The 241,597-nt window shown below is 44.8% G+C and overlaps 2 protein-coding genes across 19 annotated transcripts; one reads left to right on the top strand and one right to left on the bottom strand.

The window, feature by feature from the left end:
• Positions 1-5,024: 5,024 nt before the first annotated feature.
• ABLIM3 (actin binding LIM protein family member 3) lies at positions 5,025-176,047 on the bottom strand. 12 transcript variants are annotated; one of them, XM_060271707.1, is made up of 24 exons: positions 153,207-175,885; positions 64,561-64,701; positions 60,692-60,875; positions 56,626-56,738; positions 51,405-51,531; positions 49,938-50,031; positions 36,202-36,289; positions 31,344-31,402; positions 30,488-30,559; positions 29,716-29,871; positions 27,200-27,229; positions 26,190-26,319; positions 25,111-25,209; positions 23,365-23,370; positions 23,182-23,223; positions 19,445-19,579; positions 18,758-18,822; positions 17,549-17,696; positions 14,687-14,716; positions 13,513-13,571; positions 12,079-12,139; positions 10,602-10,609; positions 10,021-10,101; positions 5,025-7,264 (listed from the first exon to the last, which is right to left on the bottom strand). In XM_060271707.1, the coding sequence occupies exons 1-24, from the start codon at positions 153,217-153,219 to the stop codon at positions 7,151-7,153; spliced, it is 2,055 nt and encodes a 684-aa protein (XP_060127690.1). In that variant the 5' UTR covers positions 153,220-175,885; the 3' UTR covers positions 5,025-7,150. The 12 variants fall into 12 exon arrangements, 1 of the variants encoding a protein (XP_060127690.1); XR_009557151.1 differs by lacking the exons at positions 23,365-23,370; positions 25,111-25,209 and adding exons at positions 9,120-9,186; positions 175,914-176,047 and having other exon boundaries at positions 7,129-7,264; positions 10,021-10,609; positions 23,182-23,232; positions 153,207-169,836; XR_009557153.1 differs by lacking the exons at positions 23,365-23,370; positions 25,111-25,209 and adding exons at positions 9,120-9,186; positions 175,914-175,964 and having other exon boundaries at positions 7,129-7,264; positions 10,021-10,609; positions 23,182-23,232; positions 153,207-171,983.
• A 231-nt stretch (positions 176,048-176,278) lies between these two features.
• On the top strand, positions 176,279-221,616 carry SH3TC2 (SH3 domain and tetratricopeptide repeats 2). Of its 7 annotated transcripts, none has more exons than XM_035105268.2 (18): positions 176,279-176,395; positions 187,470-187,589; positions 192,175-192,279; positions 193,787-193,914; positions 195,758-195,863; positions 197,008-197,151; positions 197,599-197,794; positions 198,330-198,403; positions 200,201-200,396; positions 204,118-204,254; positions 204,750-204,791; positions 204,887-206,602; positions 207,897-208,077; positions 211,220-211,370; positions 212,597-212,719; positions 214,081-214,231; positions 215,646-215,842; positions 217,570-221,616. In XM_035105268.2, exons 2-18 carry the CDS (start codon positions 187,580-187,582, stop codon positions 217,759-217,761), a joined length of 3,849 nt encoding a protein of 1,282 aa, XP_034961159.1. In that variant the 5' UTR covers positions 176,279-176,395; positions 187,470-187,579; the 3' UTR covers positions 217,762-221,616. The 7 variants fall into 7 exon arrangements, 6 of the variants coding, with proteins under 6 accessions (XP_034961159.1, XP_034961162.1, XP_034961157.1 ...); XR_004691956.2 differs by lacking the exon at positions 176,279-176,395 and adding an exon at positions 176,819-185,445 and having other exon boundaries at positions 214,081-214,227; positions 217,570-217,707; XM_035105266.2 differs by lacking the exon at positions 176,279-176,395 and adding an exon at positions 177,780-185,445.
• Positions 221,617-241,597: the final 19,981 nt, after the last annotated feature.

Below are 241,597 nucleotides of genomic sequence, written 5' to 3'. Positions count from 1 at the left end.
CCTTGCATCCATTTCTTTGCTCCCCCCCCCCTCTTATTGGGGGAAAGCTACATAAAACACTCAAGCCTAAAAGTGTCCTCACAGCACTTCTTAGGTTTTCTTCAATATAAAGGTAAAGGGACCCCTGACCATTAGGTCCAGTCGTGACCGACTCTGGGGTTGCGGCGCTCATCTCACATTATTGGCCGAGGGAGCCGGCGTACAGCTTCCAGGTCATGTGGCTAGCATGACAAAGCTGCTTCTGGCGAACCAGAGCAGCACATGGAAACGCCGTTTACCTTCCCGCTGTACCTTACCTATTTATCTACTTGCACTTTGAGGTGCTTTCGAACTGCTAGGTTGGCAGGAGCTGGGACCGAGCAACAGGAGCTCACCCCGTCACAGGGATTCGAACCGCCGACCTTCTGATCAGCAAGCCCTAGGCTCAGTGGTTTAACCCACAGCGCCACCTGGGTCCCATTCCAAATAAAGCTTTGTTGGAGTTTGTGATGCCTCTTGGGTAAGTCTTGACCATAACACAGTTCCACGTTGGTGCTGTCAAATTATCAGCTCTGAGGATTTTCTCCCACTCTCTGTAGGTTTCTGAATGTGACTCTTAAGCAAGAAGGCATTGAGCACACAGGAGGAAAAAATACACAGGGTGAACTAAACTACAATCACTACTAGGTACTGTAGTTCTAAAATTTCCTCTTCTCTCCAGATGCCTGCTATGTAATGTATGCAATAAGAGATGATATATTTCAATAAAGTTGCCTGTTTCTGATATCCAGTAACCGTGTGAGGTTGCTTTGTTAATTTTTCAGCTAATACAGTGATCCCCAGTTGTTGGTACCGTAGATCTAGTAGAGCACTCTCTCTTGTTATTATCAATTTTCTCTATCAGATATCAACATACTGTTCCATTTTGGATCTCCTGGATGACAGAAACAAAATTAGAAGGGCTGATCATGAACCCAAGAGCAAGTCATGAGGAATGGCTAGGTATCTTCGTGTTCAGGGCCAAAATAGTGTGTCCTTGTTCAACTGATAAATACTAACAGAAAATAATTAATAAGGTAAGAACCTTTGGGAATATACAATCTATAATCTGATAAATACTAACAGAAAATAATTAATAAGGTAAGAACCTTTGGGAATATACAATCTATAATTTCCTTTCACAGGGGTGGTCTTCAACTTCAACTCCTTCGGCACAAGAATTTCTGCTTGTGCAGCAGGAGACTTTCATACCCTGCCTTCATTCGCCCTGCATCCTTGCCAAATCTGTGCTGGAAGGTTGGAGGGGGGAACCCAGGACAGTTTTAGAAGGTGTATAGAGGGAGGGGGGGTCCTGTTGCACAAGCATAACTTAGTGCTACACTAGAGGCAAACCATCATTTTTCTAACTTCCCCATAGCATGTAAAGTGAAATGCTTCAGAAGTTCTTTTTCATTCATTCATTCCTTTGGCCAAAAGAAAGCACCCATGAGGACCATACCTCTGGGGTGTGATTCACTAACCACTCAGCTTGGTGTAGGCTCACCAAATCATGTGTGATTCGTTTGATGGCTTGTTGCAACCTTGAAAGTTTTTTCACTTTATGGCCAATCCTATTAACCTCACCCTCAGGCTAGGCGGTGGTCCAGGCATCCTGCTGGCCCATGAATCGGAACTGGAGGGTAAAAGTTCAGGCCTGATGTTAATTACAGGTGTGCATGACTGTTCTCAGTGGTCAAACTGTCAAGTTAAAAGTTCTCAATTGCATTTTCTTCCTTTGCAATAATTTTATTCACCATCCCATTTAAGTAATAATAGATTATATTACACACAAAAAGATGTATTACACGAGAAACTGGTTTTCTTAGAGTCTTGCTAGCCACTGGTTTTTGGATTCATTTTGCTAATGTTCCCAGCAGAATGAGGAATTCTCAGGAGACTAATATTTTGATTCAAGGTGCTTGTACGCAAACCTTAGAACTAACAAGGGAAGGGAAGGTCTTTGGCTGCATACACATTGCCAACCCCCCCCCCCTGCCTTGTTTCCTCTGTGCTCCTACCCCTTGGTTTTGAAACTGTGCACACAACATTAGTCACATTCCAGATCTCTGGGGAAATACTGCTGTTTGATGCATTTTCCAAACCGGCTTTGATCCAATTGAAAAACCTAAGACACATTCATGTTGCAATTAAGCTGGGGGGGTGTATACATATGAGATGGCCATCATGCAAAGATCACATTTGCACCTGTTGCTCTGCTCAATTTTGCCTCTGGCCCCACCCAGCACTGGCATGTGGCCCCTGGAAGGTTGCTCAGAAGGGAATGCAGCACTTGAAATGAAAGCAGTGTCCCATATCTGGCTTTTTCCATTCACCATGGCTTAATAAGCCCCCATTTAGTGCTAATTTATCTAGTAATCAATGACAAATATATATTGCCTTTCTTCTTTAGCAAACCTGTTCCGCTGATGGGGCTTGTTATCATGCTTCGTTTTTGTCTGAGTGCAGGAGACTCCTTCCCTCGATTGATCCATATAAATCTTTCCACTCTGAGTTGAAGCTAAAGGGAACAGAGCAAAAATGCTGCAGAACCTCATCCCTACAGCAGAGCTTATGGTATGAGTGCGTTCAGGGGAGGCATTATTAGAGGGAAGCAGCTCTTATCTAAAACTAAGCCCGCCCCCCCCTAACTTCTTATGTTTGTAACATACAGATGATCTTAGCATTTAGAAATCCTTTGTCCACACACTTTGCAGTATGCCATCATAGCTGCTACTTGATAATTTGCAAAAGGAACCATTCTCGTGATTTTTTAAAATAAAATGTAGTGGAAATGTACGGCGCTTCAGTGCCCATGTGGTTAATTCAAGTTCCAGTCCAGATCTCAACAAAGTACCGGTCAATAACAATATACCCAACAGTGTTTTGTGCACAAAGTACCTGTGCTATCCATATATTTAAGAGAAGAATTTAGACAGAGCAGCAGTGCAGTCCTATACTTGGTTCAAAGTAAGTCTTGCAGAGTTTAATGAGGCCTGTTCCCATGTTAATAAGAGTTCTTAGAACTGCAGCATCAACGATGCTTATATTTCCAGGTCATAGGAAAAGTGTGAAGTACACAGCTTTGGAAATGTGTGTGAAAACACTGTCTTGTCTCAGTATCCCAGGACCACATCACTTGATTTCTTAATTCTTCATTATTTGCTGCTGAACATTGTTACCCAAGTCCATGGAAAAGTGTTTGTATTGCTTTAATTATATTTGTAACCCTTCATCTGTAGAGATCACAGGGCAGTATTCAAACAATGAAGCAGTCCAATCACATCTGGAGAGCCACAGGTTTCCCCATCCCTGCATAGAGTTCTCCGTTGAATTAAACTTTTTCAAGCTGAGAGTTTGAATCCATCAGCAAATGCACAAATCTAAATTTGCATAATGCAAATTCATAGAGATGGGGAAATAATGGCAGTTTAAGCCTCTGCATCTAGCATTTTTCAGCTATTTAAATAGGAATGAATCTGTTTCTTATTCCATAGGCATAGGAAGAATATTTGCTGCTCTGTTTATCATCCTTTCCTCCTCACAATAACAATACACGTTATTATTGCTCCCCATCTGAGCTAAAAGGCCTCTCTTGCCCAAAACTGAATGGTTTATCTAGAATTTCAATCCCACTCATCAAGATTCATTTTCCTTCAGTGGGCTATATCCTGGAAATTGTTAAGAAAATGAAAAACATTCAAGAAGTACCAAGCACTGTTACAACTTCGAGTGCTTTGAGTGGAAGCTCTAAATATCCCTGTTGCTGTTGTTTTAAATCACCGCAGAGGGCAATTTACAGCCATGGTTGGGAACCTCCAGCCCAGGGGCCTAATTAGGGCCACCAAGCTTCCACATTTGGCCTGTGAGGCTGTTTAGACCAGGCACCCCCAAACTTTGGCCCTCCAGATGTTTTGGACTACAATTCCCATCTCCCCCGACCACTGGTCCTATTAGGTAGCCTAGGGATCATGGGAGTTGTAGGCTAAAACATCTGGAGGGCCACAGTTTGGGGATGCCTGGTTTAGACTAATCCACCTGCTCTGTATCTGACATCATCAGGTGTGGTGTGAAAGGGGTTTTTGCAAGCACCATCAGCCATTTGATCAGTAGGGCCTGTGAAATCCTATGCTTTACTCCTCCTCTCCTCACACCCCATACATCCCACTGATGCAATTAATGAGCCAGCATTTATGACTATCAGGTCGTTGCATGACAGCACTAAAGCTGAAGGATCCATTGTTACTTCCTATCTTTTGATGCCTGCTACTTCCAGATGAGAGATTTTTGTTTGTCCTCCCCTTGTGCTTTTTGCTAAGGGTTACCTAAGGTAGGCAGCATCAGAGAGCTTGATAAATGATCCCCAAGCCCAATGGGGTAACAAACTACTAATCGCTTTCTCAGTTCACATTGGTTATCAGTGCAATTTCAATTTGCTATGTAATGGGTTTGCTCCTTCTTCGCTAGGCTGGAACAGGGAGATAAATAATGTGCAGCCAGCAGCTCCAGTCCTGTTCCCCCCACCTACCCAGAACAAAAAACACGATGTCTCTCTGTTACCTTGAAGCTAGCTGAAATTCTAGCATAGTAAAAAAAGGATCAGTCAACATGGATGGACATGCAATTGTTGATTCTGCTCAGAGTTGCAGGCTTTGTGACCCTGACCTTGCCATTACATTCCAAAGATGGGGAATGCTATAATAATAATAATAATAATAATAATAATAATAATAATAATAATATATTTGTACCCCACCCATCCGGCTGGGTTTCCCCAGGCACTCTGGGCAGCTTCCAACAAAGATTAAAATACATTAAAATGTTAATCAGGAATATAATAATAATGCAGAATAAAATACAGTAAATAATTAAAACACAACACATTCTTGTTATAGTAATTATTTACTGTTTTTTATTCTGTATTTTAGTCTGCAAACCGCCCTAAGATCTTATGGTGAATAGTGGTAAATAAATCTAATAAAATAATAGGAGAAGAAGACAGCACACAGTTCTTTTGTTCAAACAGTGTATTAGGTAAGAAATCTTTTCTTTTTTAAAAAAGAAAGCAGAACAAGCCTACAACTTTCCACAGAGATAAAGACATTCCATGTACAGTTCTTCATTCAGAAGGTGATCATACTGATTTGAACTGGGATCAGAGGCATTGCTAATGGCCAGTCCAATCTAATCCAAAGAAGCTGAAAATAGTATTCCAGGAGGTGCCGAGGCCTCTGCAAAGCTCACCCCCTTTTCCTTTACAAGCCGCCAGCACTTTCTGTGCCCGCTCGAAATTCTGGAGTACGATTCATCAGTTATGTCCATTGCATCCTTAGAACAGAAGGAAGTCTCAGATTCAGATGCAGTGCCCCTAGTGATCACACACCTAGCTGGGTATAGTTTCATGTCTTCTTAACATTTTTTTAAGCCAGAGTTTATTAAAAGGACATTGTCAAGAGAGAATTGTGTCAGTTTCCTTCAGGAATAAGAGAGGGTCACTGGCTGTTCCTAGTCATGGGGTGGCGGGACAGTGCTGATTTTGGGATTTATAAGATTAAAATCCCCCCACCCCCGCAGATAGTGCTTACTGGATTAATAGGCTGCTAGACCTCCCACTAAAGGGCTGAGAGAATGAAGCTGGAGGATTAGAAAGGGAGAGCCATTAAAAAGAACCATTGCCACATTATGTTAGGGCATAGCCAGGGCTGTGTCCATTATACAAACTTGTGCAAATGCAGAAGACGTGGGGTTTAGTTATGTAGCAAGCGCAAAATTCAGCACACAGAGAACCCCAGCTTTCATATTTCAGAAAAGCAAGAGGCTGGTGGAATCTCTGAAGTCAGACTGGGGCTCAGAAAGTCTAGCACTTCCAGCATGTCTCTCTAAGGGTCCTGGGGCAAGCAATATACGACTATGATGATAAGGAGGAGAATAAGTTAAGCAAATTAATATTTTTTTGTATTCATGGAGGATAGTGCTACTACTAGCAACAGCTACTACCAACGCTCGCAAAATGCAGCCTCCATGGGAGTGTGTCTGATTAGCAGAAACTGAGAACAAACCGAAGGGTGTGTGTGTGTGTGTGTGGCCGGTCTGTTAACTTCCAAGGGCCCCTCTTTTTGCTGTGGGAAACAGAATGGTGGCCTAGACAGACTTTGGCTGTTCTTGTGGGTTTTTTTAAAATATGCAAACATGTTTAATTTATATATTGCATGCAAATCACAGAATTCGATTCTTTTTCGTGGTGCAGAATTTTGATTTAAAGAAGTAGAAGAGGAAGAAGAAAGCAAGCAGCACAGTGCGCACATAGCCCTGGAGGTGGCTAAGGCAGAGTAATGGGAATCAAACGGCAAAGAAACGTAAGGCATTTGGCTGGCCACCCATTTGGAAACACGAGGCTTGACAGGCTGGAGAATCTGTGGCCTTCCAGATGTTGTTGGACTCCCAACTCCCATCAGACTCTGGCAGCATGGCCAGTGGTCAGGGATGATGGGAGTTGTAGTCTATGGCACCTGGAGGGCTGCAGTATCCCCATCCCTGGGACAAACCCTCAGCTTGATCCAGCAGGGCACTTCCGGTGTCCGTATGCCAAGCGCTGGGCACAAGAGGACCAGAGAGGAAGTCGACTCATTGCAAGGCCTGTGCTCCAGGACCACCTCCTTCCTTGGCCTAGGACTTGGGATCAAGAGACTTGTTTGTGTGTGTGTGTGTGTGTGTGTGTGTGTGTGTGTGTGTGTGTGTGTTAGTGATGCTATAATGCCCAAGACTGCCTGACATTCATGTAAGAAAAAGAGAGTTCAATATAAAAACAGGACCCCGCCTCCTCCCTGCCCCCTCGAAAAAACTTCCCCCGAAGAACAGCTACATTAAAAAAAGAGAGAGAGAAAGGAATAAAGGAAAGAGCATAAAAGAGAGAGCATAAAAATATCTGTGAGTCTTCAGTTCACGCTACAGGCTTCCAAAGAGAGCAGCCGGGGCTCCCACTGTACAACAAAAAGAGTCATACAGAGTTTCAATATAGAGATCTTTCTATATATAGATATATATAATATAATTATATATATGTATATATTTATAGGTATGTATATACATATATATATATTTATTTATAATGTACGGTGTTTGTTCGTTTGTTTGTTTAAAATAGCCGGGCCTGCTTCTTCAGCTCATTCCTCTTCCACAAGGCCAGGCGATCGAATTCAGCGATGGTCATGCCAAACACCTGGTAAAACTCCTCTGGCGACAGGTGGCGCTGGAGGGAGAGCAGAGAGAGGCATCATGTTGCACAGGGCAAGGGAGGCAGTGTGTGTCATCAGAAGTAGGGATTGCAGGAGCGGCGGTACGTAGCTGAGGCAAGGCCTAATGCACACTCTTAGAATCATAGACTCATAGAATTGTAGAGCTAGAACTAACCCAGTGTTTTTCAACCAGTGAGCTGTAGCACCCTGGGGTGCCTTGAATGGTGGTCGAGAGTGCTGCGGGCAACACTGGCTTTGTCCCTCTTTCCTCTGATGCCCTCTCGCGTCTTTGCCTCCCAAAGGCTTGCACAGCTGTTTGTTGCAGCAGCCCTGGCTAGAAGCTCTGTAGGCTGAGGGAACACTCCCCAAGGGGTGAGGGGCTGCCAACTCTGCAGGCAAGGGGCAACACATCTGGGCTCCTGAACCCCACAGGGGTGCCGCAGAAAGAATGTAGTTGGGTCAAGGGAGCCGTGGACCCAAAAAGGTTGAAAACCTCTGATCTAACTGAAGTCCCTGCAATGCAGGAAGATGTAGCTGACCCATATGGGCATCAAACCTGCAACCCTGGCCTTATCAGTACCACACTCTAACCAACTGAGCCATCCAGTGGTCTTGTATCCTCATTACAGAGACCTTCAGTTACTGGAGGCCGGCAGAGGAAACTTCGATGTGGATGAGGATGTGGCCCGAAGCACTGATTTGGAATGGTTACAGCTGGCCATTGACCAAGCCAGTTAACTGGGATCTAGTGCTGGGATGGGGATCCCTTCCCATGCTGGCAAGGGAGGGTGAGAGCTGGAGTCTCTAACGACACGTGTACAGCCACAGACGCCTCATCATTGATATAATGTGCACTGCCTGGGTATCCCTATGGGGAAATATACCAGTTGCCAGAAGCCACAGAAGGGGAGCGGGCTTTTGTGCTCAGGCTCAGTTTGCCAAGGTTTCCCACAGGCATCTGATTGGCTACAGCAGGCATCCCTAAACTGCGGCCCTCCAGATGTTTTGGCCTACAACTCACATGATCCCTATCTAACAGGACCAGTGGTCGGGGAAGATGGGAATTGTAGTCCAAAACATCTGGAGGGCCGAAGTTTGGGGATGCCTGGGCTACAGTGAGAACAGGATGCTGGACTACCTGGGCCTTTGGCCTGATCCAGCAGGGCTCTCCCTATGCTCTTACAACAGGCATCCCCAAACTTCGACCCTCCAGATGTTTTGGACTACAATTCCCATCATCCCTGACCACTGGTCCTGTTAGCTAGGGATCATGGGAGTTGTAGGCCAAAACATCTGGAGGGCCGCAGTTTGGGGATGTCTGTCTTACAATATCCCAGTGCGTACCCAGTGGTGTAGCCAGCAACTTGGGAACCCAGGGCAGCATGCATGCCCTGGCCCTGGGGGGGGGGGGCAAGCCACCTGGGGCGGGCAAGCCGGGACAGGGTAAGCAGTGTGAAGCCTCCAAGAAGTCCTTGCTGCCTTGCCCTCAGCTGTAGGGCAGCTGAGGGGGAAGCAGTGGGCAAATGCAAGCCCCATGCTGCCATTTCAGGCAGTGCAGAACCTGAAGGTGCCCGAGCCCCCGTGTCACTCCCAGAAGAGACGTGTGGCTCAGGTACGCTGCAGGCCTCGCAGTAAGTGCCGCACCCTGCAGTGTGACACCCAATGCCCCCCTGCCCTCTAGCTACGCCTCTGTGCATACCACCTTGAGCTCCATGATGCAAGAAAGGCAGCATATGCATGTAATAAAATTAAAACATAGCACATTATGGTATCTCATGTATTGAGCAATGCTACAATTTGTATAATAATAATAATAATAATAATAATAATAATAATAATAATAATAGTAATAATGATGATGATATTTACAGCTATAAATCCCCTTTCTCTGTATCTCCAATTGTGAGGTAGAGTAGGGATCCCTTGGTGTCAGCGGCTGTTACAACAGGAAGGATATGGTAAAATGTGGAAAAATTATGCTCACCAGAGGTAAATGGCAATACAGAACTGGCTCCCCATGTGGCCAAATGATCGCTGGTTACAAACGACTGCTTGACAAAGTTATTTTTAGATATCCTTAGAGTGCAATGGATCATTTACACCACTTGAGGATTTAACTTCATTTTTTGATTCAGCATTTTTCCTAATGAATAAGTAAAGCACCCTCAATGGATGCACATTTAACCTAAAAATGTCAAAGGGAGGTTGTTCCATAGGTTCCTATTACAACTTATTCCTTTGATCAAGTACCCTTATAGTGAGCCAGGGTTGGGGTGAGTGGAAATGCTGCCTTGAGCTCTTAAGGAGCAGGCTTTATCTCTGATCTTAGTGCTGTAGTACTTAGCACTTAGCACTAATATCGAGAAATGAAAGACCTCTCTGCCTGTTCTTTAGGGATTCACACCAGAGAGCAGGCAAAGGGAACTTTCCAGCCCAGCCGCCACCCTCCTCCATTACTGGAGTGGAATGGCTGGGAATGCTGATTGCATAGGCAAAAGCCTGTCTGCATGCCTGCCTGTCATGTGAGAGTGTATGTCTCTGTGTGACTGCATGTATGAGAAAGTGGATGAGTGGTGTGTGCCTGGTGCATGTATATTTGAGACAAGGGGGTGGGGGAGAGAAGTAAAGGTGCCCACCATTGGGAACATAGATCCCAGAAGGTTAGTCAAACTCCAATCTGACCCTTACACTGAAATAGGCTCCCCACCCCTGAACGAACTGACCAGATTAGTTCCAGGTCCTGGCCGGAGCATTGTGAGAGCCAGCTTACCTCTAGCCTAGTCCTGTCCACATCTTTGGGCAAGCGGTTTCTCCCCCTTGTGGTTACCAGAAGCAGCTCGTAAGGGTATATCTACAGGAGGAGGGAGAAAAACAGACTGCTGGGGGCCACAGATTTCTAGTCCATCCACACAAAAAGAAGAAACGGGTAGAGGCAGCCTGCCTGGAAGAAACTTGTGCCCTCAAGTTGTTTTTGTTTTAAATCTAAGACAAGCCTTTATCTGAACCCACTGAGCATGCCAAGAGTGACCCTACCTTGGCAATATACACCTGAATAGCAAAACTTCAACACAAGATGACACACACAGCACAAAGCAAAAACTCTGGTCTTTTAGGGAAGCAGGCTTGTTGCACAAGAACTCCCGATAAAGTGCTTGAATCCCACTTGAAGGACCCTGAGAACACCTCTGTCCAGGTGGAAGGAGCACTCAAGAGCACTGCAGGCCAGGAGCACCCGGAGAAGAGGAGGCTTTCTTCTGGCCAGATGTTGATACAGATCCTGCAGATCAGCATTTCAGGTGGCAAACAGACCTAAGGTTCTAGAATTCTACAGGATTCCTTGGAAAGTGTTACCTTGTATTCTGTAAGAGATGATGAGAGGGAGGGAGGGAGGGAGGGAGAGAGGGAGGGAGAGAGATGTCAGTGTCTAATCCCCTTTTTTCCTTTCCTTTGCTATCATAGAGTCTGTGCCATTGCAAACTCTCGTGATGTTTGCAATAAGAGGCATTTATTATGTCCTCTGGGAATGTGAAACCAGTCACTCAGTATGCAGAGCTGCCTACACTCTGCACTTACAACAAATGATATGCAATGCTGCACCACTTATCCAAGCTCTGCACCATGAACATATGAATTAAGTGATCTCTACATATGCAGATTTTATTGTAATGAGATGGGGCGATTGCTTTGAATGCTCTTTCAAGGATTTGCCACACCAAATCTTTTTTGTGTGTCTGTGGTTATCCAAGATAACAACCTTAAGGAGGCCCAAAACTGGTTGGACAAGTTCTGCCTGGCAAATCCCCTTCTGTATGGAGATCAGCATTGATAACATTGGAATGGTTGGCCCTTGCTTGACTAAGGAAAAAGCCAGGGAGTTTCTGGAAGGGGGCCTACCTTCAACCTCCCTCCTCACAGCAATGGAATGTGCTAATTTAAATCATTTTGTGAAACACAAGTTTAGACTGAGACAAGATCAGGCTGGCATAGGGGAGCTTAGCTGGAGCTCTGGAAGCATCATGAGGGCACAAACCTCCTACAACTTTTCAGAAATCTGATGACGAAGTATATGTTGGGGTGCTAAGCCTCCAAATATGCTCTGTCTATATATGTGTGTAAATAAACCATATATCAGAACACACCGGACAGTAACTTCTTTCTAAGGAAACCACACCTTAAGGAAATGCTGGGAGCTCTGAAACTTCACTGCTCAGAGAGCTGGGCTTTCAGATATTTCCAAAGTGTGCACAATGTATTCTGTGTCTCCTAGTTTTGGGGAAGGCCATTAAACGATCTAGAGGCCTGAAGCCCTACCGTCTGGTTACTGGAAATACTGTTCAGCCTCCCTCTGGCATCAGGGGATTTCTCTAGGCATTGATGGCACCCTCTCAAGCCTATCTTCACAGCTGTAAGATGTGGACAGGCTTGGGGCACAATCTAAGTCCAAATTCAGCAGCATTAAATCCCATTGATTACAGCGGGAAAGATTTAAGGGTTTACTTAGAGGGTTGCCCATACGTACCTTATTACTTAAGTCTGTCAAGCAACTTAAAACAACTTATGCACATCGGGGATTTTGTCTTCACTTTGAAATCAATAACAATAAAATGGTGATCCTTGGAAAGTTGACCTCTGTGCCCATATCCATCTATCTATCTACTCAGTGGTAATCTCCACTGAAACCCGAGGGACTTACTCCTAGATAAGTATGCATACTAGCAAGCATTAACTCTTGTACAGTATAACATCTCCGAGAGCCTCTGGTACAGGATTTAGGAGTGCACACACTGGGTTCCACCAAAGCTTCTGTTCTCAAACAGAACGCACTCACCTCGCATCCCCCAGTTAACGGCATTCGTGCTGTCGTAGTGGAAGAGTTCAGCGCTGGGAGGCTGCAGAGGAAACAACAATACAGAGAAAAGAGTGGTCAGCATGTGTGCCAGGACAGCATGGCTGATGGTCAGGGACGATGGGAGTTGTAATTCAGCAACATCTAGAAGGCCACAAGTTCCCCTGATAGAGCTTCTGATAGCTCAGTCAGTACAACATGAGGTTCCTAATCTCAGGGTCATGAGTTCAAGCCCCACATTGGGCAAAAGCTTCCTGCATTCCAGTGGGTTGAGCTAGATGACCCTTGTGGTCACTTCCAACTCTACAATTCTATGATTCTATGGCCCATCCTGATATGGCCAATCCCATTAAAACCCGCTCTGCTCTTTTATAGTTACTTCCACCAAAAGCTGCCTAGAACAAGTTAGCTGCTTAATGGAGGAGTCTTTTTTTTAACTCTTTGCCAATATATGTGTGAGGCAGGGACAGAGGAGAGATTAATCAGTGAATTATAGGGAACAACTGAGTGGTGTACCCTAAAGGCCAAGAGCTCAGCCTCCTCCTCCATTTTTAAGGGAAATATCCTTATGCCAACAGTATTCCAACCCACTACAAATAAGACTCCTGTGGCAAGCGATCTGAGAATCATTGCACTAACGTTTTGCCAGGTCGAAAGTACTTCTGTTTACTTTTATATTAGACTTGCATGCCATTCTGCTTCCAAAGAGTACATGGGTTATCCCATTTTGTCCTCACAAAAATCCTGCGAGGTAGGCAAGGTTAGGGGTAGTGTAAGATACAACAAATGGGACCAGCTAGTGGAAGTACAGTGGGACTTCCCCCCCTCCCCACATATTGGCTCTAAATGGGTCAGAGGAGCCCCCAGAACAGCACACGGGGGGGGGGGGGAGCAGGAGAGGGAAGGTTGTTCCCTCTATCTTCACAAGCATTTCAGCTTGCCAGATGGAACAATTTCCTTAGCGCTACATTGAATCCCTCGCTAAATTCCTACCATAGCATTTGTGGAACCTGAGAGATTGAGGTGAAGTGTGCATGCATCTTTCTTTTCATTCTTTTGTGAGAAACGAGCCTTTCAGTGCTTGACTTTGCCACTCCCAATCCCCAGAAAAATTCCTGTGGATCATGCCTGCATTTTCAGGAGCTGCTGTGGCTTTCTAGACCCCTGAGCTCCCACTGAGAATCCAATCTGCTCCTCGCTTCCTGGGGGAATCTCCGCAGCTGTTTCTTAGCAACTGTCTCTGAGCCCCTGGCATGAGGGGAATGTGTGGGCTCCAAGAGGAAGGAAGAAGCACTCCCCACTTTTGAACCTGGCACTGGAAAGTCTGAGCCCAGGATAGAAGAGGGCTCAAGAGGTCCTTGGACTTCCTTTTCCCAAAGGGTCAAGCAAAGGCTGAGAGTCAGCAGGCACTCTTACCCTGTGCAGCCCATTCCTTCTGTAAGCAGGGAGAGAGGCAGATTTTGAAATGAGGGGATCTGAAATAGAGAACAGGTTTTTGCAAAAGTCAGAAGACGCAGGCTTCCCCATTGCCTAGAAAAAGGAACAGTCTCTAGTGCACAGGCATGGCAGAAAATTAATTGTAGCAAGGAAGAACAGAAAAGTTTTAATTCTTTACACACAAGTAATATGACTGGGATTGACATTATTATCTTGCCTTCCTCCAAAGAGCTCAGGGTGGTGTGCCTGGTTCTCTACCGTCTTTCTACGAAAATAAGATACCGTCTTATATTTATTTTTCCTCAAAAACACACACTATGGCTTATTTTCAGGGGATGTCTTATTTTTTCCCCTCCTCCTGCTGCCTCGGCTGGCATTGCTGCCGCACCTATCACTATGTCTTATATTCCTTGAATGCTTAAAAATCCTGCTATGGCTTATTTTATGACTATGTCTTAAAATAGGGGAAACAGGGTACCTCCCATTTTATCCTCACAACACCCCCGTGAGGTAGATTAAGCTGAGATATAGCAACTGGCTGCAGGTCCCCCAGCGATGTTCCTGGCTGAGTAGGGATAGGCCTCCCCAGGCCTTGTCAACACCCTAACCACTCCACTCCACTGTCCCTCAAGGAGTTGCATCTTGAGGAGTGGCAGAAGGCATTCCACTAGAGACATGTTTGAGGCAGTATCTTAGGGCACTCTGTGAACGTAAAAATATGAGTATCTTCTGTTATTCTTGCATTGCACGGGGTTGGGCCAGATGGCACTTTTATTATGGCTAATAAACTGAAAAAATGGACAATATTCTCCCTTTAATGTCATTCTAAAATCTCCCTGCTGTGCTTGGCCACCTCACCCTGTCCAACAGCAGGGCCAGTCCTGTGTCTCAGTTCCTCCTCATTGAGATTATCGATCTACTTATGGTAAGCCTGACATTGATAGAGGAGCACAACCCCAGGCTTAACTAAGGGCCTACTGCACTTCACTAGCACAACAGAGAGTAGACCCTCACTTCTATCCCCCTCCCACCCAGATTCTATAGCCTTGAAAAGAGGAAACTACTTTGGTTCTAAAAAGGCCTCCTTAGCCCATTGTTTGAAGTGGATGAAAGAGCACAAAGCGAGAGAGGCAGGAGGCAGAGAGAAACGTACCACTGTCAGCCAGGTAATGTGAACGGGGTGCTGTGGAGGAAGACAGAGCAACAAGTCAGGCATGCACACGGAGTATGTTTCACAGCAGTGCAAGCCTGGACACACCCCACACACTGAATCACACAATCAAAGCCCATATGATTCTGTACACAGATAAAGATGGCTGTGAACAATGTGGCACATTGAGACAACCGCAGTGCGTGTGGCAGGGGAATATCACTGCAATCGTGAAAATGACTGCTAGCTATCTTCAGGTATTGCTTGGTTCACATTATGTGGATAGTGTCATTCTATGGTTTCATCACTAGGTGGCACTGGACTTAGGTGTAGCTGGTGGACTCAGGAATTTCCTGTTGCTGTTCTGTTTTGTTTAAGAGAGAAAATAATGTTCTTGTCAAGCTTCATCACTGGTATGTCCTCTAAGAGCCAAACTACATATTACATCAATGTGTAGTGTGCAGCTATGTCTGTGGGTTATCATTTTTTTAATCAGTTATGGGTGTGAAGATCACACTGCATGGCTAGGAGACTTAGGGGGGGAAATCAGTCAGCTTGACTGATGTAAATATCTTCCCTCTCCTCCCCCTGGGATATTTAAGATATTTCCAGAGCTTATTATGGGGTGCTTGGGGGGGGGGGAGTTCTACTGTGATATATTTTGCTAGTTCCTGCTAGCACATCAACTCATTTGAATCCAGCCCTTAGGGAAAAGTTCCCATTAAACCCAATGGGAAAAAAATTATTCTAAGCCTCCTAACTGCAGGGAAGTGGGATTTTCACCCCAATTGTGGCAGAAGATTTACCTTCCTCCATCCCAACACACTGTTATCCAGACAACAATTGGATCCCCTGTATCTGCAACCAAATAGAGGAAATCCAGAGATGTAGCTGCACACTAGGCATTAAGTGTAACATGTAGCTTGGCTCCAAGCCCTTCATGGCAATGCTGACTTTTTCTCCAATAATAATAATAATAATAATAATAATAATAATAATAATAATAATAGTAATAATAATTTATTTATACCCCGCCCATCTGGCTGGGTTTCCCCAGCCACTCTGGGCGGCTTCCAACAGAAAAATAAAATACAATTTAGTCATATACTAGGACACTTGACTGTGGAGAAGTAAGTTATGCAAGGGGGGGTAGGGAGAGGCAGGGGGTGCTGTTTAATGCCTTCCCCTACAGCCATTTTTCTGTACAAAATGCCCTCCGTCCCAGCAGAAAAACAGCTGAGGAGGGGCCAGTTTTGAGCAAAATAAATAAATAAATGCTTAAGTTAACTAGCCTCTCCTCCTCCCCACCCCAAATTTCTCTGCTCCAACTTAATTCCTCCTGAGGCTGATTTATTTTTAAGAGAAGTTGGAAAGGTCAACATGATTGTGTGCCATATCTATTTTGGATTATTTAGTACAGTACTTAAAAGCAACAACCCAGAATGACTAGCTGCTGAGCTGTTGATGGCCCCATCTAGTGGCCAGCTGGTGCAATTGCAGGAGCATATTTTTGCCCCTCACCCACACTCCTTTGGAAGGAGAAAGGGAGGTGGGATAATGTGGAAGTTCATCAAAGATTAATGAAATATTCCTTCAGGCTCTGGCTGGTAGGGTGCCCCAGGGAAAGCTATAGCGTGAGAGCGTATGTGTCCGCGAAGGTGTGCAAGTTAACCCTGGGAATGCATAGATAGATAAAGGCTGATATACAGTTTGCCAAATAAACTCTGGCATCGTGGAATGCATGATTCCTGTGAGCATGATTTTATTGTTGAAGATTTCTCTGTGAACTCAAGAGCAAGGTGGCAGGACACTGAACATCATTCTTGATCCCTGAAATTTTAATCACCCCAGTTTGGTACAATATGCTTGACACACAACAAACAAATGGGGGAAATGACAAATAATCTCTCCAAACAGGAGATGAATGAAGAGAGATTTTGATCTCCTTTTGCCCAGACATAGAGAGACTTCAGATATGTTCTGTTTGCTATTAGAACCACAAAGCCAGGGCAGATGCAGGGTGGGCGAAACCAGTGTAAAATGGTGTAAAAACCGTGACTCAGGGGGTGGAGCCAATTGCCTGCAGCACCCCAGGAACACATACACAGTTTGCATATTTAAGCACACATTTATGCCTGAGTTATTACAGATCAGGGATTCTAAACTGCTTAGCTGCTTGCTATGACTAAAATAATTGGGAATCAGAAATACTACTGCAAGCCACCCAGTGATCTACTAGCAGATCCTGATCAATCTTATGCACACTTCTGTCTTAGGCCGATTGGCTCTCTCAAATGCTTCTGGCTCTTTCTCTTATCTGCTCTGTCCAAAAACAGGGGAATAGTTAGATCAGGCAGGAATGGTCGGGGTGAGAATGCAGTGTGAGACCTAGAAACAGAATTGTGAGCTAAAGGCTAGTGCTGTGTGTATGATGAGGTGGCTTTGAAACACCCAGGTTCATTCTCTGTATGTGAACCTGACCGGCCGTTATTAATATCTCCATTTTCACTGCAGTTCTAACCTCCCTCAGTCTCATGGTCCCCAACTATGAATGTTGCATCAAGAAAACAATATCAGGCTGGAACCAGTATATTCATAGCAAAACCAGCCAATTTAATTCACTAGAAGAACTCAGCCGGCTGGTTCTAAATCCACAGACTCAGCATCTGATCTGAATTTCCCCTGCATTGGGATCATTCTGCCATGTCTTTGATACCTGCCCCCCACCCCCCCCCAGCAATAATCTCTCTCGCACGATAGCAATGCATGGCCTGTGAAAAGACAATCCTTCTGCACCTCTCACTTCCTTGAAGCCAACCATCTGCTGGCAGGCAGGGGGTAGGTGATTTTTTTGCGATTGCTTACAGCCATTTAAGGAGCTTTCGTAGCCTGCCGTGTGAAGAGCTTCTCTACTGCCTGCCGAGCTGCGGGGAGGAGTCCAGGGGTCAGCGTAGGAATTGGATCGTGCCTTCATTTCTTCCTTCAGTATCAATCTGCCAATGCCAGTCTGGAGCTGTCACCGCAAAACATTAAGAAGATGAATATTATAGGAGAGCGAGGGAAGGAGGCAAAGACCACGTCAGGGCAGGAACCTGCTGGGCAAGCCCACCACCCCATGATCTACCATGAACAGCCCTGTGGGAAGGATCCTGATGTGTGCCAACACTTTAATATTGTTTATTGTGTTTTAAAAATATGTGACAGAATATTATTTGTAAGCCACCTTGATAGGATTTATATCCTGAAATGGGAGATATAAACCATTTCAAACACGCACACAGTATTTTCCCTTCTATGATTAAGTGGCACTGAGATTAGCCACTTGAGAAGAACATGCGTTTAAAGAAGATTGGAAAATGTTTGTTGAATATATGGGTGAAAATTGTGTACATTTGAAGACACTGGCAGAATTAAGATAAATTCAACAGTGTAGACAAGTTTCGATGGTTGTAACAATGGAATACTGAATGGTTTAGCTTATGTAAAATATGCAGGGATCTGTGGTGTGTAAACTGAACCACAGAAAGAGAAGAGAAGTCATTGATTTAAGGTTAATAATAATAATAATAATAATAATAATAATTTATTACTTATACCCCACCCATCTGGCTGAGTTTCCCCAGCCACTCTGGGCAGCTTCCAACAGGAGATTTAGAAAACATTAAAACATCAGTCATTAAATGAATATTCTAAAATGTAAAATAGAAAAACTTAATGAAAAATTATACAAAAAAGAGATATTAGCATAATAAAATGACCTAACAAAGTAAAAATCCAATAAAACATAATGAAAAGGTGCAGAGGCAGTACCACTGTTGACATGAACTCAGAGGTGTCAACTGTTTTGCCAGTGAAGCCATCAGCACCGGACTCTCCCATTGCGACAGAATGGAGCAGTATCTGAAGATAGTCCAAGTCCTCAGCAGCCTACCTCTTCTTATGAGGTTGTGAGCACAACAGCAGAGGCTGGCACAGTGCTGCTACCCAACCCAAAGTGGAAGAGAGCCTTTGGAAGTTGGGCTGGAGCAGCGTTCCTAAATGGGCAAAGGTGGATCAGTGAAGATGAGCACTCACCTTATGCATCCCTCGATCAAACCCATCTTCTTCTCCTCCTGATGAGAACCTCCGAACCCGTGGTGCTACGAGGAAGTGGCGGCAGGGCAGTCAGTTCAAAGAAATAACTTGCATGGCATCAGGTTAAGACAGTAGCCATGAATCTGGGGATTTTGCTAGGGTCGGGGCCAATGTTGGACGCAGTGGCGGAGCTTCATGCTCTGGCACCGGGGGGCAGGGGGCGGGGCGGAGAGCAGGTGGGGGCGGGGCACGCCACCTGCGGGGGTGGGGTGCCCAGCATGGGCGTGGGGGCAGCCGCACTGGCACCCTACCGGGATCGTGCTGCCGGGGGCGGTGCGCTTCCCCCGCACTCCTCTTCCTCCGCCAGTGGTTGGACATGCATTTCTGTAACCCAAAGGGACCTGTGCTACTTCTGGCATGGAGCTTGGGGCAGACAGTAGCATATTCTTTTCAGGCATTATAGCTGGGAGGGGCCAGAGCTTCCGGTTCATGCAAGGTGACCAGCCACAAAGCCAGAGAGGGCTCCTGTAACTTTAAGAGCTGTGCAGAAAAGGGAATTTCAGCTGGTGCAGCTTTCTGCCCACCTTGACATTCTAGACTGAGGATGGGGGAACCTCTAGATGCTGCTGGACTCAGCAAACACACACATTCCTGGAGCTTCCAGTGACCTGGTGTGGAGAACGTTACCTTTAGGTGAGCCTTGAAAGGTCCAGTATTCTGTTTCGGAGTGGTAATATGGATCCGGAGAGTAGGCTGGGCTATATTTGGAGCTGTGGGCTATATCCTCGCTGGTTTTGCTTTTTGTGGCTGCAGATAGGGTATCTGCAAAAGCAACAGAGAGCACGTGTGAAAGACTGGAAGGAAAAGGGGGAGCTCTTCAGAAGGGTCTGGCAGCAATGACACGCGAGGGCAGCAGAGGCATATGCATCGTCCCAGGACAGCTCCTACCTTATATAAAAGCAAGGGCTTTGTTTTTAAGGTGAGAGAGGAACAAGGGGGAAGGGAGCCATGCCTGCTCTGTGTACCCACTGCTCATTTCACCATAGCCCCTCGCTGGTACTGAAGCTGGTGCCGGGGTGGGTGGGTGAGTGGGAAGAGACATCAGGAGAGAGGCTTTGTGGAAGGGAAGCCATGGGTCCTCTCCCTCCATTGCTTTTGCACTTAAAAAAAATGCTTCAAGCATGATCAGAACAAACCCAGGTATAAATGAACGGTCCTGCTGCTATCATGCCTAATTCAAACTTTTCTTCCAAATCTCCAGATAGCAAACTTTTGTTTCTGAAACAGGGGCAAAAGGGCATAGTAGTAACTGGCTACCTCTCTACAGAGCTTGGGCAAATGCAGAGCAACAGAGCAATGCAATTCTGCTCTTTTCCACTTGCCAGTATTTTATTTATTTATATGTTTATATACCACCCTTTTTCTTCCAAGGAGCAAAGGGTGGTGTACCTGGCTCTCCTCCTCCCACCTACATTTCATCCTCACAACAACCCTGTGAGAGAGGTAGCACTTATCTTCGGCGAACAAACATGTGGCACCCTGATAATTGCACCCCATCCCAAGCTCCTACTGGTGCCAACACAAGTTTATACTAATATCAGCTTTCTTTAAAAATAAAACACACACACCTCCCCAACCCCCCACATATGATTTAATCCAGAATTAATCCAAAATAGCAATCCATCCTAATAAAGACCAGATCCCATAGGTTGGTTGGCCACTGCAACAACAAGGTGCTGAATTAGGTTACCCTTTGGCTTAATCTACCTGGGGTTTCCCACCTAGCAGTTTGAAAGCACGTCAAAGTGCAAGTAGATAAATAGGTACCACTCCGGCGGGAAGGTAAACGGCGTTTCCGTGCACTGCTCTGGTTCGCCAGAAGCGGCTTTGTCATGCTGGCCACATGACCTGGAAGCTGTACGCCAGCTCCCTCAGCCAATAACGCGAGATGAGCGTGCAACCCCAGAGTCGTCCGCGACTGGACTTAATGGTCAGGGGTACCTTTACCTTTCTTATGTTCTTATCACACATACACACACACACACACACACACACACACACACACTCACACACTTTTTTATTTATGTTTTAATTAACACGGAGCAAATCTCATTCCTGATTTGATACCCTCAAGAATAAATAAAGTGTGTTAAGGAGATAACTGGTTTTGAGCAATTTTGCTTCGCCCTTAAACGTGCGTTAGAACGACAAGCAAAACTTCAGACGGTGCGTACAAGAGGATTTTTATAGAGCACTTAGGGATAAGTAATCTGCATTACGTGATCATGCATTAAGTCCACAAATGTATTTTATACCATATATATATATATATATATATCCTCAGAGAAAGCTATTTATGTCCTAATAGAAGGGCAGATGTTTTAAAAAAGCTTTTAAATATACAAGGTTTGCTGGAGGAAATCAGAGGGCTTCTCAGGAGCAAGGCATGATGAGGTTGTTGGTACCAAGAAGAGGGACAAAGGGAGGTACTTACAATGCAGTGGGGTGCAGGCAGCCAGCAGGGCAGGGTGTTAGGCAGACAGCAGAAGGGGGAAAGGGGGAAGGAAAGAGAGGAGACACTCGGTTACCACATTCAAGGGGAAAGCCACAAGACCCTTCTAAAACAATAAAAGCAGATCGGTGAGTGCAGAGCAAGCCCCTCATCCTCCTCACTGATGGGACCTGACCAGCAGAGGGCGCTCCTCCATCTTCCATGGCTCCCAAGAGCTTTGACTCAGAAGAAGTCTGGAGGGACATTGTTTCTGTAGTTTCCCAGGCCCTGTGGGTGTAGAACATCTAGCCTCCAAGCTTGTAACATCCAGTCCCACACCTCCAAGTCATATTCCTGCTAGGATGCTTCATGGCCGTCTCATGTGTGAGGCTGGACATTTCCTCTCTAGCCTTCCTCACCTTGTACAGTCTCCTTATCCACTGACAGTATGGCCACCCACCCCGGGGCCAGGCATCAGACCTTGGCTTTATCTTCTGCTCTTCTCATTCACTCATTTGCCCCCATATTTAAGTTCATTGCAAAACCACATTGCTTCTCTATGACTTTGCAAAAAGACAGCTCTTCTTCCTTTCTGCCCTCTTAGCAAAACAAAACAAAAAAACCTACATTATGACCTGATCATCTCTCACTTTGACCTTTGGGCTTTGATTGTATCATGTCGGTCCCCTCCGGGAGCGTCTGGTATGGTGGTGTGGAGCTGCCCATTGAACACAAGCATCACTGTTGCTTTTCATGGTGGGGCAGGTCAGCGGCAAGGCTGGCATGGAGTGCAGCCAGCTCCTGTCGGTGTGCCTAGATGGCCCCAACCTCACCCCTGCCCTGATGCATCCTGGGAAGCAGCAGTGATGTCGGTGTCAAGGAGGCAACTCCATCATATTGCCCCACCATGCAAGCCACTCCTGTTCTCCTTAAGTCCATCCAGCAGTTAGCTGCTAATATCATTCACTTCCCTCACCATGACACTCTCCTTCTTAAATCCCTACATTGGCGTCCTGTGCATTTCTGGACCCCACACAAGCTTCTCATCCTTGCATTCAAAGCCTTCTCTGACCTTGACTCCTTCTTCACTTATATCCTGATGCCTTCTTGCCTGTGACTTTCAGTAGTCCAGTTACACCACTTCCCAAACGCCTCTTTCCCCTCAAACAACTCCACCCATTCTCCTTTGACCAGGGTACCACCTCTCTTCCTTCTAGCAGATCCCTCCTCAAAGGCCACCTTTTCTTATGAAGCCTCTGGGACAACTCCATGCCCAGCTATTACTAGGTCAAAGTGCATCATATTGCAACAAGCACACTTTCCTCTCCCTCCCACCCCTGCCTTCCATTTTCACCCTGGCCCTTGATGTCTCCCTTGGGTGGCACTTTAGATTGAAAGCCCCTTGTGGGAGGGACATGAAAAATTCCATGTGCGTGATTGGTGTAAATAATACTAATACTAATATGCATGATGGGTGTAATAAATAATTACAACTAGCCTCTAAAAGGCACCTAAACAACTGAACTAGCCCTATAGCCCGCTTGCTCCCTTTTGCCAGCAAGAGAGTAAGGATTGTCAGCTAAATAGTCCATTTCTACTTTGAGTTCCTTATGGCTGAGGAGACCCAGGCAGATTTTGACCTCAACGTTTTTATACTCCTACGACAACGTCTGAAGGTCCCTGGCCTAGAACCGCAATGTAAGTTCTGTTGCGGTTTCCTTTTCAGAAGTCAGAGATACTCAAACTTGTATCCCCCCCCTCTTTCCCCCATTGTGTCCAGGTGAGGCGCTTGGTAAATGTCAACTTGGTATATAACTTTTGCAAAGCTCGCAGAGTCACTCCACACTCAATGTGCAGCACTGTCGCCAAAGCAGAACTGGACTTGGTTATTATGTGTATCCAAATATGTGTCAAAGCCATGCCCAAACTGTACCGTGTCTTTTATAGATGGGGGGTTTCCGGTAGATGTTACTCTCTGCAGCAGCTGGAGGCAAAAAGAAAGATAATAAAGGAAAGAAAGAGACAGAGAAGGAGAGTAGGAGCCAGTGCGCGAATGTTTCAGAATCACAAGAGCTGCCACAATTTGTGGGTATAAGGTCCCCACCCACAAACAAACCGCCTGCTTACTCCACATTCAGTGTTTTTCTCCTCACAGCCTTCTTTTAAGCAGCTGCAAGGCTGAGATAGGTTGGGAGCTGGTTTGATGGGGGAAGAAGGAATCCATCCTGCTTGGGGTGATGTGTGCTACAGACAGCCATACGACAGAGAATGCGTCCATGAGATCATGCTGGGAGCATGCTCACCATTAAAAGCATGCAGGGTCAGGCAGACATTTCTCCTTCTGGCACAGTGGATGGCTTGCCTTCGTTCAGGGGAAGGGAAGTCCTAATTTGGGCGGTGCTCATGGCCACGTCTTCTCGTCTGCCAGTGGCACCAGATGATCTGTTGAGTCGATTCCTTAGAGACAGGGCTGTAACCCTCATCCCACCGTTGCCCAAGAGCAAAACATGTCTGCCAGGGTCTCTTAAAATGAGAGAGCGAGAGAAGCAAAGCAAGCTGGGGACAGGAGCTACCCTACCAGCACAAAGGCTTACTGATGGGCTGGGCAAAGGGCCATCCATAAAAGACGTCAGCCAAATCTCCTGGGGCGCTCGTCGTTTCTGATGGTGGTAATGACAGAAAGGAAATGTGACAGGGAAAATTCCAGAACTTCCAGGCTGTTCTAGGTGAAATGGAGCCTTTCCCCCCCAATAGCCAAGGCAATCAAGGCCATAAGCCGTGTGACTCCAGGTCTACTTCATCCTTCCTTTCTTGCACTGTGAGTTCAAGGGCCCCTCATGAAAATCCGCAAGTGTCTCCTCCCTCTCTGCTAACATGGGCATTGCCGGGATCAGCTGCCAAGTAAAATCTGGATTTTGACACACAGTTAATTGAGGGGAAGAAAAAATAAAACAAGCCACCAGGCATGGATTCTGTCACTTGTTTTCATCCACCAGGAATCCTGCTCCTAACACTTTCATCCTAAGGCCCCTGAGTTTCTTTTCTTGGCTTGTTTGAATGAATGACTTGAGATCAAAATCTTGGAAATGGCTTCAGGGAGGAGGGCGTGTGCATGTCAAAAAGGCACCCTGGTTTGACTTGCCCTAGTTCAATCTAGGCCGAGGGCTCCCACTGCTGCCAGGTGTTTGGACAGGTGTCGACCTCACGTGCTTGGAGTGAACTAATGATTCTAGATTCCCTTTGCAAGCAAAGCTGATGACAGGCTGCGCTGTCGGGCAGGTGGGGAGGGCACACGTGTAGCTACTTGTGTACTGAAAAGGGGCAGATGTTGCCCTCCTTCCCACCCTCCCTGCAGGAGGGGCGTGGCAGTGGCCCTTACCTGGTGGCCCCCGGAGTCTCTGCTGGAGGGGAGCAGCCATCTGGCAAGCCCAGTTAAATCTGGGGGAAGGGTGCAGCGGGCCCTGAGGGGAGCAGGAGGAGTATAAGATAAATTATCTGTCAAGGATGGATGCAGAAGAGCTCCTAGCTGACAGACAAGCTCTGCCTTGAGGGAAGAGAACGGAACGAGGGGAACAGGAGGACCTCTTCTTTGCAGAGATGGGAGAAGCTGCATGGGGAGGGTGAAAACAAACTTTGGGGGAGGTGGGGATTGAGGCTGCAGGTCTTGTTTATGGATGGCCTCTGACATGCGGATGTCTCTTGCTGTTGCTAGCTGACTCTAGGCTGGCAGTAGCACTACTCATGCAGTATGCACACTTGGTGCATGCATGCGTGCGTGCGTGCATGCATGCAAAAATAAAACCAAAACCAAAAAAAGATACAGCGCTCCTTCACAGGCTGGCCAGAGGCCTCCAGAGCCTACCTGGAATGTGGAAATGCTTAGGAGCTTGGTATGAGGTTGGTGTAGAAGACCTCACATCTAACTGGCTATAGTAGGGGGAGCTGCGCCCGCTCTCTGTTCCTTGAAAGAGCAGATTGGAGGGAGCAGCGGAGAAAGAAAGAAAAAGAGAGAGACAGAGAGAGAGAGAGGCAGAGGAGAATTGGTGTTAGAAGCAGCCATGTTAGAAGAGTAGCAAGCCACCTGTGAACCAATGATGGGGATGCATGAATGATGGAGAGGTGGGGTGGGGGGTGGTCATGAAGACTCCTACACGTCACGGTGAGGGGAGGGGTGCTGGGTCCACCAATGAAGAGGAGCCAGAGGAAAATCCCACAGGTGCATGACATCAGTGGCAGTTCTAAACCTATTCCAGGAGTACCCAAAATTCCATGCCAGGATTTACCCGGCAGCGCTAGCTGGTGCCAGAGGTGCAGGCGCAGTGACGGTTGTACAACTTAATTCATTTTGGCAGAGGCTGAGGTTCTGGTGGGTGGGTGAATATGCTACAGGAGGCCCAGAATAAGCCAGTTCTGCTAGACATGCTTTTCTCTCTGTTTTTCCCTTCCCTGCTCTGCTCTTTTTCCTAAGTGCAACATGTCAAAACCCAGTGCCAGTTGTGTTCATGATGAAGAACTCCTTAGCACCTCTGTCCGTGTGCCTATGAATCCCGGCGCATCCGTTGCTTCCCACATCACCTGCTCCTTTCCGTTTCACCACTAGCGCAGGACCTTGAAGTTTTGAAGTCGCCACAGAAAAAGGAGAGGGGCATATGCACCAGTGGAGTGTGAAGTCCCAGTAATCAGCCCATCTCTACCCTGAGGACAGACAGTAGCAAAGTTTGCTAGGTGTCCATAAACGTTCCTCCGTAACAGAGGAAACTGGCCAAGGGGGTGTGTCCTCTTTACCCTTCTCCCCACCACCACTGAGACGTGAGGCTTCGCAGTGCAAGCTCTTCTGGGAATGGGAATATGTTCCGGCACTGAATGTGCCTTGGAGAGAGGCGCATATGTCCTGATGATGCCACAGTGCTGGTTTCTGCTTCGCATGTGTACTCCCCTTACCTGAGCGATAATAATGGTGCGGTGAGCGTGGGATGGTGGGGGACATGCCTTGGCGGCTGTAGGTGGGGGAGTCGATGTAGCCGGGGCTGGAGGCTCGCCTCTGTCGGATGTCCATGCTTTCATAAATATCCTGGGAAAGGGAAAGAGCAGTGATGGAAAAAGACTCAGCCTTTAGGGAGGTGCAAGCGCACGAGACTCCTGGCTAGTGATGTGGGTTTTCTGGAAAATATGGAATTGGAAGTATTCCAGAAATGTTTTCCTATGCAAATACACAGGATAATTTGCCTCGGAATATTTCCAGTTTGCATTGAGGGACGGGGGGGTTCTGATGCCCTAGAGCAGTGATGGCCAAACTTTGCCCTCCAGCTGTTTTGGGACTACAATTCCCATCATCCCTGACCACTGGCCCTGTTATCTAGGGATGATGGGAGTTGTAGTCCTAAAACAGCTGATCTATTTGAATGTTTATTTTACTTGTATTTAAAAAAACTTTGAAACTTCACTGGTATTTGCAGTTGGCATCCCTTCACTGTTGTTAAATGAACTTATGGACATTTTCCATGGAAAAATAAAGCATTAGGAAAAGTTTCTGTCTCTCATCACTGCCCATGGTGCAAATCCTAGCCCTCTACTTTTGATTTAATTTTGTTCAGGGCAGACTGTTCTCTTTCCAGTCAAGGGCAGTGTGTGTATGTGGGTGGGTGAATAAGAGAGAGAGAGAGAGAGAGAGAGAGAGAGAGAGAGAGAGAGAGAGAGAGAGAGAGAGAGAGAGAGAGAGAGAGAGAGAGAGAGAGATCACAAAGACAGTTTGCTTTACCCTGAGCATTCCTAATTTAACATTGTCATGGGGGACGGTCACCTTCCAGTGTCTAACCACAAAGCTTAGTAGCGATGCAGTTCGACCCTTCAGTACTCAGCCAAGGGGCTTTCATGGTCCAGCTGTCAGCAGACAGTTCCTCAGCTCAATGCCACTTGGGCCCTTATATTAGTCTTGTGTGCCGTATGATTACCTGAGAATACGGAGAGAGTGTTCCAAGGGACTAGAAATGACAGGAGACCAGAGACAAGCCACGAGGGAGTGAAGAGCAAGGAAAGAAAGAGAGTGGGGGAAAAATGATTACAAGCTGACATGACTGCTCAAGGCCACAACACAGTTCATCTTCCTGCAAGTTACTGTCCACTTAGCAAGACCTACAACCTTATTAGAGCTGTCAGGGGATAGAGAAAACCTGGGAGGGAGACTCTGAAGTTAACACAAAGGAGGAGCAAACATGTGTGCGTGTGCATGCAGCAGAGTCCAATACTTCTCTTCCCCTCAAATATATGTATGCTCAGGAGTCCTCACTGGAATTCCCCATCTTTCAATGAACAGCCCACCCTAAGCTCCAGCCTTTTCGCTTCTTGCCTCCACATTTAGCAGTCATTTTTTAAAGCTCTACATGTGAACAAACATGGGTTTAATATACAGTAGAACGTAAGATGGCACACCCAACACTACGGATATCATATTAAGCTCCGAAGGATCCTGCTTTCACTACTGTAGGGGATCAGCGCATATCATAAAGGATGAGTCTAGCATGGCAGAAGCCATCAGTATGACACATCAATCTGAGCACCACAAATTCCATGTATCAGACTTAGGCCTGATCATTCAAACATGATAAAGATGCAGCCCTTTAGCAATTCCACGCCACCCTCATTCCTTTCTTCCTTTTTTCTCAGGGAAAATGAATGTCTGCAGTGGTTCTGACCCACCCTGCAGGCTCATCTTGAACTGCTGCTTCTCCTCCACAAAATACAAAGTGCTTTTAGCACATATTCACAAGAGGAATGCTTGTGAAAGCAAGAGCGAAGATATGAGGTACCATTCCTTTTTTGAAAGCTCACTCCTAAGGCTTTCCAACTGTGGCAAACGAATCAACACTCCCGACCCGGCCTGGCTGCAGTGCACTCATCAATATAGGATCAAGAATAGCACAGTTCAGGGGCAAGGAAGAGGCGCCACTCTTCAGGAAATCTGCACCTGCAGGCACACCATCTCTGAGCACTGCAAAGTGAGGCATCCGTGAACAAGGGGAGAATGTGCACGCTATACCTTTAAAGCACATTTCCGTCCTCAAAGTATTCTGTGTGCTGGAGTTTGTTGAGGATTGCTGGAGAAAACTGTGGGCTCATCCATGCATCCGCTTGTCCCGCTGCTTTCTCCCTGCAAAAATCTGCTCTTTACCACTGAATCAGAGCAAATGTTGATCGGGTTTTGCACAGATTGACATTTGCTCCAATTCAGCAGTAAAGAGCAGGTTTTCCTGGGGAAAGCAGTGGGGCAAGCAAAAAATATCGCCCAGACCTGTGCCTAGGAAGAATGGGACAAGCAGAAAACCTATTGGATCCATGGTTTGTAGGCATGGGACAAGCAAAGTGTGGACAAGCCCTATGTGTGGTACAAACTATAGTACCTAGAATTCTCTTTTACATATTTCCCCCACAAAATTGTGCATTTTATCCTTTCTCATTTTTGTATGTATCTTATTCTAAAATGCACAATTTTGTTCACATTTTATTATAAAATATGCATTTATGCCTGCATTATGGCACTTTTTTAAAAAACAAACAAACTAGGAACTGTATCAGAAAATTTAGAGAATCAAAAAATCTGTAGTGAACTGCATAACAATCCGCTTATCAACCTGGTTGATTTAAACACAAGAGCTGAACGACATCAGTGAGCACCCCATCCTTCTGCACATCTGAAAAGAAAGCCCTGGCATATACATTTGCCTCGTTTTCTGCTTCAAGGCTATTGTGATCCCTATGCTTTTCCACTCTTCAGTGAGGTTTGGACATATTAAGACAGAACTGAAGGGAGCTCCTTGGAAGTGTTTGACACTGAGGGATAAGCCATAGGAATTATTCCTTAAATATCTCTGTACTTCTCACACTACATTTAAGTACATGAATCTCCATCATTTACCCCTGAGTAGACCACAGAGACTATGGGTGATAATCAACTAAGTTTTACTCAGAGGAGGCTCACTAAAATTAATTAATATAACTAAGTTAGGGCCATTAATTTCAGTGGGTCTACTCTGAGAAAAACCTAGTTGACCACCCCCACCCCCAACTGGAAGGTGTGCTTTCCCCATCTATATCCCTGTAGCAAAGGATGGAACCAGCATACTCAGAACAGGCCTTACACGGACATTTTCTTCTCTATTCAGAAGGTGGCTACTTAGCAATAACAAATTTGGATTTTGCTTTCGGTAAGTGTAAGAGAAATGTATCGTGACTCTCAAACAACTCAATCAAAATGAATAGGGTTACAGCAGGGTTGGGGAACATGGAAGTCCAGCATCTGGAGGGCTACGAGTCCCAGCAGCCCCAGCCAGCATGGATGATGGGACTTGTATTCCAACAACATCTGAAGGTTCCCCATTCCTGATCCACAGCTATAGTTTATAGAAAAGTCTTTCTACCGCAGACCTTGCTGTCTCCCTACATCCCAGGTGAAATGGCTGAGAAGCTGTACCTCCCCATAGCTATATCTCTCCAGCGTCTCGTCCGAGGTGTATCTGTGATAGGGCTCATAGGAAATGAGGTCAGGGCGCTGCACCTCGTAGATGGCTTTAATCTTGGGAAGAGCGGCCAGGTCTTTGTAATTAAGGATCTCATTATCCACTTTAGCCTAAGGAAAGGGAGAGACAGAGACAGAGAGGCGAACACAGAGAGAAAGGTAAAGAAAAGGGAACTGGGGGGTGCAAGGGTAAGAAGGGGCAAATTGGAATAAACAGGTTGAAGGCATCATCAGAACAAATGGAGCCAGATTGTTACCAGAGGTGAGAAATGGGAAGGATTGAACCTTGGATGAGGTGACAGGGGTTATCCTAGGTAGATGAGGCAACAGTGGGAAAGGAGAATGCAGGCCAGGATTGAAATCAGTGCCATGAATTGCCTTGGCTAAATACATCTGAACCCTTTGAGTCAGATGATGCTCAAAGAAGCCATCAGGGCCCTTTGGCAGTAAGGCATTCAAGGACCCAGTGTAGACATCTTGGGCCGAAACTGCCAAATGTTTGCCTTTGTTCCCAGTCCATGAAAATCCATTTCTCAATGGCTACGTGGGTGCATTGGATGATCACTTCTTTTCAACCTTCCTGGGATCGCGTAAGGGCATGTCTTCCCAAGCTTCACCTGTAGGAGCTGCAATGCCCAGTCCTCTAGCAACTGCAATGCCCAGTCCTGCTTCAGCCACAGAATTGTAGCAACTGCATGGCCTGCTTCAGCCACAGAATTGTACTTACACAGATGACTCTGTTGGGGGAACCAATGCTTGAGCCAGGTGGGGAGATGGATGTTTCTGAAGTTCTTCTGTGCTGTGTAGACAGAAAAGGACGGAATACGTTGCAAATTAAGCCAGGCTTCCTTCCAAAACCTGGTCTCCTCAAGATGTTACTGGGCTACAACTCCCATCATCCCTGACCACTGGCCATGCTGACAGGGGATGATGGAAGTTGGAGTCCAACAACATCTGGAAGACCTCATGTTGGAGAAGGCTGAATTAAACCTTCCTCCTCTCTTGCTAATCAGTCACACTGAAAGACACAGTTCAGCCATCTGTAACCTCAGTGAGTTGTCCATCTTTAGTAAAGGCAAATTGGTAATCTACCTGCCTATATTCCTTCTGCTTAAAAAGCCTTAATTTCTGTAATTTTGCTGCACTTTGACTACAGTTTGCAGGAGGGAAGAAGATGTTGTCTGTGATTATGTTTTCTTTAATAGTACATGAGAGATGCAGGGTAGATGTAGGCAGTGTAACAGCTGTGTACAATATGAAGTGGTTCAAGAGTATGAAGAGAGGAGAAACAAGAAATAAGTCCACAGTTGCAGTCTGTACTCCTTGGTTAAAGCTTCAAAGCTTCAAAGCCTGTAATCTTAGTTCAAGTGTATATATCCCTGTAAAATCAAAGCCTTTGGATGCTAAATTTAAGGCTTCCTCTCCTTCTGCAATTGCTTTGTAGAAGGGCTATGACTTTCAAAGCAAGTAAATAAATTAACTGGCTATCTTCCAGCCTCTAATAATATATTTCCACTCGAGGAACTCCCCCAGCCAGTTGTTGCCAAAGTTCTCCTTCCCGTCCATTCCCAGCTCCATCTTACCTTTAACTTTTTTTCTGCTCGTGCTGCTTGTTTGCAGATAGGATGCCACACTTCTGACCCTGGAACAGAGCAGAAGGTCAGGACTACAGTGCCGTCCAGCTGTGATTCTGATTTACATAACATTACCCAGGCTCATCAAAACAATACTCCTGAAAACTTCATTGCTCATTGCTCCTGGCCTGGCATTGCGTGGCAATAGTACGACCCTAACTGTTTCCTCTTGCTGCAAGGTGGTCTGTTCATTTTGCCCATCTGGTTCCTATTATTGAGGTCCTAGATCTCTTTATACCAAAAATTCCACTTGAACATTTTCAGCGGCAAGCTTCTTGGCACATCCAGAATTTGTATCACCCTTCTTTCAACACTGATTAGAACTTGGATAGTTTTTGCTTGGAACTAAGAGGATTGTAGCAAATTCATTTCACTCATTGTGCAAATTGACAGCAGATTTCTACTAGGAAAAGGCAAGGGTTGTGCCCATTTCTGTGATCACATGTGTGGCACATTCCAACTTTGTAGCACTGAAAGCAACCAAGAGGCCGTCTAGTCCAACACTCTGCCACAAGGCAAGGCCATCCAATCCCAATCCTGCAACCTGTGCAATTCCCACCCTGGGTTGCAATGAGCAAAGGACAGGTACAACTGCAATAAAATGCCTTGAGAGCAAAAAGTTTGACTAAGTCAAACAAGAGCACAAAAATGTTATATCCGCATTAAGGGAATACAAGTAGTTCCTCCTACTGTATGGTGGTTATATGTAAGACAAAGGGTTGGAAACTCAGTTACCAAACTGGGTATTGGGTCCTGGGTGCCAGTACAGAAGGAAATGGAGATCAGCAAGGTTCTGTGCAAATCCACCCTTGTAAAGAGTGTTCTGGAGTGGGTTGCTCTACAGAACGGAGTTGACTGAGAGGGGGAAGGCCCAGCAGCATCAGAAGAACCCAGCAGTCTGTTTACTGAACCCAGAAGGCAAGGCCTTTCCTGTCTAGCTGGCAATCTCCTTTTGAGGAGAGAATCCTTGCCCTGGCTTCTTCTCCTCACCTAGCAACATAACTGGCACCACTGTCTGTGGCAGGTTGTATCAGAAGGTTGCAGCAACAGGCAGCACTAAAGCAATGCTAAGAGAGAAAGCAGTGGATCAAATACATCAAACAGACAAGATATTCTTCAGGGTTCCCTAAGAATCTAGGGCTAGTTCTGAATAAGGCAGTCCAGAAAATACAATGCAAGACAATTCAATAAAACCACCTTGGGTGTTTGGGCAGAAAGGCAGCACATCAATATATTAAATACGTAACATCAATCCTCAGTTGGATATGGGTGGCCACTTTAGAGTGAAATTCGGATCCCCTTCCCCTCACTCATCTGCATCCCTATAGCAGGGAGGAAAGAGACATGCTTTCAGACTTAGCAGTGACGCTGCATGCCATTGATTTTTATTGACTTTCTTAAGATCCTTTCACCTTAATGGTGTGGTCAAAGGAGCAAACTATCAGCTGGTGCTGAAAAGGAGGATGCTAGGAAGAGACACAACACTTATACTGTAATATGATTCCACATGTTTCAAATCTGTGGCTGTATCATCCTCCCATGGACATTTTACTGTTGACTTAGGTCTCAAAGCTGACTAGTCCTGGCTGCTGGTAAAGGTCAGGATAAGATTACAGCTGTTGTTGTTATTCTTGCATGCTATCTACCCGGCAATTCATAGACATCGTCCATCATCCAACCTGCCAGATGGATACCTGGGAAATGTATAACACTGCCATAGGCTCAAAGCGAAATCAGAATGGGTAGTCCTTGCAGACAGCAAAACAATACCATCATAATGGAGTCCAGCAGAAAAGTGAGCTCCTGTTTTACTAGCTTGATAAGATTTGTGTTCAGGACTTGAAAAGATTAACTCCCTCCTCACCCCAGTTTTTTTTCTTTTTCTTTTGCTGTACAGCTGATTATTATTGAGTGAGGGAATAAGAGAAGTCAAAGCAGTAGACCTTGTTCTTGTAGCAGCTTTAGAAGCTCCTATGGGTGATGGGGGAAATCACATGTCAATACCTTTCTAGGAGTTGCATGCAGACCAAATCATCAAACTGGTTTGGTCTTCATCCTGGTCTGCAATCCAGGAAGACCAGAGATCAGCATGTACTGGGGATCAGTGCAAGGAAGAATGCAGGGTTTGGCTACATCAGAGCTACTGGTTTGTCCAGTGGGCAAATTACAACTTACTAGCTTTCCCCAAAGAAAACATTAACTTGCCCCCCCATTCCCCCCACCTGTTGCAACATTATTTTTGTGAAGATGCAAATGCACACATAGGTTTCAGGATGTTTAGAAATATAATGCTACATCCTCTCCACTTCTCAAGCAACGAGAAGCTTCAAGGGTGCAGTACTTAACTGGGTTTGGTTTCCTTTGGAAGGAAGTTCCTGGAGGCTTCTTAAGAGTTTTGCAATAATTGTATTTATTTGCAAAAATACAGGCTGGTCACAGGTGGAGACTCAGCTCAAACACTCCAAAGGACAGCCAAAGTCTACTACTCCCACATCAGATCTCCAGAAATGAAGCCAGGAGCCTAAGGTGCTCCTAGAACCCAAAGTCAGCCCTTTCTCCCTCTCCCTCTCCCTCTCCCCCCCTCTCTCTCCCTCCCTCTCTCCCTCTCCCTCTCTCTCTCTCCCCCTCCCTCTCTCCCTTGCTCAAAATGCAGTTTCTCTTCACATACAGGCACCTCAGGAGCTTTCAGGCTGTTGCAATTTTGCAGGTGGGATTCAAATGCATGCCAGTAAATTCAGGTCACACAATTAAGTGGATTTGAAGCTTCTTGCCCAACAAACCCTCTTCTCCCCCAACATCAGACTTTTTGCAGTAGGGGAAATAACAGAGAACCACACTGGAAAGTGTAGGATAACAACTGCTTAATACAATGCCATTTAACCAGTGGTGTGTGGCCAGTGGACTAGGGGGACCAGGCTAGTCCCCTAAATGTTCCTGGTAAATTAGAGTGTCAAAGTATTAAAGCGTGGTGCCTCCTTCCCAAAGCCCAGGAAGCTTCTGCCCGGCTTAGGGAGGGAGGCATGATGCTCACACGCATGGCATCGGGACACTGGGGCATCACACATGTGATGTTGGCATCCCACCCGATCGTCCTCGTAAGCTGGTGCCTCTGGTCCTAACTGTTCCCCTTTCTGCAAACAAATCAGAATGCTCAATAAACAGTCATCAAACAAACTTTTGTGCAAATCAGTTAGGATGAATGCTCAATAAACAAGTCACCTTTGGAAGTAACTGTAGATTATAGCATCCTTAGATAAAGTGGAAGAAAGGAGAAATGTCTTTTTTTCTAGGTATTTCTAAGAAGAACCAGGCAATCTTCCTAACAAAGGGAAGTTCCTTGTCAGCTCTGCCACCTCGGCCAATTAAGGCAGTCTCCAGCAACTAACTTGCCCAACTCCTCAGCCTACAACATGGGAAAGAGAACACCTTCTACTTCCCAAGACATGTTTCTATAAATCAGACTTGCTCTGAACAGCCATTTAATGTGATAAGTAGACATTTATCATCCTTCCTTTATTATACTGGAAATGTATCCTAAGACAGAGGTGCGCATAAAGCTGCTAATAGCAAACATGGGAAGATGCCTTATACTGAGTCAGACCATTGGTCCATCCAGCCTAGGACCATCTACGCTGTCTGGGATTTCAGGCAGGGAGTCTTTCCCAGCTCTACCTGGAGATGGCAGGGATCAAACTTGTGACCTTCTGCATTGAAAACAGCTGCTCTACCACAGCCCTTTCCCTGAAGTGACGGAAATAATGTAAATAGAGAAGTCTGCTTAAGAAGAAGGTGTGGGGAAAGGAGGTAGAAGAGGAGGAATTCGGGGACAGAAATGAAGTTGGGAATGAAATCTTGGCTGATTTAGCCCCATGCGGGGGAGATACGCTCAGATAGAATTGGAGAATTGGAGCCAATCCTGATCTTCTCATGGCCATTTAACTCATCCCCTCCCAGCCACAGAATGAATAATTATTTTCCACAGGCAGAATCCCACCCACCCTCCCGTCTACCCTGTATCTACCCTGTTCCTGTCTCTTGGCACAACATTTTTGAGGGCCGTGGTCACCATAGCAACAGGATCCTCTCCTGGGCTGGAGGATCAGGCAATGATGGCCAGGTGCAATGCATGGAGGAGTTGCCCTTTCTCCACTCCCCCATCATAGTGGCAGCATTTCTGGCTGATGGGCCAATGTGACACTAATGGCACTTCAGCTCCCCCACAATGAAGCAACCATCAATTGCCACCCAACATAGACAACAGCCCCTCCCTATTCCAGCAGTGCGAGGGTGGGAAGCAGCCAACCCTGCAATTAACACAGACAGACACAGGGTAATTAGTGACTCGGGGTGACGAGCACCTAAAGGTTGTCTAAGGGACAAACACTCCCCCCACCAAAGCTGAAAATAGATCCATAAGGGGAAAGACACCCTAAGCTCACATTGAGACCCAGTAATTATTTCTCTCTTCCTCTTGCAAGGGCACGTATCACCACCACCACTTCTCAAGTGATTTGAACTTGTTGCAAGCAGGAAATGCAAATAAGTTGGCCTCGGGGCTTCATCATGTGGCCTCTCAACACGGGTCTCCGTGAAACAGGATTGATTAACATGAAATCTCTGCATCTCGCAATGCATCGTAAAGATTAAGAAAATGTGGAGTGCCCAGCACTCAAGCAACATTCATGACACCCTTAAGGAATTTTAGAACCTCTGAGTTTTGAATACCAAGGTTGTGTATGAGGCTGGGAGAGAAGTAGACAGTCCACTCCAGAGTGAGACCTTTCGCCCCAGAAGCTGGTGTTCCTACCTGTGAGGTACATCTCTTCCCCTTCTGTGAACATCTGGTGACAACGCACACATCTGGCACAAGTGGGGTGATAATGCTTCCCTCCTGCCTAAACAAATGAGAGAAAAGAAGATAATCAGGCAAGCAGGTCTAGTCAACTTACGTTTCGACAGCACTCTTGTAAGAATTATTTTATTTGTTTATTATATCTCTTAACTTGACTTTTGCCTAACATCCCCCTGCATCACCACAACACATCCAAATGTGGTTTACGGAAAGAATAAAGCAGCCATCACCAACAACATAAAATATCATCACTAAAACAATTCTGAAGTTGGGTGGAACAAATAAAAGAAGAAGATTTAAATTGCTTCCTTAAAGCTATCAAGGAAGGCACCCTGCGGCTAGATTAGGTGTTATGTACTGAGCTGAATCCTAGAACAATAGGATTCAGAATCAGCGGGAGCTACCCAATCCAACTCCAGGTGGAAGTGAATCCGCAACCTGATTGGCCTGCTGGAGCAGCCAATCAGGCGGCTGGCAGAAGTGAATCTGCTACCTGATTGGCCTGTAGGAGCAGCCAATCCGGCTGCAGGCAGAAGTCAATCCACAATATAATTGGCCCACAGGTGTAGCCCTGAAGTAGCCAATCACGCAAGGCCCATTGTGTAAATAATGTATATAAGCAGATGGTTTTGGGAAAAGAGCCATTCTTCTTCTCCTCTTCTCCTTGATGACTATGAGCTGAATAAAGAGCATGAAATTCACTCTCGACTCCGAGTACATTTTACTGGCGACGAAGGTGGGATCTGTGCAAGCTGTGGGGAGAACCACGAGAGGAGGACCTGTCGTTTCCGCAACGCAGAGTGCAGGCAGTGCAGAAAATTGGGACACATCGCCCGGGTGTGTCGGGCTCGACTCACCCGTCGACAAGCATCAGATGACCGACCCAGGAGCCCCAGGTCACACGGCACCATGCACCAAGGCAACTCGACGGAGATCACGGACTACCAGGTATTCCAGTTGCCCCATCCCAGCACAGAGAAAATTTATATAGAGGTACAGATAGAGGGAGCCCCATGCCGCATGGAGCTGGACACGGGTTCAACTCTATCCATAATCTCGGCCCGAACATTAAGGGAACTGTGCCCTAATGGGGGTCCCAAACTAAGGCCGGCCCCATTCACCCTCCGGGACTTCCAGAAACGTAAGGTCCCTACAATGGGGGTGGGGACCTTCAGGGTGCAATATCGAGGGCGAAAGCAACAATTGGACTTGCTGGTAGTTAAGGGCCCCTACGTTAGCTTACTGGGACTGGCATGGTTTGGACCTCTGGGGCTAGCCGTTACCGGGGTGAACCGCACTAGCTTACAAGTGGACGTGGACGCCATATGCAAAGAGTTTCCAGGGGTTTTCGATGGGGCATTGGGACGATATACAGGACCCCCCATCGCCCTACAGCTAGACCCCGCTGTACGACCCATCAGGCACAAGGCCCGCCGGGTCCCGTTCGCCCTGAAACCCCGCATAGACGAGGAATTGGACCGGCTCGTGGAGCAAGGAGTGCTGGAGCCGGTGCCCAACGCCCCCTGGGAAACTCCAATTGTCACACCCGTCAAGCCTAACGGTTCGGTCCGCATCTGTGCAGACTACAAATGCACCATAAACAAGGCTCTCACGGCCCATGCATACCCAGTGCCAGTGGTCAGCCATGTCCTCGCCACCCTGGCTGGGTCAAAAATCTTTGGCAAACTGGACTTGGCCCAAGCGTATCAACAGTTGCCTGTGGACGAAGCCACAGCAGAGGCTCAGACGATTGTGACGCACAGAGGGGCATTCAGAGTAAAGCGGCTGCAATTTGGCGTTAGCGTGGCACCAGGCATATTCCAGAATCTAATGGACTCTCTCCTTAAAGGGATTCCGGGCGTCACCCCCTTCTTCGATGATGTACTGATCGCCGGGCCCACACCAGAGGAATTTGAGGACCGCCTCCGCTCCGTCCTGCACCGTTTCCAGACGGCGGGCCTCAAGGTGAAGCGGGAAAAGTGTTTACTGGGAGTGCCGCAGGTGGACTTTCTGGGATTTAAGGTGGACGCAGAAGGGGTCCATCCAACCGGTGACAAGGTACGGGCCATTTGTGAGGCCCCAGCGCCCAAGAGCAAGCCCGAACTTCAGTCATTCTTGGGACTATTGAACTTTTACCATGCCTTCCTTCCCCATAAGGCAGCGGTAGCGGAGCCCCTACACAGACTCCTAGATAAAAGGGCCCCTTGGGTGTGGGGCCAGCGACAAAGGGCCGCATTCCAGGCAGTCAAGGACTTGCTCGTCTCGAACTCGGTCTTGGCACACTTCGACGAGAGGCTGCCAGTGGTGCTGGCATGCGACGCCTCTCCCTATGGCATCGGCGCTGTCCTGGGACACCAACTCCCGGATGGAAGAGAGGTGCCGGTGGCATACTTCTCCCAGACGCTTGCTGCAGCCGAACGAAACTACTCACAGATTGACAAGGAGGGTCTGGCAATCGTGAAGGGCGTAAAAAAATTCCATGATTTCTTGTACGGGCGGCCCTTTACCATAGTGACTGACCACAAGCCGTTGCTTGGCCTGTTTGCCCCCGAGAAGCAGACCCCCCAAGTGTTGTCTCCACGTGTCCTCAGGTGGTCAATTTTCCTTGCCGGCTACCAGTATGCACTAATCCACCGCCCTGGGAAGGCGATGGGCCACGCAGACGCACTCAGCAGGCTACCACTACCAGAAACAGGCCCCGACCCAGCACCTGCGCAAGAGGTTATGACCCTGGAGCTGCTTCCCGACCGACCCATTCAGGCACAAGAAGTTGCGCACCATTCCACAAAAGATAGGGTCATCTCCCGGGTCCTGGACTGGGTGTGGCGAGGATGGCCCAGCAGCAGCCCCGGGCCAGAATTCGCTGGCTACACAAACCGCAAACATGAACTGTCGGCCCACAAGGGGTGCCTGTTATGGGGAAGCAGGGTTGTTGTTCCCCAGCCCCTCCGCAAAAGGGTCCTCACAGCCCTACACGAGACACACCCAGGGGTAGTGAGGATGAAGGCCCTTGCCAGGAGTTATGTGTGGTGGCCGGGGATTGACAGAGAGATAGAGGCCTGGGTCCAACACTGCCAGACCTGCCAAGAATCCCGCCCGGATCCCCCAAGGGCCCCAGTCCAGCCCTGGGAGTCCGCCCGACATCCATGGTCACGCTTGCACGTGGACTTCGCTGGCCCCTTCCAGGGAAAAACATTCTTCATAGTGGTGGATTCCTACACCAAATGGCTGGAGGTCGCACTGGTACCGTCCACTTCTACGGCGGCAGCCATCCGGGTACTACGTAAGCTTTTTGCAACCCACGGGCTCCCTGACACCCTCGTCTCAGACAATGGAACCGCATTCACGTCAGAGGAGTTCCAGACCTTCACAGTGCAGAACGCCATCCGCCACATCCGCTCAGCACCATTCCACCCTGCCACCAATGGCCAAGCGGAGCGCATGGTGCGGACCACCAAAGACAGCCTCCGCCGCATGACACAAGGGGACTGGGAATACCGCCTTGCCGCATTTCTTCTAGCACAGCACAGCACCCCAAGCACAACGACGGGCCGGAGCCCAGCTGAACTACTAATGGGCCGGCGCCTTGCAACTAGACTGGACCGACTTCACCCCGACAGAGCTCAGGATGAGGTAGTGGTGGGGAAAGGCAGGAACCCCCGGACATTTGTGGCCCAGGACGCAGTGTACGCAAAGAATTTTGGGGCAGGCCCAGCATGGGTACCCGCCACAGTCACCAAGGTGACCGGTCCCGTGTCGTACGAGGTACTAACGGAAGGGGGGCAATGTTGGCGCCGCCACTGCGACCAGCTACGGCGACGATTCCCAGGAGGAACCCGGGAGGAGAGCGGGACAGAGGGGTCCCAAGGGGACAGCAGGGCAGTGAGGCCTGTAGAGCGAGAGGGGTGGGCAGGGGAAGCAGAAGCAGTAGGCACAGAGGGGCGCCCCGAGGCTGGAAGGACACCGGAACCAGAGCCACAACCTAGTGCTTCAGTGGCGCCAGACCAGACAGCCCCGGCACAGCCAGCAGCCTCAGAACACGAGCCAGAACCAGAACCCCTGACCAAGGAACACCCCAGGCCACAACGCACACGGAGGCGGCCAGCAGACCTTGGGGACTACGAATGCAACTTCCCGGGCAGGACTGGAACTTAGAGGGGAGGGGTGTTATGTACTGAGCTGAATCCTAGAACAATAGGATTCAGAATCAGCGGGAGCTACCCAATCCAACTCCAGGTGGAAGTGAATCCGCAACCTGATTGGCCTGCTGGAGCAGCCAATCAGGCGGCTGGCAGAAGTGAATCTGCTACCTGATTGGCCTGTAGGAGCAGCCAATCCGGCTGCAGGCAGAAGTCAATCCACAATATAATTGGCCCACAGGTGTAGCCCTGAAGTAGCCAATCACGCAAGGCCCATTGTGTAAATAATGTATATAAGCAGATGGTTTTGGGAAAAGAGCCATTCTTCTTCTCCTCTTCTCCTTGATGACTATGAGCTGAATAAAGAGCATGAAATTCACTCTCGACTCCGAGTACATTTTATTAGGCATCCCCAAACTTCGGCCCTCCAGATATTTTGGACTACAATTCCTATCATCCCTGACCACTGGTCCTCTTAGCTAGGGATCATGGGAGTTGTAGGCCAAAACATCTGGAGGGCCGCAGTTTGGGGATGCCTGGGCTAGATCAATGAAGAGAGTCCCAAGGTTAAATAAGGAGCCACAACCAAAAAGGATCTACTCCTAGGAGACAACAATCAAGGAAGAGTCCCAGAGGAGTGATGCTCTAAAATAATTTGATCTCTAGGTGGGAATAATAATCTGAAATACCCAGGCAGTTCAGAAAACTCAAAACCAGCACTTGGAAACTAAGGGCCAATTCCATGTTAATGTTAAACACATGGCTAGTCCTTGAGCACATATTATTTCTTGCAGAAATAGCAAGCACCGACCAGCTCCAGTTCAGATTAGGACTGTGGTATGCAGTGCTGGTGGCTGTGGGGGCTCTTTAATCCTTTGCCCCCCACTGTGGTCCCAATCCAGATTGGTGTCCCCTCCACATGGCTGCAATTTCTATGGCAATAAAAGCTGTCAATGACCACTAGTTATGATGGCTCTGATGCCAATACCAGTCATTGGGGAACAACAGTGGGGTGGGCTAGTCATCTCATTGCCCACCGTGAGAAACACAGTGCAGGGTGTTTCTTTTTTTCCAGTGCCAGAGTTCCAGGGCTCATCCACACTTCTGCTTGCCCCACTACTTTCCCTTGGGAAAATCCACTGTTTACCACTGAATCAGAGCAAATGTCAACTGGGTTTTCTCCAGATTGATGTTTGCTCTGATTTACACCTAGCAAATGGAGTGGCTGTTGGGTATAAAACTGGACAGCAGAATGGCAGCTAGCCACTGAAACACAAAGTTGGTTCTTCAAACTCAGAATTCTGCATTAGTCTTTGACATAATCTATGGGGTCGTTTGAAGATTACAGGGGGAGAGAGCTTGTGGGATCCACCCTAGTGATAGCTCTGCAACAAAGAAAGCCCCCAAGCTCAGATCTGTCGCACTGAATAAAAGGGTCATCATTTCCCACCAACTTTCAGCTTATGTCAATCCAGTGACTTTGCTAGAGTTGGGCAGGGTGACAAGTCACAGCACAGCCAAGCCCAGGGTGTCATCCTAGCTGTGAACTACCACTGGAATAGTGTGACATTCTTGTTTTACAAGCTGTCACTATACGAACCATCATCATCTGGTGATACTGGACAGACTGAGCAATGGCTGCAATGAAGTTGAATGTTCAAGTCTACGCCGAATGAGCACAAACGGAAGCCATGTTTGCTATCTGAGTATTCAGTCCCGATTTCTCTTGAGAGGGCAACTTTTATTTTTCTGTTGCCTTCAACAGGATTAGAAATAGCAACCTACTATTTCGCCCACTTGTGATGTAAGAGGGCTGTTCTCCCTGCCCTTTAAAACAAGGATAATAGGCTTAATTGGTAGCTTGCTTCCATTCAAAAGTGTCTGCTAGGATTTCAATTATAGGCTCACTTGCAGGGCTTCATAGCTCAGATGCAACCACTGGTTTAACTTGGTGCAATCAGCCCCATTCTGTGCAAAGCACTGCTCCCAAAGGGACATTTTACAGCAGCAGCAGCAGCAGCAGCAACAACAACAACAACAACAACAACAACAACAACAACAACAACATAATAATAATAGAAAGAAGGATGAGGGATTGTTGAAGGGTGTGGGGAGGGGAAAGGATAGTGAAGGCTTTTAATTAGAGAAGGGACTTTTAAAGATAAAGCCAGCATTAAAACCAGTAATGGCTTTCTTAAGAAAGGGCCATGTGAGTCTCACAACACAGAGTTGCCAGTTAGGTTGTCAGCATAGCAATCAAGCAATGGTGCACCAGTTTTGCCAACCACTGGTGGGTGGTATCCACTGGGACAAATTGGGAGTCAATTTGTCCTCAGTGCAAGCTAGGAAAGGTTGAACCTATTACTTTTGGTTTTTGTCAGTTTCTCATTTTTCTAATCTTAAATTCAGTCCTTGACATTTCCAAATCATTTTGCCACATATGCATAGATAGATAGATAGATAGAGCTCCTGAAAATTCACCAGCATTTTCATGTGAATTTCTGCTAACATACATAATCATGCAATTTCCACAACGTAAACAATATTTTTTTACAAAGCATTGTTCCCTGTCACAATGAGATTTTATATATTATTTTCATTCAATAAGTATTTTTATGCACACTTTATTCTAGTGTATGCATTTTTGTACACATTTCTTGGCCGCAGAACTTTATTGCAAAATTCAAAGAAATGCAAATTCCAAAGGATGGCTGGGTTTCAGTTTGCATATTGTTTCAGAAAGTGCAGATTTGGTAGGTTGATTGTAGATGGAATCAAATTCCTCCCTCATCCTGATGCAAGACTCATTCAACACATAGAAAAGAAGAAGAAAAGGAGCCAGCTGAGCTGCTAAAAAGACAGCCAAGACTACTGCTTCAGCCCTCTGTTGTGTTGTTGCATTATCCAATGTTTCTCCTCACACGTTTCCTAGTTTTAAAGGGCGGGAATACGGAAATCAATGATGATCATGCAAATGGAGTGAATGAATCACTCAGTTGCTTACAGCTAAAAGCAACAAATGTCTTCTTCCTCCCCTCCCTGCTCCACCTTTGCAGAAATTCTCCAGTGCCTTCAGCAAGACACTCTCCCTGCTAATCTACGCATCCTCTGGAAGAGCTCCATGGAGATTTATGAGAACATGTTGGCTGAGTCACTGCAGGATTTGCCTGTCACTAAAGTGATATGGGTATAAAAATCAAATAACAGATTGATGCCATCTAATGCAGTTGTGTCAAGGAAGCTGGCTGCTTAAGCCCAGAGACCTGCTCTCAGAGGAGAAGTAAAAGGTTCTGTGGGATTTGCAACCCAATCCTATGAGCCACTGGACTGAGGCGGCAGCTCATATAGGATCAAGCGCTAAGCTCCCAGTGCAAAAGAAATGCCCCTGGGCTGATCCCACTCGTGCAGCAGCATCCCTTGGCTCCCATCACTTTCCACCTGGCCCTTGCTTCATGCTGCCAAATGGTACTGGGGGGAGACAGAGCCCCTCCCCTTTCTGTCTAGCACGCTAGGGTCTCTCCTAGTCCGTAGGAGGTCTAGGGCTGGGACAATTATGTGCTGCCCAATTCTACAATTAAGTATGGACTACAAGGGATGTGTGTTGGTGGGAAACCCTCACTGACCTTATCTCTTAATGAAAGAGCAGGATAAAAATAGGACAGAGAGTTTCTGCTAGGAATAGGACTGGTTTGTTTGTTTGTTTGTTTTTAAATTGTGGCCATTTCCAAACATTACTGCTTGTTCATGCAAGTTTCCACAGTGTCTGCATGATGATGTCGTCCTCATCAAAATTCCATCCCATATTACTTCTCCATTTAGTCTACAGTTCCTTTGGTCCAGCAGCCAACTTGAAAAATATGTCATAATTGTTTTTAGCTGGTTGCTTGATTTTATTGCTTTTAGTGATGTTTAACTGCCTTGGCTTTATAGTTTTGTTTATTTTGCAGTTTGCTTTATTGTGTTTTATTACCTTTTGCTGAATGGTAATCATACAGTAAAACTAGAAGGGGCTACTTTCCCTTTTTGATTTGGTCTCTCAGAACATTAAGAGACACGCTGATCTTGGAACCAGAAACACTTCTCTTGCAGGGTACAAAAAAATTAAGCACGCTTTCCCCGTGGTGTTTTGGAGGCACAGTGAGTCAGAGGTTCCCCACCCCTGAACTAGATACTCCAGCCACCAAATCCAACCTGCCTTTTCTGGAATTGGGTTGACCGACAAGTGAAGGAAGTCCCCAAGCCATCTCAGCCTCACCTCTAGCAGTTTCCCGACAGACCAAATCACAACCACCTTGTTTATTTTATACTGATTAAAATTACAGTCATTGTGAGAGCCCAGTGCTGCCTACTATGAATATACTGCTTATTATAATTCAAAGGGGTGTGTGTCACTGTCGTTCCTTTAAGACTCATTAATCATCCATAGCTGGCTGCACATCTTAGAGCCATATGGGACAACCAGAGGCGTAAGCATATGATGGCTGATTATGGCTGAGGATAGTTAAAGGCACACTTATGCCACACTTTGTCAAGAAGGATGATGGGAGCCTACTGCTTGGAGGGCAATAGGATCCTAGGCATTACTACCCTCTGGGCACCAAACTCCTGGGCATCCCCACCATCCTGTCTGATTTGTGATCACTGCAGTCTTCCTAGGAGACACCACCTCCGGTGCTCAGCACAAGCAAGGCAACCCCTGAGAGGCTGAGTTTCCATGCCAAGATATGACTGGAAAAGACAGCAAAGGGACTGTGCTCTGGATTTTTCTCAGAAGAAGAGGTTGCCCCATGCCCACAGGACCTCTCCATTGCCCCATGGCTCTGCAGCCATCATTACGCAACACATCAGGCGTAACAATGCCTCCACTTTGCATTGTGCTCCAGGGTCACACGCAGACTCTTCCCAGAGCCCAGCTGACCTATTTGCAGCCAATCCCATCGTCAGGATTAGACAAGGAGTTCCCCATGACCAGGCTCCAGGGATCCCCCTAGAGAGACTCAATTCAGGAAATCAAGGAGTAAAAAGAAGGTGCTGAATAAGGCTTGTCTCAAATGTTCTGGTAAATATGAAGGTCAGGTCCACTATTTGTGTCTATTTAGAACAGCACAGGAGGCAGAGAGGAGAGATGTTTCTGAAAACGTGTCCAAAAATTGAGACGCAGCAGCCTGGGAAGCTCACATTTGTTTTGTGTTTTCAGACATTTGGTTCCCCTCCATGTCGGTGGTGGAAACACAAGAGTTTGCCTTTTGCAGTTGAAGCGAAGGGACTCTTAGCCATTGAGAAAAAAATTAAGCCATATCTCAGGAACTCAGCTCTGGAGAGCAAATCCAATGATCTTGCTCTTCTGGAAGTCTTCCAACCTGCTCTATGCATTCTGAAGCTTACAATCAGGTCATCTCTGCTACTGAGCTGCAGCAACATTTAAGAGGTTGCACGCCTAGTGAAGATCAACTGGCCAAATGCTTAGAATCAAGGCACTCTTCGCATTGCTGCCCTCCTTTGTGCCAGGCTGTAAGATTAAAACACATTTACAGGGCTGCTCCACACGTCTTGGCTTGACTGTGTGGGGCAGACAGATGGCATGGAGGGACAACTGAATTTCAGCTGGCAAACTGACTTAATGCTTAAGCTCCCGGCCTTCAGGGGCTGCTTCATACGCTCTGGGTCTTAGGAGCCTTTTAGTGCGGGCTTTTGAATAGTCAGATGGTTGGATGTGTGGCAGTTTCATGTCAATTTCACTCTGGAGACAGGCCTTCATTAAAGTCTGGGAAGCAGATGGCCAGTGCAGGTGTGGGGAGGCAAAAGCTTGACATGAAACTGACAAGCACCTAACCATGCAAAAGTGGCGTGTCCATGGATCTTTCAAAGTCTACGAAAAGAATTGTCTGTGGCAGGACTGGCAGGCCTCATTACCTCCCTGCCAGGGCTCAGTTTCTGATAAGAGAGGTGCCAATTTCAAGCCTTCCATCTGCCTTCCTCCTTGTTCCTAAATTGATTGTGACAGGCTGCAGTTGTTCAGGGGAAAACTCTGCACATGCTCTGAGAAATTTTGCTTTACCATTTCTTCACATATTTCAGGGATCAGATGTGGCACTGAAAACAGATTCTGGAGCTGAATCTGTGCCCCAGCATGAGCTGAGCCCCATTTAAATTCAGTGGGTGGTATTCATCCAAATTTTATTCAGAATAGACCCATTCCAATGAATGAGTACATTAGGACCATTAATTTAAAACTTAGTTGAATGCCACCCAGTGGCTGCATGCTTTAGGGGAAATTAATTCATTCTCTCTCTCTCTCTCTCTCTCTCTCTCTCTCTCTCTCTCTCTCTCTCTCTCTTAAAAAAGGACTTTAAAAGTAATCTTCACTGACTCATGTTAAAGGAAGACCCAGCACAGTTTTAATCCACCTGGCTTGCTATTTACATTAACACAACGCTTCTGTTTTGCCATTCACTGTTCTGCCCTCCAACACCCTGGAGTGTCAACACTTTAATTATCTCACTCCACAATCCCTGTGGGTCCTGGAATGCTTGCCCTGGGCTCCCAATTTTCTCTTTGCAGTCACAGCCTTCATCCACCATGAATTCCTTTTCCCTGCTAGCACATTGCCGCATGGCTAACAGCTGTGCAGGATTTGTTGCCACAGCAACAGAGAGAGGCAGGGTGTGGAACCTGGTGACAGAGCATTCCCTCAGGTAGATGGATGGAGAGGAGCATCTGAGAAATGAGCTCATGTCACCTGGAGGGCAGGTAGGGTAATTGATGGCTCTTGCAGCCACAGAGACAGTCGAGCAGCATTTCTGAAATGCCTGGGACTTGGGAGAGGAGATACATACCTAGGAAGCTGCCTTACAGTGAGTCAGATCACTGATCCACCCATCTCAGTACTGTCTGCACTTGACTGGCAGCAGCTCTCTGGGATCGGAGACAGGTCTCCAGGAATTGGGGCTGTAACATTTCACTCTGTGCGACACCAAAATCTGGTGCCCCCCCCGCCCTCTCACCTTCCATTGTTTGTCATTGTTGCAGCGTCTGCTGTGACACCTCTCAGCTTGGCACTCATAATAATAATAATAATAATAATAATAATAATAATAATAATAATTTATTATTTATACCCCGCCCATCTGGCTGGGTTTCCCAAGCCACTCTGGGCGGCTTCCAACAGAAAAATAAAACACAGTGATTTATTAAACATTAAAAGCCTCCCTAAACAGGGCTGCCTTCAGATGTCTTCTAAAAGTCTGGTAGTTGTTTTTCTCTTTGACATCTGATGGGAGGGCGTTCCACAGGGCGGGCGCCACTATCGAGAAGGCCCTCTGTCTAGTTCCCTGCAACTTGGCTTCTCGCAATGAGGGAACCGCCAGAAGGCCCTCGGTGCTGGACCTCAGTGTCCGGGCAGAACGATGGAGGTGGAGACGCTCCTTCAGTGCAGGCAAACCAACCGTGCTCCCCTAAATACACCTCTGCAGGGATGTTAGACAGGGAATACTCCTAGCCCTACATGGAGATGCTGGGGATCAAACTTAGGACATTCTGCATGCAAAGCAGATGCTCTAGCACTGAGCTACAGCTCCTCCTTTTCTTCAGGGGCACAGCAGTGATAGAATTGAAATCCCAAGAAGGGGGTCTTCTATTGCAGGCTGGGAGCACAGATTGGGCACTTGATGGACAAAGCGCCCGGCTATTTTTGCCTAATTTATTTACGCACTTCAAGAGGATACCATAATACAGCACCATTTAAACTGATCTGTGATGTGATCATATCTGGACTTCTGTGCACAGTTCTGGCTGCTGCATGTCAGAAAGGATATTGTAGATGTGGAAAAGGTACAGATAAAGGCCACATACCCCAAAATGACCAGGGGACTGGAGCCACTTCCCTATCAGGAAAGATCTGGGACTTTTTAGTTCAGCAAAAAGGCAAGAAAGTGGGGGATACACACAAGAAAGGTTAATAAAATTATGCATAGTGGGGAGAATGTCGATAGAAGATGTCTCCCAGCCTCATACTATCAGAACCTGCGATCATCCAGCAAAGCTAAACATCGGAAGATTCAAGACAGACGAAACAAAGGACTTCTTCACACAGCACATAATTAAATGATGGAATTTGCTCCTTCATTGCCTAGTGATGCCCATCAACTTAAGCAGTAGGCAAATTCAGAGAGGATGAACCTGTCCTTGGCTGCTTCTCATGACAGGGATGTGAGGCAGCATGACTCTGAATACCAGTTGCTGGAGAATAACAGCAGGAGTGGGCGATGGCACTCATAGCCTGATTATGGGCTTCCCAAAGGCATCTGGTTGGCCGCTATGGGAAACAGGATGGTGGGCTCGATAGGTCTTAGACTCAGCAGTGCTCTTCTGATATGAGACTGGCGCTTTATCAGAAGCTGAGGAGTTCTGTGCTTACCTAAAACGTGTTGGTGCAAATCGGAGACATTTGCCTGAAATGGCTTCATTTGTCTACTTCATTTTGATTCAACAAATGTTCTTTTTCCAGAAATGAGGAAAGTTTCTAATTTAATTTGCTGCTGACTGAGGAAAGACGGTTGGGACTCACTGGCCGATCAAGAGGGGTTCAACCTTGGCATTAACAGCACCAGACTCTAACCAACTGAGCTATTTACAACAGATACTGTACTGCATTCCTCATACCTTTTCAGTGTGTTTTCCTCTGTCATCATGAGGAATGGAAACAAACTTTCAGAAAAACCCCCGATGATACTTGGACCTGGAGGATGCCACTGCAGCCACCAGATTATAAATGAAAAGGCACAATCCAATGCTATGCAATTCAGACACAGCCGTGCCAATTTTTAGCACTCCCCACTCCAGTTATATATAGACTGCTATATTTAGCATCCTCCAAGCTTGCCTATATAATCGTAATGCACAGTTGCTGCTTCTCCTCCTGTCACTCAGATTCTGAAGTGCAACATACACCCTTCCAGAAAACCAGTCCCTTGCAACAGGGCTGGCGAACTTGTGGCCCTTCATATATCTCTGGACTCCAGCTCCTATCATCCCCAGCCAGAATGACCAACGGTCAAGGAGGATGGGGGTTGTAGTCCAGCGTCACTTGGAGAGCTAGCAGTCTTTTACCCCAGCTTTACATCGGGGACATTATTACAATTTCTATTTTACTTTTGGGGTAAAATCAGCGCCAGAGCCTAGAAAGTGCCAGGAACAAAAACAAACAAACAAAAACAAAACCCCAAACCACCTGACCTGATAGCCCTTGCTTACATCATCCAATCACTATCCATGTATCCAGTACCATTTTTCTAGAACAAGGGGAGTCAGAACTTACTATGGACACCTTTCCTGTTCTTTTATAATGGCAATGGTCCCCACCTGAGAGGGGCCAGAACTGAGTTCTGGCTTTAAAAAAGCCCCGCATGTATCCCTGTGTAACGAGAAGTCTCAAGTCTGAGCGGAAGCCAGAAAGGAAAAAAAAATAGTGTCCTGTGTATCTCTTGCTAACACAAAGCTTAGCTTCCTTGACATCACGACAACAATACCATTGGTGTTAGAGAAAGGGCTCACCTCCAGGACTCTGCCACTGATGTACCGGTTGCAGGTCTCGCATTTAATGCCAAATTGGGCATGGTAGTCAGATTCACAGTATGGAATGCCATCCCTGTGGGAAAAGATTCAGGCTATGAGGTTTAGAAGAGGGAAAAGGATAGTCAAGAATCTCCCCCCACCCCTCAGCAGAATTTCTATTGTATGATGCTGAAATGTGACCTGCGCTCAAGTGAAGGGCACCAAGGGGGAAAGCAGCCTGCCAGGAGCTTATTTTGGTGTCCAGTCAGAAACTCTAGTTAAGTTCACAAAGGGGCTATGATACTGAGATGTGATAATGATCTTAATGCAGTCTATACACAATGAAGAAGTAACCTAGTGCAATGGCCACCCAACAGCAAGAAAGAACTGTGACCATGCTTAGCCCAACGGAGAGCAGGCCCCTGACTCATGCTTGGGCTCTGACATCTTAATCAGAGGGAAAAGCATGAGGAGTTTTGATAAAGGAGACTAAAGGAGGCAGGCAGGCATTAAATAGTCTGTAGACTTTTCTTTGAGGAGTGTTAAGTCTGACCAAAACCTGCTTCACGCATTACGCTTTCTACACAGTCATTCATATTTGTTTAGGAAAGGGGAGGGGAGGGAACTTGCAAAATATAATGATCAAATTGCAATGTGACTACTATTTTATTTTATTGGCCTGCTGCATATATACTGGGAATCAAACTCAGCACTCAGAAAAACACCCACATGTTATGCTAGCACAAGGATTTGTTTCTGTGTGAAAGGATTCAGAAGATCCTTTGCCCTATCACGCCTAGATTACTCCAGGGCTAAAAGTGTCCATTGATTAACCAGTGTGTATTGAGTAATTAAATCACTAACTGCACAGTAAAAATGTAATGTGGCTTTTAAATGGGATTCTAGCAGACGCTGTCCAGTGACTTTCAGTACTGATGGCAGTTTTACAAACAATTATCTTGAGGGAATTTAAGATAGCTTTACTGCCAATGAAAGTAATTTCTCTGCATTACTCAGTCAAGAGAAAACGTTGCTCTCATTATATAGCCTCAAATATTTCCTGGCACTGTCTGTAACGTCACAGTTTCAACTCTCATCCATCTACACACAGGAGACAGGTGCAGTATTTACTGCAGCAGTCCTGTGGCCTGTCAAATGACGTTTGTAGGAAAGGTGATCTGCTGGTTCCCTCCAGGAGGGAGGCTGCATATCTTTCCCGAGAAAGAGATGTGCAACTCCCCTCTTTGTGCCTTACACAGGGAATGAAAAAGAGGAGGCACAGAAGAGTCACTCTTTCTTTCCCAGCTTGGATGCAAGGTACAAAGTCAAACGAGAGATGCCAGGTGGTGCAGCCTGGAGACCTTCTCCAAGGGCACAGGTCAAATGCTTAGCTTCGAAGCAATCCCCACCCACTCAGCAGAGACATGAGGAATGTGGGCCAGCAGGCCATGGGGAGGAGACACGCACTTGCTGATGTATTCTCCAGTCAGGACGATCCCACAGGTTTGGCACTTGAAGCAGCTGACATGCCACTGTTTCTCCAGGGCCAGGAGAGACTGACCTTGCTTGATCTCCTCCTTGCAACCTGCACATTCTGGGAAGCAAACGAAGCAGAATTAACAACACAGCAGCAGTATCTTGAACAGTTTAAGAAGCAGACACTGAAGGACAGCTGCGCCCACCAATGGCATGCTGCCTTGCAGAATCATGGACAGCACTAACTTGAATGACAGGGCATGCAGTAAATGGTACAGACATTCTGGGAGCCCTGTGCCATTTTCAGGGTCCTGTCCAAATTTTATGCAAGGAGTAGCTATTTATCTAGCACAGGGATGAAGGACCTCAGGGCCAGGAGGGGAGTGCAGCCCTCCAGGCCTCTTTGTCTGGCCCTCAGAATTTTCCCCAGGCCACACCCCTCACTAGACCTCCTTCACATCTTTTGCCTGGCTGGAATATGTCCTTGAAATCTGATGGTGCCTTTTTCTTGCCTGAATGGAGGGGAAAGAGGGGTGTATGTGTAGAAACTAGCCTACTTGCCATGTCACAGGGAGGTGAGATGTGGAGTCCTCACCAAAAGAGGAACAGGAGGTGTCAGCCTTACACCAAGCCCTGGATCAGGCTCCATCAGGGGTGAGGAGCCAAGGTCTCATGAAGAGGCAAAGGAGGGGCCACCCACACTCAGGGTCAGCTCAGCCTCTGACATGAGGGAATGGCAGATTGGAAACCTGTCTCGTCCAAATAAGTGCCAAGGGCTCCTCAGGAGTAAAGGTCTCCTTGAGAGGAAAGGCCTCCTCTGCAAGAAGGTAGATGATAAGAGTCAACCTCTGCACATTCTGATCACAAGTTGTTCTGACCTTGCTGCTTGCCTGACCCTTGTTGTAAGCTCTGTATGCTTGGACCCTGACCTTGGACTGACCCTGGATGCTCCAGTGAGAACAAGACACTGCTTTACAATGGGACACTTTGCATTAGTGGCGCCACCCACTTTTGCCTCTGGGTCCCGCCTATCACAGGAATGTGGGCCCCAGAAGGTTGTCCAGAAGGGAACAGTGGAGAATGGCACAAAGTGGCTCCCAGAATAATTGTTGAGCTAACACACACACAAAATTGCAAGCTGAAAGTTGTAAATATTGCTCTCAGCCCTGTGCTGAAATGAGCACCTAGGGCAGAAAGTGCACTTCCTGTTTTAGGTCACATTTGTTGAGCCTGACTTGGTTTCCCACATTTTACTGCTGGCAAGTAGGGTGCTTATGTAATAGGCCTGTGGAAAGAACGGCCACATTCCAGCTGGCTGCCAATTCCTTCCTCTTCCTTGCTGTTTCCCCTCCTGATCCAACTGCTCAAACCAAGCCAGATGTGGCAATTCAGGTGCACCTTCGCTTTTGAAGAACCTAACCGAGGAGCGCCTGGCAGAAGTGAAAAGGAAAGCAAAGAAACAGAGTTGGGGCACATGGATGGAGCTTCTACACACCACCAGATACTTGAGGGCACCATGGGCCCCTTTGTTTCATCTCCATGCCCCATTGCCCCATTTGGTAGTTGACATTCTGCTGGCAGCCCCCACCTACCCCATGTCTCCCACTAATAGAAATGGAAGGGCATTTTTCGATGCAAGGCTACATCGGAAGAGCTGTTCCCTAACCTCTGCCTGCCTTGGCCATGTCTGGTCTGTGGCGTTATTTACTGGCTTCCCTTCCTTTCCCATTTCCTTCGCTGTCTGCCGAGACCAGTGACAGGAAGCACATGGGCTTGGAAGCCACGACCTTGACTGTGCTCTGACAGCCTCTTTCCTCCTGCTCCTTCAAAAGTGGAGAATCCCCCAGATTTCCAAGTAGCCGCTTTGCTGCCCATGTAGAAGATGGGCTGATCCTTTTGGGAAATCCATTCCCGCAACAACAGAGTGAGTGCAATGAAAAGGTGAAGGGCATCCATCACTGCTGATGCTGTTTTTCACTTGCCACACCTCAAGAGTGCTGGAGGGAGAAAACACGAAGCAGATCTTCAAGCTCCGTTTGCTGTCCCTCCTTTTCTCGCTCTTCACTAATCTGTCAACGCTACCCTCAGGCTTGCCGGCTGCTCACCCTTTTTTGCTACATTCCACCACTAGGAAGGCTTAGGGAAACCTCCAGCTATTTTTAAAAGCGCCATACAACACTTCAGGCAAGTTTGCTCTGGATCCTGGAAGAAAAGGCAGATAATCACGAAAGCCTTATATGTTTTACAGCGGCTACCAAAATGATCTTAAACTCCCACAGCAAAATGTTTTGCCTTTATATATTGTGGGGCGTTCTAACCTGGGTAGCCTTTGCATATACTCTTCCTGCCTCCTTTTCTGAAACAACAGGGAGGTGCTGTTTTAGCAGCACCAGTGAGTGTGCATTAAGAGCAGTGGCTAATATAGGTAGAGAGAGAGAAAGAGAGAAAGAGAGAAAGAGGGAGAGAGAGAGAGAGTCACTGTGTTTCACCTGGACCCATCCTGAATGCTGCTTGCAGCTGGTTATGAATAATCCATGCTGCCCTCAAGTAACCTGAGCTACACAGCCAAGGAGCGGAATATATGCAAGAGTGGATTTCAGGGGAGGATGTGGTCTTCAGGTGACCTGATAGTGGTCTAGGGCATGGAGAGGAAAGGGAGGGGTAGAGGGGCAGAAACCACATAGTGGCCTTCACTTGGTTTCTCTCTCCTGGCTCTAAACAGATTCCTGGAAATCAGACACAGAGGGAGGGGAAGAGAAGAGAAGCATTGTGCAGGTTCAGCAGGATCTGGGCTGCCAGTTTGATTCACAGCACCTGGTTCCTGAGTTTCCAGTAGTAGAAACTGTTGGCTAACTAGCCTATTCTGAGAGTTCTGTTCCATTATTATTATTATTATTATTATTATTATTATTATTATTATTATTATTACTACTACTACTACTACAGCTATAAGGTGATAATTAGAACCCAGAGAACATCTCATTGACTTACTGTAATAGAAAATACCTTAGCAGAGTATTTTCTTACATATTATGTGCACAATGACATATGTGTGACATGTGTAGTATGTGTGCCACATGTAGTATTAGTATTATATATATCACCTTGGTATTACAAGTATCACAAGAATGGAGGCAGGGCCAGCCAAAGACATTCTGAGCCAGGAAATACAAATGACATCCCTATCTTAATAATTAACATGGGGTCCACAATCCACTGGGAAGTTCTCCTCCACATCTCTCATTGTAATGAACTACTATGCCCTTGCTCAGTTCCTGTTTCCTTTGAAGAGACTTGCACCCTAGAGGTCCAATTCTGTCTGTCTCCAAGTACAACAGCATGAATGGAGCCTAAAATACACAGATTGAAGCAGCTGTTTCACTTTGCTGCATGGATGGAAGCTGTTTGTAACTCTGAAATATTGGGATCTGAAAGGAGGACAGCTGCCAAGTTCATCATTCCAAAAACTCCAGGGACAAACTCCAGCCAAAGATGCCATGAAAGATTTTATTGCATTTCAGTGACATCTTTTGATCAATCGGAGACATCGTCTCATAATAAGGAGGGACAAGACACTGTGATGTCTGGGTGCAATCACTTCTTGGATGCAGAAGCTGGTAAAAGAATATTGTTGTCATCAAGTACACATTTCTGCTATCTCTATGTTACTTTAGTGGTTGTAGATACATTAGATTCCAAGCTATAGAAGGCCTCTTCCTCCTTTGATAGCATGGAGGGGACTGACAGATGCAGCTGCTCGGCTTCTGCCTCCCATCCAAAGGAAAGAAGCTGTGTCACAAGACGACCTCCATCTTTCATTGCAAAGGAAAGGCCAATAGTCAACCCTACCCTCAATTCCCACCCTTGCTTGCCTTTACAGGGCATCTCTTTCCTATAGACCAGGGGCAGGGGAGTCCATTGGCCATGCTGGCTGGGGCTGATGGGAGTTGGAGTCCAACAATATCTGGAGGGGCACAGGTTTCCCCATCCCAGGTAAAGATCCTCCACATCTGCTAAAAATGCATTTGCTGACCAGTCTGGAGGTTATCAGTGGGGTACAGCAAACTAAACAGCCTGGAGGTCAGCTGTAGCCTGCAGATCCAGCTGCCAAGACAGAGAGAGCATGTCCTGATATTCAGTTGATGTGGACACATAAACATGGTTCAGTTTTAGGCATCAAAAAATCAACCCTGGATCAAATGGTCACAGTGCAGTTATATACACTCATGCCTTTGGGAAGATTCAGGGAGCCAATACTGAGGAATCCTTGTGGGCACCAACATCTTATATACATATGTATGTATGTATGTATGTATGTATGTATGTATGTATGTATGTATGTATATTAGCTAAGTGCACAAATTTGGAATTATATTTCCAAATGCAGCTGTACAACAAAAAGGGGGAGGGGTCTGCAGAAATGCGGATGGAAGTTTGACTTTCTCTTGTAACAGTGCCTTTTTATGTACTTCTATTATTGTTTCTTAAAATATGTATTTTAAATCATCCTTCCTCAACTAACTCTCAGACATCAACTAATTCTACATGCAGACCACATTCTCAAACATGGTGCTATGTATATGTAAATCTATTGAAATCAATAGGTACAAGTGCTCTCAGCTGGATTGTGTTCACAGTGTTGCTCGTGTTTGGCAGTTCCCTGCAGCCTGGCCAGGAGCAGACTGTCACCAGGGGATGGGACACACACACACACACAGTTTTGTAATCTTTTTGGGGAAGACTGTGCTGTTCTTCCCTTGCAATCAATGTGTCTAAGTAAATCACTAGGGAACAAGAACATCTGTTGCTTCCACACTGACATCACACAGCCTGCATTGCAATTGTGCCCAGCTGGTCCACATCCCAGTGCAGACCACTCGCCAAAAAACGTATTGTACTTTTTAAAGAGTGATTGCCATTTAAAACAGGAGTAGAGAACCTGTTTCAATCTGAGGGCCACATAATTCTCTGGGCAAACTTCTGAGGACCAGATGCCTGTGGTGGGTGGGTCCAGAAGAAGCACCAGAGTTTCAGGACACATTCCAGCCCAGCAAAAACACGCAAGGAGTATGCAAAGTGGAGCCAGTGAGAGATGTGACCTGAGAAAGAGGTACAGCCTGGGGAGACTCTCAAGGGCTCACATCGGATGGAGGTTCTCCGCACATTTACTGGCAAAGTATAAAAATAATGAGATAGGATCTGCTGGACTTACGGCTTGGTCCATGAATCTTGATGGGTTTGTTGCTGATCAGTGAATGGGAGCAGGTTTGGCAAACACAGTCCTTGCCACTGAATGTGACTTTGTCTCCAATGGGGAACGGCTTCCTGAAAGAAAACATCACAAATACTCTGTAGGACTTCAGATATCAGATATCTATGGATCCCCTTTGCCGGTTTGCTAGTTCTTCTTCTTCTACAGCACCTCACACCCATCATTGGATCTATGCCTCTTCAAGCTATCTTCAGTGCTCCTCTGTTTTTCTTTTATGTTTAAGCCTTGCCCCCCCCTCCTCTGTATGTTGCTTTTGAACATGGTATTGAAAATGTTAATTAGAAAAAGGGGACATTGCTCCATTCTCAATCTCCCCCTGTGTTGCAGTATTACTAAAACTCTGGGACAGGCCAATTTGTTCTGCTCCCCTTGGGCCATCCCAGGCATCTCCTATTTCCCCCTTCAACATCTCTGTCATTTTGTTGTCTTCCTTTATACCCTACTTCCCTTCTTTTTTAAAAAAGTTCCAGTTACACCAGAAAGTAGTACAGTTAATATCATTCTCATTGCTTTTGCAACTGAGCAGAACCAACAGCTTAACATCAAACATTATAGCAGCAGATTTCATGATCCTTATTAACATATTTGAACATTTCAATTCAAATATCAATATTTGGTTCATAACGATGAAGGCCTTATATTTTTTTAACAGAAAAAAATGAATATTGCAGAACTAGCAATGCTCTTATCTGCATATGCAGAAAACAGAGAAGTATGTGCACAAAACTCGGCATAGAAAAGTCAATGAGCAGGGACACGCAGGCATCAAGGTAAAGGTAAAGGTAAAGGGACCCCTGACCATTAGGTCCAGTCATGACCGACTCTGGGGTTGCAGCGCTCATCTCGCATTATTGGCCGAGGGAGCCGGCGTATAGCTTCCAGGTCATGTGGCCAGCATGACAAAGCCGCTTCTGGCAAACCAGAGCAGCACATGGAAACGCCGTTTACCTTCCCGCTGTAGCGGTTCCTATTTATCTACTTGCATTTTGACGTGCTTTCGAACTGCTAGGTTGGCAGGAGCTGGGACCAAGCAACGGGAGCTCACCCCGTCACAGGGATTCGAACCACCGACCTTCTGATCAGCAAGCCCTAGGCTCAGTGGTTTAACCACAGCGCCACCTGGGTCAACTTCAACTATATCTTGGGAGACTTCACACACGTAGGCAGAAGGCATGTGAAAAGAAGCATTCCCTCTGCTTCTGGGGTGGCCAATGTGTCATGCAAGGAGTTACCAGGAGTGCTTCATGTTATGAGACAAAAGGAAAGGTTCCCCCCCTCCCGGGCTCCTTCCCCCCTCCTACAACACCTACAAATAAAAGGAAATTGCAGGGAGGGGGAATGAGATGTGCCATGACCCCTATAATAACAGCAATGACTGCCAATGGGCAGACTTTGACGCCCAGGTATATTGGTAGTACATTCTGTTTTCATGAGAAGTGAAGATTTTATTTATATCTACACAGCGGTGGAGCAAGCCAATGGGTGCCTGGGGCAGCATGGGTGCCCTGTGCCTGGTGGCGGGGCAAGCCGCCCGCGGGGTGGGGCGAGCCAGGGCAGGACGCTATGTGGGGCCTCCCGAGTCTGCCTGCCTCCTGCCACTCAGCTGCCCTACAGCTGGGGGGGGGAGGCAGTGGGCGGACCATTTGGGCAGCGTGGAGCCTGCGGGTGCCCAAGCCGTTGCATATCTCCCAGGAGAGACGCGTGGTTCAGGCATGCTGCAGGCCCCATGGTGAGTGCTGCCCACCATTTTGTCACCCCTCCTCAGTGGTAACACCCGGGTTGACCTGCCTCCACCGCACCCCCTTCCTCCGCCCCTGTATCTACACAATCACACCATGCTAACTCCCTGCGGATACACAATCTGGGTGCATGTTTGTATAGTCAATTTAGCTCCTGTGACGCAGCAGCTATGAAAGGTTGCCTCATCATGGATTTGAGAATGCCAGTGGTAGTAGCTCAGTTCACTTTTGGCTGCTCCTCTTTCCTGTTTGTTTAAGTCATGAAGATACTCCAAAGGTTCTGAACACCCTAAGAGAAACTGTGGAAATATTACAATGGAAGCTGTTCTCAGAGGTCCTTTTTACAGAGGATCATTTAAAAGGGTTAGTACACTTTTACTGCCTTGTTCTATTTACACTCAAGATAGTAAAAGGTTAAAAAAAGGGAGCACAAGCTTAAGTAATTCCACCTCTACCCATGTATACAGGTGAAGCAAGGATTCTAATTTGGCTGGTGGCTGCAAGAACACAGCAGCAGTTCATCAGATTTCAGTATCCTGAGTGGAAAAGATGGGATTTTGCACGTGTTGAAGAATGCAGAGCAAGTGCTCCTGTCTATAAAGACACAGGCAATCAAGCAGGCATTTGGGGAAAGTAATTGGGGGAAGGAGGGGGATATACTGTAGCTTGCAGCAAAGGATATGCCATTGAGGAGAAGGGAACGATCTGCACACCTGGTCTATACAAACAAAGCCGTATGTGTTAACATACCCTGAACATTACATGCTTGGATTAATTTCAGTTTAACTGAATAATCACCCTGGAGAACAAATATATTGGGTGGCATAGGACTTCTAGAGAATGCCAGTTTTGTAGTCTGGGATCAGAATGGTTGATCTGTTTCTCATAGGTGGAAGCAGTGATCCCCATCCCATCACGTTTTAAGCTAAAGAAGCTGTATATATAGAGAGGTAAAGTTACAGACTGTCAGGCACCAGGGGTCTCAAATCACCAGTGCCACTATGACAGCTGAACGGAAGAGGCTGAAGTTGTCTTTGGAAAGTGACCCACAGCATGCCAAAGTGAGACAGGGCTTTCCAAACTGTATGTATGACCTTGATCTCCCCAAGAGTTACATTTAAAGCACATGGCTTCCCCAAAGGATTCTGGGAACTGCAGTTTGTTAAGGGTTCTGGGAAGTGTAGATCTTTGCGGGGTAAAGTTTCCATTACTCTTTGTGAGAAGCCATGTGCTTTAAATGTATGGTGTGTATGCAGCCCGTTTCTGAGCAGCAGATCTACCTTGATCAATTTGTGCCCAATGTCCATCTTGACGTACACTTACACCAAACCGCGGCTTGTTCAATCTGTTGTCTCACAATACAGGGACAAGGTATACATTGCCAGCGGTGTCATAGCTGCTTGTACACCTTTCCTGGCAATGCTTGAAGGGAAAATATTGTGTGAGTGCCAACATTGCTATGTGATTCCTTCCAGCAGACTATAGCAATGGTGGTGGCAGTGACGTGTGTGTGTGTGTGTGTGTGCGCGCGTGCCGCACAGCTAGTGTGGCTAATTAAAGACTAGCTTTTCCTGTCACTCATCCTTGCCCATCTTTCATTTTAATGCTCTCCTAATGCACTCCCAACACTAAGAATGACAAATTAATAGACCTGTCCCTCCAGAGTATATCTGAGACCTAGAAGAGTTCATAGCCCCCACAGTAGCTTCACCATTCCCTTGGGAGATTACTAATCCCCTCTCCCCAGTTGCAGGACCATCCATCTACCCTCAGGCTAGTGATTGGCTAGTCATACAACCTGACATCCATACTGCCAGAATTAACCCCTCTCTTGCTTGTCATGCTCTTGATCCAGCCAATGTGGCACAATAATAGGTCATAGAACCAGTTATTGCCTAATGACGCATTGTGCAGGTATGTACTTTTGAATGTGCAAATATCCACTGTTCTGAGAGCGTGTATAGATATTTTATTTTATATTATTTTAGAGAAATGAGTGCAATGCATGTACAGCTTTTTGTCGTTGTGAAGAATGCAGGCATTTCCCAACCAGGCTGTGTTGCCTCATGCTTTAAGAAAATACCCTCTTTCTAGCACATGGTCCCATTGCCCTGGTGCTCCCCAAAGTGTAAGAAAAGGAGGTGCGGCACAGTGCAAGTTTCTACCATGCCGTATCTGCACATTCCACAATGTGGTTTCAGGCTTTCCATTCGGGGTTTTCACTTATGAACGGGTTGCCCACCATCACAGCCAAACATCCCACTCACCTGCACATGCTGCAGACAAAGCACTTTGGGTGGTACGTCCGGCCCAAAGCTGAGATCACCTCTCCCGTGATGAAGTCTTGGCAGCTATCGCAACGTGTGCCATAGAGTTTCTGGTAGTCATGGGTGCAGATGTATTCCCCATTTTTAAAGAAGAAGCCAGACTGAGCTAGGTCACAGCCACACACTACAGAGGGGGAAGCACACACAGATAGAGGAGGTTCAGCCTGTCAGTTATCTTTCCCAAAGCTGACCTGTTCTTCTAAAGCAGGGATGGGCAGAAGGTAGACCAGGCTATACTAGTACATCTCTCTCTCTCTCTCCTCTCTCTCTCTCTCTCTCTCTCTCCCTCCCTCCCTCCCTCCCTCCCTCCCTCCCTCCCTCCCTCCCTCTCCCCCCCCCTCTCTCCCTCTCTGATTTGCAGTATAGAGTTAGCAAGGACCCTGAGGATCATCTAGTTCAACCCCGGTGATGCAAGAACATGCAGTTGTCCCATATGGGGACTGAACCTGCAATTATCAGCCCCATGCTTTAACCAATTGAACTACAGTATCCAGCTTTTTAAAAAAACAACAAGAAGGGTTTGTTTGTTTGTTTTTAGGTCAACAGGTTGCTGACTCCCAAATGTACAACAGCAACAACAGGATGACTTTTCCCTTCTAAATTAGGCAGCTGAAATGAAGCAAGGACTTTTATGTGAAAGGATGGCGAGCTCAATGCAGTTGTGATACTGAAAAGAACGTGCTCAGGCAAAGCTTGTTCCTTAAATCCTGTTCTTTAATGTGTTTCTTTTGTGTGGGGCTATGTTTGGTAGATCCTGAGGTTCTTAGTAAAAAGCAAAGCAGGCCCCTCAAGTCCAATATCTGACTGCCCTGTTTTAAAGAGCTTGCGTGAGGTGCTACAACAGAGTTGGGGGTGCACTGACAGAAGGAACGTTCCTTGGTCAGAGCAAAGACACTGAGTTGGGAAAGGAAGCCTGAGAATGTTTCCTTGGGCAGTTTGGATGTGTTCGCTCTTCAGGGTGTCTACCTTTTAAACCCAACCAAATGAACTAAAGGGCCAAGCCCCATCATTCAGCCCCACAAGATGTCACTGTTGGGTTGCTGGCAAGGTCTAGAATTAAAAAAGAGAGAGAGAGAAAGCGGGCAGGCCTGTTTTGGGGAGATTTGTGCCCTGCTGACAAAGAGAGCTTGGCTGCTGCTTCGGGTAATTGTCTGTGAGCCTCGGTGCATGACGGCAAGAGACTTTGCCTTCTTTAATTGGGCATTAGCAGATAGCAAGAGGGTACCTGGGCAGAGCAGCCTGGCAGAGGGAAGTCTGACCTTCATGCCATCCACCCTGCTTCTCAGCGTGATGCTGGTGCATCGTATCATTAGTGGCTGCTGCAACCACAAGAGAGAATGGAAAACATAGGCAGTGGCCTTCCCTGTCTTCCTAATCGCCCTGTGAGGTGACTGAGAGAGTCTTGTCACGAAATGGACAAATGGCTCAGTTACCAAAGACATGCGCACACACTTAGACTTAGTGAAAGAAGGAGAAGATTTGACCTATGGCTTTGGACTGCATCTTTTCGATGTGGTTGTGAAGGACCACATCTACAGCATACAGCATACATTTGAAACAGTCATGGCTTTCCCCAAAGAATTCTGGTGCTGAGAATGGTTAGGAGACCCCATCCCCCTCACAGAGTTACAAATCCCAGAGGGGTTGAACAATCAACCCCTCTTCGCAATGAACTCTGGGAATTGTAGCTCTATGAAGGGAAGAAATTCTGATTGGTGGAAAGGTGTGCCCTGCAGTTTGTCCTGCAGTCCCTAAGCTAGATTGCTGCCCTAGGATGGCCGCTGCACATGAGGTGACTCGCCTAGGGCGACATGCTCCACAGAGGGCGGGAGATCCCAATCTGGTCTTTGCAGCAGCTTCCAACTCAGCTTCTGATAAACAGAAGATGCAGCTGAAAGCTGAAACCTGGGAGTTGTGATGCCATTGGTTTCCTTCCATCCTGCCAGGCACAGGTCTGGATTTAGCGAGAGGTCCATGGCACATCTTGCCTCAGGTGCCAAAAGATCTCAAACTGGCCCTGCTGGCAGGTGAATATGAGAGCATATAGACCTGCTTGATTCCCTCTTATCCTGAAGGCTGTGAGCACCTCCAGATAGGATGCCTTGCCTAGATTTGCTGGTTGAAACCTGGTGAACCACACATTGCTCTTAGTATTGATGATGGAACAAGGGGCTGTGCAGCCCCTGCAATTCCTGCTTTCTCACCTTATCTTGGACCCATGAACAAGTTTTTTTCAACATGAGCTCCGCCCACAAATGTTCAGAGGTTTGGAGTGGGCAGCAGGACAGGTGTGTTCAGAGCCCATCACTTCAGCATGTTCTGAGCCCATGCTGAGTTCTGTTGAGACGTGAGTGTTGGGAAATACTTCAGCTCATCCTTGCCCTGTGGATGGAAGGGTGGCTGGGGAGGAGCAACGCTGAGATGTTGTAAAACTTAATGGCCCAGAACGGATGTGAAAGGGCTCCTTAATGCAGTTATTGAAACAGCTGCTCTTATGAAGGGGCAGTAACCGGATCTATAAATTTTACAGTGGGAATTGTGAGAGCTAGATAAGGCACCCTGTTAATTCTCACTCTTACTGTTTTTCACAATTTATTAAATTAAATTAATTGATTACATTTATGGCTCGCCCTTCCTCCTGAAGGATCCCAGGGTGGCAAACGAGTGATAAAGCAATGCATATATCTTAAGAGCATCTTTAAAACAATCTCAGTACAGATGCTGACTGGGAAAGAGCTGAACTTTAAAAGCCTTTTGGAAGAGGAAAGTTTTCAATAGGCACCAAAATACGGCACCTCTTTAATATTTAAGGGGAAGAAGCAAGTTTTCCTTGCTGTGTCCAGCACTTCGCTCTTGTCTGTGTCTGGCATAAAAGTACAAAAAGGCCTTCATGAGAGGCTTTGCATTTCACCACTGGATCCCTGCAAAATGTTCAAAGTGCAAGTGCCTTTTTTGCTTGGCGATCTCTCATTAACAAAAACAAATAATAGCAAAATAGAAACGTTTGGCAACTTTCCAATATTTGCAAATATCAGCTTCAGCTCTAGCCCTAATGCAAAAATACGTGATTTGAAGGCTGCAGCATTCTTTCAGACCCTCCAAGTGTCCCTATTTCCCAGGGATAGTTCTGGATTTACAGCAGCCATCTCGGTTTCTGATTTGATCCTAGAATGTCCTGCTTTTCCTCAGGATGTCCCTATTTTCACTGGAGAAATGTTGGAGGGTATGCAATTATGTGACCCCCGAGCCATCTCAAGGCAGCCCTGTATAGGGCATTTTTATAATGTTTAATAATGGTTTATTTTGTTTTTATATACAGTGTGTTGGAAGTCACCCAGAGTGGCTGGGGAAACCCAGTCTGATGGGCGGGGTCTAAATAATAGAATCATAGAATCTTAAGAGTTGGAAGGGACCCAGAGGGCCATTTAGTCCAATGCAGGAATCTCAGCTAAAGCATCCATGACAGATGGCCATTCAACCTCTGCTTAAAAAGCTCCAAGAAAGGATGAGTCCACCACCTCTCCCATGGACAAAAATTAATTTATTGTTGTTATTATGGAACAGGATGTTCCATTTTCAACGGAGAAATGTTGAAGGGTATGTTCTTTGCCTTTCCTCATTGTCACAATCAGTAAATGGATGCAGTGAATCCATAAGCTTTGGATAAGTGTTGCGTGCCTCTTAAATGCTAAACTGAACACTGCCTTCGCTTGTGAAGGGCTTGATCCTGTAGAATGGGGAGGAATGCCTGACTCTAACCTTTGTGTCCTTTTTGAACAAGGCAGCTAGTCATCCTCCAAAGCACTTACCTTGGCAGGTGAAGCATCTGATGTGGAAGTGATTGCTCTGGACACGCACCACCTCCCCTTTACACGTATCTCCGCAGCGAAAACAGTGGATGATGGTGGGACGGCCCCCAGGGTTGTACGGGTTTTGCTGGAAAGGAACTGCTGGGGAATAGAAAAGGCAGAGCTTGTTAGCAAGCATGCAGGAGGATGGATAGTCAAGAACAGCCAGCTGAGATAAATACATGAGCCAATTTCATGTCAGTCAGAATTTCAACATTCAGTAAATCAGCTTTGGCTGGAGTTCTTTCTTCATCCCCCCCCCCCGCACCTACCTCTTCATGAATGGATGTGTGTGTGTAAAATGCTTGATATTGGTGCACAGTTTAAGGCAACACTGCTTGAGGGTGGAGGCGGGGGAAGAAAGACGATAGGATCCATTCTAGGCATTCTTGAAGAGGGCTGCCTTTCCAAAGAGATTCTGAGTTCTCCGGGGAATTCTCACATCAAAAGTGAAGGTCAGATTTGTCAAGGTTAGTCTGACTACTAGACCCTGAGAATTCTCCAGGGAAGCATCTGATGTATCTGTCTCTGAGCCCTTTCAAAGTAGGCAGTAGACGGTCGAGACCCCCTGGAGAATGGATTGAGAGATAAGGGCTTCCTAACCCTTCTGAATCTTGCAGAGCGCCCTTGCAAAGGGAATCGTTTTCTCTACATCTGTTTCTCTTTCTTTGATGCTTGCTCAGCAAAACTATGTATTCTGCAGACCACTGAAGGTCTGCCAACATAACCAACCCCCCACAACCCCAAACTATGCTCTTATTAGGGAGTATACAGTACCAGAAGTATACATTTTTTCCCTATGTAATGGTAGTGGAGGTTAAACTTTGCTGCTCAGGGATGACTCCCTTCTTGTAAACAGGTAAGCTTTTTTTTATAAAAAAAAATTATTTGTCATCTTTTGACATTATTTATTTATTTATACCCTACTTAATTTTCCCAGGTGACTTCTAAGCACTTTACAAGTATAAAACCGTTGCAAAATTCACATGCACAAACACCCTCTCTGTGAGATGTGCACTCCTGTGCTACAGAGGGAGAGTGCATAGCCTGCAAGCGACTACTAAGGGGGAAAGATGTAACAACAATTCATCAAACAGCACTGAGGAGGGTGGGGTAGGGAGTTATGTTCAGCAGCAATGTCATTGGGCATTAACCCATAGGTGCCCACAACAGTCTAGTCTACACAGCGCCAGCAATTGCAGTGGAAGTGCTTTCTATAGGAAAACGCTGTAAAATGTTGACAAAATACTGTGATGTGATTGCTCATTCAACATGCCTGCAACAGAAGCATCTTTTCCCCATGGATCCCCTAAAAAAAGACTGTGAGCACAGACAGCATTCAGAGTATGAGCTCAGACCTACCCACAAATCAATTGAGTGGCTTTGCATCCCTTTCTGCATCAACCACTAATTTCTGGTCTTGGACTACAAAGACCTCTGCAGCCATTTATTTATGTCCTTCTTGTTTCCTGACATGTTCCTGGCTCTAATCTTTATTCCTCCAACCGCCATCTCCTGCTTCCTTCCACAACTCTGCTGTCCATTCTCTCTTGCTCCTTCTTCCTTTCCCCCTGGAACTCCCTCCCAGAACATTCCCATGGTGTCACCTCCCCTTCCACTGCTCTCCCTTCAAATGCCTCCTTAACAGCCCACTTTCTTCCATGAAGGTCTTTTATTCTTCTTTCTCAGCTGAAACAACGCCAAAGTATGCAAAGCTGCACTTTTCACACCCGCTACTTGCTAGCCTTTCAGTGGCCCCTCTGTTGTCTCCACACTCTTGGAATTCAGACTGTTAAGTTCCTTGGATCATGATTTACATGCAGAGGGTCCAGGTACAACCCCTGACATCTCTAGGTAGGGCTGGAAATGGCTTCTGCCGGATACCCTGGGGAGACTGTTGGTCAGTGCCAGGACTAGCCAACTTAGTGGCCTCCAAATGTTGTTGGACAATACTTCCCACCACCCATGTCAACTAGCTATGCTGGCTGACACATAGTCCTCAACCGTCCCGATTTTCCCAGGATATCTTGGAATTACAGAAGACATCCTAGCTTCTGATGGGATCCTGAAATGTCCCGTTTTCCTGCTCCACCATTGCCACTGCTGACAAGCTCAGGGAGGAGGATGAGCTGGTGCTTGTAGCCAGAACTGGCGCTTGCACATGTCTTTCTATGCTGTGCTCGCTTGAGTCAGCTGGCTTGCATGGCAGAGCAGCACTAAAAGATGCACATCCTGATTTTCGTCAGCAGAATGTTGGGGGCTATGCGGAGGCTGATGAGAACTAGAGTCCACAACATCTGAAAGGTACCACATTGGCTACCCTTTGTGTAGATAACACTGAGATAGATGAACCAATGGTCTGACTCAATATATGGAGACTTCCTGTGCTCCTATGTACTGTAGAAATGTTGTTGACATTCTTACTAGATTGATTATAAACCACCTTGAGAAATCTCTGCTCTGGAAGGTGGCACATAAATTCCTAAATAAAGACATAAATAAAATACCAAAATGGGATATCACGACCATATTTTGTACAGGATTTCAGTGGGGCCAGGAAGTACAGTAGTCAACTACTTGTCCAGTGCCCACTTTCCACACTGAGAACAAAGAATTATCCAGACATTCAGAGAGCAGCAGACATCCTTTTTCAAGCAAGATGGGGAGGTGAGGGGGTCAAGGAATTAATCAACGTTTAAACAAACATTCGTACCAAAAAATAAAAAAAATCTGCGTTGGGTGATTTCGCCTTCAATTATTATGGGCTTCTAGTCTCTAGGGAAACTTCTTGGTGTCCATAGCAACCTGTCACCAAGCTGGTGAGCTCAGTGCCTGATAATATAGGAGGACTGAGCATGATAAGGAAAGGTATTGGGGGTGCAGGGAGGGGGGAAGAAGCATGGGCTGCAGACTTCAATTAAATGGCAGGGCTGTAGCTGTGACTCTTATCTCCCAACAGAAAGTCCTGTTTCTGCAGAAGAAACTTGGTGAGATCTAACCACAGGATTTGTACTTTCCTGCTTTCTCTTATCTCTGCTCAGCATTAAAGAAGTTATTTCCAAGTTCAGGATTGATTAACCCAAGGCTCTTGTTGGATTTCCCCCTCATTTATGTGACTGGCATTCTTTCCCTCTTTCTCCAATTGTTTCCCAGGAGTTTGCCACTCCTCCTTGCCTCTATATGAGAGCATTACAGGCACTGCCTTGCCCCTTTCCAGAGGGACAGTCGATCAGGGCCAAGCTCATTACGCCAAAATAATCCAGTAATAATGTAAGTAGCATTAGGAACCTTGCAGCAACGAGAGGAACGGGGGGGGGGGAAGCTGAGTGGAATGCCTTAATCTCTCAGTGGTTCACTCCTGCCTGAAGGAGACGTGCTTACTTAGCAAGAAATTAAAGCCAAGTTCACCTCATCTCATCATCATCATTAATGCATTGGTGCTCTTTCTGCACCAATGCAAAGGAATACATGGAGTACCGCTCTCTCTGGTCTAATTCCAGGGAGCCGTAGCTGGGGCAGAGTAGCCAGTGGAGTTTGATGCATTTCCAAACCCTTGTTTAACTCAATGTTCTCAGTGATGAGTAGGCAGTGGGAAAAACAGCAGACAGAGGAGCTCCATAAGACAGCTTGGCTATGGGTCACACCAGTTTACTCACAGAGATGTTACATCTCCAAGATGTTTTAGTGTCTCAGGCAGAGCAGTAAAAGGCTTCCTCCTGTAAACCAGGGTGCACAGTCCCCAAGACCAGCCAATGTATTTAGGTATCTTCTGCACAAGACCCCACAAGCACCTCTATTACTGCCTGATAATAAAAATGAAGCAATAAATTAAATAACTGAGAAACTGCCTTCCATGATGTCCAAAATTTGCTTCCTGAGGCATATGCCTCACTCTCCCTAATGGGAGGGCCAGCTCTGTTTAAGGCCAAAACACACATCCAATGTGCTGTAGGGATGCTACCCAAAGAGCTTCTGTGGGGTAAGTGATCCCCATTAGAGCCCTCATCTAGAGCTACTTGTTGCATGGATTGATGCCCGTGTATTGTGAATTTCCAGGGACCTATCAGTAGCCACCCAAAATGGGAAGAGATTGGATAGAGGATACTCTTGCCAACATGATGGCATCGATTTACATAAGCAATGCCCAGGGATAACCTGCCGCAAGGAAGCTTGTGTGTATGTAATGTAACATGCTCTTCTAGCTTTTGTGGGTTTTCTCTCTTCATGTGCAAAAGCTAAACATGTTCAATAACTGGAGGGAAAGCTCAAGGGGACAATAGCATCTTTTATTTTGCCATATCCTTATATTAAACTTTGTACTGTATTGATTGTGCTGGAAACGTTGCTCAGTCCCAACAGCAATGAATGATGGCACATTCTTCATTGGAGCCTCAGAGCCCTGAATTTGGCCTGAATTTTCCAGTGCCAAGTGAAAAAGCTATGTGCAACGTAGGCAGCAATTATGAATTTTACAGGTGGCACACACTCCCCCCCCCCCAACATCTCTGACCCTACAACAGTAGCAGAATGTGATTGTGAGCCTTTGCTTTCGGAGGAGACAAGCGAAAACTGAAGGTCTCTAGCCATCACTTGGGCATCAAAGATGACATTTCCATTTTGCTCATCATCATGGTGTTATTCCTGTGTACTTGAGCAGGGATCTTCTCAGCAAGCCCTGCTGCATTCTCTGAGCTCTTATCTCCTTGACTCCTTCTTGGCTAATACCTGCTGTGTTCTGCCAGAGGCAGCTGTGATTGGTGGAGGAGCAATCTGTGTCAATTAAACACAGAGGCCATTGGGAGAAGGAGACTGTTGGGGCGATGAAAAGGATTATTATACATGCAGAAAAGTACTGAGTCAGAACTAATGGCCCTACACTGTCACCTCCCTACCTCCCACCCCAAGTAAATGGCAAGTGTCTTGATTATATGCAAAAAGGCAGAACAGATATCACAAATATTGGACTTAGAGGGGTTTAACACTTGTGCTAAAATAGCCTGAGGGTCCTTTATCTTGCTGTGCTCATTAACCTGCAGCTGTGGGTGTCCATGTGGTAATTTACTGTTGCATTCATGAACAATATTTCTTTGGTAAAATGGGATGTTGCATTTCAAAAAGGAGAGCGTTCTGTAGGCACTCTGTGTCAAGAATTATGGCGGTGTTATACTCTGTGTGGGCCATAGATCAGTGTTAGAACATCTGCTTTGTATTATTATTATGCAGATGGTCCAAAATTCAATCACTTGCATTTCCAGGTAGGGTTGGGAGAGACCCCGTGTCTGAAATCCTGGACAGCTACTGCCAGTCAATGTGTAGGCAATACGGAGCTGGATGGGCCAATAGTCTAACTATATTTTGATACAACAGACTGAATACAGCTAGAAAACCAGGGTGGAATATCCCTCTTTCTGTCTCTCCCCACCTCTCTCTCTCCCTCTTACACACACACACACACACACACACACACACACCTTCAAACACTCATGACACCACCAGCCAGGTTTCCAAGGTGAATATACATGGGTGTTTAAAGATGTGTTTGTGGCATCTCCACTTAGACATGTTTCTTGCAGAAGACAGTGGTGTAATTCCAGCATTTCATGCAGCAACCATAATGCATGGAGCTGTGAGCCATTAAGTTTAGAATCACAGAGTACGGCATGTAGAATGGTACCCAGAGTGCCAGAGGCAGTAGATCTGAGTTCTGAAATGGAGGAAGTGTCTAACAGAATCCTGTCTGTTTACTGACCTAGAGGCATGACAGCTGACTTAAGTTGCTAAGTCTAGTATAAATGCCGCACATGAGAATCTCCTAAATGCCTGATATAAAGTATCTACAAACCACCGCAGAAGCAGCAGGAAGTGGTTCTCATGAGTAGGGATCTATAGACTTACTTGTGGTTATGACAAAAGCAAACCCTGACTACCTTACTCAATGTATTAACTGGTGCAAAAGTGTAATCAAAAGAGTGCACACAAGGTAGTTTAAGGGATCCGGCCAAAAACAGACTATAGATCACATCCACACCATACATTAAAGCATTCTCACACCACTTTAACAGTTATGGATCCCCACCCCACCCCCAGGTTCCTGGGACCTGTAGTTTGGAAAGGGTGTTGAAAATTGTTAAAAAGACCCCCACAAAGCTATAATTCCCAACACTCTTAACCAACAACAGCACCCAGGATTCTTTGATGAAAGCTAAGGCTGTTAGAGTGGTGTAAGTGTGTGGAAGTGACCATAATAACTAGTATACTGGATGGATGGGAGGGGTTGAGTCACATCATTTAGCTAGAATCTAGCTTATGACTGCATGTCCTGAGCTGGATGCAATGCAGACGTGTGGGTGTAAGTTAAAGTATGTTAAGCCCTGCTGAAGACAACACGTAGCTGCAGCAGATGGAGGGTGGGGTCCAGGGAAGAGGAAGAAACCAATGCCTGATATTATGACCACATTCCCATCGGTCCTTTTGACTTCCAGCCATTGCTCACTTTCTACTTGACCACTGCCCCACGTCACAGCCGTGTCCCCACACCTGTGCTCCGGACTAATGCAAACTGGAAGCTATAGATCACCATTAAGAACACATCATTGCAAGCCTCCCAGTGCAAGCACCCGCTTTATAATTCCGTCCCTGGGTGACGTGTTGGCATCTTTGAGTTATCTGCTCTCACAGGGGTACAGAACAGCTTGATCTAATTAACTACCTGTAATTAATTTTTGCGAAGTGCTTTGAGGAGGCACAGGTGAAGGATGCGATAGGAATGCAAAGCAATCTCCGTGTACTGGCAAACATTTAGCGCATTGGGGGTAGGTGATGCGTGGCAGCTTTACCGCGTGGCTGGAGGGTGAAAGGAGCTGGCATGTTTCGATGGATGGGACTATAGTGGCATACGGAAGATGTGGGGATGTTGGCGGCAGCATCTGCGGCGTGTATGGCTGGATGGATGTATGCAACGGAGCATGGCAGTGCATCCTAGTCCGTGCGCATGGCGCTTGTATACCAGCAAGAGGCTGGCAGCATAATCGCAAGGTGGCATTTGATTTGACAGCCTCTCCCCAAAAACTGGCTCATTGGGTAAGCACTTTGCTCCCCATGCAGACTACCCACCTTTGCAACTGCTCCTCCCACTCTTTTCATGCAATGATGGGGACAAACGAATGATTAATCACGTTAATCTCTGCACATTTCCTGCAGTAATTGGCCTGTAAATCATCCTCTCAGAAAAATCCACACCGTGTGGCAGTTGCCAAGGCCAGGGAATAAATAGCACTGTAGGTTTTACAGAGGCATGGCTCCTCTAGGCAGGTAGAGTTTTTGCCCTTGGGTACAACTCTTGAGTAGTACATAGGACAGCTCTGGCAGCTGGCAGCCACCCTCACTAAGTGGGGCTGCCATATTTCCAGGTAGGACTTCCAAGAAATTAATGGAATAAGGGGACAGGGTCAGTCATTTTCTCATAACCAGCCAAACTTCCTGGGTTAGTTGGTCTCTGCATTACAATGGCTGTTTGATCGTCTGCTCTGGAAGACCTGCTTACACTATGTGGCTAGTTATTTAAAGAAGAAAGTTAAAGGAGGGGCATAGTAATCAGACCATTAGTCTATCTACTCCAGTATGGTTTGTTATGATAACTGGCAGTGGCTCCCTGGTGTTTCAATTGGGAGACAATCCTAGCCCTATCTGGAGATGCCAGGGATTGAAATGAGCAAAGCGTGTGCTCAACCACTGAGCTACAGTTCCACCAATCAACACCCACAGCCTTTCCCCTAGTATATGCAAAAGAAGGAACTACAGCAACTGGCTCCCAAGTGTGAGCATGGCTGGAGAACCACACTGCTGAGGTATCTGTGAGGGGCTTTCCCTCCTCACGCCACTGGAATCTCCCCAGCAATGTAAGTGTAGGTGGATGCTCTTGCCTACAAGCTGCCACCCTTCCAGCAGCAGAGAAATTAAATAGATCAGTCTTCTCTGTTTTGCCTGAGCCTCAAAACAATAAAAGAGGCCCATAAAAGGTAAAGGGACCCCTGACCATTAGGTCCAGTCGTGGATGACATTGGCGTTGCGGCGCTCATCTCGCTTTACTGGCCACTTTCTGGTGAACCAGAGCAATGCACGGAAATGCCGTTTACCTTCCCACCGGAGCGGTACCAATTTATCTACTTGCACTTTGACGTGCTTTTGAACTGCTAGCTTGGCAGGAGCAGGGACCGAGCAATGGGAGCTCACCCCGTCGTGGGAATTCGAACCACCAACCTTCTGATCGGCAAGCCCTAGGCTCTGTGGTTTAACCCACAGTGCCACCCGTGCCCATACTACAGCATTTATATCATTAATCCCCCTAGGGCACCATCCTAACCCTGGCTCTGCTGGATATCAACGAGTTAGGATCTGGCTGATCTCCAGCTTAACTGGCTGAGTCCTGGTTCAGCCAGGCTATGCCGGCATAAGTCCCTAACCCTGATTCAGCTGGAGATAAGACAGCACAACTCGCTCAGGCAGGGTGTAACAAACTCAGGCAGTCCCAGCAGATCTTGTGCCAACAAAAGTCTTGGGAAATGGGTTGGGATGCTTGCAAGTTGTGCAATGTATGGCATGTTCCATGTTTGTTTGCTTATCTGGTTGTGTTGCTGCATGTGACTGTGTGACTGGCAGAGCGTGTAGTGGGTAAGCCTGTGGTGTGTGGCATGTGCTTGCTGACTGTCTGCTGTTGTGAGGGCTGGCAGGGACCCTGTGTGCGCACTACCCCTTGCAGGAGTGACCTTTAGGAAGTCTCCCCTGTGCTGGTGGCCATAACTCCCATAGTAATACCAGAGCAGAGCTGGCTCTCTGTGTTTTGCTGATTCTTTTCCCTGCACCTGGCTGGGGCCAGCTCATCTGCCATTTATCTCCCGAGGGGCTCTTTATGCCAGCTTAATTCTTCGGGTGTAACTCATACATATCTCCAATAAAAATAAGGACATCCTATTCTATTCCTTCCAACATTTCGCTGACGAAAACAGGGGCATCCTACGGAAAAGTGGGACATTCTGGGATCAAATCAGAAATTGAGATGACTTCTGAAAATCCAGGACAGTCCCTGGAAAATTGGGACACGAAGGGTCTGGTAACTAATGCTGGCTTCCCATATTTAGGATTGCTCTGCCTGATGCAACCCAGCTATGTCTGATGCGTAGACTTCTCTTCATTCATTGAAAGGCCTCCTTCCTGTTCCCCCTACTTTACCTGTTAGCTGTTCCATTTTCTTCTGCTGACAACAAACATTTGTAAAGCCCCTGAATGTAAAACTTGGCCAGCAACATTTCATTCTGTTTGGTAGTATAATATCTGGAATGGTCATATGGTTTAAGGATTTGAAATCCTATTATAAAACGAATCTTGTGTCTATTTTACTGTGTTGTACGAGCTCTTTCTAGCCTATTGTGTCTAAATATTTAGATAACTGTTGGCTGATTTAAATAGTGCATTGAATCTGGTGCTCTTATGGTTGCTTGGTATAGATTAAGAAATTACAGCAGCTGTTAGCATGATGAGTTATTTTGATCCTATAATAGGGACTTAAAGGTGACGAGATAAACTGTGATATAGTAGAGCCCACAGACAGTTCATAAAAATCCACTAGGAGAGATGCAATTTATCTAGATAACTTGGTCCAACTGGATCCTGAAAGCAAACCATCTCTAAAAATACAATGGCTCTAAAGAGGATTATGCACAGAGATAGTTAAAATGGGGGAGAGAATGAAGTAAAAATAATTTAGAGCATATTGCAGCCCCACAACTTCAGCTGATGGAGGGCTCTCCATCCAAAACCCTCCCTGTTTCCAGTCTGCCTTTGCAAAGTGTTTGATCTTGTTAGCCATATGGCCAGCCATGTGCAAGTCCCAGATTGTAAGCCATCACTAGGGGGTCAATACCAAGAGACAAAACTGCAGTCACTTTCTTGTAACTTCATCCTTGTGTGAGGTTGGCTAAGTTCTGCCTCAGTCAGAACCTGAGCCATTCTAGTCAATGGAACAGAAAGGCTCTGTGCACAGGTGAGATCGTCTATAAATCCAGATCTTAATTAGAGAGTGCAGAGCTGTGACGGAGCTTGGACGATGAACTTGGATCAGATGTCTAGCACCTTAATGTCCTGCTGATAAGCACATTAGAAATGCTATAGAGCTGGAGATTGCTAATGAGTGCTGATTACGGAGCCTCTTTCTGAACAGGTGGGAGCTTGATTATGAAGATCCCCTTCCTTCCCAGATATCTCCATGGTGACTGATGAAAATTCACCTCAATTCAGTTTCAATGATGTGCAATTTCTTGCAGCTTATCAGGAGAATCCAAAATGCATGCACTCATCTTTGTGGGTCTTTGCCAAGTGCTACATGTGAAAGAAGAAGCTTTGCATGTGTTGTCATTGTTGTTGTTTAGTCGTTTAGTTGTGTCCAACTCATCGTGACCCCATGGACCAGAGCACGCCAGGCACTCCTGTCTTCCACTGCCTCCCGCAGTTTGGTCAGACTCATGTTGGTAGCTTTGAGAACACTGTCCAACCATCTCGTCCTCTGTCGTCCCCTTCTCCTTGTGCCCTCCATCTTTCCCAACATCAGGCTCTTTTCCAGGGAGTCTTCTCTTCTCATGAGGTGGCCAAAGTATTGGAGCCTCAGCTTCAGGATCTGTCCTTCCAGTGAGCATTCAGAGCTGATTTCCTAAATAATGGATAGGTTTGATCTTCTTGCAGGCTATGGGACTCTCAAGAATAGTAAGTGTATATCTAAAGCTGCTTCTAGCTGGTTGAAAGGATAAAATTTGTCCTCAAGAACATGATCATTATGGATGTGAAAAAGTCTCATACAGCTAGGCTAGTGAATGTGTTTCTTCTTTGGCCTGCATTTTTTAAAAGACAAAGGCTGCATTCAGAAGTGGAGATAATTGTGCTAGTTTTCCTCATTATAATACTAGTGTTGTATCCAAGATTATAACAATCCTTTCTACCACATGACCTATTGCCTTATGGAACAGTGGCTGTTTGATCAATATACTGTCTTCTCGTACTATGTTTTAAATGGATTGAAATAACTGTATGCTGGAATACTGCCCCCAATTTTGTCACGTGAAATTACAATGCAAAACTCTTCCAATTTTCCAGGCCAACAGGGTTGCAAATGAATTTTTCTGGAAGCAAGTAACATGGAAATAAGCACTAAACTTCTGCTAGATTCCACAAATCTTCTAAAACTTGTTTTTACAGCATGGGAAAGATCACAGAAATTATCTGGGAAGGAAATATCTGGAAAATGGAATATAGTGCTGTCTGAATGCAGCTCAGTTATCCAAGGCAACTGGGGCTGTCAGGACAAGAAGCATAAGATGATCCAGAGGATAAAGGTTCAAGACAAGTCTGGGGCAACTGAGAGAGAATGTCAGAAGCATGTGTGTGTCGGAAGGAAGGAAGATTTTCTTAGTTTAGTTACCGGTAGTCTGTAGCTGAGCTAGTTAGTCTGTAGCTGCCTGGTGAAAAACTGAGAAAACAAACCAGGAGAAATTTCTCCATGGATTTGGTAGTGTCCAAGTTACCTGATCCTATCATTCTTCCATTTTTATTTTTATTTTTGCAGAGATCATCCAGCTATATGTGGGCAGTTTACTTCAGGCTTCATTCTGACCCACTTAAGTGGAAGTAAGCCTCATTGAATTGAATTCAATGGGACTTATTTTGGAATATAGGGTTGTCTTGTCAGTTCCCAGTTCCCATCTTCTTCTTCTTTTTTTACAGTCATACCTCGGGTTGCGTATGCTGCGGGTTGTGTACTTTCAGGTTAAGAACCGTGTGGACCCGGAAGTGTTTACTTCCGGGTTCTGCTGCACGTGCATGCGCAGAAGTGTTCTGCGTGCTTCACGCATGTGCAGAAGCACTCTATTGGCGCTTTGTACATGCGCAGAAGTGCCACTCTAGATACGTACTTTTCGGGGTGCGTACGGCACCCCGGAACAGATCAAGTACGTATCTAGAGGTTCCACTGTATTTCGTTACAGCAAGTGTGGCCAATATGGTGCCTGACAGATGTTGTGGACCACAATCCCTGGCTGTCGGCCACATTGGCAGGGGCTCCACATTGGTTACTCCTGCCTTCCATACAGCTTCATATGCACCCTGATTATGGTAAATCACAGCTCCAAAAACTGAGTCTGCTGCAATCACATCAAGAATCTTTTCTGCACTGGTTTACTCAAGGTGCCTACGTGTTGGTGCATATCAGTAACCTATAAGAAACAGGAAGAAGAGGCAGAAACTGAAAGCTGCAGCAAGTGGTGCATGTGCCGATTCCAGAATTAATTTTAGACATTCTGTAAGTTAAACCAGAAGGCAAACAAAACAGAACGCGGGGCACACCGAGCAAACCAAGGAACAATAGCTGAATGGAATGAAGATCTGGTTATCCTATGCTACTCAAGTCACCCAAAGTTTTAAAATGTCACCCAAATACACACACACACACACACACACACACACACACACGTACACACACTTAAGATTTGGCAAATCAGCAATCCAGCTGAGGAATTGCCTCTGATTGCCTCTGTTTTTCTATGCTGCTACACAGATGGCAAGAAGGATGCGCACAAGGCTATTTCGTGCTACAGTTTTCCTTGCAGAAAACCTTCCCTTATTGGGTGTGTGTGAGTGTGTGTGCGTGTGACAGATATGTGGATCATAAAGAAGTGCTGCACATCTACAAGATACCCAAACAGCAACTTTCTGGCACATGCATATGCAGCAAGATACACACTTGTCATCTAGATGGTTGCTTGCAACTGCTTTGCACATTTCCTTACTTCAAACACAAATATAACATTATTGAACAAGACTCCCTGATTATCTATCCTGTCTTGCAACACCAAAGCTATATATGTAGGAGCCTTCCACAGACAGCTAACTGAGCACATACAGGTCATGGGGCAGAGCTTGCCACCCCCCATCCCCAATCCATTAACTACAGTATCCAGTTCTGAATATCTGAATGGGACTCTTGTTTGCTTCTGGTTCAATCCTCAGTTCCTGTGTGAGAGCTTCCTGTTTAAAGTGAAGGGCATACTTCTAAAACATCTATCTATAGAGGACTCTACAGCCCTGGAGTAGCCAATCCAGAGTAGACCACTGTTCACAGACAATCAAAGCTGTTGTTGAGATTTGCACATGTGTGTGTGTGCGCAACTGGGGCCAGAAACGAGTGCAGAAAGAAATCTGTACAAAGATATGTGTAGTCACTGATGATTTGGATGCTCTTGGGCTGGGCCAGATATTCGCAGTGGGTATCAACTGCACTGCTGAACAGAGATAATGCAAGCCCTTCTCCCTTTTATCCATCAATAAGATTGTCTTCAATGACAGCAGAAGACTCCTACATGTCAGCCTCAATCTATGAAGCAGCAGATGGTCCCCAGAGTAGGCAGCCTCCAGCCAGTATGTCTGCACTCATGTGTGGGGATGTGCAAACACCAGACAAAGGTGAATGTTACTCACACAGCAGCCTGCTGCCAAGAAGAGAGAGGCTGGAAAGGGCATCAGCAGCCGGCACATAGCTGGCTTAACCAGCTGAGAATCTAGCCTTGGAGGGGTCTGTGCGCATGCAGGAAAGGGCTAATTCACAGCCAGCAGAGAAAAAGCTGCCATCAACCCAGTGCAGCCAGACTCATGGTGCTAACTGACTCAGGGCTCCAGCAGGGGAACAGCTGCAGGGATTTCTTTCTGGCACTCCTCTAGTCTCAGCTGCTCAGAAATCTCTCCAACCATCCAAATAAAACACACACACACACGTTTCCAACATTTACATGGAATATAAGAAGCTGCCTTTTACTGAGTAAGGCCATTGGTCCATCTACCTCATTGCTGTCCACACTGACAGGTAATAGTTCTCCAGGATTTCAGGTGGAGGCCATTCCCAGCCCTACTTGCCAGGTATTGAACCTGGGACCTTCTGCAAGCAAGACAAATGTTGTACCACTGAGCTACTGAGCTACCCCATAAGTTGTGCTCATTCAGGAGGAAGACTTGGAAGGGGAACCCACAGTTCCATTGTACAACAATCTAATGTCAGGTCTAGCCCACCATTGTTACTTTATTGGCACGGCAAAATATACGTGTTGCTAAACTGAGCGGGAACAATGGAGAAGACATTTTCTCATCTGCAAAGAGTCAAAGGCAATTTGAAAGAGAGATGGCTGCTTGTACAATCGTCTTACTTTCTCCATTAAACAGGTCTTGCATTTTTAAAAATAAAAATAAAAATAAAATAAAATAAAAACCTGCCCCAGAGTTGACAGTGGGACAAGAAGAAACGAACATGTTAAATGCACTGGTTACAAGAAGCGATGCATCCCTCAAACTCCTTCCAACTTTCTTAGCAGCTGTTGTAGGAGAGCCAGTGTGATGTAATGATCAGAGCGTTGGACTAGGACCTGGGAGACCAGGGTTTGCATCCCTACTTGGCCATGAAGCTCCCTACATGACCTTGGGCCAGTCACTGCCTCACAACCTAACCTACCTCACAGGCTTGTTGTGAGGATAAAATAGGAGAGTTGGAGAAGCATGTGCACCATGCTCCTTGGAGGACAAGGTGATATATAAATGTAATAAGCAAACAATGGAAGACACTCTCTTCCATTGTTTCCCAAGACAGATGCCAACCAACCAAATAAATAGTCTGCCTTCAGTCTGGGGACTAGGAGTATCACCCACACCCCTCCCATGAGGTACCTCTATATCATGACTGGGGGATCCCCAACATGCCTGAAGGTAACTAGCCATGTGGATCAATACTTTGATGGGGACTTTCCCTTGCTCGACAGTGACAAAGGAAGTCAGGACACAGGACAGAACAGGAGAACTTGGAGCACAGCTTTAAGAGACCTCAGGACCATGGTGGCAAATAGATTTTTTGAGAGAGAACTGGAAGCAGTTCATCTGACTGGGTTAGTGTGAACCCAAACAGGCCGAGTAGTGATAAAAGCTTCTTAAAAGGGGAGACCTAATGGCCCTGGAAAAGGTTCGTTTGGGCACTTACATCTTTTGAGTTACAGCGCTGGGTGAAATTACAAACAGCTTTGAAGAAAATGCATTAGTGAACGCAAACCTTCAACAAGGCCAAGCTACGTTTCTTCTCACACCTCACCCATTAGGACCATCTGCAGATCTGGTGGGGGGGGGAGGGCAGGGAGAGAAGCTGGCGCTTCTGTGCTGCTGCTTCATATCTGGCCCTCGGCATCCCCTAATTAGATCACAAGCAGTTACTGCTTCCACCTGCCTTCCGCTGTCAGACACCATAGCTGTCACCGGCACATTGTGTCAGCTCCCACTGTGTGACAAAGGAAAACAAACAATGGGGGAGGGAGGGATGCTGTTGAGGAGGCCACGGGTGCAGCCAAAGTGCCGGATGCCAGTGCAGGCATTGTCACATACCCGATAGCAGCAAAGGAGGGATGTGGCGAGACAGCCAAAGACAGAGGCCTCCAATGAAATCAGGATGGCTACGGACTGTTTATCCTCAGAGAAGGAAAGAGAACGCTGGTAAATTTTAATGTGGGTGAACATGAAACAGACAGCAGGCTTCCCCAAGTGTCCCTGGTTGTCAGAGATGTCCCTCATTTGAACCTCGAGCTGTCCCTCAGGCCCTCATTACCCTTGCAAAGCCACCAATTTTCTTCATCACACACCCCTCTTCTTTCTGGTATATCTGTTAACTGAAGGTAATGGCTGGTTGCAACTACTGAGGTGGTTCAGGTTGCAGGAGTTGTCCTTTGTACGGCCTTTAGTTATATTTTAGCTGTAGTGGGTGGTCTTCAGCTTGGTTTTACTCAGAGTAGACCCACTGAAATTAGTTATGTTATGTTATGTTATGTTATGTTATGTTATGTTATGTTATGTTATGTTATGTTATGGTTAGGTTATAGTTATGTTATGTTAGGCCCATAAATTTCAATAGGTCAGCTATGAGTAAAATTTAGTTGACTACTACCTAGCTCAGGCTTAGGCAAACTTGGCCCTCCAGATGTTTCGAGACTACAATTCCCACCATCCCTGACCACTGGTCCTGTAAGCTAGGGAGGATGGGAGTTGTAGTCTCAAAGCATCTGGAGGGCAAAGTTTGCCTATGCCTGACCTAGCTTGTTTTATTGTCTTTTTTTTTTAAAAAAAAAAGTTTGTCAGCTTTTGTGTGTTTTGTAAGTCGCTTTGATACATTTTGTGTTAGAAAGCATTTAATTAATGCAAATAACAATAGCACAGGAATCTGTCATTTCTGGTCACATTTTCCCAGCATGCTGTTTTTCCAAAGGCTGAAGATCAGATGATCATTGAGCTTGAGGCTGGCGGACAGGAGCCCACCAAACCACTTCCTATAGTACTCAGACTTGCAGAGCCAGAGTGAGGACCCTCACCAACATCTTCCAGCTGAGCAGGGTATGCACCAGGCAGGAGGCCATGGAGCATTTGAGAAGTGCCCAGCTTCAGTCCAGAGGGTTAGCCCTTGAAGAAACTAACTTCTCCACAAGGAGAATGTGGGCTGGGGACAGAGACTGAAAAGGCCTCCGTTTGTTTTTGACCTTTGTTGGAGCAATTTGTGCACTTGGAACTGTCTATGGTGCTGCAAGTTCTGGCCCACCTTGTGGTCTCACCCTGTGGGCTGCCCTGCAGGACCAAAACAGTTTAGTCTAGATGGAGATGATGTAATATCATCGCTTAATGCTGCTGTGAATCTAGGAGGGCAAAAATAAGCCTGACGTAACCGGAGGGACCAGAAGATCCTGTTCTGTGCAGTTTCTCCTTTCCTCTTAAAAGCATGTCATTGTTTATTTATGCTTGTAGGTAAAAGAAGGGTTAAAAATTTCCAAGTTTTTATTTTAAACAACAACACTGACTCTCCCTCACTGATAGAGCCTGCTGCATGATTTGCTTGCCCTATGTTTGTAATAGTGACCTCTCCACATACCGAACATGCATGGAAGGCAGGCTGAATAATTTTCTCCTTGTGCTAGACTCTACTGCAACATTTGCATATTGCAAAACAGCCCATGTTTGCTCTTTAACCCAGGTTCGGCATATGCCCTACTGCACAGAAGAAAGTCCTCTCTTTTAAGGCATTCTGTTGTTGCTAATCTTCTGCTCACCTTGTCATACGGAGAGCAAAACCCCCCAAATCCTAACAAGAGAGATCAGCGAAGGGCCTTGAAGCTGCCCATCAACAGCACCTGCAGAGCAGGCTGGGTTGAGACACCAGTCACCCGCTCCCACTATGGTGAGATATATTGTTATTTCCGTTTAAATTATAGAACTCATTTCTAGATTTACATCTATAGCCATAAATCAGCATATGTACATTTTATGCAAATAGGTGGTTTCTTTTGTCCTGTTTTTGCAGGGTGATGCATTCTCTCTTTTGCCAATGAGTAAGGGTATCGGGGGGGTGCAGGTGGCGCTGTGGGTTAAACCGCAGAGCCTAGGGCTTGCTGATCAGAAGGTCGGCGGTTCGAATCCCTGCGATGGGGTGAGCTCCCGTTGCTCGGTCCCAGCTCCTGCCAACCTAGCAGTTCGAAAGCACATCAAAGTGCAAGTAGATAAATAGGTAATACAGCAGGAAGGTAAACAGCATTTCCGTGTGCTGCTCTGGTTCACCAGAAGCAGCTTTGTCATGCTGGCCACATGACCTGGAAGCTGTACGCCGGCTCCCTCGGCCAATAACACGAGATGAGCGCCGCAACCCCACAGTCAGGCACGACTGGACCTAATGGTCAGGGGTCCCTTTACCTTTACCTTTAAGGGTACTGGGGAAGCAAAGGCAGCCCTGTTTAGGGAAGCTTTTAATGTTTAATAGATTGTTGTATTTTAATACTCTGTTGGAAGCCGCCCAGAGTGGCTGGGGAAACCAAGCCAGATGGGCAGGGTATGAATATATTATTATTATTATTATTATTATTATTATTATTATTATTATTATTATTATTATATTTCCATCCTGCAGAACAGACCCCAGCAGATTCAAGCCACCTTGCCGCCACAGAGAAATGGAGTGGATGTGCAAGACCGTGCAAGGCCAGAGAAGGAATCTTATGCTAGGTCAGGGGGTGGGAAACCTTTTTAAGGATAACGGTAGCAGAACCTGCACAGGGGAGGCCCAGGCCTGTGGCGGGCAGAGCAGCAAATATGCACAACCATGCTGCTAGGGATGTCGGAGAATTCTGTCAGAAATGGCCATGGGAAAGGATATTCTCATGATATGCATGTTCATTCAGATGGAAATCATGCAAGCGAATATGAGCAGTATTCGCAACTAGGTGTTTTTTTTTACTCCGCAAACCTTAGTAAATGGCATTATTTTTCTGCATTTTTTGGCCATTTCTCATCCATTGAAATTAATCACTTAATTAAATGAAGAAGTTGAGTCCATTGCAGATAGCAAGATGAATAGCAGGTTTTAGCAGAAGCTGAACTGTGATGGAAACAGCACTAACAGCAATGAACCCAGGGCAGGACAAAAACTGCTGCCTCCGTACACACACACACACACACACACACACACACACACACACACACAGAGAGAGAGAGAGAGAGAAGCATGCATGTGTGCGCACACACAACCCTCTCTCCATCCATCCAGCAAGAGGTGTTATCACAATTCAAGGATGGTGTTATCACAATTGAGGGATGGTGAAAGGTACAGCAGCCTGGGAAGATGGAGTGGTATGGGGAGAATTCTGAGGGCCATATAGAGAGGTCTGGAGGGCCATATTTGCCCCATAGCTGCCAAGTTATCCCTTTTTTTACAGGGATTTTCCCTTATGCTGAATAGGCTTCCTCGCGAGAAAAGCGAAAACTTGGCAGCTATGATTTGCCCCCTCACCTTGAGGTTCCTCACACCTGCACTAGGGCTTTGTGAGGAAGCTCCCAGGATCTGCTGAACAAATAGAAATTCTTCTATGAATCAGGCTGCTCCGTTTCCAGTCAACAATGTTAGAAGACATTTCATTGGCAGTCAGAAGCCCTGACAATACTTTTCAGCACCGCACTTGGGAAGAACATTTTGTTGGGGGCTGAGGTCCCAGAACAACAGTGATATCATTCACTTGGGAAGGAAAGAGGAGAAGGCAAGGAGAACAGCGCAAGGGGTGAGGGGGGGGGAGAGAGAGAGAAGGGAAAGGGTTTTTTTTTTTAAAAAAACACACACACACAACAACAACAACCCTGGCTAAGTAAGGCAATAAAGCTGACAAATGTTGGCAGAAGACAGGGGGAAGGGGAAAAAACAAGAGAGGAAAAATAGGGGGAAAGAAACAGTCAGGGCTTTATTTCTGGCTGGGCTCATGGAAATTATTCTCTGTTCTCAAGTGAGGAAGCCTGTCATTGTGTGTGTTGTACTGAGTAACCCTGTTACCTGGCAGTACAGCAGGGAGCTTTAAAAGCTGGGTCTGTTGCCTGCAGGATGTTTACTTCCCCCAGATTTGGCAAGCTGCTAAGCCAGAAGGCGATCCAGCAAGGGATAGGAACCAACAACCCAAAGGCAACTTCCTGGCTTAAGTCATAGGCCACCCCTCCTTGGCTACTGGGTAATTTATAGATGTTTTTCATGTTCAACATTCTGTTTCCACCAGGTCAGAATTGCCCGTATGCAGCTCATTCTTTTTTTATTGGATGACCCAGCCAGGCACACAAGGTAAGCTGAGGTTTTCCGCATACAGTGGTAACTTACATGAGAACACTGGTCTGCTCTCCATCTCTCCATTAAAGCCCCTTTGCCCCTCCCCCGATTTAAAGATGATTTTGAGCTCAGGCGGTGGCACCTCTCAGAACTGCTGACCAGTAGTCCCTGGAAGTTTTCTGTAAATTTTCTGTAAAATTACTTTATTAAAATGCAAAGTTGAGCTTAATAATCACGGAAAACAGGTATGAAATATCAAAGCAGGGACAAAAAGGGAGCCAGTGAAGTCAGCAATACATTCCAGGTTCTTGATAAAATTACACACACACACACACAGAGAGAGAGAGAGAGAGAGAGAGAGAGAGAGAGAGAGAGAGAGAGAGAGAGAGAGAGAGAGACTTTAAAAAGAAACAACCATTAACACGGAGATCCCTTATTTTTCATGGAGATGAGCTGCATTTCCAGCAAACCTTAGTTTGATGCTCTACACATATTCCTATTTTATTATATTGTCCACAGCCATTTATAGACCAGAACGAGGGGTGGGGAGATTGGTTATGTTCTGCATTATTAACATAAACAATAGAATCATAGCAAACAGAAATAAATTTGTCTTTCCTTTTTTGACCTCTAGAGGTTCTCAGTTTAATTTGTCATTTTTTCTAGTAAGAAATATCTGTTCTGTCTAGATCCCTCCTAAAATGTAAGTTTGTTATCAGGGTTTGCAGTACTGTGTTTTGTTGGAACACAGAAAAAGGAGAACATGTAAACTTCAGGGATTACAATTCGAACAACAAGCACGCAGTCTTTAAAGCTGTAATACAAAGAAGCAAGTCTCTGTGTTTATGGACTTGTTTTGTTCATGAAAGCCGCGAGAACATGAGAGGAACCCTGCTGGACCAGACCAAAGGCCCATCTCGCCTGACATCCTGCTTTCCATTGTGTATGGCCAGCTAGATACCTCTGGGAGGCATACGAACACAGCACCAAGTTAATCTGGAAAAAATAACTGCTTTGTGTTAGTCTGCCTTTGTGTTTGGTTGGAGGGAACGGGGCCTTCTCTGCCCCCCCCCAAGGGCCCCCTGTCTAGACAGAGGTCACAGCTGGGAGATAAAGGGTTAAAGCCCCTCTGCTCCCCACACTGGTATATCGGGTCCTCCAGGGTGCACGTTGCGGTGGGCCCGACAACCAGGTCTAGGTGTTGGGGCGGGGACAATTGGAGCAGCCGCAACACCCTATTGGTGGTCCATCTGGCAGGGTGGAATTGGGCTGAGGGCATGCCAATCAAAGGAACCAGATGGACCCCTATATAACCCCTGCTCATGCCATAGAGAGCTTCCTTCTCTGGCATTGAGCATCAGAACACCCACCCACCTCTCCCTAAGTTAGGGCTTGCTCTTGACCTTGCTATGCTGTCTTTGGGACAGGGGCACGGCAGGAATTTTCCCCACTTAGCTGATTGGCTGTTGCCACTTGGGTTTCGCCTGCCGCATAGCAATTCGTCACAACTTGTAAGGTTGGCGGATAGGCTCTGGTTCATGCTGATAGGGGTAGAATGAGCCCCTACCACCCTATCCACGGGTATTTCCTCTTAAAGGAATCCATTGGACGACTGGTTGGTATTCCCCCAAGCGGGGTGTGCCCTCTCCAGAGTTCTAGGCACACATGGGGGAATCAGGGCCTGGCTGGCAGGCGTCAGTCAGGACCCCCGTCCCAGGTGTGTACCTGGCTGCTGACTCAAGGTGCGTCCTGAGTCAGCGCTACCCTGGGTAGCTTTGGAACCAGAGCCTATGCAACCACTCTACTATTTGCTATTTACTAATTTACTATTAAAAAGCCGCTGGTGCTATTGCACATCTCATTGGGCCCTTGATTAATCGGTATATTGATAAGGGCCACATCTGTTGGGGAACTGCATCCTCAGACTTCAGTGCTTGGTCCCTTTTCCTTGCTGAACCTCTGCTATTCAGTTCTTACAGGCCTATGAACATTCCCAGAGAAAAAGTGATACACGTAGTAAATGGCTCTGCATTGCTACTCCTAGCAGCAACCAAAAGAGAATGTGGACATCTTCACTGCTGTTGGTGAAGAACCGCAACACAGTCCACAAACACTTGGGAAGATCCTGTGCCAGAGAGTGCCTTCCTATTCCAGGAGAGTTTCTGTCGTTAGTGGAAAACTATTGTGCCACAGTGGCCTGAGACTTCCACGTAGGCACATTTTTATATGGCTCCTCCACTCAGTATTTCATTGCCTTGTCCTTATAATGTATTATAATAGGATGGGGAGGGGAAAATATCATCTTGGGGGGGGGGGGTAGCCTCCAAGCCTATAGCTTTTATAACAATAAGATGAGATTCTGTAGAAAAACAGATGGCCAAAGTGGTCAAAACAGCCGTTCTGTTAAGCCAATAACTTTAGCCAAGTTTGTTAAGCATCTCTTTGGATGACTAAGGAGAACAGGTGACTGGTTGCCATAGAAACTACTAGCTGGAGAGGCTTTCAAAAGGTGGACTAGAGGAGGGCAGGCCTCCCCGCCTCCCCTGGCTGAACGCCAACAATGACTACAAGAGAACAATGTACCTGGGAGCAGTCTTGTTTTGATCTGCACTGGAGAAGATACAGAGGCCTGGCTTGCTCTCTCTGCTGAATCCATAGCTATAGCTTGGGGACACCCCAAAAAAACCTAAGGGGAGAGCAAGGGCTGTAGACATGATACTGCTCTTTGGCCTTCCATCTTATGCTCAGCCTGTATACATGTGTAAATAAAACCATTTATCACAAAGAAACCACCATATCCAGTGACCTTCATGCTAAGGAAACAAATGCAAGGTATGTGCTGGCACTCCTAAAATCTCTTACTACTCAGAGATTGGGGTAGCAGTATCTATAGCACATAGGGATGGGCGAATCAGTCAATTTTTGTTTCTCTGAGTTTTGCATTTTTCCAATCTTATATTCAGTTTTCATGAAAATCTCCTATTATACTCCTAATATACACGCTTGCATGTATTTTTCCTATTATACACATTAATTTTTTTTGCAAAGCAATTTTCCTTCATAGGATGCATTTTTTTTGCATGTCATTTCCACAAATATATGTATATTTATGCACAGTTTACCCCATTATATGTATTTTTGCAAATGTTACTTGGCTGGAGAACTGCACTGCAAAATGAGAAAGGTGTGAATTTCAAAGGATGGTTTCATTCTTGCACTTTTTCAGAAAGTGCAAATTAGTTGAGTTCACCTTTAAAGAGAATGAAAATTTCTCCCTCATCCCTAATAGCATGCCAGCTTCTTACCAACCACTGGATGAGAAAGACTGCCAGGAGGCCTGGGGACAGGCACAGAGGTGAAACAAGAACCATTATTTCGTTACTCTGAATCAGCTCTCTGCTGCACTAAGACCGAGTCAGTGGATATAGTTCAAGGTCCAGACAGTTCAGCAGCTTCAAAGCAAAGAGGCCAGGAAAATCCTTTTTCATTCAAATGAAACATCTAAGCAATGTTTTCCCCAGCTGCAGCTGGAGAAACGAAGGGGCTTAGTGGAAAGACACTTAGTGCAACAGAAATGGCTTGGGTGGCATGTAAAGGGCAACCAGTAGCTGAATTAAAATCAGATCAATGCTACAGGTGTCAAGCCTGTAATTTACAGAGTAGACTTAAACGCTAATGCTTAGTTCATGCTTTAGGTTTTGAGTGTCTCTTCCAATTCTACGATTCTATGAACCTGCATTTTAAAATATAGTAAGTCATGGGTCCCCCATCAGGTTTTACCTTCAGGATAAAGACTCTTAGGTGGCTAGGTCTGCCCCACTTTCCAGACACAAGGCTGGACTTTCATCATTACCACACAAGTTACTCTTTGCATTACAGGACATAAAAGCGCTAATTAAAATGTAGCTCAATCTCATCAGCTTTGCATTCAGAAGGTCCCAGGTTCAATCCCAGGCATCTCCAGGGAGAGAACCTTGTCTGATACCATGGACAGCCACTGCTAGTAGTGTAGACTCTACTAATCTAGATGGAGCAATAAATCCCACCTATATACATCCTCACCTTGCTCCCTATGTATCTGGCATGGGTGTAGATCAGGCACCCCCAAATTCGGCCCTCCAGCTGTTTTGGGACTACAATTCCCACCATCCCTGACCACTGGTTCTGTTAGCTAGGGATGATGGGAGTTGTAGTCCCAAAACATCTGGAGGGCCGAGTTTGGGGATGTCTGGTGTAGATCCTCAAAAATTATTGAGAAGGATTGAAAGTACTCAGTTAATTGAGGTTCTGCCCCCTCTAGAAGCTTGCTCCCCATAATGTCCTCTTTTGGCTGTATTTGGTTAACAATTTGGCTATGCCCATGGCACTTGGGTAGCCTTTTAAGCAGCGTTATTCCTAGGAGGAACCAGCAGAAGCAAGGGCCTCATGGGGCCTGTGCTTTGAGGATGCCCCTTGCCTAGCACTGGTGGCCACAGCTGGCACCCTTGCTACCTAGCCAGCTCTACTGTCTCTTCCACCCACCCAGTAAGGCTCTACACCTTCTCCCTTCCTAGAGGAAGGAAGGAGAGAGCCTCGCTAACAATGTCACAGGTAAAATACTTGCAAAAGGGGGGGGGGAGTAAGCCAGAGGGGAGAGAGAGCAAGGGGGCTAAAGCAACAGCAAAACTACAACAAAAAGGAAGTTGGGGGGAAGGGTCATGCCACCACTGCTGTGGAGAGGAAGAAGGAAAGCAGAGAGGAGATGAAGGCACAGTGTGATTTGGAGAGCCAGGGTGGTTTATTGGTTGGAGTGTTGGGAGCAGCGGAGGAGCAAGCCGATCGGGTGTCTGGGGCGGTGTGCGTGCCCTGCACCCAGGGGCAGGGCCAGCTGGGGCAGGATGCTCCGTGGGGCCTCCTCCCACTCATCCGCCCTACAGCTGGGGGGGGGGGGAGGCAGCTGGCAGACCGTTTGGGGCAGTGTGGAGCCTGTGGACACCCAAGCCACCGTGTTGCTCCCAGGAGAGGCGTGTGGCTCAGGCGCACTGCAGGGCCCAAGGTGAGTGCCGCCTGGCATTTTGTCACCCCCTCAATGGTGACACCCAGGGGGAACCGCCCCCACCGCCCCCCTACCTTCACCCCTTGTTGGGAGACTGGAGTTCAAATCCACACTCAGCCATGAAGCCCACCTTGAGCCTCTCAACCTACCTCACAGGATTGTTGTGAGGATAAAATCAAGAGGGAAAACCATGCACACCACCTAGAGCTCCTTGGAGGAAAGGGTGATACATAAATCTAATAAATTTCTCAGGGCCCTACATTGCTCATTTTAGGGATGGCTCTAGGGATGGGATTCCCAGGCTCTCCCCCTCCCTGAGGGGATAAACCCAAGTTGAGGTCCATTGCAGAAAGTGGAGCAGTAGTCAGCTTGGTGGGGCTCCAATAATGGCCTCTTTGACAGAACCACTTGACTCGATAGTATGGCACACTTTCATCTTCATAATCAAAGAGGCTGGCAGTTCCTAACCAATACAGCTAAATAAATGAAGAGGCAAATGACATACAGAGTGTAATGGTGGCTCAGGGCTCCCTGCCACCTGGCAAGCTCTGTGTTTCAGGACTTGCACCCCCCACCCCCTTGGGAGGCACTGTTAATATATTTGCTCTCCAGCAGAAGTGCCCTGCCGGGAACACTCCAATGCTGCCTGCAACAGGGTTTTGTTGTGTATTGGTTTTGTGTGTGTGTGTGTGTGTGTGGTGGACTTGTCGGATGAAGTAGGTCTCTTGTGTTTGTGTTTGCTTGAGGGGCATAGCATTGTGCTATCTCGCAGGGTCTTCACCTTGCCAATGTGTGAGAGCGTGCATATATTATTAATTAATTAATTAATTAATTAATTAATTAATACCCCACCCATCTGGCTGGGTCTCCCCCACCACTCTGGGTGGCTTCCAACATTAAAATACCACAGATTAAAAACTTCCCTAAACAGGTATATATACCTATATCACACATGCTGTATTCTCACAAAACAGTTTAAAATCTTTACTAATTCAAGAGCCAGAGAAAAGTCTGTTCTGCTAGACTCTGGGTCAAATTGAGTGCATAGATGTGCTTACATGCACATTAATCCATAGTTTGCTGATAAATGGCTTTTCTTCACTTCACCTGTCTGAAGGGCCTTGCTATTTTATTGTTCTTTTTCTTTTAACACACACACATGCTTTGGAGAGAGCTGTGTGGTTAAACACAATCTGAAATCCTTTTATGAACCAGAACTGCATTCATGTATAGCTGCTGATAATTTTATGTGCCTCTTCACATACAGATGGACTCTACTGTGAGAGCCTGTGCTTCTGGATACATGTATCCATATACGTGATCAACTGTGGACCTTGTCTTAAATAAACAACAGAAAACCAGGAACCAACATCCAGTACGTCAGTAAAATTTCAGAGATGGGTGGAAGCAGGCTATGAGGAGAGAGATGGGAAGGAAGACAAACAGCTGTTTGCAATATCTTCAGGAAATGGGTGCTGCTGTCTGAAAGCCAGGGCTGACTCTGGAGTGGGACACAGACTGGGTGGGGCTCATCTTTAAAATATCCACTAATAATGCCAACGTGTTTTTGGCATTAGCAAGATAATCCCATTCACTCGCTTCTATGGAGGGACAGCAGTTCAGCCACTTAGAGACAGTCCCAGCCTTGTATTGCCATATCCTGGACTAACCCTAAGCTCCCTTGTGACAATGAAAACATATTGATTCTTATGGAAAGTAATGAGAACAAGATGATTTCCTTTAAAACCTGAAATGATCGAAACCCTAATCTGCAGCCCGAGAGCGCATTTTAAAAGCCAGGAACTTAAGCATTTGTTTTACATGGTGCAAATTTCTTGACCTCGTTGTTGTAATGTAAGTAAGACTATTTTAGAGCAAAAGATGTCAGTATGATCCTAAATTTGAGGGTTAATACCTTCAGACCTGCAAATGTTTCTCCTTTTTGTTGGTGCTTTGGTACCATTTTGATTTTAATAACTGTGTACTCTTCCTTGGTTATGCTTAAAATTCTACAAGGCAGGCTTAAGCAGTATGTGGACCGAGAACTCCCAGAAGTGCAAGCTGGATTTCGAAGGGGCAGAGGAAACAGAGACCAAATAGCAAACATGCGCTGGATTATGGAGAAAGCTAGAGAGTTCCAGAAAAACATCTACTTCTGCTTCATTGACTACGCAAAAGCATTTGACTGTGTCGACCACAGCAAACTATGGCAAGTTCTTAAAGAAATGGGAGTGCCTGATCATCTCATCTGTCTCCTGAGAAATCTCTATGTGGGACAAGAAGCTACAGTTAGAACTGGATGTGGAATAACTGACTGGTTCAAAATTGGGAGAGGAGTACGACAAGGCTGTATATTGTCTCCCTGCTTATTTAACTTATATGCAGAATTCATCATGCAAAAGGCTGGACTAGATGAATCCCAAGCCGGAAAGACCCTAATGTTGGGAAAGATGGAGGGCACAAGGAGAAGGGGACGACAGAGGACGAGATGGTTGGACAGTGTTCTCGAAGCTACCAACATGAGTTTGACCAAACTGCGGGAGGCGGTGCAAGACAGGAGTGCCTGGCGTGCTCTGGTCCATGGGGTCATGAAGAGTCGGACACGACTAAACAACTAAACAACAACAACTCTTCCTTGATTAATCCTACAAACAATTTGAGCCATTTGGGGACCACATCGTGAATGGGAAGACATCCTAAAAATTTGGCTATGTGCTGACATCACTGAAGGAAAAAGAAACCAGCTGAGAGTGAGGGCAATGCTCCCTGTATCAGTCACAGGTTGAAATTAGCCAGTTGGTGATCACATAATGAAAAGGATGGCATTGTAAGGATACACAGCCAATCAGATTTAACATCACTGAAGAAGAAAATTCAGGGAGCATTTTCCTCCCAGTAAATGAGTGTGGAAAACACCTGCCCCTGCTTTCAGCATGCCCAAAATGTTTGTGAAAACTCCTCAGCCCTTGTTTCAGCTTCACCCCAATAATTTGGTCAAAGAAACCATCTGGCTGAGGGAATTATGTTACAAAATAGACTTTTCATACAAATTCTGCTTGAAAAATACATTGATTCATCCTGTAATGTACATAGCACAGGCTCACTGTCAGTTGGTGCAGTTTGTGACATATGCACTCTGCAATATGTTGCATCAACTACTCAGAGTCAAGACATTTTCACAGTAGGCAAATACTGCAAGCAAACACGTACAACAGTGTACTTATTCACAATCTGGTGTAAGACAGCTAGAGTGAAGGGGAGTTGCACCACTGATTCAGAGAAGTGAATACTGTACACTTCATTCTGGGGAATGAAAAGCAGTTTGGTGCTAAAATGCAGACTATCTTTGCATCCAGGCTGAAGTAGCCTGCCTCATGAACTATTTCTCATGCAGCTACCTGTAGAGCCCTATTAGGTCATAGCCTATCTCTTGGTTAGTGGAGGTCTAGATTGTGTACCACATTGAGACATAGCTGCCAAGTTATCCCTTTTTTAAAGGGAAATTCCCTTATGCTGAATAGGCTTCCTCGTGAGAAAAGGGAAAACTTGGCAGCTATGGATTGAGAGCATGTGCTAAACAGCCTTTGTTCCTAAGCTCCACATCTGCACACTATGCACATGGTAAACATGCAGGGACCCTGAGCAGACATCATATTTTCTGTACCACTCTTTTCTATCCACTTATGTATGCTGCTTTGCAGGTCTTTCTGTGGTGTCTGAGGGATTCCCTAGGTAACATTCCAACATGTGTTTCTTTAAACCCGCAGTGCCAATAACAGCGGCGGGACTTGAGCCAAGGGCTTTTCGCAGTTCCTTCCTTCAAAGCAGAGCTCAGAGTATTGGCTTACTTAGAGCTCTGAACTACACACCCAATTCCAACATGAAATCTGACTGATGAACAAATCTCAAAATATGTGTTTAAAGGGGAGCTGCCCTGTTTATTAATCTAGGGCACAACTCACATCTGAAAAGCGGTGAAGGGGCCAGAGACAGTTGCTATTTTAAGATAAAGTAGTGGCAAACAAATAGCCTGCCATTCCATTTCATGACTGCTTGAGTGCTTTAACGTGGACCATGTGCAGCATCCTGCAGTGATAGAGGACCCATTAAATGGTGAGAGGGGTTGAAGTTGCTGAAATTGTGACCCTCTTCAAGAGATCACCTGAAACACAAGGGTTAAGACTGTTTAGAAGGGCAAGAGGGTGTGCAAGTGCATGCAAACTCCATTACCAATGCCCCACATGTGGGGGTGCTTCTCAGACCTTCACACATTTCGGGTGAAGGACTGAAGGGGGCTTCTGTGGACATCTTGAATGCACTTGGCTTTTTATATTAATTCATCAATTTCCCAAAAACAACAACAATATGTATTCCAACATAAAGAAAAAAGAAAAGAGTTGACTTCCCCCTATTCCCTTCCCTGGTTCCATTGTTTATCATTGGAAATTGCTTCTTTATATATGCAATAGTCCTTCCAATCTTCTTTCAATTCACAATAGTCTCTTCCTCTTAATTTCAATGTCATTTTTGCCATTTCAGCATATTCCATTAATTTCACTTGCCAATCTTCTTTAACTGGGATACCTTCTTCTTTCCAATGTTGTGTTAATAGTATTTCTGCTGCTGCCATTGCATACTTAAATATGTATTTTTGTGATCTTGGTATATCCACTCAGCTTCTGGGTTTTTTGGGGGGGTTTTTTTGGACAAACGTTGTTTAAACATCTTCTTCAATTCATTATAAATCATTTCCCAATACTTAACAATTTTGCAATCCCACCACATATGAAAAAATGTCCTGAATGCACTTGGAAGCCTCTGTACAGCCAGGAACTCTGATATGGCAGAGTTCTCAGTCACACACAGGCTTCTAAATAAGCTCAGCTAAACATGCATAAAAGCACCCTTCAGGCCTTCATGTTCAATGCAGGAACATCGGAGACAACCCCATATATGTGGGGGCAACGGGAGGAGCAGGATGTGTGTGTTCCCACCTGTCTACATACTTTTAACACTTGCATGTTCAGGTATATGTGGTGCTACTTCATCTCCTACATTCCAGGGTGCATTTGTTTAAAAAGAAGTGAGAAAACTGAATTGAGTGGGGCACATTTGGGCTGCATTCAGACATGGGGTTTATTACATTGGTTTTCCTGGGTATAATGCTACTGCTTCTGTCCTGATTCCTAATGTTCCTTTGATACGAAAGTACCTGCTGCATTATGGAACTGTGGCTCTTTGGTCGACATGATGCATGTTGTGCTAAATTTTAAATGGTGGCAAAGAACTGTAAGCTAGGATACTGCCCCAAAATTCATCATGTGAAATTACAATGCAAAGCTCCCATGATTTTTTTAGTTAAAAGAGATTGCAGATGGATCTTTTCTGGACACAACTAACATGGAAATGAGTGAAAGAAGTCTAATAAAAAGCAGAGTAATAAAAGAAAAATCCATTAAAAATGCTTACATCCTCCTGTATGGCCTCTAGTGCAAGTCTAGATGGAAATCCACAATGCAGTATGGATTGGTTAAGCGTGGTATAATCCTGAGTCTTAAGTCTTGCACTATTTAAGAATTCCATCTCCTATCTGCTTTAAATCAGCACTGCAATATTTCTGCAAACATCAGAATTCTTAACACCGAAAGCTCAGAAGGGCAACAGACCAAGCTATCACAAATGGCAGAAAGAGGTGCCAAGAAGTAGAGGCATAAATGCTTAGAGGGAAATGAGAATTTCCATTAAAGATGGACATTGCTGACCAAGGGCCATTCTTCCCTAGTCGTATCTCTAACAGAATACATGCTATTTCAGTGTATCTGAAGAAGTGTGCATGCACACGAAAGCTCATACCAAAATAAAAAACTTAGTTGGTCTTTAAGGTGCTGCTGGAAGAAATTTTTTTTAATTTTGTTTCGACTACGTCAGACCTACACGGCTACCTACCTGTAACTAGAATACATGGTAGGTGAAGCATTGCTGACTTTTTATGAATACCATTCCCCCAACCAGGGCAGTAAAAGTTTGACTGAAGCTCCAAATGGAATTTACTTATTGAAGCTCATGATCTTTTTTCTATCTTCATCTACCATTCTTGCATTGGATATATTGTATAAATAAATACATAAATAAATAAATAAATACATGAGGCATGCAATCTTAAATAATGCACAGAATTTTATACCCTTGAGGTTCGCTTCACTGTGGTCTCGAATACCCCGTTAGCAATATTGTCATATTCAGCTGCCTAAAATGTCTACAAACACTAGCTGCTCCCAAAATAGCACATGCAGGTTAAAAATAATAATACCTTCAGCTATTTAATTTAACTTTTTTTTCTGTTGATATCCTAAACAATACAATGCTTTTCAATCTATCCACACAATGCACACACTTTCCTATTTGCATTTGAAACTCTCTCCTTCGTATAATAATTAGTAGTTTATTCTTCACCTAATTGTCTGGCTTTGCACAGCATGGATATAGTAGGAAATAAGAATAATATGAAATATATATATAATACAGAATTGCTGCAGAGTTGGTATATTGGTGATGACGGCTTGTCAATCAGGGGCAAGACCATTGGAATCCTGAGCCCATTTTGATTACTGTAAGCTGGTACTTCACCTCTGGGACACAGCATGTTGCTGACTAGAAATCTGCCTCTTTACCTGACACGTCTTGCTTTGCTGTCACAGAATGTTATCGGTGGACTCAGGGGCTGAATATGCTACTTTGTTGTCATAGCATTGCTTGCCATGTGCAGCTCATATTATTGATTTTCTTTTCTTTCAAGTAAATTGGAGCACTTGCTTGGGTCAGAGGCAGGAGGAGGAGAAACCTCACAAGAGACTTGGAGTAAAATAAAAAAATTCCTTCAGTAGCACCTTAAAGACCAACTAAGTTTTTATTTTGGTATGAGCTTTCGTGTGCATGCACACTTCTTCAGATACAGTGAAATGGAAGTTTCCAGGCACTTATGTAGAGAAGGGGTGGGGAGGGGTGGGGATGGGGAGGGGGGATCACTCAGAAGGGTGGTGGAAATGGGTGACTGACTGACTGATAGCTGTTGATGACCGCAAACGACTGCAAATGGTTTTGCATGAAAAAGCAAGGGTTGAGATGGCTGAAGATCGCTTATCATGTATAATGAGATAAGAACCCGATATCTCTGTTCAAACCAGGTCCCTCCATGGTTTTGAGCTTGGTGATAAGTTGCAATTCAGCAACTTCTCTTTCCAGTCTATTTCTGAAATTCTTTTGTAGTAAGACAGCTACTTTGAGATCTTGTATAGAATGTCCTGGGAGATTGAAGTGTTCTCCTACTGGTTTTTCTGTCTTCTGGTTCCTGATGTCAGATTTATGTCCATTTATCCTTTGGCGTAGGGTTTGGCCTGTTTGTCCAATATAGAGAGCTGAAGGGCACTGTTGGCATTTGATGGCATACACAATGTTAGAGGATGAGCAATTAAATAGTCCTGACATGGTATGTTGGATGTTGTTGGGGCCAGTAATGGTGTTGTCTGGGTGTATGTGGCAGCAAAGTTGGCATCTGGGTTTATTGCAGGCTCTGGTACCAGTGTCCATGTTAAGTCTGGTGGTTGTATTATTGTGGGTGAGGAGTTGTTTAAGATTGGGTGGCTGTCTGTAGGCAATGAAAGGTCTTCCTCCCAGAGCTTGAGAAAGGGAGCGGTCATTGTCCAGGAGAGGCTGTAGATCTCTGATGATGCGTTGTACTGTTTTAGCTTGGGAGCTGTATGTGATGACTAGTGGTGTTCTGTTATTTTCTTTTTTGGGTCTGTCTTGCAGCAGGTTCTCTCTAGGTATCTGTCTGGCTCTGTTGATCTGTTGTTTAACTTCATCAGGTGGATATTTTAGTTCTAAAAAGGTTTGCTGTAGATCTCTTAGGTGATATTCTCTGTCTGTAGAGTTGGAACAGATGCGGTTGTAACGTAAGGCCTGGCTGTATACGATGGATTGTTTGGTATGTTTGGGATGGTAGCTAGAAGCATGTAGATATGTTTGTCGGTCAGTTGGTTTTCTGTATAAGGTGGTGTCTATACGTCCATCCTGTATTTTTATAGTAGTGTCCAAAAAATGTATTTCTTGCATAGATTGGTTCATTGTTAGGTTGATGGTGGGGTGAAAGTCATTGAATGTCTGGTGGAAGGTTTCCAGGGTCTGTTGTCCATGTGTCCAGATAATAAAAATATCGTCAATGTATCGCAGGTACAGGAGAGGTTTGAGTGGGTAGGAGTTAAGGAAACGTTGTTCTAAATCTGCCATGAAGATGTTGGCATACTGTGGGGCCATGCGGGTGCCCATGGCTGTGCCGCTGATCTGGAGGAACAGGTCATCACCAAATTTGAAGTGGTTGTGGGTAAGGACAAAGTGGCAGAGTTTGGTAGCAAAGTCCGCTGTGGTTTTATCTGAAATGGTGTTCCTTATGGCTTGTAAACCATCATTGTGTGGGATGTTGGTATATAGAGATTCCACATCCATAGTGGCTAGTATAGTATTGTTAGGAAGATTGTTCAAATATTGTATTTTCCTCAGAAAATCTGTGGTGTCACGTACGTAGCTGGGAGCACTGATAGCATATGGTTTCAGAACAGAGTCCATATAGCCGGAAACACCCACTGTAATGGTGCCAATACCTGAGATGATGGGGCGTCCTGGGTTTCCTGGTTTGTGTATTTTGGGTAGAAGATAGAAAGTTCCTGGCCGAGGTTCCGCTGGTGTGTTTGTGAGGATCTGTTCTTGGATGTGTAGGGGTAGCTCCTTAATAATCTTGTTCAGTTCTTTTTTGTATGCTTGTGTGGGGTCTGAGTCCAATTTCATGTAAAAGGCAGTATTGGAAAGTTGTCTGTGGGCCTCTTGGATGTAATCAGTTTTGTTCATGATGACGACAGCTCCACCCTTGTCTGCCTTATCATTATACATGATAAGCGATCTTCAGCCATCTCAACCCTTGCTTTTTCATGCAAAACCATTTGCAGTCGTTTGCGGTCATCAACAGCTATCAGTCAGTCAATCACCCATTTCCACCACCCTTCTGAGTGATCCCCCCTCCCCATCCCCACCCCTCCCCACCCCTTCTCTACATAAGTGCCTGGAAACTTCCATTTCACTGTATCTGAAGAAGTGTGCATGCACACGAAAGCTCATACCAAAATAAAAACTTAGTTGGTCTTTAAGGTGCTACTGAAGGAATTTTTTTATTTTACTTCGATCCAGACCAACACGGCTACCTACCTGTAACAAGAGACTTGGAGGTCACAGTCTAGGCCTTCCAAGAGTCTCTAATAATCAATGTTGCAGAATGGATTCTTTCCACGAAGGATGGCCCCTGCCTCTTCCCATCATGGTCATCACCCAAGGTGAAAAGGGAAGCTCTTTTCTCCGAGAGGCGCAAACAGTCAAGCCACCCTAATAAAGACAGTGATTTGTGTCCATGCACACGCAAACATACTTCCGCTAAATGAGCAGAAATCTCAGAAGGCTAGACTGGCTCGGTTTTGTTTGTGAGTGTTTGGGAACAACAGATTAACTCTTAAGCCCAGACTTCCACAACTTGTGATGCAGTGAGCTGAAGGCAGTGCACAGGCACAAAATGCCTTTGTTTTGGCACTTCTGGGCAGGCAGCATCAACAGAGAGGCCTATCAAGCTCTTGGCAAGCTGCCCTAAACAGCTGGCCCACTGCATTTAGATCAGTGGATCCCAAGTTGTGCAGCTCATGCAAAACATCAACTCAGACTGGCATTCCCTGTCAAACATGATGGATTGTAGTCAGTTTTGTTCCTTTGCTCCTGGAAACCTTTCTTCCAGTGGAGGTTTCCATAAATGGAAACGGGGAGATGGGTGGTTTTGATTTTGCAAAATCCACCTTTCTCCTGCAGCACTTTGTCCCATCCCCCATGCTCTCCCAGAAAGTTCCTAAACCCTCTGGAGCAAATGTGGGCAGAGAGAAGGGAGAACCAGCAGAAATTTCCTTCACTGGGTTGAAGAGCTTTCCATGAGTGGAGGGGCACATCTGGATATAAGCCCATGGTCAATTCTTAGGGATGACTCTGTTCTGCTTCACAACAGCCACATGTGCTCAGCATTGCTTGGACTGCATTAATTTGAGCTGTTTATGGGCCACTCTCTACTGATCCAGAAAGGCTTCCTGTTTCCGTGTGGAGAACTGTGGGATTAATAAAATCCCTGTATCTTAGTTGGGTGACCTGCCAACAGCTAACTTCCTAAGCTTGGCTTTTAGCTCTTACATGGTCTTATGTGGTTTTAGCTCTTTCGCCTGATCCATAGGAAAAGGGCCAAAAGTGGAGGTGGGGTGGGAGCCGGTAATGCCTTTCTGTGTACTAGGGAGACGTGGAAATGAGAGTCATCGGGGCTGGATGCAAAATAGGCCAACGCAGACGTAACATTAATGCTTGGATCACATTACACCAATTGCTCAGACAGATATCTATCAGCAAAGGGAAGGACAAGTTGGTCCCACCCATCAGCTAGATGGGCAACAGCTGCTTGAAATTTGCACTGCTTCTTAGCCACAACCTCACAGCGATTCCAAGGGAATCTGAGAAAAGGACATTGTTAAAAGGCATTGGCTATTATTTGGGGGCTCTGTGTGGAATGTTTAGGAGAAAACTCTTGTTTTCTCCTTTCAAAATACGAAACAGCAAATAGTTGTGAAAGATGCTCGTAATCCTAGAGATGGGAGGGATAGAAATCCAATTGAATAAAGCATTCAGTATTCAGGCAAAATGTCTGAGAGTTCTATGATCAGTGCAGTCTTGAATCACGGAGCAAGTAATAAATAACAAAATGAAACTTCTTAAATACCACACAAGTGTGGAACTCATCAAAGAGCAGTTTAAAAAAAGAAAAAGACAACTTTAAGGGCTGATTCGGCAGTACCTTCTCATGGTCTTGCATCATCTCATTTCCCCCCCAAGTGGAGAGTTGCATGTTTGGAAATGCTCTGATACATGAAAAATTGTGTCCCATGCCAAAGCTCATCAGAGTGAAAGCCAGCACAACTTTCAGATGGTATTCTTTCAAGCGAATCTCTGTACGAAAACTCAGGTAGCACATAGCCTTGTGAGAATTTACTGCAAGAAGGCAGTGATTTCCGTTCAGACCTATGTCTGCCACAATCAGTGTGATTTCCATTCTGCTGCAGTTTCCACCAAATGCTACGTTATTCGTCCCACGTTCTTCCATTTTATGTAAGTCATGTAAGTTACATAACTATGTACATAACTTCCATTCATTTCAGTGTAAAGGGAACATCAGAACAACGTATAAAAAACAGACCACCATATCATTAATTCCATATTGTTTGCAGATTTAAAAGCATCAGTAGAGCATGAGACTCAGTCTCAAGGTCGTGAGTTCAAGCCCCACATTGGGCAAAAGATTCCTGCATTGCAGGAAGTTGGACTAGATGACCCTTATGGTCCCTTCTAACTATGATTTTATGAGAACTGGGGGAATTTCAGCTTCTTTTTCTGTTTCCATCGGAATGCTCTGACATCTCTACTTCAGCCTGTGCACATTTGGGTCCATACACATTAATGTCGCTACATAGAGGTCACTCAGAATCACCACTCCTTGGCTCCCTCTCCACAGTCAGCCAATTATATGCCACAACTCACGATATCGTTTTCTCTATGCTGCTACAGACATGGCGAGTGGGACTATTTACAGTGTTTCGGGAAAGATCCATGTGTTGGGCTGGTGTACCTGAGCAGCCTGCCACATAGAAAGGGAGCTACCACATGGAGCAATGTAAAGCAGCCCATAAAAACTGCTCTGGTCCTTTCAGTTATACCTATGAGCTCAGCTTGGAGTCATGTCCCTGATGCACAGACATCCCAGATGAAGGAGAATGTGGCAAGGTGTGAAATTCAAGCAAGCTGCATTTTGAGTTGCATGTAGCAAGGGTCTGCTCTTTTTAATTTCCTCTACACTGGAATCTGCTCCAAAATTTGCAGGTGTTCTTCTTTGGGCTGATCCAAACATAATGAGCTTTACTTGCATGCCACCTGGCTGTGATCCATACATGGTGATGCATAACATTTGCATTGGTACTCTGTGAACCAACCTATTTGAATAAAATATTTCCAATGGCAGATCTCCACACTAGTATGAAGGTACCCCAACATGACTGAACTTACTCTTGGGATAGGCCATTATTATTGCGCCTTGTTTTTAATCAAAACTCATCAATGCATCTTTAACAGAGAACAATGGGAGTGGTGGGTGGGAAATCTAGGTAGGATAATTTGAAATTTTATTTTCTTCTTAGAAAAAATACACCTTATAATGTTCCTACAAATTATTTTCAGCTCTAATGTCAAAGGACGTAAATTTAAGATGAACCAAGAGGTATTTTCTCTGTCAACAAAGATACTCCCCCACAGTGATCTTACAAAACAGTTCATTAGGTGAGTTAATTCCACCAAGGCAGTGGGATTACTCTATGCTTAAATGTAATACTATTGCAGGATGGGAATGAAATAATTATTATGGCCCCTCTGTAACCATTGTGGGTTGCATTGTAATGATGCTATTCTTCAGTTTCCCTTCTCCCAAATTCTGCCAATTGCCTCCCCCGTACACAGGACAGATGTGCACTGTGTTCCAAAATCAGCATTCTGGAATGGAGAAGGGTTTGTTTGATGAAGTTGAAAACAGAATCCCACTGAGCAGCTGAAGATGGAATTTCGTTGTTACATCTGTTCCCACTCAGAAGTATTGCCCAAGCTGTTAAAAAATACAAATAAACATTGTATTGCCCTACGACAGTGTGTGGGGTGGAGAACTGCATCTTTTATTTCCCCCTGAAGAGCTCTGAACTTTTGATGGCTCACAGTCCTTGGTGAAATGGTAGTTAAAAGAAGGAAGATTCCCCCTCCCACCTGGCAGTTTCTAGTCTGGTTTTCAAAAATAAAAATGGAGAGGAAGTATGAAAGAAAGAGATGACTCCCATATGTGGCTGCTTTCTGGTCCTGTATGGGTGGTTGCAGGCTATATCCTCAATCTGATGAGAATCGACCCCAGACTCATTCAGAAAAGGGAAGGGCTGTGGCTCAGTTGTTGAGCATCTGCTTTGCATACAAAAGGTACCAAGTTCAATCCTCAACATCTCCAGATAGGATGAGAAAAGACCCCTTGCCTGAAACCTTGGACAGCAACTTCCACTCAGTGTAAAAAGGGTAAAGGGTAAAGGGGACCCCTGACCATTAGGTCCAGTCGTGACCGACTCTGGGGTTGCGGTGCTCATCTCGCGTTATTGGCCGAGGGAGCTGGCATACAGCTTCCAGGTCATGTGGCCAGCATGACAAAGCCGCTTCTGGCGAACCAGAGCAGCACATGGAAATGCTGTTTACCTTCCCGCTGTAGCGGTACCTATTTATCTACTTGCACTTTGACGTGCTTTCGAATTGCTAGGTTGGCAGGAGCTGGGACCGAGCAACGGGAGCTCACCCCGTTGCGGGGATTCAAACTGCCGACCTTCTGATTGGCAAGCCCTAGACTCTGTTGTTTAACCCACAGCGCCACCTGCGCCCCCCCCACTCAGTGTGGACAGTGCTAAACTAACGGTCTGATTCCACATGGGAGCTTCTTATGTTCCTATGTAAAGACCATGGATGTGTCTGCTAGTATAAGCACTTCTGGCTGCACAACAGAACATCTCCTCCCTCTCGTGTCCCCTAAATCTGCTCCGTATGGTTGAGGGACAACCCACAACAGATACAGGGTGCATGGGGTGGGGCATTTGGGGACAGGAGAGGAAGTTCCACTGCACAGTCAAAAGGACTCACACCAGCAAAACCATTTACTTGGATAACGCCCCATACCAGCATCTGAGCTACCTTGCTCAGGTCAACATGAGAACAGAAGCTTTGCAAAACAGAGCCAAAAAACAAATGAAATAAATAGACTATAGTTCCATGTGGCAATCTCTCAACAAGGAGCTAGCAGATGCAAAGAACAGTGTTCATATCAAAGAAGCATCACCTTCAAATGAGAATAAGGCAAGGGGTGGGTGTGTGCAAGTGTATGTGTGTGGATATTCCTTCCAGAAGCAGATTGGTGCTTCAACCACAGTACAAAAGTCACTGCTTCGATTGCCACAACTTAAGCGGATCCTACAGATCTTATGGATTCCTGATCTTTAAGCTGATTGGGCAACCCAGTGCTAAGCGACCTAATACTTAGTAGTTTGTACACATTTCCCTGGGCTTAGAGCAGAATGTGGGTCATCAGTCAACATAAGATGACTATCAAGCCAACCACAATCCCATGTGTTCCTAGGTAATTGATGAAGTACAACATCCAATGATCAAAGGCATTCATTTAATGAAAAGTTCCATTTCCACTCATGGAGTTTGTACATAAGATTTGGAAATGCAGAGAGATATTTCCAGTTTCTTAGTGTCCCAATGCGATTACATCAGAGTGAGTTAATATTATGTATAGTGTGCTTCTGAGCTCATGGAGAGCAGCTTCAGATATGATGCTGATGCAGCGGGAATGTGGAAGTGCCTTGCTCATCCTGCCTTTGTGCTTTCCCACCTCATCCAAAATACAGTTTTCATGTCTTCTCTACAGAAAAACACAAGCTTCCGACCCGTCAGCCACAGTACAAAAGATGCAGGAGTTCTATTTTGGATGAAACAGTAAAACATAGAAAAAGGAAGCACAAGATACATGTGATTCCTGTTCCCTCTGCTTTTCTCTTTCAGTTTCTCAGTATCTGGTCTGTTGACCACTCCAACAATGCATGAGGCCCTTTTTCACAGATTGGTGGACTACAGGTATTTACTCTAATGCGAGACCCATTAATTATCTTTGAGCATGCAAGCTTCAGGAATGCAGTCAAGTGCCTGAACCTCTTGACTTGTTGCCACACCTGACATCTATATTCACGTGTCTGTTTCGGTTTCATTTACAAGCTGACTAAGCAGGGTGCCAGTTTCTACACAGCTTACCATACCTGATCTGTTTCTCCACCCAAATCTGAATATTTTTGTCTGCTATAACTCAATGCATTAGGAGGACAATAATAAAGTGGTTTTGTTAGAGTGTGTGTGTGTGTGTGTGTGTGTGTGTGTGTGTGTGTGTGTGTTGGCATTATGGATCAAATCGTATACTGGGAGTAAATCCCACTGTGCTCAATAGCACTTACTTGTGAGCAGGCATGTGCAGGATTGCATTGTAAGGCTATTAGACATGCCAGGCACAAGCACATCAGCCACTGTCAATGTTAGTGTGGTTTTTTAGGTACTTGACAGCTCAGCAAGTGAAAACGGTGAAGACAGATTTGAAGGGAGATGATGAGGTGACCTTGAAGGTGGGTACAGGATGGTGTCTCTGTGATGAGCATTGCCATGGGAGAGAGCTCAAAGTGCACGTCAGGACATTTAACGAGCGAGTAATGAAAGCTGAAATGCTCAGGATCTGACATTTCAATAGTTTATACAAGATGCGAGGATAAACTAAACCACAAATGCAAGCAATTTCATACCCTAATTGACATTCAACAAACAATATTTATGGTTGTATCCACCCAGTCCTGGCTGCCTACTCAATCGGTCATTAATTCATAGAAAGAGACAAGTGAACACCAAATGGGTGGCAGCTGCTGGGGGAAAAACAGTCTGGAGGTGTGGCTTGAAGGTAAGAATAGAGAGTCAGCCTGGTGTGATGGTTAAAGCAGGGGTGGGGAACCTCAGGACCAGGGGAAAATGTGGTCCCCCAGTCTTCTGGATCTGGGTCTCAGGACCCTCCCCAGGCCACACCCTTGACTAGTTCTGCTTTGCACCCCACATGTTTCTGCCTGGATTGTGTCCTTGAACTCTGCTTACCTGGATGGAGGATAGAAAAGGGTGTGCGAGTGTGTGTAGAAGCCAGCCTACTGTACCAAGGCAAAAATGGCATATGCTGCTCTGCCCAATTTTGCTCTGCTCCACCCACTCACCACTGGCATATGGCCCTCGGAAGTGAATGTGGCCCCTGGACTGAGGAAGGTCCCCTGCCCCTGGGTTGAAGAGTCAGACTAGGAGCAGCTAGACTAGGGTTCATGAAGCTCATTGGGTACCCTTGGGCCAGTCACCCTCACTCAAGCTAATCTACCTCATAGGCTTGTTGCGACAGTGAAAATGGCAAGGGAAGAATCGTGTACACGGCCCAGAGCTCCTTGGAAAAAGGATAGGACACAAATGTAGTAAGTAAAATAAAAAATCCAGTATAACCAACCAGAGTGGCGGCTCACACATGCATATAAAGTGGTACCTCGGGTTACAGACGCTTCAGGTTACAGATGCTTCAGGTTACAGACGCTTCAGGTTGCGGACGCTTCAGGTTGCAGACTCCGCTAACCCAGAAATAGTACCTCGGGTTAAGAACTTTGCTTCAGGATGAGAGCAGAAATTGCGTGGTGGCGGTGCAGCGGGAGTGGGAGGCCCCATTAGCTAAAGTGGTACCTCAGATTAAGAACAGTTTCAGGTTAAGAATGGACCTCCAGAATGAATTAAGTTCTTAACCCAATGTACCACTGCATATGAATTGATACTTCTTTCTTTTCTTATTGAGCTCTTTTTGGTTATTTATCTGTACATTGGCAAAGAGGGCAGCAATGTGGTGGGAGACTTCGGGTCTACAGGAAGGGTGGAGGGTCAGAGTTCGGCATGGCCTACCTCGCATGGCTACTGTTGAATTAAAATGCTGCTCTTTGGAAATCCAGGATACAAGCGGAACAAAGAGATCAATGAAAACAGCCTGGGGTAGTTTTAACTAAAATGAAGCTTCAGCCAAGGATCAGGTGTCAAAACATTCCATTTGGCACTTGTTCAAAAAGATTAGGAAGAGTTAAACAAGGAGGGGCAAGGAGAGCACAAACAAATGGACAATGCTCTCATTCTGACACAAAAGCATCTGCAGAGGGGCTTGCAGAAGGAGACAGTGTCTCAGATCACTGTGGACAACAAAGGACACAATGAAAACATTTCCAAAAAGGTCCTTGGCATCGTGCATGTCAAAATGCTAAAAACAATGAAATCAGCTTAATGGTGATGGTGATGCTTGGTTGCTGTCTCCCCAGCCTCCCAAATATGTGTCTATCTGCCGTTTGTCATGCCGGCTCATCCTGCAGTCTCTGCCCCTTGCCCTATCTGTCTCACAGCTCAGTTAAAATTTACCCAAACATATGGCAGTTACATAATAAACATGGAAGATTCCATCTATAGACTGCTTGGAAGCTTTATAAATATAAAACTTTATGGTATTTGACTATAGAACATTAGACAGAAATTTAAACTGATTGACTGAGACAGAGGAAAATAGGGCTTGGAAGCACTGCCATACTAGAATGGAAATGCCCCTTTGAGGGTAGAAAGGAAGGAATCAGTAATCTGCCATACCTCATTGTGTAATGAAATGTGGGATAGAACTCTCTAGAATCTTCTGTAACACAGTTAAGATCAAGTGAGCAGATAAACAGGATCTGAAAGGCCATCTCTACCACAGCCTCATTACAGTTTTGACAATTCACAAGCTTTTAGCCTCAATTCTCCATCTGTTAAATGCGCCACAGGACTTCACCACGAGGGAATGATACAATCAGGATTGTAAAGCATCATAAATTAAAGGTGTTATATACACGGTAAGTAATTATATACTTGAAGACCTTGTCTTGGGTAACTTTTCTCATTTGAATTGCCTTGGGAGCACCATGTGGAGCCAAAAGATGGGATAGGAATTATTTCACAAATAAAGAGATAGTTCTCCAAGAAATTTCCCATGTCCTATTCTGCATACCAAACGCTTACTGACATTTGTACCAAAGGTGACACCCAGACATTTGCTTAGCAATCAGCAACCAGATGAATGCCACTTAGATCCTGTTGTATAACTCTGCTTATTTGTTTCTTCTTGTTTGGAAGTTTGGCCTCTGAGGAAATTACAAAGATGATGACAGTGGCAGGATTGTGTCACTGGAGTTTGGCTCAGACCCAGACCACTCAAGGATAAGAATCTGGAGCAAATCTAATGCAATGGGTAAGAACTAGAAACCAGAGCATTGGGACTAAATTATCCACCCAATATTAGTAAAATCAAAGATTGTAGCAAATATTTAGGAAGCAATGACAAGATAGACAAGGTAGGGCAATTCCCTACAGCAGCCTTCCCTCATCCTGCTGCCCTCCAGGTGTTGTTGGACTCTGGACTCTCAACTCCCAGCAGCCCAGCCAGCATGGCCAATAGCCAGGGAGGGTGGACACTCTATTCAAACAGCATCTGGACTGGAGGGCACCAGGTTGGGGAAGGATGCAACAAGATAAGCATGACTAGAAGAATTGCCACCAAAGGAGTCCATCTTTTCTTGCATTTGGCTTCTTGTTTCAGAACTAGAAGCAAAATCGTATGGCAAGCTTAGCAAATATTTAGCAATTTAAATTTACTTGGGCACTAACTGGGGAAAGGGGCTCTCACACCAAGCTGGAAAGCCATAAGGAAAGATGGTGGCTAGCCTTTGCTGATTTTTATTCCTTCGGCTCCCAAGGGAACCAAAATAAATTTCCTATTCTCAAGTTTAATAGAATGAACTGGAGAGCTAGACTAGTCAAGCTAGCTAGTCATTGGAATTCTGGTGACTTTGAGGGTGCATGCATCTCCCTACATATATAATTTAATATTATGGGACTAGTACTTACAGCATTGAACATAGGCTCAAAAATCAAAGATGGCAGACTTAGATATTGGTTCCCCGTTAAAGCCATACACCTTCTTTCCCATGTGGCTTCCAAATTCAATATTATATCTAATGAACAGAACAATTTTATATAAGCGGTTCCTCACCACACCCCAGTATTGTACAGTGCAAAGTTTGAATCCTGACTCCATTGGTATGGTGATGGATTTCTGCTGCTTCACTCCAACAAATCAAACTATTCCTGAACATTAGTTGCCATCTGCCTGCATGGCTATCATCTAGCTAACAAGTATAATGAGGCCAATGAATTGCTTTACATGCAGATACTTGTGCAGTCAATGGCATGCACAGCACCCCAGAAGAATACAAGGAGTTGGAGAACAGAACGTAGAGAACTATGTAGATTTTAATGCTTAATCACTAGGATCACGTTTATTCAAAAAGTTTATGGTGCCTGGCCATTTCCCAAGGCATGCGGTGATTAGTTATCCGGGTGCTGGAAAAGTATGTGTGTTTCTAAGAGTGAGTAACATGCTACCAAATTTACTCTTGTGCAAGGATTTCCTCTTGTGCAGTGGGGCTTTCTCTTCCCCCTCCCCAAAGTTGGCTTGATGGGGGGTGTCAAGAGAACCCCAGAGCAGCATATGGGGGGAGGAGAAGCCTGATAAGCTGAAATGCTTTTGCAGATGGAACGTTGGTCTGAATTCCAACCAGAGATCACTTATTTCCCCTTTTCCATCTAAAATAATATCAGCTATAATTCAACGAAGGAAAAAAGCAGCCAGTGACATTCCATTAATTATACTGACCAAATTGCACTGTTCCTCTGCCTGCAGGTTCTATAAGTCACAGGACTGCAGAGTGAGCTCTATGAGCACCAGACCCATATGTTATGTATAGGAAACAGGGAGAAATCCAATTCAGTACACATTTAAAGGTACTTCTTCCTAATTTACCCTTTCCAAAAGCAGGGCACAAATGGAAACACACCCTCCTTGTAAAATTTGCACTTCTCTGAATTTTGCAATGTTGTTCTCCAGCTAAGCAAGGTGTACAAAAATGCATGTTCTAAGTGAAAGTGTGCCTAAAGATGCATATATTAGGAAAGACCACATATAGAAATGCATAATATTAGAAGAAATTGCATTGCAAAAATGTGTATATTTGTCGGGAATGCTCACAAGAATGAGGAATTTGCACAAAAATGCTGGTGAATTTTCAGGAGGCCTTTTTTTTTAAAGAGCAAACTGGTGTGGGCAATGTGGCCAACTGATCTTAAGAGTGGAAAACTGAGATTGATGGATTTGCCCATCCCTAGGTATGACCCAAGGCCTTTGACACCAAAAAGTGGAAGATGAATGGTACTAATGGGAAACACATATACACAGACAGGAATTTCTCTAGTTCGGTGTGTGCACCTGAAACCTCCCCCTGCCCCACTCTGATGCCATTTTTCCTGATGTATGACAAACCTACAAGTTCCTGAGCATGAACAACTTGCTATGTGAAGGAAGCCACTATGGGAGCAATTTATAAAGTGGTCAGCATCTAGTGGTTATTTCACGTGTCAGGCACATTATGCATTGGCCCTGAACAGTGGTCAAAAACATTTGCTTAGCCATAGCAAGTTCTTTCCTTGCTGTGAGAAATCCACTGATGTAGCAATGCAGAGCTCTAATAGGAGGATTTTATGTTATCAGGTATGACTTGCACTGCACGTCTGTGCATGTTTACTCCAAAGTAAATTCAGATAAACTCAATGGGACTTTCCTTCCCGGAAAGAGCATACAGGCTGCAGCCTTAGACACTATTCACAAGCAGCCTGAACACCCTCCCCCCACCCCCCGTTTCCAGAGACAATTGTCACGGGCTCAGTTCTTATAGGAGAAGGGGTGTGGCTCAGTCGTAGAGCATCTGCTTCGCATGCAGAAGTTCAATCCCTGGCATCTCAAGGTAGAGAAGGGAGGTAACCCTGTCTGAAACTTTGGAGAGCCACTGCCAGTCACTGTTGACATTTCTGAGCTAGATGGACCAATGGTCTGACTCAGTATAAGGCAGCTTCCTATGTATTTTCGAATCTAAGAAATAATAACCATATGTTTAAGGATCTTGCCATTTTCCTTCAATCATGTGTGTGCTTCTATTGACTGAAAAATAGGGCTTTCAGTTTCAGGATGAGAGGTGACAGCAATAATTGTCTGCCCTTGCTCATCTTGAGCGGTTTTTTGTTTTTGTTTTAAAATCATTATGGTCAGTGCTTTTCTTTTCTAAAAAATGTTTAGGGGTATTTTCCTACTCATATTGCAATAGGCCAAACTCTGATTCACTAAATGTTTAGGGCTCTGCGTCCCCCCCAGAAAAAAACACTGATTATGGCAAATAAAAGAAGCAAAGAGCTTCTGAGTCCCCAACCAAACAGGAAAACACATTTGCAGGAGAAGTCTTTTTTTTTGGTCTCAGTCCCTCAGCATGGGCGTACTGCCTCATAATTTCTTTATGGCACCTTTGATGTATGCTCAGTTATGAGGCACATAGTAAGTCAGTTACTGCCAGTTCTGTGACTCCAGGCAGCATTTCAGATGTCATGTTTACCTTGTAGTATTGGCAACTGGCATACATTATTTACTGTACTTTACATTATGGTGGGAACACGAAGAAGAAAATGCTCATTTGTATTTGCCATTTCCCTTCTTCAGCTCTACTCAGATGCTTCCAGATGACTTGCTTATTGAGTCTTCACCCTGATTTATTTGAAGAGAGATTAAATATAGGGACAGCCTCAAAAATAAGGGGGTTGCAAAGAACCACACCCACAGCAATGTTTCTTACATGCACACATGATTTCTATTCAACACTCAAAGGATCACAACAATCTCAGTAGTTACAACACAATGTCATCATCCTGAACCAATCAAAATCATTCAGTTCTTCAGATCAGCCCTCATCATATCATGTGATTACAGTACATATAACCATTTTTCATTGTCTTTCTTTATGAAGACTTTGACTAATTTTCCTATTCATTAAATGTCTCCTAATATCCTCTTTCATCTATCTACAAAACAATTCAAGATTAATCACAATTGCCATGCCTAGCCGGTTTTCTTTTCATGTATACAATGGGCACCATAGATTCTAACAACATAGTTCTGTACTGTAAAAGGTGGGTAGGCACAGGCCTTTTCAGTCTAGCTAGGCCATAGGCTCAAAAGAAAATGGAATAATCAAACTTACATGGTTATATGCAATTATTATTTTCACCACCATCAATGGTATCACCTCTTGATCATAAATGAGCACCTGCCATTCAATAGAAAGTTTACGAGAGTTCCTATTGACTGAAAATGGAAGCAAAAGTGAAGAAGTGAAGAGGGGAAGGAGTAAATGAGCCTGAGGCTCAAACATGTGATACAAAACCATAGTTTACCACAGGGGTCCCCAGACTTTCTGCGCGGCGGGCCGGTGCCCGCCGCGCCGACCGCGCGGTGGGCCGGAGGGCAGGGGAGTGCGCGCGCAGCGGGCCGGAGGGCGGGGGAGTGCGCGCCCGTGCGCATGCGCACACGCACACGGGCGGGAAAAAAATCGCCAAAAATCGCTTGTGCGCATGCGTATGGGCCTCCCCCGACCCGGAAGTGCACCAGAAATGACCTCTTCCGGGTCGGGAGAGGCCCATACGCATGCGCACAAAGGATTTTCGGCGATTTTTTGCCGATTTTTTAGATCGTCGCTGCGCCGCGCGCCGTGAGAGCGGGCGGCGGGAGTCGTCGCGGGCCGGATTGGAAGGCCGATTGGGCCGCATCCGGCCCGGGGGCCGTAGTTTGGGGACCCCTGGTTTACCATTATGTCTAAACTCAGCCATGATGCCCCCATGCTATAACAGCCAGTAAGATTGATTTTTTATTTTAGTTATTTATTACATTTTTCAACTACCCATTCAGCCAAGTGGTATAATCCAATAAATCATTAAGTAAAATGGGATGGCCAGTCTATTCATTCTTAAGCAGGCCAGGTGCAGCCTAAAGAAAAAAAAGCCTGCAGGAAATAAAGGAAAGTTTTATGAGTTTAAGCATCAAGTAGTAACAAGGGCTCCCGCTCTCTTCTTGAGTCCTGCTTCAACATATGTCTCTGTCCTGAACATTCACCCACAACCATACTTCAATTAAATATGGGCAAAACATCTGAGGAACTTCCATGGCAATCAAACAAGTTAGATAAGACTAGCAACATTTTTCAGGGCGTCTCCACACATCCTGAGGTTGTCACTGGGTTTTTCCCTCAAGCAAAATTCCAAAGCAATTTTTTTTGGGGGGGGGGTCTTCCTTGAGTGAAACACCTGAGGAACTTCTAGAGAAGCCAAAGGAGCTTAGATAAGACTAGAAACAATTCACAAGGGTGTTTCCACACATTCCTGCCCTGGTGTGCCCACAATAGCTGCCCTGTTTTGGTGCATGCCAGCATGAATAGGGCATGGTGCAAATGTCAAATAATCTATTTTAATGACACTGAACTATGTATTTTTGTGTTCACTTATGCAAACATGCATACACCCCTCCTTTCAAAACCCACTCCCCCCTCCACCCCGTGTGTGAGAGGAATCTGGTCAAACTTGCCTTGCAAATGCAGCTCACCCTAATGATACATTAATTCTAGATGACTCTTGATATCTTCTTCCTACAATAATATTTGCATTACTTTTAGGGTTCAATTGCCCAAACTGCAAATGTTTATTTTGAAGAAAGTGAGTCATACTATGCTCAGCAGGGCTGGCTCCCATGTAAACAGGCGTACGGTTGCAGCATAACAGTGCAGTCCTATAGCTATCTACTCAGAAGTAACGCCTACTGAACTCACGAGGACTTACTCCCTGGTAAATCAGTTTCAGGACTGCAGCCAAAATCTTTTAACTGTTGCCAAGAACATGAAACTGATAACCCTCTGAGCAGGATATCATTCTAAATATGGGGAAATGTTTTAATATCCTTGGCCAAGAAACAAATAAAAAGTGTAATACTGAGTTCTAAGAATGATTCTATTAGGTAGTTATTTTTCCTTGGGAAAATACATTTTGTTTTTGAGTTGTCTGATAAACAGATTTAAGTTAGCATATGCACAGATGTTTGCCTGAAGCAAGGAATAAATGTGCAAGGAAATCTCATACTATTTCAAATGAATGAAATTAGCATTAATTTCATTTAATAAGGTTCTTTTTCCAATATCAATTGATTATATTAAAAAAAATCTGATTTGCACAGGTTTAGCAACTATTCAGGAGATTAATGTCACTTACAGATTTTGATCCTCAGTAAATATGTTGGGGTTCTTCCCTAGTAATCAGCTATTATCATGACAACCTCATTATCCCATTAAAGGCAAGCAGTAGCATTTGCAAGCATGTAATATATACACATGCATTTACTTTGTCCTTAGAAACCTACTAATCAATCATACTTCCCAGGATAAATATCTGCAATGCTGTCACTATGGAAGTTTCACATTTACTCCCTCAAATGGAAGGCAGGTTTTCACACCCAACAATCATGTCCAGTGTGGTGGCACAGAGCTCCCATCCCGACACCTGGCATTGCTGCAACTCAGTGGCGTAGCATGGGATGGCAGAGCCTGTGGCTGCACAGGGGGGGGGGGTGAGGGAGGGAAATGGATGGAGTACACATATGCATTCAACTGTTTAGCAGCGTACACATCACCCAGGAGATTGCAGCCAGAGATACGAAGTGCCATTCCATTGTCTGGAGAGGTCACTTCCTGGTTCACACGGGGAAGCTGTTTTCAATGGAGCCCAGCAATGGAAGTGTGCAGCTGTACTGAGGTAGCACTGGGTGTTGAAATTTTGCGCCCCTGCCATTTTTGCCCCTGTGCCCCTTCCCAATGTTGTGCCACTGCTGTAATTTACCTGGATGCTGCTGGAATGGGGCATGATGGCAGCAAGATTGAGGTTCCCTGGATGCACTGGCAGAGCCAACCCACCTGTGTAGTCCCAACCTCACTGCTGCTATGCCTCACCCCCAGCACACCCAGGTAAGATGCAGCAATGACGGTGTCAGGAGGGCTGCTCCACATCACCAATTGCTTGTGGCACCCTGTTCTTTTTACTGGACAGAAATAGTAGCTACTGGCAGCTACTAGTACGTAATGAGAGCAACCCTACTTTGTATCATAATGCTGGGAGATCCTATGTTAACTCTGACTCAAGAGGGAAGTGCCTGCCCTCCTGGTCATTTACTGGCATCTAAAGATTGTGAGGTTGATCGCCATATCAAACAGGCTCTGTGCTTTCCAAACCAACCAAGTTTCTCCTATGATAAACAAAGGTTGGACAGGGCTTCCTCAGTATATGGCGTCTCTCTCCTCAGGCCAGAGGAAGTGAGTTTTGCTCTAAAGCATGGGTAGGCAAACTAAGGTCCGGGGGCCGGATCTGGCCCAATCGCCTTCTAAATCCAGCCCGCGGATGGTCTGGGAATCAGCATGTTTTTACATGAGTAGAATGTGCCCTTTTATTTAAAATGCATCTCTGGGTTATTTGTGGTGTTTTTACGTGAGCAGAATGTGCCCTTTTATTTAAAATGCATCTCTGGGTTATTTGTGGGGCATAGGAATTTGTTCATTTCCCCCGCAAAAAAAGATATAGTCCGCCCCCCCCCCAAGGTCTGAGGGGCAGTGGACCAGCCCCCTGCTGAAAAAGTTTGCTGACCCCTGCTCTAAAGTGGTTCCTCCCAGAACCAGAACGTACAACACAACCAGATTGGTGGCTTTTTCATATTTTTACAACTAGGGCCTGTGGCATATTACAAATGGCTGATAGAGTGTACAAAAAGCAGAAATTAACCATCTGCTGTAAATTAACATCATTGAGGCTGTGCCAGCACTGGCACATCTCTGCCAAAGGCCTTCGTATTTTGCTTATTAATTCATTAATTCTTCCTTGTTGTCTTTATGCAGCCTGCTGAATGGACTCCTTGCATTGTATCCTGTTCCCAGGGTAGAGGTTGCTTCTGCTGCTTCCATAATAGCTCTGCCAATCTCTGCTTTGGAGACAGTTTGAGGAAGGGGACCTTTGCAAATTCAGGAAGGGGAAGGCAAGTGGGAGGAGACAATGAGCAAAACCAAGCTGGCCACATTTGGGATAATTTAATATTACATTTGAAAGCAGGGTCTTTTAAAAGCACTTGCAATTACTTTTTATTATACCTCTTAACTACAGCATCAATACTTTTACAGGTCAAACAGTCATTCCTAGTTTTTGAAGTGAAGCACAGTTGTTGTTGTTTTGCCTCTGGCATATAAAGCTTCCATGTAATTGTTTATAGCAACAGCCATTCATCTGCCAGAGACAAAGAAGTTCCTAAAAAATTATCACTTGTGAGCCTAACAAATTGCGTTCTAGGAAGACACACCCATCCACCCATTCTTGGGGATGAACGTGGGCACAGTGTTTCTTCTTAATGTTTTGCAGATTTGCACATGGCCAGATATATGCACCCCTACTTTTTTGGTTCACCACTGAAAACTCCGAGTAGAGGTGTGTGTGTGTGTGTGTGTCAAAACAAAATAAAAAAATCCTTCCAGTAGCACCTTAGAGACCAACTAAGTTTGTCATAGGTATGAGCTTTCGTGTGCATGCACACTTCTTCAGATAAGTGTATACCTACCTTCAGATAAGTGTATCTGAAGAAGTGTGCATGCACATGAAAGCTCATACCTATGACAAACTTAGTTGGTCTCTAAGGTGCTACTGGAAGGATTTTTTTTATTTTGTTTTGACTACGTCAGACCAACACGGCTACCTACCTACCTGTGTGTGTGTGTGTGTGTGTGTGTGTGTGTGTGTGTGTGTGTGTGTAAACTAGGACTGTGGAGAGTTGGCATCAGATCCATATTCCACCAGGAAATTTACTGGATGCCCTTGAGTATTTTTCAGGCTAACTTGCCTGATAGGATTCTTGTAAATTTAAAATGAGGGGAGGAAGAAGAACCATATCTGCTGTCCTGAGATTCTGGGATGAAGGATGGGATATAAATAAGATTTTTCTGTGAGATCAGAAAAGAACCCCATTCCTCACTCCCCCCCCCCGCCTTATCCTAGCTACTCCTTGAGCTTTGTAACTGCTCTCATGTGGATTTCTTGGGGACTTGGCATACTCCGTGAAGAGAAGCAAGTAAACCATGTTTTTAATGGGGGTTTGATAAGGTATTATATAGCTTTAAATTAATGCCTGCCAGTATGTGGCGGGAGCCTGCTAAATCTAAGGAGACAGCCCTTGCTGCTACAGCTACTTTATGTTGTAACTACTAGTGGCTCATTAAAAACATATTTACAGAAGATTAACAGCTGTAGTGGGGAGAGACTGGTGAGATCTTGCTATATAATTAGTCATGTGCTACTAGTAAATAGCACTTCCCCCAATTCATATGTTCTGTATTATGAATGAAGAGAGGCCTACATCAAATACACATTGATGTTTGCACTGTAATAGGAACCCTGTAATAGGAGTGATGGCTTATCTGCTGGGATGGGCATAACCAGTAGGTTTTACTCTAAAAAGTCTTGCTAGACCAGGAATTCTCCATAAAGTCTCTCAAACCTGTTCTGGAATCTGATACCCCCAGCTTCACAAAAAAGCTATGAAGCATGATTTTGTTGTTCCTGGCATCTCTAGAGTTCCCCCCTGCACTGTAGACAATACTGGCCATTAGACAAAGCCTCCTGTATCACTGATGGAGCCTACAATGTCAGCGGAAGCTTCTCTGACATTGTGGGCCAGACTGGACATCAGCAGAAGAAGAGCCTCTTTCCGAGCTGTGATGAAGTAACATGACCACATCATCCTACTAGGATTTTTCTCTGCATGCTCACCATTGAGAAAACACCTGGGCACATGAGTGGTATTCAACTAGCACATACCACGAATGCAAGGATTTCCACTTATGCAATGAAGGAGTGAAGAAGGAGGAGAGGGGGGAAAATGGTCTTTTATTGTGCAAGTAGCAACCCCTGCAAAAACAGAACATTCATGTAACACTGCTTTGGACACAACCCATCGTGGGCCATGCCCATCGTGTACCATGGGTGGCATAATGATGCCTCTGTGCCTCTTAGTACAAGATACTCCTGCACTATTTGCCTGATGCTGTCTATTGAATCAGGAGAAGCCCCTAAGAGATTTAGCAGAACCCACCAGGGATCGAGTGTAGAATCCCCAATAAATCTACCACTAAATTTTGATTTGATTGTAATTCAATGACACACTTTGCTATCCAGACCACATCATCTTTCTTTGAACAAATGCTATTATTGTGAGAGGAATGTCAGAATTTGAAATTGCTTTGGATCCGACATGAAGGGCCAATATCTGAAGAGAGGCATTTTAACTTTGCCAGCCTCATTCATTGCTAAATGAGTCTTTATGATACGAGTCTTTACTAAACAAAATGAACAAAGCACTGGAAGCTGTTCATAAGATCATACTCCTTTCATTTCAGTGGGTCCTGAGGGCATCTAAATGTTTGCCAGATTGCAGCCAAAGCCACTTTAGAATAATTTGTTTCCACTTTGGCCACACATTTGTTCCCAGCCTGAAATCCTATACACATTTACCTGAGAGTAAATTCCACTGAACTCAATGGCACTTACTTTTGAGTAGGGGGAATACATATTTTTATGCTGAAAGGGTGCAGGGAGGGCATGGTAAATGTCAGGGGTGTGCAGCAGCTCTGTATGTATCCCCAGATTGTGAGGTGAATTGAGATGATAGGGGGAAGGCTCTCACATTCCTGAGTCATATTGCACCATTAAGAAAGGTGTCTCAAGTCAGATCAGGGATTCCTTAAGCTTCTGAGTTCCTTTGGGGCCAAGGCTCTCCAAAAATTGCACAGCCATTTCTTTATCTGGGGAACAAAACCTCTGCTTTCTATTGTAACCTGAAAATGCCAAAGTTTGCCCTTGCAAGAGAACATTGCAGCTATCATACTGAAATTTGGCAGCCTTCATCCCATCATAAAGGGTGGTCATGCTTGTGAATTGCATCAAATTCTTGCAGAAAGTGAAAAAGTTATAGACTTTTCCTTTGTTTAAATCAAACTTTTAAGTATGCCTCGCACAAAAACATCTGGCTGTATCTGTCTACAATTTGGCAAGCACAATCTCTACTCTGGAGGGTCTGCTACTCCTGCAAATTTCATTCAGAGGAAGAAAGTTATGGCCAATTTCAGATTCCTCATTATAGTGGATGAGGAGAAAACAAAGTTTTGTTTTTAACAAATCTAATCTGGTCCTGAATAATGAGCCAAATGGGAAAGACACAGAGCATTTCTGAAACATATTGAGTTGCTTTCCAAAGCAACAAATACAGATACATGTTGAATTTTGTGGCCACTGCGCATCCCAAGCAAATGACGGGATCTATCTAGTTGTGGAAACTTTGTAGAAAAGTGACCTATTTTAACTCGAACAAGAATCTCAGGCTTAATGCTAGGATTTAATAATACTACTTTTAGCTATTTTGCATTTCTGATTTTAAAAGCTGTTTAACTGGCTTTTTACTGGGCCTGTTTTATGGGTAATGGTATGCTTATTATTGTAATGTATTACTCTCTGTTGAGTATTACGTTATTAAAATTTTGGAAGTCACTTTGAGACTCCTTATGTGGCAAGCTACTAATAAATCAAATTAATAATAAAAAATATAATGAGGGGCTAAGGAAGAATGGAGCTACGTTTAACCCAAGTGTGCAAAGGATATATTTCAGATATTAAAGGTAAAGGGCTTTTGAATTTGAACAAAGAAACCTCAGAAATACCTGAGGGAATTTAGAATGTGCTGTATTGAGGATGACTGAGGAAACCCATAACGCGCTGATCCCAGACAGAGATAGCCAACCTCCACTCTCCATGCCCCATTGATACATTCAATCCTCATCTTCCTTGCCCCCCCTTCAATAAAACCACATGCTGAAGGAATGGCAAAGCCTGGGCATTGCCTCATAAAACAAGCAGTGTGGATGCCAGGCAGAATCGATCACCATGGCAACCCTATTGCAGCTGAGGTGAACAAAGCTATTAGAAATACAAGAGAGATGGAGTAAATATATTCAGTCTCTGCTGTCTTGCACCACACACACACACACACACACACACACACAGAGAGAGAGAGAGAGAGAGAGAGAGAGAGAGAGAGAGAGAGAGAGAGAGAGAGAGAGATGGCTAAACATCAAAGGAGGGGAAATAATGTCATCTTGAGAGAGAATCCCAATAAAATATTGATCTTCAAAATCTTATGTGAGGCTAAAGTCTGCCCCTGTCACAACTATAACTGGGAGCAAAGAAGACATTTACTTCCCTCAATTTGAAGTATAGAGTCAGGTGACTAGAACATATTGCATCAGTTGGGTCTAAGCTATGTTGGATGCCTATTTGTTTCTAAAAAGGTAAAGGTAAAGGACCCTTGACAGTTAAGTCCAGTCGCGAACGACTCTGGGGTTGTGGCGCTCATCTCGCTTTACTGGCCGAAGGAGCCGACGTTTGTCCGCAGACAGTTTTCCTGGGTCATGTGGCCAGTATGACTAAGCTATAGTGCTGGGCTTGGCCTTTAAATCCTTAAATAGTTTGGGACCAGGTTATGTGAAAGACTGCTTTGACCCAAATCAACCTGCCAGAACTTTAAAATCAAACGCTCTCCAGCTCACCAGTAAGAGACGTTATATTCACAGGAATGAGGGACAGGCCATTGATGATGGCCTCCTATCTCTGCAACTTTCTTCCCCAATAAAATGCATGTGTGACCCCAACACTGTTCATTTTCTAGAAAGGTTTTCGGGGCTCTTTTATTTAAAAAAAATCCAAACACATTTAATTAACAGTTGTGCTATGAATTAATGTTACTGCACATATTTAAGTCATGTGCTTTAAAATGGTTGGTTTTTAGATTATGATGGTTCTGCTTGGGAATTTGGCACACTGCCTTGTGAGGGCAATGAGATGGGCTAGACATTTTTTAAATGAACAGGTAAGAAAGTGAAGAGAATAGTTTCCCCCCCACCTGAATTGAATGAGTCAGGCTTCTTGGGAGGCAAACACAAAATTCCTCATTTCAATAGAAGATTATTAACTCAGAATCAGAACACAGCTTCTTTAAGATTCAGCCCTTGCTCAGGAGGAGATGGGCGAACAACTGGCTTCTACCTTGAAATCACAATGGGAAATGCCCACAGAAAACTGTAATCATCATGAGAGTGTGTCTGAAAAACTGAAACACCTAAGGATCCAAAATTCAGCCCAAAGTTCTTGGTTGGAATCGATTTGAACCACTGTCAGCCCCAAGAAATGACTTCGGAACAATGGTGGCTGAGGTGATGCACTGAAAAGGCTGGCTGAGTAAGAGTACCATTTTATGCACATTTATTTGGAAGCATCGTTGGATGGACTTCCAATATAATGCACAAAGGATGGGGGTGGAAGGGAGGCAGGTGGAATAAGGCTAAGTAAGGCAAGCTGAGGTTGGGTGAGCTAAACCTATGGAAAGGTGTGTTCTCAGGCTCAGCTCGTTGGATGGTCAGACTGGAAGTCTGAGGAGATACAGGAAGTATATAGCAGGAGGAAAGTCAAGTCATTGGAACTACAGGATATATGACCTGTCTCCAGAGGCAATGCTGAACTGAATTTTTGCCAATTGCCATGTCTGGGCAGCTGACACGGTGCCACAGAGAACAGACAGGCAACTGTTGCCTATTCCTCAGTTCAAAATTTGAGACCTACAGCTGAATTTGATACCCGTACTGAAATAAAATGAGTGGAATCTAGAGCGCAGATTTGCCGTAAACTACTGAAGCCAAAATACTTCCAGCTCCTTTCTCTCCAAACCACCCCTGTGTCACTTGTCCTCGGGGCTATAAATGGAGCTGAGAGAAACAAGAGAGTTAAGAAAATATATAGAAATATTTTGGGTTAGAGTTGGGAAACAGCAGCTGAAATTTGTCAGCTGGATTGGAAAACAACACCCCACTTGAGCACTCCATTCTAATGAAATATCCAAAGCCCAAAGGGGATGTTCCCCCTTATATCAAGTTGTCCTTGTAAGAACTGCATGCCAAATATGGAAAATAGCTACTTGCACTGAGATAGCAACTGCCTCAGCCGCTCAGCCTCTGGGCATGATACATGACTCTTTAACAGGAAAAAATGGAGGAGGAGGAGGCAGAAGGGTTGGTTGCCTGGGAGAAGGCCCAAGAGAACGCTCAGATAGCAGAGCATAAGCTCTGGAAAAACTCCTGAGGAAGGAGTTATTGCTCAATAATTGCTGCTGAGTGAAATATCTCAGCCATTTTAATGAACAAAAACGAGGGCAATGAAATGAAAGAAAACTAGAAATTTGTGCACATTCCAGATTAATGGCCGAGGATCTGTCAGTATGCAAGTGACAGGCTTCCTGGTGGCACAAGGCCTGCTTTTTCAAAGCCAAGCACCATCTTGTACAAAGCACTCTGTCGCCAGAACTTCACAAATGGATGGACTACAGAGTTGCTATTGTATTCTCCCTGCAGGCAGAATTTGCTGGAGAATCCAAATATAAATGCTAGGAGAATCACAGGATGTTAAAAGAGTTGGAAGAGAGACACCATCAGTTCATCTCCTCTCAACGCTCACTCTGAAACTGGGTAACAAAAGGATTCTAGACTGAGCAATGCCTGTGCAGACTTTCCTTGATTTGCAAAGAAGAGTTTTTACATGGTTTCCACGGGCAGCATAACAAAAGTCAGCCTCAGATTTAATTTTCAATCATTTGTTTTATGTCATGTTAGATTATAAGGGACTTGGATTAAATAGAAGAATTGGGGCGCAAAGAATATCGTTGGAGGGTCTTCAGGAGAAATGGACAAGGAACATGGTAGGTGTTAGGGTCACATCATACATGACAAATTCCTGAATGGAGGAAGGCACTTGTGAGCTGCACTTTGCAAAGCGTATTTTCGCTAATATGATGCATTTCTGCATGTTAATTTTATTATTTGCATTTTTATGCACACAAAACACTAGAATATGCACATATGAGGCATTACTTGGCTGGAGAATTGCATTGCAAAATTAGGAAACATGCAAATTTCAAACGATGACTGTGGTTTCGGTGTGCATACTGTTTCATAAAGTTTGAATTAGTTAGGTTTACCTCTAAATGTGAATTGACTAGGATTTCTCCCACACCCCTTGTGCACCTACGTTATAAAAAGTCAGGACCATATTATGAGTTCCTTGTATGCACAGTGAATCATGCATGTGTATGATTGCCCTACGTGATTCCCCACATTAAGGACTGTGTTAAATTCCTACATAAAGGTCACTGCCATGCAAGAATATAGTTATATGTAAAGCAATCCTAGATCAACATGGCATGCTAAATGTGTGTGTGTTGCATAAGAGCACTCAGCACAACTGCTTGTATCAAAACCCCTACTAGATATGTTCAATTTAGGGTGTGTGTGTGTAAAGCAAAGCAAATGTCAGTGTTGCATCGTGAACTAGTCAATCATGTGGCAAAGCTTGTCGGGAACAATGATCTCTTACCAGTTTTAAGTAAGCATATGTTTTTTAAATTGCTTTTTTGGGGAAAGTTAACAATAGTAACAATAGTCAAAAGGACTGGATAAAAATAAAAAGAGTAATTAGAAATAAGTTTGGAAAAAAAGAAAAGGTTTAAAATAAGGTTTTGAGCAGGCATAAGGCATAATTTGCTTTCCTTCTCTCGCTTGCATTCCTTTCCTCCTCCATTTCTGCAAACTCCCAAGAGCCAGACTTTGAAAGATGAAAGGCTGTCAGTATGGGAGGCACTGCAGTAACAGATGGGCGTTTAGTGCTCACCATAGCTTTCATCACCACTAAGGAGCAATGCTAACTATCAGGCCCCTAGCTGCAATGCCAAGTAACATGGCATTGGGCTCCGCGGTCATGCAGGATTCAAAGTGTCTCATGGCATAAGCCAGCTATGAGGGGCAACATGACCTCCAGAGGGGGTTATCCCCTTTTGCAGAATGAGTCTCTTCTCTCGCCCTCCCCTCAGCCTCCACAATATAGACATAAATAAATCCATCTGTGTACAGTAAGTACAGGAGATCCTCTTAACACTCTGTGCTCTCTGCAGTACAAGCAGCATTAAGCACGAGCTCAGAGTATGCTAGGTATAAGAATAGAGGCATTCTCTGATAACAAATCCATTCATGCAGTTAAAGTAGTCCGCTTTGAGGTCACGGCTGCTCTCCTGCCAAACCAACACTACTGAAGGGCATTCTTCTCCAGATGATGTGACATTCCATCTCCAGTGGCCTCTGAGAGCCAAGCCTTCCATAGCCTGCTCATTAGTGACAATTAACACCAGAGCAAGCCTGGCCAACCTGGCATTTTCCAAACAAGTTATCCTTTCTAGCAGGAGAAGTCTGTATATTTAATCTAGGCTCTTACAAAGGAAAAGCATTGTCCCCCTATACCCAATCCATATTCCTTCCTAGGTGAGCAAATCATTGAATAGGTAATCCGATTATACCAAGTGGGATTTAAGGTGTAATCTTAAAACACGCTTACTAGGGAGTAAGCTCCACTGAACCCAGTTGGATCTACATCCAAGTAAGCGTGCATCGGATTGCACCATAAATGGTCAGCTTACTGATAGGCCCAAAGAATTTAGAGCAGGTGAGACGACCTGTGGTCATCCAGATGTTGTTGGACTTCAGTTCTCATCACCCTTAGCCATCATGGCCAATTCTTATGGATGGAAGCTGTAGTCCAGCAACATCTGGAGGCCCACAGGTCCTGCACCCATGACACAGAGAAAACCTGTGCAGGGGCTATTCACATTTTTTTTTAAAAAATGTGGCTTATAAGCAATGAGCAAAGTTGGCTATAATGACTGGTCAAATATCTCCCACAAAGCTTCAAGGATGGCCAGATATATCAATTTCAGTTTTTTTGCCGAGTTTCTCTCCACTTCTAATCCAGTTTCCAGTTCAGTTTCGGGATTTCTCTTCTTCTTCTTCTTCTTCTTCTAAAAAAGTCTGCATCAAAATTCATGCACATTTTTCTGCCCATTTCTCCCAATAAAGTAAGCAATTTCCCAATATGTAATGCATTTTTACTTCATGAATATACCGTATTTTCCAGCGTATAAGACAAATGGGCGTATAAGATGACCCCCAACTTTTCCAATTAAAATATAGAGTTTGGGATATACTCGCCGTATAAGAAATTCAACCCGGAATATAAGATGACCCCCAACTTTTGAGAAGATTTTCCTGGGTTAAAAAGTAGTCTTATACGCAGGAATATACAGTATGCATTTTTGTGTGCCCTTTCGCCTAATATATACAGTTTTAGGTCAGAGAAGTGCAATGCAAAATTCAGAGAAGTGTTAATTTTGAAAGGAACGAAAGCTGAGTTTTGATTTGCTTTGCCTCGTTTAGAAAGTGTGAATTAGGGAGATTCTCATAAAAATGTGAATCAAACAAATTCCCCCCCCCCTCCCTACACTAGACCACACTGGCTTGAGGGGTGGGTTCCATCAAGTGCTTCCTGATGAATTGATTTTTGAGCCTTCAACCAGATGCATGGTGGGGGAGACACCTGCAGGCTTGATGAACCAACTCACAAAAATGGGTTCCTTGCAGATTTCTGCAGGCCGGCAAATTCAACATAGTGGGAAGATGGGATCTCTGTCCCCCAACCCCATTATGATGATGATATATTGTTTACTATAACATAGGCAGAAGCAAGGTGCCTATTGAGATATTCACTGCTCTGATGAGCACAGAGTTAACCCAGGCCTTCTGAGCACTAGGGCTTCACTGTGCATTAGTGCCAATTTGAACTGCATATCTGATATGCGGCTGCCTATATGAAAACATCAGGGAGCTGGTGTAGTCACAGCCTCACCATGCTAAACAATATACCAGCCAGAAAAGGGGCAACAACTTTTGTTTCAATTTGCTACAGCTGAAAAAGCTGTCTGCACCGATAAGTCATGAATCAACATCTCAGCTAGAACCTATTAGTGGAGCTTGTTGTGCCTTATTACCTCCCTTGCCACCTTCTTCCTTGCCTTCTATTCCTCGTTCAAATGATGCTTGCTGTTGTTCTTTTGCTCTTGTTTACACTTTGGCCAACCACTCAGTCCTTAAAATTAACCAGATGCAGATCAATAGCCTGACTGATAGGAGATGGCAGACAATTCAAAAGATACTAATTTAAAAGCAACTCTGACTGGCATGTGTTGATGCATAATTTTGCCATTCTCCATGATTATTATTTGTTTAAAGTTGCATTTGGAAAGACCCAAAACAAACCATATCCCTTCACACGCATGCCTAAAGGGCACTGAAACTGACCCAGAATATCCAGCCCCTGCAAACCCAGGAGCACGTTTGCAACACATTCTGTGTTGTCCTTCATGAATTACTTAGTGGCAGAGTTTGTGTTCTGGGATAGCTCAGTTGGTAGAGCATGAGACTCTTAATCTCAAGGTTGTGGGTTCGAGCACCACTTTGGGCAAAAGATTCCTGCACTGCGGTGGATTGGACTAGATGATGCTTATGTTCCTTTCCAACTCTACAATTCTATGCACAAGGGGAACTGATAGGGGAAAAGGTCTCATGCCCGCTGGTCTTGCCTCCTATTTTTCACTCCACCTGGGACCAGAGAATATACATGTAACACCAGCAGCTCCTACAGTTGTGGGCCCTGTGCACACCAACTGGGGAACTCTGCAAAATGTGATCTCATTCTCTGCCTCCTGTCCATACATTCATGTCGGCATATACAGCTCCACAGCAGAGCTATGAAACCACAGGGAAGTACAAATAAGAGACACATGAACTGGAAGCCATGCAAACTGACACTGCCAAGAAATAAGCAAGATATGTCCCAGCTGTGGCTGAACTGCATATCAGACTAAACTGCTCCCCTTGGAAAATGTTAGAAGATGCAATTCTACTTCCCCTGCCAGGGCACAACAGCTTCCCTCCTGCAAGTGATCAGAGGTTCAATCCCATGTCTCTCTGGTGAAAGCAAATCATAAATACACATTGTGGCACACAGTCAAAATGCTTGTGTGTTTAAATAGAAGTTAATATTGGTGGATTCACTGTGACGCTACAAGTTCTGCTGAAAAACCATTTAGGGCACTCTCAGACTGTTGCTGTTCTTGGATGGGATTCAGTCCCATCCTAGCAAATTATACTTGTGCATTTGGCTGATTGGGAGGTCTTGTGCCACACACCTCCTTCCTCAAAAGATAGGTTACACTAAGGGTTAAACTGCCACTTCCATTTTGTTAAACTTTTATTCCATTTTCTTTTTCAATTATCACATACATCACATATTCATCACATTCATATTACATTCCCTCTTCCCTCCCCTCCTGGGCTCCCCCCAACTTCCATTTCTGATTTATTTTCCCCCTATTTCACACTGCTGTTTCTAAAAAATACACCATAACATTTCTTCATCTTCTGCATATTTTTTTGTTAATAAAGATGTGTTTATTTAAATCCTTTTTTAAAAAAAAGACAGCATTTTTGTGCATTACAGCAAGTGTGGGGGAAATGCAATGGAAAGGGTGGGAAAATACTCTCTTTGACATAATGTTACCTAGCATCCCTTTAAGTGTTTCAGGTGGATAAAGAGGTTACCTGGAAACACCCTGAGAGGAGGAGGAGGAGGAGGAGGAGGAGGAGGAGGAGGAGGAGGAGGAGGAGGAGGAAGGGCCAAAGGGACAACCCCTCAGCAATACAAACTCCGTTCCATGAGGGATGCATTGAAGGATGGAAGGGAGGGGTCATTAAACAGTATGGAAAGTGGACTTTTCTCTCACACCCCTCAACAATTACCTCATACAGTACCAGTGATTTCTCTCCCTCCTTGGCCACTGATTGCCTGCCATGGGGTAAGAGCCTCCTCCACGAAGCCCCTGCTGAACCTAGACATAACCTCCCAAGAAGTGCATACACCAAATAGCCCCTTCCAACATAAGCGCAAGCATCGCATTCTCATTGTCCTGGCAAGAGAATCGCCTCTGACTGCTCCCACCTGGAATTAGAGACAGACCATGACATAGCTGCCAAGTTTTCCCTTTTCTTGCGAGGAAGCCTATTCAGCATGAGGGAAAATCCCTGTAAAAAAGGGATAACTTGGCAGCTATGGACCATGAACCAGTTATCCCACCCGGTTGCATGCTCCCCCTTCCATTTCCCACATATTGCTCCACTCTGGTATCTGTGAATTTCTTCAGCTCTGGCATAAGCACTCCACTCTGCAGTCCTGGCTTTGGGGGATCTGTCCCTACACAGGAACACCAGTCTTGGGGAAAAGATACCTTGCTTTGCCATAAGATGCATCTTCAGTAGAGTCAGTGAATGGAATGGCTTCCATTTGCGAATATATCACAGACTCCTTCCTCTGGAGTTAGCTTTATTGCAGAAGTTATAGGCAGTACACAGATCTCTCATTTTGAAAAATAAAATAAAACAAGCAAGATCACATAACCATTTGTCTGCAGGGGCTGCAGCTGCCTTCCATGGATTCTAGGCCCTGCTACTGTTGCTGGCAACCAGCACTCACAGAGCACAGGCAGAGGTTGCTGGTTAAATGCAAGCCTCCCTTGAGCAGTGACTCTGCTGCTATTGAGGCTGCTGTGTGTGTGGTCGCTTGAGCAGTTGTCACAAGCATATATTGGACAATGCCTGTGACATCATGGATGACGAGAGACATAGCCCCTGCTATTGCCACAACCTTGCCCAGGCAATTGTTGGATACTGATTGAGAGTATTTATCTTTTCATGTTCAGAAAGTGGCTTCCAGGATGAGCGTTCCTCAGCAGCTATGCACAAACTTTTTAAAAATCATGACCAGAAACAAGGTTACCTCCCCTGCTGTTCCCACTCGGTACTGCCCAGACATAAAGCATCTTCATTTTACTTATGCACCCATTATTCTTTTTCTTTTTTTTAATGGATTAAGTGAAGAGGATTTTCCATCACAGCAAGGCTTTTCTTAGTTAGTCTCCTGTCATCTAGTTCAACTCACCTACTACTCCTGCAAGACTGGGATGTGGGTGATGAGAACTGTGACCGAAATACTCTTGAAATGTTATCATCTGTACATAAGATTATAAAGCACATGGGAGACTGGAGCATAAGGTGCTATACACATAGTTAATTATCTCCATGACTTGTGAAACTCAGTATGTGCACAGAGGGTCAGTGGGTAAGATGAGTAAAGCATGTGATGGGTTATACAAAAAAGGAACACACACAAAGGTGATTATCATCCAACAATACTCAACATGATTGCATGTGAATATCCTTGCTGCCACACTATTGCAAGATTTTTTTGCATGTGTGGCATTAACCCTCATAGTTTATACATCTGATGCACCACAGGAAACAGAGCAGTGTCGTGATCCTGTCACAGGAAGATGGTGCTAGAAAGTGTTAACAGTCATTCATTCTGGCACCTGCACCTGCTGCATTGCAGGTCAACAGGGAAGGTTTGGCAGCAATCGACATCAGCTTACAAGGCAATTCACACACTCACATATGTCACTGCTGCTCAGTACAGAAGGTGTTTTATAGCACAGATTCACAGCATGTTTTTCAGTGATGACCTCTTCACCTCGTACTTCAGACACAGGGAGTGGCACCCTATGGTTTGAAATAGATTGGGTCACAACCTGTACTGTGGAATGTATTATTAGTGTTCTCCATACCCTGCCAGAGCTCAAATAGCATTTCTACTATTTATGGGTTTCAGTTCTGTTCCTCTGAAGAGCAGGAACATTCTGGGTCCATAGAGAAGAAAATCATCAACCTGATCCACCAAATAATTATGCTGCAGTTATTGAACTTAATCAGACCTAGATGGAATGGAACTGTTGACTGCAGTAGAAAAGGGGTTTTGTTTTGCCAAGAAGGAAAAGTTCTAACCTGGAGAGCATACAAAGAGTGTGATTTTTTTCCAGCTGACCAAGATATCCAGTTTCTATTCATTTAATGAAAAAGTACAGCCAAGTCACTGGCACTTTTTCAAAGATGCACTTTGAGATCTATCAGCCGCAGTTTTGAAAGCGAATTTTTCCAAGCTCATGGGAAATTATCGAAAGCTGGCAAAATGAGGTCTGAAGCAATTAATTGTATCCCAACATATACTTTATGTTTTCCTTAATTTGAGAAGAGACACAAATATATATTTGGAGGAAGGTGGGCAGAATTGCAACACAGATCGAGCGGTTTTTCTTGCTATTGATTCCAGGGAGTTAGAGGCACAAAACAGATACGATGTTTCATTGTATTTTTTATTAAGGCTTCAACTGAAAAGAGTGGGCATTTTGTTTCAAACTGTTCTTCATCTTTAGAGTGATGACAAGTTAAATGGCACCCCCTGAGCATACATATATGCACACAATGCTAGCAAGGTGTTTTAGCAGATGCTTTAGGGCAGGGGTTGGAAACCTGTTGCCTTCCACACATTGTTCAGTGTGACAGCTCCCACCTTTCCTGACCATTGAGGTCAGCACCTTGGCTCAGTTGTAGAGCATCTGTTTTGCATGCAGAAAGTTCTAGGTTTAACCCCTAGCGTCCAGGATGGCTGGAAATGGTGCCCCCATCTGAGACTCTGGAGAGCTGCTGCCAGTGAGTGCAGACAATACCAAGCTAGATTGTCCAGTTGTCTCACTCCATATAATCCTATGTTGCTATGGGCCATGCTGACTGAGGCAAAGACCATCTGGTGAGCCACAGGTTCCAGGCTTCTGCCATAGGACATTTATCAGTGATTGACAAGACGATTAATCAGGAAATGTCAGGATTTTACACAGATGCAAGATCCTGAGGTCTATATTCAATCAAGTTATGAATAAATAGCACACCCTTTTAAAAAGCTACCAAAACAGATTTTCTGCCAGGTCCTTCCAATAACATCCAGATTTTTTTTTACTTATGGATATGTGAGCCAATGCCCTCCCCCCTTTGTGGAGATCTCAGTGCTTCATAACTGCATTGCATTTGAGACCAAAACACCATCAATTCCTACCAGGTCACAGTCTAGATCTGATAACTATGCTGCAGTTCACTTAACAGAATGGAGGGGAGGGTTGCCTCCAATCTACACACAAGGGTACCAGTGAGATGAAGGGAATTCCATCTGCATCCTCTCCTCGCCCACAACCATTGACAGCTGGTGTAGCTGGACACACAACAGGTTTGCTGGTGATGTGATGGGACTTCTGGTCAGCCACAGCATATCACAGCCAGGCTTTTGACGGGCGCCTGTCCACCTACAGGCAGTACAATAAGACAGCACCACCCTTGAGTGATCAGTCACGTGCTTGGCTGGAACGTAAATGTTTCCATTACTCCACTAGCTCAGTTTCCCCACCTTACCTTATATGGCAGCCAACCCCTCCCTCTTGCTGGTGCTGAGCTATTTTTAAAATGCCATTAAGAAGAGACGCTTTTGATGGGTAGCCTCTCCCAAGATGGGGGAGAGTTTATGGATAGTCCGGCACAAGCACATAGACAGGAAGCATCTCAGGGTTCACACAATGAGAGGTGAGGCTCATTGTTCCTGGCCAGCAACTCAGCCTCACGTCCTTCCCACTACCTCCAGAAAGAACTGTTGCCTCTTCCCTAAGTGAAATTGATAACAGTGGGATATAAATATGTTTTTATCTGCAGTCAGAAGTTTTCAGACTTGTCCATTTGTAAAGAGCAGTCTCACACTCTCAGTATGATCGCAAGTATCATCCAGAAAAGCACTGTTAACTTTCCTCATGTTAAATCCTACTGGCCTCAGCCAGAAGTCAAACATGTAGTGTTTCTGGTCCTATCTGTGGGACACTCTTCCAGCAAAGATTTGGGCATCTTTTGAAGACTTTTTTAAAATGTTGACAGGCCTATGCAGTTGTTTACAGTTTTTTTGAATAAGCCACTCAATATAATGATTGTTCCATATGGCTTTTAATTATTTTAAATTGCTGTACACCATTCTAATATTTTACGCGAATATACAATTGGGCATATACAAGTGTGCATACCTAGATGTGTGTGTCTAGTGCAATCATTTGGATCACCCTGATTCCCAGAGATGACAAATCAAGGTAAGAAAGGCAACCATATTATTATCTAGAGCAGGCATGGCCAAACTTGGCTCTCCAGCTGTTTTGGGGACTATAATTCCCATCACTCCTGACCACTGGTCCTGCTAGCTAGGGATGATGGGAGTTGTAGGCCAAAAAACAGCTGGATGGCCAAGTTTGGCCATGCCTGATCTAGAGAAAAGAAATTATTTTAAGAGAATGAAAATGTTCTGGTGTTTTTACTTAATTTTCCACTACAGTCATACCTCGGTTTAAGTACACCTCGGTTTGAGTATTTTCAGTTTAAGTACTCCGCGGACCCGTCTGGAACGGATTAATCCACTTTCCATTACTTTCAATGGGAAAGTTCACTTCAGTTTATGAACACTTCAGGTTAAGTACAGACATCCGGAACCAATTGTGTTCGTAAACCGAGGTACCACTGTATGTGGAGATGGCCACTTATGCAGGAGAAGAATGTGGGTTGAGAGGAATGAGTGATACAGTGCAGACCAGAGGTTCTGAAAGGGTGTGGTGTACCACACTGGTGTGGCAGGAGAGGATGGCAAGTGTAGCGGGAAGATTCAAGGACAATCAATCTTATATTTTGGGAACGATACATGTTTTTATGTAGCTGCATTGTTTTATACTTTCTGGATGTCCCATGATCATAGTATAAAGTAGTTCTGTCTTATAAATCAAGCACTGCTCAAAGTGGTTTTTGTTTTTCAATGTATTTAATCAATAAAAAAATTCAGTGCGCAAGCAAATTTCTATTCTGAAAGTGTGGCCTGGAGACAAAAGTTTGAAAACCACTGCTGTGGATGGTGAAAAAGAAAACAAATTGTCTAAAGGATACAATCCATTTAGCAAGAGGAAAACTGTTGATCAAGTTAAATCAAACTGAAGAGATGGAGGGGGAAATTCTATGCATACTTAGAACCATGTCCCACTGTATTTTTTGAGATCTATTTTTGAGTAACTATGGTATGTGTAGTGTCTGTGCTATAAATCAGCTTACTGTGCCCAAGAAGGCATAACCCAGGGAAATAATCTCTCCTCCCTCTACACCCATTTCATATTTCTGATAACACACCTGCACAAAAACCTGACAGAGTTAGGATCTAACCTCTAAAAGGCACAACAAAGAAACTTTGGCCTTGTGATGGTTAACTCCACAGAAGATCTGGTCTTTGCGCTGGTTAAGATTTCTGGAATACTGTACTAAAAATATATATTTCCTGCCATGGTTCCCATTAACAATCCATCTGGTTCCCTTGGCCATTTACATGCACACACAGTAACCTAGCAGCAGGAAAGCTGAATGAGATAGTGCACTCTACATATCCTGATAGGCAGCCTGCTGTGTGCTAATGTGGGGAGAGTCAAGATTTGTTCTGGTTCTCCTTTCCTCCCAGTCAAATGGTTTCTGAAAGCCAGGCGAGCCTAGAACAGAGGGTTCCTTTTTCCAGAGCAAATCCCTTACAGGTATCCAGTAAATGAGGCATCATCTCTTAATGGGCCATCTAGCTTTTTAGAATGTTGCAGGTTTCAAGGGCGTGTTCTTCAAAAAGGCCTGGGTGTTTCAGGGCAAAAATATAGCTAGCTCATGAAAGCAACCCAGCAACTAGGGAGTGTCATTCTCAGAACTTGTGTTGATCATTTGAGGATGTTTTAGATTTCCACTTAGAGAAGAACATTTGGGAGGGCAGCAGCTTGCATACACACACTGTTATCGAAAGAGAATGGGCCAACTGAAAGTATCACCTCGCCTACACTCGCTTATCTCTGAGTTCAACGTAGCAACAGTGTTCAAAGCAACTTGGATATTTATAGCACCTAAGAGGCCAAAAACACCTCAAAGCTCACCTTGCCCTCCTGTAATCTTGATCTGGTACAGAAGCTGGCAAGGCTGCTAGATAGCCAAGTGATGAAATGTGAAAGGGAAACTCCCTCCTCAGGCACATAGGGCATGTTTACAAGAAACATAATTCAGAGAGGTTATTTAACAAGAGTTATCTTTCGCCAAGGTAAAATTACTTCACTTGCTAGCAGTTTTCCAACCATCAATTCAGCATCTTCTGTGTCCTCCTATGAATGACTCTCTGCTTTCTCCTTTCCCATGTTGATATGGCGACAGCCTGATGCATTTGTCACATAAAATTCACACCTGAGCTGAAGCTAGGCAGTGCTGCCTCTGCAGCAGAGATGGGTAAACATTTGTTTCTGCCAATGGCCACCACACAGTCATACCTAGGGTCCCTTTCATCCTTGACAAGGAGCTGTATCGTCTCACACACACAGTGGAGAAAAATCACTTTACCACATTAGAAATTACTACATTTTATGCAACTCAAGTACTTGAAGCGTCTGGAGTAAGGATGAGGCAAGGAAGAAGGGTGGAAAAATATCACATTCCTTTCTTCTGCAGTGAGAGGAGGACAGGAAGCTTAACCTGCATTTGATTTCTCCACACCAGTGGCGGTGCATTGCTACACAACATATACATCATACACCCCAGTCTCCAGTGGCCTATTGTCATATAGCCTTGCCATGTCCCCAACTGCTCAACTCCCAGCTCTTGTCAAAACTAACAGCCTTACACAGATAAGTGGAGAGATTTCTGGGGTGATTTTTGCACACACACTGGGTCTGCGCCTCTGGTGGGGGCTGGTTTCACCAACCCCTGGCCCACATTAGCTCAGGAGTAAGTTGTCAGGGGCCACATTCTGTCAGTGTGCAGAGCCAGAGCTTATGATGGGTGGAGCAAGAGACCAAGGGGTTCTGGATTAACACCCCCCCACACTCACTTTGTTCTCAAACTGCTGGGGATGATGCCCCCCCCACCGTCCAGCCAGGGCTGTCTTAAGCATATCTGGTGCCCTGGTGCGAAGATCCCTCCGGCCCCCACTCTGCCCTGTTTCCCAGCGCGGCTATCTGGCGGGCGCAGCGCGGCGCCCCCCTGGCGCCCTGCGCCACCCAGCCTTGCCGTAGGGCCGGCCCTGCGTCCAGCCATGCAGCCAATTAAAAAGTGTTGTCGTTGTTTTTTGAAAACAACTTATTTACTGCCTCTTCCAGTTGTTCTAAAACCACATAGAAAGATAGAAAAACACTTTTGAAAGTCAGAAAAAATAAAGAGCAAATGGGCATGAAAGAAGGTACTCTGACAGAATGGAAGAATGGGGTTTCAGGAGTCACTGTAGGCCCCATAAAAGGTGACTGGGGGCCACATGCAACCCTTGGACTGCAGGTTGGCCACCTGCACACGACAGAAAATTAGTCAGAGGGCAAAAAATTCAAAGCAAAGCTGCAGACAACAAATCTAGGAAATCTTAATGATCCCCATGAGGTGCTCTGAATGAAGAAGATCTTGCATTCAGCCTCTGGCACCCCCAAGTAAAAGGATATTAAGTAGCATCTGTAGGAAAAGCAGTGTGCCAGCTGGATTGTTAAAAAACTGGGCTTGATGAGCCAGTGGTCCAACACAAGATGAGGATGGGTGAATTTGTCAGTCTTGGTTTCTCATTTTTCCAATCTAAAGTTTCGTTCTCCTCATTTCCATTCCAGTTTACAGTTATGTCTTTTAAAAAGTTTCTCATGAAAATTTGCCCATAGTTTAGCACAATTTTTTCTAATATATACACTTTTATGAATTCTGTCTAGTATATACATTTTTACAAAACAATTTCTCCTGATGCAATGCATTATGGTGTTATTTTCATGCACACTTGACCACAGCATATGCACTGCAGAACTTCATTGCAAAATTCAGACGGGCGAATTTTGAACGATGACTGAGTTTTGATTCTCATATTGTTTCAGAAAATGTGAATTAGGTAGGTTCAACTTTCGATGTGAACCAAACTTAATTTCTCCCCTACTCCAGAGTAGGTAGATCCATCTGTTCAGGACAAGTAGCCAAAGCCCAGTAACTCAGCACTTCCTGTGTAGGCCCTGGGTTCAGTTTCTTGCCTCTCCAGTGGAAAGGTTTGCAGGTGGCAAACCTGGGAGATAAATCTGCTTGAGACCCAGGCAAACTGCTACCAGTCAGAGGACATAGCACTGAGCCAGTTGGCCTAAAGGTCTGTTCCAGTGCAAAACAACTTCCTTTATACAAATAGTTGTTGTTGTTGTTGTTTAGTCGTTTAGTCGTGTCCGACTCTTCGTGACCCCATGGACCATAGCACGCCAGGCACTCCTGTCTTGCACTGCCTCCCGCAGTTTGGTCAAACTCATGTTCGTAGCTTCGAGAACACTGTCCAACCATCTCGTCCTCTGTCGTCCCCTTCTCCTAGTGCCCTCCATCTTTCCCAACATCAGGGTCTTTTCCAAGGATTCTTCTCTTCTCATGAGGTGGCCAAAGTATTGGAGCCTCAGCTTCACGATCTGTCCTTCCAGGGAGCACTCAGGGCTGATTTCTTTAAGAATGGATAGGTTTGACCTTCTAGCAGTCCATGGGACTCTCAAGAGTCTCCTCCAGCACCATAATTCAAAAGCATCAATTCTTCGACGATCAGCCTTCTTTATGGTCCAGCTCTCACTTCCATACATCACTACTGGGAAAACCATAGCTTTAACTATACGGACCTTTGTCGGCCACATATGGCAGTCATATAGGGGGCTCGCCTATATAGGGGGCATGAGGGGGTGTTGCTGCCTGCCTGGGCCTGTGAAAAACAGGTTGCCAAGCAACTGAAAGATCCAAGAAAGGCTCAATGAGTCACAAGTTGTGTAAGCTTGCTGTATCTGTAATGAATGTGTGAATCATTACAGCTTGGAGCTGGAGTTTCCCTTCTGTGAATGGAAGCGCTCATTCTACTCACAAAAGGTATTCCGATCCAATGAAGGCTCCCCAACTGCTCAACTCCCAGCTCTTGTCAAAACTAACAGCCTTACACAGATAAGTGGAGAGATTTCTGCACACACATTGGAACTGAATTCGCCCATTCCCTTCCATTTTAGTTCACTGATGCCCAGGATGTCGATATTTATTCTTGTCATCTCATTTTTGACCACATCCAGCTTACCTCCACTCATGGTTCTTACATTCCAGGTTCCTATGCAATATTTTTCTTTACAGCATCGGACTTTCCTTTCGCTTCCAGGCATATCCGCAACTGAGCATCCTTTCGGCTTTGGCCCAGCCGCTTCATCAGCTCTGAATCTACTTGTACTTGTCCTCCGCTCTTCCTCAGTAGCATGTTGGACGCCTTCCGACCTGAGGGGCTCATCTTCCAGCGTCATAACTTTTATATGCCTGTTGTCTTTGTCCATGGAGTTTTCTTGGCAGGGATACTGGAGTGGCTTGCCAGTTCCTTCTCCAGGTGGATCACGTTTAGTCAAAACTCTCCACTATGACCTGTCCATCTTGGGTGGCCCTGCATGGCATAGCTCATAGCTTCTCCGAGTTATTCAAGCCCCTTCGCCACGACAAGGCATTGATCCATGAAGGGGTACAAATAGTTATGACATTATATATCCACTTATTTTTTATATCTTCATAAACAATTTGGACACACTTGTTATCCTGTAACCTCTCATTTTCCTTTTGTGCTGTGTTTACTAGATTGTAAGCCTGTGGGCACAGGGACTGTGTTGCTTTTAAATCTTTGTATAGTGCCTAGAAAACTTCCGGTGGTTTGCGAACTAATAATAACAAACCTGCTGTGGGGTAAAATGTATCCATTCCACTTGCTGGGATGAGGCACATAACCCACGGCTCTGCACTTGGCTATCATCATGGGTCTTCTTAAACGACTAAGTGATAAGGAAAGATTTCACCAGTCTCCCGCTTCCCTAGATTTTTGATCAGCTGTAGTAAAAATTCTCCCTGCCTACCTGGTGTCAAGCTTATCTAATATTTATATACACACCATAATATATTAAATAGTGTTTAAATAGTCATCCGTAATCTCTCAAACTTAGGGACACTCCTGTCTAGAGTCTAGACAGTCTAGAGAGGAAATTTCACATGCTCCTCACCATTTCTAACTCTTTCGTTGTAGAAGGACACACTTTCTTTCAAATACATTTCAAACCCTGATCAGTGCTTGAAATACAAGTCCAGTCTTCCCCCACACTCTGCCACCCCACTCCACCCTTCTTCTCTAAAGTCCTGGTGATAATGACAACAGCTGGGATGTCAGGAAATTCCAGCAGTGCCACTTGACATGTTCCAGCAAGTGCCTCTGATCAAGGGGAAGAAGCCATCACAAGGTATCAAATGAAACAATGAAACAGTGGACTGCATTCTACAGAATACCTCATGCTACCAGATATAAAATATAGGCTGGAAAATATTTATAGTCAAATATTAGGTATGGTAAGGGAACCGGTTGCCAAATATCAAATACTATCAGATGCAAAGTAACAGGTGTCAAATATCAAATACTATCAACTGTTGATGGTCAGATACCAAATACTGTCAAATATCAAATAACACATCAACTACAATATACTACCAGATGTCAAATACTGCTTTCTAATATCTGCTTTTGGCAGGTAACCAACAATGAACTTCGCAGAAGAGTATTTAGAGAAAGATTTAAGAGGGTAAATTTGTTTTATGTAGCATCCTTGTTGGTAGGAATGTAGACTTACATAGAATATGAACCGTTTCTTTCCAAAGGATACTACTATCTGCTACAGAATCCAAAACCTAATGTAGTTCTGCATCTGTTGCTAGAACTTGCCTTTGCATTAATCTTACATGTGCCTGATTCATGCAAACAGATGAGCTAATAATAAATCATTCCTAGATTTTTTTTCCACTTCAAACTTCATGTAAGGAATTATATATTTGGATGCTTTCCCTGGTGAGAAAATCAGGAGAACCTGTCTCTGTTATATCTAGTTTTCATTGTGCAGGGAGATGTTTGTCTTTCTTTGTGTGTGTGGAGGAAAATCAAACCATGTGATCCTCCTATCTGACATCTGTAGAGTCCAGGAACAATTTTAGTTGAAATTTAGGGGAACTAGACCTACGTGTGTATAGATTTAGGGCCGGCTCTAGGGGTAGGCTGGCTGGTGCAGGGCGCCGGGTCGGCAGGGGGGCGCTGCACGGCAAAGCCGCACGGAAACCACGCTGCGCCCGCCCACCAGCCACGCGGGAAGAAACGGGGCGGGGCGGGGGCGCCGGAGTGATCCGCGCACCACGGCACTACGGCGTGCGACCCACTTAAGACGGCCCTGAACTGGCCATTTTGCTTGGAAGAGACTAAAAAGATAGCAATAAGAAAGCCCAAAGTATCTATACTGCAGGATTTAATATAATTTCAGCAAACCTCTAGCAAAATCCAACAATTTTGGTAAATTGGTGCCTGTTTCATCAATTCTTGTTCTCACCAGCTGCCCTGCCAACATTGCTTCATTTCTCCAGGATGCATTTGTGGAAGAAGGCAAGAGTCTTGGTCTACTTACTTATTAGGCGTCCAAAGCACATTTATTAAGCCTCTGCTTTGATGTGACATCAGGCTACAGCAGCCAACGAATGGGATTGTGTGCTCTGCCCGTTGGATTTTAGAAAGCAATGGGAGACATTGGGCTGTGCCCCATAATGCATTTCTTCCACCCTGCCACTATCGCAAATATGATTATTCATCCAAATTAAGTGCACTGCTATCATTAGGAAGGTTGCCCACAATTTTATCTGGGCACACCAAGCACTTAAAATAATTCAATTTCTCCAGTTGATGTTCTGGATTGATATCCAAATGTAGGAGTGGAATTAGAGAGCTTTGCCCTCTTCCTGTCTTCAGAGAGCCACTGCCCATGGTGCAAGAGGGCCAAGGAGGAATTACTTGAGATGATAAGTAGGTTAACCCTAGGGTGGAAAAATGCATGCTGCTGGCAGGATTAATTTATTTTTAATGGACAGGCGACTGTAATGCAGGCCTGCAGAACTTGTGACCGAGATCAAGCCAAATTGCAGCTCAGCAGCCACATATGGCAGTCATATAGGGGGCTCGCCTATATAGGGGGCATGAGGGGGTGTTGCTGCCTGCCTGGGCCTGTGAAAAACAGGTTGCCAAGCAACTGAAAGATCCAAGAAAGGCTCAATGAGTCACAAGTTGTGTAAGCTTGCTGTATCTGTAATGAATGTGTGAATCATTACAGCTTGGAGCTGGAGTTTCCCTTCTGTGAATGGAAGCGCTCATTCTACTCACAAAAGGTATTCCGATCCAATGAAGGCTCCCGCTGTGGGGCGGTGAAGACAACATCTCCTAGGCTGTGCAAAGAGCCCCACTAACATTTTAGAATGAGAGTGGAGGCTACAGTATTCCACTCATGGGAAGTAAGGTTCCAAGCCACTTATATACGGTATATTTCTTATTCCAGTTCAGAAGGAACATCTTACACATGTGGATCACAGAATCATTTCCCATGGATAAATAAATGTGAAAACACCATCTTAGGATGTCACACATCCAATACACTGAAAGACAATCCCATTCATTGGGCAATGGATTCCTAAATAGATTTGGTTAATGGGGAAAAAATTCTAAGCATATTGTACGACAAGTTGAACACGTTGTTGAGACTAGATGATTCATAGAAAAACCACAATTCTTATTTGTGCTTTGGGCTCTTCCAGCCAAGGAGAGATCAGATGACTGTAGTAAGGCAATAGGCTCTTCAGGAAGCCATTGTTTCTCACCACATGAACAAGCTGACAAAAGCATCACATTTGTGTGCTCCCTTCCTCTGGTGCAGCCACATGGCGATCAGAAGCTTTCGCCTTTGCTTATAACCAAACCCATGCTACATTCAGACTCTTGGAACTGTAGGTTCTTTAAGCTGTGGGTTTGGAACAAGTCAGGAACCAAAACCGCACTTTGATCCTGATTTATTCTAATAAGCCATGATTAAACAAACCACAGTTCTGTGAGTGCAGACAGGGAACAATGGCTTTTTTAGAAGGGGAGGTGAACATTTCCAATCTCCTCCATGCAGCCACTCACAAGGAAGGAGAGAGAGAAGTACATATGACCAAGATTCACACAGGTTCATTCATATAATGGGAAATCATAGTTTCCCATTGCATTTGCCCTAGCCTAAAGGGGCAAAACCAAATCACAAGAAGCAGCACAATGTCTCATTAGTCTTCTCTATTCCCTTAAAAACAACCACCCTTATTTGTCATATTTCTGCAATAATATTAGAAGCTATACACCTCTCCAATTTCTAGACTGCTGTTCACCACATCAATGTGATCCCACGACAGTTTCCAACAATGCACAAAATAATACATAAAATGTAAGTTATTAAAAGCAACCGAGTTAATAGAAAACCAACTATAGAGCAACTGCAGGAGAACAATAAAACCAAAGAGTGGTTACTAATTTTACTCAAAATGCCTGGGAGAATAGAATTGTTTCTACTTGCCGGCTGAAATCCATCAGAGTCTCCACTGTCCGATAAACGAGGGGGGAAACCAATAGCAGACATTTGATTCACAGGGTTTTTAACCCTGGCCTAAGTGTATGCACAGAATGAAGAGGACTGCCCTTGGTGACTGTCCTCTCCACACACACAATGTCTGTTATGTCATCAAGCCCATGTAGAAGAGCTGGTTCCATGTCCTCTCCATTCACTCATGTGAGTCCCTGAAGTAGCAGCAAACACCTCGACCAATTCTGCTATAATGGCTGATCACTCATCATAGGAAACTGCACCCAGGGCTTTCACCAAGTGAAGTGGAAGAGCACACAGGGGCAGAAGATTGCCAGTGCCATGTGGTTCTTGTTTAATTACAGGGGGACTTAATAGAGTTTGCTAGTAAACACTTTGTAACCACATGTCCCTGGAGATTACTGTGCAATAATACTTAGTGAACGTAACTGGGATCCCTGATTTAGATGACAGAAATAGTCATTCAGTGCTCTTGTTCCTATAAGGTACTTAACATCCAACCTCTTCTGCCATGGCATGGTGATTACTGGACAACTGCTACCCAGAACTCACAGCACCAATCACACTCTGTCCAGAGGCTGAATGCTGAAGTATTGAAGATAAGGAGCAGCTTGAAACTTCCCAAACAAGAATGCACGACAGAGCTAATGCCCTCCTTGAGAATATCAGAAGATAGCCCACCCCCTATTCTTGTGACATCTACATGACTAACCCAAGGGGGATTGTGGAATCAACATGGCCTGTGCAGCCTCTACAGGGAGCTTTTTGGCACTAGCTCCTTCCAGGGGTGCTCTTTCACCATTTTCCCATTTAAAGCCACATCCCATTCCCACTCCCCAGTCATCACATGATGGACCACTGCAATTGACCTGTGCATGGCCCCAGATGCTCCGTGACTACCAAGAATGTCAAGCAAAGCTGTGAAACACACACACAGTAGTGATCCGGATGGGAAAGAGTTCTAAATCTCACAACTGGAGCAGAGATAATTTGACACCTAGGGAGGAATTCAACACCGCACTATTACAATTGTTCTATCAACGTAAGCCCTTCCGCTTGCCAGATAGAACATTCTTTCTTCTCTCCCTCTGCTGATCTGTTCTGGGAGTTCTCTTGGCCACTTAGAGCCTTGCCAGGATTGAAGAAAGGAGGGAAACCTCCATTGCACTAGCAGGACTGGCTTTCTCTAGAGCAACTGTTTAGCTGAATCTGGCCTAGACCAGGCATCCCCAAACTTCGGCCCTCCAGATGTTTTGGACTACAATTCCCATCATCCCCGACCACTGGTCCTGTTAGCTAGGGATCATGGGAGTTGTAGTCCAAAACATCTGGAGGGCCGAAGTTTGGGGATGCCTGGCCTAGACAAATTGTTTTCAGTGGCATCCTTCTGATGAAACTAACCATGCACCAGCCCACATAGGTAATTCTTTCCTACTTCCATGGAGCTTGAGTCTTGTCCCAAGATAAGAGAGGGGGGTAGGAAATGAAGTCAAAGGTGTTTTTCGCTTAGGTGTTGGACCTTCAATCATTCTTCCTTGCAGCTGAGGCAATTGAAAAGCATAGAAGTTGAACTAAAATTAACCATAGTAATAGCAGTGGCAGTAGAGGAGCAACAGCATGACAGAAGTTTGAAGCGATTTGCTGAAGGTGATGCATCTTTAGAATAATTCCACTTGGGATCAAACCCCACTGAATTTAGTAGAGTTTACTTCTGAGCAGACATGGCTCCCACCCACCCCATACATGCATACTCTTAACAGTCATGGGTTTCCCCAAAGAATCATGGGAACTATAGTTTGTTAAGGGTACAGTTCCCAGCAGCTTTGATAAACCGCAACTCTCAGGCTTCTTCATGACGGCTAAAGTGGTATCAGCGTGCTTCAAATATATGGATGTGTCCTTGGTTAGGGCTGTGCTGTTAGTTGCTCTGCAGGAAGAACCAAACAGATACTCATCAGGGTTAGCTCAGTTTAATCTCCTTTGGGTGGATTTTCACTTGTGCGTGTTCTTTTCCCCCCCAGTAAAGAGTAAATCAGACAAGGGTGCTTTGTTGTGAGCCTGCCACTCCTAGGAGAGGAGCCTGCTGAACACAAGCCTAGGAGAGGAGCAATGGCCACCGTGGCAAGCCAGAGTACTGTGCAAGATTTGGAGGATGTTCAAGAAGTGACTCATTGACCACTTACATAGGTGCGGTTCAATTCAGGTCAATAGCCCTGCATCAATGAACCACCCTTTGCAATGCTCCACAGCATTTGGAAATCAGGGCACAGAACTGGTGCAGTGTGGGAGGCAGGAATGGATGATTGTGAAGATACGTGAAGACCTTTGGATCTATACGCTGTAGTGCTTGTGTGGGACTAGGAATCAGTCAACAGTTTCTTTCCTGGTGATACTGTTTTAAACAGCAATAGCAACACAACAATCGGAGGCCAGTGGTGTCAAGAAGCATTCAGATGAAAACTACCAATCCTATTCTTATTGATAGGAAGTAAACCTTGATGAATTCAGCACTCATTATTTCCAAGCAAGCCTAGTTAAGATCAAGCTGTAAGGCTACATCGGCCCAGTTGCAGCTGGTGCCCATCGGGACTGGTGGGGAAGAAACTGGGGAGCCCAGCAGTAGGTGGAGACAGAGCCAAAGATGGGCAGAGCCCACAAATGCCCGTTTGGCTCCTCTTCTCCTCTCTGCTGAATTCCACAAAGGTAGAATGAAGACTAAAGAGGAAAAGGCTAGCAGCCAGGGCTATCACAATTAACTAGAAGAAGAAACACTTTCTTTTGTCTGTCCTGAATTGCCTGCTAGTGTCCTGAACCCCAGGCCTACCTGGCAGCAAGGCACTATGTCAAGTCCCCAGTTCAGGGACAATCCATGTGTCTAAAAGTCCAAATGGAAGCACCATCCGCAGACATTCAGGAACATCCAAACCAAGGCCCAGTTGAGCAGACACAGCACCTCAGCTCTGCTTCCCTTTTGTACTTTGCATGCTGATTGCAACACCTGGGCTTGATGAGACAGGTGACCCTCACCTGCTCCAAGCCTACTCTAACTGAGGAATCCCACACAACCTCCCAGAGCTAATGAGCTGCACCTGGACAGCTAGGGAGCTGGGCTGTGGGCCCTTGCCTGCCTCAGCCTCCTGGAGCACCCCTTCCGCTACTCCCTATGCTTCAGAACCCACCATGTTCATGTGGACAGGGGTCCCTCTGGCTCTGGGGATGGGTCCTGCTGCTCTGGTTCCTCTGCACTGACCCCTCGTCATCCTCCATCATCTCATGAGCACTTCCTACACCAACCTCTCCTTCCCCATCCATAAGCTTGCCCCAGTGTGTCCCATTCTGGTCTATACCCCTCACCAGGATCCTCTTCGTCCTCCTTGTTGGCCTGCCAGTTCATGACAGCCAGTCACTTTCACTGGAAAATTCTGATTCATGCATTACTCAAAACATGTTACCGCTTCTTCAGATTGTGGTCTCAGAGGTTCTCTCTGTTTGTCTCTCTCTCCCTTTTTCAAGCAAAACTAAATATGTACACTTATGCCTGTGTGCTAACACATTCATTCATAAATGCATTTAACACATTTAAAATAAGAAACGGGAGTCTTGTAATGTCTCTATATGGTTGTGAAGGAGTCCAACTCAAAGATACTAAGAATTATCCCCCGTGGCTTTGTCATCCTGGCCACATAACCCGGAAGCTGTCTGCAGACAGACACCGGCTCCCTCGGCCAGTAAAGGGAGATGAGTGCTGCAACCCCAGAGTCATCTGCGACTGGAGCTAACAGTCAGGGGTCCCCTTTACCCCCCCCCTTTTACTTGTTAGCTGAGGAAAATGAGTGCAATGCACACAAATGGCAACTTTAAATAAATAGAAGGCAATTTGATAGTAAATGAAAAGGGCTAGGATCGTGAATGAGATTAGAACAAAACAAAACAAAAAACACAGAATATGTGCTTTGATATATAGAAGGATGGGCATAAAACCTAACTGCTCATGCGGTATTGCAGGTATGTGTGGCTGGGTCCCCTGTTACCTGTGACATATAACATGTGTCCTAATACTGGGACCAGAAATTGATAGCTGGTAGAATTGGGGGGTGGGGTGGGTACAAAGTTCCTCTCTGTGGTTTTTCCTGGCAGTGGCTTGTACCAAGGGACCCAGCTTCAATAGAAATGCTCAGAGGCATCAATGTACCTATTTATAACCTTATGAATCCTTTTGTAGCTAATTAGTGGTGCTAACTTTCAGGAGATATATTAATAGCTTTACACATGTAAATACCAATGTAACAGCTCCTGGTCCAGCCCTCTCAAATGCCAAATTAAATCCAGTACCAATGAAAGAACAAAGAGCCTTTCTTCTCACTGTGTAGTTCTCCCCAGCACGCTCCTGTATCACTTCATGTCACGACACGCTACGTAACAGAGAGAAGGCGGTACTTTCTGTTCTTTTGTAGCATTGCTCTAATATACTTTACATGGCATGCTCATAGGAGTCCATATAAGCAGCAACAGGTGTGCCCATAATAGGGTGCCCCTCACCAACAAAAAAAATCAGGGTCTATCTTGGCTTGAAATGCCAAACTTGTGGTTTTGAATTATCAGCAAACTGTGATGTGTAGGATACCTGCGCTTTTCAGATAAAATACACAAAGAACACAACAGATCCTGGCACCTTGACAGGAAACAAACCACTACATCGAGGCCTGCCGATGGTTTGCAGCAACCTGCAGAAAACTCCACAGAGGACTTTGAGCCACTCAGGGAGCCACTGAGCCCAAGTGGCCCACGATGCTGAGCTGCTACCACGCTGATGCAATTTTAGTTGGCATCCGCACGGTGGCCATTTCACAGGCAGGGACTTTTGATGATACCCAAGCACAATAAGATGCGTTTAGGGCAAAGCAGCTGCTCTCCTGTCCCTTCCTTGTTCCAGACAGAACCCTGATATTATTGTAACACATGGCTTAGAAATAAGAGGCTTAAAAGGAATCTATGAGGCAGATACTCAGCTGCTATAAACTGGCAAAATTCCACCAAAGCCAGTGGGACAGGGTGCCGATTGACATCAGCAGAGATTTTCTTGCTGAGCAGTTGGAAAATGTGAGAAAAAATTATTTAGGTTTCATCAGGACAACAGCAGTTGTAGTTTGCAAAAGTGCTCTTTGATCCCAATCTCATTTATCGTCACAACAAGCCTGCAAGGTGAAAAACCAAAGCTGGAACACTGTAGCTTGCTGAAAGCGACCCACATCGATCCAAACCCAGGTCTCTCAAGACCACGACCAAGCCAACATCCACTGAACCATGCTGGTCCCTTCATTTTAGCAGACACTTTTGTCTCCTTGTCTGGGAGATCTTTGCTCTGTCATATACAAGGCATAGTTTCAATTCCTGCGCTTGCGTTATGGGAGTGCTTGACATAGCTGTGAGTTGACTCAAGGGTAATTATCTTCTCATCTAGCACACATACTGGATGGTATTTCGGGTTAGGGAACTTATAGAAAGGTTTCAGTGGCACATTTCTAGCAAGAGAACAGTTGTTAACAGAAGTAATCAGACCTACAGGAGAATATATTATGTATGCTAGTGTCATTAAAGATTAGAGATGCATTCTGGGGGGAGCCATGCAACAGGTTTCTTGCACTGGTTTTGGATCTGAAGAGGAGCTGACTCCTCCATCAGCACCACTATAGTAAATACTCCCTTTCCCTAACTGGCTCACAACAGGGGTTTTTCAAGGGGCACTGCCCCACATGAAATAATGCCATATTTCCTCGGAGGCTAACATCCCCGTCCCAATTCACACAAAGCTCTTGTTTGTTTCGGCTAAGTTTGCAACAGACCTTTTCTGCCTATATGACACAGTCCATCTGTAGTGGAGTCTGCATTGCAAGAGGAAGAGAAGGTAGCTTGCCCTTGTGCTGAGGTTTCCTACGATGGCTGTCGCCAAGTACCTGCCCATGGATTGTCTTAGCCAGAATGAAAGGAAACACAGGAGAATTTGTAAGCTGTAGAATTAAACCAGAGTGGGATGGAAGCCGCTAAGAGCATTAGCCTAGTATTCTACTTCAGGACACAGGGGACTGGGCTTGGCATGTACTGCCATCCAAAGCAAGTTGACTCAGAAGTCCATCCCTCAGAGACAATGGAACTTAATGTCTAGGAAGTGTGCTTAGGACTATGGCTGGTTATATATCAGTCCCCAAGGGGTAGTGTACCACTTAAGTTTCCCATACTTATAGTATCACAGAGTTGCTTGGAGACCCGCATCCACCAAACTGCTGTAAGGCTAAGATCCATGATGGGGTTCCCATCTTGGCGGTAGTAGGATGGCGAGGTGGTGGCGAGTGCCACTCAAAGGACCTCAATTCAGCCACACTTCTGCTGCTTACTGGGAGATAAAAGAGGGAGTGGCAAGGCAGCATAGAGGTGCGAGTGCTGTGCAAATTGGATGGGTGTTGCCAGCGTATTTGCACTACACCAGGCATCCCCAAACTGCGGCCCTCCAGATGTTTTGGCCTACAACTCCCATGATCCCTAGCTAACAGGACCAGTGGTTGGGGAAGATGGGAATAGTAGTCCAAAACATCTGGAGGGCTGAAGTTTGGGGATGCCTGTTGTCAGAGGGCCTGATATGGCTACTCTAGAGTAACGACTCCAGCATGGTCTTTTAAGGCTTTTATTAAGTGCTGATTATTTACAGTGTTCAGAGCAGTAAAAATGCATCCTTAAGGTGAGGTGTCAGAACCTCCGAATGGCGATTGGCGCGTTTTCTTCCAGCACCAAAGCTTTGGCAGACCCAACCTCTTCCCCCTACGTTTGCGTCGCAATTCGGGAGTTGGGGGGATTGGCCTCCCCCCCCGTGCGTCCAACTTCCTGTCCCACCTGAGGCATGGGCTCCACAACCTTGCCTGAGCCTCGGACACCACTTCCTGACTCTCCGCTGGAGGCAGAGCTCTCCTTACTCTCTCCAGCGCTTGGGGATGGGCTGGAACTTAAGATGGGAGGGACTTCCCGGTATCCCTTGTCCCTCACACCTGTACTACACCAACCTCATTGCCATTTCATCCCTTCCCATCTTTCTCATGGGAAGCAGCACCAATGGGACTGACAGACGTCAATTGAGCACCGCTGCCCCCACTATGCTGTCTGCTACTGATACCAACCTGGTATTATTATTATTATTATTTTAAAAAATCTATGTTAATTCCCAAGAGTTCATCACAGTCTAGTACAGCCTTTCCCAACCTAGTGCCCTCCAGGTGTTTTGGACTACAACTCCTATCAGCCCCAGCAAGCACTGATGGGAGTTGTAGTCCAAAACAGCTGGGCAGTATCAGGGTGGAGAATACTGGCCTAGGAGCACACCTTTAGAGTGACCAAAACATAGGCTAGGGCTGCGGAGGTAGGAGCTGGCATGATGCCCAGTGGATGGGGTTAGTGGGGGGGGGGAGTTAGGGACTGGGGGAGCATTCCTTCTTCACTCCACTTGCATCCCTTTCATTTCACTCACGTAAGTGGATGGTTGCCTTTCTGACTCTTTCTTCTTCTGCATTATTAAAATTATTATTTGTACACTGCTCAGTTTTATTTGTGCTGTACTGTTGCATTTTGTTTGTTCATCTGTTTTTTAGGAAAACTGACGGAATACCGTGTTCCTTTTGTGTTCGTGTAAACTATACAGAGATTTTATTTAATTACTAAGCAGTATAAACATTTTATAAATAAATAAATCCCAATTTGGGGGGGGTGGGGAAAAAGAAAGAGAAGCACAGCGCTTGTCAATTCTCCTTCAGCAAGAGCAATGTGCACCCCCCTCCACCCCTGACAGCAGGTGGACAGGCTTCGCTGGCGAGGGTTCCATCTCACTACAGGTTCTTGTGATACAAGCTATTTCCTCCATGTCTATCCAAAACCACCATAACGAGGGTCTTCCAGTTTGGGGCATGATGATAAACAATCACATATTATGAAAAGCTCCATATTATCAGCTCCATCTGGTATGCAGCCTGAGACCCTACCTGCCCGTGGACTGTCTCACCAGAGTGGTGCATGCTCTAGTTATTTCCTGCTTGGACTACTGCAATGCGCTCTACGTGGGGCTACCTTTGAAGGTGACCCGGAAACTGCAATTAATCCAGAATGCGGCAGCTAGACTGGTGACTGGGAGTGGCCGCCGAGACCACATAACACCGGTTCTAAGAGACCTACATTGGCTCCCAGTACGTTTCCGAGCACAATTCAAAGTGTTGGTGCTGACCTTTAAAGCCCTAAACGGCCTCGGTCCTGTATACCTGAAGGAGCGTCTCCACCCCCATCGTTCAGCCCGGATACTGAGGTCCAGCGCCGAGGGCCTTCTGGCAAGTTCTCTCACAGCAAGAAGCAAAGCTACAGGGAACCAGGCAGAGGGCCTTTTTGGTAGTGGTGCCCGCCCCATGGAACGCCCTTCCATTGGAGGTCAGGGAGATGAACAACTACCTGACATTTAGAAAACACCTAAAGGCAGCCCTGTTTAGGGAAGTTTTTAATCTGTGATATTTTAATGTATTTTGGTGTTTGTTGGAAGCTGCCCAGAGTGGCGGGGGAAACCCGGCCAGATGGACGGGGTATAAATAATCAATAATAATAATAATAAAGAGGTATGGGCACCACAGCAGAAAGATGGAAAGATACTCTCTGTGTTTGTGCAGTGCTAGAAACTGAGATATGAAAGCTAGGACCTAAATGGCACCTTAACAGGGTGGATAAAAATCAATGATTTTTTTGATTTAAATCGATTTTTTTGATTTAGATTGGATTTTTTTTAATAAAATGCTTTTTGAGGAAAACATATTACCATCCAAAGGTTATTCCATCATGAAATAAAGATTAGTTTTTTAATTTTGTAGTATAAGGTTGTATATGTTTAATTTTGGGGGTAAATAAATTCCATTAATCCATTCACAATGTCATGCTCTTCCAGAGGTTTTTGTAAGATTATTGGGCAGTTTCTCTGCCTACAAGATATTATCACAGGTGCTTGGTTTACTTTTGCAGTTCTCAAAACTGAATTTGACTCAACAGAGATCACATGCCTCTTCTTCACAGCAAAAATGTTATAACATGAACAGAGTTGAGAAAAAGACCTTAATCCTATTGTTCTACAAACCTATGAATACAGAAGCAACCCCTTCAGTGCTAAGTTTCAAGAAGTTCAGTGAATAGAATAGAAACAATATTTTTCTGATTGTTTGGAGTAGACAGTATTTAAGTTTTTCATGTGTAGGCTGGGCTGACAGTCTAAGTTTCTTAAAATATATATATTTTGTTTTTGTTTAGCCAAATTAGTTAACAAACATGGATGTTTGTTTAAGCAAATAACATTTGCTGAAATGTTATTGTTTCAGTTGAATAAATCTATTTAAATTGTTATTATTAAGGTAATGATTATTTTTCTCCTTCCTAAGTACAACAGTAAAGTTGTCCAAATATGAATGATTAACCTAGTAAACTGGGGATAAAAAAAACTAATATGAAAAGTTGTTATTCTAAAAATCTTCATCTACTTGCATATTAAAGTTATACCAGCAAGAATTAGTCTTTATGATTTAAATCAACTATGATTTAAATCAAGCCTTACTGACTAGTGATTTAAATCGTGATTTAAATCGTGATTTAAATCAGTTTGATTTAAATCAAATCCACCCTGCACCTTAAGCCTAGGTTATGGATGCAACAATGGAATGTCTAGGCACACTTATTTATAACAAGAATACAAAGCTGAAAATGAATGAACTACAGCCAAAATCTTATATTTATTTTTCACCTGGTCTGAAGAGTGCAAAAAACAAAGCCATGCTTCCCCTGCCCCCCCCCCCCCAATATTCTTAAGAGAGTCTCTTCTCCAGTCTTCAGAGAGTGGCTGGAAGTGGGGAGGCAGAAAAAGGTCCTCTTTCTCTTCCACTCTGCAGTTTTAATCTGAAATCTTAGGCACAGTATTGTGCCCAGAGCTCAGAAACAGCCTGCGCTAATGAAACTCCTTGTTGCAAAATGCGTCTAGAACCATGGGAGTTTCAGACTCTGTGTTTGTGTGCCCTGGCCAATCCAAGAGTTCAAATTTTTTGGTTATGGATTCATCTGAATGGGAAGTTTATTGCTTCATAAAAAAAATAAGTCATTGTACCATGGGGGTGGGGGGAGCACAAAGCACTTTGCAAAGTGAGGTGAGGGTACCATTCAGTATCTCAGTGCCACACTACAGAGAGGAGGACAAAGGCACATAAATGTGGCGTGGCAGATTGACTCAGCTAATCTGAGCCAAGTCCACATTGGCTAAGCCATTATAGAATTAGGAATGGACCCCAGAGACCTGAAGTTCAAACACAGGCACTCTATCCCAGCCACAAGTGAAAGGGCACACTGCTCTGTTACCTTCTCCTAACTCCTGTGTGGCTGCTGGCAAATGTGTAATTTCCCCTTTAAGTAGCTGGTTGCGAACACAGCACACAAAATGGAAAAGGGGCAGCATTTAGTGGCACAAGGATGGAGCGATGAATCATAGAATCATAGAGTTGGAAGAGACCACAAGGGCCATCCAGTCCAACACCCTGCCAAGCAGGAAACACCATCAAAGCATTCTTGACATATGGCTGTCAAGCCTCTGCTTAAAGACCTCCAAAGAAGGATACTCCACTACACTTCTTGGCAGCAAATTCCACTGTCGAACAGCTCTTACTGTCAGGAAGTTCATGAAACGCTGGGCCCTGCAAACAGTAATTATCAGCATCCAAACTGACTATTAAGCTCTGGAGAAAGAAACTACTACTGAGCAGCAGTTGTCATGTATCTGTATCCTTTTCCCTTGAGAGGAACCCTCTCATCCTGTCCTCCTTTGATTCCATCTTCTCTGGAGAAAAGAGAACTCTGCTCCCCTCAAGGCTATTTATTTACCAGTTCTCTGAAGGTGACGGTGGACATAGGTGAGCACCCCATGCCTTTTGTTACTGTGCATCCACGAGGGTCTGATGCCTACTGTCTGGCTATTAACCCAGCTTCTTCCTGCCCCAAAATCCACCGACCCAGCCCAAGTCCCAGGTGTGGCTTCCGCAGAGGGCACCCAGAAAGTTTTATTTGTCTATGACACATACACAGCCCGCAAAACCTAGAACTGCCTGTTCTCAGGGCTGAGCTGCGCTGTCAAGGAATGCTTCCTGTGCAATCCGTCTTGAAGAGACATCAGCACCACCTGCTTGCATTGAGAAACCCAGGATCAACAACAGACTCGCCAGTGAGCTGGCAAAAAGGGAGGGGAACCTTAGGGGGGGGGCATGGAACTCATAAACACACAGGAAGATGCCTTGTACCAAGTCAAACCATTGCTCCTCCTAGCTCATTATTGTCTGCACTGACTGGCAGTGTCTCTCCAGGTCTTCTTCTCAGCCCTACCAGGAGATGCCAGGATTGAACCCTGGACCCTGTGTATGCAGAGCAGATGCTCTCCCACTCAGCTACGACCCTTCTCCAGATCCACTGGCTGCTGCTCTGTTTGATGAGAACCCCATTCGCTACGTGCGCAAAGATGCTATTTGTCATTCAAAGTCAAATTCCAAGGAGACTACCACAAACTGAACTGCCCGCTGTCACATAAGCTGCCTTATGCTCCCCCCAGCTCAGCATTATCTTCCTTGACAGGCAGTGCCGTCCCAAGCCAGAGGTCCTCATCTCCCCCAGCCTTGCTCCTCCAGATCTTGAGACGTACCTTGGGACCTCCTGCGTGCAAAGTGTGTGTCTCTGCCAATGAGCGCCAGGCTCTCCCCGAAGCGGCATGATGCGTAAGCTACAAAGGTGGCTTGGGTTGGCTTCCCTTTAATGGAAGGGGCAAAACCATCTCCAACAAAGTAGATGTGTGTGTTGTTGGGGTGGGATGGAGGACAACAGCAGCAGCACACAGAGTAATAAGGGAATGACAAAATGAGAGAACGAGACAGCAGCTTGAAATTGCTGGTCGCTCTACTGTGCCATAAAATGGGCACCCGTCTGTACCCACTCTATTCTTGCACAGCCTATCTGCCTGTTTCCGCTTATTTAAGAAATCCAGATGTGGTGCCTTGGTTGATGGTACCTCTCTATTTTATTTAAACACACACTACTGTCCAGTATAGAATAGCATGACAAGAGAACAAGGCTTCGTACCCCCATCAATATACAAACACACACAGAGAGAGACAGACAACACGCACATTCCCCAATGCCTCTCTTTCTCTCTTTGAACTCTGCCCTGGGACACCCACTGATGGTATCCTGCTGACACCGGTGTCTACACGCAGGATGGCACAGGCTGAAGGCAAGAGTGAGTAGACTACACACTGGAGTAGAATGAGGGGCTGCAGAGGGCTTTCCAACCACAGAACACACAGAGACAATACAGTTGAAGCCCAGCTGTCAAAAAATACAGATGTGGAAGGGGGGAAGGGGGTCAATGGACTCAGGTAGTCCCCATTTAGAAAGAAAGAAAGGAGGAGGCTGGGAAAGAGAGAACCAAAGAAGGAAAAGAGACCTTAAGGCGATCTTGCTGCCTGTGACATTCTGGTCCCAATGCAAAAAGAAGCCGCGGTTCCACCCCCAGCAAAGCAAAGGAGTCTGGTACTTACTGCTGGTGCTCATGATGATCCGGCCCCGTTCTTCTCATTCAACAAAGGGAGGGAAAACTGTCCTTTAAATTCTCTCTGGTGCCTTCCGCTGCCCCCTTCTCCTTTTCGTGGCAGTGAGTCTTTTTTTATAGAAAGAAAAAAAATCCTAAAGGGGAAAAAAATTCTTCCCTAGAGAAATATACGTATTATTTCCGTTTGATTCCCGTCCATCCGCAGGTGTCTCCTTGATCGCCCGGGCTATTCTCTCTCTCTCTCTCTCTCTCTCTCTCTCTCTCTCTCTCTCTCTCTCTCTCTCTCTCTCTCTCTCTCTCTCTCTCTCTCTCGGTTTCTGTCTTTGCGCTTAATCTTGGACGGGCAGATAATAAGGTCAGGGGTGGGGTTAAAAAAAGGGAGCGAGAGAGAGGATAAAAGCAGCAGCCTAAGAATCAGCCCGGACCAGGTGCCTTCCTGTCCTCGCTCTGCCCCCCCCCCCACAAGGTCTTCCCCCCACCGATCCACCCGGCGCAGCCCCTTCGTGTGGACGCGGAGTCTCCCGCGCCAGGCTCGCCTTCTTGAGCTGGGGCTGTCAGGCTGCTCCAGCTCTTCCTACGGCTCCAGGGGGGTGTGGATCTGGGAAGGACGGGGAGCGGAGGGCGGGGGGGGGGGCGTCTAGATGCACGCAGCTTGCTTATCAAACGAGCGAGCTGAGCCTCTTCCTCAGCCTCCCCCCCCCCGCCTTCGCCGTTTCAGCAGCGCTGAATGAGCCTCGAATCTCCCCGCGAGGAGCCCCGCCCAGCGCTCACCTCGTTCCAGCCAAGTTTGTCAATAGGAGCCTCTTTCAGGTGCAGCGGGAGGAGTTTTCGCGAAGACAGCGCTGGCTGCAAATTGGGATGAAAGGCGAAAACGGGAGTGGGGGGAGAGAAGGAGGGAAGCGGCGGCGGGGGGGGGGGTGAAATAGCACCATTGGGCTGGGTTTTTTTCACTGCCGGGAGAAAACGGGGTGCTGCCTTCTGCCACCTGCTGGTGGAAATGGGACTGCGCGGGTGGCAGGCGGTGCATCCAGTTTATAAGCGGCAGGAATAAGGTGTGTGTGTGTAATTATTTGTTAATGCCCTGTGAAAAATAGCCATTGCGGTTTCTGCGGACAGAGTCTTGAACATGGGAGTGTCTGTTTATTTTTTGGTATATATTTGCTTAGGGGGGAAAAGTATAAGCAAATTTACAAGTGGTGTACACAAAACAGTGTGTAACAATTATCAATAATATGCAAATAAAAATCAGCAAATGTTGAAAACAAGCATGCATTACTGAAGTATGTGTTAGGATAGGCTTGTTGAAATAAAGTTTGTCTTGGGTGTCTAAGAGCATAAGAGAGATGTAGAACATAGCCAAACTGCCTAGTAGCAATTGATACACTGATCCTCCATGCATTTGTTCTAATTTTCTTTTAAAGTCATCCAAGCTGGTGTCCATCTCTGCCTCCTGTGGCAGTGAGTTCCATGGGTTACCATGCACTGTGTGAAGAAGCACTTTCTTTTATCTGTCCTGAGACTTCCAACATGCAGCTTCATTGGGTGGCCTTGGGTTCTAGTGTGATGAGAGAGGGGGGAAAAAGCTTTCCTTATCTGCTTTCTCCACATCAAGAATAATTTTATGTATTTCTGTCATGCCTGCTTCTGCTTGCTATTTTTCTAAACTAAAAGGCACCAGATGCTGTAACGCTTCCTCATAGGGAAGTCGATAAAACAGTATTCTGAGGGTACCCACCTAATGTTAATAGGCCCCTCGCTCCCAATCTGTAAAATGGGAGCAACCATAGCCAGGGAACAATTCATAGCAAGGTTCAAAGGCTTGCTCTTGGATGTACTCAGTATTAAATTGTGATAATAGTGTATTTCAAGAGCAGTTGTTCTACTTGCTTTAAAAACAACAACAACAACAATACACACCTTATAATCAACAGTAAGCTGCTAACAAAGAATAATCATGTGCTCTGACAACTCCCCGCCCCCACTCCTAGATTAAGCCTGTGATGAGGCAAACAAGGTAGCAACTGCAGAGCATAATGAAGCCAAGATTAACAATAATTGTCAGTGACCATATTTCACAGTGTTCTCTTCCCATCTGAGAAAAAAAATATCAAGGGAATATGGGTGCTTTCTGTGTGGACTCAGTATAAGGCAACTTCTTCTGTTCCTAAGCTCACTAAGACTTTTCCCAACAAAATTTGCACTTGTACTATTTCTCATTTTTAACTTTTTGTACTTTGATATGGGTTGCAAGATAGATTGTTAATGCATCTTGCTAGCAGGCTAGAAGAGCAGCTTTCGAGAATCCCGGTGGGTTAACATAAGAACATTAGAAGTGTCTGCTGGATCCGCCCAGTGCCAGCATCTTGTTCTCACAGTAGCCAACCAGATGCCTATGGTCAGTCTGAAAGCAGGACCTGAGTGCAACAGTGCTTTTCGTGCCACAATGAAAATTATCCCAGTGATCAGGAACTCTGCAGTGTCTTGGGTTCTGATTGCCTAAGAGGCTGGAAGGGGGAGTTTAAACACTGTATCAGAGGAGCCAGGACATGGAATGTTGTACAGGGCCTACTACAAAAGAAGCTGATCTGAAAGCAAGAAGTTGGAAAGCTGCATTGCCAATGGTCTGTGGGTTACTCAAGTGTGCAGACCAGAGCGCAGCTGAGTTTTTAGTTCCATCACCAACACAGGTGGCGCTTCCAGATGACCAGTTAATTGAGCATTGTTCTTGAATTTATTTGTTTATTTGCAGGGAGCTTAGACGGCACTGGCTGTATAATGAACATTCATTCTGATCCCTTTGCCAACACAACCCATCATCCACACAAACACAAACAAACCTCTAACAATGGCAATATACTGCTGAAATTATAGGACTTGATGGCAGGCTGGTAAATCTGCTGGGCAGGCACATCCTTTTCTTAGGTAAACGTCAGGTGGTGCATTGCCATGGGAACTAAATGGTTAGACGATTGCTTCTTGATACAGGAACATTTTTTGAGGACAAATTGATTGGAGAAGCAGGTAGTAAACCACCTTCAATATGAGTAAGGGCAATATGATCTAGGTATCCAAAGTTGTAGTTTTGAAACACCTTGAGGGAATCAGTTGGGAAAGGCTGGCCTATGTGCCCTCAGTCAGATTCAGCAGGGCTAGTTCTTAAGTTTTTATGGAAACAACAGTGGCATAATTTCCAGGAGGAGCTGAAGAAACAACAAAGAGTGTCACTTTAAAGACTAAAAAGATTTATTATGGAAGACGCTCTTGTGCATCAGAGTCCACTGCATCTTCACTGTCATCAGATAAGGACTCTGGTCCATGAAAAATTATGCCATAATAAATCTGATAAGTCTTTAGGGTGTCACTCTTTGTTACTTTTACTGTTAGATGAATAGCACATGTAATTTAAGAGAATTATTCAGCATGAAGATAAAATATAAGAAGAAACATAGTGTTCTGCATCAAGGAATGACTAAGACAGCCTCCAACTGTTCATGGGGTAAGTGTTCTCCCGTTTACACTTTGCTGTTGAGTTATTATTGCAGGCTGACCTAGAAGAAAGGCTTCAGGAGGGGGCTGCTGCTTTGTAACTGCAAACAGTAGCTTCTTTGTTTCAATGAATGGCGAGGGAGGGCTCCATCTGATGTCGCATTTCTCTGCTTACAGTCTGAAAAATGTGCAAAGGGAATTGGCCAGATAATGGCCACAGAGGTCTCTTACGTAAGGTAGAAGATGAAATTTCCACAAGTGCAGCGGTCAATTGCATGACAACCTACACCTGCTGAAACTCCTCCTTCCACAAAACTGTGAAAGGTGTAGGGCCCTGTCCTCTGTTTCACATGGTCACACTACTCTTGACTCAGTCTTCTCACTGGTATCTATGACTCTTCTGCCAAAATCAGCCAATTCTCTCATTACTCAGACTGGGAGATGCTTGCCCTTAAACCCCAACACTGGCTTCCTATCTGCTCCTATGTCCAGTACAGGAACCTGGTCCTTGGTTTCCTTGGACATGACCTTTGCTCCTCTCTCTGCCTTCATATCCTGAGAGCCCAGCCTCTGAACATTCACTCCACCAACCCAGATAGCAGCCAGGAGGGCTTCTGTTTCCTCTTACAAAACTTTGCCCATCCTGCTTTGAAGCATTTATGCTTTGAACTCTCCAATGGGACACTTCTCTAGAAATCCTGTGGCTTAACCTGTTTGTCCTTGTTTCAACTAAGCCTATATGTGACGGCATCTGTGCATATTTTCCCCCTCTGTCTTCCTCTCTTCCTCTACCTCTTTTATCTCACCCTCTGTCAAAAATCAGATTATAAACTCATTTTGTTTACCTCACTCCGCAAAGCGTCATGCATATTGATGTGTACAATGCACACTGATGTGTAAACAAACCATGCAGCTTTATACTGCAGGAGTGGGGAACCTGTGCTCCTCTAGATGTTGCTGGACTCCCCATCAGCCCCAGCCAACATGGCCAATGGTCAGGAGTGATGGGAGTCATAGCCCAGCATCATCCAGAGGGCCAGAGGCTCCCCACCTACTATAAGAACGTGGGCCTGAAAGATCTGGAGAAGATCTTTGGAGCTTTGTCAGATGTTTGTTTCAGACTTAAGTATGACAATTTTTGCATTTAAAAAATGCATGCATGTGGCCATTTTCTGACTACTTCCTTATACGCGATTTCAAAACATTATCAGAAAATATAGTGCCGAAGAGAAGAACAGTAAAAATCAATGAAATTTGTGAGCTCAGACTGATAGGTGTGGCAATTGGTCTCTCCAGCAAAAATGGGCCGAATGTTCCATGCTTCATCCAGTATGGATCTAATTTTCCTATTGCAGCCTCCTCCACATAATTTGCTGGTGGTTGGACCCTGTTCTTGAGCTGCCAAGATTACTAAACTCATCCCTAGAAAACAGATCTTTTCCAAGCAGCCAAGTCTGAAATAATTATGAAACAATCGCTTATTTGTGAGCAGACTCTCAGTAAGGAGACACAGATTTTGTTGCTGCACACATACTTTGTGCATAAAATTAAGCCAGACAGCCAGTAACAACTGTGTTCTTTTGGAACTGGTATAAGCAATGCATAAATTCAGTTTAGAAAGAAAATCTCACGGCTTTCCATAGCTAGTTATAAGCAAGCTGCATTGCACAGTCCATAAAATATGTTATTAGAGCAGCATTGTTTTCAAGAGAACATAGTTTTCATATTTCTAACAGGAAGAATTGGGAACTGGAAATTCTAGGCAGCTTGTTAGCAAAGTAAACAATGGAAAGAGGTCTTAATGAGAGAGGTGCTAATAAAGCAACACTAATATTTTGGCACAATCAATCTGTTTGACCAAAGGGAGTAATACCCTACTGAGAGGAAGTCTGGCAATCCAAGAGTCAAAATGCTTCAAGGGACTCATAGCCTGATTAGTAAATATCACTGTATTCAATGCAGACCCTCCAAGTGTCCCTGTTTTCCAGGGACAGTCCCAGATTAACAGAAGCTGTCTTGGTTTTTTATTTGATCCTGGAATGGCCCACATTTCCTTAGGATGTCCCTAATTTCATCGGATAAATATTGGAGGGTTATCCAATCCCCAGGCTTCCTGAAGCCAGCCCTGTACCTGTATAGGGAAGAGTTTTTAAATGTTTTATTATGTTTTTATATACTGTATGTTGGAAGCTGCCCAGAATGGCTGGGACAATCGAGTCAGATGGGTGGCATGTAAATAGTAAAATTATTTTTATAGAATAGGACGTCCCTATTTCCTTCGGAGAAATGTTTGAGGGTATGTCAGTGGTATTGCCCACGTAAGTTTACAGAGAATTTGAGAGAGTAGGAATGAGGGAGAATTTAAATTCAGTTCGTATTTAAAGGCAAACCAACCTGATTTGCGCTTTCAGAAACAATATGAGAACCAAATCTCTGCTGGGCTTCGAAATGCCATAATAATAATAATAATAATAATAATAATAATAATAATAATAATAATAATATATTATTATTATTTATACCCCGCCCATCTGGCTGGGTTTCCCCAGCCACTCTGGGCGGCTTCCAACAGAAAAATAAGACACAGTAATCTATTAAACATTAAAAGCCTCCCTGAACAGGGCTGCCTTCAGATGTCTTCTAAAAGTCTGGTAGTTGTTTTCCTCTTTGACATCTGTTGGGAGGGCGTTCCACAGGGCAGGCGCCACCACAGAGAAGGCCCTTTGAGGATACCAGGGCCCAGTTTGGTGTGACATTTCCTGAGATGGAGAAGCGGGTATTGGTCTATGTTTGGATACAGTTGGATTGCATTTCGAATCAAGATGGCAGACCGAACCAGCCAAGACTACACTGATTTGGACATCTCTGAAGAAATTGCAACTGCCACACCTACTGGCAGAGGAACGGCGGGGCGGGGGAGCACACCACCCCCAGCACCATCGGGAAGGGGGGTACCATTGCAGCCACCCCCTGAATGTGTTGCTCACCCCCCCACACACACACCATGCCAGGTACCATGCCGCCGCAGGCAGCATGCCATGCCCTCACGGGCAACGTACCACGCCCCCGGGATGCACGCCAGCCACGCCCCCGTCTGCTCTCTGCCCCTGGTGCCGGAGCATGCAGCTTCACCACTGGCCACACCCCACTGGAGGAAGAGGACCTGGCACTCTCCAAAGCAGATGCTACAGAGAAGCAGGCTGTGTCAGTGCATAGTGAGTGAGAATCCAAGGGCTGGCAGTGTTCCCTACTTCTCCAGGTGTATGTTTTACTTTGGGGTTTTAAAATGCTGACTTAACATTAGGGGTAGATTCCCCCCCCCAACCCTCTAGAACAGATTTAGGGGGTGTGGGGGAGAAGAAGAGGGAAACTCCTATTGTGCAAGCAGGCCTTGTTCCATGCATGCAGCTGCTTCTTTGACTTCTGCCCTAGGCTTGGTTCCCACAATGATTTGGAGCTGCAGCTGGGTTAAATCCTGGCCAGACCTGGATCAGATGGAGGGGTTGTGTACAGGCTTAGAAAATACACACACATTTACATTTCATTAAATTTCACAAATCTCCGTATGTTTTGCTTTCTAACAATTCCTGGGCAACATAGGGTGCTTTCTGCCAGTCTAATATATACTGTGGAAAGTGGATTGTCTGTTTTTCTGTCCATCTGTTCTCTAAGCAATTGGCCACCTTTCGTGGCCAAACTCGACACTCTGGTTCTGAAGATGGAAGAGCTCGTTTTCATCTACATTTGGAAACTGCCGGATGTCAATTTGAAACAAGATGGCAGACCAAATTGTTCCAAGCTGAATAGATTTGGATGCCTCTGAAGATATTGTTGCTTAATTTGGAAGAATGGTTCTTGAGCTGGAGGGGTGAGTTTTGGACTATGCACCTTTGCAAGTGAAAGAAACTGTTACGGGCACCACAAAATACCCCAGTGCACAGATAAAAAACTGGTGAAGCTCAGAATATCCTCTAGCACAGCTACACACATCCAAGACAACAAAGCACAGAGAAAAACAGGCACCCTACTCCACAACTCCCCGTCCACACACCCAGTCAATAATTGGGAGGAGCATGTGACCTTGCTGAGTGACAAAAGATGCGTCTGGGGCTATTGTGTTGCCACATTGATGACCCCACGTACACCCAAACTATTCTCCTCTTAAGCTCTGAAAATCCTTGTGAAACCACCATATGTCTTTCATCTTTCCAGGAGACTTTTGGCTGTTTACCCTGCTATTTTGCAGAGTCTCTGTTAAGAAAACACAGACATGTAGTCCCAGCACAGTTTTGGCAAACATTTAATTTTTCTCTATTATTACTGGAGTGACTTTATCACGAGCTCTGTTAGTCTCCTTATGTTCCTCTCGTTGTTTTGCCGAGAAACTAAAAATCAAAGTCATTCCTGCTCGATTTGGGGTTTATTTTGTTCCTGAATGTTGGGACTTGTTTCTTCACCCCATAGTCTATATTAATGACAGTCTGCTGCAGAGTTTTTGTGGGGGTTACCAAGACAATGTGCAGTGTTTTTGTCCACATGCAGTCTGTGCTATGTCACGAATCATTTTATGTTTACATTTTTATCCCACCTTTCCATCCATAAATTCAGAGAGGAGTTCTAACCTTCCTATAAATCTGGCCTATACAGCTGCAAATAAAACGTTTTAAGTGTGTTTTAAGTGCAATGTGCAATGTGACACTAGATAGTGATGGTGAGCCTTATGACAATTTCAATGCATTTTTAAAAAACGCTTTAAAAATGCATTTTCAGAACATTTTTTGTATGTGTGTAAGATTCCACCAAAGTGCAGTATTTTTCAAGTTGCTGCCCTCCAAGGATTTTAGACTACAACTCCCATCAGCCCCAACTATTATCCATGCTATCTGGGGCTGATGGGTATTGGAGTCCAACAATATCTCGAGAGCACCAGGTCAAGGAGGCATGACAGAGGCCATGCTTTCTCTTTAACCATGTAGGATAGAGGACTTGTGTGATTTCATCCAGCTTTATTGCTTCTAGTCTTTGATAACACACACCTCTGGAAATGGTTAGGTAATCTTTTCCCCTCTCTTTTTCTCAGAACAAGCAGTATAGATGTGGCAGGGCACAATCCAACTATTCAGTTTTAAACTTTTATTTTGAAATGGACTAGACTTTTCTTTCCCCCTCACTACTTTGTTAAATAAATGTAGGTAGGCCTTTAAAATCAGTGTTGAGAAAGATATGCATTATTCCTGGATGACTGTCTAAGTTTAGCCTTGTCTAAAGAATCTGTGAAGCCTAGATGTTTTGAGGAGGTTTGTTTTCATTTTTGTCCTCTGGTAATGGCTGCCCTATCCTGTTCAAGTTACGAGTGCAATACAAACATTGCTTCATGTTTTCTATGCCAGCCTGAAGCTGGCACACTGATCAGGCCCAGATTGGTTGACCCGCACCCCTGGTCCACCTCTGGAACATCTCACTTCATGTTGTCACGGTCCGGTCAGCGGGCGTCAGGACCAGAGGCAAGATGGTGGTGAAGAAGCAGGGTCGAAGGCAGAGGCGAAGGTCCACGGGGCACGAAGCAAGGCGAAGGCAAAGCGAGGGTCCAGGAACAAGAAGCAAGGCAAAGGTCCACGGGGCAAGAGCAAGGCGAAGGCGAAGCAAGGGTCCAAGGAGCAAGGCGAAGGATCCAGGAACAAGAAGCAAGGCGAAGGTCCACGGGGCAGGAGCAAGGCGAAGGCGAGGCAGGGGTCCAAGAAGCACGGCAGCAACAAGGCAAGGGTCCAAGGAACAGGAGGCCAGATGCAACCAGGCAGGGATAGCGTTGCTGTGGCAAAGAGCTGAAGGGAAATGCTGGGCTTTTATCCCTCCCAGCTCCTGCCACCAGGTGCAGTGAGATCTCAAGTGGCCTCACCTGGGTGATTACTCCTTGCCTCTCCAGCACAAGCTGAGGACTTCACCTGTGTGGCCACGCCTTGCTTCTCCAGCACAAGTTGAGGCATGCCCCAGTCCTGCAAAGCACTACAGGCCCCAGAGCCTGACTCCTGCCCATACTCCTGACACATGTCTTCCCACTGGCTGCTACTGATGGACATCTCACCAGTGGAACTCCCACACACAATTTGTGGCCTACTGAAAGAGTGATGCTCTTTCAGATAGCTGTGCATCTCAGTTGGTGGGAGCCAGAGGGAGGCCAGCTTAGCCCAAAATGCTGGGCTAGGCAGAGGGACACCCCCACCCAATCCAAACCCCCTCCCCAACCCAGTGCAAGGGAAAGGGGTTTTGGATTGCTCTGCCAGGCTTCAGATGTCCCCAAAGGCCTGACTTTCTAAATACTTTGTGGATCTGAGGTATCAGCATTAACACTGGTAACCATAATTTCACTTTTTGTCCACTCAAAATGTACCAGATATGCCAGGAAAAGATGAGAAGTTCGAGAAGTCTGTGTTAATAAGCAGACTAGGAGCATCCTCAGAGCAAGTGGTATAATTTGCTCACTGTGACTGACTCATTCTGCTGTTCGGATTTTTCTGTTTCTCTCTGGATAGCTGTGCATCAGTCTAAGAATGAACATGTGCTCTTTGCTCTAATAGAAATCTCAAACTCTTGACATCTTAAACATTAATGGTGTTCTATAGGCAGTCCCTGTTCTGTAATGTACTGAAGTCACAGTGTGTCTTACCTGGGTCTGTCCCCCATTATTCTTCTGAGTACGCAAACGCTATGATTTTTATGATCTCTGAGGATGCTGCGGCACAGAGAGCCATATGTGCTGGAGGTGTTTGCAGTAACCAAACAAATGCTTGGCACAAGTATCTGCTGCCCTCTGTTGACTAAAAGGAAGGATAGAATATAGAAAGATGGCATTTCCCTCATTTTTATTCTTGCAGTTATTCAGCAAAGATGTTTTCTTATTATGCCAGGGAAATGAGTTTTTAAAAATGGCTAAGTGAAACTTTTCCATGGAACATTAGTGAAATATTATGAAAGATATTTGAATTATCAACAAGGGAGAGTTTGGGTTATTCAGAATTACCGGTATGTATGTTCTCTTAGTTGCAAATTATTATTTAATATAGTTATACCCACCCTTTCTCCCAGGCTTGGGCAAGCAATACCAGTTGTTGATTTTTACAGTTATTAATAGTTAAAATCATATAACTTTAGAGTTGGAAAGTACCCTGAGGGTCATCTAGTCCAACCCCCTGTTATGTACGAATCTCAACTAGATCATACATGACAGATGGCCATCCAACCTCTGCTTAAAAATATCCATGAAAGGTGAATCCATCACCTCTCATTGGAGTCCATTCCACTGTTGAACAGCTCTTACTAATGTTTAGTCAGAATCTCTTTTCTTGTAACTTGAATCCATTGGTTCAGGTCCTAGTTTCTGGAGCAGGAGAAAACAAGCTTGCTCCATCTTCCATGTGACAGCCCTTTAGATATTAAAAGATGACTGGTATCGTATCTCCTCTCAGTCTCCTCTAATCAAGTCTCCAGTTAGTCAAGGAACTTAAGACAATGTGCTGTCAGTCATCAGGATTAAACTTCGTTGATTATATAAGCAACAGTGTCAGCTAACAGGTGGATGCACTATTCCAATAGATGGTGCTGTTCCAATGCTTAGCTGCCTTTCTGAGTCTTATCATAAGAACATAAGACAAGCCTTCTTCTTCTTCTTCTTCTTCTTCTTCTTCTTCTTCTTCTTCTTCTTCTTCTTCTTCTTCTTCTTCTTCTTCTTCTTCTTCTTCTTCTTCTTCTTCTGTGATCACTCATAGCCGAGTAAGATTGTCTTCCATAAACACGGTTTAAACAATGAGTCCATGCATAAGTGACTGTGGAGGCCAATTCTGGATCCATACATCCTTCTACACTGGGGGGGGGCATACGTTTCTGGATCAGGCCAAAGGCCCATGTCCTCCAGTAACCAGAGGCCCACCAGAGTGTTAGGATCTCTTACTCGCAAGTAGGACCTTGGCAGAGAAATATGCCCGACTGGCATGTTCTCTCCCTGCTGGTTGATCATTCAGGAGCTTCAAAAGCATTCTCCAGCCCAAACATCACAGCGACTGATGCCAACTGACATCAGCACACTTACGGATTTGCAGAGTTTGCGCAATAGCATAACAGAACTCAGTAGCACAGCATTTGGCTAATCTACATTTATTTACATAAAACATACATGGAGCACTGCAACATGGCTCCCTCTCTCTCTAGCATAAGACAGCAAAGAGAAAGAACAAAGGACAACAGTCCCCTTTCAGGAAACACAGTAACACAAACACCCTGTCTTCGTCACTTCCCACTGTGGAATAAAAACGTATACTGTATCATCATGTGATAGACAACAATCCCATGAATGCAGACATGGGGAATGAATCTTCAACACAGAGTCCCACAAGCAGAACATGAGCACAACAACTGTCTCCCCATCTGCAGTTCCCAGCAACCAGTACTCATACTGCCTCTAATACAGAACGACACTTATGCTATTGTTTCAAACTACAGATACTTAACAGAGTCTGCTCCTCTAAGTGTTATAACAGGGTTTTTTTCATTTTTCATTTTTAAGAGAAGCCCTGTGCGCTGGAACCTTAAGAGACACAGTGGCATGCAGCCACTTTCAAGAATTAATGCAGAGCAAAACTCGGAGTGATATGAGAACTCCACAAGCAACATCTCCTGCTTTTCAAAAGCAGAGCCTGCGGAAGGGATTCAGATAAGGACCAAGAATGGTGTTTAACCTTTACCCCCTGCTCTGTTTAACTAAACAAAATCCCACCCCTCTTCCACCTCCAAGCTATTTGTAGAACTCGCTAATTGTAATAAAAAAGGTTTTGAAGCCTCCTTGGCCCCTACCACTGCTCTAGTTACAGGCAGGTAGCCGTGTTGGTGTGCTGTCAAAACAAAATAGAAATAAAATAGAAAAATTCCTTCCAGTAGCACCTTAGAGACCAACTAAGTTTGTCATTGGTATGAGCTTTCGTATGCATGCACACTTCTTCAGATAACCACTGCATTGATCTTAGGTCAAATGGTGTCCCATGTGAGGAATAGCTTCAGGATTTCCCTTTGCTTGTTCTACTTTCAAATACCGTAGTTAAAAAAAATGCATTGCAACCTTTTTCACAATAGTGACATATGATTTTGGATGTAATTGTTCCCTGTCACAAAAAATAATAATGATACATTTGCATGCAAGCATGCATATGACCACTTATAAATTCGCTGTTTGTTGGATGGGCACTGATGCTGTAAATATTCCTGTAAAATACACACATACAAATGCTGGTGCAATGTTAGTCATGTAAGTCAGTGTCACCTTTACAGGGGAATACAAACTGTTTCTACTGTTTCAGCTGCTCACGGGATAGCTGAGTAGATAGTCTGGACAGGAGTCAGTGGGTTGCCATATGTCCTCTTTTTCTAGGACACATCCTCTCTTTCATGGGTAGAGTCGTCACAGCCAGGGCAGGATTTAGGTTTGATGAGGCCATAAGCTACTGAAGGTAATGAAGCCCTTTATATGTCCAGCTGTCCTTTGTCAACAACAAATTGTTGCTGTTTTTTTTGTGTTGAATATATGCTATATGCTAATTTATGGACCTAATAGGTATCTAAAGCCATATCTGCACATAACAAAATATGCATTTTACCAAAGCAACTGTTGAACTGAAATACAATTAAGAAGTACCAGTATATTAATAGTGAAATACAATTAAGAAGTATATTAATAGTGAAATAATTAAAATATATAGAAATGAGCAAACCTGTGATATTTTAGGGAGCAGGCTAGCAGGCGGGGTCCATTACTTACATCATAGGAGCCTACACAACACAGAAGACTGTTGCTGTGTGTAGGTTTTATTTTTTTATCTTATATTTTGGAAATGTACATCCAGTTTTTTCCTTTAATTTTTGGGGGGCCCCCAAGAGAGAGAGGCCCTAAGCTATAACTTGTTTAGCTTTTATGTAAATCTGGCACTGGTCACAGCGATCCATAGTTAAAAATAGAAGCTGGAAAATGTATTCTCTTCAAAATAAGGCAACCCTACACCAAGCTTAGCAGCACACACATCTGCCCCTAAATCCAGCTCCTGTTAGCCCACCACATACTGATGCCTTGAAAACGGGAGCTTGAAGGAAGGTGCTTTGCTTCAAACTGTGTTGGTGGCTTGAAAGCAGATCCTTGAAGCAGACTGGCTTCTATGCTTGGATATGACAGAGCAGGAGCAGAGCCTGATGTTGCCTTAGAACTAAAGCCTTCACTCCTCCTGGCTGCAGCTGTATGATTCCTATTCAAGCTGCACATTTCAAGAAAAGGCAACCCCTCACCCCCACCTGAGCAATTCTGTACTCTCCATCTCTAAATAAAAAAATTCCTTCAGCAGCACCTTAAAGACCAACTAAGTTTTTATTTTGGTATGAGCTTTCTCTATCTCTAGTTATCACTGCTCAAAAGGAAGCTGATGTTCTCACTGCTGCTGTCAACTTCCCGACACTCAGAAAAGAGGAAGCAAAACTCTTTTTTAAAAAAACCCTTTCTCCAGAACTGTCATTTTGCCAGCTTAGACTAAGTCTGGGGTTTCTGAACATTTTAAGATGATTGACACATAAACAAACAAACAATAGAATATTCCGTGCTTTACCGAAGGAGTTAAGTTGGAAACTAATGCAAGGCAGCCCAAATCCAATTAAAACACTCATTGAAATGTTTTCCCCCCATGTTTCTAACAACAGAAAGTCTATTCCACCCCTGTTTATTAGTGTTGCAGATATTTTTTTCAAAACCCTCCAGCTAGAAGGTGTTTGACACTGTGGAAAATTTAGATTCCCCAAAAGAAACCCACAGATAAAGTACAGAGGACCTCCCCCTATTCCGGCCGCATATATTCCAGTAACAATGGGCCTTTTGACTACTTGGCAATGGATCCTAGAATATGGGGAACGAGATGAAGGTTTATTAAGTTATTTTAATGAGGGTTGTTGCATCAAGTCCTTGATCAGAATTCCTGTTGGGGATTTATAAAGGAAGGAGTTGCCTTCATCTGGGAACAACAAGTTGCAAGCAGTTTCCATTCCCTGTAGGCCCAGATATTTATAATCTGACAACTGATTCCTCTTTTATGACTGAACAAATTCATTTCCCGCACCCCCATCTCTAAACAGAACTATAGCCACCAGGAGAACAATGTGACTGAGGTGATTTGGTGTTTTATTTGATGCTAGGGCACACATTAAACTAAGCACATGAACCTACTACAAGAAGAGGAGGAGGAAGAGTAGGAGTTTGGATTTGATATCCCGCTTTATCACTACCGGAAGGAGTCTCAAAGTGGCTAACATTCTCCTTTCCCTTCCTCTCCCACAACAAACACTCTGTGAGGTGAGTGGGGCTGAGAGACTTCAGAGAAGTGTGACTAGCCCAAGATCACCCAGCAGCTGCATGTGGAGGAGCAGAGACGTGAACCCGGTTCACCAGATTATGAGTCTACTGCTTTTAAGCACTACACCACAAGGACTCCTGTCCATCTGTTCTGGAAATGTCTGGATGCAGGACAGAGCACCAAGTAAGTACATAAGAATATATGGTATGTATGTACACATATGTGCATATGAATATACAGCCATTTGTCATGGATGCTTTAGCTGAGATTCCTGCATTGCAGGGGTTGGACTACAAGACCCTTGGTGTCCCTTCCAACTCTACGATTCTATGATTCCATGATTCTATATTTTTTTAAATCACCTAAAATATTGTAAATGTATATTTTATATTATTTGTAAACCGTTTACAGGTTTTAATTTACAGTTAAGCGGTATATACATTTTGTTAAATAATATATTTTTTTTAAAAAACCAATTCTTTCATTGATTCTGCAGTGGACATACACCATCTATTTTGCCTGAAATCCTGTGCACACTAAGTTGGTAATAAGACCCACTGGACACAGTGGAACTTGCTTCTGAGTAAATGTCAAAGGATTGTACACTTGAGTGTTCTCTTTTACAATGTACTGGAATTGCTGAAATGTTAATGTCCATTTAGAAAGCAAACTTCAGAGGAAAGAGAAGTCTGTGTAAGGGAGTGGAAAAAGGTAGACCAGTGAATGCATCAGGTTCCATTTACAGTGCTCGGGTGGTGGTGGTTCTTGATAGCTCAGTTAGTAGAGCCTGTGACTCTTAATCTCAAGGTTCAAGTTCCACGTTGGGCAAAAAGATTCCTCCAAACTAGATGGCCCTCTGGGCCTCTTCCAACTCTATGATTCTATGGCATTTGCGGTGTCAGTCACACTGATTTTTCTGTGCTAGAGAATCTTCACAGTCAATAGTGTCAATTCAAACACATTAACGCAATGGTGACTACAAAGTCTTTGTGTGTAGACTTTTAGAAGGCCAAAATACTGACCAATAGAATACTCTAGTCTAGGGCAATGCACACACACCCATTTACTCTGCATCCACCACTGGTTTGTGAAGTCTATGCATATGACATTATCCACAACCCACATCTATCCTGTTTGCTTCTTGAAAAATACTGCATTTTTATGCCTTTCGCCCACAAAGCAGCTTTAATCCAGCTTGAAGGTGTAAACCATACAGTGCGGACAGAAAGTGGGTGACTTGGAAACACATTGAATTGTACTGATGTGCACCATGAAAGCACATGTGATTTGAAACATGGTGAAACAAAATAACCTTGCTGTGTTTTCATCAGCCTAGGCTCCCTATGTTTCATTAACATTTATTATTTTGCAGATACTGTACCTAGGAAACATTAATGTATGTACCGCAGTTTCATAGTAGCACTTGGCCATGGACCAACCTGAGCCTTGCATCAACACTATGTGCTTTCAAACTCATTAACTAATTAATGTGTATATTTCTAGGCAACTACAGTCCGTCCTCCCCCCCGCAAGCTCTGGTAGAAATTAGGGTGAGGGGAATACAAATAACTATACCTTTATTAACTGTGCTGCAATTATAGTCTTGTATTCTGTTTGACTAGGTCAGGTCAAGGCAGGGATTCCATACAAATGAGCATTTTCTTCTCCTCTGGCTTGTCTTGTGCAAACAGAAGGCAGTCCCATTTTCCTCCTTGAAAGGTCAGCCTCCTCTCTGATCTGTGGACTCTTGCGAACCGCTGCCTAATGGGGCAAATGGGGTTTTTCTGTTAGCTCCTTCTGTTTAAACTGTTTACCTGTGCAACGAAGCCCCCCCCCCACCTTAGGAGATGTGTCTTGAGTGACTTGTTCAACCCACTTCTGCTGTTATGGACCATAAGAATATTATTCCAAATGAGCCATGGCAACTGCGCTGAGACTGGCCAGGCGTTATAGATGCTTCCTCTAAAAAGAAAGCACCTGCAAGTTATATTTTGCTTGCAATGACAGTGAAATGTGAAAACTGGTCTTCCCCAGCCTGGCGCCTGCAGATGATGCTAGGCTACAGCTCCATCAGTCACAGGCAGAATGTCCAATGCTTAGGGATGATGGGAGCTTATTTATTTCATCAATGGAATATATACATTAAAAAAAAATCTCTAAGCAGTTAATATAAAAAACCCTTAAAATTCATTCACTCATTCATTTTATTTGTATACTGTTTTTCCACACACAAAAAACTCATGCTCAAAAAGGTTTACAGCAAATAAAGAGGGATGCATATCAAACAAACACTACAAAAACTTTTGATAATAGCACAGCAAAACAATAACATAAAAACAATTTCATTATAACCTAGCAAAAGAGTAACACAATATCAATTTCAGAATAATGCAGCAAAACAGTAACATAATATTAATTTCAGAATAATGTAGCAAAACAATAGCATAGTAACAATTTCATTATAACATGGCAAAACAAAAATATAGTAACATGCAAAAAGCCATATTTCCATAAATATAACAACATGTAGCATCCAAAGCAAAAATAACAAGGCAGCTTCGCAGTCTTACATTAGTCCTAGAAAATCTCCTCCCAGAATGTTGCTCAGCCACAAAATCAAGACTAGAATACAGTACAGATAAAACAAAAAATGCATACTGTCAATAAAAATGCATACTGTCAAAAAAAATCCAGAATCAAAATAATGAGCAGTTCAAACTAAAGGCTTGAGCAAACAAATGTTTAATTTGTATGTAAAGTGAGTTACAGTTGACACATTTTGGATTGCACAAGGTTTTCTAGAGGGTTGGTGCCACTGCAGAAAAGGCCTCCCTCCGTGTGGCCACGAGATGCACTCTGATGTTTGTAAAGACTGGACACATCTGGAGGGCACCAGGTTGTGGAAGGCTATCCATACTGAGAGAGGTTAGACATAATTCTGTTCACTGGATTTATAATTTTCCCTTATTACTGAAGAAGCGCTGGCGATGCCTTGATTTTACAGAGCACAGAATACAAATGCTTTAATAAAAGTTAAAAACTGAAACATTTCAAGTCAGCACAAGATTCTGGTAAAGTCAGATTTCATGCAGACTCTCAAAAATTAGGTGCTTGGATTATCTTTCAGTGCTATACTCCCCACAAACACTTAGCTGGGGGGGGGGAACTGAGTGGCAAAGTGAGTCTGAGAGATACATTAGGCTGCGGTCAAGGTGCATTTCCCATGTCCTGTGTCCAAGTATTAAGGAATAGCTCTTACAGATATTAGATCCCTTTAATGCTGTGCACTGCAGTTGAAGCAGCGGCCTCAAACTGCACAGCCCCTAGCCCCCTTAGCAACTCCCCGAGACATCTGGGTTCCCTGAAATTCCTTTTCAGCTCCCTGTGTGGCCCCACATCTCCACAAAGGCCTATGACATCCAGCTCTGCAGGTTGATGCCTGCACTCTACCTGCATCAAAAGGCCATTGATCACCCTGCATTATTGATGGATTTAAGGGTACTTAGCACTGTTGAAGATGCAAGATAGGGATATTTCTAGCAAAGCTGAGCAGCAAAACAAAATCACAGTCCAAGAGTAAAAAAGCAGCTACAAGGTGGGGCAGAAGTGACCTCTGCTTGGCAGCTGCTGCTTCAGCGATGGGGAATCAACCAGCAAGGAGCAATTCCCCACCCGTATGGTATCCTTGCCCCTTTAAAACTAGATGGAAGATTTCGGCAGGCTGTGGGAGTCCCACGTTGAACTGTTCCTGCCATCCAAGGAATCGAGACCAGGAGCAAGAAGCAGGCACTGGAAGAACCCACCCTTCTCCTGGATGGAAGGGAGTTGGCACTTTGGATCCCATTAAAGGCAAGGCTCTCTGGGGCTTTTTTTCCTTCTGTGCTTGCATGCCTCTTGTGGGCTGGCTCCTTTGGAGAGGAAATGAGTGCAGTTTACAGATGTTTTCTTGATTTCCCCCAAAGAAGAGGCCTGTAGTGCTAGGAGTGGCTCCTTTGCATATGAATCCCAAGAACAGGAAGGCACTGGGATGTGATATGCATTGTGGAGTGAGAACTTCTGTATTTTTTAATAATGGGTGGCATCAGGAAGCTCTGGCTAAAAGAGGATGTTACCACATTGGAAGAGAGATGCTGAAGCTACAGGGCAGTGGGGATATTCCTTTTTACCAGAACAATCTGAGTCAAGATCAGGGTACTATTTTAGATTTTAACTGAAGGAGAAATTGTCACAAAAAGGTGCATTTAGAGAGCATGTGCTGGGGATACTTCTTTTAAAAAAACAACAACAACGTCACAATAATATAGGTGAGCCTGAGGAATAACATACGGGTTTGGAGGATTGTTAAGGAGACTGTGATCCTTCTCTCTTAAATTGTTGCTTGGGTTGATAGAGGTCATGGCGGGTGTAATGAGTGCTGGTTAATTAAATAAAGTGTGTGCTCTGAACTCTCAAAGTGCTTTATAATCCTGAGTATTATTGCTAAAGCTGCCATCGCATTAGTAGCAAATTTGTACAGTGAGATGTTGTGGCCAACATGGCACCAGGGGTAGCCAACATGGTACCTTCCATATCTGTTAAGACTCCAAGTCCCATCAGCCCCAGTTGACTTGGCCAGCCCAGTGGTTAGGAAAGAGGTGAGTTATATCGTCTTGCATCCTCTGGAGAGCACCCTGTTGGCTACCCCTGGCTTTTTACCCCTGCAGTAGCATCAAGATGCTGCCCATGCAGGCTTGAATACCAGCCAAAATGCCTGCAGCAGGGACTTCTTGCATCCTGGCTTCTAAAGGCTGCCAGGAAATCCTGTCCACCCCGAAGCAAGCAAGCAAAGAGCAGCCTTCCCATTTCCTCTCTCCCTGCCCCTCCAAAAAAACAAAACCCTGCTCAGTCTTCCAAGCAGCTAAATGTATTGTCGTAAGAGAATGTTCTTTGATGGATATCATGAACTCAGTGCCATAGTTATGGGGCAGGGTGAGGGAGCTAGCTGTGGTTTTTTGCCCTGGGTGAAGCCTCCAGAGAGGCAGCATTGAGGCTCCCTGCCTGTATGTGTGTGTATGCAATTGGTGTGTGTGTGTGTGTATGTGCCAAAATGGGTCTCTGACCCGGGTGAAATAAAGGCTTGTTTCACCCCTGGATGAACTCTGTGTTGCATTCTTCAGATTCCCTTTGAATGAATGTCTGCCAAAGGTTGGAATGCCAGGTGAGCCATAAATTGAACAAACAGGCCTGTTTCCACCGGCAATGTAATCGACAGTCTAGCTCAGGATCTCCATGAAGGACAATGAGCATTTTGCATCACATAAAATATTGCCCAGTAACCATTTATTCCAGAATTAACATGCGTAGAGATTTCTAATGGCAGAATTGTTCTGCATCCTTCCTGTGACGTGCATGCCTTTCAGGAGGCATTGGGCATGGTTGCATTTATGATTTCATAGGGAGATGTGTGAATGAACATACATAATGGGATTAGACAACTTCATGGAGGATAAAGCTATCATTGGCTCCTAGTCATGATGGCTTTATGTTATCTTCAATATTGGAAGTTAACATAAATAACAGCTGCTGGAGAGTAACCATGGAGGAGGCCTTTTGCCCTCATGCCCTGCTTGTGTGCTTCCCAGAGGCATTTGGTTGGCCACTGTGGGAACAGGGCACTAGATTAAGCAAGCCATTAGTGTGGTTCGGCAGGGATCTTCTGACGTTCTTCTGTATTTGACTAGTGAATCCATCGGCCATGTTGTTTATGTGTTCTGAGTGATGAGAAGTTCCAGGGACAGCACTTCTGGGTTTGCTTCTCTTTGGATGAGAGAGCACGGAGACTCTTTGTTGCAAAAATACAGGGCAACAATAAACAGAGGCAAACAAGCTCTTCTAGAAAGGAGGGAGAACGTGGGAGGCTGCCTCCAAGGTGGCCCTGCCGGTTTCAGCTAGTTGCTTCTAGGAACTCTCTGCGTTCTCTCCTCCGGCTTTGTTTCCTCCAAAACTGCCAGCTACTGTTTCTTCCTCAAACACAATCAGTAGTGGATGATAAGGTGGGGTGGTCGTGGTGCTTACCTGACCTCCCGGCAGTGGAATCACTGTGATTTATCATGAGGGAGAGTGGGAGGGGCAAGGCAAAATAGGTAAGGTCAGCATTGTGCAAGTGCACCAGCAGGAACATCCTATTGGCTTGGGTAAAGAGCTCCTTCAAGCATTGCCTAGGGGTCATCATTCACAGCATTGTCATAGATCTGGTCAAGCAGCTTTCGGGCTAGATCAGGGCAGTTGGTCAGGAGCTGGTTGAGTTTCTTGATCAGAGAGTGCCCTGTATTTATCTCCAGTATTTTTGCAGCACCGACCTCACTGACACCTTGCCCCCCCCTCCCAGTAAACAGCAGTGACTTCACAGAAGGGAGATCAGGTAAGCACTGCTAACGGACCCTGGCACCTGCTATTGCTCACAATACGCCACACACTTCTGTAAAACATGACCCCAAGCGAACTATCCTTGCAGGGGACAGTACACACACAGCCATTTAGAAATACTAACATCATGTTACCAAATCCAAGACTCTTATCAGTCATCATTTTAGGGCAAAACTATGGTGGCAGATCCATTCACAGGCAAACTCACAACACTATGTTTTTATGGATTACACTATTATACATATTTACACACACACAGTTTATTTATTTCTCTGATTCCCATGCTGCTCACTTTCCCCAAGCAATGAACAATGAACATTTGACAAAATAATTATTATTTTAAAAAATGTTCAGCAATCAAAGAACTGCAAAGCTGCTGCTACTACTACAGGGAAGGCTTGGTTAGATAGTTTTGTTTTGAGCAAACTTCTTAAAGATAAAACAGAAGAAGCTTGCTTAATGCATATTGGGAGGGAGGTCCACAACATTAGGGAGCTCTGCTTGTGGTGGTTGTAGAGTGGGCATCATGTGGCATCAGGAAAGTGCCTTGGCTGACAAACATACTGCTTGGGCAGAAATGAATGGGGCTGTCCCTCCTGCAAACTGGTTCCAAGTTGCTTAGGGTTTATAAACCAACAACAGCACCTTAGCTTGGGCCCAGTAGCACACTGGCTGCCAGTGCAGATCTCTCACCAATAGTGTTATCTGCTATTGCCATATTCTGCTCTAAGTGTAGCTTCCAGACCAATTGAAAGGGCAGCCCTACATAGAGCATATTGCAGTAGTCTAGTAATGAGATTCCCAGTGTCTGGCCCACTGTGGTCTAGGAATGGTCACAGCTGTCATAGGCACAGCTGGGGGGGGGCAGCCCCCATCAATAAAAATCAATAAAATATATAGCAAACTGAGGTTCTCTCCCCACCACAAAAGGCCTGCCTCCCTAACAAAAATCCTGGCTATGCCCATGACAGATGTTGTACATATATATACATGATTTTATTTGCATGGCGTCTTTCCACAGTTCAAACCATGTTCAGAGCAGCTTACAACATGGGGAAAAATCATACCTACAACCTAAGTAGTCATAAATCAGCCTAAGATGAAAAAAAAAAAAACAGGTCCTTAGCTGCAAAAAAACAAAAACAAAAAAAACCTTTCTCCAGCGACAAAGATGGACCTAGGAGCACCCAAAGACCATAAACCTCATCCTTCAGAGAGAGTCCGACCAAATTCAGAACAGGCAACTGGTCTGCCTCCCAGACATGGGAACCAAACCGGTCTTGTCAGGTTTCAAACTCCGTTTATTGGTCCTCATCCAGTGCACCGGGGCCAGACTCAGAGGCTCCTGATTCAGACGTTATGCGGAAGTAAACAGCAATTGGAAATCCATTTAACTTCGTACCGTGGCAAGAAGGAATAAGAGGGAAACTTACCAGAAATGGTCACTCACTTACACCAGCAGTGGCTATCTCTAGATATTGCTGGACTGGAAACCACGTCCCGCCCTCCCTGACCACTGCCCCTGCTGGCTGGGGCTGATGGGAGTTGCAGTCCAGCACATATGGCCAGCCACAGTTGAACCTTCCGGCCCTACAGGAATCTAGCTCGCTCCCTTCTCCCCTGCCTTTGCTTCCTTTCCAGGCGGGTGGCAAGGAGCAAGGGCAGCTCTGAAATCTCAGTTGAAGTTTAACCAGCGGTGAAATGCCTCTCTTTTCAAGGGCACAGGAGAGAGAGAGAGAGATCCTAGAAATGGTGAAGTTGCGCAGGTGGCTGGACCAGACGAGTTACCGTAGTTTGAGCAAATAAGGCGGGCAGCGTCTCAGGCCAGCGGACAGCAATGCGGCTGTAAACAACTTGGCAACCCGTTTCCTCTTCGCAAACTTGCGGCGCCCCCCTCCCGCGCTCTCATTGTTTGGTAAGGTAGTGCGCGGGGGAGGCGGCGGATAAACACCCTGTTGATTATTGCCCCGTTCCAGTTTGCGCCGGGCAGCCTCCCCCCCCCTATTTTTCTCCCGCCCTCTCCGGAGGTGTTTACAGCTGCGCTCCTGGGTAACCCATTGACCTCCCCGTCCGGCTGCGCTGCTGGGAAACCAGCAAGGCTGATAAGGCTCCCTTCTGGAGAAATTCCTGTTCCTTGCGCCAGGGCGGGGCAGAAGCTGGACCCCAGCGCGAACAGTTTCTCTCAAGTTTCCCTTCCCCGCTTGCTCGCGCCCGTCCTCGCCTTTCGCCTCTCTTCCCAATTGCGCGCCCGAGGTGCTTTGGGAAGGGGAAGGGCCAGCCGGGAACGGGGGGGGGGGGTCGAAGAGAACGTCTGTAGATGAGCCTCCAGGTCAGTACCATCCATTTAGTCGCTGCTGATTTCTCGCTCCCCGCTCCCACCTTTTCCCCGAGACCTCCTCCCAGCCAGCGTTTCGCTCCCCTCCCTGGCATGCTTTGCCTGCTGCCTCCCAGTGCAGCCAGCCGCGGAGGCGGAGGCAGCGTGTGCGCCCGTGTGGCGCGCTCTGCCCCCTGCGCTCGCCCGGTACCGAGAAAGCGGACACAAAGAATGGAGGAGCCCCTCTCTCGGCTTCCGGACTCTGAAAGCGAATGTCTTACGCTTGCATCACGGGCTGCTCCTCTCTCTCTCTCTCTCTCCCCTTCCCTCCCTCCCTCTTCCTCGGAAGGGCCGTAGAGCAGTGATAGAGCACCTGCTTTTCTTGCAGGAGGTCCCAGCTTCAGTCCTTATGGTTGAAAAAGTTCCCTGTCTGAAATCCTGGAGAGCTGCTGCCAGTCAGTGCAGGCAATACTGAGCTAAGTGGACCAATGGGTCAGATTCTGCACAAGACAGATTCCAGCATTCCAGGGTTCTGGAGCACTGCTTTAGCTGGCCTCCCGAGTTGTGTTGATGTCCTTCACTGTGAGCAGTCTTTGATATACGCATTGTGTATATCAGTTGCTGCAGGTGGTGCAGTCCACATGGGAAGGATCTGCAGAGTCCTGCACAAAAAAATGCACCTTTCATGACTGGATAACATTGCACTACCTGGAAGAACAAGAAATTGGGGATGCAAAGAGTGAATCCTTCCCCTTCCTGCAAGAATTTTCAGGGTTGTGAAGATCAGGGCCTCAGGTGGCAGAATCCATGGGGTATTTGCCATGAGTGCCACAGCCAGAGAAGGAAGGAGAAGCGACTGAGGTGGTAGCGGCTTCTGGGCACTGGCAGAGGAAGAGGAGTGCGGGGGGGGGAGCTCACTGCCCCCGGCAGCGTGATCCCGGTGGGGTGCCATCACGGCTGCCCCCCCCCCGCCCGCACTGGGCACCATGCCCTATGAGCGGCCTGCCACGCCCCCGGGACACGCACCAGCCCCTCCCCCGCCTGCTCTCCATCCCCTGGTGCCGAAGCTACAGGGAACCAGGCAGAGGGCCTTCTCCGTAGTGGCGCCCGCCCTGTGGAATGCCCTCCCATCAGATGTCAAAGAGATAAACACTACCTGACATTTAGAAAACATCTGAAGGCAGGGAAGTTTTTAATGTGTGATATTTTAATGTATTTTAATCTCTGTTGGAAGCAGCCCAGAGTGGCTGGGGAAACCCAGCCGGATGGGCGGAGTACAAATAATAAATTATTATTATTATTATTATTATTATTATTATTATTATTATTATTATTATCTACGGTAATCCATCAGATTCAAAATGCTTTAATTTGTGTCAGCCAATGGAATCTTGTTCATGACTGCTCAGAAGGAAGTCCCACTGAATTCATTGGAATTTACTCCCAGGTAAATGTGCATAGGATTCCAGCCTTAGCATCCCCACATGCTCCTTGAACTCCCAAGGATATGGGCTCAGGATGACTTCAGCCCTTTATACACAAAAACAGGTAAAATGGTGATTTGCATAAGAATCCTATGCATGTTTACTTGGAAGTCAAATCAGTGGCCTAAATTGGCAGCCGTGATTGTAAGTAAGCACCAGGGATAGTTCCCTTCCCCCTCTGGACAAACTTCTCTTGAATAAACAGGGATGAATATGCATAATTAAAAAGTTGAATCATATGAGCTAGTGGAGCTATGCAAACTTGTTAAACTTGAGATATTGTTAAATGTGTGGTAGGAAAAGAGGATCTGTCTGTCACTAAGAAGAGTTGCCATGCTTTTTTACTTTTCATTTCTTCTGTATTTTTATTTTTTGGTTTTTGGAAAATAAATAAAAATTTTATTTTTTAAAAGAAAGGGTTGCTATGTTGCCCAGGAGTCATGCCGTTATCTCATTCCAGGCACTCTGACCCTTGGCTAGCTCAGTAATAGCCCCAGACTCTTAATGAATTTCACCTTTTTACCCTATAACTCCTTGCCCAAATCTGGCTTTATTTGCCAGACTTTGGGTCTGATTGGATGTTACAGCTTCTTTGCAGTTTCTCTGTACCTTTCCTACCTTTTGCAAATAGAGAAGAAGAATATAACAAATAGCCCTTAGGTTTCCAGTGTGCACAACTGCAGCAAAGAACTTTAATATAAAACAGCAAGAAGACCTGGCCAGTTTATTATATGGCCATGGCTTTGCTTCCTATCAGGCTTCCAGCAAAGAATCCAATTAACCTAACATATCCTGCAATCTTTGGGTAAAGGGTGTTATAGAAATTTAATATGAATAACTAAATAAATAAAAATATACAGTGGAAAATCTAATTTTATGTTAAATAAAGGTGTCCCCCCTCTGGAGGATGTATTTGGACAGCTACCTAATTCCAATACAAACATGTGCCTACATATTGGGATCATATTTGTGATGATTGGTGAGGGTAAAGAGGAGGCTGTACCTAACCACCACCCACAATTCTGGGTACTCTATGCCCTACCACCCCCACACAATATTTTTTGGCTAGCAATACTGTGTCTATCCACACAATTGCGTCCAGGATGCTGTGTATTAGATAGGGATGGATAATCTACCTTGCTTTACTAGTGAGGAGCAAAAATCCAGCCCTCCTGCAGCTGTGGGGAAGATGTAAAAAATATGTGTGTGATGGAGATAGTCTGTGCATATTCATGACCCTAGAAATGGGCAATCCAAGGCCTGGCAGTGACCCCTCCTCCCCTCATGGTGAGTGGTTGTTGTTGTTGTTGTTGTTGTTGTGTGAGGCTTGTGGCTTGTTGAATTACCTGCTGCTGGGTGTAATTCTAAAGCCATGAATGCTTTTTGCATAAGGGGGCCAATGGTTTCGTTGAGGTGAAAATGTAAACAGGTGTTTTGTATTCATCTGGTAGTGACCGGGACAGGAGTTGAGAGAGGTCATCATGAACAGATCCAGTATTATAAATGAAGGAGGGTGAGAGGGTCAATGCAGAGAGTGCAGCTTCCCCACTCTTCCCTTTTTTTTACTTTCTATTTTTCCATTGAGTGTGTTTGATTCTCTTATCTTTAGCCCATGGCTGAATGCCTTGAACTCCACTGAGGTGAATTAGCGTTTTACATGTAGACAAATCTTCTGATAAGCATTCAGTTGTGACAGGAAAGGCGGCAGAACACTATCCCAAGTTCAAGTTGATTTTGAATATGTTTTATCTTCCTGAGATGGGGAGCCTCAAGCTTGGGGGTCAAATGTGGCCCTTCAGACATCTCTGTCTGGCCCTCAGAATTCTCCTTAGGCCACATTCCTCCCTGGCCTTGCTTTGTGCCACAGAAGATTTTTCCCTGACTGGAATGGGCCCTTGAATTCTGATAATGCCTCTTGCTTGGCTGAGTGGAAGACAAAGGGAGGTGCAAGCATACCCTCTTTGACCAGGCCTTTGATTGATTGACATTCAATGCCCTTTTAAAGTGCGTTGTGAAAGAGGGGGTGATTGGGTTGTCTTTCTTTTTATTATGTATTTAGTGTGTTTTTTAATTGTGATTTTATGTTGTGAACCACCCTGAGATTTACAGGCATATGGCGGTATACAAATTTAATTAATAATAATAATACTGTACCGAGGTACATTTTTTGCTCTGTCTACTTTGGCCTGTGTCCCCACCCACCACTGATATGTGGCACTTGGATGGCTGCCCATAAGGGAAGATGGCCCTTGGGTGTGTGGCATGGAGAGAGTTCTATGGGCCACATAGACAGGCCTGGAGGGCCACATTCCCCCCTCCCCCAGCTTGAGGTTCCCCACTCCTGTTTTATAAGGATAGGTGCTTGCTTATAAACGGTGCTAAGGGCTATAAAATGTCCAATAAGAAACAATGCATTCCATTGGGGAGGACCTGAGGTAAAGGTAAAAGGCAAAGGACATCTGGATGGTTAAGTCCAGTCAAAGGCGACTATGGGGTTGTGGTACTCATCTCACTTTCAGGCCGAGGGAGCTGGTGTTTGTCCACAGACAGCTTTCTAGTTCATGTGGCCAGCATGACTAAACCGCTTCTGGCACAACGGAACACCGTGATGGAAGCCGCTGAGCGCACAGAAACTCCGTTTACCTTCCTGCCACAGCGGTAGCTATTTATCTACTCACACTGGCATGCTTTGGAACTGCTAGGTTGGCAGGAGCTGGGACAGAGCAATGGGAGCTCATCCTATTGCAGGGATTTGAACTGCCAACCTTCCGATCAGCAAGCCCAAGATGCTCAGTGGTTTAGACCACAGCGCCACCCTCTCCCAAGAGGAGGACCTGACCATTCAGGTGGAGGTGTGCAGCTTGTTCTGGATGGGGTTGCAGTCCCCTTGAATCCGCAATTCTGCCGCATGGGAATGCTATAAATTTGTGAATTATTGTTCAAACCGCGCTTTTAATTCAGTTGTGGACAACACACCCTACTACATGTTGTATGGCAAAGTTCCGAAGGTGCACTATTTCAGAACTTTTGGGTGTGAGGCTTGGGTTCTAATTCCAAAGCAGAAGCGCAGAAAGGGAGGATCAAGATCCAGAAAAATGATCTTCTGTGGTTACGAACCAAACTCAAAGGCTTGGAGGTTTGTACCAGCAGAGGGGGACCAAACCCGGGTTCACATTAGCAGGAGTGCTACGTTCTGTGAACAAGAGGGCTGGAGACGCATTCATGCTAACCCCGAAGTTCTTCTTGACTGGTCTTCGGGTTTTGACCAGGAAGAGGAAACTCAGGTGGCTGATGCTGGAGTTCCAGGTGCTGCAGGACCAGATCCAGGTCAGGCAGCTGGTCCAAGTGGTGTAGCTCCTAGGGAAGTGAAGCAAGTAGTCAGAAGCGCACCGACTTCACCCCAGGTCGAGCCTGGGAAGTACAGCAAACGTGGTAGGTCACCCACTTCACCCAAAGCAAGCCCAGAGGGGGCTGCAAAGCGTAGTAGGTCTCTTGACAGTGCTGCTAGTCCGAGAGAGCCACAGTCAGAGACAAGCAGTTCGGATTTAGAGGGGGAAGATGTGGGACCAAGGCGTTCAAAACGCACCACGAAAGGTAAACCACCTGAAAGGTTTTCAGCTGTCAGTGTATGGGCGAACCTAGCAGTGTGTGAGCCTGAAAGCTTTGAAGAGGTGCAACAGTTGTCAGTGGAGGAAGCTAGTAAGTGGAAAGTTGCAATGGAGAAAGAGTTGAAATCCATGCAATCTCTTGGTGTGTATAGCCTAACACAGTTGCCAGAAGGTAAGAAAGCAGTCAGTTGTAGGTGGGTCTACAGGCTGAAACCCACAGTGACTGGAGAGCCTCAGTACAAGGCTAGATTAGTGGCTAGAGGTTTTACTCAGAAGAAAGGAATCCACTACACAGATGTCTTTAGTCCGACTTCGAGATCGGAATCTTTCAGGATGCTTTTAGCGACTGCAGCGCAGAGAGGCCTAGTGGTCAACCACTTTGATGTGGACACCGCTTATTTGAACTCTGACCTCCAGGAGGAGTTGTACATGTTACCTCCTCCAGGGTTTGAGAGTGACGTGCCAGGTCAGGTGTGGAAGCTGCACAAGTCGATCTACGGTCTGAAGCAATCCGCTAAAAATTGGAATTCATGTCTTGATTCTGTTTTGAAGAGCCTAGGTTTCAGGAAGAGTCTAGCTGACAGTTGTCTGTATCTCAGAGGTGAAGGAGAACAGCAAGAACTGTTGCTTGTCTATGTAGATGACTTGATCTGCTTAGCAAAGAGCCAGATGCAAGTGCAGAAGTTTGCAAAAGAGCTAGGCAAGAGGTTCAAAATCAAGAATCTAGGTGCAGTGAATGTTTATCTAGGTGTGCAGATAGACAGAACTGAGGATGGAAGTTTTTTGCTCAGTCAGAAAGGCAAGATTGAACATTTGCTTGAGAAGTTCAGAATGTCTGATTGTAAAGGGGTCAGAACACCCATGGAGACAAACTTTGTGAAAGAGTCACAAGTGAAGGACAAAGTAGCGTTTGAGAGTCCTGAAGTGTTTCAGTCAGCGCTAGGGAGTCTGTTGTATTTGTCACAATGGAGCAGACCAGATATTGCTTTTGCAGTCAATTTGCTCAGTAGAGAAGCATCGAAACCTAGCGTGCATGCTTGGAATGGCATTAAGAGAGTGCTTAGGTATTTGCAGGAGACCAAAGAATATTGTTTGGAGATGTCAGCGCAAGGTGAGCCACAACTCACTTGTTTTGCAGATGCTGATTGGGCCAATCAGGAGGACAGGAAGTCAGTGACTGGTTTGTTAGTCAAGTTTGGAAATGCCCTGATTGGTTGGCGGTCGCGCAGGCAAAGCCTAATAGCAATGTCTTCCACGGAAGCCGAATTCTGTGCGTTGTCTGCGACATGCACTGAATTGGAGTACTACAGATGTTTGGTCCAGGAAATCTGGGGTGATTGTAGCCAGCCCATCACTGTTTGGGGCGACAATCAACCATCTTTGAGACTGGCGGAGTCTGGACAGTTCAAAGCCAGAACCAAACACTTAGACATCCGCTTCCGAAACGTATGTCAGAGCATACAGGTAGGCTTGGTGAAGTTGAGGTATTGTCCAAGTCAAGAGAACCTAGCAGATGGGTTCACAAAACCCTTGAGTTTCCAACGGCATGGGGAATTCTGTGAAGGGTTGGTTTTGGGGTAAGTTTGGATACCCGCTATCCCCAGTGTTCAGGTGAGAGGGGGTGTGATGAGTAACAAGTAACTAAAGAGTTAACTGTGTACTGTAGCACCTGACCACTGAGGAAGATCATGTTACAGAATGTACCAGAAGTGTTTCTGTATGTAGCAGTTGGTTTCGTTTCTGCCTGGGAGACGGTCGCAAGATGTCTGCGCTCTCACCAGGTTGTTTGTTATTTTCTCTCTAGAATAAACTTAAGTAGTTATTAGAACACTTTGGACTCTGTGTGTTCTTAAGAGGCTTTTTATCCAACGGCTATACAAGCTTTCGCTGTGTGAGAAGAAGAACTCTGCTGTGTGTGTGCTTTAATGCCAGCCCGGTTCTACGGAAGCAGAGAAGCGGAGAGGAAGCGCGCCGGGCGATAATCAGAGGCTCCTAATTGAGTCATAAACAACTCAACGGAGCCCTATACCCGTCACAGATGCTTCAGGATCCACCACTCCCAGCTGTCCAGGAGTGGGTAGACAGTGGTGACTTGGACTAATTTCACCTATTATGCCAACTGCACCCATTCTTGGATAAGTCACATCTGGCTCCTGTGAGTCATGTTGGGCTAGTGTGCACTTTATGCAGGGCTGACCTTGAAGACAGTCAGGTAGCTTTGGTTCCCCCAGAATGTAGCTGCTAGGGTGTTACAGTATCTGGAGCCAAGAGAATGGACCTTTTTCACCCATCATCTACCACCTGCATTGAGTTCCAAGTGGGCAGGGACTGAGATACGTCAAGAACTGTCCCATTTCATCAACCATAAGTCTACCCAATAACTCTCCAAGAGAGGCCCTTATTGCTGCATATACGGTGGGTGCTCATGAAGGATGGAGTCTTTTTTTATTGTAGAAGCCAAGTTCAGGAAGAGCCTCCAAACAGGGACACACTTGTCCCTGCCACTCTTGTTATTCCAGAAAGCTTTTCAGTAAAAGTGGCCTTTTGAGACTGGTTTCTATCCACCTCTTCCCATCACTTCATTTATGCTGCATGAGCTATGCTGTTTTATATTGCTTTTATTATACTGTATGCTGATTTGGGTATATGATACATAGAAAAGCGGGGCATAAATGATAGCAATGATAATAGTTTTACTTGGAGCAGAGGCCCTGAAATTAATGAACACAATTAAGTTAAGTCTATTGATTTCAACAGGTCTGCTTTGAGTTTTAAATTCTACCCAAACCTTTTCATGTAAATTTCTCATTCTCCTATTGATTGAAGTGGGAGGTTTTGTGATACAGTGCCATGGGGAACAATAGCTTGGATTATGTATTTTGGTTGCTAGAGAAGAGGAAACGGAGGTTGTAGGAGCACCAATGAGAAAAGCTCTGACAGTGAAAAGGTTTAGGATGATCAGTTTCTGTTGCAGCTCTTGGCCTGCTGTTTCCATTTATACAGCAGGAGCAGATCACCTCCTGAAAATTATATCAGTTAGATTTGCAGAGGATTTGATTTGCATAAGTAGTGCACCTCATTTGCATAACTCACAAATTATGCCATGCAGATGTGTGGGCTTTTCATGCCTGTCTTTAAGGAGGACCCAAACCAGCCATTCAAGAGACATCTGGATTTTTCTTCACCACCCACCAAAGCTCAGAATGCCAGGAATGTACCGCCTGGCATTGGAGATACCATCTGAAGCAACATGGAGGGGTGACAAACTAGTGGAGCAGGGGAGAGTTGAGGCTGGCTCGGTGCTGCCTCTTGGGACACATGCCCAGCCACACCTCCCACCTCCCAAATGCAGGGCGGCCATCAAAAGATGCATTGTGCATTGAGAGGCTGTTTCCCCAATGACTAACAAGAGTACTTTTGATGTGGTGGATTGCATTGGTCTTGTTCCGGGTCTGCTAGGAAGGATAAACTGCTGGCCTTGGGGCTGCATGGGCTGGTGGACACATGGGCTGCTGCTTTGGTGCCCCTTTCCAGAGGACATTTTCACTGTGGTCCACAGGTGAGTTGCTCACAGCCTCTTTCTGTATTTGCCCTTTAGCCTTCTGTGGTATAACTCTGCAGGAGCCATCAATCAGCACAGCAGAATAAGATCGAACAGGGTCTGTCAACCTAGCAGCCTGCTGCATTGCTCTCAGCACTATCACCAGTGGTTGCAGGGCTAGAAGAAGCACCCTATAAACAGGATGGTGTATCTAGGCTGCAAGCCTAATCCAAATTACCTGGGAGTAAACCCTCAGTAAATTCAAGAGGATTTACTTTTGAGCAGGCATGATTAGAATTGTGCTGTTAATTCAGTTTACGCCTGTAGTACTAGATTCTTACAGCTTCCCTCATGGAAAATATGTTGCATGCTCCAATTCCATCTTTCCTGCTTCCAGCCATCAACAGATCATAATCTAGTTTGCAGATGCTACTGCATTCTAATATGTGTGTGTGTGTGTGTCTGTCTGTCTGTCTGTCTGTCTATCTGTCTATCTGATTTAATGCCTTTTATGGCCAACAACTCACAAGCAGAATAATCTAGTTTCGTTGTATTGTGAGAAGAAATGGTGGCCGAGGATGATGCATGAGAGATATTTTTGGGTTTCCCTGTGTCTCTCTCACCAGGCACAATTTTGTAAACCTCTTAATATGCTCCTCCCTTGCTTGAGCCCACATCTTGTCCAAATGAAAAAATGCCAACTTCCTGATCTTTTCTCCATGAAGATGATGTTCTTCTGGTGGTTTTCATTAACCATTGGCTGCATCTTTTCTACAGCTCTATTCTGCAATATCCTTATTTATATGGGATGAACAAACCACACACAGTATTCCATTTGCAGTTACCCTGACATTATAATATGTGCCATTTTATTTTCCTCTTCTACATAATTCCCAACACAGATTTTCTTGCTTTCATGGCTGTTGTCTAGGCTGTCATGGTTTCATCTTGACGTGGGGAAACTCATTTCCCTCCTCCCCTTGACTAAGAGAGATTCAAGGTGATATACAGAGAAATCCTTGGGCAGTGATTTTTGGCCTTGCTTTAATCAAAGCTGAATATGTGAGTCAGATAATTAACATTTCTGATTTGAGAACAATAAAGATACTGGCTTGTATCCAACACCGTGTGTGCAGAGTTCCACTTGTGCAACTGGACTTGCACAGAACCAACCCCTAGCCTTGGATGTAAGGAAGAAGGCAGGCAGGCAACAGCTGACTGAAGGCGGAATGAGGCTGGTGGGGCACAGTGCCCCATTTGCTGTAATGAACCAGTGCCCACTGGATGGAACTTCGGTGTCACCTCAAAAATATGCTTTTTACGGTAGAGTCCACTCATACAACCAGCTGCAAATCATCAAGCACAATGGTTATCAAGTGTAAAGTACCAGAGTGGAACAGGATTGTGTGAACCTGCCCTAAGGCTGATGATGTCAGTCTGAAGCAGCAGCATCTACTCCAGGCATCCCCAAACTGCGGCCCTCCAGATGTTTTGGCCTACAACTCCCATGATCCCTAGCTAACAGGACCAGTGGTCGGGGAAGATGGGAATTGTAGTCCAAAACATCTGGAGGGCCAAAGTTTGGGGATGCCTGATCTACTCCCTCCATCTTTCCCCCGGTTTTAATTGGTACTATACTCAAGCAATAAACGGAGAGCACAATGCTCTGGGATTCTCACAAGAAGCTGTCACAAAATCTTGTTTTGATTGCGGTGTGACTGACTCCTAATAGTTTATACTAACTGTGAAAGTAGTTTCGGTTCATCTGTCTAAGCAGAAGTAGTTTCTCCTTTTAAAAACTGTTGGGACTAAAATAAATAACTAAGAAATTGTGGTTAAGAGAAATTGCTTCAGGCAGCCCTGTTGCAAATGTTGCATGAGAAAGGGAGAGGAAAGGTCCTATCCATTGCGATGGCAAGGGGTTAATTTATTTGCTGTCGTCATCTCGGGTGCATGGGAGTAAGACTCTTGGGGAGCTCTGCAATCAGCAATATCTTTTTATCCTGCATTACATCTCATCTCTGGCTGCATGTGTTCCCCAGGTGAAGAGGCATCCTCTTGTTCATCTGATCAACCTGTGTGCCTGGCCAGTTGGTCCAATCTGCAACAGTACACAGCTGAACCCCCAGAAAGATGGTTCAAAGAGGGGAAGATGGCATCAGGTACTGTTGAAACAACAACAACACTTTGTTCTTCCTTCCAGAAGTGTGTGTGTGTGTGTGTGTGTGTGTGTGTGTGTGTGTGTGTGTGTGTACTTCTGTATTGCAGTGAAGCCTGGACTGCCCCAGCAGTTTTTTCCTGTAAAATGAGTCTGAAGGACTAGCTCAGAGGTGGCCTGGTTATGTTTTGAGAATGGCTAAGGCACTTGGGGACATATTTACTAGCACTAGATGTGTTCTGTTTCATGGCTATGTCTATATATGTAAATCTGGCCTGTGTTTATTGATGCCTGTTGTGTGTTAGAATGATGAGAAATGCTATGGCCCTGTGTTAAATTACATTTTAGAGCCATTTCACAGTTTACATGGGAAATTCATTCGTTTCACTCTGGCTATACCAGCTTTACCCTAGCGTTTTCCCAGAGTAAGCACATCAAGTGTGAGAGGCAGATCCACATCCTTAAATATCTGTGGGTGTGTTCTGGGAGTCCTGGTTTGCCACAGCTTTCCAGTATGTACTGTACAGTATTCTCCTGCCTACAGAAGCAAAGCCTGGTTTGTTGTGGGAAATGCTGGTGTTATGTTGGTGAAACCCTGACAGACGTGGTTTACACTCCTCACATGAACTCTGTTGTAGACATAGAGCAGTATTCCATCCATTCTACCTTTTTAAGCGAAGGGACCTAATTCACACATCCTGTATAAGGCTCTTCTGCACTTGCCATTTACAGTTTCATAGGAGCCATTCCAGTTCTTTCAGAAAAGCTGGGGGGGGGGGGGTTTGCATTAGAAGAAAAAGCTTTAGTTATGCCATTCCAAAATACTAGCTGAATAAGGACACTGCTGTGTGGCAGCATACCAAAAAATCTGAAAAACCCCAGCAACTATACCACTATAAACGATAAGTGTGGAAAGGCCCTAATACTTATCCTTTGGATTTTGCACTTCTTAGAACTTTGCAGTATAAACATTGACTCAAAAAAGTATCAAAATGCGTAAACAAACAAACACCATATTTTAAGGTAAAATGCATTTACCTTAAAATACTGAGATAAAATATGGTTTAAACCAGGCATCCCCAAACTTCGGCCCTCCAGATGTTTTGGACTACAATTCCCATCTTCCCCAACCACTGGTCCTGTTAGCTAGGGATCATGGGAGTTGTAGGCCAGAACCTACAGGGCCGCAGTTTGGGGATGCCTGGTTTAAACAGTGTTTTCAGATAAACGATGTACAATAGTACCTCGTGTTATGTACCGTCCCCCTTACGAATGCTGCGGGTTACGCGCTCCACTAACCCAGAAATAGATGCCCTTTGTGGCGACTTTGCCCCGGGATGCAAGTGGAAGTCGCGCTCCGGTGGCACGGTGGCAGCAGCAGGAGGCGCCATTAGAGAAAGCGTGCCTCATGTTACGAACGGACCTCCGGAATGGATTAAGTACGTAACACAAGGTACCACTGTATTTAAATATGAATTATTATTATTATTAAATAACAGATTGTGGAAAGGGGGCAGAATCAATTTATGATTGAACAAATGTGCATATTGACATGGAATGGAAATAGACCAATCCTTTCACCCCTAATTTCAAGTAGCTTTTAACTCCTAGGCACTTCAATGTGGCTTGTCATTTTATCTTTGATCCATCCAGGCCCTTTTCTAGACGGTGGCATGGGGATGGAAGGTTAAGTAACTGAACTGGCACTGGTAGGATGTAGCTTGCTCGCTATAATAATTTACCTGTCTCACGCTCTGCCATTGGGCCATTTCAGGTGCTTGGCAAATCTCCCATGCTGTTTTTTTTTACCCAGCTGTCAAAAGCAGACATAATGGCTCTGCTCTGAAACTCTCCAAAGGCAAAGCAAAAAGCCTGCTAAATGAGCATCTACAGAGCTACTGTATATTTCCTCTGTTTGTAGCTGTAATATGGTTTACAGTTCCACATAAAGTCAATTCACAGTTTGTTTTAGAGACTAGCAAAGGTGGCAATGGAGCGGGACTGTTTAGTGAACCTACTTATAAAAACATGCCATTGTTTGCAACCCATATTTCCTGGCATACAGACCAAGTTCTGTCTAACCACTGACAGGACCCAGGTTTTTAAACTCCTATTAGGCTTGCACAGCTTGGGAAGAGCTTGCTGGCTTTGTTTTTTTGAAAAAAACAAAACACGAGCCTCCAGCATCATTAACTTAATTGCTGCCTAAATTTCCTGATTCTAGGAGTTTTATGGCTTTGTGTAATGATGTGTGGAGTTGAATGAGCCTGGCTAGATTTTTCAGATTGCAGCAGTTATGGGAAATCTCCATTTCCCCCAGAAAATTGATGAGCAAACACTTATGCAAATCAACTCTCTTCCTCCAAGAAGTAACTAGGCGGCCCTTTCCCCAACAGGGTTGGTTTCTGCAAAATCCCAGTTGGTGCTCAAAGCAAGAACAGGAATCCATAGAGGGTCAGGGAGGCTACTGAGATAGTGATCTGCTATTACAGAAACATTTCTGTGTTGCTTGTAGTTATAAGCAAAGATTGCAGGAATCATTCCCTCGCTCTTTCATTGGGATCAGGCTTACTCTTCCAAATCTGGCCTAACTTTTCATTTATTGTAAGCATTTCAATCCCCACCTCTGTTCTTTGCTCAAGGTGCCTTACAAGGAGCCTGTCGTAAAAGATGAAGCAAAACCAAAAACAAGCAAGCAGCCAATAAAACAAATAAAAATAAAAATATCAGCAGCGATCATCACCACTCTCTCTAGCAGCTCCATACAGAGTCATCTTTCATGCTCATAGCCTATCCAGCTTCCAAAAGATTGCCTAAACCAGCCTTTGTCTTTTTTTAAAAAAAAATATTTGATTGATTTTGCATAGTAAAAAGAACATACATAAACATACATAACATATTTTCCACCTACTTCTGTCCACCCTCCAAGAGCCCTCTCCTCCCACAAGAGGGTCCCCCGAAAAGCGTGCAGTCGACAGTGTAAACCATCCGTTGTCAACCTGGTGCCCTTTGGACTACAACTCCAATCAACTCCAGCCAGCGCCGGGTTGGTGTTCGAACCCATGACCCTGAGCATGAGACTCTTAATATCAGGGTTGTGGGTTCAAGTCCCACCTTGGGAAAAAAGATTCCTGCATTTAAGGGGGTTGGGCTAGATGAGCCTTGTGTTCCCTTTCTTGGGTTGTGTGAAATTTAGGTCCACCCTCCAGCTGGAAAGGTCTTAAGTAGCAAGGTTTGGGAAGACTTCTGTTTGGGACTGCAGAAAAACTGCTGCCACTCATATTGAAGTCCCTGAGGTTGAGGGATATTATATATTGCTATACAGTGGTGCCTCACAAGACAAATTAAATTCGTTCTGCAAGTCAATTCATTTTGTGAAAAATTCGTCTTGCGAATCGTGGTTTCCCATCTTTTTTTGCCCATAGGAACGCATTAATTAAATTTCAATGCATTCCTATGGGAAACCGCGATTCGCAAGACGAATTTTTCACAAAAAGAATTCGTCTTGCGAGTCACCATCAGATTGCAAGATGCATTCGTCTTGCGAAAAATTCGTCTTGCAGGGCATTCATCTTGTGAAGTACCACTGTATCTCCTTTCACGATGCTTGTAGTTTACCAGCTGTGGTCACATGGGCCCAACAGTGCACTTGAGGAGTTCCCTTCATGCCCAAGAAGCAACCCCTCTTGTCATGAGGTGGTGACAGTGGTTACTTGAAAAGTACCCAGCGCTGAAGGAGGAAGTTGGGAGAGTAAAAAAGGAAGGCATCACTTTTCATGACTCAAATCGGCTCCTGATCAGAAAGCAGAGGAACTGAGAAGGTAGGAGGGAAGGGAGAGAGATCTGGGAGGTGGAGGAAGAAAATGGAATGGCCACGTAGGAGAAAGGGGTCAGATGAGAGAGGGGATGGGGGAGGGAGGGGGAGAATATACACTTTCCTATTAGAATTGCACATTTTTTTCACAGTCTTCCCCCTCCCCATCAAATCACATCTGCCTCCATTGACTGAAGTGTAAGAATTTGGTGCTTTCTTGTTCTGCCGTGGTACAAAATCATGAATGTGAGGCACAAGTATCCCTTCAATTCCACCATTGACTAAGCTGGGCACACAGATGTTTTCTGCAGTTTGTTAGTGGTTTTGTTGTCATCCTATGCTAAAGTCATGAAACTCAATAGGAATCCATGTCTTGGGTCAATGGCAAGCAACAGATGTATGGTTGTACTTTACAATCATATGTATGATTGTACTTTAGTAATCTCATGTAAAATAATGCAGATTCAATGTGATATGTTTTAATTATACTGGATCTGACTTTTACCCTGCTCTCCTGGAAAAACAAAGTCTCTCTCTGTGTGTACGTACACTTGAGCTTGTTTCCTGTCTGTCTGTCTGTCAGTCTGTCATGGTGGGTGGTGACGTGACCCCAGGGAGAGAAGCAGCCACAGGGGAAGGTACCCACAACACTCTTTCAACATTCCAAATATGGCCACAAGCCCATAAAGGTTGGTGGCCTCCTGTATTATGCCCTTGCTTTCCCTCTTCTAAAAAAGTTGACAGTGGTCCTTCTGCCTACATGGTGACTTGTCAGGTAACCCCAGGGAACTGGATCCAGGAAGTCAGTCTGCACAAATAGGAGAGGGCACTCTGGAAACTGAGTCCGTGTCACTGGCTGTAGGGGAAGGGTTCCCAAATGGTAAGTGTTTGTCTAATTGTTGCCTTTTGTTTTTAACATCTGTAACTAACGAGCCAGCCCTCGAGATTATTTCTCTGGAGGAGATAATGACGTAGTTTGCATTGCATGACTTATTAGCAATGCAGAAGGTTAAGAAGGAAAGGGAACAGAGTTTATAGCAGGCCAGAGTCTGTAATTCTAGGTGTCAATGCAGAAGACAGTATGAATGGAACAGTGATGGGCCATTGTCTGACCTGTACCACCCAACATCTTTCCAGCGGCTAATAGCATCCATAGATCGTGCATAATTCCATTTAGGTTTAAAGGGACACATTTCACTTAATTATAACAAAAACAACACAAAGGTCCCACTCTCAGACATTTCCTCAGATAACCACCAATTCCCATGTGATAACTTATTATGAATTGGGTGTAAATTATTATTATTATTATTATTATTATTATTATTATTATTATTATTTTGCAACAACATCTAAATGAATCTTCATTGAAAATGCTGCATGAATCCTGATGTGGGATATTTATGAATGGGGAAGGTGAGTCTGAAGCTGCCTGCCAGGCACTCTTTTGGAATTCAGGACTTCAGTGAGGGTGAAACCGCTTACTTCAGTAGCTGCCACTGTAATCCCTTTTAACTGGTGGCGGTATTTGTAGGAAGATGGCGTAACTAAGAAGTCTGGCTGGTCTCAACAAGAGGGATAGTGATTCTCTTACATCAGGGGTCAGCAAACTTTTTCAGCAGGGGGCCGGTCCACTGTCCCTCAGACCTTGTGGGGGGCCGGACTATATTTTGGAGAAAAAAAATGAATGAATTCCTATGCTCCACAAATAACGTAGGGATGCATTTTAAATAAAAGGACACATTCTACTCATGTAGAATTCCCGGGCCATCCGCGGGCCAGATTTAGAAGGTGATTGGGCCGCATCCGGCCCCCGGGCCTTAGTTTGGGGACCCGTCTTACATTCTGCTTTGGGGAACATAGCCAAGGATACCCTTTGCCATTCAGAGTACTGTATGCTAGACTGGACCTGGCAAGCATGTTGTTGCTGTAAGTTGACTTGCCTCTCCTAGAACCCAGGAAGCATTTCAAGAAACAGCATCTTCCGCAAGTGAATTCAACTGAATGCTTTAGTTCCAGTGAGTTCCAGTGAAAGATTGGGAGGAACAGTGCAATGTAAGCCTTGCCAGAGCACCTCTCCTGACCTATCCTGAAGCCACGTTGGCTGTTCCAGTGCTGAGACTCTCGGTTCGCTCCTGTTTTCCCCCTGAAGACACCTTGAGATGGGGGGCTTGTCTCCAAAAGCTGTAAACCCACCAGTCTAATCTGTGGCATCTAGCAAGGTGTGATGGGGATTTTGATTACATATCTATAGATGAATGATAAAAACATTCAATCACAGTTAGGCTAAAGTGGAGCTGCGGTCCATGCAGAATGCTGGACAAAGGTATTTAGTGTTTTATCTTCTTTAATTGCCTTCTCTCCTTCTCTCTTTTTTAATTTTAAAGAGATTGCCCTCTCATTTTATGTCAAGAGTCGCTCGAGACAGGGCCTCAATCCCCAGCTGCAGGAGATAGCAAGAAAGAAGCTGTGGGCCGTAGAAAATGACGACAAAGATGTTTGTGCTCTTTTCAAGGTAAAGCTGTTGCTATTACTTCTTAAGCACTTCATGGGTAGCAAATTAGGAATCTGTCCTATGCCAAGTCAGGCCATTGTACCATCTTGCTCAGTGTTGTCTACTCAGCAGTATTGTCTACTCAGAGTGTCAGCAGCTCTCCCATGATCTCAAGGACATGGGAGTCCTTCCCATGTCTGGTGTTTGAGATCTTTAAAACTGAAAATGCCAAGGATTTTCACCCAGGATCTTCTGTGTGCAAAACATCTGCTCTAGTACTGAGCTATGCTTTTGTTTCTTGGCATGCCTGCATAAAGCAGTCAGAGGTGAATAGTCGGCTTTTATTATTCCTGCCACGCCTGTCACTGTAACTAGGTGACAATGTGACGGCACTGATTGTTGGCATCACAGCTGTCAACAAAGCTCTTGGATCTGTAGTTGCAAAAAGAACAATCAGTCCCCCACTCGACAACATATAGCTCAATATGGTTAGAATGCTCCTATAAAAGGGAAATGATTGGAGCCCCCAGATTTATCTCTTTATCCCTTCGATCGCACTCATAATCATATTCATAATTATTTTTGTGTTCACATCTGTGTAACTATCCCTGCTCCAAAGTGACTGGACACTTCAAGTTTTTATAACTACAAAACTTGCCACTCAAATAATGTTGACAAATGTTCCCAAGAAATGTTGTATGTTTTTATATCATCCATTCATGGATTTTTAAATGCTTACTTCTTTCCTTTTTTTATTCCTCTTTTTTTGGTTTCTTCTTGTTGTTCTTATTGATAACTATAATAATACAATATCTCTATCAGAAATGTTTCGTATTTGCTATTTCTTTTCCAAATTGTGATTATATAAATGCCACACATTGTCAAATTATTAAAATTGAATGGAATGTTATTTAAAACTCAGAAAGCTTTTTAAATAATAATAATAACAACAACAACAATAATCCCCACCATTATTTAAATTCCCCACCATTTTTAAATTCCCCTGCACATTATTTGTAATACCATCTTTATTCAAAAGAGCTCAGGTCAGTAAACATCCAATCTCTGCTTAAAAACCTTCAAGAAAGGAGAGTCTGCAACCTCCCGAGGGAGACCGTTCCACTGTCAAACAGTTCTTACTGTCACAAAGTTATTTGTGATGTTTGGAGGGAATCTCCTTTCTTGTAACTTGAAGCCATTGGTTTGAGTCCTACCCTCCAGAGCAGGAGAAAACAAGCTTGCTCCATCTTACATGTGACAGCCCTTGAGATATTTGAAGTTGGTGATCCTATCTCTTCTCAGTCGCCTCTTCTCCAGGATAAACATGCCCAACTCCCTGAACCATTCCTCATAAGGCTTGGTTTCCAAGCCCTTTATCATCTTGGTTGCCCTCATCTGCACATGTTTCAGCTTGTCAACATCCTTTTAAAATTGTGGTGCCCAGAACTGGACACAGTATTCCAGGTGTGACCTGACCAAGGCAGAATAGAGGGGGACTATGACTTCCCTTGATCAAGACACTATACTTCTGCTGATGCAGCCTAGAATAGCATCAACTTTTTTTACTGCTGCATCACACTGTTGACTCATGTCAATAGCTACTCTCCCTTTATGTAGGGCAGGGTTGTATTGTCTTTCTGTAGTCCTGACACCTAGTCTACAATCCATATTTCAAATGCCATTGTTGTAATAGAAGAAGAAGAAGAAGAAGAAGAAGAAGAAGAAGAAGAAGAAGAAGAAGAAGAAGAACACAGAATATAGCACATGTTCATTCACAACATAATTGCCAAGAAAAGTGTTATGTCAGGATTTGTCTGCTGAACTCTGGCGCTTCCCATGGTCTTTCCGCTTTCCTTTTTTGCAGGAGCTGTCAGCCCGGCTGGTTTGTATCCAGGCACAGGACAATCGCTTTCTACTCTCCTTCAGGACCATAGAAGAAATCTGGAAGTTTTCAACATACTTAGCACTTGGTAGATCACATGGAACTGATCACATGGAACTGACTGGCTTTCCATCAGGAGAGCTGGAGGGTGGGATCTGGGGGTCATTATATACGTTGCTGTGGGCAGGACTAGACTCTTAAGTTATGAGAGAAAGAAAGCTTCTGCCTCTGTGTCTCTTTTCAGTATTTATCTTAAAAAAGGTCCAGTTTCACACACTGCTCCCTCTCCCCAACAAGGCAAGGCTGAGGTGGAATGAAATCCACTCTGATGATGCCATGGCTCATGGTGTCAAATGAGACACTACAAGGAAGAGAGATGCCATGGCTCATGGTGTCAAATGAGACACTACAAGGAAGAGAGATGCCATGGCTCATGGTGTCAAATGAGACACTACAAGGAAGAGAGATGCCATGGCTCATGGTGTCAAATGAGACACTACAAGGAAGAGAGATGCCATGGCTCATGGTGTCAAATGAGACACTACAAGGAAGAGAGATGCCATGGCTCATGGTGTCAAATGAGACACTACAAGGCTGAAGTGGTTTCATCTCCATATAAGAGGCAGTTTCAACCCTAGAAAGGTTGTAAAAGATCCATGCATAGCGAAGAGCTGGAAGGGAAGATCAGACAAGGGTTGATGCGTCAAAATTATTATGATGTAAGCATAGGAAACTGAAATTAAATTAGTTAATTGATTGGTTATCAAGCGAGAGAGAAGAGGGTGGTAGTGAGAAAAGGATGCACACACTACATTTGCCCGTGACCCCAGACACTACTGGGTCTGGCCCTCCCCACCCCAGCAGGCAACCTTTGACAAATTATCCCTAATGGAGTGTGGCCCTTGACAGAAAAATATTCCCCTCTTCTACATTATAGGATTTTTTAAAAAAGGTTATTGTGCTTTAAAGTTTTTGTTTTGTGGTTTTATTATTATTATTATTGGCTTATTTGATTTTTAACTACTTCTGAAACTTCCAGCTGAGAGGCGGCTTGTGTAAGTTTGAGAAATAAATAGAACGTTTTCAGTTTAGGCCCTGAGGCTGTGTGGCATAGGCCTGAAGAATGACCGACATTCTGTGTTGAATGTTTTACCTGAGAAAATCACCGCTGTATGTTTGCTCGTGGAAGCCACATGATAGATTTGCATTCTTCCTTTTTTATGGTGAATCAGGCTATGTGGGCTGCTGTTTGGAACATCTTCTCTTCACCCCTGAGTACTGGCTGAACTGTGCCCTGGTGGAGGATACCGAGATAACTGTTGCTTTAGACGAGGATCACATGGCCACCATGTACTTGGGTCTTCTGCTTCAGGAAGGTGAGAAATATGAAGCCAGTCTTGCAGCTCCTCTCCAAATATCCCTTCAGGAGTATGTTTTGGATCCATAATGCTTGTTACTTTTGTTACCCACAAAGGTGGGTAAGGCCCAAGGCAAGTTACAAATCAGTACAATGAAAGCAAAACCAGTAAAATACAAAGGCAGCTATGTAGCCAATGCCCATAAAGCACTACAATTTGAAATAGCTTTAAACCTGGTCTTCCAAAAGAGAAAAGTCCTCGTAATTTTATGCAATGGAATAGAGAGAATGGACCAAACAAGGTCTCGGGGGAGGGAATTCCACAATTGTGACACCATGACAGAAAAAGCCTGGCTTCCTGTAGTTTCCAAGCTGAAGTTTGAAGGTAGTAACACATGGAGCAGGGCTTCCAAGCTGTTTATAGGACAATAATCCTGACCATTATCCATTCTTCTTCCATCTGCAGGAAACTTCTTTGCCAGGGTCGTGGTTGGTGTCCTGACAGATGAAGAAGGGGAGGATTTGAAGCTCTCCAAAAATGAGCTTGTCCATGTGAAAGACATTGCGCATGACACCAAATGGGAAGGGACATCTCTGTTGAACGATCAGAGGGGCCTGGTCCCTGTCACAGCCATGGAACCATTGCCCCATCCTTTTTACCAGTAAGTAGGGCGGCTGTGGCAATCTATACACGGGGCCGACATTGTGAGCCATTTGGGCCGTAACCTGGGTTCACTCAGTAAAACCCTCAGAATGAAAACATTCTTATCTCCGAGGGTAAAGTGGGCTGCTGTTAATATACCTGCCCTCTGTAAATACATCCCGAGATCACTTTTATTGGCAACTATGTTATGAAAGATTAGTGTGTACCATTCCCCACCCCCAAATGTGAAGCAAAGAGTACAGTCGTACCTTGGAAGTCGAACGGAATCCTTTCCAGAAGTCCATTTGACTTCCAAAATGTTCAGAAACCAAAGCGCGGCTTCTGGTTGGCTGCAGGAAGCTCCTGCAACCAACCAGAAGCTGTGGAATCCCTGTCGGACGTTCGGGTTCCAAAGAAGGTTCCCAAACTGGAACACTCACTTCTGGGTTTGTGGTGTTCAGGAGCCAAAACGTCTGAATACTAAGGTGTTCAGGATCCAAGGTACGACTATAAATAGAAATAGAGTGTTCATTCACAGCTCTTCATATCCACAGGTGGTTCCTGAAGAACTATCCAGTGAGCTGTGGCATCTCCAAACAAATCAGCGGACCTGGCTCTTTGCAGATTGGTGAGGACCATCTCATTGGGGGGTAAATTGTATATAACTGACTTAAGACCGATGCATTGTGTACTTCTCTCTTTATTTGAAGTGTGTGTGTGTGGGGGGGGTTGCAGGATTTTTAGAATGTCTTAGATTTGCACAGTATATACCGTGTTTCTCCTAAAATAAGACGTGCCTCTAAAATAAGCCATGGCACGATCTTTTAAAGGCAAAAAAAAATAAGACATCCCCCCAAAATAAGACGTGTTGGGGGGTACCAGTACCTACCCGACCCTGACGTTCACGGGACCCTCCTGGGCAGGAAATAGCCGCCTCAACCCTGCTGTGAGGCCATAGCAGGAGACCCGGGAACTCCACCGCGGAAGAATCGGGCACGCGCGCAAAAAACAAGTAAGCGGCGGCTGATCCTTCTGGCCCCGATGCCGTCCGACGCCACAAAGGAGCCTCAAATGAAAGGGGGAGCGCGAGCGCTCCAACGCAGCCGTTGCTGGAGTTAGCCCCCAGGCGTCTCCAACCGAGAAGAAGCTCCGCAGAAAGCCCCCTAGGAGGTCGGAGGAAAAGGCAGCTTCGTTGCTGAAGCCGCACACACCGCCGCTCTCCAGCTGATCGGCGGGGAAGCACCCGCCCAGGCGAAGTAGGGGCGGACTCCAAGCGAAAAGCAGGCACAGCTTCCTGAGCGCTCATGGCTTCTCGAGCACTGGCGGGGGACTCCCAGCAGCTCGGAGCTGCTGCTGAAGAGAGCGCACACCTTTTAGGTGCCGGGGCAAAGTCCCAGCCGAGCCGCGCCGCACCGTGTGAAGTCCAGGGACCCGGCAGCGGGCGGCGCACAAAGCCGCAGGACCCAGCAGGAGCCAGCAGCAGCAGCCTCAGCCGCGCCGCGCGAAGCCCCAGGACCCGGCAGCGGGATCAGCGGGCGGCGCGCGAAGCCACAGGACCTGGCAAGAGCCGGCAGCAGCCTCAGCCGCGCCGTGCTGCGTGAAGCCCCAGGACCCAGCAGCGGGTGGCGCGCGAAGCTGCAGGAGCCGTCAGCAGCCTCAGCCGTGCCGCGTGAAGCCCTGGGACCCAGCAGCAGGCTCAGCGGGCGGCGCAAGAAAGCCCCTTACCATACTTAATAATGCTGTACTATGCTTACCGGTAATAAAAAAATAAGACATCCCCCGAAAATAAGCCGCAATGTATTTTTTAAGAGGAAAAATAAATATAAGACGTGTCTTATTTTAGGAGAAACACAGTAGTTTGCATTTTTTAATCATTTGTTTAAATTAGAAGCGGAAACATCAGCTAAATTAGTTTCATTTGCCCTCAGTGACATCAAATCTAATTGGCTAGAATAGTGTCGTGACATCATTACATTTACTATGTGATGTACCTAATTGACTGAAACCACACTATGAAAAAGAAAGCGCCTAACAGGCTAGGGTACTGCCAGAGCAACAGATGAGGGGACGGTGATGGCAAATTGGCACAAAAAGTGTGAACATTCACAATAGTAGTGATTATCCCCTACCGTCACCCCCCAGATGCTTTCACTCTGAAAGCTGAAATAGGCAAACATTTTACCCAAGTTTCTTCCTTTCTTCTGTCTTCATTTTAAGGGGAACTGTTTTAAGAAGAATAATCTGTGGTTTCAGGTGAAGCCCAAGTGACAGGACAAAACACAAATGTTATGGGACACAAAGGGGCCTTGTTTTCGCACTCAACCCATAAGCATGCCTTTCTCTGCCACTGGTCACTGTTTCTATGAGAGAATGGTTCAATTGTTCAGCCTGCTGAAGTGAGGGACATTTTCATTTTATTTCTTAGGCCAAGGGAGGTGCACAACTACAGAAGATCACAGAGGGAGAGGATGGGACGAGCTGAGCTTCTGCAAAGGGGACATCATAGAGGTCACTGGCTTTCTCATTCCAGGCCTCCAGTGGTTTATAGGGAAATCCACAACCAGCGGTGCAGTAGGCTTTGTCCAAACCAAATGTGTGCATCCTGAGACTTGTGAGCCAATGTAAGTGTGATATACCCATTGGGGGGGGGAGACACACTTGTGGCCTGGGATAAAGACACAATTGGTGTTTATTGCAAAAATGCAGAAATCAGGTTTGGGATCTTGTTCCGTGTAGAGTGAGGTGTGAGGGGACTGTGGATAGGAGACAGGAAAAATGTTGTTGCTCAAGATTCCCCGCCCCTTTTTTTTTGCTTAAGAAAACGTCTCAAGGAATGTGATCAAAATCATAACATAGAAATGATTTGTGAGTTGAGTATGAGTTTGTTAAATGGAGATGTTTAAATATATGCCTTGCCTCAGGCACAAAGCAACTCAAACAGTACAATTCTATGGGTGATAACTACCTAGTGGGAAGTTAATCTCTGAACAAATCAAGGGGCCTTGTCAACACACAGAGGAAGTACACAGATAAGAGTATCTGTTTACTTTTGCTTGACAGTTCACATTTTCAAATATTTTGGAGTTCTTGCATCCTGTTTCTCCACAAAGTGACTTGAATCAACCCTTGAAGAATCTGGTGCTCATTTTCTTTACTTTCGGAATTTATTTGTAATTATTTCTCCCCCCCACCAAATGATAAATGGTCCCCTAAAGTAATTCATTTAAGCTTCAAGTGTTTGTTTGCATCTGTGAAGACCAGATCTTTTAAAAAATGATTCTGGAGATTTGAAATATAGAATTTCAGGTATTGAGAAAATAGGCTTTTGAGACAAAACCACCACAGCTTATGCCTCTTTAAGGTTTCTGGGAGGCATGTTTTAAAGAAATGTTGGTACAACTTGTATCTTCTCTCTTGCTCTGAATTTCAATTAAATGATAACATTCTTCAGTATGTAGAAATTGGCTTGATGCGGCAACAGTGAGGGAAGAGCTGGGGGCAGTTGCTCCAGTCCAGTAGCTCTGGTGTTCACATGCGAGTTCTGAAGCTTACAGAATATTCCAAATGATGCCCATTTCACTTTAACTTTGGGGAAAGCTTTCTGTGTGTATTGCGCATGGTGCTTGTCCTGAAACAGAAAAGAATGGGGGAGTTTCTGTTCCTGTGGAGGTGCGTCATAGAACTCTAGCTCATAGCTGATGGGTTTATTGTAGGAACAACCTTGTTTCAAAGCAAGGAGATAATTATATTTAGATCAGTGGATGAATATTCGGAAAATACTTTGGTCAAATGTAAGAACAGCTGGAAAAGGAATGTGTACATAGCAATCCTTTGTCTACCCAGAAGTAAGCCCTGTAGAGTTCAGTGTGGCTTACTCTGAGGTAAGTGAGTATAGGATTGCAGCTGTAGTTTAAGGAAGTCCTGGGTTTTTTAAGAGGGTTTGATAAGGCTGTCAAAAGTGGTTTATGGTTTGGTGAATACTAGATCAGAAGGTCGGCAGTTCGAATCCCTGTGACGGGGTGAGCTCCCATTGCTCGGTCCCAGCTCCTGCCAACCTAGCAGTTCGAAAGCACGTCAAAGTGCCAGTAGATAAATAGGTACCGCTCCAGCGGGAAGGTAAACAGCATTTCCGTGTGCTGCTCTGGTTCGCCAGAAGCGGCTTAGTCATGCTGGCCACATGACCTGGAAGCTGTACGCCAGCTCCCTCGGCCAATAACGTGAGATGAGTGCTGCAATCCCAGAGTCGGTCACAACTGGACCTAATGGTCAGGGGTCCCTTTACCTTTTTTATAGTAGTTGGTCTTGGTCCCAAAGATATTCTTAAGCGATCATATGCTGTCAGGTGCATTTTGGGTAATCAAAGAGACACACAAAGTAGAGAAAGATGGTAGCCTTTAATTGCAGCAACTACTGTGTGTGCAACTTGCAAGCTTATGGGGATGAAGAGTCACTATTTGAAGAGACAGAGCAAATGAGGTAAAACAGACAGTTTACATGACAGGGTGGGGAAGCTTAGTTGGTCATTAGCACTTCCTACAGTAAAGTCAATTCAATCAATTTCAGGTAGTTTATCTTCTGGTCAGAGGACTATAAAGTGTTAATACTTCTGGGACATCTAGTTTCAGTGAAGGCTTAACTAGCACGAGTGGCAGCACGAGGCTAGATTTCTAGTGGCAGGATTTGTCCAGGTGCTCTGATTAAGGTATTGTATCACTGCAAGTAATGAGTTTGAAAACTATATGGTCCAAGCAAAAGTTAGAATTAAAACAAACTGGAGGCCTCTGAGCATGTTCTGAGCCTAGGAATTTGTTTTTCAGGATAAGAACTGAACTAAACATTCTTTTGCCCAGAAGTCCATGTCTGCTTAGCTTTCTTCCTTTCAGGAGCCTAATATAGGTGGAAAACAGCAATCTGTTGTTGTTGCTGCTGCTGCAGCTGAACATTTGGGAACTGGAAACCTTAGTGCAAATTGCCTGAGAGAACTACCAGTAGATCCCAACCTACCTTCTATTCACCCTCAGCCTAAAAGCTTGCAAAGTAGATGTCAGGTGTGCTTCCTTAGGGAAGTCATTCCAAAGCTGTGGTGCCCCTGCTGAGAAAAGCTGTCTCCTGACAGTTATTGCATGTATCACATACAAATGTTCCTCATGCAGGAGATGAGTTAGAAGACAAATGAAGCATATATCCTAACCAATTCAGGTACATTTGAGCTTTGTATGTATGCATGTAGAGTTGTGCGTGAAATTGTGGTGGCCACAAGATGTCACTGTTAATCTTCCTCAAGACTTTCAGATTGCGATGCTCTGGAAAGATTTTTCCTTGGAGTGATACTTTCCTTCTCCTGTAAGTGGATAATGAATGCCATAACTACATATCATGCTTCATAACAATACAAAGGGGGTTACTCTCAGGTATATAGGATTGCAGCCTATAGCATTGAAACCTGAGTCTGCAATCCCATACTCCCCTCTGAATAATCCCCATTGGACTCATAAACCAATGCTGTACTCAGACTGATCTCTGAGTAAGCTGCATTTTAAACTGTATTCTAACTTATATTTTAATCAACTGTTTTTTGTTTGTTTTTAATGTTTTTACTGTATTTATATTCAGTGTTAGCCGCCCTGAGCCCAGTCTTGGCTGGGGAGGGCGGGGTATAAATAAAATATTATTATTATTATTATTATTATTATTATTATTATTATTATTATTATTTTATAACCATGTCTAGGATAATACTTTACATTTCCTTTCTTCATCAAAATAAGTCTGTTGATGGAATATTGTTTCATTAGTTATCTTAATCAATACAATAATTAACCAATTTAAAATAAAATAAATACTATTTGTCATAGTTTAGGTGCTGTTCTGCTGGCAGTAACAGCATTTAACATTTATGGTTTTTTATATAAAAAAATCTGTTTTGGAAAATCATTGTAAGCATACCATGGTGGGTTCCTGTCAGGGATGAACTTGCAGAGCTGAATGAGAATTTGAACCTGAGTTTCCCCAAGTCCTAATTTTGCCATGTTGTATGGAACATTTTCATTCACTGTTTGCCTCACAACTTGTTTCCAGCAAGTTGGTGGAGAAACCCCCGTTATCTTGCTAGAGATATTTTCCCCTGATATGCAGATCTGCTTTCTTAACTTTGGGCAAAGCAGATTTTCCTTGGAACGCAATGCCTTCACCACATCTAAAACTTTAGTTCTCAGCTTCAGCTTTACTGCAAGGAATGGTTAGGAGTGGAAATATTACACATTCCTTAGCAGAGGCAAAGAGAGAAATTAGGATGGGATGTAGCGCTGACTTGCTGTTACCCATGTTTTATCACCAACACAGGCAAAAGAATCCAGTATTTTTTAGTGAAGAAGAAGTCGCTTCCATTCTGCAGGTTCCATCCAATGGCAATGAGACACATTACAGTAATCTTCTGGGTGAATGGGCACAAACAGACATCACTTCTGTGTACAGGCTTGGTGAGTATCCACTCCTCCCTAATACAGACCTTTGTCTAATAGCAAAATGCTGTACTATCTGTCATTCCCAACTCTGCCATTTCCTTCCAACTGTTTACTCCATTCATGTTTTGAATTACCATCATCAATTATTGTTGAATATTAGTGAGCCATCATATTCTTAAATAGCAGGTCAAACAATATAAATGAAAGAGATGGTACTACTTTTATCAAAATTTAAAACCAGATTTTTGTGGCATTTTCCTTTTGGGAAATTAACTTTTCTAATTCAGAATGGGCAACAAGCTCTCCTTTCACCTAAGGGGTCATAGTGCTTCTGAGTGCCTCCTACGTCTGTCTTCTCCCCTTCGAGCACATCTCCCAAGTTCAAGCTAAATGTGTTGTGAGACGAAGACAGTGAAAGCCTTTGGTTTTAGTGCTGTATTTGAGGTGCAGCCTTCTTGCTTCCCATGATCTCATTCTGCATATTTTCCACCCTTTCTCTGGGTCCCACAGATGGCTTTGAACCTGTGGCAATGTACCCAAGAATGTCATCAGGTGAGTATGGATGAAGGGGAAAGTGGGTGCAGTTTTTCCTGAAATGTATCTTCGTAAGGGGAAGCATTGCCTTGTGGTTTATCTCTCTCTTTCAGATGCAGTTGTTCAGGGACTTAAGGATGGCTGGATGTTTGAGAGCTGGGGGAAGCAGGCTAGCAATAGCTTGCCCACTCCTAGTGGTTCTGAAAAGTCCAGTCCTGTTGGTGACTCCTCACCTTCTACCCTGGAGCACTTACTTCTGCCAGAACCAGATGACCTTGATGACCCCAAGTTCTTTATTGACCTGAACGCTGGGCATATGGAGGACTCCGATGTTTTTGACCCTCTATTGACTTTTCTCAACCAAGATGGCTATGTGCCCCATTTCCAAAGTCTCTATGACCTCTCTTTTTCCTTCCTCAGTTCCACCTTCTATGGCTTCTCCAGTGAGGAAGAGCTAGTCCTATACCTAGAGACATCCAGGAACTGGGCCAAGAGAGGTCATCTTGCTTGGGCTCACATCCGGATATGCTTTCTCTTGGGCCGCCTCTGCACCAAGAAGGCCAAGTTCTCTCAGGCTCGAGTCTATTTTGAGGAAGCCATGAGCGCTGTAGAGAGAGGTTTTGACGACCTGCCCCTGCTTGCCTCGCTGCACACGAACCTTGCTGCCATTTACCTGAAGCAGAAGATGAAGCAGAAGTTCTTGTCTGTGCTTGGGAAAGGTGTGGCCCTTCTGGCTTGCCTGCCTGGTCACTGCTTCTGTTCTGAGAATGAGCTTGAGGTCATGATGTACATTCTGAGAGAAGCCATCGCCATGGGAAACTTTGCTTTGGAAGCTCGGGCCTGCCTTCTTGTGGTCAGGCTCTTCTTGCAGCTGGGCAAGTATGACGAGGTCCTGCCTTTCTCTGAACGCTTGCAGTTCCTGTGCTCCAGTGTCTCTAGCCAGGACTCCAGTGCACCCTCTTTGGACCTGATGCCTCTCCTGACCTACCTCTATGACAAGAAGTGCTTGCCGCATGTTGCCTTGGCATCTGCCAGGCTTTCCCCTCCCAGCCCTGTGAAAGGGGCACCAACACCCATTTGGAGAGCTGGATTCATCCTTTCAAATGCTTCCAAGCTCCAGGTGATCCAAGACAGGAGAAGCAGAAGCAGCATCCCCGCTTTGGCTTGCCTCTACCTGAGCTGTGCCCTGACCTTCTGCCATGAAAACGGAGCTGTGCCCACGGAGAGAGCCCTTTGTGCAGTGTTATCCAAAATGTACCTCAAGCATGGCATGTTACAAGGAGCTGTTCATTATTTGAACAGGGCCATTGCCCTTGGCAAAGTGATGGGCGAGGAGGAAGCTTTTGAGTCCTCCCTTTCTTTGGGGTGGGTGTACGCTTTGAGCAGCCAGCCAGAAAAAGCATCGGAGATCATGTTGCGTCTCCTGCGTTCTTTGCGACAGACAGACAGCATCACGCAGGACGGGGTTGTCCACAACCTTCTGGCTATCGCCCTTAAAGGAGAAGGGCAGGTGCAGAAGTCAGCAGAGAACTACTTGAGGGCCTTGAACAAAGCCCAGGAGACTGGCAACAAGCGGAACCAAGCCATTGCCTTATCCAACTTTGGATGCCTGGCTGTCTCTTGCCAGGCAAGCCACCTAGCGGAATGCTATTTTCTCCAGGCTGTTAGGTTGTATTTTGAACTGCAGGGTGGAGATGATGCACAGGTGGAGCTGGTACAGATTCTGCTGTGGCTGGCCCAGTGCCAGGTGGAGATGCATAAGACAGATGAGAGCAAACTGGTTTATGAACTCGCCTTGGCCGTTGCCTTGAATACATGCAACATTATGAGTGAGTAGCTAGCCTATTGGGAATGGGGTTGAGGGGGGAAATGGAGGGTGTTATTTGCTGTTTCCTTGACCTTATTTTTGTGGAGATGTTTAGGGAGGCAGGAGAGGATATATTATTTAACTAGCTGTTCCCGGCCACGTGTTGCTGTGGCTCAGAAAGGGGAAGCAATCATTCCCCCCCAAAAAATGTGTGTTCTGTTAAATCCCCCCACCCTACCCCGATCCATTAATCCTCCCCAAAGGCTCCTCCACTCAGCGCCCCTGTTCCTCACCCCAGCCCCATTCCTCACCCCAGACGACATGACACCTCTCTCTCTGGTCCCCCCACTGCATCACCTCTCTCTCTGCTTCCTCCTGCGTGATGGCACCCATCACCCTGACCCCTCTCTTCCACCTGCAAACCCCATGTGCATCTTGGGATGGGCCTGGCCTGTTCCCCCAGCTGGGCAATGCTGGGCAATGCCATGGTATTATGATGTCACAATAGCCAATGCAGCCAAAGGCAGCAGCTGAGGCTGCCTCAGCTGTACTGCTTTGACATCCAGCAGAAGGCAATGTTTTTCTACAAAAGCGTGTTCTAAAAAAGCACTGGTGAGACATCAATATAATCTAGGTATATAAAAACACTCGTGTACAGTGTGGCAACGTTGTGTCAAATTTTCAGAGCAATTGGGCAAGCACATTCGGAGATTATCGATTATACACAAGGTACATCTTTACATTTTTATTTATATGATGATATCCTTCCTAACTTGCGCTAGCAAGTTCCATATCCTAGCAGAGTTCCAAACATCCCCCTTTTTAAATTACACAGTGGTTAGCTTGTTGCTGGCTCATCTGAGCCTCACTACTTAAGATTCCTGCTTTCCCTTTTTATGTCCCTCCTAAAAGAATAGACACGACTATCTGATTAAAGTTAACATAAAACTAGTTTACTTACAACCATCCAGTTCACAATAAGATTCCTGAAGGCAGACTTAATTTACAGAACAACATATAACTATGTGAACTATCCCATAAGGGAAATAGTCACTTCTCCTAACTCTTAGGAACACAAAAATGGAGAACAAGAAGAGCAGAACATGGAGGCCATGTGCTCCTCTGTCCAAGAACAGGCCACACCCACATTAAGTCAAATGCAAAGGAAGTCTGCCCCAGCTCAGGAAGAACTAGCAAGTTTTCTCCTGAGTGATACAAAGCACTCCCCAGCATGTGCATTGTAGGAATGTTGCATTTGACTGCAATACGTTTTTGCATCCCACAATTTCAAATGTTGAAATCTTGCAACCACCCAGGTCAACTTCAGGTCACTGAGTCCATCTGCCATTTCTATCGCAAAGTGCAGCCAAACACTGGGGCCTGCATTATCTACCATGAGCACCAACTCTTCCTAGCTCAGCATCTCCAGGACAAAGAAATGGAAGGGCAGCTTCTGCAGGTCCTCAGCCAGCTCTACCAGAGTCTGCAGACAAGCAGGTGAGTAAGCACCATGTACAACATTTAAAATGGGAAAAAATGAGGCATTTCTAACCATGCTTTTTTATTTCAGTGATTTTGTTGTCAGACAACTTCAATTATTTTCACTTTTATCATTTTTAGTGCAAACTATGAAATTTTATATGCCCCTGTTGAGTTCAGACCACATGGCATGAACTACACCAGCCACAAAACAAGGCACAGTGGGTCTTAAGGCAAACCATACCTTTGGTTCAAAAAGTATCCAGATCCATTGAGAAACATGGTTTTTAATGTGTTTGTATTGCCCGGGGGCGTGTACACTGCTTTGAACATTTTGAAAAATAGTATGAAATACCCCAGGAAAATATTTTTGGCATTTGGTGCAGGGGTGGTAAATTAGGTGTTAAATTAGCCCCGGGATCTACTGAGAATAAATATTGTTCACTTAATTTTAAATACAGCTATCTATTGTGTACTTGCAAGTTACCACTGCTCTGTTTGCAGTATTGTCGTGATTGCTTAGGAATCTGGATGCTAACCTTCCTATGAAAGGTTGGATGAGCTCAGAGGGATGGAATGTATGGAGAGGACATTTGTACTGTAAGCCTCCTTGCTCAAGATTACAGGTTACCCTGGAGGAAAAGGGATGCACAATGGAAAGGACTGTGTAGGAATGCCTGCCCATCAACTCCTTATCTGCTAATTCTCTGACTACATGGCGCCCTCCATTTCAGACAGTGAGTGAGAGACTGGTGTCTATAGTACAGACAGAAAACTGCTGCCCACATTGATTAAAAAAGAAAGAAAAGAAATTATACCCACATACTGTTACAGAGGAGCCCCCTCCATGAGGAGGAGACTGTATCCACATCTTCCAGCTTCCGGCTTTTCCAGTAAAAAAGATGAATAGTTGTTTATAGAAGACATGCTGCCGCTCTCTGGTGCAGTGAGGGAGGGAGAACAATGTGGCCCTGTGTTGACACTGTCTTTCTGAAGGGGGAAAACTGGCATTGTGACCTCATGCTGATGCTGCTTACCTGAAGACTGACAGGCCATTGTGACATCATTCCAATACTGCCTCTCTGAAAAAGAGAGAAACACTTCACATATGACCAACAGATTTTATGAAAAGAAGTTGTCTTTTGCATCCTAGAGCAGACAGGGTGTTCTTAAATCTCACCCACCCCCTGCTGCCATCTTATTCATACATCACCTCAAATGCAAATTTCACTTTTTGTGAGGACACTGGTGGTGCTTTCCACAAGTCACAACTCTTGACTCCTCTCTGGTGTATTTACAGAGTTTTATTATACACATATGTACAAGACGGAGCTAAAGTTTCCATGACCGTTCAGTCACTATCAGATTCCAGAAGTGCTGATCAGCGGGACCGTCTCCAGCACAGTATCTTGGGTGTCCTCAGTCTCCTCCTCTCCTCTCTGCGCTTTTGACCTCGGCGCTGTTGAAGAGATGGGGCAATGCATTCCCCTCCCCTCCTGAGCCGCTCAAATGCTGATCAGGGTCTCTGGCGTCTGAGACCTCTCCCTCCACAGAGCTCTGGCATGACGTTCTCACCCCACCCCCACCCCGATGGTGCTCTGAGCTCCCTGCCTCCCTGCCAACTTGCAATGCCTCTCTGCTGACCCCTGGTGGTCCCCTGACACTTTTCCTCAGCCATGTGGCACTGTCCCACCAGTGGATTAAAAAAAGAAAGAAAAGGATTTGGGGTGACTGCTTCTGGCTGCCTGTGATAGTGTCTCTCTGTGCCAGAGGTGGGGAGTCTGTGGCCTTCCAGATGCTGTTGAACTCCAGTTCTCACCATCACCAGCTAGCATGACCAGCAGTCAGGCATGATGGGAGTTGTTGTCCAGCAAGATCTGGAGGATTACAGGTTGCCAGAAGAATGGTAAAGGTAAAGGGACCCCTGACCATTAGGTCCAGTCGTGACTGACTCTGGGGTTGCGGCGCTCATCTCGTGTTATTGGCCGTAGGAGCTGGCGTACAGCTTCCAGGTAGCAAATCATTTATCTGATGAACAGGAGCCACTGAAAAGTCAGTAGCCACATATGCGACAACAGTTACATGGATGTTACTAGTCCAAGGATGGAAGGAATAAAAAATCCTGGCTAGGGGAGAATGGGCAAGCCAAACTGCTGGACTATGCTGAAATGGCAAAACTAACAGGGAGACTCAGAAATCGAAAGGATAAGAACTTTGAAAAAGAATGGGAACAATTTATAATTTATTTAGGAGACCATTGTAATCAAATTAAAACTTTAGCTGGACTCCAAGACTCACTTGTAATGTAATGATGGATGATTAGAAAAAAATGAAATTTGGAGAACGGACTGATAAGCAGTTTTGAACATTGTAATAAGGAACCATGTAGGGGATGGGGGGAAGTCAAGAGATGCAGAGAATCTCAAGAGATGATTATATAAATTGCTGGATTGTAAACTTGTATTGGTAAAAGCAAATAAAAAATATTTTCAAAAGAAAGAAAAGAGAAGTCAGTAGCCACTGAGATGAAAAGGCATCAGAGAGAGTTGCAGTTATTTTTCCTTAAAAAGAACACCCTAAAATCAGAACTACAAACAGTTATCTCCTGGATGGCCTACTCTTTGCCATGTTTGCAGTGTGATATTGATCCCATTACTAATGTGCAAACATCTCATTTGTGCAATCCATTTACCACAAAGGGGGGGGGGCAGATTTCATAGGTGATGTAAACATACATTTCATATGTTGCCAATTATGAACCTCAGACTCATTCTTGCAGATAGAGAGGCTACTCTCTGTTGCACAGTGTGAACGGGACTTCATTGTAGAGAATAGGAAAGGCATGGTTCCATGGCAGGACACTCCTTGATAACAGAACTACAGCGGCAGCCGCGGTTTTCCTTACACCAAATGCTGTAGGGTTCTTAGAACAGTAAGTGATTATGACATGCCTGGCCCATTCCACCTGCTTTATAAGAGCTTCTCTGTTAAGTTTAGCACTAAATGAAAGGGGATCATCGTTCAGCTTGTGTAGGACTTAGGAAACAATGATGCAAGGAAAGCTTTGCAGGGCTGGTCAGAAAGGATTGGTTTGTTTTGACTTGATGCACAAGCTCCCACATTTTCTTTGCAATAATGGAGCCTCCATCAACCCCCTCAGATATGTGAAACGGGCCCTGGATTATACCAAACAGTCTCTGAGAATCTTCATTGACCTGGAGGAAATGGTCAAAACAGCCCAGGCCTGGCTGCAGGCTGGAAGGCTTTACTATCAAATGCAAGAGGATGAACTTGTGGAAATGTATTTGCAGGTAAAGTAAAAAATAAGAGGACTGGTTGTGTCTAACTAGCTGCTATGTGATGTAAGGTTGCCATGCTGAGGTTCCAAACACTAATAAATAGCAAACTGCTATCTGCAGGAAAATCATTATCTTATCATTTTGATTTAATGTACAGTGTCTGGCGCATGGTGATTGCTGAGTCAGAGTCGGTGTCTAATAGAAGTAGTGTCAGCCGTGGCAGTAAATTTCCCGCCAGTTGATGGACACTGAATAGAACTTGGCTGAGGGAGAGGCATAAGTCTTGTATACTGTACTCGCATGCAGGTTTATATTCTCAGAGCTTCACTTGGGTATGAAATGTGCAATGACTCGCGGCACACTGATAAAAGGTTTATTTGTGCCTAAACTCTCAAATTCCATTACTGAAGAGCTCATTAAGTGAACCCCCGTGATTATTTAAAATTGAAGAAATATTATTGAAGCGTATGGATTTATTTGCGACATTTGGATGTTTCCCCCCTGGGGAGGCTGGTAGTGAATGCTAGAGGGGAAGAGGGGGTTAAATAGAAGAATGTTGTAGCAATAGATGCCACAGTACAGAATTAAGGTGGAGAAAGAGGGGGAGCTATGGAGTGAGGCAGGCGAACATTAGCCCCCTGATCACCCCCTGATCAATGGAAATAATTTTGGAACTTTTAGCATATGTGATAATCATTTTTTCCTTCGTGATTATGAGTGCAATTCACTACAGTTTTGGAGAAGAGGACTTTATGTTTGCAATAGAAATTCGGACTCTTATGAGTCTGTCCATGCCAATACAATCCCACTGATTTGTAGGCAGTTGTGTATTTACAGTATTGAATTGGTTTGCACCTGAATGTAAGTAGCAAATAGCATTAATATACAGTGGTACCTCGGTTATTGAACATAGTCCGTTCCGGAAGATCGTTTGAGTTCAAAAACAGAAAACTCAATACGGAAAACTCAATACGGGAGCTGTGTGGCATGTTTGACTTCTGAAAACCCATTTACAAGGGTTTATGGTGTTCGAAAACTGAAACGTTTGCCAATGGAGACGTTCAAAAACCAAGGTACCACTGTAGTTACTATACTGTGAGCAAACATGAACATTGCATACATGCTGCAATGACGAAGGGCCGGGCATAACATTCAGTCATATCTTTTAGCCATACTTTGCATTCTTCTTGTGTGATGATACTGCCATTGCTCTTACCCTGACGTGATCCCTTTCCCAGGCAGCCATACAGACGTCACTGAAATCTGAAGAGCTGCATTTGGCCATGGAGCTATATGAAGAGGCTGGTGATGTCTTTTTCAATGGGATCCGGAACAGACAAAAGGCAGTGGACTATTACAGGGTATCAACCACACACACAAAAATGGCACTTATGTCTGTATCTGTGGACATCTCCTTATCACGACTGCACTTGAGTATTATTGACATGGATTGAGATAGCCTATGCTGAAATAGAGGGAGGAAGTTTAAGGAAATGCTTTTTCACACACCTCGTGACTGTTCATAGGTTTATCGAACTATAGTGATACTGTTTGCAGAATCTTTATGAGCAAGAAAATATTCCACATGAGAAAAAATGTAGTTGTGAAGTCATATGATAATGTCTCAGAGTTGTTGGTTTCATTAGGACTTGAAGTGGGGCTCTGTGGGCTTGGTTTGTCTCATGGCCCTACTAAACATTATCATTCTGTCTTCCTATTCTCACTGGATGCTTATTTTAAAGCAGGAGATTGTGTTTCAGCTGGGGAACATAGGCAGAAATATTCTGCTGCACCAATGTACCATGTAGCACGGCTAGGTACAAAGGAGTGAACTCCCTAGATTAAAGGCCATTTTTCATAGCATTTTTGAAAGCCTGGAATGTATAAAAGACTGATTATTCCAACTGTAGCCTTGATTGCATTAGTTTTTTTATCCTGAGAAGTTTTATTTGATTTTAAGAAAAGCTTGCACACTGCATCATTCTTGTAGTAGCAGAAAGTTGAATTGAACAGAGCTCACATGTAGCTTGAAGGCAAGCCCTAACCTGGTGCCCTCCAGATGTTTGGGACTGTAACTCCCATCCGCTCCAGCTGTGGAAGGCTGCCTTACAGTTTCTAGACAAAAGCCAATGGAGCAAAGTTCCAGAGTTACAAAACACACACATTGTGTAACAATCTCTTTTTCTTCTGGGGGGTACAAGGGATAGGGCAGAATATATGGCTGTGTTTATGCTATTTATCATATGAGAAGAAAATGTCAAGGCCTGGGATTTGCTGGGTTTATTTTGACTCGTTAGAAAATGAGAATTTGAAGGAGAAACAGAGAGACATGGCATCCAAATTTCCTCCACAATTTCCTCTACAAGACCTTGTAATAATAATGAATATTGTTAATAATTTTTAAATGTATTCCAAGTTCTCCTCCTTTGAGGATGTGGAAGTGGCTGATATTGGGTGGGTAGAGTTGAATGGGGGGGGGAGAGAGAGCAACTTGGAGGAGTAATGTCTTTGCTATATGATAAATTATCAATACGCTATCAATACACAAGGGGAAATGCTAGATGTACTGAATGGTGGAAAGAGACAGGTATAATGGCATATCCCTTTTGTTTGGACTGTCCTTCTCTCCAAAGGGCTAATATGCAGCTCAAATGGTGGTGTGACATGGTAAGAAGTTATGAAGTGACATGAAAACATTGTGTCATTCTCCCCCCCCCCCCAGGGAGGAGCTGTCCCTTTGGCTAGGAAGCTGAAGGTGCTGCAGACTGAGTTGAGAGTGTTCAACAAGCTGACGGAGCTGCAGCTCGGACTCCAGAATTATGAGAAGGCTTTGGAATTTGCTACCTTGGCAACCAGGCTCAGTGTGGATGTAGGTAGGAAAGGACTAAGGATATGTAGCACAGGAATGTCTAAGCCACCTTGTGGAAAGCACCCAGGGAAAGTTGCAGTGGACCAGGAATTAGAGAGACCACTGTTCCTGGAAAAGCCACTATTATAATACACATTTTAATAGCAACTCACTCTGAAGAGCAGGCTAAAAAATTTTTAAATAGATACATTGCAAAAACCAAGATAGATTTAAAATGCTGAAATGAACCGATAGTAAAAGTAGAAAAAGAGCGCAGAATGTCACCAAATGCCTAAGTAAGAGATGTGTTCTTCTGCTGCTCTTGGAGATAGATACTTGTTTGGAATCAAAGGAGGTGGGTCTGTATTGATTTTAAGAACTGAAGAAAGAAAAGAAGGAGTTTTATCATTCATTGCTGGGGACCCTGTCACTGAGGAAGAGTTCCCAAATATGTTCATTTCCCCCCAAATGAATTCTTCCAATGTCTCAACCAGAAATTATCTAACCAAGACAATGCACATGGTCTCCGTGAGGACAGAGGGTTGGAGTAGATGGGCTTTGGCCTGATCCAGCAGGACTATTATGTTCTTATGTTATGTTAACATTATTGGCTTTATATTAGTGTGGCTGCAGCCAGTAGTCTAGAAATTCCTAACTGAAGTAAACTGGCATTTTATGCCAATTATCCATTAACTCAACCAGCTTTTTAATATGGGTTGGCTACCACTGGCCACAATGCAGTGTGTATTCATTCTAAGGAAGAGTGTGTAGATCTCCCTAAATCTGTCAACGTATAAATCTGTTTTGCTCCTCCTATCTTTTGATGTTCAGTAGAAATTGTCTGCAATTACTTTTAGAAATAGTGCGTCTAATTTCAGATTTATAGCCTGTTCTGTGGTTATATTAAAGTGCAAGTTGCCGTTCAGTCCATCCCTTCTTTGCTGTGGATTTTTCCCCTCTTTCCATAGAAGTAATGGACGCTTCTAATCCTGTGTAATGAAAATCTGCATTTTAAAAAATGCATAATGAATTTTTAAAAATCACACAACGGAGACCAGAATGACATATATATTTATTTTGTTTTAATTGATGGGAAACCTACCTGTCATGAGTTTGACATGAATTTATGCTATCAAATTGACAGTGGCGCAGATTTTTTTTTAAGACATAGGGATTGGAATATGCATTGAAAAGCCAGAGAAAATGGCATCACGCAGTAGCAGCAGCACTGCAACCAAAGCAAATTAAGTCAGAGGAACTGCTCATTGTTTTGCTGTTGTTGTTTTTTTTGGGGGGGGGGGACAGAAATTCAGAAAGAAGGAAATTGAGAAGCATCCTCAATTCATACAGCACTCAGAGTCACCAAACATGTACTCATTTGTATATTAGTAGGATGTGTCATTAATCTTATTTAATTCTAATTCTAATTCTAATTCAAGGAGATCAGTTGCAAGAACTGGTTGCCTTTCACCGCCTGGCGACAGTGTACTATTTTCTGCAAATGTATGAAATGGCTGAGGACTGCTACCTGAGGACACTCTCTCTGCGCTCACCATTGTTGCAAGGTGCTCAGGAAGCTATGTATTATTCCAAGGTTTACTGTCGCCTGGGAGATTTGACCCTGCACAAACTAAAGGTGAGTGACAGTAGTCTGTGACACATCCTGTGATGAATCTCACCAAACATGTGGCAAGGCCACATGCTAAGTTTCATCTGACCTTGTGCTTAAATGAAGTCTTCCACTAGCTCATTAAAAATCTAAGAGCCTGCAGTCATCAGTTGCCATGAATTGTTCCAGAAAATGCCACCCATTTGTGGCGCTGTACGTGCTCTGCTGTGCTGGCTTCTGCCTTGCTGCAGTTCCAGAGCCTGTTCAATCTTCCCTGGACCTCCAAATCCCCTGACTTCAGTCTTGAACCTTAATTTTGCTTTTCAATAGCCCTTCTACTTCCCTTTGACACTAATTTTTCTCTCTGGCAATCTAGACCATCCCACCTCATTCTCTGTGGCTAGGTATGAAACAGAGTTGTTGTTCTAGAATCTAGATTCAGGTAGGTAGCCGTGTTGGTCTGACGCAGTTGAAATACATATAAAAATGAAAATAATTGTCCAGTAGCACCTTAGAGACCAACTAAGTTTGTTCTTGGTATAGAGCTTTTGTATGCATGCACACTTCTTCAGGTACAACAGAGTAGTAGTAGTTGTTGTTGTTAAAATCTGAAGATCACAGGGTGATTCACAACATAAAAACAAAAAATGAGAACACAAAATTCATAATAAAACAAAAAACAAACCAATAATCTCCCTCCTACAAACACATTTTAAAAGCCGTAGAATGTTAATCAGCCAAACGCCTGGTTGAAGTGAAACATTTTTGGCTGGCACCTAAAGATATGTAATGAAGGCACCAGGCAGGCCTCCCTGGAGAGAGCATCCCACAAATGGGGAGCCACTGCAGAAAAGGCCCATTCTTACGTTGCCACCCTCTGGACCTTTTGTGGAGGAGGCACATGCATAAGGGCCTCAGATGATGATTGCACGGTCTGGGTCAGTCCATAAGGGGAAAGGCAGTCTTTGAGGTATTGCAGTTCTGAGCCATTTAAGGCTTTATAGGTGAAAACCAGCACTTTGAATTTGGCCCAGAAGCTAACTGGCAGCCAGTGTAGTTGGGCCGGAATCGGTAAAATATACTCGAACCGTCTTGTCCCGGTGAGCAACCAGCCTGCTGAATTCTGCACCAGCTGAAGTTTCTGAACTTATTAGAAGCTGTGCCATGACTGGAAGAGTTCCTCTCTAAAAATGCTGCTTGAGGCACAAATGTAACCATATTTTCAAGGTTCTCTCTGGTTTTTAAAAGATAGTTGGGAGAGGCCCAATTAGCCTTCTCTATTAACCTTCTGCCACCAGATGAAGCCATTGCCCCAACAAAGTGATTTGTTTTTCTGCTGCTGGTGTTTCTTTGGGATGCTTGTTTTAATTTTCAGTGTTGCTTTTTCTCTGCTCTTGCTTTTATTTAGGGTTTTTCATTACAGTTTTATTTATTGCATTGCTGTGCTTTTATACTGAATTAAATATTCAATATATTATTGTTAGATGCCTTTTGGCACCTAGTGAGGATGGTGGAGGGTAAATAATAAATGATACATTAAATAGATGTGTGGAGGCAGAAATTAATTAATAATTATTGTGATCTGTGTTGGTCGATTAGAGCAACGTCAGTATTCCTCTGGTGACTGACTAACTGTGCAACTTGATTAAAGAGATCCGTGGAGTATCCATTAGGCTTTGGTCCCTGCATTGCTACCCACAGTCAATCAAACTGGTTTCTCACCCCTCTAATTTTCTGCTTGCCTTTATCCTCAGGATGAACAAGATGCAGCTAACTACTTCCTCTTGGCCTTGGCTGCTGCCACTGAGCTTGATGACCAGGCTTGGGAATGCAAGATTCAGTCTAAGCTGGCACAAATATATCATGCTTCCCAGTCCGATAAGAGCCCAAGGGGGTGGACCACGTATCGGGCCCGGTGGCTGAGCGAAGGAAGACGTGATGTATGACAAATCACCTTGTGGGACTCAAGAGCTCTCAGACCTCTGAACCAGAAGAAACAAAGCTCGTTTTTCTCACCTCACTGCCAGCGAGCTCTCAAGTGCCTCCTTGACTTTGAAGTGAAGGGGAGAAACACGTTCCGGTGCTTCACTCTCCCTGTGTTTTGAAATTACTGATGAGAAAACCTTCATCTGTCGGGGGATGGATGCGCTTGCTCATAGACCGACCCAAAGTGGATAAAAGCCAGGTCCCTTGTGTTTTTAATAGCCTAATATTTATCAGCAACACATACAAAGAGAAGACTTCCATCTAGACCTCATTTAATCAGATACACACTGAGAAAGTGTTGCTTAAAGTGCAAATTGAAAGCACAAGGTAGGATATAATCAAGAATTAGCTTGTGGGAACATAAGTTGGCCAGGCTTTGAAGTAGCTGGAGATGATCTCTGAAAAGATACAGCATGAGGGTGTTCAACCTGTACCCATTCAACTTCAGTGCCAAAATGCAAGCACACTTTCACATTCCCTGCAAACCTTGAATGAGCCCTGAAAGACAGAAAGTTCACTTACAGGAACTTTTTTGGGGGGGGGGGTTGTTTGTTTTTTAAGGATTGTGTGGTGTTTTAAGTTGTTGGCAATCTGTACTTATGTTTATTTCTGTTTTTCAGCTTTATCTTTATCTTCAAACAGTTTCTCTGTGCCGGTATAAACTACACCGGAACCACAAAGATATTCATAGCAAAAGACATAATGGCAGATAAGCACCTTTAAAGAGAGCATGTGCATGTGATGGGTAATGGAGAAGACGATCAAAAGAGGGTTCAGGACACAAGTAACAAGCTGCCTTTGCAACTGAATTGATAGAGGAATATACTGGCACACTGAACCACGTGATGCCCCTAGCTTGCCATTCCATAGGAACCTGGGACGTGACCCATTACTGAGTCAGACTACTGGTCTATCTAGCTCAGTTTTATTGATACTGTCTGCAGCTCTCCAGGGTTCCCAGGCCAGATTGTTTCCCAGCTGCCCCTGGAGATACCAGGTGTTGAACCTGGAACCTTCTGCATGCAAAGCATGTTCTTTGCCACCCTGACCTACACCCCCTCTCTTCTTCCCGGTTCATTTCTTCCTACTCCAGCACAAAGTCTGTGATGGAGGCACTAAGCTGCAGATTGTTTTGCTAATTTTTCCAAGCCAGAACACAAGGAAGGAGGTGGAGGTGGCACTGCAAGAGAGAAGCGGGTAGCGAGAGGAGCAAGATGGGTGGAGCATTCATTTCATTGATTTGCTTGTCTTCTCAGTTCTTTTTTGAAGCTGGACTCGGAGTGCCATGAATTCTTTCTGAATATTAAGTGTGCCTCCTGGTGAAAGTTCTCAGTAGATCCTGAATTCTACAAATCATCTCAGGCCCGGGCTTGAATCTGGCTTTTTCTATCTGAAGCCTCAGCACTCTCCACATATTACCACCACTACCTCTCTTTCCCAGGCCCACTCAAGTCCTCTTGCCTGATTGGAATCCTTTGAACTGCAACATTGTCTCTTGCTTGCCAAGATGGAGAGGTGAAGTTGGGTGTGTGAGGAAACCCCTGACTTCCGTACAGTCCAGACCTACAAAAGCCACATCCATTTCCCTGAATCCTTTGGGGACTTGCTCCACCTGCCACTGGCAAGTGGCCCCAGAAGGTTGCCCATGAGGGAATATGGCCCTTAATATAAAAAAGGGACAGAGCCTGAGGAAGGTTAGTCTTAGAGAGGGACGAGGGCAGGTGCACTGAGCAGCAACTCTTCTCCTCCTCCAACAACAGGGGGATATATTGCTCTGCCTTCTGAGTGAAATAGGGGCTCTGGCTACAGGATTTAATGAAACCAAATCATGGCAGCCTTTGCCCTCAGAGTCAGGCCCTCAGTTCTTTCCTGGGAGAACATAAGAAGAGCCTGTTGGATCAGGCCAATGGCCCATCTAGTCCAGCATCCTGTTCTCACAGTGGCCAGCCAGATGCCTGTGAAAAGCCAGAAAGCAGGACCTAACACAAGAGCACACTCTCCTCCTGTGGTTTCCAGCAACTGGTATTCAGAAGCATTCAGAGATTCTTTCTTGGCAACAGGGAAAGTGTGTCCTTTTTGTGCATGTAGTTCCCAAGTCTCTACTGGACCTGGATCTGAGAGTAGCTGAATCCTGTGTATCCAGAGATATGGAGTAGCATGAATTCCACAGGGAGGGAACGTTTCAATAGCTACACCCAGTAGGCCTCTGCTTCTTTACTGCTGCAATGCTTGCTCTGTTGCCTCCTGGCACTTTTCCCCGCTGGGTGCTCCCATCCCCTTCCATTGAGGCTGAGATGATATACCCCATGTAGGAATGGCATGTTTATTTTTGGCAGGGCATGGAGCATTACCCTGCGCCAGCTTCAAGTGTTTGCAAGCTGTTCTTCACAGTCACCTGAGCTCAAATGAGCTTTTAAGTCTACTTGGAGATGCCACATGTTTACAGCAATCCTGCAGCCACATCACAAATGCATGAAGTTCTGTGCATTCCATGCTCTAAATCAGAAGTCCCAGGGCCTCTGTGCCTACAAATGTCTGATGCCCTGTTGTTTAATGCAGGGCAGCTAGTCTTAACATCATGTTACAATTCTTTTCCTGTATAAAGCCACTTCAGAGAAGGTGGGGAAGAGAATCGTCTTTTCCATGGGATGTTCTGTTTGCACAGTGTGTCTCTGAACTCTTTATCATGTTATGAAAAGCACAGATGAAAGTGAAGAGGTTTTTCCTCTGATAATAATAGAAGCTGGGATCATTTCCATGGAACTGAATATTGGGAGGTTCAGAACAGACGAAAGGAAGTACTTCCTCACATGTTGCAGCGTTATGGAATTCATTGCTATGAGATGCACCGGCCACCAATGCAGTTGGTTTTAAAAGGGAGGGGGTTAGGCAAATTTGGGGATGGCAAGGCTCAGTGACTACTAGCCATGTGGCTGTGTTCTCCGTCCTCTCAATACCAGCTGCTGGGGCGTGCAAGTAGTGAAAGTGCTATTGAACTCAGGTCCTACTTGCAGGCTTCCTACAAGCATCTTTTTGGCTACTGTGAGATGCTGCACCAGATGGCCCTTGGGTCGGATGCAGCCACACTCTTCTTAAGTTCTTACAACGTAAAAAATGTAGCTTCCCACCCCCTGGACCCATTTCAAAGGATCTTGCACTTCTGCTCCACCAGGAGATGCTGAGGGAGCCCCCACATTTGGAGCAGGCAAGCCTCCCTGTGGGGTAGATGCTACTCTCACAAGCCCCAGCTCCATGTAAAAAACAATATTGAATGAATGCAACATTGTGTGTGATTGTTAATCTCTGCTGGTAAATTCCTGAGTTGCTACCATGCCTGCCTGCTTTCTGCCTGAACGTTTGAGTCTCTGCTAAGAAGCATGAGGGATCTGAGGCCTCCCTGTTGGCTATAGCAGTAACTCTGAACTGTGCCAGTCACAGCAAAGGGCTGATGTAGCCATCCAGGACATGCCTCAGAACAAATGTCACAGTGTCTAAATATGAGGGGCAATACCTAAAGTTACAGAGCAACGTGCTGTGCATGTAGAAAGCTCCAAGTTCTGTCCCTTGACATCTTCCATTAAGCAGATGTTGGGTCCTAAGACCTTGGAAAGCTACTGTCTGTTGTCATACTGGATTAGATGGAGTAATGGGTTGGTTGCCTTGTTTTAAGGCAGCTTCATATGTTCATACATGTTTCTGGGTGTTGTAGCGCTGGGCGTTTGCCAGCTTACAATGTACAGTTTTGCTTTTTCTTTGTGCTATATCTCATCTCACCGCTAGAGAGCAATAAGCAATAAAAAATTACTTCCTGGTAATGATTATTTTTCAGTTGTTACTAAAAGCAAGAATCATTTTTTAAAATAAAAAAGGACACCTTAACCATCGGAACCTTTAAGATGCAGCTGTGTATATTTGAATGGACACTGTTAGTCTCTCCCAGATGTGTTTCTGCATACTTTCTAAGTCAGGCATCCCCAAACTTCGGCCCTCCAGATGTTTTGGACTACAATTCCCATCTTCCCCAACCACTGGTCCTGTTAGCTAGGGATCATGGGAGTTGTAGGCCAAAACTTCTGGAGGGCTGCAGTTTGGGGATGCCTGTTCTAAACCCTAAACAGATCACAGATCCCTTCTCCCACTCCTTATTTGTGGAACAAATCAGTTAAGATGACAAAGAACTGGGCTTTGTTGCTTAAGGGAGAACCTTTAGAAATAACCCTGATAGGTTCAGCTTTTGTTGGATAGCATTTCTGATTATTGTAGAGAAACACTGAAATTATGAAATAATACAGTGTGCTCTAAGAAGCCAGAAATTAACCACCTGCTGTAAAAATAATTAGCAATACTTACTATTCTTTGAAAAACACGCTGCTGGTTTAAAATTTTGCATCTGAATTAGTTTCTCTCGAACACACACACACACACACACACACACACACGTAGGGGGGGAGGGAGTCAGGTAGACAGTACTCTCACAGCGCACAGTCTGCCTGCTCCCACCCTTTCTACAGTCTTCTGGAAGTGTGCAATTGTTTAACACCCTGATCATCCTTTAAAGAATTGTGTAAAACGAACCATCTATGTGTAAATCACACAGAGTGTCTGAATAGGTGACTGGACCTTAATTTGGTCCCCCACACTTTTACTTAATAGCTTTTAGTTTCATGTAGGCTCACACTTTCAGACTCCTGATTTACAGTTTCTGAACCTTTGGAACTGGCGGTTTCACTAGAATTCTGCTTCTCTAATTGTTGATGCTGCCAGTACCTGGAACTTGTGACAAGAGTCATCCAATCAAGTGCCTAGTTCTCGCTGCATTTCATAACATCTCTCAAATGTGAATTTCAAACATGCAACCCCACTCTAGGATCCTCTTGAAGCATTTCCTTCAAGCCTTCCAGGGATTTGTAGCTTTCCCAGGAGGCCTTTCTCACTTCCCTTGGTAGTTATAACAGGCACAAAGGAAAAGGAGTTGGAAAAAAAATACTGTATATCTAATCAGCATCGCTAACCAATGCACTCGCTGGGTAGGAAAGGTGAGACACTTTCTTAAGCATGTTTACTCAGAAGCAAGTCCCTTGGAATTAGATGAGACTTGCTTTCTAGCAGGACTGCTTAGGATTGCAGCCCTCCGCGATGTTTAAATACACTCTGGGCGACTGGAAACTGGCGCACCTCCAGCAAAGTAAGTGGATGCACACACCAGCTGAGAATGTGGCCCAAGAATCTTAACCTCATTTGGCCCCTTTAATTTGCAGCAAAGAATTCCGTGCAGCCTGGGAAAAATCAATAACTGCACGAATCTCCACTTGGGAATATCTCACGTGGCATGAGTCTGCTTCCCTTTGCAGATCTGGGCTGCCTTCCTAGTGTGATCTGAGATTTTACCTCCCAGGGGTGGGAATCATAATGTTCAGCAGCTACTGCAATTGCTTGAAAACAGAATGAGTCCTAGATTGGGCAGTCACTAAGAAATTGTGGAATATATGCTTGCTGTTCTATGACTTCTCCACAGCCTTTGGTGAGCATGAGGCTGGTGACTTGGTTTCTCCAGCTGTCAGTTGCAATGCCATTTCCCCTGCCCACAGTTGCCCAGTAGAAAATAAAATTAAAACGCTGTCTTGCATGGAAGAAGAAGCAATCATTACACTATTGCAGTGTTCGGCGGGATTATTGTAATTAGTAATCACTTGCAATGAGAAATGTCCTGATGAAATTGCTGATAATAGCAAGAAGCTGCTGCACAGTTGAGGACTGGAAAATTGGACAGGCTGATTTGATGGACTGGAGGAAAGTAAATGCATGTGAGGTCCAGAAAGCACTTTCATCAACTGCTGGGGGTTCATCAGCTGGAAATGATAAATTAGCATTGTGTAATTGTTGTTTATACCCTGCTTTTACCCTTTTACCCTTCTTTTACAAAGAATACCACTGTGCAATAAAAATAAACAATGAAAACTACACCCCTGCAAATACTAAACTAGCATTCAGATAAGCTATCAATTAAAAGTAGGGCAATCAAAAGCAGCAGTTCATAAAACACTGAAAGTTACAGGAAGAAAGCAACCACGGGGACCACAAATCCATCAATGTGATAAAAGCAAGCAGTGAAAATGAATGTAATTTTATTAAGTATTGGGAGCTTCTAGTATGTTTTATCCACAGGTTGTTTAAATGCTCCAGTTTCTTTAGCAATAAAAAGAGAAACCACGAACAATTTAAAACTTTTTTTTCTTTTTAAATGCAGAAAACTAAATCTCTCTTCATGGTACAAATGTAAATGGAAGAGAAGAAACTGATAATAAATTGCATTCTTGTTAGCTGTTTGATTGCTGTGAATTCACATAATACAATCTTTTTTCCTGGTAGGTAGGAAAAGTAACAGGGTGTGTGTGTTTGTCATGGGGCATGAAAAAAGAAAGTGGGAAGGCAGGAGAGGAATTTTTTGTGTCACCTGGGCAAACAGCCCGGTGAGATATTATGTCACAACAGCTGTTGCTATGGGGGAGGGAATACAGTTATCATCAAAGCAATCCTGAAAGACATCCCATATGTCATTACATTTTTATTCAGTGTTCATTTGTATAATTTTCAAGGGCTCCAGGAATATCAGTTCTGGGAGCTTTGCTTTTTGGGTCATCAATACTGGGTGGAAAGAGTCAGATTTCCAAGCCTGTGAAATCAGCAACTCAAGCTGTGCATATAATCCAAGCCACGTGCCCCTTACTCTGGAGAAGCCACAGAACCAGAATATAATCAGTGACAACTGAATGCCTACAAATGTGCCAGTAGTGGCTAGTGCGAGGTTAAAGCTGTGCTTCATGTCTTCCCCAAAACCCATAAATTTCTTTGCGGCTCAGATAACTATGTTAGATTAGGATCTACTTCCCCAAAAGGATAGACATCAGAGTAAATTCGTTTGATCAATTGGGAAACAGACTGGCAAATTTATTATTTATAGATCTAAAGTGTTTTATCCCACACTTCAGTTGAAAAAGGCGTCCAACGCAGCAAGTCATGAGGCAACTTAAGCATTTTACAAGTAAGCTTCCCTAATTGCTTCTTTACCTATCTGTAGGAAAGCATGGAGCCCACTTTGAAACACAGAATGGTTGGAAAACTTTATTCAACAGCCGAAAAAAGAAAGAAAAGTTTTTGACTATTTATCTGTAAGTAAAATACTGTACTCTTCTGGCCACCTCACGAGAAGAGAAGACTCCCTGGAAAAGACCCTGATGTTGGGAAAGATTGAGGGCACTAGGAGAAGGGGACGACAGAGGACAAGATGGTTGGACAGTGTTCTTGAAGCTACGGACATGAGTTTGACCAAACTGCGGGAGGCAGTGCAAGACAGGAGTGCCTGGCGTGCTAAGGTCCATGGGGTCACGAAGAGTCGGACACGACTAAACGACTAAACAACAACAACAATATACTGTACTGCAGTTCAGAGAGGACATGGACAAATTGGAAAGATTTGGGGAGGGGAAACTACTAGGAAAGAATAGCTAGAATTCAAACTATGGAAGGAACAGGTGAATAAACTCGGAATATTCAGCTCATAAAACAAATTATGGACTCGCTTCAGAAACTAAAGGGATAAGAAGCCGTAGACCTCCATGGGCAGTATCTATTTCATGTAAAGTCTCTTGGCACATAAATATGCAATAGGCAGGAAGTCTTCATAAATCTTTAATTAGCCCTTGACAAATTGACACTTTCAAATATTTAACAGGCTTCTCAGGAAGAAATGGGTGCCTTATGTGCTGAAGAAAAGGGCTATCATGAAAGGAATATAGATAATATAGAGGGCAAGTGTCAGAGAGGTCCTTAAGTGGTAGGACCTTCTGCTCACACAAATGCCTAAGTGCTGCCAATTCTATCTCTCTCTCACCAAACCAGCTTCAGCCCCACAGGCCATATTCAACAATGTTCTAGAGGGGCCCTGACTTTCCAGGCACCCAAATGGAACACCATTCACATACACCTGGATTCAACCCACTGCAAATGTTTGGAAGAATTTCCTCTCCTCATTGCCTTTCAGCAAAGGAACAAGCTCCCCAGTTAGGTTCTGGAATATCCCTTTTTGTTGGTTTTCGAATGATCCCTGTGCAGTATCAGAGAAGTTTGGGGAAGAATACATCCTGTCATGGAGCAGAATTTGGCCTCTATGTCCATCTGGGCTTTCTCGCAATGCTGTGATATTATCGCTGGCCTGACTTCATCCTTCCCTGCTCTCTTATGCTCCATTGAGTTCCCTAGAGAGCCTCCTTGTCACAAAGCAGGAAGCAAGGACCGGAAACTTGGCAACAAAATTCTCCCTTCACAGGAGTGATAGGAAGCATCATAAGTGCCAACAATTCTTGTAAAACTGCTTAATAGCACTGAAGCCTGGGGGTGGGTGAGGACACAGTGCCGGCTGTCAGGAGACAATCCAGAAATGAGATGAAAAACACAAAAATTAGTGTCCAAACACTAGAAACAAAGCAGTGACTTTGGCCCCAAACCAATCTCAAGATAGCTCACTCTATCCGTGTTCAGTGAGAGAATGACGAGCCCACCAGTTGGGCACCAAAGGAGATATGTCTCCCTGCCCACTGACGTCATCACTGACCTTTCTGAGAATAAATGTCTACCTCATTATTTTAAAGGGAAGACCAGTTTCTGGCTGGCTTGAACAAGCTGTGCAGATAGGGAAGCTACGTGGATTCGTATTTCATTGGCCTGAATCCAAAGGTCAGCCGCACAACATATGGAGCATCCAGTTCAGGGGCTTAATATTGTGCACGAGTTGTTCTGGTATCACAAATGGGTTATAGAGCCATAGAAGTGTAGAGTTGGAAGGGACCCCAAGGGTCATCTAGCCCAACCCCCTGCCATGTAGGTATCACAGCTAAAGAATCCCTGACAGATGATCATCCAATCATCATTTGGTGACTAACATCATGCAGATGGTTTGTTAAGAAAAACCCGGAGCAAGCAAAGCATAGGTATTCCATGGTAAGTGCCCAGTGTGAATGTTTTACTGCAGGATGACAATTTTGTACGAAAATGTGCACTACACAAAATATTTAATGGCATTAAGACGCAGAGCCTGCTGCTGGGGAACAGTTAATATATTGATTGCAGTAGTTCCCTCTTAAGTGCCACTGACTGTGCTTTGGTGCCAAACTTGCAAGGGCCAAGAGGTTGGAACGTCAACAAGCCTAGAAAGGAGAATGGGACAAGCTGCCATCCCTTGATATCCCATTTCCCTGTCATCTGTGTTATGCAAGGGCCTCAGAAATAATTAGCAACTCATTATAAACATTTCCTGTGGCGCAGACTAGACGTCCGACTCACAGAACGCTTCTTGCAGGCATTGAATGTATCCCCTCAGCCAAGCCATCATTTTATTATTGTGACGGAGGGAAGCAAGGTCCACCCTTACCTTTCCCTTCAAGCCAGGTTGAGAGGCCTTGGCTCACATGAAAACAAATAAAGCATTAAAATCAGAGAACAAAGGCAAAGCCCAGTGCCAAAAATTACTGTAAACAGCATCTTTCCTTTCCCTCCCTCCAGCTACTGAGCATGTTGAGCAATTCTCTTGCTATCCCAGAGAGGTCCACTGCTATCTCAGGGCCTGCTCTTGTGACTGCACTTGGATTGCTTTATCTTCAGGTTTGGGGAGCATCCAATGGTTTTCCTTCAGTTGATAACTAGATAAATACTTTCAGCTCAGGGATATAGCCAATGAGGTACCCTCCAAACAATGCGGACTACAACTCCCATCAGCCTCAGTTAGCATGGTCAATGATCAGGGATGATGAGAGCTGTACCCCACAAACTCTGGAAGGCACTGTGTAAGTTACCTGGCTTTAGCTCATCAAAGAGAGTTTCACTGTGTCTGCCTTAGAACATTTCCCCATGGCACTAGGGTCAGCAATGGCAAACGATCACTAGAGAATGAGCCAACATTTCTGAGGACACCAGAAGAGGCTTATCTTGCAACCTGCCTATCCAGTTAGTTTTCATGGGATGAGCAGGATCCACAGCTGCCTTTCACAGTTCTTCAAAAGCAAGGGTTGGATTCACAAGAAAAGCTTTGGGCTTGCTACAGACATAAGGAGGAGCCCTCCTGAAGGTCTGATCAGCAGAGAGATGCTGGGTGCTTGCCATTCTCTGAATGAGACACACATCACCCATGCTCCCTCCTGGTAGGCCAAATCTGAGAAACTCTTCTCTTCAAGGTTCTGTCTACAGACTCTTAAGAGCATGTTCATCTTGATATTCAGATTTAACAAGACAGCATTTGTCATACTCATAAAGCAGTAATTTAAAAAAATTGATTCGCAGTAACTTATGGAACATATCTGTTTCCAAGCCGTCAATCACCAACTCACCTTTAATTATGATTTTTATTTTCTGCTGCTGTATCAGGTTTCTTGAATAGTCAACGAGAACCACAGAGAATATATTGAGTACAGATTATTTGATTAACAAATAACATGCCTTTCGGTGCTAGTCTGAATATATTAGAACACCTGCTTAGCATAGTGTTTGTTGCATAAACAAAAATGGATTGGACAAAGCCTTCTTTTACACAATTTCCCCATAAATGTCTGTTTTAATAGTTGCATTGGTATGCAATACAACCTGGGGGGGGGGAGATTAAAAACAAGGGTGTCAGCTACAGATGCTCACATTTTCATGATCTCAGATGACCTTTGGGGTGGTGTTTCTGTGGCCAGATCAGCCCCTAGATAGAAGGGCTGACAAATGTCCTGAATTCTAATAGTTTGTCTCATCTTTCAGGCTCCAGGCTCCTTGCAGCTAAAGAGGGGAGGTTGCTTTTCAAATCCCACTTCATGTTCTGCACAATCAATATTATTTACTTAATTAATTAATTAACTGACAGCCTATCTGCATTCTGTGGCCACTAAGCATGCTCAGTCTGTCCACATTGTTTTTTTCCCTAAAGTAGTAGTAGTAGTAGTAGTAGTAGTTGTTGTTGTTGTTGTTGCTGCTGCTGCTGCTGCACTTCTCCAAACTTTGGAGTTCACCTGAGCATGCAGATACCCCTTGCTTGTGCGTGGATGCTGCTATTCGTCGACATAAGGACCAGCACTTGGAGAACTGAAATCGCTAATAGTATAAGTCTATATGATGATGGTCTTACAAACTGGGTCCTTGGTTGACTAACCATATTCTTTGGTATTATAATAAGTCTTTTGTAGCTAATAGAAATAATGTATTTTTAACTATATTCATTTAGATCGGTATGTGATTCCAGGATTGTTTTGGAAAAGTTAGATAGCTTGTGTGTCCCCTTTTTTTGTTTTAATGTGCCGCAGCCCCACCCTGATACACTAGCAGATTGTTTGCATTTTGTAAATGCATGCAAGAATGTAAAGGTGACATCAATATAAGTCTTGCTCATGAAATGTTAAGAAACTACATTTAAGCAAACATTTATGAGTGCATGATTAATTAAAAATGCTTCCTTGACCTTCTCCCGCCTGCTGATGCACTGAGGCCAACACTACACTGGAAGGCTGGCAGTAAAGCCATGTACTTTAACAGGACTAGCTAAGCCTTCATAAAAACAATTGTTGTGCATATCAGTTTAGTAGTTTATGGATCCCACTAAAGGGCTGCCATCTTTGCATTTCCACCAATCCCAAATTGCACTACTCTGGCCCAAGTGGCTTGATGACTGCAGCTGAAATTATCTTGCCACTTCCTGTCACTTCATGGTTTAATCACAGGTTGCTAATTAGCTAGAAAGCACCTGCCATACAGCAACGGTGAGCACAAAGAGGATTGGAAGACTTTGGAACAGTTAAATTAGAGTGCATGTGGCTGATAAAGCAGAACATATTAAGGTTTGGCAAACCTGCAATTTAGACATCTGCTGCTGTCATCATAGTCCTACATATGGAGGCACAAAGATTTAAGATGGGCGCAGACCATGAGATAAGTTGTTTAAAACTGGTAAAACACCATTTCTCCGAAGGAAGGAAGGGAAAGAAAGAAAGAAGCTAGCTTGGAAGGGACCTTCAAAATCACAATTCATCCTCTGAATTCCATAAGTATAAGCCAACCTGGCAGATACTCAGTTAATTGAGTTCTTATAATTCCTGCTTCCCAATCTAGTAGGGATGTACTCATTGAAATGCCTGGAATTTAATTTACCCATCCTGAGACAGAGCATCCTAACCCACTTTCTCTATCTTACCATATTGTAGAGAAACATATCAAATTATGTTGAAATCAAAAAGTATATACCTCCTCTATCCATTAATCCAGTTTCACCATAAAAGAAATCTAAGCGGTGGGAGAATATGTCAGTTAAAATTTCTCTCAATTTCTCATTTTTTTTTCAATTTTATGTGCTGTTCTCCATATTTCTACATCAGTCTGCATTTTTTGGTCATGAAAATGTTTCAGCATTTTTATACAAATTTATATCACTGTACACATTTTTATATGTACTTTTGCCCACTATACACATTTTTACAAAGCAATTTCCCTAATATGATGCATTTGTGTGTGCCAATATCTGCATTTATATGCACATTTTACCAAAGTATATCCATTTTTGTACTTAGTAGTTGCTGGATGTCTGTATTGCAAAATTCAGAGAATTGTGAATTTTTAAGTGTGTTTCAGTTCATGCATTGTTTCAGAAAATGTAAATTCTGCAGCTTTGCCTTCAAATGTGAATTGAATAAAATTTCTCCCCTTTTCCTAGTACAGGGATGGGTAACCTCAGACCAAGGGACTCAATGCAGCAATCCAGGGCCACCTCTCTCTAGCCCTCAAGCCTCTTCCTAGGCCAGGCACCCTGCTTAGCCACACATTCCTCTCCCTAAGCCACACCTACAACTTGGCACTCTTCTTCTGGTTGTTGTTGTTGTTTTGCCTGGCTGGAATATGTCATTGAACTGTGTTAATGCCTCTTGCTTGGCTGGTTAGAGGCAGGAGAGTGGCATGTGTTTAAGAAACTGTTTTTGTGTGGCTAAAATGTAACCTACAGTCCAATGATATAATATTTGAATACTCTAGCTTTCCAGAGCCAGCAGAGACAACAAACAACAGCAACAATCCAAAACATCAATGCAAGAGGGTCTAGCTGTTCAGACACCTGCAATGAGAGCATAGAGCACAGGTAGGCAACCTCAGGCCCATGGGCCGGATGCGGCCCAATTGCCTTCTAAATCAGGCCTGCAGACGGTCCAGGAATCAGTGTGTTTTTATATGAGTAGAATGTGTCTTTTTATTTAAAATGCATCTCTCGGTTATTTGTGGGGCTGCCTAGTGTTTTTACATAAGTAGAATGTGTGCTTTTATTTAAAATGCATCTCTGGGTTATTTGTGGGGCCTGCCTGGTGTTTTTACATGAGTAGAATGTGTACTTTTATTTAAAATGCATCTCTGGGTTATTTGTGGGGCATAGGAATTCGTTCATTTCCCCCAAAAAATATAGTCCAGCCCCCCACATGATCTGAGAGATGGTGGACCAGCCCACGGCTGAAAAAGGTTGCTGACCCCTGGCATAGAGTATATCTGTAAAGTTCAGCAACTTTATGTGCAAACAATCACAATTGTTTAAATGACTAATTAATAAGGTGGGTAAAGGTAAAGGGACCCCTGACCGTTAGGTCCAGTCGTGTCCGACTCTGGGGTTGCGCGCTCATCTCGCATTATTGGCCGAGGGAGCCGGCGTATAGCTTCCAGGTCATGTGGCCAGCATGACAAAGCCACTTCTGGCGAACCAGAGCAGCACACGGAAACACTGTTTACCTTCCCGCTGTAGCGGTTCCTATTTATCTACTTGCATTTTGACGTGCTTTCGAACTGCTAGGTTGGCAGGAGCTGGGACCGAGCAACGGGAGCTCACCCCGCCACAGGGATTCAAACCGCTGACCTTCTGATCAGCAAACCCTAGGCTCAGTGGTTTAAGGTGGGAAGGAACAATAAAAGAACATTTGAATTATTACATTGCATAAAAGCCTTAAAAGAGCCCTGCTAGACCAGGCCAAAGGCTTCTCTGGCCCTGCATCTTATTCTCAAAATGGCCGACCAGAAGCCTATGGGATAGGAAGCCTGCAAGCAGGATCTGAGCACAACAGCAGCTTGCTCATTGTTCCACCCACGGTTGTCTTTGGTTTTGCCTACCACTGGCTTGTGGCATACCCAGAAGGATTTGCTCATGAAAGATGCAACCTTCAGGCTGAAGAAAGGTCCCCTGTTGAACCAGACTGGAAACAGTTTAGTTTACCTTTTAAACAGAAACTTTACTTTACCTTTGGCTCTTTAAAAAAGCAGGTATTTCATAACTTGTAAAGCTATGGTGTGGTGTAGTATATCCATGACTGACCCACCCATGAGGCGAGATGAAGCACAAGATCCACAGGGGCAACAGATCTCAATGCTGATATTTCTTTCCCCCTCCCTTGTTCCTATTGTAGATCTTACACTCCTTGGCAGGGAGGGGGTGCCACTGTGTGGTTTGTCTTGGGGACCAAAATGTCTTGGGCTGGCCTTGAGTATTGAACATCCTTCTCTTGCAGTGTGTAAAGCTCCTGTGTATTCTTCTTATTTAATTAAACTTGTCAGTCACTTGTTGCACAAACATGGTCTCCTTACTTGTAATGTACTTACAAGTAATATACATTATAATAGCATGTAGCACCTCCAGAAGTCATGTGGTACATTTACACAGAAACAAATATTATTGCACTAGTGATCACGCTGACCTCCTATTTAGATCCCTTGACTCAGCAGCACTGTGGCATGGGGTGCATAAATCTAAAACTAATTTGGGGAAATGCAACTGTGAATGCAAAATTCTTTGGATTCCACTTTAATTCTAATTGTCAACAACTAGTTGCATGCAGCAGTCGTGAATCCTCAAAACATAAACGGCACATAGTAACAGCTTCATGGGGTGGGGAGAGACATAGGAAGCTGGCTTATTGACCCAGCCAGCACTGTCAATATAGACTGGCAGTGCCTCACGAGGATTTAAGATAGTGATCTCTCCCAGCCCTGTCTGGAGCTGCCAGATATTGAACCTGGGACATTCGGTGTATAAACCAGATGCTCCACCCACTAAGTTACATCCCTTCCCCAAACTAGTACAAATTAGCATCATGATGCAGGTGCTGGATTAAGTAAACATAGGGCTTCCATACTGGGATTTCAAAGGTGGAATTGAGGTCTAGAACGTGGTGCTTTGTCCTGGATCTTTAGCAAGTCAATGGAAAATTCCTGTTCTTTTCTTTTGTCATAATAAAAGCTCAAAAACTTTTGAGTTGCTCAACAATTTTGGGGTGTCCTGGTTTTTACTTTTTGAAATACGGCAACCCTAGTAAACATTTACATTGCAGAATGTGGTACAGATGTATAAAGGAAAAGGTAAAGGTACCCCTGACCATTAGGTCTAGTCGCAGACGACTCTGGGGTTGCAGCGCTCATCTCACTCTATAGGCTGAGGGAGCCATGGTTTGTCCGCAGACAGCTTCCGGGTCATGTGGCCAGCACATAGCTGCCAAGCTATCCCTTTTTTACAGGGATTTTCCCTTATGCTGAATAGGCTTCCTCGCGAGAAAAGCGAAAACTTGGCAGCTATGGGCCAGCATGACTAAGCCTCTTCTGATGAACCAAAGCAGCACACGGAAATGCCATTTACCTTCCCGCTGGAGCGGTACCTATTTATCTACTGTACTTGCACTTTGACGTCCTTTCAAACTGCTAGGTGGGCAGGAGCTGGGACCGAACAATGGGAGCTCACCCCGTTGCGGGGATTCAAACCACTGACCTGATGGGCAAGACCACAGCACCACCCGTGTCCTATACAGATGTATAGTTAGCTCATAATGTTTCAATTGCAGTAGTGACAGGGGAATGTGACTTCTTAACTTGTTATTGGGAGATCTCATATGAAAAGACACACAAAAATGCATGGCCATAAATTCTGGATTCGAAGCTTGTTCCTGTTTTTCTTTATTGCACATAAATACCTAATAAAAGCTGGTCAGCTTAGGATCAGTACAGCAGCATGAGGAGAAAGGAGACAATGGTTTACTTGGCTAGGTTAGGCATAGTCGTAACTCATTAGCCTACAGAATTTTACAAGAGGTCAGTTGTAGAGTGTGCATAATGTTTTTTTTGACCAAGCTATTCCAGAACATAAATCACAGGGAAGAATTGAAAAGTTATGGGATTTTCGCAAGACCATTGGAACATCGGCTTCCATGGTTTGTCATTTACTGTAGGAAATACCAGTAGAATATCAGGTTTGTTTCAGACCTACCTGCAGATCTTTATTCATGACATGTTCTCTTTAATGTCTTGTGCCACATTGTTGACAAAACTGTGTACAACTTAAGTGGCAACAACCCAACAAGGCTCCTGTAAGCCATCATTTAGGATCACTCCTCTGCAGACACAGACACATTTTATATTCTCTGACGAAATACATTTTGCTGCCGAATAATCTGATGATACTATGACCTGCTGCACTGAGAGACCAGCCAGGGCCAGCCCACAAATTAGTTACACACAGACCTGTGTCTCAGTCTGCAGATGAGGAGGGTGATATGTCGCTCTTTTTCTGCCAATTATTTTTTATTTATTTAACTAAATTTATGTACCACTCAGTTGTAGTAAAACCTTGAAGTGGTTTACAAGAAATGTTAAAATTATCAATAAAAAGTAACTAAAAACATTAAAGCTAATTAAAATTGGCAGGACGTGAAATCAAAGTGGGTCCACATCTATGTGTAATAGACAATAGTCTGCCGAGCTCTGCAGTGGCTATATGTGAAAGTAACGGAGAGGAGAAGGTTTGGAGTTATAAGGCAGCATGATCAGCTTCTACAGTGTAAAATCAAATTAGATTGATTTTAGTTTCAGTGCAATGTCAAAGATCACAGTTCAGTCTATAATTCAATGCCGTAGCAATCAATGTTGTTTTATGCCAACTTAAATATTTCCACGCTATCTATTTTACTTTTTAGGAGAAAGTATATAACGTGCTTGCGGTTATGGCATAGCTGTCAAGTTCTCCCTTTTTTAAAAGGGAAATTCCCTTATGCTGAATAGGCTTCCTCGCGAGAAAAGGGAAAGCTTGACAGTTATGGGTTATGCTTACCTATCCCTGGTAATAACTGGAGGCAATAACATGTCCATGCAGCTGACAGAAATCACTCCTACTGCTGAGATTGCATGCTGCCGACAACTTCTTATTGCATCAGGAAACATACCCGTTTTTCCAGAGAGTCCTGATGTTGAAAGGAAGGCACAAGGATAATGTAAGGAAGGGGAAAGGCTTATAGGGGAGATTACAGGAAAAGTATGTTCCTGCTCCAACCTTCCTAGATTTGGGGACATAACTGCAGCATCTGAACAGGAAAGGGATTTGGGGATTTCTGTGGAAAGAAATGCCTGATTGGTGTAATCTGTAATATCGAGACAATACATTCCACCCGTTCGTGTCTACTGTGCTTCCTGTCCGCAGTGGTATGCTAGGATTGGGAACAGACTCTGCTTCTCTAAAGGAAGCCTCTTAAAGTATGGAAAGGAAGAGTCATCTGCATGTTTTTAACATTCATTTTAAGACTATTTATTCCCTCAGCTGCTACAATTCAGAGATGCACTCTCTGTACCATTTTGTCTGGGACCCTTGGCAAAAATAAGAGATAAACTGACTCTATCAACAGGTAAGTAGCCGTGTTGGTCTGAGTCGAAGCAAAATAAAAAAATTCCTTCAGTAGCACCTTAAAGACCAACTAAGTTGGTCCAAAATAAAAACTTAGTTGGTCTTTAAGGTGCTACTGAAGGAATTTTTTTATTTTGCTTTGACTCTATCAAATCAGAGGAACAGAGCAACCCTTGAGAAGTAAAGGCATGTTTACAGTGAGGGAAGATGAAGAAACATGTGCTAAATCCTTGTTAATTTTGCCGTTCTCCTCCTGGGGAACTAGAACCTGGTTTGCACAATGCTTTTGACAGCATTCTTAATTCACAGTCATGCAAATGAAGAGTGTAATGCATGAGGTGTAGAGTGACCATGTGTCCTCCTTTAGTGAGGGCAATCCTCTCATAGCTGCCAAGTTATCCCTTTTTTAAAGGGATTTTCCCTTATGCTGAATAGGCTTCCTCGCGAGAAAAGGGGAAACTTGGCAGCTATGAATCCTCTCCATTTCAGGAAAAGCAGACATGGTGCCCTCCAGATGTTGTTGGACTAGAATTCCCATCAGCCCCTTGCAGCAGGAGAAATTATCAGGGAGGGTGGGAGCTGTAGTCTAGCACATCTGAGGGCAACACATTGACTTGAGATTAAGACTCTCATGCTCTACTGAGTGAGCTATCTGCCAAAAAACCCCCAGCAATTTATAGACAGCAAAAGCTATAACCCAGGCAGCTAGAGATCATCTCGTTTTTGATCAAAAAGCATTATGGAAGAGGATTGTTTTAGCTGACACCAGGAAGGAGAGCAAAGAGAGTCAGGCACAAAGTCTGGGGGCTGCTGTAGAGAAGGCCCCGACTAGGGTTACCATGCATCTGGAATTTTCTGGCGTCGGAAACAGTGTCTGGTGGAAATCACTGAAACATCTGGGAAAATTCGGACATATAGCAAGCCATGTCGGCAGTTTCATTTTTGGCGGTTTTTCTTAAAAATAACTCAGAAATGTCATTTTTGCAATAATAATAAAAAAAAGCTCAACAATTTGGGCAAAACTAATTTTCACTTTCTAAAATACGGCAACCCTAGCCCTGCCCCACATACAATTTGATTGCTAGAAATATGATGAGGCAGAAAAAGTAATTCCAACTATTGTTCTTAAAAAGTACTTGCAATTTAACCTAGAACCTGTCCAAAAGTAAGGTCTTTACACCTTGCTCTACCTGCTTCCTGAAAAGGAAAAAACGAAGCAAAAACAAATCTAAAATGGCACGGTGAATCAGCTTTTGCAATATGTACCCCGAGGGGATTGTGTCATGCTTTCTGCCCTTTGCATGGCTTTTCTCTGTAATATCTCATTGTCATTGTCTGGTCACAACTAAGATGCTCCCCACCACTGCCCATCCAACTACATTTTATACATACTGTACATTTCAAACAGCTCTGCTTGAAGAACAGAGAGCAGAGGGCACATGGCTTTTGCAACGTGAATGAGTTTTGTAATAACAGACATTTGCTTAAGTGAAGTTTTCTGAGGCCTGGAGAGCTTTCCTAGTCCTTACTCTTAATGGCCTCAAATTAGACATTGATGTTGAGAGGCATTTAGAGAAAAGAAAAGCAAGTGAAGAATAAGAGCACGGCTCAGATACATCCTCCACAAAGTGTTTCGTTTTGATTTGCAATGAGTTGCCCACAGTCAGACCAGATCTTTTATTAAAAGCCATTTTTTTACAATGTTGATTATTTTAATTGCCCTCATTACAGACAACGAGCACTTAAAAACTTTAAAAGCATTTCTCTCCATCTCCTGGTTTTTATTCATTCCCATTTACAAAAGACATAATGGTAAACACTTTTAAAATGTTAGAGATAAGCTCCCAATTTCGGAACGAAGCGGGCCTTTGAAGTGTTCTAGTGCTGAGCAAGTGATCCACAAGTTTACGAGTCAAAAAGAGAATCAAGCAGAGTTTTAAAAATGTCTGAAACTGTTCTTTGAGGGTAATTGTTGTAGAAGAGGGATGAGGAAATTCTGGCCTCAGTTTTGCTGGACTACAGCTCCTACCATCCCTGACCATTGGCTGAGTCTGACTTGTGTGGGAGATCTACAAGATCGGGAGGGTCACAGATTCCATCTGTGCACTGCAGCCATCTAATATGCATAGGCAGTCACCCCATGCCAAAAATGGCCACCATTATATTGACATCTTGAGTTGTATTGTTTTCTGTGGTATTCAGGACCAGCCACAGCTGAAGATATATGCCAAGTAGTTGTGTTACTGGTCAATCTGTAAAGTATGGCTAAACCAGCAATCAACAGCAATCTCTGTTGTTCCAACATGGTGGGTTTGTGTGTGTGTGTGTGTGTGTGTGTGTGTGTGTGTGTGTGTGTGTGTAAGATATAGTATCATGAGTTGTTTTTCTTAGTAGTCAGCTATAAGTCTGATCCAAGCTATTTATTTTTATTGAAATCCTTTTTAGTTTGCTCCCCAATCCTGTCCCCCCATGGAGAAGGCTTAGTTGTGTGAAATGAACTTCCACAAATTCTGGCCACATCAATATTAATCCCTTTGTAAACAGAAACTGCCCCGCTGCTTAGAGCCACTTCAGGTTATTTATATTGATTCAGCAACCATTAATGATTGATTATAGTGTTCCTCAAAGCTAACATTTAACAAGAAAACTTGATTGCCTTTCTTGTTTTCTGCCTCATAGAACATTCTGTCATTTTGTAAATGAAAAATCACATGGTTAACTTTTTAATAATTTCCATTTCCAAAGAATTTGCATCTTGCTGTTTAATTGAATGTGGTATTAGCATATTGCACACATCCATACTCTCCAGAAAAACCTCCAGAGGAAACGATAAAAGAAAAGCTAATGACAAATTCTGTCTAATGAAAGCCCCTAAAGAAAGCAGTGTGGTGCATTTCGGTCTCCAGGCAGGGCCAGCCCTACCATAAGACAGAGAAACTGAACAGAAGCTATTGATTGAATGCTTCTTCTTCTTCTTGGCTTCCAGACCAGAGTATGGAAGCACAAACTGGAAGCCCAAGGCCAGATTCATATTGCTGGCTGTCCTAAGGTAACTTTCAGGCAGTCATTTCATGGTCAAAGTTCACATAAAACCCATTTTCCAGTTCATCAAGGTTGTCTCTATTCTGGTGGCACAAGAACAGAAACCTTTCTGGGCACATGGTGGTGGTAAATCAAGGCAAGTGGTCTACCCATTTACAGGAACCAGGCTTCATCCAGCAGATGCCCATTGTGGTGTGAACATCCCCAAGTCCCCTCAGGCTGAGAAAATGTGGCTGTGTTTTTGTAATTTCATGCAGCCAAATTTGTTATGAATTGTTGTGAAACCTTTTGTTGGCCTCCCTTATTCATCAGCTCAGCAAGAGACAAATTAGAATGAAATTAAACTGCTCTTGAAGGCAAAAGCTATTTAATGATTAAACCTCTTCCTCATTAAAGATGAAACTAAGTGAAACATATTTATTCGCAGCTGAATGAGCCTGCCTGGTGCAGGCTCTGATTGCTGAGTAGGGAATGGGATCGAGAGACGGCTAGCCACAACCTTCTAGTTATCAGCACCCCCGAAACTCCTTTGCTGTCCACCAAGTGTGCTTTCTTTCTCAGAAATTATGTTGCTGAGCACAGAGAATAGGGCCTTTATGGTGGTGGCATCCTCATTCTACCTTGTTCTATGGAAACTCAGGGTTCAGAGGAGAAGCTGGGCAGTGTCCTGGCAGGAACCCAAGACACTCATAGGACCTACAGGACCTTGGAGAGCTCACAGGGTCCAGTGACCTAGCTTTGCAAATTGTTGTCTTGGCAAGCACCTAGCTCCAACTGAAACCCCTGAATTATTGGTCTTCAACCAGTGGGTCAGGACCCACCAGTGGACCATGAGTAGTGACGGGGCTTACTTCTTGCCCGTGCTCATTTAGTGTTTGAGGTTCTCATCAAACCTGCTCAGTTCATGCTGATGCTTAGTCTGCTTTAGCAGTCTGTGCTTCACTTGTACACGACAACAATGACAGTGAACAGAGAAGAGTTACAAGCTGAAGCTCAGAGATTCAGAACAATGACTACAGTTCAGAGTGAAAAGTTCATCAGAAGATTGGTATTGAAGACTGCTCATGAACTCCTGCATGTAACACGGGAGATCCGTTTCTGAGTGAGTGTGGAGGAAGCTTCGATGGCTCTTTATTTTGCTCATTTGTAACAAACTTCCATCCTCATCCCTAGTTGCAAGGCCATCTGGTTTGCAGCAAAGCTATTGCCACCATGCTGGGTGCCAGCAACATTGACCAGACCAAAGGTGCTTGTGGATTTTCCACAGGCACCTGTTTGACTGTTTGATACTGTGTCTTCTTTCACAGGCACAGGGAAAGTGAGCAGAGAGACCAATTTAGCAAGGGTGGTAGTTTCCAAGGAATGAGACAGCTCTTTCAGGCCTTATAATGTTTGTGTAGGTCTTGTGAAGAATGAGGGTGTCTTTGCAACAAAGGGCCATTTGAAAAGAAGAAAGAACTCATGGGTACAGAGTATGTATCCAAGGAGGATTAAAGAGGTGTGGATATTAAAGTTTTACTCTAATTGTTTATTGTAGCCAAAACCCCATGACAACAAATGGTTCTCTTTTCTTTCTTTCCTGCAGAGTACTTTCTGTTCCTCACTGTGGCTTTGTTAAAATGCCTTTTTTATTTTATTTTTATTTGCTGACTTTGTTTTTCCCCCTGTAAATAACAAGTATCACAAATTGTCCCTACAGCTATTTTGGACATAATTCACTTCCTGAATTCTCCCTGTGAAGCTGAGTAATGGCTCAAATTCTCCTCAGTTTTATTATTTATTATTCCTTAGAAATCTGTCATAAAATTGCACTTATCACTCTGTATCTCAATGATTGCCAGTTCACTTTACTATGAATGGCCTTTTATAGTTTAGGAAGCTTTATGACACTAGTCGGAGACTATAGAGTACTCCTTCCCCTCAAAGTACTTGACATCCCTAAAGAAAAGCTGCGGAATGACAGAAGATGGGAAAGGCAAGTCATAAATTCTGTTTTGGGTTCAGATAATCAGGGTTTTGAGCTTTTCTTTTTTGTCATGAGGGGCCATTCTTAGGCTAGCAATTTTCTTCAGAGACTCAGGCACTATGTTTCCTCTTTGCTTCCTTGGGCTTGCTTGCACAAGATCATTTTTCATACCCTCCAGTGATTGTTAGGTGGAAAGTGTCAAGTGCTTCAAATACCTTTGAGCAGAAAGATGTCTCTACATAGTTTACTTGTCATTGGATGATAAAGGATGGGAGGTTTATAGCAACACATATATATTTCTGTTTCTTACTATATAATAAAATCATAAGGCTGTCATATGAACAGCCGCATGATGACAGAACAGAAGGCAGGTGGATTGAGCAAGGAGGCAGATGGCTATACTAGGCAGGCAGAGTGAGAAAGGCAGGGCAGTCCCTAACAGCTACCCTGCTTTGCAGACCTATTATAGTAGGTTGATACCAGGGCTGGTTCAAGACATTTTGTTGCCTGAGTTGATGGACAAGATGGTCTCCCCCTCTCATTCCATGTACAGAATCTGATTGGATTGGCAGTTAACTCTTATTTTAGCACCAGTGATTAGACATTTTCCACCCAAGGGCTAACTTAAGTACAGAGAAGGCTAGCTTAGGGGAATCAAGGAGGGTCGTGGTGGTGGGGAGGTGGCTGCTGCCACCAGCTGGCAACTTCCAGCTGAGGCAATTGTCTCACTCAGGCTAATGATAGGGCTGGCCCCAGAATGTAGCTTTTGGCACCCACCTCTCAAAGGAAGAGAACATTCATTGAGAAAGTACCTGAATGTGTTTACTCAGAAGTGAGTTCCTTTAAGTTCAGTGAAACTTTCCAGTAATGTTAAGATTGATATATAGATGGTTTGTAAAAGAAGAGGAAAATGTATAAACAAATGCTATGAAACAATTTGGAGCAAAACTCCTTTAAACAATGGCAGAAAGAATTCTCCTCTCCCATCCCCCAGTAAGAAGATAATCATTTCATTAGCAAGGCAAATGGATACCAAATGAAAAAAGCTGGTATGTAATGGCTCGTGGGAGGGGTAAATCCAGCT

Source organism: Zootoca vivipara, chromosome 2, assembly GCF_963506605.1.
Source record: "Zootoca vivipara chromosome 2, rZooViv1.1, whole genome shotgun sequence".
NCBI lineage: Eukaryota > Metazoa > Chordata > Lepidosauria > Squamata > Lacertidae > Zootoca > Zootoca vivipara.
Note: the sequence above shows the minus strand (reverse complement) of the source record. Positions and strands in the feature narration are given on the sequence as shown.

Bases quoted from the DNA above. Each gene is read 5' to 3' on its own strand.
- SH3TC2 (XM_035105266.2), top strand. From the start codon at position 185,391: ATGGGCTGCTGCTTTGGTGCCCCTTTCCAGAGGACATTTTCACTGTGG. The intron at 197,795-198,329 runs GTAAGTAGGGCG...TCATATCCACAG, and splicing joins TTGCCCCATCCTTTTTACCA to GTGGTTCCTGAAGAACTATC. The intron at 215,843-217,569 runs GTGAGTGACAGT...CTTTATCCTCAG, and splicing joins TGACCCTGCACAAACTAAAG to GATGAACAAGATGCAGCTAA.
- ABLIM3 (XM_060271707.1), bottom strand. The intron at 60,876-64,560 runs GTAAGTGCTTTG...CCCCCTCTGTAG, and splicing joins CAGATGCTTCACCTGCCAAG to TGTGTGGCTGTGACCTAGCT. The intron at 25,210-26,189 runs GTAAGGGGAGTA...TGCTCTTTCAAG, and splicing joins GCACCATTATTATCGCTCAG to GAACAGAGAGCGGGCGCAGC.